Source organism: Peromyscus maniculatus, chromosome 11 (assembly GCF_049852395.1).
Source record: "Peromyscus maniculatus bairdii isolate BWxNUB_F1_BW_parent chromosome 11, HU_Pman_BW_mat_3.1, whole genome shotgun sequence".
NCBI classification, from domain to species: domain Eukaryota; kingdom Metazoa; phylum Chordata; class Mammalia; order Rodentia; family Cricetidae; genus Peromyscus; species Peromyscus maniculatus.
The window spans coordinates 20,975,571-21,263,928 of NC_134862.1; the positions used below are offsets into that span (position 1 = coordinate 20,975,571).

At 42.4% G+C, this 288,358-nt stretch overlaps 1 protein-coding gene across 1 annotated transcript; it reads left to right on the forward strand.

The window, feature by feature from the left end:
* The first annotated feature begins 13,916 nt into the window (after window positions 1-13,916).
* Window positions 13,917-220,939, forward strand: Phlpp1 (PH domain and leucine rich repeat protein phosphatase 1). The gene is made up of 17 exons (XM_006995013.4): window positions 13,917-15,606; window positions 105,382-105,578; window positions 111,766-111,891; window positions 136,384-136,550; window positions 159,430-159,576; window positions 160,130-160,360; window positions 164,941-165,143; window positions 166,657-166,717; window positions 169,387-169,482; window positions 173,073-173,228; window positions 183,315-183,515; window positions 187,363-187,525; window positions 194,678-194,808; window positions 201,708-201,812; window positions 213,539-213,733; window positions 216,137-216,365; window positions 218,836-220,939. Exons 1-17 carry the CDS (start codon window positions 14,136-14,138, stop codon window positions 220,018-220,020), a joined length of 5,064 nt encoding a protein of 1,687 aa, XP_006995075.2. The 5' UTR covers window positions 13,917-14,135; the 3' UTR covers window positions 220,021-220,939.
* Window positions 220,940-288,358: the final 67,419 nt, after the last annotated feature.

The window sequence follows — 288,358 nt, forward strand, 5'->3', positions numbered from 1 at the left end:
CTGGATTTCAGCCCCACCTGCCCTTCAGCCCATGCTCTGTGCAGGCCCAGTGCTATTGCTGAGCAGGTGCTTTGTGTGTGGAGCCGGGTGGAGGAGTCCAGGAGAGTGTGCCCCACCATTTTAGCACAGGATCCTCAGCTCGATGCCCCCCCCCCCCAACTTTCTCTTTTTCTGTGTACTGAAGAGGGCAATCACTTTCCCACAGGTGAAGGACATTTGAGACCCAGCGGTGTGTGTGCTTCCCAAATACACTGTACATCCTCTTCCTGATTCCCATCCAGAAGAGCCTGGTGTCCCCAGGCCTGTGTCTTCAAAACAATTTTTATCGTGTGTGTGTGTGTGTGTGTGTGTGTGTGTGTGTGTGTGTGTGTGTAGGTCACAGGACTGTTTGGGAGGTGGATCTCACCACCACACGAATCCTCGGAATCTGACTCGGGATGGAGTGACGAGCTGAGCCATTTTGTCAGCCCCATTCCATGTCCTTAGGAAGTTCTGCACTGTAACCAGCTGTTCCCACTTTCACCCCGTGGTTGGCTGACAACCTCGTTGTCACAATTCCAGTGACTTAGTCTTCCCATTACAGATATCCATCTGCCATCTATTCTTCCACCCATCATCCACCCATCATTTGTGTATTTTATCTTTTGTATGGCTATGTGGTAGTTTGAATGAGAATGGCTCCTCCCATAAGCTCATATGTTTGAATGTTTGGTCCGTAGTTGGTGGAACTATTTTGGGAAGGATTGGAAGGCATGGCCTTGTTGGAGGAGGTGTGGCGTTAGAGGTGATCTTTGAGGTCTCAGAAGCCCACACCAGGCCCAGGTTCTCTCTGCCTCTGCTTGTGGATCAGATGTCAGCTCTCAGCTAGTGCTCCAGCACCATGCCTGCCAACCGCCACCCTCCCTGCCACGATGGTCATGAACTTAGCCCTGGAAACTGTGAGCAAACCTCCAGTTCAATGCTTTCTTTTGTAAGCTGCCTTCGTCCTGGTGCCTCTTCATAGCATTAGAACAGTGACTAGGTCGACACCGATATCTATATTTAATGTACACAGCATGGTAAGTTTGGAGATGAGCATGTATTTGCGAAACCATCACCACTGTCAAGGTTATGCATGTCCATCATGTCCCAAAGTTTCCCCTACCCTAGTTATTATACATGTGTGTATTTAATTTTTGTGATAAAAATACAAAAAGTAAGATCTACCATCTTGTAGTAGAGAGATGGCTCAGGAGTTAAAACAATGTACTGCTCATGCAGTGTCAAGACCCACAGAGGTTTCCTATGAGAACTTACTTAGGGTTCAAGAATCTGAGCTTGCTTTATTCAGCAGGGCTGCATAAGGGGGTGATTTGACCATGGGCATGGTTACCAGGTGTTTAGAAGGATCTACACTTCGCTCTGTGGTGTGCTTTGATTTAGCAAGAGGGAGGTCTTTTGCCCTGCCCCTTGGCATTGTTATAAAAAGCCCCTTTGAGTAAACAGAAAAGGCTGTTGGCTATTGACCCAGGTCCTCCTGAAGTTTTCCTGTGTTTCTGTCTTTCTCCTCTTTGCTGTCCTTCTAATATTTTCTTGTCCCTCTCTCCTCCTTATAGGAACCCTTGAAAAGGTGGGAGCTGGCCTCCCACAATGCAGGGCACCTGAGTTCAATTCCCAGCACCCACTTGGGTGCCTCACAGCTGCCTGTAACTCTCTCTCCAGAGGATCTGACACCCCAGGGCTCCAAAGGCACAATATACAGACACATACACATGATCTTAAAAACTAGATCTACCATCTTAGAAAATTTCAAGTGTACAATGCAGTGTCGCTAACTCATTGATGTTGTGTGGCTGAATTGTGTACCCTCTGACCATTGCCTCCCCTTTAACTTTTCCCCTGGCCCTGGGGGCGTCTCTGAGTCCTCTGCTTCTGTTTGACTATTTTTGATTTCACACACAGATATCTATTTGGCTTATTTCATTTTGCAACTTGTCCTCTAGGTCCATCTATGTTCTTGTAAGTAGCAAGATTTCCTTCTTTTTCTCCTCTTTTCTCATGTATATGTGTGTAGTGTGCATATGTGTGTGTGTCATGGACATGAACGTACATGCATGTGCTTGTGGGAGCCCACGTTTGACAACGAATGTCTTCTGTGACTCACTGATGCGGGGTTTCTCCACTGAACCTTTGCACACAGGGACCAGAGGTATGTGTGAACTGAGCTCTGCTGAAGGAAGGAGAATTGGGGCTGTTACGAGGAAGCAGCCAAGCACCAGGAATGTTAGGCCATCTGTGTTAACCGACATCATCCAAGAGGAGAACGAGCTCCCAGATCTTGAAGATGGGAGTAACTTTGCGGCACGGAACAGAACAGCCACTGCAGTCAGGCCCCTGTGCTCCCGTGGAACTGGGTTTAGAGATGCTATCTTCAACCGCATTTCAGAGGTGTGGTTCCCTGACTGGGTCCGGCTAGAGCCTTACAGACAGTTGTATGTCCACCCCAAGGCGGTGGATGGTGAATTCACAAGGACGTGTTTTTTTTAAAATAAATGTTTCAAGAACAGATGAGGTTAAGGGCTGCCAGCAGGAGGAAGCTTTCTAAAGTTAGTCACACCAAGGGGAGTGGTAGTCAAGTTGCTTTCCCTTTTTTCTGACAGGAAGTAAAGATGTCATCCATAACTCATATTTGAGTCACTGACCTCCAGGCCAGTGGCTGGGTGAGCAGGAGCCTGCTCCTGTGGGGAAGGAAAAGAGATCCGTGAGGGAAGCAGAGGAGCCAGTTCTGCTGGCGGGGGGTGGGGTGGGGGTGGATGGGGGTGGGGTGGGGGATGGAGGGGTGGGGTGGGGGATGGGGGGGTGGGGAGGGCGGATCCCGCCTGCCCAGGCTAGGAGAGGATGTGTTATAGATCATGGGTCAGGTGCCCTCCCTTACCTCAGAGGAACCCTTTCTGGGGGACTCACTGCTTAGAGCATTTATTTATTTAAAATAAACATGAGCAACATTCAACCATTCATTTTCCTAGAGGATTTTAGGAACATTTGAAGTAAAATTGTCTCATTGGAAATAATGGTGGGTCTCATGACTTCTGAAGGGTAAGAGGTTGTGTTGTAGCTAAAGCCCTCTCCCCTGGGCCTGCCACCCCCCACCATGTGTGTGTGTGTGTGGGGGGGGGATGGGGTGTGTCTCTCTGACTGTCTGTCTGTCTGTTTGGGGCCTGCATTGTGTGTAAGAGGGTATGCATGTGTGCAGATGCCAGAGGATGGCCTTCAATAATTGATGCTTCTCATGAACAGCCACTTAGCTCTCTGTCCCAGGGCCTCTCAGCAACTTACCTGTGGCTTACTGATCTGGCCAGGCTGGGTGGCCAGAGAGCCCCAGGATCCACTTGTCTTGGCTCACCTAGTGCTAGAGTTACAAGCATGCTCCTTCACACCCAGCTGTGTGCAGGGGCCTCATGCTCGCACAGCACCACACCCAGCAAGCGCTTTACAAACTGAGCCATCCTTCTGGTGCTCTGGACCTCCTTTTTGGAGTCTGGTTCAGTAGCTAGGTTCTGTCACCCGGACCTAGTGCTCCTCCATTCCTCAGGACTTATTTTTCACATAGCAGTACAAATGAGTGATAGACAGTTTTTTAAAAGAGACAATAACAACAAATAGGAACCCTAAATGTGCAATTCCCCAGGCAGATGGGCCCATATTAGGCAAGCACGGTGGGAGTGTGTTAAAGGACACACTTTGGAGCTCTAATGTTGGTCTCAGAAAGCTTGTGTCTGGAGGTGACCAGTGGGTAAGAGCACTTGCACTATAATGAACTGAGTTTGAATCCCCACAACACAAATAAAGAGCTAGGGATGTCCCCAAGCTCCTTTAACTCCAGAACTGGAGGCCTGAAGCAGGTGGATCCCAAGAGCTCACTGGGCAGCCAGCCTAAATGTCTCACACTGTCTCAAGGCAATAAGGCAGAGAATAATGGAGAAGACCACTGATATCCTGCTCTGGCCTCTACATGGGTGTGCATGGGCATACACACCTGCATATTCATATGTATGCACCACACACACACACACACACACACACACACACACACACACACACACACACTCAGAGAGAGAGGGGGGGAGGGAGGGAGGCAGGGAGGGCTTTGGTTTCTACCTTGGCTTAGTTCCTTTCTAGCTCTGTGACCTTTAAAAAGACACAACCTTTCTGAGCTCTCTTCCCAATGGGAACACCTTGACATTCAGAGGGGTCAAAAATACTAAATGAGAAAATATGAGTGTTCAGCTGCCCATGGAGAGCAGACCCATCTGCTGGTGCTGGAGCTCTAGGTGGCAGTCAGCCTCCTGGGTGGGTACTAGAAACCAAATTCGGATCCTTGGTGAGAACAGAGTGAACTCTTAACCATGGAGCCAGGCCCATGTCCTCCATGTCTATCAGCCAAATCTAGCCACCCTACCCTGGCATGTCATGGTCCGTGACAAGTGTTTCCTCCTTTCGCTTCCTCATGAAGTCATCTAAAGAGCTCCAGACAGGGCCTTGTTTAACTGTGATTTGAATGGTGGGAGATACGTAGGTGTATTGTATGCTAATTATTACTTCTACAGCTAGAAATGCATAAAATGCTAAAAGAAAAGCCCAGCAATGTGGTGCACACCTTTAATCCCAGCACTCAGGAGGCAGAGGCAGATGGATCTGAGTTTGAAGCCAGCCTGGTCTACGAAGTGAGTTCCAGGACAGCCAAGGCGACACAGAGAAACCCTGTCTCAGACAAACAAACAAAAAGGCATTTCTGTCTAGAAATTCAAGATTGAGCCCTTGGCATGTAGTGCTCAGTGGCAGAACACTCCACTGACATGTGTGGCATGGTGCTTGAGTCCCACCACCAATACAAAACACAAAACCAACACCAACGAGCAGCAAGATTGCATTGGGGACAGTTAATAGCAGCATTGAAAAGCCTTTTTAGCCGTTTCATGTGAGAAAAGCAGGCTAGGAAAACGCAGCTACACCATGACTTCTCCTGCCTTAGGACATAACCGCAGGAGGCGGGAGGCGCAGGAGGAGGTGGGGGGGAGGGGGGGCGCGGGAGGCTCTGCGCGAGCACTGTGTACACTGGGATCTTTGTATCTTTCTGTGTTGAAATTGTTGGTCTTACAAGTAAAGTGATTTGTAAAGTTCTCTCTTAAATTGTGTTATATTTATAATCCACCAGCCATTTTAAATATCTGTTAAAATGATCTGAATTTAGAAATTTGGGGTACTGCACAACTTTTCCTGGGAGTCGTGAACAAGTGTCTGGTTCCCAGACAACGGACCAAGATTTACTGGGGTTTCTCACCGGAGTGGAGTGGGAGGGACTCAAGGCAGTGGCGTCATGGAAGAGTGCACAGAGCAGAGCGACAACCTAAGTAAGAAGGCGGCCTTGCCGCAGATCCCTGAACACTTCGCGGGCAGCTCCACTGAGGAATTGCCTCTCTCTCAGCAACTGCGTCTTGGTTATATCACCTTGAGGAGGGAAGGGCTTCATGAGTCTTGTAAATTCCTTTAGTTTTCTGAATCTTCTGAGCTCTTCCCTCCAGGAGAGAATATCTCAATGTGGAAGAATTGTAACATGAGACAACATAACTTTTAAACTCTTAGACAAAATACAGAAATTCAAGTAGATCACCGTACAGTTGATCTTTAAAATACACTCAAGTACACTGAAGTCAAGAAGCGATCACTGGCCCGGGCACCGGTCCGCACCGGGCCGCACCAGGCCAGACCGGGCCGCACCGGGCCGCACCGGGCCAGACCGGGCCGCATCGGGCCGCACCGGCTCCTTTCCCACCCTTGAGCTTGACCCCTGCTCCGTTCCACTTCTCATGATGTTACTTCAGCTCCGCTCTCCCCACTGACCGTAAGGATGAGTTTGGTTTGTTCTTGAACTTTACATAGAGCTGTGGGATGTCTTGGTTCTACTGCTGTGAAGAGACACCATGACCCCAACAACTCTGATAAAGAAGAGCGCTTGCTTACAGTTTCAAAGGTTTAGTCCATTGCCGTCATGGTGGGGAGAATGGTGTGGCATGCAGTCAGGCATGGTGTTGGAGAAGCCAAACATTCTACACTGGGATCCACAGGCAGCCGGAAGAGAGCCACTGAGCCTGGCTTGGCCTTTTGAAACCTCAAATGCCACTCCCTACACATTCTCCAACAAGGCCACACACCTAATCCTTTCAAATAGTGCCTAAGCATTCAAAATACATGAATCTATAAGGGCCATCCTTATTCAAACCACCACATGGCATAAATACACATGCTCCTGAGCAGATGACGTAATCCCATCCTGATGAACCCACTGTAAGCTGAAAATCTGTTTAATATGCTTCACCACCCTTTGGCTTGGGGAGCACACGGTAGAGCAGTGGTTCTCAACCTTCCCGATGCTACAACCCTTTAATAGTTTCTCATGTTATGGTGACCCTTAACCATAACATCATTTTCATTGCTACTTCATTGCTGTAATTTTGCTACTGTTATGAATTGTAATGTAAATATTTTTCAAGCTGGAGGTTTGTCAAAGGGTCAAGACCCACAGTTTGAGAACCACTGCTGTAGAGTGTTAGCTGTGGACCCTGGAGGCCACATGACTGGGAGGTGTGGCTTATATTGCCTCTGCTGTCATCTCAGGATGTATCACACATAAATCACCAGCCTGGGAGAAGACCCAAGTCCAAGACTAAAGGCATGGCTTCTCCTGGGCATGCCCATCACTGCCCACCACAGCAAAGTAAAGCAGTCAAGGCAGGGGCTGTCACCCATGTCCCCTTGCCTGGCCTCTTCTGTGGACTTGTTTGTTAGCTCCACCAGCTTGCTGGAGGCTGGGGCAGGTTGTTAAGCTTTGCTGTTCATCAGTGTCCCCACTGGGACTGTGCCACCATTTCCTTACCAGTATTTCAGGTTACGGTTATGCTGCATTTCTTTATCCAAATGCTGGGCCTTTAGATTGTTTCCAGATTTTGGTATTGGGATCAACAGCTGTTCTCACTCTCCTGTCCAGGACCCTGAGGCCCATGTCCTCCCAAGGGCGGAGGATTTTGCTTTTGTGATCTGACTGGACTGTGTGAATAGACCTCTACCTATCCAGGATCCTACAGCATTAACTGATGAATACCCTGGAGTACCAAGAGCTGTGGAACTTCTGCCGCCTTGGTTCTTGCTCATAACAAATCCATATTTAAAAGGACTGAACACCCAGAAGTTGTCTTAAATGTCAAACAAACCCGCTGTTACTCTCAATGCATTAAAAAATCTTTTAAATGGCAAGTATTAACATTCTTTTTTGTTTCAAATTAATAGCATCTAAATGTGAAGATCTCTGCTTTGTGACTCACAAAAACATTTGCCAATGTTTCAAATTAGATGATTTTGCTTTTAAGACAGAATCAGAGATTTATTGTTTGTGGTATAAGTCATTTTAGAGACACTGCTCAGTTGAGTTTGGTTCATAACACAAACCAGTGACAAACTGCCCCAGTGTCCATCTTCTTGAGGTCAGACATCTCCCCAAGGTCATACTTTACTACTATAGAACAGAACTTCTGGCTCCCAAATTTAAACCCAAAATATTGCTTGGGTTTCAAATTATAGCTTGTGTAGGCTACGGAGAATGTCAGTTCTGTTGTGTTCATCATTGACCTGTTGCTTTATTCATATGGTCCTTGGGTCACACCCCTATATGGGTGTCTTGGCATCTCATTTTTACAACAGAGACATGGCGAGATCACATGGTATAGCACTAGTGAGTGCAGTGGCCATGTTTTATTAACAAGGTGATGCCCGTGGCAACAGAGGGCTGGAAATCATTGAGTTTTTGAAGCTACACTCTTATTTTACTATAACTGTCTTCCTGGCTATAGAATGGCTAAAGACAGCCTGGGATCTGAGGAGTTATGATCCCCAGGGGCCAGTTTGAGATCTGGTACTAACCTGTTGTAATGTCAGGGGGAAGAGTTTATTATGAAGTTAGCCAAGTTTGATTTTAAAGGACCACCCCTTTATGCTTGAGATTTGTCTTTCTTTTGTGTTTGCCAAAGTGCTTAAGAAAAAAAAAAAACACGATATGTGTTTATTTGAAAATGTTTGGGAGGATAACGGTTGGACCTTGTTTATCATCATATACCCAGTTCCTTATGTCATACCTTGTGTGTGACAGAGAAACTACTTAAATGAACTAAGTAATCCTAGTTTAGCTATGGAGGGTACCTTCATCCTCAAAGTCAGAGGGCTGGAAAGACAGCTTCACAGGTAAAGGCACTTGCTCCAAGCCTAGTGATTTGAGTTCAGTCCCCAAAACCATATGGTAGGAGAGAACTGACTCCTCCAAGTTGTATCATGTGCACACCCACTGCCCACACCCACTCCTGGGACTTGATGCACAGCTCAGGGACTAATCTAACTGGGGTGAGGGGAGTCCAGAAACTACAGACTGACACACAGAAAAGCTAGGATTAGGTGGGCCGTCTACTCTGGTGAACGTACGCCACCAGCAGCCTGGAAACTTAGCATATTTTATACATCTGAGTGGACATAGTCAAAGGAGGAGAGGGGTAGCTGGTTTTTTTTTTTTTTTTTAAAGATTTGTGTATTTATTATGTATACAGTGTTCTGTCTGCATGTGTCCCTGCAGGCCAGAAGGGGGCACGAGATCTCATTATAGATAGTTGTGAGTTACCACGTGGTTGCTGGGAATTGAACTAAGGTCCTTTGGAAGAGGAGCCAGTGCTCTTAACCTCTGAGCCATCTCTCCAGCCACCGGTGTAGCTGATCTTGGCAGGAGGCCTCTATAGGGGAGCAGTCTCCAACTGTAAACACCTGGAAGGAAGGAGCTGTGGATGATACTTTCAGTACACATTGTCAACATCCCAAAAGGATCAGGAAAGCCTTTGCTATTCTCCGTAGATCTGAGGCACTAAGGTCCTTGATGTCCATGCTCATGTCAACAATACACATCCACTTAGAACTGCTCCCCACAATGAACATAATAAAAATATTGAAGTTTTTTTTCAGACTGATGTTCCTGAGGAGTGGCCCAAAGCCTCTATTACACTAGGCTCAATGTGTCTCCCCAATTCATATGCACCACAGAGCCTCAGGAGCAATCCAGTTAGCATGAAGTCAGGAAGGATTAGGGTGTGCCTGGATACAGTGACTACTGTCTTGCAAGACTCTGTGTCTCCGTGGAACAGAATCAGGGAGAAGGCTTCATGATGGGGCTACAAACCAAGCAATGCTGACAACCTCCAGAAGCTAACAGAGCAAGCAAGAGTCTTCCACCTGCGTCTTGGGACTTCTGATCTCCTCATGAAGGAATGCACTGTTGTCATCTTGAGCCTCTCATGGTACTTCATTGACAGAAAGGAGGCTGGGCTACTGGGTGTGTCAGGAGGCAGAGGGAAAGGGTAAGATTCCAGGGACTAGTGGCATCTCCTAATCTCTGCACCACGGAGCAAAGAGGAGAATACCTAGCACCTTCTTCGAGGTCAAACTGAAGACTCTGAGGAATCATTGTCTAGAGAACACTTTTCTATTGTAGTCATTGACAAGTGAGAAAATGATTTGGTATGGTGTAGGAAGGGTACTTCTTAGGAATCTCTTTCTCTCTCCCTCTCTCCCTCCCTCGCTTTCACCCATGCGTGCATGCACACACATACTAAAAAAAGATAGAGATAATTATGGTGTTAAAAAGATTCACTAAATCCAGAAGGTTATCAAGCCATATCTATAAAATGGACTATGAAGCAAGACGGTGGTAATCTCAGACCTGACAGAATTCACACTGGAAGTTTATGAGGGAGGGTATGACTTCAGAGAGACCACACGGTCTCATCCTGCCACTGAACAGAGAACATATTAATTCAGTTTGGCCACCTGGGGCCCATTTAGTGCACTAGAGCAGTAATTTGCTAAATGGGTCCCTCATAGTAAAATAGAATGAGTAAACACTGAGCAATTTAGGATGGTAAACCACTAGTAGCTCAAGGGATACACAAATGTGAAGCTATAATTAGATCTCCTGTTCATAATGTACAAACTAAATATATTACATGGTATATTGTATCTTTCTGAGTTTATTTCTGGACACAGCTGAGCCTTAATAATTCAGATAGGAACTATCCCAGCTATTAATTCATGTTTCCATTAAAATTCCAGCTGCTTATATTACAGAATAATTTCAAAGGTAGTTTCTTTTATCTTAGATGTAAGGATGTATCAGGATTAACCTAGAGCAGCAAGTCAGTTATAAACCACGCAGCAGAAAGTAATAGAATATGTTCTTTCTAAATTTAGCTGTGGAAATATTTTAGCAAGTTGATATCAGGGTTTACAACCTCTACATCTGATGTTTCTTTTCAGGATTATCTTTTAGCATTTTAAGTTACGATTCTTTGGGGCTGGAGACACGGCTCAGCAGGTAAAGCCACTTGCCACTAAGTCTGACAATCAGAGTTCAATTCCTGGGACCCACATGGTAGATGCTTACTACAGTACGGTTGGTCCATTGTCTTCTGTATGTGCACCAGGGCACAGATGTACACACACACACACACACACACACACACACACACACACACACACACGCGCGCGCGCGGTTAAAAGAAAGATGCCATTCATTGTGCTTGCTCAGCATGCAGCAAGACTTGGGTTCAAGCTCCCAAACAAAGTGATTGCTTGGAAAGTGTGGCTCGGCAGAAACAGCAGAGGACTGCATGCCTGGAATGCTTCGCAGGGTAGGGCATAGTGTGATGTGCTATGGGGTTAGGATGATGCCTTCCCCACCCCCAACCATTGGAAGCTGCCTGGAAGACATTAAAACAGCAGCAACATCAAACTTCTTCTTTTATTAACAGCCGTTGTATAGTGTGGGCTGGTGAGACGGTCTGAGTGATAGATAGTCTATGATACTAGAAACCTCCATGCTTAAGTTTCATTGCTCTTATCAATTTGCTGTTTCAGCTGCAGAGTTCTGTTTTATTTGATTTACAACGATGGTCCACTCTTTCAGAAATTCTCGTTTTTTTCTTTCCTATCACTATTTAGTAACTTCATATGGTCAGCCTTTCTTGCCATTCTGCTATCCCTGCCAGTGGGATTCTTGAGTAGTATTGGGGTAGGCCGTTTCTCAGATTACAGATTCTATGTCTGAAATGTGGCAAACTTGCTAGATTTTTTTTATATCTGCTTTAAAAAAATATTTTCTTGAAAATTTTTATTATGCATATGGATGTTTTGCCTGCATGTATGTCTGCATACCACATGCACACGATGCCTATCAAGGCTAGACTAAGCATTGGATTCCCTGGAACTAGAGTTAGACGTGGTTGTGAAACACTATGTGGGTGCTGGAACTCGAACTCAAGTCTTCTGGTAGAGCAGCCAGTGCTCCTAACTGCTGAGTCAGTTCTCCAGCTCCAACACCTGCTCTTCTTCTGTGTGGTGGGGACATAGCCACTTTTTTTTTTCATTTTTGAGATACTTTTCTCATTGCTGTTATAAACACCTAACAAAAGGTTGTCAAATACTTCAGTAAGGAAGGAAGTACTCTGGCTCACAGCTGGAGGGCAGAGAACATCATGGCAGAGAGGGCACTGTGGCCGAGCATGAGGCAGCCAGAGACATTTAGTCAGTGCTCGCTCAGGCTGCTTTCCTTTGTACTCAGTACATGGTACTGCTCACTTCCAGCTTAGGTGTTTCTTTAGTTAAACCTTTCTGAAATCACCCTCACTGACACACCCAGAGCTGTTTCCATGGTGATTCTAAATCCAATCAAGTTGGATTTAATCAAGGGTCTGTGTTAATCCATTGTGCTAATAGTGTCTGGTAACTATTACTATAACTTCTTCTTTGAGACAGGGTGTCATTGTGTAGACCAGGCCAGCTTCACACTCACAGGTATCTGTTATTCTCTGCCTTTTGAGTGCTAGGATTAAAGGTACTGCCACTTCTGCTTACTATAACTACACACACACACACACACACACACACACACACACACACACGCACACACACACCCCTATATATGTATCCATATACCTATATATACACATATATATTTATATGTGTGTACACACACACACATATACTATATTACTATAATAAATACTAGTGTTTTGAAACAAAATCGTATGATATAGGACTTTTTATTATTATTATTTTTATTGGTTCTTTTGAGCCAGGGTCTTACTATGCAGTCTTGGCTGGCCTTGAACTCATAAGATTCTGTCTGTCTCAGCCTCCCTAGTTCCAGGAAGGAGTTAATCTTTTAAAAAGATTTACTTTTTTTGTAAATGAGTGATTTGTCTGTAGTGTGTCTATGTATCACATGGGTGTACTGTTCAGAGGGAGCAAGAGCAGCCCATGCTCTCAGCTGCTCAGCTCTCTCTCTAGCCCCAGAAATAGGACTTTAAAAGAATACAGGAAATAACTTTTAGGAATTCCAAGAATTAGTGAAAAATTAGTTGTTGTTGTTTTGTGTGTGTATGTGTGTGTGTGTGTGTGTGTGTGCGCGCGAGCGCGCGCGAGCGTTCTGGCTGCTTTTTTCATCCATCGTCAATGAAACTGTGTAGATAACTTAAAAACAAGGTGCCTTGATAGGCGTTTCAGTTCTCTCTCCAGCCCTAGTTTCTTGAAACGAAGGCAGATCGTTGATAGCACAAAATTAAAACTCTCAAATGTGAGAATCTAGATTTATAAAGCGACTACAAGAGTGGCCACTCCATGAACAAAGTTTACTAAATTATTTCAAATAGCAAACTGCCCTAGACCTGCTTGTTTCAACCAATAAAAGTGAAGTTTCCAGATCATACACTGTAACAAAGGTGGAGCTTCTGTGGTGAGCCCAGCCCTGGGGAGACTGGGGTAGGTAGTATGGAGTTCGAGAGCACGCCATACTGGGAATCCTGGTTTCAGCCCCGCCCCGCCCCTGCCCCCAGAGAGGACCGAGAGAAAAAACCGCCCATCTCCTATCTCATTATGTCTCTATTCTAATATTTCTTTCTTCGTCCATTGCTTTCTGTGTCATTAAGCTCCTTTTAAACTTAAAACCATCTGGTTACAAGACCCCAACCAAGTCCTTAGCTATATTTGTCCTAATAGGGAAGGGATAAGATGGGTTTAATTTGAGCAGTTTCCAGGAAGCATGTTCAACTCCCTTCTAAAGGAGACTTTCCTAACGCGGCAAGTCTTCATGGGCCTTGAAAAAAAGTCAGGAAAGCCCGGGTCAGCGATCCTGAGGACTGTGTATTTGTGACTCACACAAAGCCTTGCCTAGTTTGGAGTCCCTGAAAGCTCTCACTTTCAATGAGCTGGGAAAATAAAACTCATCTGTAAAGCGGGAGAGGAGCAAGTTCATGAAAATCGTTCACCCGGCACTGAGTTCAACAGCAGAGGGCACAATACCCACTGGCTGGGGCCAGAGGCTGGCGGTGAGGGTGGGCAGAACCCGACGATCGCTGGGCCTTGTAGTTCGCTGTTGGTCTCTCTAGCAACCTCTCCCATGAGGTAAACTACAACCCCCACAGTGCACTGCTTGCCCCTCTGCCACCTCGCCTCGGGTCCGCAGAGAAACCTCCTGGGAAACAGCCCCGCCCCGCCCCCGCACGCACGCGTCACGTTTGTTTACACTGAGGCCCCGCCTCCAGGCTCCCGCTCTCCCCGCTCCGCCCAGGAATGTCGTCATGCCACAATGCATATTCATGAGCGGCCCCGCCCCGCCCGCCCGCCTTCCCGCGCCTCATTAATATTCATGAGCCGAGCTCGGTCCGCAGCTCCCGGGCGCTGAGGCTGTCCGGCAGCGGGCGGGCGGACGGGCGGGGCCTGGCGCTGGGGAGCCCGCGGCCGAGCCGCGGGGAGGGCGTGCGGGGGGGCGGTGGCGGCGGAGCGGGCGGGCGGGCGGGCGCGCGGGATGGAACACCGAGGCACCGACGGAATGCTCCGGATCGCCACATAATCCTCTGGAACAGCCGCGCAGAACGCCATCGGCGTCTCCCTCTCCGCGCGCCGCCGCCGCCGCCGCCGCCGTCTCCCACCTTCGCCTCACCTCCTCCTCCTCCTCCTCCGCCGCTGCTGCTGCTGCCTCCGGAGCTGGGGGGGCGACGCGAAGCCCCGCTGCGATGGAGCCCGCCGCCGCAGCCCCGGCCCAGAGACTCGCGGACCCCGCGGGTGAGGACCGAGCCCCGGCGGCGGCGGCGGCGGCGGCCGAGGGCGGTCCGAGTCCGGAGCCCGCGCTGAGCGTGGCGGCCGCGAGCGGCGGGAACGGCGGCACGGCGCGAGAGCAGGCCCCCCGCGAGGCGCCGCCGCCGGGGCCGATGCCCGGCCGCGCGGGAGGCACCGGGCGCAGGCGGCGGCGCGGGGCGCCTCCGCCCGCGGCCGGCGGGGCCGTCCCGGGGCCCGCAGCCGCCGGCGGCGCCAATTCGCTGCTGCTGCGGAGAGGGCGGCTGAAGAGGAATCTGTCGGCCGCCGCCGCCGCCGCCGCCTCGTCGTCCTCGTCGCCTTCCTCGGCCGCCGCCGGCCTCCCGGCCTCCTGCTCGGCCTCGGCGTCGCTGTGCACCCGGAGCCTGGACAGGAAGACGCTGCTCCTGAAGCACCGGCAGCTGCTGCAGCTGCAGCCGTCGGACAGGGACTGGGTGAGGCACCAGCTCCAGCGCGGCTGTGTGCACGTCTTTGACCGCCACATGGCCTCGTCCTACCTGCGCCCAGTGCTCTGCACGCTGGACACTACAGCCGCCGAGGTGGCCGCACGGCTTCTGCAGCTGGGCCACAAAGGCGGCGGGGTGGTGAAGGTGCTGGGCCAGGGGCCGCCTCCCGCCGCCGCCCCTGCCGGCAGCGAGCAGACCCCGGACGCCGAGCTCCGGAGGGACGTGGAGCCACCGCCCTCGAGCTGCACTCCCGGTGCTGTCGGGGGCCCCGCGCGCGCGCCTCCCGCCGACCTGCCGCTTCCCGGGGGCGCCTGGACACGCGGCGCACCCCGCGCCAGCCCCGCGCCCTCGGACTCCAGCCCCGGAGAGCTGTTCGCGGGTGGCCCCGGTTCCCCGCCCCGCGCCCCGCACCCGGCCTCCGACACCGAGAGCTTCAGCCTGAGCCCCAGCGCCGAGAGCGTGTCGGACCGGCTGGACCCCTACAGCAGCGGCGGCGGCTCCTCGTCGTCCGAGGAGTTAGAGGCTGACCCGGCACCGGGCTCGACCGGGGCTCCTGGGCCGCCGCCCCTCCGCCCTGGCCGCCCCGCGCAGCCTCGACCGCCGTCCCCGAAGACCTCGCCTCCACTGCAGCCGAAAACCCCGAGGGGTGTCGATGGCACAGGCGGGATGGCCGGCCAGGGTCCCCGAGAGTGTAAGGTGGCGGCTGCAGCTCCGGGCGGTCTTCCGTCCACTCCGGGGAGGATCCGGGAGACCGCGCAAAAGACGTCTTCGCCGCCTTCCCTGTATGTACAGTTCCACGGAGAGACTACCCGGCGCCTAGAGGCGGACGAGAAGCCATTGCAGATCCAAAATGACTACCTCTTCCAACTGGGATTTGGGGAGCTGTGGAGGGTGCAGGAGGAAGGCATGGACTCGGAGATTGGCTGCCTCATAAGATTCTATGCAGGTAAGGAGTTGCCTGCATGTTGATGTGTGGTTTCCAACCCTGGCAGGGACCGATCAGTGATTCAGGGGGCCTGGTGAGTCTGTCTGATACCCTCTTCTGTCTTGTTCACATGCGGTCTGTGCAAGTACTCAATTGAGCATTCTTTAAATCTGCAAGTTGTAGTCGAGTGTCCAGGGCTGAGGTTGGAACACCAGGTGGATGAGGTGACAAAGTCACCTGGAAGTACAGGAAACAGGTTAACAGCACCTGAGAGGTGCTTCCCTCCAGGCCTCTGCTCTGGCTCGTTGGGTTGCAGGCAGTTGGGGATTTCAGGAAACTACCTGACATGTTAATATGGACAGTGGGCAGTGACCAGAGAAAAGTGCTCCAGGTGCCTTCCCCGTCTTCACCCGCCCACGGTTTACCTTTCGCAGACAGTAAGTGTAGTGTGGGCTGCTGGGAGCGTTGCTCTTGTGAACTGATGCCCTCGTTTGTTCCACTGCCTGCCACGCTTATTTACTCTGTTTACTCTCTGAGTCCTCTTAGACACTGATAAGTTGATGTTCTTTGTTTTGAGCGCTGCTTGCCCTAGCGCTTTTTAATTGCTTTAGTTTAGTTTCCTCTTCAAGTTTGAATCTTGCATAAAAATTGAGTCGGCCTCTTTCTGTCTTAGAGCCTTTATTGTGAGATCTGTGGCAGGACTCGACAGACTAGAGTTCATAGTGTTGGCGGTTATTGCCTCTCTGCTGTGACCTGACTCTTCTCTGGCGTTTTCAGGACCTGTGCAAGAGGTTGTCCCTTCTCTTTTGCCAAGAGGCTTGGCTGGGACTAAGTTACGGAGTTACATGGGTGCTGGGTATTGTATCTGAGCTTTGAAAGCCGTTTGTGTTCCCCTGGTCTGCAGAGTTCCTAGTGGTCAGAACTTGGATAGTTAGCATAGGAGAATTAAAACTTTAGGTGTTATATTGCAGGTGTGTATGAAAAGTAATGCTAGCAACCCCAGGACTCCAGAGCTGCGCTTCCACGCCTGTGGTAGTTGCAGTTTAGTTTGCGTGAGTTCTCTTTAATGTCCACATTGAAATATGCAAGACAACATCCCTGGAAGAGGCGATCCTCTAAGTTTTGTTGAAGTTTTTCTGAACTTAAGTGGATATTTTGATTGATATGTGCCTCATAAAGGAAACCAAATTGTAACACAATAGCATTTTATTGGAGATAATATCTTAATGCATGATATGCCTTTAATTTTTTTTTTTTTTTTTTTGCCCAGAGAAGTGTAGGAGCAGCAACTGTCTTTTTCTTTCATGGCTCATGTAACTTGTGAAATATTTCTTTACAAAGGCATCAAATAGTAATCACACTTGGAAGGGAGAGTATTTTAGGATGAGAATGATATTCTTTCTTAATCACATAGAGGGAAATGGGTATAAAACAAAGTATATGCAATGGAAACTATTTGAGCATGCTTTTATGTCTGGAGGAAGCTTTTCTCTCCACTTTGCTCATGGGTGGATAGGTTGATGAGGATAAGTATTTGTGGGAAAGGCTGAGTGCTACAGTTCTGGAGTTTGGATTCTCTTTGGCTGTCTTTTCAGTAGTGATTAAAATATTCAGCTATAAGCATCTCATACTCACTTTAAAAGTGATCTGATTTCTGGTTAAATCTTAAGTTTCTGGTGTGGTTATTTTAATCTTTTTGTTTTGTTTATGAAAAGTAGTAATTGTTACCTCCTTCTGAACTACTGCTTTATTTCTATGAGCACAACATAAATAGACGCAGGCGTCAGTGTATATGCTCATAAAAGTAACCAATCAAGTGAGGATGCCCCACACAAGTTATTATTCAAGAACACAGCCTGTTCTTGAATGTGAAGCCTGTGTCCATGTGTTCTGGAAGGAAGGTGTCTGGTTGTTGCAAATGTGTGTGACTGCTTATTTTGGCATTTAAGCAAAGTCGGACTTGCTTTAAGTCTAAATCATTGTACTGAACATGTCTGAGCCGGTATTTGTCATAGAATAAAACTCGGCATCATTAGATGCTACTACTGCTTTCACATGGATGTGTGTTGCTAGCAGAAGGGCCCTGTGGAAAGGTGGTCCCACGGATCTGAACATTGTCAGGACATACGGTGAAGGCTTTACCCGAGGCTGACGAGATTCCTAGAAATTGTTTCGTGTTCCAGTGGAATATAGGACAGCCAAAAGGAGGGTGTTGTGTTTTGATTGTTAGTGTTTTCTGTAGGGAGAGGATAGTTCATATATGTTTTAAATGGTTTCCTTTAAGCATGTACTGGAAAATTCTGTATTGGTTTGCGTCAATGATTTTGCTTATGTCCTATTTTTGAATTTATTGTCGCATGTCTTTTCTAGTGGAGTTAAAGATAGCTAGGAGGTTTGAGACAGCTTGACAATATTTTCCTATGTTTACACCGAGCACATTATCACTGTCTGTGTTCTTCCTCTCTCAGACACCTTGTTTCTTACTTCCACAAAGCTCTTGTCCAGCAGGGGACTTCCATGCCCTTGAGGGTCACTTCAGTTAAATTTCAGTATTTATAATCTTCCTCAGGTTGTTTAAGGCTTTGAAAGCTATTTGCGGTTACTTTGAATGGTTAAATATTTATTTGAGTAAGGTAAAATTAAGTGAAGTCAGCACTGGATGAGAAGTACTATCTAATTGCAGTTACTGACAACTGAGTTTGAAAATTGTTACTGCTCCTATCACAAAAGCATTCTTTGAGTTTTAAAATATGAGGAAATTCAAGGTGTTATCCAATGTTACATTGCTTGTTGATTATGCTAATGTTTAATTTCCTTAAAAAAACATATATCTTTAGTTGTACCTCAAAGAGTAATTTTAAGTTAGAAAAAGAATTCAGGAATTCATTTACCTGACCTTAGTTGTGAATGCCTAGGCATGAATGAGCTGCTTTGTTTGGGGCTCCCTGGCCTCCATGTGTCCTAGGGCAGTAGTAAACTCGTATTTAAATCTTTCCCATCACCTTTTATTTTAGCTCCAGTAGTCTGCTTAGTTCACACTGGGTGTAGCAACAGGGAAAGACATTGCCAGAGTGGAGAAGACACCCTGCACCTAGTGAGCCTGGGATGTGTTCACGTGGGCTTCCTTGGGGTTGCTTGCTGGTCCGACTCCTTCCCCTTGTCATATTCCTCTCCTTTCTCTCTTCTAGGAATGCTCAGTTTGTGCATGATTTCCTACACGGAAACCAAGAAGGGTGGTTAGCATCAGCAGGGGATTGACAAGCAGGTTCTTGTTACTATAACTACAGCCGTACTGAGTAGTGTGGTTTAGACATTGGCTCCGTTGCGTGCTTCAGTGGTGCTTCTGAGTACAAAGGCTTTTAACTTGTTTTGTTTTTTGTGCTTAACACGTTGTTATGTTCACATACTTATCTTTCATATGAAGTGTGTGATTTAACTATGGTTTGATAAAAACCATACAGTGGGGTTTATTGTCTTCAAAAATATTAAAGGGCTTTCACATGGATGGTCTCAGTTGTCTTTTCAGGAACCATTAGGGAGGAGTCCCTGGCTGGTGTCAGTCTTCTGTTCAGATGGGGATGGCACATTGACATCTGATTCTTACTGAGGATTTTCAGCCCCTGGCAGAGCTGCGACCAGGGAGCAGAGATCCACTGTTTGTAATTCAACTCACTTTCTATGAATTGGTGCTGAATTTCATTTACACTTGAGTTTTCACTAAGAGCTTTCAGAAAATATGCTGTGTTTATTGGTAATGAGTTGCTATTATCGGCTAGTCCTGGGTGCTTCCTTGTAAAGTGCAGATGGCTATTTTTATCACACGGCCTTTAAAAATGTAAAGAACCAAGATTAACAAGTAAGAGCAGTACAGAAAGTATTAAAGTATTCTAAATTTTCTGGTTATAAATAGTGATACTTAAAGTTGATAAGGCTTATGTATGGATTACATTTTTATCCAAGTATTTCTTGTTAAATCTTTATTGGGAAGTTATCTGAACCGATAACTTTGAGAGTGGGTTTTATGATCACTTCTTTTAAAGCAATAAAAATACCCATCATTAAAGAGCTTATCTGTCTATTTGAAATTTGAATTACCAGTACTCTTAACAGTAGATACCATGTTATTGATATTTTCTTGTACCATTTGGTAATTCTTAGGTTGTGTAAGAGTTAGAGAGCATTTATTCTCTGATTTTCATTACAGTGTTTTGAAAGTGGTGGTGGTTTTGTACTTATAAAAAACGATTGTAGAGAGCAGATAGGATAGATCGGTCTGTGGGAAGGCTCAGGTTCCGTGCTTACGCTCTTTCCTGACCTAAGTAAGATTAATCAAGAGTGCAGCCCTAGCGTGTGAGGCTCAGAGGTCAGTCCACACTGCCAGGTTTTGGTCATTCCACACTGCCAGCGCAAAACCAAATAGATTGTCCAATCAACTGCCTTAAATGGTAGTGTAAGATGTGTTTGTTGCTGTCTTCTTATAAAATTGAATTTAGTTTTTCATTTATTAGGAAGGTAACATTCCCTGACATCATATAGGATCCATGCCTTGTATAAATCTTGGTGTTTTTGCTTAACATTTGAATTGAATTTGTGTGGTTTTGTTAAGCAGCTGGTGGAGTGCGTCCTGATTCTTTTGACTTCCATCCTGTTTGGGTCCCCAGGGATGTGTTAAACACACATGCACACAGAGGCATTTCTCCCATGGAGGAGATTTCAGATGTGCCACATGCTATTAATATCTTCTCTTTCACGTGACTGAGCTCTGTGGACTTTTAGAGAACAATTTTCCCTTAAACTTTTCCTAGAGTTAATAGCTTGCCTCTTTCAAAGGCTTCTCTTACCTCAACTTTGAGATTAATTTAATAAGACATCTGTCAAATGAGGCATCTTACATTTAATGATTCTGTTATGTGTCATATTTCATGCCGTACAGGCTGCTGGGCAGGAGGAGGCTTAATTATAAACTCTGAAAGTCCACTCAGTGGGAAAACTGTTTCTTTAAAAACACCTGGCATTTGTGAAAATTGAGAAAGAGGTGTTATCAAAATGTGTGGGAAGAGAAGTCCTCCTTCGGGCCACCTTCCGAAGCGTCCATCTGCTGGAGCCCTGGCACTCAGGGTTGGGTCTGGTCTGGTGTCCCTGCATTTCTAAGGCAGATTCCTTGTATTCACCTCTGGTTTTCTAAAGACAGTATAACAGAGAAGAACACCAAACACCTCCCCCGTGGAGTTTAGGTATTTTAGTCCAAGGCTGTTTGCCTGCCTGTTTAGATTTACATGAAGCCCAGGGTAGAAAATTCTAGTAAGCTGAAAACTCAAGGATCGGGAAAGAGTGGATTTTTAATTAGGATATTTGGTTAGCCATGAAATAGCTCTTTCAACGTATGTTGTATAGTAATTTTATCATGAATGATAGTGGTTACCAATTAGCTAAGTAGAGCTTAAATGTTTTGGGTGTAACGGTTTTCTTGTAAACATGAGTTGTCCTGCAACACTTTTTAGTGTATGTTAGATGGAAACAGAGCATAGTTGTCCTACATATTTGTGTTGAAGTATTTTCTCCTTGTATTTTTATATTGGATACTGTTTTTATTCATTATAAAACATTTAATGATAAAGTTTGGTTGAATGGGGTGGATATCTAGTGGCTCCTGCAGTTGTAGTGCTGTGTTAAAACTGGGCAAAACACTTTATTTGGACATAGTATATATTTTGAGTTTGAAAGCATGAATCTTCCAGCAAAAAAGGAAAAAATTTCCAAAATTTTTGGCATAAAGTTTTCTAAATGAAGCTTGGCTGAAGATAAGTTAGTTTCATTTCCAGTTATATAAGTGCATTCAGTTTAAGATTGAATTTGAAAATTCTATTTAGAAATGTAAAGTATAAGTGACTTTGAATGAGTGGGTTTGTTTGTTCTGTTTTTGAGGTTTGTTTGTTAGCATTTCTTCCGGTTTCTGTGGCTGATGAGGAGCACTTGGAGAAATGATCTTTTTATATTCCTGCCTCACTTAATAGGTCACAACATTTGAGCTTTCTTGTCAAGTACCAGGCATATTTTTAAATGTAGCAACAGTAGTCATGATCTTTGATAGTTTTCAATACATATTTAATAATTATTGGGTTTTGTATTCAGTTAACTTCTAAAATATTGGTCCTGATTTTGAGATTTTTTTTTTTTTTAAATAAACAGATTCAGTTTTTGAGCTTTACTGTGAGAACTGTATCCCTTAGAGCTTTCTTTTTTCCCATTCAGGTATTTTGAGGGCGTGGCTAGATGCAGCCTTATTGTTGACGCTACATTTCGTGGTTTTTGGGTTCAGCTAATGCTCTGTGTATGTTTTTGGGGACAGAGAGTAAGTAAACTGTTTCTTATCAAGATACAAAACTTTGGGGGTAAAAGTCCCCTCTTGTTTCATAGTCTGCTTGGGAGGAAATGGTACTGTGTTTTGGAGAATCTAGTTTGTTCTGAGAGTTGGTAAACTCGCTATGATTTGGGGCATGTATTTTTTCTCCCTGGTGCTGAGGAGGGAATCCAAAACCTTGGATACATATTAGACACAAGTGCTGCACAGCTCAGCAATATCCTCAGCCCTTGTTTTTGTGAGACAGGTCTTGCTTTGTAGTCCAGTCTGGCTTTTGAACGTGAGCTCTTTCTGTTCTGCCCTGCTGGGGTCACAGGTGTGAGCTAGCAGACCTCCTTGAGTATTCATTTTAACCTATGCTGGGCTGTGATTTCCTCATCTATAAAACAGTGAGCTTGGGAAGTCCAGGGTCTCTTCTGACTCTTTTCATTCCGAGACTCTATTTGCAAGCCTAATTTCAGATAGATTTTAAAAGTTGTAGTTGTTTGGAGTTCTGTATTGTTTCAAAACTGTCAGATCACCTAGAAAGGGCTTACATCTAATATATTAAGGTTTGCATTCAAAGATTCAGACTAAAGAAGATAAACAATGTTATGTTTATACTCTCCATCATTAATACTTTCCAAAGTGGAATCTGGCATGCTAGAGATGAATTGAAATTAAGTTCTTTTCTTAAGTGACTCATAAAATTCCCTTCACAATCTGGTTTATGTAGCTTACTGTAATATTATGTATAGAGAAACCTCATTGTTCAAGACTTGCCAGTTGATATTTTTTTAAGATGATTTGTTTTAGATGATTTGTTTTATGGGTATGTGTGCACCTGAATGTGTGTGTGTGTGTGTGTGTGTGTGTGTGTGTGTGTGTGTGTGTGTGTGTGTGTGTGTGTATACGTAGGTACCCATGAAAGCCAAAAGAGGGCACCAGACTCGCTAGAACTAGTGTTATAGGCAGTTGTGAGCTGCCCACAGTGTGAGTGCTGGGAACTGGGTCCCCTGCAAGAGCAGCAAGTGCTTTTAACCACAGAGCCAGCTCCATGTCTGGTTGGCTAGTTTTAATTCGAGGTGAGTTTTGTGCCTGTGTGTTAGTACCTACTGACGGCAGGAAGAGCGCTAAAAGGAAGTGAAAATTCCCACTACATTTATCAGATTGTGGAATTCAGGAACCTAGGAGATGATTTCACACAGCTGTGTTTTACTAGATGAGGAAAACAAACCCATAGATGGTGTAGTTCAGGGTCAGTGATAAGTCAGTATCAGAATTAAGAGCACACACAGATTTTGTCCTTTTCCCCACAGTGTGAACTTGTATGGTTAACTATTTTTAGATGTTCTTTATGTTTTAATTATTCAGTGTGGAGGTTTAAAAACTGTTCTTTACACATTTCAACATTTCTTTATTATTTGTTTCTTTGTAATCAGTGCCTTTGAGAGGTGGCATATCACTGTGACAGACTGTAAGGGAGAACCTGTAACTGAGAAGCCGCCAGCTGGCTACTCACTGCACAGAGGGAAATGAGATTTCATCCTTGATGCGAACTACCATTTGGGAGGTTTAAGATAGCATTTATAATAGTTTGCTGAGAAGAGGCCGAGTTTTGGAATATCAATTCTGGCTTGCTTCAACTTTGAAATTGAAGTAGTTAGAAGAATGGAAATGTTGGAGGAAGAAATCACACCTTTAATTCAAGCACTAGGGAGGTAGAGGCAGACAGATCTCTGTGAGTTTGAGGCCAGCCTGGTGTACAGAGTGAGTTCCAGGACAGCCAAGATAACACAGAGAAACTCTGTCTTGAAAAAACAAAACAAAAAGATAAAAAAAATTAATCAGAAAAAATTAGAATACATTTCACAGATTTCTCTCCAAGTATACATGCACCTAAAATATTCCATATTAATTGTAATATTTATTAATAATTTCAATTAAAAATATTTTAAAGTTAATTCTACAGTTTATTATTTTAGTACCTACATTAAGTTCTACTGAAGTACCTGTTCTTGGTTCTACCTTTGTGTAGTGTGAACAGTTGAAGAACCTTTGTTCAGTGATCTTTGTACTTTGCTTGTATTGATTTTTAAAGTTTGCATCGTGACATATCCTTTGAGAGGTATCTATCATCTGTGGTAGCAAAAACATAATTTGTGAGCTCTGGAAACAGATTTTCAGATATTTCTAGGGGTATGAGAGGTTTTCTGTTAATGTCAGTCCATTTTAATTTCATCATTTCTGTAAACAAAGGTTTTACCTTTCTGTATAGAAGTTAACTTAGTTAGTTGATTGCCTAAAGATCGCTGTTCGTTTTTAGTGTGAGAATAGAAATGTTTTTCAAAGTGCAGGAGTACAGAAGGGTAAAGTTACATTGCATCTGGAAGATTTAGTATGTACCCCAGATACTGAAGCAAGGGAGGGATTTTTCTTGCTGGTCTCTTAGAAGGACAGGATGGCTGGGCTGTGGCTGACATTCAGATTTAAATACAAGGAATTCTTATGCATAAATACTGCTCTCTAGTTGTCAGACTTCTGCCCTGTACTCATACACACATGCACATACATGGTCCCCACTGTGGTTTTAGGTAGGCAACAGCAGGAGTCATGGTTGTATTTGTGGGTAAAGTGTGTGCATGGGATCTTTGGGAAGAAAAAAAACCTTAACAAATTGCTATTTGTATTAACTTGAATGCTTTTTTCCACATTAGTGGTTTAATATGAGTGCCTGTTTATGTAATGTAACTAATCTGCTGTTTTGGGTGGGCGATTTTCTCTTGATGATTTATAAATCTCTTCGGTAGGTTCATTTAGGGAAAAGTTTTGTATCCCAAGTCACTAATATTTTCATTATCCATTCCCTTATTGATCTTTTCCTCTGAGTTCCTAGATCTTGTCATCCTTAGGAATGCCTTCCTCATCCCAGGATTGAAAACCAGTCTCTCAGATGTTGCTGTAATGTCTGTTATCTGTTGTTTGATTAAACAGGAAGTAGGGAATCTAAATTGTCCCCACATTTTTTATTGAGTAATTAATTGTCTTCTTCACTCATTAAAAATGCTATTATGTTCCCCAGAGATTCTTGTTTTTAACTTAGTAGGAAATTCAGATTTATGTTATGGAGTGTTTTTGGTCCAGTAACTTTTGAATTTGTTGAGGGGAAAAAAAAAAAAAGGAAACTAAGGCTATTCAGTTTACTACAGCCTTTTTTTTAATGCTTTAATTTCCTATACGGCCATTAATTTAAAAAGACATATTTTCTGTGTACCTGTGTATGCCTGACTGAATGTATGTGCGCTCCATGTGCTGTGCCTGCAGAGGTGTTTTTTTTTTGTTTGTTTGTTTTTGTTTTTGTTTTTTGTTTTTTTGACAGTAGCCCTGGCTGTCCTGGAAGTTTCTATATAGTCCAGCCTGGACAAATTCAGAGAGATCAGCCTGCCTCTGTTCCCCAAGTGCTACTTTTCTGGATCTCTTCGTATCTCAGAGTGGGGAGGCTGAGAGCTGGGTTGTAGGTGGAATGCTGTTTGGATGTAGTTCTTTTCATTGATGTATCAAAGTCACCTACATTTTTGTCACAGTGTTTATCATCTCACGTGCATGTGCACATATGGAGGTCAGAGGACAACTTTCTTGAACTTGAGAAGTTCTCCCCTTCTCATCTTGCTGGCCCTAAAGGCATTTGAAAAAAATCGTTCATGTATGTAATGTATCTTGGTCATATTATCCTTCCCTCCCTTCACTTAAAGAAAATTTAAAAACATTCTGTGTTTCAAATTTGAACTTTTGGAATAATTTCCTTTGATTAGGCATTAATCTCAGTTTCTTATTTAAATTATAGACAATTCCTCTATTTCTCTGTCTGGAGAAATCTGAATTACCTTCACGGCTCTTGTGAAGTATAAGTGGTTTATCTTGGAATTTAGAAAAAGGAAGGCTAAGAGACCTTTTGAAATCAGTAGGCCCCACTGCTTTAGGGCTTTGAGGGTTTCTCTGCTTGACCTGGGAAGGAGGTCCATGAATAGTGGTCAGGAACTGACCATAATTATTGCTACTATGTTTTGGTACTAGGGACTGAATATTGTACTCCAGACGTCATCCCCATCCTGATGAGTAGACTGCTTGCTTTTCTAAGCATGCGGACCCAAGTTAGATCACTAGAATCCTCCAGGGCTGGGCGTGGCAGCGTGTGAGCAGGACTTGCGCTGCAGGCCAGCCAGGATAGACGCTGTTTGAAAGGAGTCAGGCGGGGTTCTTGAGGTGACACCGGGCTTGTCCGTGGCCTCCATGTGCGTTTGCACCCACCCACCCACCCACCCACACACACACACACACACACACCTATTTTAAAAAATTGTGATTTCCAAGAACTCTGATCTGATACAGCAGAGCATTGTGATTCTGGGACCAGTGTTCTCTTGGAACTGCTGCAGATGAACTGCCAGAGCCGATGAAGTGGTGTTTGGTGGGGACGGAGGGAGGTGGAGCAGTGGTGTTAATGTGGGAGTTCCGTTGGAGCATCTGTCATCTTTGGTAAGCAGCCTTTGTAGATATAAGTGGTACTGCTACTGGGCATTGGGCTTTACAGGGTTTTACTTGGTAGAGAACTGGGTTTCTTTTCTGCAGAATTATTTTAGCCAAGGTCTTACAGTGTAGCCCAGGCTGACCTTGAACCTACAGCAGTCCTCTAGCCTCAGCCTGCTAGGTGCTGGGATTCCAGTGTACACCACTACAGTTGGTCATGGGCGTTAGTTGTAGTGCTGAAATTCCAGTTACCATCGCTGGAAGTAGACTGTAGACTTGAATACATTCATGTTTTGAAGACAAGCCTATTGCTCTGAGATACTAAATGAGTAAAACTTTAGTTGGCAGACTGATTTAAGTTAGTTATGTGCTGGTGTGTTTGCTTCTATTGCTGTGATAAAGGCCACGAGTAAAGCAACTCGGGGAGGGAAGGGTTGATTTCATCTCACAACTTACAGTTTTTCTATGAAGAGAATTGGGAGCAGAGCTTGAGGCAGGAGTGTGGAGGCAGGAATTGAAGTAGAGGCCAAGGAGGGATGCAGTGCACAGTGGGCTGGGCCCTCCCATATCAAGAAAACAGCCAGAAACAGCTCACGGCCACTGCGATGAAGACAGTTCTCAGCAGAGGCTTCCTTTCTCCGGGACTCCGGCCTGTGTCCGGAGACAGATGCTAACCAGCACAGTAGAATAGCGCGTCTTTCCCCCATACTAACAAACCAGAGGTTACATTTTTAATTGTAAGATTAAGTGCAGATTGTTTCAACTGCCTCAGCATTGTTGTATCCTGCTGTGTAGTTTAAAAAATGTGTAGTAGTTTATTATTTAGCAAACACATCACAGTTTGAGGCATTGTATCAAGTTCTTTATAAATATTAACTAATTTAATCCTCATCATAACCCCATGAGGTAGATAATGCTGTCCCTCAGTATTGTAGATACACAAACTGAATTACCAATTTGTCGTCTGTCTGGATTTGTACAAAGAGCAAGGCAGAGGCAAAATTTGTGTCTCTAAAGCCAGAGTTAATTAGTTCACTAGTGAGTGTCCTCTGTCGGTTCTAGAAGGACAGACTTGGAACTCTGTAGCTCTACTGTCACCAACTCTACTTTTCCTTCCTTCCCACTGCTGAAGGTTGTTGAGGATCAAAAGGGACGTAAATGAACGTGCTAGGAACACAGCGTTACAAACCAGGTACTAAGTACCGAAGAGCACTGACTGAGAGACTGGAGGCCTGTGTTTGACTGTGCGCCTCTCCACTTGATGTGATGCCTGTAACTGCTCTGACCTCCCTCAGCTCATTTGTTAGAGAGGGAGAAAAGGTGATTAAAAAAATCCATCCGAGAGGACTTTGTGAGTTGAGATTTGAGGGTATATGTGGAGGTGCTTTGTAAACTGTGAGATGTTACATAAACATAGTGTGGTTCTATTATTTTTGGCAATAGTAAATTGCCACAGATGTTAATGAGTGTTAATTAGAGCTCATTAAGGAAGATGAGATATACTGTTGTTTGGCCCTGACGCTCAGTTGCTGGAGGACCACATTCAGTCGGTAGTTACTATTGAATATCCAAGATGTCAAAGGTGTTTTTAATCTAGGTGACTGATGAGATCTGCCAACGATGCTTGAAATTCTTGTAGACTTGAGGGCACTTTTTAGAAGCATGGTAACATTTATAATGGAAAGGTAATACTTTCAAAGGAGGCATGGTTCTCCCATGTTACTCTAATATCAGAAAAGGAGGGGGTGCACTCTGGGACAGTGAGCCCTGGAGGGGCCAGAAGGAATAATGCTGCCCTAATTCTGGGATCCTGACTTGTTTAGAGCAACTATAGGCTTTGGCTCAAGGTCCGGGCAGACTATTAAGGCTAGCCATTCCAGTTTCATCTTTAAACTGACCAAGTGCTCCCCTGGGCACCTAGGCATTTTTGTTTGTTTGAATTATCTGGGGCGTGCTTTTATATCATAGTTGGTTAGTGTCTTGGTTCTGGGGAGCATCTATCAACTTTGCTCTTTTGGTTAGATGTGAGTTGAGGTTGCCCTGAAGCCTTGTTGTGGCCCATGTATACTGAAAGGCATTCTCTTCTTTTTTTTAAAGGCCTGTCATGCTTTATTTTTATATGGGTTTATGAATTTTTATGGGAAAGCCATGTTTATCTTTTGAAAGAAGGCATTTAATGCCTTGTATTGACCACATTAATGTAAAATTTGAATAATAACAAATGGTCATGACCTGGTGCTTTTAAAAAATTTAGACTTTTACTGTCTGAAACTTCGTGGACCATATCTTTTTCTTTAAACCTTTGTGTTCACTAGGAACATGTACAACTCTTAGGTGTGCACATAAGCAAAACTAACTTACTGGCTTTCCTCCTGCCTATAACATCCGCACTACACACATGGTAGGGCATGTGTGTGTGTAGGTGTGTGTGTCTGTATGTTTGCATATAGATGTGTTTATGAGTGTATTTATATGTGTGTAAGTGTATATATGTGTGTATGTATGTATATGTGTGTGTATGTGCATTCCACAGCAGGTGGAGGACATCTTTCTGCTCCCATTGGCAAGGTGAAGTCTTTACTAATGAAGTCTTATGAATTATCTTGCAGGCTCTGTGAAATACTGCAGTATGTAGTAATGTGAATGACAGCCCTGGAAGAGCTTTATTTTGCTTTTTTTACATTAGCAGTAAAATTCTGACATATATCAAAAAATATTTCTGATCCTGTCTGACAAAAGTAAGTCATGCTTCTAAGTCAAATAAAAATACTTATACATCAGACTGATCAGCATTCAGGCTGATTATCTGCCAATATGCACTTTCCACCGACATTAGCACCTATTTGTCCTCTGGAAATGTTTACAGAGACTTTAGCTGACTCATCACCACAGTACCCGTACCTGACAGGCTGATTTCATGGAGTACATTAACAGACAGTTAGAGCGGTATATCCTAGGAAGACCAGGTACGGGCTTGTGATTAGAAAGCAGAAGCTCAGCGAACCCTTGTTCTCTACACAGAACCCTCGCTCTGTAAGTGTGGATCTTGGAACTGCTTAAGAGGACAAGGTTGTTCTAAAGATCCACACAAAAGGCCATTTCTGAGAGCAGGGATTGTTGTGTATGCTCAGGGGCTTATGATCTACCCTGAGGCCGCTGGTAGCTGCTAGAGAATTGGAGCTGCCATTGTTCCTTCTTCCCTCACTATAAACAAAACAAAGTGGCTCCAGGTCCTGGTCTTAAGGAACTGACAGATTAGCCCTACTGGCAGCTACTTCCAGATAATACTGGTGGATAAAGGCGTAAATAGTGTTCATTTATCTTTAAGGTACTTTGATATGCACATTTATACTTAATCCATGCACAGTTTATTCTTTCTTATAGAACTTTTTTTTTTAAAGAATAGACCAGCATTGTTTGTAGACAGCTGGGTGAGCCTGATGATTGAAGTGTAATGTTTGCTCAAGTATAGTTTTGCCAGGCTTTAATGTTGTAAATTGAGTGACAGCCTTGGTGACTTCCAGAGGGTTTAGAATCTTAGCACTGGACGAGATGAGAGGGCATCTAGACCATCCCTTACGCACTACCCCATTCCTTCTGAGAGGGTCTCATTATATAATCCTGGCTAGACTTGGAACTCTCCATGCTCCTGCCTCAGCCTCCCTGGTGCTAGATGAAATACTGTCTGCGCTACCCACTCACCACTAGTCCACTTTTTACCTCTCAGAGAAACCTGGACTTAGACAGTTCTTGACGGATGGTCATTTAGTGTCCTCATTGCCTGCAAGCTAGAAATGTAAGCACTTTGTTCCAGGACAGCATTTCTGGAGCTTTGTTCCTTGAAATGTGCTGTTTAGACCAACCGCTCCTGGGAGCTTTTTAGAGATGCAGATTCTCAGGGTCTCCCTCCAGACTTAACAGGATCCTCAGGTGTTTTCAGAACTATAGATTCTGAGAGGTACAAGTGCTGGATAAATTAGGGGGGGGGGGGTTGATTATGCAAGGTTGAGGTGTGACTCAGGAGGGACAGCGGGGCCCAGGATAGAGCAGTGAGACGAGGAAAGAGACTAATGGATGTCCTCCTGGGATTCACTCGCTGATTGACGGTCTTGTGGTCTGGGTGATGGGAGGACTGTGGGTCAGTGGATGAGAGTGGTAGGTGTGCGGTGTCACTCACTTAGTAAGATGGATAGACAGCACAGCGAGCGAGCGAGCAAGGGTTTGCCTCCTGCTCTGTTTTACAGAAGCCTGCTGGGGGGCTGACTTGGCTGAGATGGGACGGAGCTGACTGCAGGTGCCCCCTTCGGCTGGCAGCGCTGGTTTACACCAGCGCCAGGTCTCAGTGTAGCTCTGTGGTTTCTTCAGGTTAGTGTGTATGTAGCCTCAGGACGGTGATAGAAACATTATTTGCTGAATCCCTTTTTAAAATACAAAATAAATGTAAGTACTGGCTATGTATGACTGTGGGACACAAATGAAGACGTCTAAGAAGAATGTTTGTATTAAATTCATGAAATTCTCAGGATGTATTATTTTTGAATGGCAATGCTTTCCTGTCTGGTGGGGTGGGGACTTCCATAAGCAATTACCATCCAACTTCCTGAAAGTAGAATGCTCTGGAAATGCTTCCTGGAAAGGGCTGGATAGGTAAGGTACAAAAGTATTAAAACACTGTCCTCCAAGCACAGTGGCCATGGTCCTCATCAGAACAGCTCTCATGCTTGCAAGAGATTGTGGAGATTGGGCTTGTTGGTCGTTTCCTTCCCTCATAGGAGGTGGTGGGGCAAGTTCTTGGGTCCTCCTCACCTCCCAGGCCACTCCTGCTGGTACCTCCTGCTTTAGCTGTATATAATTCTGCCACAGTTGTACATGGCTTCCAGAGGTGCTCGAGGATATTGACTGTGGAAGGTTAACTGAGGGGAGATTCCATCTGTGCAGTTCTAAGAAAGTCAACATGCATACCAGGATGAGACCTTTGGGGTTCCCCTTCTCCTTTCTGTAACTCTCCATCCATGCTCTGTAGGTAACCCAGTAAATTTGTTGGTCCCTCAAGTTGGGCTTTAGTGGATTGGACTGTGGTTTATCAGTGGGGCCCTATAAAGAGGAGGTAGATACTTGTCTTTCCTTGGAAAAAGTTCCTGAAACAAAAAATGTGAGTGACAGCCCAGTGTGGGTAAGGAATGGTGAGTAACTGGTGAAGGGCTAGACAATGAGATTAACAGTGATAAGAACTGGTACTAAAAAGGAAGGTTAGGGTCACCTGATGAATGACCTCATGTGCTAAGTAAGTAAACTAAATTGAAGAGTGACATGGTTAGATTTGTATTCTAGGATATTAATTGACAGCCAGCTGGAGGATGAGTTGGAGGAAGTTTCTAGAGACTGGAAGGCAGGTTCAAGTGGAGCATTAGAAAGCATTTATGGAATTTCCTTATGCTAATGCTTCCTGTTATCATTGAGAGATGTGTGGCCTTTGCTTCAAGTTCAGCCTGATAGGAAGAAAAGAATTAACAGTATGGATTCTGCCACTTTTAAGGTTTAGAAACGTGATTGTGCCAAATAGGAAAACAATCACCTCTGCTTTGGTTGAGGAGGTGGCAGGGGTTTTGAAGATCAGAACTAGTAGAGCAGGAAGCAGGAGTGTGTGGGAAGGGCATGGGGTGGGGTGGCAGAGCTACCTAGCTGTTCCACGAGGAAGGGTGTGTCCAACCTGTTGGCATTTTGACTTGACTTTGTTTTCTACATAGTTCATGCTCAAGGATCATACAATTGAGTTACACTCCCCCCCCACAAACAAATCCCTCCATGTTTTAAGTGAATTTAGAATATGTTGGGTCACATTCATAGCTATTGTGGCTCTGGGCTGTGGATTGAATGTGTCTAGATGATGTATAGATGAAAAACCCATGGATATAGAGGAGTTGTTTACAATATAGAATTGTTGGGTCTTAGTATTTAATTATATGTGTAATATGTATTTGTGTGTGAGAGGTGGGAAGTTAGAATTTTTTAAAAATTCATTTCTGAACTAATTTGAATATGCTCTCTTTTTGAGAAGTAGAAATACAGTGTCAACAAGCCTGGCAGGGTTTTAGATGTCAGTTTGATTCGGTTTCTGGTGTGAGTGGCTCTAATCCCATTAATCCACTCTTGAGAATTCTTTAAATGAGGGGAGAGATGAGTTAGAATTTGAATATGTTAAAGACCGATGTACTGAAGGACATCAAGTATGTCCGATAAGATTAGAAATCGTTTATATTAATGTATCAAAGTTTTTGATGGAATTTGGGAGTAGAATGTGCCCCAGTTTACATCTCTATTGCTGTGATAAAACACTGACCAAAAGAAGCTTGGAGAGGGCCAGGTGGTGGTGGCACACACCTGTAATCCCAGGTAAGGCAGAGGCCAGCCTGGTCTACAGATTGAGTTCCACAACAGCCCGGGCTACACAAAGGAACCCTGTCTTGAAAAACAAAACAAACAAAAAAGAAGCTTCGAGAAGGAAGGGCTTGTTTCATTTACAGTTTATAGTCTCATGAAGGAAAGTCAGGGAGGAACCGAGGCAGGTACTAAAGCCTGACAGTGGAGGAACACTGCTTACTGGCTTGCTCAGCCTGCTTTCTCATACACCTAGGACCTGCTGTGCAGGATGGAGTTGCTCACGGTGGGCTGGGTCCTCTCACATCAATCATTAATCAAGGAAATGCCCCACAGACATGCCACAGGCTGCCAGTTCCTTAATTAAGGATCCCTCTTCCCAAGGGTTTTAGTTTGGGTTAAGTTGACACAAAGTATCCATCACAGAGTGTTCGGATGAGCACAGTTCTGAGGAAGCGACTCCAAGGAACACTTCTATTTAAAAAAAGTGTTGCTGGGTTATCTTGAATGACAGAAATTTCAGACACAAAAGAGATACAGTCGATTGATAGGCAGTTAGTGGCTGATTTTTGATGGTGTTTCTTTCAGAGAGTTAGTGATGGGGAAGGACAGGAATGGTCGTCAGGTCTTGGCACTGACCCAAAGTTTAGTTTCCTAGAGAGAAGTTAATCAAACTATATATTTTTTTTTAATTTTATTTTATTTTACAATACCATTCAGTTCTACATATCAGCCATGGGTTCCCCTATTCTCCCCCCTCCCACCCCCTCCCCTTACCTCCAGCCTACCCCCCCATTCTCACCTCCTCCAGGGCAAATCCTCCCCTGAGGACTGAGATCAACCTGGTAGACTCAGTCCAGGCAGGTCCAGTCCCTTCCTCCCAGACTGAGCCAAGTGTCCCTGCATAAGCTCCAGGTTTCAAACAGCCAACTCATGCAATGAGCACAGGACTTGGTCCCACTGCCTAGTTGCCTCCCAAACTGATCAAGCCAATCAACTGTCTCACCTATTCAGAGGGCCTGTTCTAGCTGGGGGCCCCTCAGCCTTTGGTTCATAGTTCATGTGTTTCCATTCATTTGGCTATTTTTTTCAATAATTGAGTAAAACCGAAATTTATTATAAGCCACAGTTGTCCTAGGGACCTCCATGCTATATATATAGCCTCCATGGTTCTATGGGTTGTGGTCTGATTGTTCTTTATTTTATATCTAGAATCCACTTATGAGTGAGTACATACCATGGCTGTCTTTCTGGGTTTGGGTTACCTCACTCAGGATGATTTTTTCTAGTTCCATCCATTTGCCTGCAAATTTCATGCTTTCATTGTTTTTCTCTGCTGAGTAGTACTCCATTGTGTATATGTACCATATTTTTTTCATCCATTCTTCCGTTGATGGGCATCTAGGTTGTTTCCAGGTTCTGGCTATTACAAATAGTGCTGCTATGAACACAGCTGAGCATGTATCTTTATGGTATGAATCAGCATTCCTTGGGTATATGCCCAAGAGTGGGATGGCTGGGTCTTGAGGTAGTTCGATTCCTAATTTTCTGAGAAACTGCCATACTGATTTCCACAGTGGTTGTACAAGTTTACATTCCCACCAACAGTGGAGGAGTGTTCCCTTTGCTCCACATCCTCTCCAACATTGACTGTCATGGGTGTTTTTGATCGTAGCCATTCTGACAGGTGTAAGGTGGTATCTCAGAGTCGTTTTGATTTGCATTTCTCTGATGATTAAGGATGTTGAGCATTTCTTTAAATGTCTTTCAGCCATTTGTGATTCTTGTTTTGTGAATTCTCTGTTTAGCTTTTTAGCCCATTTTTTAATTGGACTATTCAGTATTTTGATGTCTAGTTTCTTGAGTTCTTTATATATTGTGGAGATCAATCCTCTGTCAGATGTGAGGTTGGTAAAGATCTTTTCCCATTCTGTTGGCTGTCTTTTTGTCTCATTGACTGTGTCTTTTGCCCTGCAAAAGCTTCTCAGTTTCGAGAGGTCCCATTTATTAATTGTTGTGCTCAGGGTCTGTGCTGTTGGTGTTTTATTTAGGAAATGGTCTCCGGTGCCAATGCGTTCAAGAGTGCTTCCTATTTTCTTTTCTATTAAGTTTAGTGTAACTGGATTTATGTTCAGGTCTTTGATCCACTTGGACTTGAGTTTTGTGCATGGTGACAGATATGGATCTAGTTGTAATCTTTTACATATTGAGATCCAGTTATGCCAGCACCATTTGTTGAAGATACTTTCTTTTTTCCATTGTATAGTTTTGGCTCCTTTGTCAAAAACCAGGTGTTCATATGTGCATGGATTAATGTCAGGGTCTTCAATTCGATTACATTGGTCCCTATGTCGGTTTTTGTACCAGTACCAAGCTGTTTTTATTACTATAGCTCTATAGTAGAGTTTGAGGTCAGGGATGGTGATGCCTCCAAAGGTTGCTTTATCGTATAGGATTCTTTTAGCTATCCTGGGTCTTTTGTTTTTCCATATGAAGTTGAGTATTTTTCTTTCCAAGTCTGTGAAGAATTGTGTTGGGATTCAAACTGTATTCTTTACAGGTTGTGGGCTTGAGCACACACAAGGCATACCTCAGTGGAAGTGTAGAAGTAAATGGTCCTGGGAGGAACATTGTTTCTATTCTGAGATGAAAAAAAGAGACACTGGCAAAGAAAGGGTGATGGATAAATGGAAAAGAAAAGTCCTGGAAGAAATAATAGGAGGAAGAATCCAGTTGGATTCATGGACTTAATCTTGGGCCATCAAGCTATTTCCCTGGTTGAGTAAAGAAGAAGGTCCCTGGGTCTGAGAGAGTCTCGGATTAGGAGCACTTCCTGCAGCCCACGGAGGACTGCCTTTGGATCCCAGCACTTTATCAGGTGGCTCACAGCTGTAACTCCGTTCCAGAGGACCACTGCACCCTCTTCTGGCCTCTGCAGGCTGGCTTACACACCCATACATGAAGAGAAAAGACATCTTTTTTTAAAAAGGAAAAGATTCTTTTTCTAAGAGGTCAGAGTTGGGCCTCAGCTGGCTTCTGATTTTTTAGTAAATTCGAAGGGAACTGAGCCGCCGTATAGACTGTAGTGTACCTTCTCTAGAGTCAGCAGTGGATTGCTGCATTTTCCAAAGGGTGGGCTTTCTGGGCTGCCGTAGAGTGTCCTGTGCACTGGAAGGAGGCTGAGGACAAGCAGGAGATAAGGAGCAGATCCCCGGGCCTGGGCTTGTAGATTTGGCTGGGCTTGCTTTGGGCAGGTTGTTTTGTTAGCAGTTTGTGTTTCTCTCCTCTTAATGTAAGAGTGTGTGGGTGGGACAGGCAGCATGGTCAGATGCTTTGTAGCTTCTAGTAAATGAGAGACTGGGATTATGTCTTCTCTAGTGTTTCTTTTTTGTTTGTAAAGTCAATTTTGGATTACTTTTCAGAAAATTTTGTTTTTTTCCCTCCTCTATGACTTGATTATATTTGCAGATAAAAGCTGTTTGGTGAACATTTTTTCCACTTTTAGATTAATAAAGTTATTTAGAGTTTGAATCTGTTTATAAAATGTGCATAAGGCTATGGCAAAATTTAAATATGTGTTTGTGTGTACCTGTGTGTATGTGTGTGTGTGTGTGTGTGTGTGTGTGTGTAAACCAGATGATGTAGAGGACAGTTAATGTATTCTAAATGTTAAATACTGGTAAGGAGCTGCTGAGTATGTCCTCTTCCTTTTTAATTATAAGCATTGAATCCCTGTTCTGTGCTCATTACTGGGTTATATGCAGAGACTTCAAATTGAGGTCCAGTTTTTGCATTATTTTGATTATTCTTAAGGACACATTTGAAAGTTCCTAGATCATCTGGCTATTTTATAATCTAAGTTCCAACTTCTCTGTGTGTACATGTGTGTGGAAGCCAGTGGTCAGCCTTGGGTGTCTTTTTCAGGAGCTGCCACCTCTTTTGAGAGAGTCTGTCTCACTGGGGCTCCCAGTTAGTCTTGATTGGCTGGCTGGCAAGTCCTAGGGGCTCTGTCTCTGCAGTGCTGGGTCACAAGCATGCACCACCACGGCCAGCGTTTATTGGGGGCTGGGGATTGAACGCAGGTCCTTGTGCTCATATGAACAGCACTTTACTGATTGTACCATCTCCCTACCCTGGCTCCCATAAATTTCTAGTAATAGACTTCTTAAGTCTGTGAAAGAAACTCCTGCATGTGACACCATGGCCAGCACGAGCCACCTTTATCTCGTGTCTGAGCATCAAACTTATGTCCTTACCCTGCGTACAAACTCCTTACTGACAGAACTGTCTCCCTGATCCCAGCCCCCATAAATTTCTAGTTAATTGCTTAACCACTTGGTCACAACTACAACCACAGGTTTCTAAAAAAGCCATTCAGGATCAGGAGAGAAGCTCTTGAGAAAGAGCCTTGGTTGTTAATTCCTCACATCCATGCTGGATTGCCAACGGAACAGCTGGGTAGATGTGCTCATCTCCCAGGACTGCTGGGAGAGCGGCACAGTCTTACTGTTTATTTACGTAGAAACTTTGTATTTACAGGGTTAGCAGCTATTGGCATGAAGTTTTATTTGTGTTCAAAAGTCACTGATCGGTGTAACGGAAACTTAAAATAGGAGATACTGTTGTGTCCCTGCTCCCCCTCCCCCCACAGCCTCCTCAGTCAGCTCCAACAGTTACAGATAGAAGGTGTTTTGAGGTTGAGGGAGAAGATGAAAAAGGAAAAAAAGCTTCCCCACCCCGATTTTTTTTAAAGGTTAAACCAATTTGCACGAGGACACAGATTATCACAAGAAAATCACAGATTATCACAAGAAAAGCACTCTTTCTTATGATTTCTTGAACTTGGTACGTATGAATTGTCAGTCTGTAATCAGACAGATAAGGCCCTCCGCTCTTGGGACTTCAAAGTAAAGAGCAGCTCTACCACATATTAAGACAGATGTGGTGTCCCGCTCCTGCGTGCAGCACTTGGGAAGCAAGGCAGGAGGATTGCTGTGTGTTCAAGGACGGCCTGTTCTATGGAGCAGGACCTTGTCTCAGCTCCCGTAGTCCTCAAAAATTACCCAGTACTTAACAGTCACTCAATTGTAACTGTGGTGTGCACTGACAGGGGTAAATCGAGTATGTTGTGAATCATTATTGCATGCACTGAGTTCTGGATAGTTCTTGGATTAATAATACATGGGAAAGTGTTCCGGATAGAGGAACAGAATGGATGAAGGCTCGAGCCTCGGAGCTCATCATCTTCAAGGATTTAGAGGAAGGATTTACAGTGACGCAGTTGGGACTGTCAGGCGGACATAGGAAGCATAGTACAGGTCGTTATCTGGGGACAACTTTGCTTGTATAACATTTTGTTCACAGATCTACCCCTCCGTAGTTAAATACAAAATAGGCCGTCTGCATTATTTGTTGTGTCTGATGACACAGGTTTTAGAGGCACAGTTAGTGTTTTGGAATTAGTTTTAAGAATAAGAAATCATTGCATTGGCTTCACAAGTGTTCTTTAAGGTTATGGTTCGTTTTCACCGTCAGTGGTGGTCACCATCAGTCACATTATAATTCCCCTTTATCCTCTCAGTAGGAGGGACAGGAGGAAGGTAAGCCAGGTGCACTCTAGGAAGGGCTTCTCTTCATCCTACAGCCACCTTCTCCTCCTCACCAGTCACTGGATGGTCCCAAACTACTAGGGCCATGATCCAAGGATAAAGACAATTCTAATCTTTTGAATTATTTCTTTACTTTTAAAGACTTAAGTTATCAGGAACAGGAAAGAGATAAAATGGTCTTAGGATTTCTGTATTATGGAAAGTTTAAAATTTAAAGTTTAGAAAAGTGAGCACAACTTGTGGATTTTTGGCAGACTTAGAGCAGTATGAAGAACTGGTGCACACGAGCTGCACATGGTGCACACTTTCTGCTGTGTTTGGTGGATTCGGTTTGAAATCTTTCAGAGTTGATGGTGTTAGTCAGATACTGTCAGGTTCCCACCTAGGGTGCCCTTGGCCTGGGTAGCAGCAGCTGGCTGCAGCTGGGGGTTGGACATCCGTTCCAGCCTCCTCCAGTGCTTCCTTCCTCTGCACGACTCTCCCCATTGGTTCTGATGGGCTGCTGGTCTGGGGGAGTCGGGGTGGCTGGTGCTCTGTGCTTCTGCCTCTGCAGTAAGCCTGGCTAACTCCGTGCACTGTCTGCCTTTCTCAGGGCCCTCCCCGCGGAGGGAATTGATGTTATCGTTTTAATGCGTAGCAGAGTGACTCTCTTGTTAAGCACCCCAGCTCTTGTTGAATGAGTGAAGAAGGAACAAGCCAACAAACTACAAGGAAAGAAATCACAAGGAAAAACCATGGAACACACAGCTGTGTTCGAAATTTCAGTCATGTTATTACCTCTGCTGCTTCTTCCATTGGCTTGTGGTAAAGGTGATCATTATGATGGTATGTTGTTATTACAATGCTATACAATAGTAGAAGTAATTTTTGTACAGATACACAAATATTTAATTCATACATTAATAACATGTAAATTTATGCCTAGATTTCAGTGTATTTTTGATCTTGCCCTGAGAGCTTCCAGTTTGAAGTCCTCAGTTTGCTGTATAGCCTAGTCTGTTAACTCACTGGGGTGAGCAGGGAGGGATGTGGAAAACATTTGAAGACAGCTTGAGGAATGTGCTTGATGAATTTTAAATGAATATATGTGCATATGTATGTGTAAATGTGTACATGTATGTCTTCCTAAGTGGCTTAGGCTGGCCTAGAACTTGCTGTGTAGTCCAGACTGGCTTCCAGCTTGGGTTTCTCCTGTCTCAGCCTCTCAGTGCTGGGGTTGTTGATAAGCGTGTCCTAGCACACCTGGCTTGATGTTTTTACACTTAGTGTTTGAGTGTCCATGAAAACAGAAATTACATAAGATTATTTCTTTTTAGGGCTTAATAGACTTTGTTTAATGTAAATCTATATTTAAGCTTTAAAATTGATCATGCTTTTGAGTAGTAGTTTTTAGACCTGCCTGTGTTCTGACCTTCTTTATAAAAACAGTGGACTAGGTCAAGCTCTTACACATTGAATTCAGGAGAATGTTTACTTACCATGGTTGCGAATGAGAATACATGTTAGCCAGCAGCATAGTCTGGTTCTATTAACTAGTAGTAATATATGAAAATGTAGTTTGAATGAATCCAGACCGTTCATAAATTGACATTTCATCAAGACACTGGAAGCCATTGATTGCATGCTTGTTACTGTGAACTCAGCAAGTGTGGCCTTCAAAAGGTGTTTCCATTTTAGAGTCCCTGAGTGGCATGGATGGGCGTGAGGAACTGTGAGCCACTGAATATGAGGATCTATGCAGACCTGGGGCTACAACTGGGCAGAGCTGTAGTGCTGAAAGAGATGGGGGGGGGGCGTGTTTTAAATAGGATTTTAGTAAGAGTGCAAGTGCTCAGTGAAATGCACCATTTTCAGAGCATTTTCAGTATTGAAGTGATAGTCACCGGTCTGTTAAATCTTTGGGGGACGTCTAATTGAAAAGGAAATTCTTAGTGGTATAACTGCCTCCCTTTGAGTTTTAGATGTAAAATCAGTCCTTTTTGAGGGGAAGGCCTTAGTGGAAGAATGGAAAGTGAGAAAATAAACATTAAAGTACAATGATACAGGCAGAGGCATTTGTGGAGTTCATTTACGGGTTTGTTCACTCTATTATTTCTATTAATTTAGAGGTTACATTTATTACTTATTTTTTGCGGCGTGTGTATGTGTAGAGGTCAGAGGACAGCCTGCAGGGGTTGGGTCTGTCCTTCCACCAGATGAGTTCCGTCCTTACCTCTGGAGCCATCTTGCTGGTCCCTGCTGTCAGTACCATTTCTTAGATACCCAGAGAGACAGTTGCAGTTAACACAAAACTAAGCCAAGCAAATAAAAAACTGTGTCATTTACGTTTTGAGTACGGACACTGACATCAGTCTTCCAGAGCGAGTTGTGGGTTGACTCTTAAGGACGGCGCATATCTGAGAGGTTGGTAGACTTTACTTATAACCTTGTGGGCAGAATTGCTTGGAGAATATACCACTTTGTAAAGTGACTGTGAGGCACATGGGATCTTTGTGGGAGTAAGGAGGTAGTTTTGCCCTGTCTGAACACTAATAAAACAAATCGTGTGTGAGAACTTTTAGGAATTAAACTTGAATGTGTAAGAAATGGTCGACTAAATTACTATAGCTGGTAACTTCTTCTCGAAGTGTCCGTCTAGGAGTGGAACAACGTAACTCAACAGGAGAAGGGCTAGCATGTAGAGGAGACTCATCTGGCCGGGCCTTGTTAGTTCAGTCCAGCTCCTTGGAAAAGCCTTTCATTTGTATGCTGCCTGATTATACTGTAAAATAAAGGACTGAATCCATTAACTCACCAGGCCCTTTGTGTCGCTCCTGAATCCCTTTAGTTTCATGGCTGCATAGAAGCCTTATTCAGAGAATTCCTCGGCCTGCAGTATCTTTCCTGTCTGCATGCCAGACCCTATTCACAGTGTTCTCACTTCAGGAAGTTCTCACAGTCCTTGGGGTGGTGTGGGGGAAGGGCAGTATGGGGAGGGCTGTGGGGATCTCCTTTCCTTCTGTTAAAACAAAACCAAACTGCAGACAAAAAGCACACTCTCTTTAGATAGCTCTAAAGGAGATTCTCAAGTGACCCAATGGAGTGATAACTCCTGGTATATAACAGCAAATGTGTCTCCTGGTGTCTATTCATAAACACTTAGGAAAAAAGCACCCGAGGTCAGATGAGGGTAGCAGGCATGGGAAGAATAGGTGGCAGTGTGCTCCAAAGGATTTATTTCCCTCCACTGAATGTGCTTAAAGGACTCTTTTCTTTCTTAAGGTTGTATTAGCGGTGAAGGTAGGAGAAGAGAAGCAAGGGTGGTCGGGCGAGCGTCTTAAAATCCAGATGAGAGGAAAAGAGGCTAAAGAAAGCCATCCCCTCCTTCCACAGTTTAAAGACAGCGGCTGTCCTAGGTCTGCTTTAGAGTATGCCATCCACCCGTGAAAGTAGAACTGTGCTTTGTGGTCAGTTTTCCCTTTTCTTTGAGTGGACAAGTAAGGAGGGGGACCAGAACGATGTAGTGTTCCTGTTTTCTGAGAAGCTGCTGTTAGCACGCATCAGATGGGGTCCTGAGGATGAAGAAGTGGTGCACAGGTCCCGAGCACTGAGATGTGGTCTCCTTAGACGGAATGCTGTAACCCAGGAGCTTGACCTAGCTGAGCTTTGCTTGTCTTTTCCTCCACCCCTCCCTGTGGGAGCCCACAAAGGTTTCCTGGTGAAATCTGAGCTTGCTTTACCCAGCAGGGCTGCATTAGTGGTCACCAGGTGTTTGGGATGATCTGCACTTGGCTGTGCTGGTGGGAGGTCTTTTGCTCCACCCCTTGGCATTCCTTTAAAGCCCTTTAGTAGCCGGGCGGTGGTGGCGCACGCCTTTAATCCCAGCACTCGGGAGGCAGAGCCAGGCGGATCTCTGTGAGTTTGAGGCCAGCCTGGGCTACCAAGTGAGCTCCAGGAAAGGCGCAAAGCTACACAGAGAAACCCTGTCTGGAAAAACCAAAAAAAAAAAAAAAAAAAAAAAAAAAGGCCCTTTAGTAAAGTCAGAGGGGCTGGTGGGTTTTGACCCAGGCCCTCCCGAGGCTATCCTGTGTTTCTATCTGTCTCTCTCTCCTCTATATTTCTATCTACACATTCCTCATTTCTCCCTGCTCAAGAGTACCCTGGGGGATAAAGCGGAGGGGGGCGGGCAGGCCCCCACACCTCCTTCCCTCCCTCCTTCCCTCCCTCCCTCCCTCCCTCCCTTCCTCCCTTCCTCTCTGCCTGCCTGCCGCAAGATGTTGATTGAACATCTTACAAAGTAGAGTGATGGACCGGGTGGTCATCTGGGAGTCTACTTTGATATATAGTGTTTTCTTCTAAGTCTTGGGGTGTCTGGATCAGTTCAAGTGCGACCTCTTACCCTTAGAGCCTTAGCTGGCTGTGCACTCAAACAAACCAAATTAACTCCGTAAGTCTGTGAAGCACTGCCTGGAAAGCAGCACCTCCGAGTAATTGGTGGAGACGGCAGACATACTGAGTCTATGGCATTTCTACTGTGAGGTAGTTTAAACCGTGAACATACAAAAACAGCGTCGAAGGGGCATAATCGCAAGAGTCCTTATAGGTGGAGTCCTTCACTGGATGAATGAGAAAGCCGTAGGATGGAATACAGATGGAGAATGAACATTCAATAGTTCTTTTTGGAATAAATAGTGCAGAATTTTTGTCTTTTATTTTTATGGTGACTTGAAGTTGATAATTATTGCAATATTTTGTTATATTTAAGCTTGTAATTAAGTAGTCTTTAAAAATGTGTGTTTATTTATATGCTCATGTGTTATGTGTATGCCATGGCACATGTGGAGGTCAGAGGAGGACACTGTGTTTGGGTTACGCTTTTTTTTGTTGTTGTTGTTTCACTGTGTACTCCAAGCTGGAGAGACCACAAGCTTCTCAGGACTTCCTGGTTCTGCCCTTTGCCTGCTGCACAGCGCTGGTAGATTGGTTACTTTTCCTTCTTTTCTTAAAAGTCTATTTGATGTGTATGGGTGTTGTCTGCATGTGTGCGTGTGCTCAGTGTATGTGCCTGGTGTCCACAGAGGTCGGAAAAGAGCACTGGTCCCTGGAACTGGAGTTCCAGCTGTGAGTGGACATAATTGAACTCGGGGAACTGGAAGGACAGCGGATGCTTTTAAACGGTGAGCCACCTCTCTAGCCCTAGCTACTTTCCCGTTTTGTGATAAAATACCCTGGCCAAGGCAACATATAAAATGAAGAGTTTATTTGTAGATGTTCTTGATGTAATGGTGTGATACTTTCCTTCCAGATCATTTCTGAGACAGGGAGGGGCTGGGGACAAGATTTAGCCCCCAAGGACAACACTCTTAGTGACCTACTTCCTTTAGGTAGACCCTACCAACCAGTTTCCAGCACACACTAAAACTGCCCTTAGCAGGGGCCAAGTTTTTTAACAGGCGAACCTGAGAGGCATTTTACATTCAGCAAGACTCATGTAGCTTCATTTGGGTGCCCTACCACATCTTGGGACTTCAGAAACTCATTTGTCGCCATTTCCTCACAGCATTGGCATTGTGATTGTCACTTACCCTGGTTCCAACTTCAGTTGACCTTACCTCCTCTAATGCATGCTATGACTGATAATGTGATTGTTGACTTACTGTCTAACAAATTAGACTATAGCAGTGTGGTTTCTTTAAGGTTTTGGCTTTAAAAAATTTTGCGTTTTTTTGTTTGTAAGTTTAATTGGTAGATTTTAAGGATGTCTTATAGAGAAAGAAATCACAGTTGCTTTTGGTCCCGCGGCTGTTACTTTTTCTTCAGAAGAGCCCTTTTGGAGGTGGCTTGGCTGGTTATTTCCTTGCTGTCCCCTATTACAGATTCTCAATAAAGACTGATTAAAGCATTTGTTGCCGTGATTAGCCCTCTGCCTGCACTGCCTTGTCTACCGCTGCAGCTGTTGTGAACTGCTGTTCTTCCATCTTGCCTTCTGCAGAGTGGGGAGTGTGCCCATTGTTCTTTGTCTGAGATTCCGCCTCTTGATTGTGCCTGGGCTCTTGCTCAGCTGTTTCTGTTCTGCTGTGGAATTCCGTCAACGCCACGGGACAGGCATTCCCTGACACCTGCCTTGTCACTCTGGCAGATTGGATGGGTGTACACGCTGGGGTGCACTAGTGTGTGTCCATACCGCAGGCCTGTGTAGGGACCTGTCTTCATGTCTAACCACTCTGAGAAGTGTGCAGGATGTGAGTTCATGCTTTCATTTTTCTGACCTGCCTTAAAGAAAACAAAACCCAAAACCACAATGTGTCAGTGTTATAAATGTGTTTGGATGTCACCAAAGGCTTTTTGGTAAGAGGATGAATAGATGGCAGTTTGAGCTGTTTTGAGGTGCAGTGCTTGGAGGAGTATGATGAAATGGACTGAAAGGTATTTAAGAAACTTAGCTTGGATCCATAGTTTCAAAGGCAGGGCCTCCCCTCCTGTTAGATGTACCTGAGGGTGGGGCTGCTCAGCTGTTCTGTCAGAGGGTCATGGTAGTCATTGTTGGCCATTCATTTTGATGTAAGGTAGCAATGACATATGAATATACCTGATTACACTTATAAATGAGAAGAGAACATGGGTTTGGGACAATTTTAGAATGTGTGATGGGAAGCATTAATTTGATGTTCTCTTTAGGATACCTTCAGGACCACAGTAGTTTCAACAATTAACAGCTTTTATTTTTGAGTTAGCTGCCTAGATAATAGCAATTTGAAATGACTGATACAGTCAGATGAGCTCATATACATATGCATTTTTAATACAGTGTGATGTAGAGGTATAAGCCTTTGATAATTTTTTTCTTCTGCTCTGGATAGATGGCCATTCTGTGTCAGTATGTAAAGTCTATAAGCACTTCTGTCGCTAGTCAGAAGACCCAGACCTGACTGTCATGTGTCAGTTCTCAGCCTCCTTTTTCTCTTTAGGTTCTTACCAGCGCCAGTGTTTCCACTGAACAATTCGTTTCCCTCTTAGGAATTCTGGGGAATGAAGAGAGAAAGTTTACATTGTTCTGTGTTCTTCCACCACCAATTCATGACTTGAATCACCTCCAGCCTATGATATTTTTGTTGTAGCAGACAGACTGAGGTAGAAGTGACTTTGTCATGCTGGTAGGATGATTTGGTCCTGAACTGCTGGGGCTTCTGAGAAAGTATTCTTTCACTGGGCTATTCTTGAATTTAACCATAGCAAACACTTCCTTTATGTTTAGGTAGGACAAATAGAGTAAGATGCCTGAAAATATTCATTTCCAGTTATTACTAATCTGAAATTCACATTAATGTTTATTTTAAAAATAAATCTCTCTGAAAGACAAGGTTATGCTAAACCAACTAGTAACTCAAATGATATTAATGTCTTAGTATATATATTAAAGGTGTGTCTCCTGTGAATCTTGTGTGTAACAGTTATTGAGCGGGAAGGAGCTCTGTATGTTGTTATTGCTGAAGAAGCTAATAGAATGAACGCTGCCTGGAACATTGCTAGTTGTCAAAGGGGAAGCTTTGTAGAGTTTCAGCTCTCACACAGAGCAGCCACCGGGGAGCCGAGCCGCCCTGTCATGTGCCCAGGTGAAGTGGGGGGCATTTAGGATGCATTGGCGATAAGTAACGGAGCCTGAATCAAGCAAAGTTCAACAGTAATTTCAAAATGTGGAGATTCTAGAGGCTGAATCCACGAAGTGTGTGTCATCATCAGGAACTCAGAGATGTCACTAAGGTTTTGAAATCCTGCCCAGCTCTGCCATCTTGAGTGGAGCTTTGCTTTCAGGTGGGTATCCCTTTTGTTCTCAGGCTGCTCTAGCAACTGCAGGTAGCATTTCTAGAAATGACAGTGGTTAGATAAGGAGGGGTACAGGAAGAACTGCTATGATTTTTTTCTTTTGCTTATGAAATTGTCCCTGGGAACACCCAGTTAGATGTCTTGTTTCATTGAGAAGAACTTTCCTTTAAACATTTATGTGTTTCACTTTATGTGAATGAGTTTTGCTGTAGGCATGTATGTGCACCACATGTGTGCCTGTTGGATGCCATGGAACTGGAGCTATGGATGGTTGTGAGCCATCATTTACTGGGAATTGAATCCAGATCTTAAGCTCTGATCCATCCTTCCAGCTCCCAGAATAATTTTCATATGGCCCTTCTAAAGCAGCTACTGTGATTGGTTTAACAATCAGAACCTCCTTATTGGAGCTAGGGACACGGATGACTGACATTCTCCCGAAGCTTTGGTCTCTGTGGAACAGGTGGATGCTCAGCAGAAGGAGGCTCTAACCAAGAAGGATCACGTGGGACGAGCCACCAGTCACACCTGCCCCACGCTCACTACAGTGTGAGTGTGCGTGGTCTAGGCTTCGTCTCCGAAGGGTGTAGATACGCTGATGTCTAATGGGTGTATGAGCATATGTAAGAAGGCCACTGATTAGACAGTTAGCGTTAACCTAACTGTCACATAGTTCGGCAGACACAGTGAAGGAACATATGTCATTTGTGCAAAATCAACATATGCATGATGTTGCAGTAGGTGTCAGATTGAGTACTCAGAAAAGATAAGGCTTGGGTTTCTTGCAAATTTATAATCTGTTACAAACTACTGAAGCAAAGACTAACCTACATGCAGCTAAGTGGAGATTGGCCATTGCATCTAGTGCCTTTTGAAGTAGTTGATTTCTTAGCTTGGGTGAGATAAAAGTCAGATACGAATTTTATTTTCACTTCATTTCTTACTATTAGAAGTATATTAGTAATGTCACACTGACTTGTCTCGCTGTGTTCTGTTTTTTCCTTTGAGGTTTTGAGAAAGATGTGTTCTGATTTCTCCTTACCTCTCCAATGCTGGCCACATTGACATGTGTTCCACCCATCATATTAAGTGGCCCTGCTTTCCCTGAGTGGAAATACTCAGCATTGGAACTTGGCTTTTTTTTTTTTATCAAGCCTCTGAGGTAGCCAGGAAGAGTGCCAATTTCTGTAGCTTTGCTTTTATTTGAATTTTTTAGCATAACTGCCTCCTTCCCCATGTCGGTCTCAGCTGGCAGGAGTCTGGGTCGCCTGGTGGCTTGCCTCAGGCCTTCCCTAGAACTGTTAGCTTTGCGGCTGCCAGCACTTACCTTAGAGACATGGACTGTGTGAACAGATCAGCAGAAGTGAGCATTCATGCAAAACCTTGCACATTGTCCGTTAGGCTCTGGACCCTTGAGGTGTTCACTGGTGTTTTTTAATTTGTGTATTGTGATTTGAAAGAAGTATATTCTATTACTTCTCACTTGTGCAAAGTTCAGGTTAGGGGCACTTTTAAACAAGAGACCGTAGAGTTCTTACATATGCTAAACGGCCTGTTCTCCAAGTGTTTGACAAAACACTACTGGAAAGGTCACCTTTGGATTCCAGAGAGTAGCAACCCTTTTTTCATAATTGTAATCCCCGTTCAGTCTGTGTGAGAACATACGTCAAGGCAAACCATACCATACTCTGGGCATCCAGTCATCAACAGATTTAAAAAAGGACATAGTGACATTCACAGGACGAGGGGAAGAGGTGAATGTGGACAGCTCACTCTGCTAGTTGAGGGGCCCCGTACCGAGTGTGTGCGGTGTGGACAGCTCACTCTGCTAGTTGAGGGTTCCTGTACCGAGTGTGCGCGGTGTGGACAGCTCACTCTGCTAGTTGAGGGCCCTGTACCGAGTGTGTGCGGTGTGGACAGCTCACTCTGCTAGTTGAGGGTTCCTGTACCGAGTGTGCGCGGTGTGGACAGCTCACTCTGCTAGTTGAGGGGCCCCGTACCTAGTGTGTGCGGTGTGGACAGCTCACTCTGCTAGTTGAGGGGCCCCGTACCGAGTGTGCGCGGTGTGTGTGGACAGCTCACTCTGCTAGTTGAGGGCCCTGTACCGAGTGTGTGCGGTGTGGACAGCTCACTCTGCTAGTTGAGGGTTCCTGTACCGAGTGTGCGCGGTGTGGACAGCTCACTCTGCTAGTTGAGGGGCCCCGTACCTAGTGTGTGCGGTGTGGACAGCTCACTCTGCTAGTTGAGGGGCCCCGTACCGAGTGTGCGCGGTGTGTGTGGACAGCTCACTCTGCTAGTTGAGGGGCCCCGTACCGAGTGTGCGCAGTGTCGCCCCCACCCTGTGCCGTGCCTTTGCTGTGGGGTTTTTCTTTCTCTCCGTGTCCTCCCTCCTTTGCGCTGCTTCTGCTGTTTCTTCCTTACCATATTTTTTCTTTTGGTCTTGGTGTAATTCAGAAATGAAAAGCCCATTTTCTTAAATGTATTTACAATTCATGCTGCTGAGTGAACTGTTTTCTTAAAAATATTTAGCTTTTTTTTTTTTAATAAGACTTTTCATCTCTTTGAAAATGTCTCCTTTTCCCCTTTAAAGACAATGAACTGAATGTAGATTGGCTTTTCTCCTGGTAACTCAAGTGAGGGGAGATGGTAAGGTCAGGTCCTATGGAATAGATTCTTGTTGAGTCTTGCTCTCCCTGACTTTAAGAAAAAACAACAAAAAAAAAATGTTTGATTCCTTTATAATGTTTGTCTGTGTTGTTTGTGAGTCAAAGTCAATATTTATATAGAAATGTTCATTTGTATATTTTTGAGTACTTTGTGGGAAATAATAGAAGAGAGAACAGAAATTATTGCTTTTTTAATTTAATTTTTTAAATTTAATGTGCATGAGTGTTTTGCCTGCATGTATATTGTGTACCACATGTGTGCTTGGTGTCTGCAGAAGTTAGGAAAAGGAGTCAGATCCTCTGGAACTAGAGTTACAGGGTTGCCAGCCACTATGTGGGGGCTGGGAACCAAACACGGGTCTCTGCAAGAACAGCAAATGCTCTTAACCATCTCCCTAGCCTTAGATTTTAATTTTTTGAGACTGTTTAATGTATTCCAAACTTGCCTTGAACCTTGTATGGAGCTAAAGATGACCTGTAATTTGTGAGGCTGCTGTCTGTACTTCCTGAGGATTACAGATGCAGGCTTCCATGCCCCATCCATCATAGCTTTAAGGATAACCAGACTGCAACTCACAACTCCACGGAGGCTGCCTAGTAAAGAGGACCCTAAGAAAGACACAGGGATCACCCAACGACAGAGAAATGGATGAGATCTACATGAGCAACCTGGACATGGTGTGTGTGGGGTAATAGAGGGCAAGGGTCGGGGAAAGAGAGCTTGGGGAAGCGGGAGATCCCAGCTGGATCAGGAACAGAGAGGGAGAACAAGGAAAGAGAGACCATGATAAATGAAGACCCCATGGGAACAGGAAGAAGCAAAGTGCTAGAGAGGTCCCCAGAAATCCACAAAAATACCTCCACTATAGACTACTGGCAATGGTCAAGAGAAAGCCCAAGCTGACCTGCTTTGGTGACAGGATGGCCGAACACCCTAACTGTCATGATAGAACTCTCATCCAATGACTGATGGAAGCAGATGCAGAGATCCATGGCCAAGCCCCAGGTGGAGCTCCAGGAGTCCAATCGACGAGAGAGAGGAGGGATTATATGAGCAAGAGATATTGAGACCATGATTGGAAAAAGCACAGGGACAAATAGCCAAACTAGTGGAAACACATTAACTATGAACCAATAACTGAGGAGCCCCCATGGAACTGGACCAGGTCCTCTGGATAACTGAGACAGTTGATTAACTTGAACTGTTTGGGAGGCCCCCAGGCAGTGGGACTGGAACCTATCCTTGGTGCATGAGCTGGCTTTCTGGAACCTGGGGCCTATGCTGGGACACTTTGCTGAGCCTTGGTGTAGGGAAGAGGGGACTGGACCTGCTTCAACTGAATCTACCCAGCTGGGCTGAATCCCCAGGGGAGACCTTGCCTTAGAGGAGGTGGGAATGGGGGGAGGACTGGAGGGGAAGGCTGGTGGGTGGGAGGAGGGAGGACAGGGGAATCCGTGGCTGATATGTGAAATTAAATTAATTATAAAATAAAAACAAAACAAAACAAAACAAAAACCCCAAACAGTCCCTTTGAGTATAATCTCAGAAAGTGACCTGGAGGGATTCATGTCCGAGAATATTATGAGTGTCTGTGGTGCGGAGCCATGATGCTCACTGAGGAAAGGACCTAAATGAAAAGAATTGTCTTGAGGCCTGAGGCAAAACATTTGGAAAAAATATATTTTGAAACATTAAAAATCTTTGCTCATCTGTAAAATCAAAAACTGTTTTCCTTCTTAGGTCACCTTCCCGAGACTCTGTTGTGTAGCAGCTGCAGTGTGGGGCGTTATTCGTGAACGTAATGAACATAAACTAGATTAGGGCACATGGAGAGCTGGAGTCGGCTGTGCTGGCTGTGCCCGTGTGTGCACCTTTGACTCTCTATGTATAATGCATGCTGTCTATTTTTTCCAAACTCTTAAACCTGTCAAATGTTAATTTTAATTTCAAGATCTGTTGTCAGTGTAACCCACTGACACATTTGCTTTCCATTGGCTCTGCTTTGTTGCCTAAAGTCAAGAGCTGATAAAAAAAATTGGCTCATTTTATATTATAAACATTAATCTTGTTCAGGCTTGGTGATGTAAAGCTCTGTGGCTGGTGTGGCAGGAATTCTGCTAAAGGTAGACTTCGTCTGATCATAAAACCACTCTTGTTCTTCCCTTCCCTCTTACTCTTTGTGCATCCTTTGAGAAGTTAAAAAACAAAAACGGTTAAGAGGGAAACACATAGCCAATAACTGATTTCAACCTGGACCAAACAGGTGTATGTAGTGGGCCATTTAATTTTATACTTTCAGTTGTCTTGTCCCTTTGGATTCCACACATGGCTACTTGTGCTTGAATTGGAAATGGTGCTGGTGTTCCCAGCACATTGAGGCTGGGGACTCTAGGACTGGATGTTAGTGGGCAATGCATATATTATACAGTACAGTATTTAATTTTAAAAAGTTTTTAATGGAAAGAGAAGAGTTTGGCAAACTGTGTCCACATACAAGCTTCAAATGAAGCAGGAGCTGCCTCTTTAGCTCACGAGTAGTGTCCTGCTACCACCCATGGAATTCCTTGGTTTCTTAGGACTTCCTGGTTCTAAGTGTATTATCCTCCTGCTGAGAGTGCTTCAGAAGTATTTTGCTACAGGTGCCCCCCACCTTTGTTGAAAATAGATTCTCTTCTCACCTGATAAATACTGATTACAGTTTCCCCTCCTCTACTCCTTGCAGGTTCCTCCCCCCCCCCCCACATCTTGCCTCCCATGCCCTTTTTGTATCATTAGAAAAGGACAACTTCTAAGAGATAATATTAAATTATAATAAAATAAACTACAATAAGATAGAACAAAAAAACTATTACATTGAAGTTGGACAGGACAAGCCAACAGAAGGAAAAGAGCCCAAGACAAGGCACAAGAATCAGAGACCCACTCGTTTGCACGCTCAGGAATCACTTAAGAACACTAAACTAGAAGCCATTGTGTATATGCAGAGGACTTAGTACCGATCTGTTCAGGCTCTGTGCATTATGCTTCAGTCTCTTAAGTTGATGTGAGCCTTGCTCATGTTGATATAGAGGGCCTTGTTTTCTTGGTGTCTTCCATCCCCTCTGGCTCTTACATTCTTTTGCATCCTTTTCTGAGGGGTTTACTGAGCTCTGAGGGGAGGGATTTGATGGAGACATCCCATTTAGAGTGTTCCAAGGTTTCCCACTCTCTGCACATGTCTGACTGTGGGTCTCTGTATTTATTCCCATCTGCTGCAGGAAGACTTCTCTGATGGTGGCTGAACAAGATCTATGAGTATAGCAGAAAGTCATAGGAGTCATTTTATCACTACTCTTTCCTGCCTCTTTTTCAGACCAGTAGTATTTGGTTTTACCCTAGTCTCTGGTTCTTGGTCACCATAGCTACAGTCTGTAGAATCACAGAGGATCGGTATAGAGTAAGGGACTAGAGGGAACAAATGGATCTCCTTAGGAAAGAGAATAGACTAGATAGTTATGGATGGATAGAAGGGGCTGGAAAGGGAAGATCAAGTCGGGAGGGGAGGAGAGAGAAGATTAAAGGAAGGAATATGAGGGAGAGACAGATAAAATTAAGAGGCATCTGAGAGGTAGTATGGAAACCTAATATAGTAGAAACTTCTTAAAATATATACATATATGAAGGCAATCTAAATGAATCATCAAATAATGGGGAGACAGAGTCCCAACTGGCCATCCATCTCTTATCTCCAAACGAAGCTTCCAGTACCTGGACTGGGTTACATTTAATTGAGTGTTTGGTCAAAGGGTTCAGTGGGATCCCCAAGCAACTCAGGCTGTGTGGCCAAGACTGTAGGTTGCTCTCCACAAACTGACATTCAGGTCCCACTGGTGAAGACAATACACACACAACTCACTGAACACAGACAACTTGAGTTGGCGCTGTCTAGTGTCTTTGGTACAGGAAGGTACTCTGTGGGCTATGAAAGAAAAGCATAAACCCAAGCCAACCACAACCCCTTTTTATCTGCAGTGGTGACACAAAGCTGGTGGGCGTTCAGTCAGTGACTGGTTAGACGTAGTGCTGCTCCGTGGGAAGGAGCCCAGCACTGCCCACGCGCCTCTTGTTCGTATGGTGTTAGTGCTTTTCACCTCTGTTGCTGCTGACATTGTGCTCACTGTGGCTCAGGAACTGGTGAAATGGATGGTTTCTGGAGCCAAGTGGAATTGGTTGAATCTTGCTTTCATCCTGTTTGTTCTTTGTTTTCCTTTTCTAAGCTTCAGCCTCCTCAGGGAACGTGTGATTCCTGTCAGTGTGTTTCAACTTTTTATTTTTTTATCATTTTAATTTATAAAATTGTACACTAGATAACACTTTAATTTTGTAGGAATTCCAGAGTTTGGGGTGTGGTAAATATCAAACTATGCATAGCTAGATTTTTGTCCATTATTGGTGGTGGGGTAAGGGTGAATATCAAACTTTATGCACAGCCGGTTTTTATCCGTTATTGGTGGTCTGCTTAGACTTGCAGGAAAAGATGATAAAATTTGCCATGAAGGTCTTTGAATGTACATCCCACTGGCACTGTTAACAAGGCAAGGCCTGCACATGTACATGCCAAATGTGTCTCTTGTGGTGGAGAAATGTAGGCTGAGGAAGAGAGCTTTTCTTATAAACACGAGGCCCTGAGTTGGATCCCCAGAACCCATTTGTAAAAAGCCAGGCCTATAGAAAGGAATCAGGGTGGTGCTCGTGGCTGCAGTGGCCGTAGTCTCAGCCAGAGTGGGTGCTCTGGTGCCTCTCCTCTGGCCCAGTGAGCAGGACCCAAGGAGGACCGAGAGGAGGCCGTGAGGAATGGCTAGAGAGCAGCATCCGCCCCTGCCAGACACCATGACTGGGATCATCAAGAAACAGATCCTGAGCCTTGTGGTGGTGGCATACCAGCACTAGGGAGGCAGAGGCAGGTGCACCTCTGTGAGTTCAAGGCCAGTCTGGTCTACAGAGTGAGTTTCAGGATAGCCAGAGCTGTTACACAGAAACCCTGTCTTGAAAAACTAAAAAAAGAAAAGAAACAGATCCTGGATGCTGGGAAGTGCCTAGACAACACAGTGTGCCTGGCTTGGGTCCACAAAGGGCCTGGGTACACTGGAAAGCACTGAGACAACACTGGCCAGTCTCTAGCTGAGGCCAGGCAGGTAGGGAAGTGTAAAGACAACGCCCACCCCGGTCCGGCCCTAGGGCCCAGGCAAGCCTGGTAGGAAGTGAATAAGTAGATGGTGGAGTGATGGCAGAGAAAGAAGTGAGCAAATAGGTGGTGGAGAAGTGGAAGATGAATGGTTTGTGTGCTGTGAAGTGAAGCCGAACAGGAGATGTGAAGGCAGTTGCTGTTCTTGCTCCACGGGAAGAAGTGAGTTATACTGCACATCAGTAGAGTCAGTAGCAAGCACAAGTGCTAGTGGCCTGTATGAGGAGACCAGCACTGTATGAGTCGCTCTGACTCCCAGAGCCACATCCGAGCCTGGGAAGAAGAGCAGCAGTGCCTGCAGAATGGAGACCCACAGCAGACTGGACATGTCCTGCTGTGTTGACTTCTCGTCATTGGCCTAGCTGCTAACCTCTCTAGTTGGATGTGGTGGTGGGTCAACCATGAGACTGCACGGCTCGATGTTGAATTACAGGTTTGTTTTTTTTTTTTTTTTTGTTCTGGTCTAACTTTGGCTGGAGATTTATTTCCTTTGGAAGCTTTGGGTAGGACAAGCACTTGAAGATACCCAGAGATCCTGCCCAGTGAGTGGCCCTCTTGCATCATAAACAACTACAGTGTGCAAGTATGGAGTGGAATGATGAGGAGAAGTGGAATAGCTTATGCACTGTGAAGAAAGGTGGGTTTGGAGGTGTGAGGGTGGAGAGGGACAGCCTGATGGGAGTAGCCTGTGAAGCCACCTGAGGTCATGGTGAAGTCCCGGCACATGCTGCTGCTGAGGGCCATGTCTGGGTCCATGCCCATGCAGCAGCAGGGGCCTGTGTCGATGTCCATGGTCCATCTTGCCACGAAGGCCATATGGATGTCCCTGGTTTGAACTACTGTCTGGGATCATCCTGATATCCAAGGGCTACACAGAATTGGTCCTACTTATCACTGGCTACAGCACTAGGGAGAGCTGGCCCTGGTGGTGTGAGTATAGGTTAGCAGGCCCTGAAGGCATGAGAGCAGGAGAACTTGCCCCGCCCTCCCCCACTGCCTTTGGCATTGGGTGAGCTAACCAGGGGCAGTGCTGGAGAGCTCTCCCTGGTGGTGAGGATGTGGGAGAGCTTGTGGGCTGACCAACTCAGCTACCACCCAGGGCTATGAGTTGACCCACCCCAACATCCACTTCATCTATTAACTGCTTGAGCATGTTAAGGGGCTCCCGGTCCTGCAGATCCAAAACTGCAGGATCTCTATGACACAGGGCAACAACAGGATATCCAAGAGAAGTCCCAGTGAGGGTCCAGTATTGATGGTGTAGCAGAAGCCAGAGGTCTCAAATCAGAAGAAGGACTCATTGCAATGAACATTTGCAAAGTAAAGATGTGTGGACTAAAGTATGTATTGTGTGGCTCATTGTGACACAACCACAGCTTCCAAGATGAGATTTTTTGGTTTTGTCCTTTTTTATTAAATTTTATTTTTGGGAGGATGGTTTGCAAGGGCAGAGGACAGATATGAAGGGACAGGGAGATGAGTGGGATTGGGGTGCATGATGTGAAATCCACAGAGTCAATAAAAAGCTAAAATATCACTGGAAAGTGGAGGCAGGAAGATCTGTGGGGCAGACTGATTAGCCAAACTAGTCTACTTGGCAAGTTCCAGGCTAGTGAGAGACTATAGGTACAACAAATGAAAAATATCACATGCCTGGGCATGGACCTGGGGATTAGTATCCAGCACTGTAAATCAAACCAAACCAAACCAAAGCTCATTGTATAAGCTTGGTATCAGGCTCTGAATTATACTATTACAGCATCAGAAAATTTTGAAATGAGGAAATACCAGATCAATAAAACTAACTTTCCAAAAGGATTGGGAAAAGTTTAAGTACTGTATTTATAGTGGCTTAAGGAAGCCTGAAATCACAGTTCCTACTGATACTTGAGAAAGCTCCACAATCTGCAAGAATATACTCATTACTGTATAAACTAGAAAGAAGAAAATTATTTGCAATGTTTGTTGTTGTTGTTGAATTTGTACCTTTCCTCTATATGTGAAAAGGTACAGCACATACATGGCAGCAGCCAGTTCCGTTTTTACAAGATTTAGATGGAGTGGTTTCATGGTTTGGAGCATGATCCTTGTGGCATAGTCATGAAATCTGAGGTAATGACTCACAAGAATGACTGTGGCCATAGAGTTTTAGATATCAGAGATTGAACTGCCCCCCCCAAATTTTTGTATTTGGTTGTAGATAACAGCCATTTTGGAAAAGACAAGAGTGTAATGTTTTTACATTTCAGAAATTATGCCCCCTTCCAGGTTAGTTTAATGGAATACCATAGCAAAATAATAACAGTACCCTCACCACCATCGCTTTAGGGAGTAGCCCTTTCCGCTTTGGCCGCCTCTATCTACAAAGTAGTCTGTAACAAAGATGCTGATTTGCAGTATTTGGCTGGTGTTGGTTAACCACCTCAGACGTAAGGATGAGTATGAGGCTTTGGTCATCTTAGGCTCCTAGTGGAAGTAAGAAAAATCCACCAAGTGCCACTATGTTTGAGAAGTGGGGGTCGTGTGTGCCAAGAATCCCTATTTGTACATTTGTTTTCATTGCTATTCAGTTTTAACTTTTATCTTATGAACTATCCAAAGAAATGTAACATTAAAAGTCCTGAAAGGTGCAATGTAGTGAAGAAGCCACAGCTTGACCAAAAAGTTTCAGCTGCTATGATTAAAGAAAGGCAAAAATAAAAATAACCCTAAAACCCCAACTTCTCTGTTATTTAAGGTGATTAGGCACCTTGAGCATGAAAGGGACTCGATGGAGAAGATCTCCAAGTGACCTGTGGGTGAGGCGACACCACATTAATTTTCAGTGCCATTGGCTAGCTGTAGAGCACTCTGGGAGACGGGTCAGATAGTTACATTACTCTGTAAACTGGAGCAGTACTGCAAAAGGGTCTGTAACAACTCTATCTGGAATGAGAAAATATGCCACAAAATTCTCAGAATATCCCAAATTGATGTCACTAAAGCTTATCTAGATCAGGTTTCCTTGTCGACATATAATCCTGCCAAGTTTGGTTGTGGTTATACTAGAAATATGCAGCTGGGAAAGAGGCTGCTGTGGGCATTTACGGTGACAGTATCAGAAAAGCATGTGGGTGGAGATGGCAGCTAGATGATTACCTTACAGGAAATTCGGACCTCTTTAATTCTTAGGTATTGAAGTTATAATTATTTTAAAGACATCCAAATTGGTTTGTACTCTGTGTTCTCTGGAGTGATGGGATGGGATGCAGATGCAGATATCATGAAGATTATGGTATATTGAGCTCATAGAAATTGCTCACATCTATAAACTATTAAGAACTGTTAATTCATGTAGCATTCTATGCACAGACTTCAGAAACCATGTAATTGAAAGAGACAATGTTTAAGTGTAATTAGAAGTTACAGAATAGAAACATACTTAATTTTCATGGCGTATTGCATATAAATCTTGACTAAACATTTCAGTATCATGAAATCAGAAGCCCAGCATTGAGCACCATTATAAAGAGGCTTTCATACAGTCCTTAATGCCGAGGTGTTTGTGGTTTTTAAGTATATCATTGTAGAGGAAACGTTATTGACGAAGATTGAAAGAAGTTATTTTTGACTTTGAAATGAGTAGAAGAATTAAATGTGATTGCTGTGAGGAAAGAGAATAAATGATACAAATTTAGGACAAATTTAGATATTCTTTTTCCAAAACATATCTTTAAAACATTCATAGGAATGTCTCTTTATTTTTTCTAAGACAGAAAAAATACCCTAATACATCACTTACTTTTTGGGACCAATAGCTTCTTTTTATTTTTAAATAAAAAGGTTACATTTACTATGTGTGTACTTGTGTGCATGCATGCCATGGCATATGTGTAGAGGTCAGAGGTCAACTTGTGGTAGTTGATTCTCTCCCTTTACTATGTGGGTCCTGGGGATTGGACTCCTGCCCTGAGGCTTGGTGGGCAAATGCAGAGCCATCTCACCAGCACCAATAGGTTCTTTTAAATTTACTTACATTTTAAATGTAATTTACAGGGTAACAAAGGGATAGTTGAAAACAACTTAGAAGTTTTAATGGCCATTTTAACTTAGCAAACCCAAATTCGTATTCACCATTTTCCAGGTTTTGAAGAGACTTAGGCGGAAATCAGTAACATTCTTTCATTCTTTGAATGCAGGTGACTGTTCCTATCTGTTAACTTGGATCTAGTGCTTATCCATCCTGTTACCATTGGTTGCATATTGTAAACATGTCTCTGCCATTGCTTCTTGTTTTTGTAATTCACCAAATGCTATGCTTAAATTGTTTTTTCAAAATCACGGACAACTCTTAGTTTTATCAAGAAGGAGGGGCATTATCTTTGCTTTGTAATTGCAACAGATTCCTATTGCTTGGTTTATAAAAATAAATGAGTATTTTGTCAGTTGGATGAGGTTATTTTTGTTCCCATGTCATGTATTTCTTTAATCTCTTCCCATCAGTATATGTTAATTTATTATCCACCACTGAACCAAATGAAGCAAATCTTGACATATCAACACCATGAGATATATGAATGTCTAGCCAGGATTTTTTGACAAAATGGTATATTCCAAATTGTTGCATAATTAAGATGATCATTTATGTTGAATAACTTACTGGGTGAGAATATTATAGCATAATTTGTGTACTTAGAAATGTATGGGTCACACCAGCTTTTAAATGTGAGAAAAAAATCCAGAATATCTTCATTTAAAGACTCATAGTTGGATTTCTCAGTATCATCATTAAAATCTAGAGTGCATTTTTTGATTTAAGTGTAACACATGTCCTCTTTTTAAGGTTTCTTTGTTATAATGCCCTAAAATGAAAACATCAAAAAAAAATTCTCAAGTCTGTTCAATGAAAGCTAAAAGATTATATTATGTTTTTAGCCTAAAATAGTCCTGATACTTTGAGCAATATAGCAGGAATCTACATTCACTGTTACATCCTTCATTTTTAGGTATTGTCACAATTTTGTTTTCTTATTGTAGTCAATTGTTAAATGAGCATAGTGGGTAATAATTTATTGGCTAATAATTAATAATTCTTTTTTTTTTTTGCTTTTGTTTTGTCGTTTTTTTCAAGGCAGGGTTTCTCTGTGTAGTTTTGGTGCCTGTCCTGGATCTCACTCTGTAGACCAGGCTGGCCTCGAACTCAGAGATCCATCCTCCTGGCTTTGCCTCCTGAGTACTGGGATTAAAGGGTGTACTACTACCGCTTGGCTAATTAATAATTCTTATGGTGATAAAATAGCAAAGTATTTTAAGTTACAGACAAAGGAAGATTACAGATTTCATGATGCTTTGTATATTTATAAAATGCTACAACACATCCATTGGGCAGATGAAAGGAGTGAATGTCATTCTGTATAAAAAATGGGATGCTCTCTTTGTTTTTCAGAAGATCTTTAAGGGAAAAACAAAATGTTAAATATAGCCCTTGAACATGGAATTGTTCAAAAAAGGAAGTCAAATACTAAAATGGAGTTCGTGGACATTGGTAGTATGTGATTGCCAGTCAAGGTCCCTTGCAGTTTGTGGTGCTTTCCCCTCCTCCCATGTGTTGTCTCCTGTGGCTGAGTCAGATCGTTCTTGTGGCCGTATGAGATTGTAGTCACGTGGCTTAAGGAAGTGCAGGGGAGGCCAACTTAACTTTGAGGCTTACTCCACTGATGATGGTTTTTCAACCTGGGAAAGTAATTTTACCCAAGAGCTTTTTACTCTCCCTTTACAAATGGATCAAAAGTACTAGAAGTTGTGGTATCTAAATTTGATGATGAATGAGAAAGCCTTTGACTGATAGTTGACTCTTCCTGAAAGTATGTCATAAGGTCAATATTGTATCAGTTGTTCTAAGTTTGAAAGTTGCTTTGAGAATTTGTAGAACTTGATTGTTCAAGGTAACAACAATTGCACCTGTGCTCTCGATTTCCCATTTAGACAACCAGCCTTCCTTCATCAAGTGATCTATGTTGTGGGATAATTTCATCAGGTTATAAAAGTGAATGTTTACCTCTGTACAAATAAAACAAAATGATATATATCAAATGAATAGTAAGGTAAGATGCAAACAAACAAAAACACATTTTTATGAAACCTAATTAAAAAACAACCCTATTTTGGGAGATGGGCTTAGTCAGTAAAGTGCCTGGTGTGCTAGCAAGAGGAGGACCTTAGTTTGGGTCTGTGGCACCCATTCTTAAAAACACCAATGACAACCACAAGCCTTGTGGTCCCTGTCAACTGGGAGGATGAGGCCTGGCAGGAGAGTCTCCTTCCAGCCAAGTTAGTCAGTCAGTGAGCTCCAGTTTCAAGGAGAGCCCCTGTCTCAGAAAATATCGTGGAAAGTGATAGAGGAAGACAGCTGGGTTAACCTCTGACCCCTACATACACGAGCACATGAACACATGTAGCTACATATGCCTACATATAAAGTCAGCCAAAGAAGCAAGTCCATCTTGACTGTCATTCCTATTTTTCAACCTCACTTCTCTTCATTTTATAGGTAGCCTCTTTAAAATATATCCATTTTATGGCCTGAAGAGGTGACTCAGAGTTTGGAGCATGCATTACTCTTGTAGAGGACCCAAGTTTGGTTCCCAGCACCCATGTGAGGCAGCTCACAATGGCCTGAATGGGTGCCTGTGTTCACACGTGCATATTCACATACAGACATTATATGTATTCATAATTACAAATAAGAATGAATCAGACATATAATCCTTTAAATTATCTTTAAAAATTTACTGTTATCATATTTTCCTTTCTAAAACTGACCCAGTCCAATTTTCAGCTTTACAAGTCTATTAAAATTGTTCCTGAAGGTCACAAAAGACCCAGTAATCTGAGATGCCGTGGGGCATTTGTTGCTTTACTTTTGAGCTTGTTGTCATTAAATCTATCACTAGCCATGCAGTTAATACTCTTTTGTAAACAGCTACATTTACTGTAGACTTATCCTTTGGAGGCCTTAGATTCACATTCATTAGCTCTTCTGGTTTTAAATTAATATGCTGCAATAGAGCTAAAGTTTGACATGAATTCAAGTGATTGCTTCAGGATGTATACTTCCTGTTGTTTTAAGTTTACTCAGCACTATGACTCACCTAGTTGCCTCTGTTAGCTATAATTTATTGGGGTATGATATAGTATATAATAAACTTTACCCATTAAATTAATATAATATGTAGTGGTATCTTGACTACCACCATAGTCGAGAGGTAGGTAAAATATATCTATTACTCTAAAGTTTTCTCATAATACTTTGTAATTCATTTCTTCTCTACGTTGAGCATTAGAGAACCAGTGAATTGCTTTGAGTCATAGATTACTCTGCATTTCTATAATTTTATATAAATGTGTTATAAATTACTTAAAATTGTCTAGGTTTTAATTTTCTGTAAATTTATGCTGTATGAGTCAATGTTTTCTAAAGAAACTTCATGATATCCCATCTATGCCTGTCATTCATTGAGTTTATTTGTTCAATCTTGTATTAGTCACTTTTATATTGCTGTGATAAAACATGACCAAGCAACTTAAACCTCAAAGCCCGCCCCCAGTGACACACTTCCTCCAGCAGGTCCACACCCCCTACAGCTACCCAAACAGCACCACCAACTGGGGTGCAAGTATTAAAAAGTCTGAACTTCTGGGGTATGTTGTCTCCCCGCTTCTGATATATATTCTATTTAGAGAGACAACGGGATCATTCTTGAGGACTGGCAAGTCCAAAGCTTTTAGGACAAACTGACAAACTAGAAACTTGTTCATGCAAGATTATTTTATAGTCTTGTGAGATGTTTATAATTAGCTGGCAGGATTGGAAGCTCAGATAGGAGCTGATGTATGTAGTCTTGACTCTAAAACCTGTAAGGCAGTATGGAAATTTAGGTAGGGTTTCTATATTAGAGTCATAGATAGTCAGACTCTCAGTTTTTGTCCCAGTGGCCTAAAACTGGCTGGATCAGGCTTACCCACATTATCCAGGAAAGTCTGCTTAAGTCAGTTGGGTTGTAGATGTTGATCCCATGTATAAAATGTGCTAACAGAAACATTTAGACTAATGTTTGACCAAAAAGTTGGCTCTCATTGCATAACCATGCTGACATTCAAAATTTGACCATCTCTTGAGCTGTGTACTCTGTTTTAAAAAGTTTCTTGGTAGGGTTGTGCGAGTGTGTGTGTGTGCATGTGCACACATGCATATGTGTGCATGAGCATGCATGCATGCACAGGTGCATGTGGAGCCAGAGGAGAACCATGAGAGTCCTCCACAGGAATACTGTCTAACTCCTTTGAGACAGTCTCAGCTGTCTCTCTGTTTCAATTGCTTGGATTCTGTGTGGCAGTTTTGAGCTTCATCTACAGTGCATTCAGTAGCTCATTCCTTTTTTTTTTTTTTTTTTTTTTTTTAAATTACTGAATGATACTCTTGTATGAGCATGAGGTTAGTCATTCTTTTGATGGAAATGAACAATTTCCAATTCTCTCTTATGTGAGTAATATATGAAATTTTCTCTAAATATATTGATTGCATTTTGTGGTTGTACTTAGCAATGTACTGGTAGCTGCTTGTTTTAAAACTGTAAGAAACTGCCAAGGAGGTTCAGTGGTGGTACCATTTTGCATCCTCACTTGCAGTACCTAAGAGTTCTGATTATCACATCCTCTTCAGTGTGTAATCAGTCTTTAAATTTAGCTGTTCTGATGGGTGTCCACAGGTGCCTTTCTGCTCAAATTTGCATTTTCCTGATGAGCAATTTTTGATTTTCTTTTTTTTTGTTTGTTTGTTTTTATAATTTATACTGTGTAGCCCAGGGTGGCGTCCATCTTGGGATGTTCCTGCTTTAAGCCCCTTTGTGCTGGGGTTACTGGTATAAGCCATCAGTTTACACCAGTTTAAACCATTCACATCATCTTCATTTGTGATGCATGCATAGATTTTTGCCCGTCTTCTTTCATTGAGTTGTTACTGGGTTTAAGAGTTGATGTGAATGTGTGTATTCTTAAGTATCTTATCTTATTCTTCAGCTTCTTAGGCATTTTCTTAATTTCTTATTCAGTTTCCAAGTATCTCCCTCAGCTCACTAGGGTTGTGCTGCAAGTGCCTCTACTCTGAGGTATCTGAGAGGTTCTAGCTTATGATCCACTTTGTATGTTCTGTCTTCTGGCATTCCCCAAGGTTGCTCATCACGCGCTACAGATTGCTTATTCATGACAGACTTGTTACCCCATGAAGGGCTCTTAGCCTCTAGCTGTCATCTAAACCTTGCTTTTGTATTTAACATGAAAACATCTTTCTTGTTGGTGCCCCATGTTTGGTGTCTCCCTTCTCTGATCTGTTTTCATAATGTCACAAGGTATTCTAAAACTCAGTCTGTTCATGTTACTACTCCGTGTATTGAAAAGTCCTCAGTAAATAACCATTTCCCAAGAACTATCATAACCCTAGGCAATGTCTTGTCATTGAATTTTCATGTTACAGGAGATGGTGAGAAGAGGAGTCAGCCTTTGTGAAGAAGTAATCCCAAACTTGGAAGACTTGGGCATGACTCACTATTTCTGATATCCTATTATTATTATTCATATTGTTTTATCCCATTATCATTTGATTTTATCCCAAGCACCTAGCATACTATTGGGACACAGAAAACTTCAGTACCTATTTTTTTCTTGGAGGAGTAGGTGGGAGGGGGAAGCTTTTAGGGTTAAAACAGATATTGATGAGGGATGATTGACTTCAGGTGAATAGTAGGCAGCTTGTAAATTTGTGATGTATTGTTTTTAAGTAATTAATTTTATAAACCCCTAAATTTAAAGAGAATCTTCAAGAGGAAGATTCTTCACTGTAATTAGGAAGTAGCTTTTGAACTGGAAGTTGAAACTGTCTTGAGAATGGTGAGGGTATTTATTAATTTGAATCTTCTCTGATGTATACTGTTAGGGCTTTGCTATTGTTTTGCTTTGAGAAACATATTCTAAATGTATTTTTATTTATGTGTGTTGGTGTTTTCCTAACACGTATGTCTGTCCCCCCAGAATTGGAATAACAGACAGTTGTGAGCTGCTGTGTAGGTGCTGTGAATTGAACCCGGCTCCTCCAGAAGAGCAGCTAGTGCTCTTAACAGTTGAGCCCAAGAAACAGATTTCTAAGTAAGATTGTTTTACTTAGTGTTCTGTTGTTGTGGAGATACATCATGACTGCAACTTTTATAAAAAGAAAGCATTTAATTGGGGTTCCTTACAGTTTCAGGGGTTCTGAAGAAGTTGAGAGTTCTGCATCTATATCTTCAGGCAGCAGGAAGACAGAGCTATTGGGCCCACCCCCAGTGACACACTTCCTCCAACAAGGCCACACCTCCTAACCCTTCTAAATAGTGTCACTCCCTGGCGATCAAGCATTCAAATCTGTGAGCCTGTGGGCCATTTTTATTCAAAGCACCACAGCTGCATATTCTTAGAAATACATGTGTATTTGTTCAAATTGGGTTTATTCTTTAGTAGGCTCTTGAAGGTACCTTATGAAACTTTTATTACTGTCATCGTAGCTAATACATAGACCAGGTATCCAGAAGACAGAGTAATGCAGACTGTGGGATATCTTAGTTTATTCATTTAACGTCTGTAGCCTGATGGTGTGCTTTGGTTGTTTAGAGTTATATCTTAGCATTTCCATAGTGCAGTGGAAATACTTTAAAGAAATATTCTCACTCCCATGTCACCATAAAGTTAGCTGTGGCTTGAACATCTTTTTAGTTCAGGGATGCTTGTTGCTGGCGATGAAATCTCAAAGGGTAGTTAATCTTTGCAATTATCTTGTTGTATTCTTATATAATCAATCCTGGTGTGCTCTATTTAAGACCTTCCAGGGCTTTCCCATCATACTGAGGAAGGCAGAAACACTCCAACAGGTCTATCAGACTTCGGGACTCCTCTTTTGTCCTTGCTTCAGCCACAGTCTCTGGCCAGCAAGCCCACTCCTGCCCACGCCTTTATACTTCAGTTCCAGCCCTCTTCTGCCACTTCTGCTTTTTCTCCTTTCTTTAGACCCATGTACCTTTTCAGGTACCATTGTTAACCGCCGGAGAAAAGGCCTTTTATCAGTCTCTGTCGCCTGTTCACAGGGCTGCTTTTACTGTCTCCTTAATGCACACCACACTCTTCGATCAGTGGTCCTCTCGACAGCCGGTACATTTCTGCTTGCTTATCCAATCACTGTTGTGTCCCTGTGCAAGGTAACACATGATGGCTGCCCCTTAATGTTGGGAGAAATGACTGTCGTCTTCATAATTATTCTCAATGAAATAAAATGACTTGTCAAAACCAACTTGTGACTAAACAGGTACTAATTCATACAGTTGCTATTTAAATTGCTCAGTAATTGACCTGTCTTTTTATTATGTGGTACAGAATTCAGTTACTGTAGAAACAGATGCCCTTGCGTCTGGAGCTGGTATCCAGATACAAGGTCCTGTCTTGCATTTGATCTGTTGTCATCTCACTTCCTTCCAGTTGTTAAGACAGATGACTGAGTAATATTGTCTTTTAAAGAAATTCTTATTAATTCCAAGGTGTCAAAGACTTATTAAACTGTTGCTGGTGTGTGTTTTCTTGTCGAGTTAATTCACAGTGGTTCAGGTTGAGAGCAGCAGACCGAGAGGTCAAGAAGCTCAGGCTCCTCTTGTAATTCTGCTGGTACCAGTTCCGTGGGGAAGCTCCTGGCTCTCACTTCCCTAATTCATAAAATAGTAGGGTTGAATGAAATGATCACAAATATCTGTCTCTCTTAACAGTGAAGTTATGTAATTCTGGGCATAACCCTGCCATTTTGCAGGAAGATGTGGTGTCCAGGGTAGTGTTCAGAGAATATTAAGCTTTTGCGAGAATGAAAAATCAAGTTTGTTTCACTTAGCTGAACATAGAAACAGTGCAGAATTCGGAAATGGTTTCTTTTGTAATTTCACTTAAAATATCACTTGTTTTTGGCAGTAGTTGTGGTAAGGATACCATACATAATTTATGGGAGACATTGATTTCAAAATAGACAGTATTGTTTAAGTGAACAGTTAACAGTTTATCATTAGGGTGCTTATTTGACTTTAACATTAGTTCAAGGATCCCCAGTGTTTTCTTGGTGGAAAAATCACTTAGGATATTTGCAGTTTTATCCGAAAGTGTCTGTTTTATCACATAGTTTTTTTTTTCATGAAAATCAAATTATTTTAAAGAAGTTTGCAAATAAAAACATCACAGACCTGGATTAACACAGCCACTCATGGATGCATGACTAGACCCAAAGTCGACACATCTCAGTGACCTTTTGTACATTAGAACAGCCCTTCTGAAGCAGTGGAGCTTCACTTGGATTTTACACTTTCACTGTCCATTACGCGTTTATTCACTTATTCACCACAAAAACTACACAAAACAAAACTATGTCTACAACAGTTAAAAACTAGAAAAACAATTAGATATTTTTCAGGACTCATCTGTCTCGTGCTTTCTTCATTTTACCCCCAATCACCTGATATAATTCTTTCTTGCTTTCCTTGGTACATGTGATATTATTTTCACATGTACATCTCTTTGTCTTAGCATATATACATGTACACGTTATAGGCTATGTTCCACATATGAGGGATACCGTGAAATTTTTTCTTTCTGACATTGGTAGCTTTGCTTAATATTATACATTTTTAAGTCCATCCATTTTCTTGCCAATTTTTGTGGTTTCATTTTTCTTTAGAGCTGACTAGTATTCCATTTTGTATATTTACCAGGTTTCTAGTGTCCATTCATCTGTTGATGGACAACTAGATGGGTTCTGTTTCCTTCTTTATTGAATGGAATAACAACAACAGTAAATGTGAGGGTACAAATATCTCTGTGGTGGGATGTGGAGTCCTCTGGGAGTATGCCCAGGAGTGAAATAGCTGGGTCATGTGGCACTTCTGTTTCTATTTATTTATTTATTTATTTATTTATTTATTTATTTATTTATTTATTTATTTATTTATTTATTTATTTATTTATAAGACAGGGCTTCTCTGTGTAGTTTTGGTGCCTGTCCGGGATCTTGCTCTGTAGACCAGTCTGGCCTTGAACTTACAGAGACCCGCCTGCCTTTGCCTCCCATGTGCTGTGATTAAAGGCGTGTGCCACCGCTGTACGACCTCTGTTTTTAATTTTTAGAGCAACCTCCAAACTGAATTCCATAAAGGCTGTATTAATTTGTACCCCACCAGCAGTGAATACAATTTATGTAATTCTTTGTTGACATTAAATATATATCCTTAAAAAAAATGACATGGTCTCACTTTGCACTTCTGGTTGGCCTGGAATTTGCCGTGTGGACCAGCTGTTGAGTAAGAGGGGCCAGTTGCTCTTGTCACAGGTGCCTGGGCAGTGTTGGAGGTCAATGATTTGTCATTGTTATCACATTCTCCTTTTGTTTCTGTTGTGACCATGTATTCTCTGTTGTCCTAAGGCCTGTTGGGATAGTATATTTTCAGCCGCACTAATGATTTCATGCTTTTCAGACACTAAAGGGTCTGGTTTGTTTAAACATTTAAACACAATATTTTCTCTTTCTGTTTTACTTTCACCAGGATCCATCTGTTCAGAGGATCTTAGCAAAATGTATGAATCTGCCCATTTAAGCACTGGTCTGTGATTTTTATTTACATTTGTGAAGGGAGACATAAATCCCAGATTATAGATCATCATTTATATTTACAGTCACAGAAATTATGATGGACAAAGCAATGAGATGTGGTAGTTTCATTTGATTGAACTTTGATATTTAAATATGGTAGAAGATTATCTGAAACTCTGTGATGTGATTGTGGGGCGTTTACCCACCAACCTCACAGCTCCCCAGAGTTTTCTTGAGTGCGAGCAGAAGGAAATATTAGATAAAAGGATTTATAGCAGAGAATCTTGTGGAGATAAACAGATAGAAAATAAAGGATAGCCTCGAGAGGGCCTGGAACCTATTCCAATGGGGCCGACTGTCTCTGCCCCAGGGTTTTTATAGAGATGCCAAGGGGTGGAGCAAAAGACCTCCTCCCCCAGCACAGCCAAGTGCAGACCATCTCAGACACCTGCACTCAGGCCCATGGTCCTAATCATCCTCTATGTGGACCTGCTGGGTAAAGCCACGAGGAACCTGAGAACGGGCTCCCACATGTGATTACTATGAATGTTTGACCATTGTTGTCCCTTGCTAGCCACAGGCTATTGGAATGAGGACACCCCCTTCCCCAAGCAAAATCTAAGGATGGGTAAGCCCTGTATATAAATAGTACTTCTAGAAAATCTTTGCATATCCCTATATATATTGTAAATTATCTCTAGATACTTACACTATCTAGTACCATGTAAATAGTTGTCATGCTTTATCATTCATAGACTCATGACATAAACTAATTTGGAGCTGTGATTGGTTGAATCTGTGGATGCAGATATATGGCTATAGAGTTTATGAAGGTTCTGCTGTAAATGATGTTGGAGTTGTGTTTGCTGGCATTAGTGTTGTTTAGTATCTTGATGCAGTATAGACATCATATACACATTTTATTTACCTAAATTTAGATATATGACCTCTGTTTTCTGTGTTAAGTATAAGTTTTGTAAATATAGGGAATTTACAAAAGTAAGAATTTACAAAGGTAATTTTAGCCTAGTCATTTATTCAAGTATCTGCCTCTAAGATGCAGCTTGCAGATACATTTTTCACAGTTGGAGTAGCAAGGAACAATGGACTTGATGTTGTTGAAGGTGGCATGTATAAAGAGCAGTATAGTGATTTGACTGATTAACATCAGATGTTTTTGAGCAAAAACGCTGCTTTTTTCCTCCAGTTTTTCTACTCTTGTATGCCTGTGTGCTGGGGGAATGTCTTTCTGTATGCTGTGAATATATGTTGCTCCCATTGGTTAATAAATAAATTGCTTTTGCCTATGGCAAGGCAGCTTAGAGGCAGGCAGGAAAGAGAGACAGGAAAGAGAGGTGGGGTCTGGACAGAGACACCATCCCGCCATCCAGAGAGCAGCATGTAATGGCACACAGTAAAGCCACAGAACGTGTGGCAATACATAGATTAATAGTTATGGGTTAATTTAAGATATAAGAGCTAGCTAGCAAGAGCCCTGCCATAGACTATACCGTTTGTAAATAATATAAGCTTCTGTGTGTTTATTTGGGTCTGAGAGGCTGCAGGACCAGGCAGGACACAGGAAAACTTCCAATTACATTTGATGCCCAATGTGGGACTCAGCTTTCCACCTAAAACTTGAGAGAACTTAAAAAGAAATTCTAAAATTGAGCTAAGAACAGCTTTCTACTTCATGTCTCATGCAGGCCAAGATAGAGAGATGCTAAGGTACAGAGACGCCATGTCATGCGGACTTGAGCTACAGTATGGCAGGTTCACTGTGTGTGGGCTTGAATGCAGCATGGCAGATTCTTGCCACAGTACACAGTGGTGTCTCCAAGCTGTGCAGCTTACTGCATGGTGAATTTAGCTTTTGCTAGTACAGAAAAAGAAAGAATTGAGTGAATTTATTACGTATGCATAATATATATATATACATATATATATAATGCATGCTTATGTTACATATAAATGTTTATGGAGGAGGGGGACGCCTTGGCACTTATGTGAAGGTCAGAGGACAATTTACCAGAGTTAATTCTCTCCTTCCACCCTGTGGGTCCTGGGGATCAAATTCATGTTGTCAGGTATGGCAACAAGTGCCTTTAATCACTGAGCCATCATCTCCACAGCCTGACCATTGTTTAGATAGATTCGGATTCTCAGATGTCAGTAGGTATGTTTTTGTTTTTGTTTTGGTGGTGGTGGTGGGTGTTTTTGTTTGTTTGTTCGTTTTTTTGAGAGGGTTTCTCTGTGTAGCCCTGGCTGTCCTGGAACTCACTCTGTAGACCAGGCTGGCCTTGAACTCAGAGATCCTTCTGCCTCTTTCTCCAAGTGCTGAGACTAAAGGCATGCGCCACTGATGCCCACTGATGTCAGTTTAAATGAAGTTTATGAGACACTGAGTAGTTTAGTGGTCAGTACAACATTATTCTCGCAGACAGTGTAAATGATATTTGTTAATGGTACTCTTGCAAAGCTTGCTGAGTTGTGTTTCTCTAAAGAATTAAAAGGTGTCTCACCTATAGTTACTAGATGTTGGTTTTGTTTTTAGGTCTTTAGGTAAATGCCATGTGTAGCAGTTATTCCAAGAAGGTTGTGTTACACTCCTCCAAGGATGGCAACACTAAGAAGGGCACACTTGAAACTGAAGAAAAACTTTTCTGCTTTTTTTATTTTGACTGTTTTTTCTGAAGATAGGATCTCTATGCAAGACAGTGGTGGCACACACCTTTAATCTCAGCACTCGGGAGGCAGAGGCAGGCAGATCTCTGCAAGTTCGGGCCAGCCTGGTCTACAGAGATATTTCCAGGCCAGCCAGGGCTATACAAAGAAACCCTGTCTCAAAACAAAACAAAAAAAGATGGGGTCTTAGGCTGGCAAGATGGCTCAGAGGTTAAGAGTACCGGCTGTTCTTCCAGAGGTCCTGAGTTCAGTTCCCAGCAACCACGTGGTGGCTCACAACCATCTGTAATGAGATCTGGTGCCCAGATCATGGTATTCTGCAGTGTATACATAATAAATAAATCTTAAAAAAAAAAAAAATGGGGTCTCTGTAGTCCAGGCTGTCCTGGAACTAAGTATGTAGCCCCAGGCTGGTTTCAAACCCTTACTGATACTTCTGCTTTAGCCCCTAAATGTTGGGATTTCAAGTATTAACCACCATCACCCACCTGTCCTTTCCCTTCTCTCTCCTTTGGTTTGGCTTTTGAATAGGATCATTTTGCAGACACTTTCCTGGAATCTGCTGTGTAAATCAAGTTGGCTTCATACTTGATTGACAGGGGTCCTCCTGCCTCTGCCTCCAAGTGTTGCAGGGATCATACCCTAGGCCCAGCTTTCCTTTCTTCTTGGTGCATGTTTGTTGTTCTGTTTTTCTTTTCTCTTAGAGCTGCTACCAGTTTATGTTTTGAATATCATAATTTATGATTTAATCTAATTGAACCATTATTCATCTTGGGCAAAATGAATGACTATAGGTAGTCTGCATAATGAAAATAAAAAATAATTTCATTAGAAAATGCACATGCTCACAATTTTGTTCTGATGGCTCATTTAAGGACCTGAAGGTTAGGTGGCTGACACAACAGGGAGCCAGTCTGCTAGTCAGGAGCAAGCAGTCATTAGCTTTGAGCTGCTCCAGCTATGGGCCTGAGGTCACGTTCACATTTGGTACAATGGAAAGAGCTCTGAAGTTGTCGTTCTTTGAACCCACTTTCCTGCTTTAGGCCTAGGCAGACGGTGGGAGAGCTCTATGGCTGTGGTTCTCATCTGGACTGGTTTTGCTTACAAGGACATGTGGCTACATTTGGAAATATTTTTGCTTGTCAAAACTATGAAGACGAATTCTGTCTTTTGTTATTGTTGGACAGTGATACATCCTACAATCCACTAGAAAGAATTATCTGACTCAAATTTTTAGTAGTGCCTAAGGTGAGAACCCTATATTAAAGCATTATTATCCTCTCAGAGAGGGACAGGGGAATGCAGAATTTTCTAGTATAATATTCTGACAATTCAGAAAAATTATAGGAAAGAAAGAATGGGAGATTCCATTTTAGTTACTGCCTTAGAATGAAGTTGGTGTACTTAGGTATGATAAGTCTCCCACAAGTTTTATGACCTTATTTACAGTCCTTGTTTTTAGATGGAAGAGACATCTGGAGTCTAGGTTAATTTCAGTGCAGGACAGTTTGCTTTATGAGTGGTACAAATTCAGAAACTACTTGTTCTATTTTGCTATTGGTTGTGATAAACATTATGACCAAATGCAGTTGGGAGCAAAGGTCTTATTTGGCTCACACACTTTCCAGCCAGCAGTCCATTACTGAGAAGTCAGGGTAGGCACTCAAGGCTGGATCCTGAAGCCAAAACCATGGAGGAGGAAGGATTCTTACTGGCTCATGCTCAGCTAGTTTACTTAGACCCAGGGGATGGTGCTGCTTCTCAGTGGGCTGGGCCAGTGAAGACAGTCTCTTACAGACCGTTGATCTGATTGAGGCAGTTCTTCACTTAGTCAAGTGACTGTAAGTTGTGTCAAATTAACAGTGAAAACAAACCTTCACATTCACACACCGCTAGAGCCAGTTTGTGCGTGTGCGAAGAGATGAGACTTGTCGTCAGCTCACCCGCTTTGGCTGTAAAGGCTCTGCCTCTGCGGGTACTGGCTGGGTAGAGCTGTCAGTCACCGCACCGCTACGACCGGGCTTGTGAGAGTGAATTACAAGAGCACCCGCCTGCTTTGAATGTTGAAATCACAAACCTTCTAGGCCCTGCTTATCTACTTTTTATTGAAAAGTAGATTTTTTCATATAATATATTCTGATTCAAGTTTTCCTGACACCCCAGCTCCTCCCCACTTCACCATCCACCCAAATCACACCCTTTCTTTCTCGTGAGAAAAAAATAGGCATCTTAAAAAATAAATAAATGGAAACAAATCAGAATAAGACAAAACAAAGAAATAGGGGAAAAAGGCAGAGGAAAAAGCATAAGAAACACTGATGCAGGGGCACACAGTAATCCCATGAACCACAAAACCAGAAATCACAACATGTAAACAAAAACCTGTACGGTATAAAAAAACGCCCAGACAAAGCATTCTAAGACAAGAACTTCTCCAGAAATACCATTGAGTTCGTTTTGTGCTGGCCATCTGCTGCTCTTTTGTATACTCAGTGAGACTATGTTGGAGAAAATGAAGTTTTCTTTTGTAAGTGGTTATCAATTGGAGATCGCTTCTAGATTAGGGGTGGGGCTTGTGTCCACCTCCCCTCTCAGCTTAGACCTGTGCTGGCCAGTGTGCCCTGCCACAGTCCCTGTGAGTTCATGTGTGCCAGTCCTGGTGTGTCTGGAAGGCCTTGTGTCCTTGGTGCTTTTCATCCCCACCGGGCCTTAGAATCTTTCCCTTCCGTTTCTGCAGAGTTAGGACTCTGTTTTACATTCAGTGATTTTGGTTTCTTTTTTGACGTAGTTGATATAATTGAGAAATTGATGGGGTCTTTTTAGGGCAGAATGAGTCATAACTCAGGATGTATAGATATTTATGGAAAAAGATTAATATAGCAAATGTAGAAGAAAGAATAATTTGAAAAACTCATTATTTTCAACTCTTAAGGAAAATAAATTATAGCTCTAAAATTGTGTTGTTGTAAAACATAGAAAACCAGATAATTGGTATGCTTTTCTGTTTGACTCTCAATTTTAAAAGACTCTAATTGATGTATTGTTTTTATTGCTCACTAAACACAGTGTTTGGATGGTAGAGAGGGAGCTGAGGATGCATGTGATAGCAGCTTTGAGATGTGCTGTGCTCCTAAAACAATTACAGTGTAGGGCTGCCAATAGTGATGTCACCGTCAGCAGAGAAAGAGCGCTTGAAGACTCTCCATAATAATCATGAGAGGACAAGCGGGTGTTGTGGAAAATTGGAAGCCGTGTTAAGATTCCTACTGTGTTCCTCTGTTCTGTTGCTTTAAATGCTACTTACAATGTTTAATTATTTATAATTAGCAAATGACATTTATCATCAGGAAGAGAGAGAAGACTGTGTACAGGAGTGGTGCAGTTGCTCTTTGTTACAGCAGCTGCACACTGGGACTGAAACAGAGAAGGTAATGCTGCTTTCTTTCCATACCGTGCCTGCCTGCATTTACCCACGTGGTTTGGCAGTGTTGAGTAAGACTGACCTAACTCAGCCGTGAAGTTTAGGACTGTTTATACGTTAGTACTATCTTTCTTACTGGGAAAGGAAAATGGCTGCAGTATCTATGTATGTGGAAAACAAATGAACACAAATAAAACCAACAAAAATCACAAAGCTTTCTCACAGGTGGGAAGAGGTTAATTTAAACCTGGTTTTTCTGTTTGAGTGGAGTTGCAGGTCTGTGATCCCAGCACTGGGGAGGCTGAGACAGCCTCTGAGCACCCTGGGCTCCATGGTGTGAGCCTGTCAAACAGTGAACCACTCTGCTTTTCTGGATGTCAGAGGCCCTCTCCATCAGCTGTCCACAGCCTGTTGGGCTGTTCTGGATGTCAGAGACCCTCTCCATCAGCTGTCCACAGCCTGTTGGGCTGTTCTGGATGTCAGGCCCTCTCCATCAGCTGTCCACAGCCTGTTGGGCTGTTTTGATAAGTGCCCCCCCCCCCCAGTGGATCATTACCTTTCCTACTGGATTTGGACCCCACATAAGAAAAGATGATTTTGCCTGGCAGTTCATTTTTGGCAGAGAGGAAACCATGCCATCCTTTGGGGTAGCCCACAAAGGAGAAGAGTGGTACCAAGTCTGGGTACTAGGTAAGTTAGACCTTGAACTGAAATGTGTTTTTAGACATTTTCTGTCATAGACAAGTGCATCAGTATCTATGATAATTTGTAGGTAGTAATAATAACAGGCAGATACAGGGAGGTACATACTTCCTAAATGTATTTTATCAACTTCTTTGACTGTCTTAGCCCTAATTAGCTCAGGCTCTATATAGTTTCCTGTTTCATAGTAAACTTAAACTGAATAACAACAGCCATTTGTGTTCTCTTATTCATTCTTGTACACAAACACCTGAATATTTTCCTGCCAGAGAAGCATTCTGTTTCATTAATTCATTTATTTATGCATGCGTACGTGTGTGTGTGTGTGTGTGTGTGTGTGTGTGTGTGTGTGTGTGTGTGTGTGTGTGTGATGTGTATGGGCTAGAAAAAGACTTTACATGTCTTCCTCTACCACTTCTCACTTGCTGCTTTGTGGCAGGGCTCTCCCTGAACCTGGGGCTCACATTTGCCCTGCAAGGCTAGAAGCCAGCAAGCCTCAGTTATCTTCCTGACTCTTATCCCCTTGGAATTGAGGCTCCAGGGCCATATGGGATGCTTGGCTTGTTGTGTGGGTGCTGGGATCTGAACTCCTCATGATTGTGCAGCAGGTACTATAGCCCTAAAGTATCCTATTTCTTAATGTAGATATCTGTGAATAAAATGTCTATGGGGAGGAGGGAGCCTGTAAAGTATTCATCCCCATCTAAGGTGACACAGACTTAAAAACATATATTATTTTTATTGTACTTTTCAAAGAGACTAATTAATCTAATGCTTCTCATTTCTTGAGCATTGGGACCTGAACTGTGATGCTTGTTGTGTTTATTTATATAGCCGTCATGGTCTTTAAAATTATGATCCTTACCATACTTATTTTTTTCTCAGAGTACCTTGGTTATATTATTTTCTAGTTCTGTGACACTTGGATATGTTTTTTTTTTTTTTTTTTTGGTTTTTCGAGACAGGGTTTCTCTGTGTAGCTTTGCGCCTTTCCTGGAGCTCACTTGGTAGCCCAGGCTGGCCTCGAACTCACAGAGATCCGCCTGCCTCCGCCTCCCTAGTGCTGGGATTAAAGGCGTGCGCCACCAACGCCCGGCGTGGATATGTTTTAATTAACCTGGATTTGTCACATTTCATTAATGCCTTTTTGGGGAGAGAGGTGCACCAGACTTTCCATTTGAGCATCTAAATCTTTTGAAAAATTGTCACCTGTAATTTAAGAATGCTATTTACAAACAGATGTATGAAAACTGTCTGACTTTTCCTGTATCCCTACTTAAAGACTGTCCATAAATAATTGCTATTAATAATAGCTATACTTGTTGCATATAATTTGGATAAAGGGCCCTACCATTCAGTTTTTTCTGCTACTGCACTATCTCCTCGAAAGCTGACGCTTGTCAAACAACTGGTGACATTTGTCTCTGTGCCTTGGTATGGTTCCTGCTGATCATCTTTCATGTAAAACCTCAACGAACATGAATAGAATTAGAGTTTTGTTGGTTAAGTTAAAAAACTAGTTAATGCAACCTAAAATAATTACTTTTCTATATATCCTCATTGTAGACTCTGTGTAGAGCCAGGAGAGCTGCCTCTAAACTATCATTCTGAGCAGAGCAGTGATCTTTAGTGTAACATTCAGAGGGTCAGCAATGGAATTGTTACTTATTTCTTTAAGAACAAGGTAATAGATTTTTATCAGCCCTTGCTTCATTATAGTTTCTCCCCCAAACTATTGCATTTTTATTGATTGACTCAATTTATTGGTTTTTCTCAAATATTCAATTTAATTCTTATAAAAATAACTTGTCAACTGGGTGGAGGAGGCACACACCTTTAATCCCAGCACTTGGGAGACAAAAGCAGGCAGATCTTTGTGAGTTCGAGGCCAGCCTAGTCTACAAAGCGAGTTCTAGAATAGCTAGGGCTACACACAGAGAAACCCTGTCTTGAAAAACTAAACCAAACAAACAAGAAACTTAATTTCCTATTTCACTGATCTATATAAAATTTAATATGAAAAGTATAATTGGCATTCCATGTTGGTTTGAGTCACCATTCAGCAGGAGAAATAGGAACATACCACATATACAAGTGGAAGACCCCATAGTCCCATGGACTTCACTGCTATCTTCTGCCCAAAGCATTGTAAGTATTTGATTAGTTTGCTGGTTGCTTAAAAGGAGGTTAGGAAAGTGTTTTCCTCCTCTGGTTGGAGTAAGTTACCATGCCTCAGAGAACACTTCTGGCTTCATCCGGCCTTATTGGCTCACCGCTCCTGTCCTAAGCAGTGCAGATCTTCATGTTATGTCAGTTACTGATATAACATCCAGTAATGTTTCTGTTTGTCTGCGTCGGTGCTCTCCTGGGGATTGGCAAGAGGCCCCTTTTGTTTTTAAGTTCCTTCCTTTGCATTGGTTGTTATAGAGTCTTAAACTGTATTTCAGTGTAGTGGTTACTCATCACTGTGATGAAAATAACCTGAGAGAACAACCTAGGGCAGGAGGATCTGTTTTCACTGTTGGTTTCTTTAGTCCAACAAGGTAAGGAGGGTATGACGAAGCAGAGCAGTCACATCATGGTGGCCAGCAAGTGGGCAGGAAAGCAAGAGGCTAGGGACGGGACCTCTCCTAGCCTGTTACCAGTGATCCCTTCTCCAGCTGTGTCCTCTCCCAGGACAGCTTCCATATAGTCTGCCATGAACTGGTTACCAAGTGTTCAACACAGGGAGCCTGTAGTAGCATTTCATATTTATGACAGAACATTTTATATGTGTCCCTACAAGGATATGGCATCTCATAATGTAAAATACATATAGTTCTTTTCCAGGACCTGCCAGTCTTAACAATTCTAGCATAGTTTGACAGTCAGAATCCAAAGTCTCCTGTGAGACTCGAGGTGGATTCTTTGCCCTAAGGCCTTGTAAAAATAAAAAAGCAAGTTGCAAACTTCCAATACATAGCAGCAGAGGATAAACATTTCTATCCCCAAAGGGCAGAATAGGAGAATATGAGGAAGGGTTGGGCTAAAGCAAGATCCAAACCTAGGAAGACAATATCGTATTGTGTAACATTGTATAAAAGCTCTGTGTCTGGCAAACAGAGTGCACAGTGGCATAGTATGAGCCACAACTTGTGGTGATGTATTGTGTCCTCCAGTGTACTGTGTCCCCCAATAAAATTCATTTGAGGATCAGAGGAAAAGCCAGCCACTATAAGTAAACATAGAAGTCAGGCAATGGTAGCACACTCTTAGACTCAGCTCCATTTGCTGCTTATAGCTCTCCTTGGCTGATGTTCTACTTCCTGGCATCACCAACATCCCAGGGTTTTTTGTATAGCTTTGATTTCACCCTCTCAGCTTCACACGCTGTTCACTTAGATTTTGCCTCCTGAGATACTGACTCTGCCCATCTACTGCCTGGCCTCCTAGACCTTACGTGTGTGTGTGTGTGTGTGTGTGTGTGTGTGTGTGTGTGTGTGTGTGTGTGTGTGTGTGTGTGTGTGAATGTGAATGTGTGTGCACACTTATGCAGGTGTTTTGTCTCCATATGTGTTAGTACACCCTGCATGTGCCTGGTACCCAAGGAGGCTAGGAGAGGGCATCTGATCCCCTGGAACTGGAGGTTCCAGATGGTTGTGAGCTGCCATGTAGGCGCTAAGAATCAAACCTGGGTTCTCTGTAAGAGCAACCAGTTTTCTTTACTGCTGAGCTATCTCTTCAATCCCTCTCTTGAAATCTTGGAAGTCGCCATGAACCCATAACTCTTACATTTGTCATGCTTGGGAAACCAGTATGATGAGGATGACAGTATGGTTAGCTGCCAGTGATATAGCTGGGTGCCCTGGGCCATGGAAGCAGTGGTGTCAGATGCCTAGGTGATTGGGCCAAGGAAATGAATCCTGGAACAATGTCCTAGGTATCCTTGTGTGAGCAGCACACTCTGGAGCTTCTCAAGCAAATTATTTACTTTATAACCCAGAACCTAAGTTGGATAATTCCAAAGAGACCCTCAACACACATTTTCTTTTGTCCGACACAGAGTTCTAATGCTTAACTTTAGCTGGAACAGAGTCTAACTATATGACTTCAATAGTAATACTTGCAGTGAGTATTTTGGAGGACAGGTGTTTCTTGGTTGTTTTATTTTGTTATTGGCCCACAGCAGGATCGAATACTGAGCCTTGTATGTGCTAGGGCAAGCACTTAACCACCAAGCTTCATCCTCAGTTTTTTGCTTATTTTTAATGGCAGTATTATCTTCAGAAGCTATATGTTCTACAGTCCCAACTTTATACAAACTTCTTACCAAACTACAAGTTTTGTGAGTCTTTTAGATTTGCTTTTTGCACCCGATTCTCATTGTAAACTTAGCTGAAAGTAGCTGGCAGTGGCCATGTCACAATCTGAATGCTTCAGGGACTTTACATTTCCTCAGCCAGAGGAATATCGGCATCCCACAAGTTTTCATGGGAATAAAATGAGTAGTTCCTTACCAGAGCATTTATATGCTCAGCTTCTAGGCGAGTCCTCAGAAGCATCTTTGTTCACACACGGAACCTCATCAGCCTGACCTTCACTGCCCATATCATGTTGGCATTCTAGTTTTCTGAGCTTCCACCAGAAACACCCACTAAAAGCTCTGCCCTACAGCATCCTAGGCCTGCTCTCAATTCTTCCTGCAAATTAGTTCCCTCCTCCCTCCCTTCTTATTAAAAATAAGATCTCACTATGTATCCTTGGCTGTCCTGGAACTTACTATGTAGACTAGACTGGCCTGGAATTCCTCTGCCTCCCAAGTGGGATTAAAGACACACTCCACCTACTTGTTTTACACATTAGAAACCCAAACGCTTGCTAAGGCATGGGGTATGTCTTTGAGAGTGGATGGAAAATCTAAGACTGTATTTTGATTCAAGAGGATGCCCCTCCCTTTTTGTTTGTTTTGAGATTAGATTGCTCACGGTGTTTTAATGTAGCTAACCTTTTTTATCTATGTAGAATATAGGAAGTAGAAATATCTGGAAAATCTTACTGCCATTGTTATCTACCTGTCTCATTTGTCTTTAGTTACCTACTGTATGTGCTCGTAGACTGCTCTAATCTCCAGAAAAATGATAGTCCATTAAAATTATTGGATATTTGACATTTCATGTATTATTCTTTCCCCTTGCTAATGTGTATAATTGTATGCAGAATTTCTTATATCTTATTTGTATATGTATTTTTAGGCATTTGTGTAACCCCCCACCCCCATTGTTTTCTGTGATGGGAACCAGTTCCACCTAGCCTTTCTATCTTGGTGGAAGCAAATAATGGAAGAGGGAAAAAAAACAGCTTTAACCTGCTAGTGAGGCAGCTTATTTTATTTCCCGGCGCTGGAGATGTTGATATTGTGGCAGGGAAGCCCATAAAGCTAAATTAAACAAAGCCACATCAAGGCATTGTGTCTAGGCAGAGAAGCAGACACAGAGAGTCACACTGTTAACCCTGTCAGGTGAGCACCTCTGGGGAAGTGGGAGAGCATGATGAGGGACCAAGTAAGACTGAGGTCTGCTGTGGAGTATTTTTCGTCTTAAGTGTGCATGAAAAAATTGTGTGTGTGTGTGTGTGTGTGTGTGTGTGTGTGTGACCTTTTGTTTAACAATAGAGGTAAATGTTTCCATATGGTTAGATGATATTGAGAGAATTGTAGAATTATGTCATAAAAAAAAACTCAGATGGGTTTATGTGTATATGTAGCTGTATCAATCACATGACACCAAGTTGGTTTTGAAAGAAAGTAAAAACAATATTTTTGTTTCTGAAGAACCGAATACATCCTGGGTTTAATAAAATAACTTGTTACAAGTATTTTCTAGGCTGTTTTAAAAAGTTTTTTGGGTTGTAGTATAGAACACTAGTCTGACTGTGCACTGATGGTATGGGGTGGGTGCAAACCCAGCAGCAGAAGCTGGGCCCGGATTCCCTTTGTCCTTCATCAGGGTCTTATAGAGCACCAGACTGTCTACACTCCCGAGTTTCAGTCCATAGTTCCAAGCTTTTGTTTTAAGTTCCTGGTTTGTCTGCCTTTGTTTTTTTAACCTACAAATTCCTGATACAGTCTTTTAGTTGTGATTAATGATGGTAAATAGGTTAAGATTGCACTTGAAAGGCCAGGTTTATATCCATTCTGTATGTGTACATGCACATTTAAATGCAAGAAAAACAAGCATGCAAACCTTTGTTACTTTCCATAGCAACAACTTCAGTGGGCTCCATATATTAGTATGTTTAAAGTCCTGTTTGAAAGTAGGTATTTACCAGCAAATTAAAAAAAAAAATTCTCTATGGGCTGGAGAGATAGCTCAGTGGTTAAGAGCACTGGCTGCTCTTCCAGAGGACCCGGGTTCAATTCCGAGCACCCACATGGCAGCTCACAACTGTCTGTGACTCCAGCTCCAGGGGATCTGATACCTTCACACCAGTGCAGATAAAATAAAGTTAAATAAATCATTAAAAATAATAATTATAAAAAATTCTCTATGAGGCTGATGAGTTCATGAATTAAAAGACGATGAAATAGAGCAGGAATAGCAGAAAAACGTAGATTGCATTAAAGAGAACCACTGTCTTCCACCAATTTTCAGAGACTTTTTAAAGTAATATTTTATAAATATGAAGGTAAGTACAGAGACGTATTATTTGTTCAGTGTGATAGCTAATATTGTCAACTTTGATAGGATCTAGAATTTGAGACAAACCTGGGCCTATCTGTGGGGGTGTTTTTAGATTAAGTTGAGGAGGACGGACTCACCCTCAGTGTTGACAGACATGCTTCCGAGGGCTGGGGTGTTGGCTGAATGAGAAGGGCTGAGCTGCAGCATTGGCCTTTCCCTGCTGCCTGGCTGTGGATGCAGTGTGACTAGCTGCTTATGTTCCCACAGCCGTGCCTTCCCTGCTGTGACATCTGTGAATTGTGAGCCAAGAGAAACCCTCCATCCTAGGCTGTTTGTGTCAGGCATTTTGTTGCAACAATGAGAAAACTAATACATTTGGTTTTGGTTTTAAGGTAGGTTTATCACTTCTAAGAATCACTTTAATCCCAGACGCTAGCAGAAAAGGCCTCTAAGAAGCCCAAAAAGAACCTCTGCAGGTTTTAAGTGTAGACACTTTAGGTATGTTAGAAAGAGCAGCCATAAAGTAGAAGCCACCAGCCTGGGACCCCTGTCGTTTCTGTGAGCATTTTTATGAATATAATTTATTACATTCTTAGGTATTCTTACAATGATAATCCAAGGCCATTAAGAAAAGAATATTCAGTGTTTATTTGGTTTGTGATAAGGCAGGACGAATTACATGACATTCTCAAGTATTGAAATAAGACTTACTGCCAGAAGAATTAATTCTTAGGGAGCCAAAACTCTGAGAATACTATCATACTATTTTTTTTTTTTTTTTTTTTTTTTTTGGTTTTTTTGAGACAGGGTTTCTCTGTGTAGCTTTGCACCTTTCCTGGAGCTCACTTGGTAGCCCAGGCTGGCCTCGAACTCACAGAGATCCGCCTGCCTCTGCCTCCCAAGTGCTGGGATTAAAGGCGTGTGCCAGCACGCCCGGCCTATCATACTATTTTTAATAGCTACAAGGGTTGAAAATGAACTAGACAAAGGCATAGACTTCTAAGTAAATATACCTACAGTAACTCCTGGTAGTGGAGGGAGACTAGAGATAGGAAAAGGAGCAAGGTGACTATTGCTAAGTAGTACACGGTGGGAGCCAAGATCAGGTACCTGGGCCTGGGTACTAGGAGACTGGATGCAAGACTTATGGGAAAAATTGTGTAAGAAGTGATTAGCTGGATGTAAATGACAAAGAGGGACTAAGTAAAAAAGTGATCTAGACTGCTGCTTTTTGGTCTGGGAGCATGTTCATTACTACTGCAGAAGTGGGACACTGTGTTTTGTGCAAGGAGGAAACCGGCTTTGTTCTAGAGTTGCTGAGTTGAGTTGCCAGGAAACCTGTCAGGAGCTTTGGATGTTCAGGCCTGGAGCTCCGAGCGGTTCTTTTCAGCAGATCCCCAGGCAAGCAAAGACAGGCATGCTTTCATTGTTGCCCTGGTAAATGCTGAATAATTATTGCTTAGTTTGTAGTTCTCTTGAATTTTGTGGGATGACTGCATTTCCTTGGAAATAAACTTTGTTCAGATAACTAGTTTTTATGGGAGCAGAAATGGAGGCGGGTGGGCTAGCCATGATCATTGTGCCTGCATGGTCTCGAAATGTTAAACCAACTCACCATTCTACTGTACTGTGTAGTGCTTACTTTCATGAGGTCTTCAAAGTCCAGGTATGTTAGTAATTACCATCAACCTCATGAACAGTTCCCACCATGTTTGTCTTGTGGTTTTGCATTTCTTCTACTAAGAGATGACGTGCTCATGACTGACACAAAAGGACACGCAGCTTCTTGCTCTTCTGCTGTGTCTTGGAATGTTTTGTTTAGACAAATATTCCAGCTTGGTTAGCCGAGCATTGTGGAATGCTGTTTGGACAGTAAGATGCTGCAGCTACATTTCCTTGACTGAGTTTTTGATGGCTGGGTTTCTGATAGCAGCAGGGGACTTGGGAGGTGACTGAAGATGTTAGTCGCCATAGTAAATCGCACTGTTTACTGAGATGATAACTTAATGGCAGAGACTGTCACTGAAAGTCTGAGAGTTGATGGGTTAGGAGGTGACCTGATTGGAGCAGCGTAGGTGATTTGGATTAGTACCATTTTTGTTTTCTGTCTCTGATAATTACTCTGTTAATTAATGAGCACCCTATTTATTAATTAGTGAGTGAGGCATTTTTCTCTATCTGAATAAAGAAATCATAAAAATAGATTTTCTTTTTCCAGTCTGGATATAGTCAACTGAATTCCTATAACCAAGGAGATGTTTTTACAAATCTCAGCATATGTTTTTCTAATCAGGAATGTTGACTCATAGACCTCTTTCAGCCCTCCCTTCCCCGAGTGTGTTACAGAAAAGGCAGCCGAGCTGCAGGGGAGTGTGCTATACGGACTGAGCTTTATTTCTAGAGTTGGAGAGGGGCCTGTCTTTCCAAGGGAAAAGAATACTTTCTCAGACATGACTTACTCAGTTTCTGATGATTATTTTTTGGTTCCAGAGCAAAACTAATTTACTGTCCTGCTCTGTGGACAAAATTATGAAGCAGCTGATTTTGTTGCTGATGTTCTTTTAGGATAAATGATTTCTCAGAAGTTTGAGATGGCGTCAAGTTTTCCTGGGGGAAAATATTCTGACTTTGCTACTCTTTTCTCACTAAATTATCACTTTTGTTCCTTGCTTTTTTTCTTCCTTTCACCTTCTAATCAATATATTTTGATAATTTTCTCAAAGTGTCTGCTTTCCTGCACACAGTGAAAAGGAGAAGCCACTGATCAGCTGGTTTAAACTACTGGTTCTCTTTCACAGGCAGGCTGAGTTTGCATTGAATTCTTTAAACAGTTCAATCCCAATGGAAGTTTTAAAAATTAACATAAAACTGGTGTGTGTGTGTGTGTGTGTGTGTGTAGAGGTATAGGTATATCAGAGGGTAACTTAGATGGTATTCTCCTTTCGTCGTGTGGATTTTGGGACTGAACTCAAGTTTTCAGGCTTGGCATCAAGCAACCTTTCCTGCTGAAGCAGTTGCTGGAGCAAAGTGTTTTTAAAACTCTTCTTCCTTTTTCTTCTTTTGAAAATAGGGGCTATCCCTATTTTTGGAGCTTTGTAGGCAGTGCACAAGGAAATAACCTGTGGTTAAGAATGCATGCATTCATGATAGAGCAGTGATGAGAGCAGTCTATTAGAAAGTATGCATGCGGCTTACAGAGTGAGTGTAACAGAGTAAAGCTCAGAGATGCTTTGGTCCAGTTCTAACTGATGACTGCATTACAAGTTTGGTCTTTACCATTTGCTGCTGACTCTCCTTCATGCTGGCTTGCCTACTTGCCAATTTGAATCACCCCATTTGAAATGCCTGTGACAGAACTTGGTCTAATAAATATTTAGTGTTGGCTATTTCTGACATGGGCTAGGCCAGTCTCCTATAGTGTGTTCTTTTTTCCTGTAGTAACCATAACCTCTATCTGCTTGAATATAGAATGCTCACTATATATCAGAAATTGCCAAATACTATATAGATAAGCAGTTCTGTTTCCTCTGCTTTACAGAGGAATATTCTCACATCGCCCCTGGCATCAGTCTGGCATCAGAGACAGGGTTCCAGCATGAGTCTCCAGCTCCCAAGTCTGTGCTCTTCACTGCAGTTTTGTAGCTCTGTGCACAGACTGACTGTTTCACCAGCCTGGAGCTTATTGACCTCACATTTAATTCTGATCCTATAGTACCAAATCTATGTCATGAGTTTCTCTATGTCAGGGCATCTTCTTTGTCGTTGCTGTCCACATCGTAGTGACCTTTGCTATAAACTGGGTTAAGTAAATTAAATCAGCATTCTGTGTTGGGGATAAGTGGCTCTCTCCAAGACTGTGATATCTTTATAAACTCAAGGTAAAATTTCAGGTAATTCTGTACACACACATACACTGTGCATGTCCACGAGCACGCAGAGACACACAATGCACCCCATCCTCCAATGTGTTTGTTGTGCTTTTCTCTCCCCAGGAGAAGTACCAAGCCAAGTTTTCCTGGAATGTTCTGAAAGTTAGTGTACTAGACTATGATTTTGAAGATTGAGAGAATGAACTATCAGACAATTTTCCTCAGAACTTTTTACTGTTCCTGATTTCAATTAACATTTTAAGTAGTTTGTTAAATTGTTTAAACAACAGACATTAGTTAGATTATGTTTGTAGATTTGCTGTTTAAAAAGGGATAAAGAGGGGGTGGAGAGATATCTCAGCTGTTAAGAGCACTTCTTATTCTTGCAGAAGACCTGGGTTCAGTTCCCAGCACACATATGATGGTTCACTCATTCATAAAATGAATAAATCTAAAAACAAATTCAAAAAAAAGAAAAAAGATGGTCTTGTGATAATTTCTTTTGTTAATTAAATGCTCAAAGGAAACTAGAATTGATGTTTGCAGTACTAGAGAGTGATTTTTAATGAGTAACAGTATACTTTTACTTACAAGAAAATTAACGATTAGGTAGAGATGGTCAGGAACTAACTTTGCTCTTAAAGGGACAGAGTAAAGAGAAATGAATCGTTCTGGGCCTCACACCGTGCAGCATCTAGATTCTTCATTATCTGCTGGGTTCACTGGGTTCACCTGTTTTGAAATCTTCTTTGAGAGTGCTTTAGAACAGTAGTTATCAAACTTTATATTCAAAGGGCTAATAGCACATATATTATTATTTTAACTCACTTTGGCATCCTGCTGTCCGCCTTTGGATACGAACTGTACTGGCAAGGTTTTGTCAACTTGACATAAGCTAGGGCCATCTGGAAATAATTGAGGATATCATTTGAGATGCTTCTATTATATTGGCCTGTGGGCGTTACCGTAAGGAATCTCTTGACTAATGGTTGGTGTGGGTAGGCACAGCTTACTGTACGTGGCGCCACGCCTGCGCAGGTGGTTCTGGTATGTGTAAGAAAGCAGGCAGAGCAAGCTAGGTAGAGCACGCCAGTAAGCATCATCTTCCATGGCTTCTGCTTCGGTCCTTACCTCCAGGTTCCTGTCCTAAGCGTTGGCTTCCTCTGATGATGAACTGTAACCTGTAAGTCAAATAAATCCCCCCCCCTCCAAGTTGCTTTTGGTCATGTGGTTACCATAGCAGTAGAAACTAAGCATTTACCTTTTCCTCTCTAAGTTTGTTTTATAATCTAAACTTTTATTTCCCAGTTATGGATTATTGCTTCTTACTGTTTCTGTTGCTAGTCTCATCTATACCGTTCTCCGAATGGACTGTTCTTGAGATATAGCTCTACTCCATTACTTTTTATATCTAAGGTGTGTTAGTGGTTTCTTGTTTGATGTTGACTCTTTAGAATACTCTGAGAATCCCATACACTGAACACTTTTCTTACTTTGCTGTCCAAGCCCATACTTTAATGGATTATAGTTTATGATTGGTACCTTGACAAATTAATATTTCTTAGTCATACTGGTCTTGTGGAAGTACAGTGTTAAATGTAGGTTTTAAGTTTGTAAAATTGCAGGTAAAATTCAACACTGTCATAATATTGTGTACCAGTCGTGGCGCTTTAAAGGAATACTGGCTTGTGTGCTATTTACCATACACTCAGGAGGAAGGAACTGTTGTTTACAGTTATGTAGAGGGAGCTAAGAGGGGTGACTGTTGGGAGTAGGGCAGATGTAGGCCCATCTGGCTCAGAATACTTTTTTTTTTTTTTTTTTAAGCACTGCTTTATTGCTTCCCCGATGAGTTGATAGAGTGGAAAAGGAAGGGGCGGCCGGAATCGTGCAAGCATAGCTTTAACCTTCATTCCCGTCCCTGCCACGGTTTCGGGGCCTTTGTATTTTGTTGTTTTGCCAGATAGTTTGTGAACTTGCTGAACTTTGAGACAGAAGTATTTGAATATTTAAAGTGGGGAAGAGTTGAAGGTTATTAGAATAGGAAAAGTTGAGCTTTTCTCATGGATCAGCTAGGTGCCTTTCAATAGACTGTGCCGGGTACTCTGCCCATGGACAGACAAGAAAAAGCCTCTGCACGTGGTTCTTCACTGTGGGAATTTATTAAATACACAAACAACATACTGTTTTGGTCAGCCATCTGCTGGAAGCCGGAAAGGAACTTATGATAAATTTTCAGTTGTTTCAGAAAACTATTGTTAGTGTGTCGTTTATGTACTGTTAATTGCTTGAGAAGAAAAAAATTATTTTTTGATTCCTTTTTTTGTAATCCAAGCCCAAATAGCCATTTCTTAGAATGCTGTTTTTAGCCAGGCTATCTAAAAATGTTGACTAAGTAAAGTACAGATGTCTGATCATAATATATAATAATTGATTTAGTCTTATTTGTTTTAGTTAAGTCTTCAGATTCTTAGGGGAAGAAAATGCACAAATAAAATTCATATTTTGGGAAAGAATTGCTTTTGTCACTAGTGGGATTTTTACATGATAAAGCATATCATATATATTGCAGTGATTTATAACTCCATAACCTCTTATTGAAGCAACTGTGTGTGTCAGATTCTGAATGACTTCTTTGTCCCAAGCACTGTTGTAGGCACCCAGGATGCATTCATGAATATAGCCGAGTTCTCTGTCTCCATAAGTCTTCACTCTATTGATAAGAGCAGAATAATAAACAATCATCATGACATAGAAGTGAGTTAAATACACGAGGTGATATATGTTATAAAAGAGAAAGAAAACGCAAGGTGATGCCGAGAGGGAGGCAGGCTGTGCAGTTAAGGGTCAGGTGGTCAAGACAGGCTTGTTGGTGTTTGCAAAGATGTAAAAGCCATGAGGGAATAAGCCAGGCAGCCACATTACCTCCTATTTTACCATAGTCTTTCAATTTGTGTGTAGATTTCGGTTTGTGTTCCTAGTTATCATAAGACATTTGTGCATCATCTTTTCATATCTCAGCCTTCTCTATACAAAATGGTCTGGTTTAAGGATCTGTGTTACTTAGATGGAACTTGATTATGGCCTAATTAAATATAATTGATAAATTTGAGCTTATTGTTAAAATATCAGTTCACAGTGAGGTGTTAGGCTGACCCCTGGGAAAGTCATGTTGTACTACTTATGTCTACCTTCTGTTATGTACTCATTCTCAGAGGATGTATTAGAAAGGAAAGAATTAGCATCTTAAGTAGAAATGAAAAAAAAATCTGTTGCCCAGTTCTGAGCTGGGGATATTGCAAACCTGATTCCTTCGAGACGGTAAAGCTTCTGGATTCTAATGTGCATCAGAATCACACACCCAGGCAACATGCCCCACAGATGTGCCTTTCTAATGAATTATAGGCATATCCTGATCTACTGGATCCCAGGTTACCTCCTTGACACTTTCCTCAGAAATAGGAATATTTTCTATATTATTCAGAAAGGAAAGTATGTTGCCCAAGGCATTGAACCCAGTGTTCAATGACTCCACTTTCCGCTTTTCTCCTATTCTGCATATGTCTCACATTATTGTTTGAAAATGATCAAGATAATTATCTTTTAGTATTTAGTATTCCTTGGTCTGACACTGGTATATTTTATGTTGCAAAATTTAAACTCTGAGATACTAGGTAAGTGTTAACTAATGTAAGTCTCCACAGGACTTTGCCTTTTTTTTTGTTGAAGTAGAGCACATTAAACTTTGAAGACAGGAAAAACCCTTTGAAAAGACTGCAGGAACATTTTAGAGCTGGGGCTGTGGAGAAGTCTCACTGGGTAAGAACATTTGCTACAGAAGCATGAGGACTGAAGTTCGAATCCCTGGCATGTTTTTTTTTTTTTTTTTTAAAGGCTGTAACCCGAGTGTTTGTGTGTTCATTTGTGTGTGGTGGGGGTGGAGGCAGGTGGATTGCTAGGGCTTTCTGGCTGTCACCTAGTTACATGTTTCAGTGAGAGATGGTGTAATTGGTGCCCCTGCCACACAGCAAGGGCGCCATTTTACAAGAGACCTTCTCTCGGGGATAAGGCAGAGAGTGACAGCTCAGGACACCAGTGTTGTGCTCTGGCCTCCACATGTGCACAGGCGTGGACACACACCCACAGAACCTACACCCTGAGTATTTGAGTTGTGTTGTTGAGTTTGCATTGCTGAAGGTTTATCAGCATGCCTGTGTCACTCAAGCAACAATCACATGAAGAAGCGAGTCTCTTCCTCTTGGTTTTGGATTGTTCATTTGTTCCTGAAAGCTTGCTTCAGTCTCTTCTTTGAGTTCTTCAGTTGAGATCTCTGGGTGGTTACTGTGTGTGTAATTAATTCATTGATCAGAGCCAGGAAGGTCCTTGATGAGGCCAGTGGTTAGAAAGAAAACAGATGTTCCCAGTTCTCCCTGAGTGTCTATTTGACACCTGTTCAAGATGAATTAATATTTAAAAAAAAAAAAAGCCAGAGCATTGCAGTATCCTAGCTTAGCAGTGTTCTGTCTAAGCCAAATGTTTTAGATGGAGTGTTGACTAGCAGAGTCAAGTTATTTGAAGCCCACATTCGAAGGGAATGTGGCCTTGAAATTGCCTCTGCTGAATGAGATTCCTAGTAGTGAGGGAGTTTTTAAGGAGAGAAAGAAAAGCAGCAGTGGTCTTGGATCATTACCTGTCAAGAGAAAGGAAAGACAATCAAAGAGTGGCAAATGAGCTGCTGTATGAAACTGGCAGTGTGAGGGGTCCCCAAATGTCACGATGACATTCACGAGTGCTGTTTGCTCTATGTTAAGTGGTCTTTCGTTTACCAATAAGCACCTGTGACCGGCAGACTTGAACAGAAGATTTACAGTTGGTATCCAGAGATATTCCTCAGGCAGTACAGCCATGTTTGAGAACTCATATGAAGTTGTTAATGCTGGTCTTAACTTTTTTCTGCCTCTGGAGTAATCATGTATAGCACATATAAACTCTGACCTATCACCATGATACAGTTTAAATTGTTCACAGTATAGAGATAAAAAGAGGGGAGAGGAAGAATGGGGCATTTCTCTCGTGTGAGTATATAAAGAAAACTGTGTCCATCTTGAAAGACTCTAAAAATTATATATATGGTGTATGTGTGCACATTCATGCATGTGTATGTGTTGCATGTGTGTGTGTGTTGCATGTGTGTGTGTTCCATGGCTCACTTGTAGAGGTAAGAGGACAGCTTGTAGGAATTGGTTCTCCTTCCCTGTGTAGTCTCAGGTTGTTAGGTTTGGCAGCAAGCATCTTTACTTGCTGGACCATCCTGCCATCTCTTTCTGTGGCTTTGTTTTGATTACCTTCCTTCATTGGTGTATGCTGGCATTCCCTGGCAAAGAAGGTGAGATCTTGGCAAATTAACAGGCGTGGCTCTCCTTTATTTCTCCTGTGGATGTGGAGAGAGCCCCAGGGAAGAAAGGAATTGCTAGCTCATAGTGGTTAGAGACCAGAGTCTGCTCAAAGAGGAGAGGAGCAGCAGGCCAGCTGCCGTGCAGAGCCCAGTGTGAACAGCAAGGGAACAACTGAGGGAACTGAGAGAGGGCCCGAGTCTCCTTGTGCAGTCATTCCATGGACTGGACGGAACAAAGCAGAGACCAAACCGTGGGAATTTTAACCCTCTTCTAAAAGGATTAAATGGTTGGAAGTATAATAAATGCCACAGTTACAGTATTTGTGGCCCTAGGACATTATGTAACTAACGGAAGGAGGAGACTACAAAATATGCCTGGATCAGTTATTGTATTTCTGGTCTACTAATTAGGGCGAAGTATCTTAGGTAAAATAAACAGTTAAAGGCTGAATTAAAAATTGTTTGGTTTCATCCTATAGCATTTATTTTAATGGCATACATGTGTTTGTTTGCTTGTTTTTCATCCACCGCTCCATTGTGTGCCAGCTACTAGAAGGTACATGCCCTCTGTAGGAGCCCAGAACTTAGTTGGGCAGGCAAATGACAACCTGTAGTCTTCTAGGCACTGAACAACCAGTTACTCCTTTTATTTATTGTCCTCCTATGCCCACTCCCCAAAGAGAGCCCCCATTACGTGCTTCCTGGGCCTTGATTATCTTGGATATGCAGATAGGATCTCATGATACCTTCGTTTCTAGAGCATTTTACTTTAATATTTTGAAATCAAAACAATGTATTGTGCCTTGCAATCTACTTAGGGCTCTGTTAGGTGAATTGCTTGGTATTAGGTGATTTTTAGTTGTTTTTTTTTTTTTTAAACACTCTCAACAGCATTATACTGAAAAAGCATTAAAATAATGGTCAAAGGTAGTAAATGCTTAACTTTTTGAATAAAAAAATCAAGAAAATTAAATTTATTGATCAGAGGTCAGTTGTACAGTCAATGGTCATTCCAAAATTATTGTCCTGCTGGTGCCTCAGTATGCTGTAATTAGTTAAGATGGGGTCATTATTGATTAGATTAGGCCCTGAATCCAACAAGACACACCCTTAGAAGAAAATAGTAGAGCTATGAACCAAGGGTGTGCTGATGTGAAGTCCCAGGGAATGACTAGAGTTAGGCTACCACAAATTGAAGAATGCCAAGAATTGTTTGAACCCATGGGAATCCAAGAGGAGACATGGGATATTTTCTCTCTTAGAGCCTCCAGAACTAAATCCACCAACACCTTGACCTTAGACTTGCAGACTCTAGAGTTATGAGAAAATAAATGACTTCAGTCCATACAGTTTATACGAATTGTGCAGCCCTTGGAATCCAAGGCTCACTCTTGACAGAAGGTGCCACTGCTTTCTTCAGGGCTTGGTGGCAGTTGAGAGGGAGTGGGCTGCTTGCCATACTGTTGATATCTGTGTGTTCTGACAGGCATGCTTCTAGGTTGTCATTGTTTTGCTTGCATGGTGAAAGAACAGGGAACCCAGTGCCCTACTCTTGGCATTTGCAGACCTAGACACTTGGTCCAGTGAGGGGGTAATTTTAACCTGAATGTAGCCGTGATAGAGACATTAGTTAATGCAGCAGCCAGCTACACAGATCAACTGGTAGAGCATAACAGATGTTTTTAAAGTTCTCTTGACCATGTCCACGGCTAATCTGTTCAGGCAGGCAGCTCCATTTCAGCTGACACAGGAACCAAGACCTCTGTCTTGTGGTTTACCCATGCCCTAGAGCTCTTCCAGAGTCTGCTGCTGAGTCTTTCTGTCTGGGCAGTGAGTGGGCAGTATGTGGAGTGCAACATGGACTGTTTCACACCAGCTCTGGAAATGGTGTGTGTGCCCCAGTCAGTTCACTGGTCAGCACCATCGATGGCTTTAGTTTCATTCCAGGAGAGGCAAAGAAATGTAACTACTATGTATGTTCAGGAATTAAAAATCAAATTGTTCAAAGTTTAGCCAGTCCCTGGCAAAACAGCACATTGTAATTTTTGTGCATTCATATAAAAATAAATCTATTTTGCCTCATAGTGTTCACATTTTGGAAGTGAGGATTACGTTTCCTGTGTGTATTCTGATCGTTTCTCACAATCTTCTATGTTGTTTTGAGTAATGACATTTTATAATTTGTTGTCCTATAAAAATGAGAATTTCTCTCTATAATTTAGGATTGAAAAGTGTGAGGTCAGAACAAACTCTTAGAATGTCATATTGCTTTTATAAATCACGGTGAAAATGACGACTTGGCTTTAAGAGTCTTAATGTAGGTTTTCACAGTGCCTGTAAATTCATGTTTCTGCAGAGATGTTGTGCCTCTCACTTTATTTGTAGTCTGAGTTACAAATGCTCTTTCTGTGGTCAGTATATTTTAGAGACTGAGTTTGCTTGCTAATCTCCAGGGATTCCAAAACTAATAGATGATTATTCCTGTAGTAAACACAAAACTCTAGCCTGATTATTTTTTCTTTTCTTTTTTGGTTTTTTGAGACAGGGTCTCTCTGTGTCGTTTTGGTGACTGCCCTAGATCTTGCTCTGTAGACCAGGCTGGCCTCGAACTTATAGAGATCTGCCTAGCTCTGCCTCCCAAGTGCTAGGATTAAAAGTGTGTGCCACCACTGCCCGGTCTGATTATTTTTTCTGGTATGATTTCTGTTACTTTTTTTTGGGTCATTTCTACTTTATGTATTTTTGTCCATATTTGTTTATAACATGCTTCTAACATGTACTAATATAACAACAAAATCTTTAATGTTTCTAGTAGAGAAGCTTGAAATAATGGGGCTGTTAATTCTGGACAATGTTTTGTTTATTTGTATAAACTAAAGATTATTGGAGAGTGTGAAGATTTGCTTTGAGACACCCATTTTCCTATGTTTTTTTTTCTTTTTCTTTCCCAAAATTTCAGCTAAAGTTTTACCATTTGACTAATTTGATGTATTAGGAACTGGCTTTCTTTAGCCTAAACAGATCAGTGTGTTCATTTACATACATACAGAACACTTAGTGTATTTCAAGTAGTAGGTGAGGCTTTGAACCTGCACGTAGGGAAAAAAAAAAGTACCTCTATTTTTCCTGTGCTGTAATCTACAAGTCAAGGGATGGGATTAGATTGGAAGGACTCCAGAGCACAGGAAGAATGGATTTATGCGGTTAGAGAAAGGGCCCCCAGAAGCCCAGTGGCTGGCTGACTCGTGAATTACATCACTACCCTGGATGGGAAACACTGTTCCCTGGTGCTCTGACAGCAGCCGTGCAGGCCCGCGGTAGTCCACTGCAGAGCGCCGTGGGGTTGTGTCTGTCTGCATCTGCTGCGCTGTGGCCTGCAGCGTGCACACTTGCTTTTGGTGATTGTATTAGTCAACAGTGGAGACACCTCGCTAGCTCTCTCGCTTGCTCGCTCGCTCAGGTTCTCTTTTTTCCTTGTGGAGAAAACACATTTTTAAAGGTAGGTGGAAGCAAAAACAGACAACAATATAGAGTGCTAGATAAAATTATCACGTGTTTTAAGTAGAAATATGAAAGTTTTCACCAGAAAAACATATGAACCTCACCCTCTTCCCCTTCCTTTCTAGGGTATTTTCTTTAATAGTTTTCTCCATATCATACTCAGATGCAAATATTGGCGACAACCAAGTGGAGTCTACTTCCTTCTGATAGTCTGTCTGGGTTCATTTTATAATATGGCTTGGACCTGGCTTTTCTTTTAAGGTTCTTGGTTTTCTTCCTTTTTGGTGGTCTTAGAATGTCTGGAATGATGTTCACTCCTATTGGAAGGAAGACTATCCAGAAGTGGAACCTTGTTGTTTGGGTCACTTTGATTTACAGCTGTTTCACAGCAGTGGCTAGAAAGAAAGAAGCAGTAACCCTGAGGAAGAAGTGGTCGTAAAAACCTCTGTCACTTCATGGAGCAAAAACTCAGTTATCCACTAGGAGTAGATAATGTATGGCATAATTTTCAAGTGTTAAGTTATAAAGACTGGCAGCCTGGAAAATGGTACATGATGTAAGTTGGCAGACATAAAGCAGAATAAATAACAGTATATCTATTATGATTACAAGTATGTACATATAAAAATCGGTAACTCACAATAGTATAAAATATAATAGTATATTTTTATAATAGTATAAAATAGTAGGCTATTCTTTTTACTTTCATACTTTTGATACTTGGACACTTATGTATTTGTTGACAGGACCTGGTGTTGTCTGGACTGGCCTTGAACTCAATCACTTTGAACACCTGATTTCATGCCTCCACATCCCAAGGGCTGGGATTGCAGGCATCTGTCACTATGCCTGGTGTATTTTTAATAATTGAGAAAATTAAGTGGTAACTTTGTAGCCTTTTTATGTGTGGCTCTGAGGAAGTTTAAAGTTCCTTTAATTTCCTATGGGATATCATAGGAATGTGGAAGATTTTTTTAAAATTTCTTTTGAGATTTCTAATAAGTTGAAAGAGAATCATGTTTGGAATAGGAGAGGCTTAGACATTTGATGAAGGTGATGTTATTCTTTATTTTGTGTGTGCTCATGTGTGTATGTGTATGAGCACATATGTGGAAGACAGAAGACAGTTGTGGAATCAGTTTTCCTTCGATCATGTGGGTCCAGGGATTGAACTTGGGTTGACAGCCTCAATAGTAGATGTCTTTACCGACCGAGCCACCTAGCTTGCCCAAGATTAGCTTCTTAAGTCAGTTTTTGAACTTTTAATTCTAGACTATTCATCTCTAATCAGCTTTGTAGGGAAAATGGTAGTTAACAGAAAATTAACTTACATAAGTGGTTTTGCCCTTGAAATGAAAAAACATGCATTTGACAAATTTATATTTAGTATGTATTATATCATGGGGAAATAAGTCCATAATCCTACCTCCTAGAGAGAATCACTGTAGAAAGTATTTTGAATTCTATTGTGACTGATATGGTTATATAGAAAGAAATTGCTCCTTGTAATCTTCTGAATACATCCTGGTTGAAATCTGTCTTTATCAGGAAAGGGAACTGAAATATAGTTTTTCACTGTGTCTTAGAGCTGAACAGTGGTACAGATTATCCAAAAGTCATTCATGCTTGACATTAGACGTTTATCTTAAGATTTACTTAGAATTGTATATATACCTGGGTGGAGCACAGCATTTCCAATAAAAGCACTCACACAGTGGAAACTTGACTTAGATGGAACTGTGAAATTGTCTTACCTAGCTCTGTCATCCTGATTACCACCCACACCATTGTTCGTGACCTCTGAGAGACGGGGTTTCCATCAGGAGGAGGTAGCTGAACATAATGTCTGGGTTAGTGGCAATATAGGTTTTGTTTGTTTGTTTGTTTTTGTTTTTTGTTTGGGTTTTTTTTTTTTTGCTTTTTTTATGTTAAGCTTTAAGAATTAGTCATTCCTCAGATCTCTAAAGCCTCACAAGAGGTAGTACTTTGTAGTTTTCTGAAGTCCAAATTTCAATTAAGCCTACCTGCAGGCTTTCTCAGCTTTTCCAACTCCAATAAAGTTCAGCTACTTCTCCTCTTTCATGGCATTTTATGCTTAAATCCTGGTATCTTGTGACATTCTTTATGGAGAAACACTGACGGGTCAGAAAGGTAGGTGTTGCAGTCTGCTAGAGTGATGTTTTGGTCAGAAAATAGAAATACAGGTAATGTAAGATGTTGTTGAGTGTGGCAGACGTGTGACCTGTGGGCGTGGGCTGGTCTGCTGTGTGTCACAGCAGAGGCAGCAGCGAGACGGAGTGCAGTGTTGCTGTGATTGTGCCCGCTCCTGAAGACAGGCATCTCAGATAAGAAAGGCAGCGGAGGGACCTGCTGAAAGACTGCTAGGGTCGTATGTGAAGTTGTGCATACGAACGCGAGCCTGCCATTGGGGGAAGCCACAGAATGTCAAGACTTTGTGTTGACAAGTGAAGATCGATGCGAAAGATTTCAAATGTGTTTTCTTTGCCAGAAGTTAAGAGCAGGAAGTCCTATCAACAGCTACTGTACCGATTGGTTTTTGTCAACACAAGCTAGAGTCACCTGGTTTCAAAGATTGGCCTGTGGGCATGTCTGTGGGTTATTTTCTTCATTAATGATTGATGTAGGAGGACCCAGCCCACTGTGGATGGTGCCACCCCTAGGCAGGGGTCCTGAGCCATATAAGAAGGAAGTCGAACAAGTCATTAAGGAACATTTCTTCAGGTCTCTGCTTTAGTTTCTGCCCCCAGGTTCCTGCTTTGGCTTCTCTCAGTGATAAACTATGATGTCAAAGTATAAGACAAATGAGCCCTTTCCTCCCCAGGTGGATTTTGGTCACTTGTTTTGTTATGGCCACATAGAAACAAACTAGGATGGCTGTAGCTACTCATCTATAGCTCCTGGAATTATAAAGTGTGTGTGTGTGTGTGTGTGTGTGTGTGTGTGTGTGTGTGTGTGAGAGAGAGAGAGAGAGAGAGAGAGAGAGAGAGAGAGAGAGAGAGAGAGAGAGAGAGAGAGAATCTCTGAATGCAACCGAAGAACCTTCTTTAAAACACACAGCTCAAAAAGAGATCTGAGCATCAACTATTAAAGCCAGCAAACCAGTTTTCCTTGGTGCTTGGAGGATAGAGTTAGAGGTGTCTGAGAACTTGAGCAGGGTCATCTTTCCTCAGCCTGGTCCATTTGCTTCTGTGGACACGGTTAATAGAGCCAAGTGCAGTGAACCTGTGTCAGAGGAGCCACCGCCGACCCCCACCGCCGACCCCCACCGCCGACCCCCACCGCCGACCCCCACCGCCGACGCAGTGCTGGAAGCTGGTGTGTCCAGACTACAGTCTCCGTGCTTTCTCAAGCCCCTGTCCAGAACAGTTTACAACGCGAGGGGTAAAACCCTACAATCTGTTTTCTTTGCAGGCTTCCCAGTGATTTTTGGTACATGCTAAAAAGTTTGAGGTCTTCCACTAGAACTTGTTTCCATTCAGTGTTTACGGCGAAACCTACAGTTACAGAAAGAATCTTATAATTTGAAAGTTCATAACTAATTTTGCTGTAGCTTATTTGAGAGTTTTCTCTGGTAGATTTTTCTCCCCACATTTAAATTACTTTAGCTCTGTGTTTACTGACTCATTAAGGCCATTGGGGATAGTACACGTTTTTTGGCACTCTTTCATGAGTATTGTAAAGCGAATTTTAACCTGTTAGTATTTTCTAGGATTAAGGTTCTGCAGCAGTTGGAGAGTTATACATTACCCTAATCACATTGAGTAGCCACCAGGGAGAAGTAAGAGTTTCTGGGCAGATGACTTGATGCATACACTAACCCTCTCTCTCAGTCTATTAGTGGCTGGCTGTCATTTTCATTAGCCAAGAGCCACCAGACTTCAGTCTGCTTCAGAGCTCCTGCCAGGCAGGGCTTGTCATTGTGGTGTTAGCGTCTCGGTAAGAGACAGAATTACCAGCTGCGGTTTAGGGCTCTGATCTCTAGACTCCTCCAGGGTCATTTCAGTCTATTTGCTGGCTCTTGAGATGGTCTTAGACAGTGGTCAATTCATTCTTTCTATCCTAGAACTAGTCAAAAAGGATTTAAGGATTTGAGTCCAATAATGACACACTTTCTAGCTCATCAGTGCTTAAGTTCAAAAGATGGAGTAGTGAAAGGGAGAGCACCAGACGCTGCCACTCGTCCCAGGCCGTGCTGAATCCCTCCGTTAGCTGTGTCGTCCTCAGCCATTCCTAGGTTTTGTTCTGCTTTGACATGAAACCTTATAGTCTCATAACATTTGGAAATTGTTTTGACAGCTTAATGTGCCATTCTTACTCTTTTTTAAAAACTATTTCCAGTTATACTAATTTATATAAAGTTTTAGAGACCTTTTTTTAGATCTTTTTAGAGAAATACAAGGTATTAAATTTTTGCTATGCTCAGTAAACAGAACTAAGTGAAACTAACATGCATGGTTCTTCTAGTCACTGTTCTTAGACTTGGTGGCTCAGAATTCCAAACCTTTATTTTTTCATACTTTCTCTAAGTCGGGAGTTCAGGTGTTAGCTTGCTGAATGTTCTGGCCTAGGCTCTGTCGTAAAGGTGGCAGTCATATGTCCCAGGCTATAGTTCTTTGAGCTCAACAGTAGCTTCAACGTCTGTTTGTGTTAGGACTTACTTCCATGGCAGTTGGTTAGAGGCATCTCTCAGTTCCTCACTGATGCTAGCAAGTTCTTCTATCTCGTCTCTTTGGCTGTTCATGATTTTGTGTGAGTGTCCTCATGACAAAGCAGTCAGCCTCCTCCAAAGAATTTTTGTCTCTATAAAATCTTAGAGAAAATAAGTATTATCCAAGCCCCTGTGCCTTTTATGACCCACTTTTGGAGGTTGCAAGCTGCTACTGTTGCTTCTGCCATTCTCTTTATTAGGAAGCAAGCTACATGGGAAGAATATAAAAGAATCTGTAAATATATTTTTATGTGGATATATTTGTGTGTCTGTGTGAGTCTATGCAATGTGTGTAGGTGTCCATAGAGATCGGCAGAAAAGGGTATCTGATCCCCTGGATCTATGAGCTGCCCGACCTGGGTTCTGGTAATGGAACTCAAGTCTTTTGCAAGAGCGATTCACACTCTTAACTACTTAGCCATTTCTCCAGCCCCTGCCTCATTAGGCAAGGACACTTGCTGCTAAGTCTGATGACATGCATTTGAACCTCAGGACCCATGCGTAGAAGAAGAGAACTGATTTCTGCAAGTCTCACAAGCGTACACAGAATAAACAAATAAATGCTTAAAACAAACCAAAACAAGGCTCTAGGAAGTACTTAGAGATATTTTATTGGCAATAAATCCATAGTCTTGTTGTTTGAGCAAGTAACCTGCATTTATAGGGCCTGGGTGCTGGAGCAAAAAGGGAGTTCAGAGAGTTGAAGTTCTAGAAATCTGCAATGAGTACCACTCATAGCATGTGTGTGTGGGAAGTATGCAAAGCTGGGAAAACACTAGCCAGAATAGCAGAGGTAAAGCTTGACACTCACGCTGCCCAGGGGTAGTCCAAACTCCTAGCCAGAGTGGAAAAAGGACTCATCAGGGTACTCATTACTAATGTTATTGGCTCAAGACTATTGTCCTGCAAATAAACTTACAAGAAAACAAACTGCTTCCAAATAACTGTCCTTGAACAGTTCTGAATTATTTGTAGAAAGACAAATTAACATTCACCAAGGTAGAATTCACAGTGAATAATATTCAGACAAAAATGATCAGTGGTGTGAAAAAGGCCCATTTCCAAAAGAGTCACTGCACCAAACTGGCACAGCAGCAGTGTGAGTGACAGGGTCAACTGCAAGGAAATGCAAGCAGCCCCCATACTCCCTTTTTGTATGTTCCTGAAGGGGACATTAGCAGGCCAGGAGATACAGGAGAGATTTTGTGTGTGCATGTGCCCAAATTGGGCTTCTAGAGATGCAGATATACTAGAACTGATTTTTAACAGATTGAAACACGGCAGAACAAAAGATAGTAAGCCTGAAGATACAGTGGTTGTCACAACCAATATAAGAGCAAGCAGAAAGAACTGAAATCAATGAGTTATAATTTCAAGTGGCTTAATTTGTGTCTGTACAGTTGGTGCCCCTAAAGAGGACTTGCGAGATCAGAGAAAGTATTTGAAGCACTAATAGCTGGCAAAATTCTTAATTTTGACCATAAATTTCAAATGATATGTCTTGAGTATAAGAAATGTGGAAGAACATATCAAATATCATGTTGCAGAGAACTGGGGAAATGCTCAGCTTGTGAAGTTCTTGCCTTGAGAGCCCAAGGTCCTGAGCTGACTCCTGGCACACACATAAAAATGCCTGGTGTGGTGACATGTACCTGCAATCCCAGCCAGGAGCCACCATGCATTGAAGAGAAAAAACAAACTGCTTCAAACTACTAATACAGAGAAAATCTCCGAGAGGGAGCTGAGGAATGGCAGCACACTTCTCAGAAACAGAAGGTGCTGGCAGGGTCTCTTCGGAATTCTGAAGAAAAGACTGTTAACCGAGAAGTCTCCATGCAGCGAAATGTCATTAAAAACAAAGAAAAGAAGGCTTTCGCATTCAAACAAGCAGACAGACTTGATTAGCAGATCTGTACACAAGAAGGGGTTCAGACACTGAGGCAGAGTGGAAACAGTCTCACATGGGTTGTCTGTAAAGGAGTGAAGAGCACTGGAAGGGATGGAAAAGACTTAAAATCTCTCAAAGTCATTTACTGTTCCGAGCTAGCTTTAAAAATGTTCGGAATATAATTTGAGGAAATTTGGTAGACTCTTGCTCTTAACGTCACCATCTTTTATTTTCTTGAGGTTGGTCACATGAATCCAATTGTACTATCTGTCAGATTTGATGTTTATGCATATCTACTTTAAAAATAGTAATTTGTGTGTGTGTCTGTGCGTGCGCACGTGCATCCTACACGCATGGCATGCAAGTGTCCAGTGAGGCCTAGACATGGTGTCAGATCTGGAACTGGAATTACATGTAGTTGTGAACTGTGATGAGAACTGAACCCAGGTCCTCTGGAAAAGCAGCAAATACTCTTAAACCGCTGTGCCGGGCTGGAGAGATGGCTCAGTGGTTAAGAGCACTGACTGCTCTTCCGGAGGTCCTGAGTTCAATTCCCAGCAACCACATGGTGGCTCACAACCACCCGTAATGAGATCTGGTGCCCTCTTCTGGCCTGCAAGGACACATGCATGCAGAACACTGTATACATAATAAATAAATCTTTAAAAAACAAAAACAAAAAAACCCACTGTGCCGCCACCGCCGCCTTTCCAGCCCTCTATGGTTTTGTATTTTACCCCTCCTGGAGTTCATAGCTTTCTTTCATGTTCTTTCTTTCTTTCTCTCTCTCTCTCCCTCCCTCCCTCCCTCCCTCCCTCCCTCCCTCCCTCTCTCTCTCTCTTTGGTTTTTCGAGACAGGGTTTCTCTGTGTAGCTTTGGAGCCTGTCCTCGAACTCACTCTGTAGACCAGGCTGGCCTCGAACTTACAGAGATCCGCTCGCCTCTGCCTCCCGAGTGCTGGGATTAAAGGCATGTGCCACCACTGCCCAGCTCATGTTATTTTTCAAGTGGCTTTATGTGGTATAGAAACATTAAGTAACTGGTTTAGAGTGAGCGGAAAATTGAAATTCGTGACTATGAAGAAACCATTTGTTGGAGGAAGATCTTACTTTGGGGAAGGTGTTGTAGGTGTATTAAATCTTTTAGATTTGTTACCATAAAACAAAATTTTTGGTGGTGATGCTAAAAGCAGCATTCAGTCTTTGACTACCAGGATTCCAAAACTATAGGTCTGTTATAGTTGACAGAAAGCCAAGTGATTCTGATATGTGTCCCTGACCACATCCTGAGAAATGTTGGTTTAAGCCCTGTAGTACAGGGAAGACTTTCTTAATACCCCTAGGATTTTGCATAGGTCTGGCTTATTATACCACTACCAAACCAGCAATTGTACTGTGAGAAATAAAAGTAAGTAACTAAGTAAAAAATTGTCCATTTGATGTGGAAAAGGATTGTTCAGGAAGTCATTAAGAAGCAGATCCTCTAACATCATGATATACTTTGCTACAACGGGCCTTAACCCTCTTCATGGGGTAGTGTCTTAAGGGTTATTATAGAACACCATTAAAAAACATTGCATTTATCGTCTGTCTGTCTGTCTGTCTGTATATACGTATGTATGTATGTGCAGCAGAGGTCAGAAGACAGCTTATGGGAGTTTTCTGTCCTTGTACCATGTGGGTCTCAGGGATTAGATTCAGGACCTCAGGCTTAGTGGCAACCTGCTGACCCATCTTGTAGCTCTAGGTCACCGTTCTGCCATGTGCCAAAGAGAAAGTGTATGCATGTGTTTTTAAGTTTTCTGTTGTCCTCTCTGTTTCAGCTTGCAATGTTTGCTTTCAGAGCACACCCTCCTGCGTTGTGAGAATGTCTGGAGCTTGCAGCGGGTGAATGTTACATTTCTAAAGCCCAATCTATACCCATTGGCTCAGCTTTAAACGGGCAAGCATCAACTTCTTTTGTGTTAACAGTATTTGTTAGAGCACTGGGCAGTTGGAAGACTAGTGATAGTTAAATGCTTCTGATGTCTGAGAATGAGGGAGTCTGACACAAAGGAGGGTGTGCCAGTGTGACTGCCCAGGAGTGTATTGCCTCATTCACCTCCTTGTTCCCCAGAGTGCAGCTGGTGCACAAGAAGTTCCAAGGGTGTGTCTGGCCTGGAACACCCAGGCAGACAAGGAGCTAGAGGACAAAATGCACTCAGTGCAACGTGGGGTAGGAGTGGGAATCTGATTCAGAGTGGGATTTTCAGGGTTTTCCAAGAACAAACCTGGCTTGCCCTTGTGCTCCATGACTATGTGGAACTCTTGGGCGTTTTCCTAACCAGAGATTAAAAAGCAGTCTCTGTTGCTGTGTCTGTCCTCTTAAAGGTTCCTTCTGGTGATTTGCTGTGGGGCTTTCTGGAGGAGATATTTTGATTTGGCAAATTGAAAGACTCTTATGTTCCTTGGTTTTTAATTTTGTTCCCCCCACTTAATCTCTATTATAGTTATTTGCAAGTCTGAATAAATGTGATAGGTTATAAATGTCCTTGAAGCTTCTCTGATGTGGTTAAACAAAATATCTGCTTCTTTGTATTCACACACGTGTGCAGAGGTGTGGATGTGTTTAGATCAGATCTTTTGTTGGAGAATGTTACTTTATTTTATAGTCAAGAAAACTGGGTTTTGGAATTCAGTTGCAGTGTATTGGTTTAATTTTTTTTCATTTTTTTTCTTGGAATCTCGTCTGTTCCCTATTGTCTCCTCTATTGAAGAGAATCTGTTAGATGTGGAAAGACTCATGTGGTAGCTGTTATTAGTTGTCAGCTTGACATGCTTGGGAGAGGGAACCAAAATTGAAGAATTGTCTCCATGAGCTTGGTCTAGAGCATGTCCGTGAGGCATTTTCTTGGCTACTGACTGATGTAGGAGGGGCCTGCTCACTGTGGCCTGGTGGTCCTGGGCTGTACAAGAATGCACACTCAACCCAGTAGCCACAGAGCAAGCTAGTAAGCAGCGTTCCTCTATGGCCTCTGCACCAGCTCCTTCCTCAAGGTTCCTTCCTTGAGCCCCTGCCCTGGCTTCCCTCAGCAATGGATGTGACTTGTAAACTGAAATAAACTCTTCACCCTCAAGTTACTTTTGGTGTTTATCACAGCAAGAAGAAGTAGACTAAGACACCTGGCATCTTCCTTTCTTGGTATAAATGAGCATGTGCAGAATGGGTCAGTGACAGTGGTCTGTCTCTGACAGTCCTTGATAGGTTCTTTGTGTTATGAACAGTCTCCTGGCATCCTCCTTGCTTGTAGGAAGGTCGGTACTGGTGGACAGCAGCAGAGACCCCTTCCTGTGGCAAGCTTGAGCACGATAGTTAGTGGCTGGGCACCTGGCTCACATAGCTGTACCGTCACATTTCTTCCTTGCCAGCCAGCATAAAAATTGAAGTGTGAAGTAGTCATTTTATAAAACATTTGGTATGCTCGAAGAGGAAGCAAATGAGAACATGCTAGTCTTATTAGAAAATAACATCTCAGCCAAGTGTATTTATTGGGTGGGTTCCACACTCTGAATTCTCTTGAAGTGTGTTTTAAGTGTGGTTGGCTCTTGTTGCTCCATGTTTGATGGGGGTTAGGCATCAACTCTTGGCTTCTTTCTTGCTGTTTTTCTTTAAAGTCTTGTTATTTATTGTATGTGTGTTGCCATGGTGTGTGCATGCGTGAAGGCCAGAGGACAGCTTTTTGGGGATTTAGTTCTCTCCTTCCACCATGGTCCTAGGGATCAAACTCGGGTCATCAGGCTTGTGTCATTGGGTGGCAAACACCTTTACTCCATGAGCCACATTGCTGGCCTGCCAACTATTTGTTAATTTTTAATAATATAAATCTCTTGAGCTGTTTTTTCCCCTAGTCCTCGGTGGCTAGACTTCCAGATAAGTCGTTCTCCTGTGGGTCCTGTTGCAGAACACCTGTCTGCTTCTTTCGGATCTAGCCAGCATCTGACTTTGGGTTGATGTTTCTGTCGTCCCTTCAGTGTCTCATTAAAGCACAGCAGAGCTTCTTCTGTGTTGACAGGACTTGCCTGAGCGCAGTGTTACTGGTCCATTCCTCCCTTCAGAGCAGTAACTTCGGAAGTCTTTCTCACTGTCTCAGTCACAGTGCTACTCTCTGCCACTGCCCATCCCTGCACATCACACACAGCCTTGGCGGCCCTCGGCCTTCACCTTGTATGCTCCCATCAGAACAATAATTTTCATTTCTACTTTTTAGTAAATATACATTGAATAGGTGTGCGGATAAAACAGGTAGTTAATCCCAGTAAGACTGATTACTTTCATTAAATGGGTGATGCTGAATGTTATTTTGTCTTGGTCTGTAATCTTTTCTTCTTAGTTTACTAATGACTAGCTACACATAAAAATTTTGAATCCATTTCTTATTAAATATAAAATAAATAATAAGAAAATCAGTGATAAGAAAGGGCCTAAAACAGCCTTTTCCTTGGGTTTTAAGAAAAAGGCTATGTTTCACCTGCTACTAAAATACACATGAGGAATAATTGTGCTCGTTCTGGTTTCCATAAATCCACATGACTGTTGGCTGTATGTTCTTTTAGTTATTAGTTAGTTGCCCCCCCCCCCCCATAACCACTGTTTCCTAATTGATCAAGTATATAGCTGATGGGGGAAATAGCTTATTTTTAAAGACTAACATGTAACATGTTTGCTTGTGTTTATTTTAGGAAAACCTCACAGCACTGGGAGCTCCGAGCGGATTCAGCTCTCAGGAATGTACAATGTCCGAAAAGGCAAAATGCAGTTGCCAGTGAACCGATGGACAAGACGCCAGGTTATCCTGTGTGGAACCTGCTTGATAGTATCATCTGTGAAAGACAGCTTGAGCGGAAAGATGCATGTTTTGCCACTGATTGGTGGGAAAGTAAGTGTTAAGCAAGAATGCTGAAATATAGTAAGGACCTTCCAGCCATTTCTGTAATAAAAGGGGAATGGATTTGACTTGTCTGAACTACTTCCTGATGTGTTCCACTCGTGGGCAGTGTTGGTTCCTGGAGCTGTGAAAATAACAATGCCATTGGATCAGGAGGGAAAGTGGATCAGCAGAATGCCGTTTTATGTTAGAGTGCATGTGATAAATTCATTATAAGTAGGCATCCTTTGCTTTGTTAAGCACATAGCTCATAGTACTGGACACCATTACTAAGTCAGATTGTAGGAATACTTGTGTGCTCATGGAGGTTACTTGGAGGTTTAGGATCTCCTACTGCTGAAGTCTTACCAGACTTCCGTTACCTTCTGTGTATTTGTGTTCAGGGACTTAGTGGGTTAGCATCTTTAGTTTATTCGTATGGCTGGCCGTACATTCTGAGCTGGAATTGTCACACACTTGACAGGTGTTTCTCACATTACCTGTTGCTTTTCTTTGGGCATGTTAACTACTTTTTGCCCATTGCTTATAAAATAGAACCAGTTTCCTTGGGGAATTATTAAATTTTCTGCTGGTTTACATACGAGCCAGTATTAAATTCTCTGTTGGGGGTGGGGGTAGCATCACTATAATCACATGTCAGTGTGTGTTGATTTGAAAATGTTGTAATTTGTTAAAGGTTCTGATTTAGATGAGAAATGGTTTGTTGGAATTGGGGACATATGAAACAAGTATTTTTGTCTGTCTGTCTGTCTGTCTGTCTATCTATCTATCTATCTATCTATCTATCTATCTATCTATCTATCTATCTATCTTTTTCTCCTGGATGGGAAATGAGGTAGATTTAGGTGGAGAATGCAATTAGAAGAAAAAATAAGAAGCCAGTTTTTGTGAAAATACAAACTTAAAAATATTGGCAAATGTCTGATATGTTCTAGGAGTCAGAATTGAAGGTAAGGCCAGATCTGCATGGTGATGAGTGGTTTTGATGTTGCGCAGTTCTGTAGTTGAGTCTGCCCTTATGAATGCCCTGTGCTAGCTGCCCTCCCCTCCCTGGCAAACACCAGCCCTAGGAGGGCTGATACTCAAGCCTTTTCACAATAGGTTTCAGTGAGACTGAAGGGTAGACTTAGATCTCGTCACTCTTGCAGTTTGAAACCACCGCTTGTTAACCTTTGTCTGAGCATTAGGAGTTGTTGAGTGAAACTATGTATGTAGTCAAGGATGACCTTGAACTCCTGATACGCCTGCCTGGGATTACAGGTGTGGGGTTCCAGGTGTGTGGGGTTCTAGGTTAGTGATTACAGGTGTGGGGTTCCAGGTGTGTGGGGTTCTAGGTAAGTGATTACAGGTGTGGGGTTCCAGGTGTGTCCCACCACACCTAGTTGCAGTTTCATATAGTATTGGAAATTGAACCCAGGCTTGACATATGCTAGGCAAGTTCTCTACCAAGCAAGCACATCCATAGCCCACTGAGTGCAATTTATTATTTCATGTTTTGCCTTTTCATGGATTAATGAAAATTTTGTCATTTATGTTGTCATCATAGATGATTATTTTAAAATGCAAACATATTTAATGTTTGATTTAGGCCTAAAGTCTGTCTCTCTGTGATGCTGAGGGTTTGCATAGGCAAATGTGACATGATTTATTGCTTCTCTTTTGTGGGGGAAGGTACTTTGTTCGGTACTAAGAAGTGGGGAGTCACCATCTGTACAGCTGAACATCTTATGATTCCGTATCAGGAGATGAAGGGTGGACATATCACCATCTGCATTAGAGCTGTGAGTGGGACACAGAAATCGGGAGCACTGGGGGAGGTTAATGAAAGGCGACGTTTTGTAGGGGGAAGAAAGAATTTCATAATCAAAGAGGTAACAATAATAGAAGGATGAGAAATCTTTTGACATGTAAGTGGGAACAAGATTATTCTACTCAGAGAGGCAGAAAAGCACGTGGAATGTTCAGGTAAGGTCAGAAAATCCAGCTATAATTAGATTGCCATTCAGAGGCCCGTCCTGTTTCCCAGGCTTGTTATTGGACAGACTTCTACGATTGAGTGAATTGAAAGTTAATAGCTTCCGCTTTTTACAAGCAGATCTTGTCAAACCTGCTTTGCACTGTCTTTAAAATAATGGAGCTTGTTGAAAACCAAGTCTTTTAAAACCTGTTGACCCAGTTAGGAGAAAATAATTCACTTTTTGTAATTTGAGCTTCATTAGTGTTTGTCTATTTCTTTTTGTCACTCTGTTTTAGTTGGTAAAGGAAAAGCAGATTAAGTGCAAAAGCCTTTCCCTTCCTCTTTAATTCATATGTGGAAGGGCTAGAGGTGCAGTGAGGGCAGATGGGCATAGTCCAGGGGTGGTTGCTCTCGGTTCTGTTTTCCATGTCACCAGGCCATGACCAGTTTACAATTTTCAAATAACAAGAGGCTTCATTGTTCAAGAAAGCCCTCTTGGGCCAGTGAGTTGTCTCTGTGGGGAGTGGCGGTTGCTGCCAGGCCGTATGACCTGAGTTCGATCCCCGGGTCCCACATGGTGCAGTGACAGACTGATTTACAAGTTGTCCTCTGACCTTCATATGCACCTTGGCCATTGTGCGTGCGCACACATATATCAGGTTGGTAGGTAGATGGCAGAAGCAGATGGCAAAACATAAGTCAGCGAAACACCCAGTAGACACTACTAGAGTATCCTGATTAAGAGGGGTGGACGTTCTTTAAGATAGAGGCTTTTCGTTGAATGGATTTCAGGTTTATATAGTTTTCATTTTTAATGATCTAGTCTGTAAATATTCCATGATTACTGTAGTTTTTAAAGTAATTTTTCTACTTATGAACATTTAGGTTGCTTCCAGGTTTTTGTTGTTAACAGTGTTGTTAACATAATCTTAGAGTGATATTCTTTCTGGCAAATACATTTTTTAAGGCAGAAATTCTTATTCACAACAGAATGTCTATGCCCAGGGACACTTGGTATTATAGGAAGTGTTTTTGATGTTAAAGAGTGAGCAAGCAGCCCGTCCTGGAGCCTGTGTTGACGTTGGTGTATCTCTCTGTCTACCGTTCTTCCTTTAGAAGCCCACGCCTGGGCTCTATGAGTGTATCTGGGTTTCTTCTTAATACCCATTTGTTCACTCCATGTTTAAACCTGTATTAAAACATTTCTATTAAACTCCAACTCTGCTTCATAAACTGTCTACTTTTAAAATTCCTTTCAGCATTGAAGCTGTGAATCCTAGTTTGGCCTGAATCAGGGTCCTAGAAAATCTAAGGGAAGTTCTCAGGCTGATGAAGGTGATAATGGGGAGCTGTCTCTCCTGCCTCTGCCCCCTAGAACACTGTCAGGACAATGGGTCATCAACTGACAATATTTCCTGTGACAAAGTGACAGGAACATAGGCGGAGCACAAGAGCACCCAGAAAGAAAACAACAACAAAAAGCTTCAAAGTTAATGTTACCATGGTAACACAACTACCAGACCTTGATGCCTTACAGTAGTAATTTCTTCTTTGTATCACATGTCCGCTATGAGTTTGTGGATTTTGGAGTGATTTCTCTTTCTGCACACTCTATAGGGACCCTACATGATACTCCTTTCTTCTGTTGTTTAATATTGGTGACCTGTGGCAGAGGAAGAAGTACCTGTAGTGTTATTTACTGGTTCTTGTCTATTCAAAGAGTTATTTTTATTTGTGTGTCTGTGAGTGTCTGTGCATCTCTGAAAGCAGGTGAGAAGAGGTTGTCGAGTGTCCTTTAAATCATTCTCTTGCCTGCTCCTCTTCCTGAACCTCATGGCTAAACTGGAAGCCAACAGTTCCAGTAGTCTTCCTGTTCCTGCCCACATTGGAGCTGTGGTTGTAGGTATTTGTAAGAAATGCCTGGTGGCTGTGTAATGCTCTTTCTAGCCCCACTCTTGTGTATTTAGATCTGAAATAGTGACCCATGCCACTCTTTTCAGCAGCTCATAGCCAGAATTATTTATATTGACTTGACTTTTGTGAGGGGTCTGGGAAGTGCTAAGAAGTAGGGGGAGTATTTGGTGAATACCAGTGTCCTTGCTGCAGAGGCATTAAAAGACTAGCAAAGATTTCCAGAGTAAAACACCCACACAACAGGTCAGATACGTCCTGAACAGTGAAGAGCTCAATCTAGTGATCTCCTGGAAATACACTGTTTTTTGTTTGTTTTTTTGAGACAGGGTTTCTCTGTGCAACTTTGTGCTTTTCCTGGATCTCGCTCTGTAGACCAGGCTGGCCTCGAACTCACAAAGATCCGCCTGCCTCTGCCTCCCGAGTGCTAGGATTAAAGGCATGCGCCACCACCGCCCGGCCTTGAAATACATACACTGTTCTTGAGTGTATCAGCACCAGAAAACATTATTGGCCTCTAGAAGGTAAGCACATTTACATTACAGGATGATACCCAATCTGCTTCCCAAGATGCAATTTTACACTCAATCTAGAGTAAATGTCTGATTGCTTTTTTATATTTTTACCATGACTTTATTAATGTACGGTGTGTGTGTGTGTGTGTGTGTGTGTGTGTGTGTGTGTGTGTGTGTGTGTGTGTGTGTGTATACACATGTGAGTGCATGTGGGTGCCATGGAGGGCTCAGATCAAATTCAGGTTGTTGGGCTGGGCACCAGGTGCCTTTACCTGTTGAGCCCCCTCACCATCCTTTTAAATTTAAGATTTATTTTCTTTTTAATTATGTATTTGTGTTGTGAGTATGTACACGTGAGTACAGGTGCCTGTGGAGGAAGAAGAGGAAGTCAGACCCCCTAGAGCTGATTACAGGCTGCTCAGCTCTCCTCTGAAGGAGCACAGGCTCCTCCTCACCACTGACCGTCCCTTCAGCTCCAGTTTCTGCTCCTGTTATTATTGTCATTTAACGTAGAGTTCGGTTTCCGGCTTTACGTTTTCTAGCTAATAAGTTCCATGCTAAGCAAATTTTCTACTTTTCTAAATATTAAAAGATGTTAATTTCCCTTTGTCTTTTCTTGATTTCACCCCACAGATTTTCACATGTATTTGTTTAGTTTTTAGGTTATAATTGTTTAAAACCTGCAATGTTTAGAAGTATGTAGTTGAGCCGGGCGGTGGTGGCGCACGCCTTTAATCCCAGCACTCGGGAGGCAGAGCCAGGCGGATCTCTGTGAGTTCGAGGCCAGCCTGGGCTATCAAGTGAGTTCCAGGAAAGGCACAAAGCTACACAGAGAAACCCTGCCTCGAAAAAAAAAAAAAAAAAGAAGTATGTAGTTGAAAAGTGTGTCATGTATGTGATAGAACACTCGCCTCGCAGACATAGGCTCTGGCAGTTCTCAGCACCGAAAGAGTGTGCTGTTCATCTTCTAAACACACCCAGATTTTAAACTGATTTTCCTTCATGGTTCTGGTTCGGTTACATGTTGAACAGTGTCACGGCACAGTGTTGTCATAAAATCCTTTTGTACATCTCTGTGAGTTGACCCTTTTTGTCAAGAAAATGATAGGAGTTTGTATAACATGTTTTGTTTAAACTTTTTCTCTTTGTGAATAATTGACTGTGAATGGGAGTTTATTATTTTAATTCTAAGAGGAAGCAGCCCAGTCTTGTAAAGATACCTGTGTAAGGAATAAGAAAGAAAGGGTCTGTACCGCTTTTCAACAGGAAGAAGGGAATTTCACTTTGGTGGTGAATTCTAATGAAGATAAAAATCCTCCTTTCTTGATTTCTTTGTAACTGAAGTTGTTGTTGGGACACAAGGATGTGGCTGTAAGTAGAAAGAGGCACACGGTGGGGAGAGATGCAGGTCTCTCCAGGTCTCGTGGTCCCAGTGTGCGCTGGCTCACAGCAGGGAGGGATGCAGGTCTCGTGGTCCCAGTGTGCGCTGGCTCACAGCGGGGAGAGATGCAGGTCTCGTGGTCCCAGTGTGCGCTGGCTCACAGCGAGGAGAGATGCAGGTCTCGTGGTCCCACTGTGCGCTGGCTCACAGCGGGGAGAGATGCAGGTCTCATGGTCCCAGTGTGCGCTGGCTCACAGCAGGGAGAGATGCAGGTCTCATGGTCCCAGTGTGCGCTGGCTCACAGCAGGGAGAGATGCAGGTCTCGTCCCAGTGCGCTGGCTCACAGCGGGGAGAGATGCAGGTCTCGTGGTCCCACTGTGCGCTGCTGGCTCACGGTTCTTCCTCTTCCCACAGGTGGAAGAGGTGAAGAAGCACCAGCACTGCTTGGCCCTCAGCTCCTCGGGGCCCCAAAGCCAGACGTACTACATCTGCTTTGACACGTTCACGGAGTACTTACGGTGGCTGCGGCAAGTCTCCAAGGTAAGCAGTGCCTACACCGGCCTGCCCGGGCTGTGTGCCTCACTTATCCCAAAACAGCTTTCTACACTTTGTTTTTCTCTCTTGGATATACTAATGATTAGCAAGTTTTAGTGTTTAAAAAGCTAAATATGGGTGAAAATGAGCACCCCCCCCCAATAATTTTGTTTAGCATTACTGGCTTTGTCTCTTAGCCCCTATTAAGGTGTCTTTCTTCCTTTCTTTTTTTTTTTTTTTAGAATTTCATTTCAGTATTTTAAATCATGCCCATCCTTCCTACTCATCCCTCCAACTCCTATTTCCCTCACTCATTCTCAAATTCATGATTCTTCAATTATTATTATTGGTATGGTGTGGTGTGGTGTGGTGTGGGGTGTGTGTGTGTGTGTGTGTGTGTGTGTGTGTGTGTGTGTGTGTGTGTAATGCAATCTACTATGTCCATTTATTGTTGCTGGTATGTACATATTTAAGGCTGACCACTTGGGACTGGATAACTATTCTTGGGGAAAACTGTTTCTCCCTCTCTCATCAGCCTTTGATTGGCTGTAGCTCTTCATCTAGGGCTGGAACTTTGTGACTGGCCCATCACGATAGCCCTAGTGGTGCAGTAGTTGCAGTCATCTCTTGGATCAATTAGACAATAGCTATCTAATTGTCTAATTGGACTTCAAGTCCACTCGTTGGGAGGGATTTCTTGCCTGGTACTGTAAACCTAGACCTAGCTAGCTATCTGTGGCCAAAGAGGTCATGGATCCTAGAGAGAACATATTACTGCTATTTTTATAAACCAATATAATCTGTAACTATTTTAAATAGTTACCCTCCAACCCAAGGATAAGTGCACCTCTCACCCCTCCTCAAATAAATTGATTTTGCAGTAGGTGGAGGTTGTTACAGAGATCTCTAACTAGTCACAATACAGAGAATAAGTGACTGTGGAATGCGCAGACCAAACTAATGCGTCCACAGTGCCGCCCCTGTACCTAAGGCTGAAGTGCAGGCGGGGTGAGCAAGGGCCGCAGGACCGGGACATCTGCCGAGACACAGAAACTGCGCCCATCAAAATCTCAAAAGCAGGGTCGCTTGAGTAAGACCTGCATATGAAGTAAGCCTTTGCGGTTTTTGTGTGGGGGCTGGAAAGACAGCTCAGGGGTTGGTCAAGAGTACTTGCTGTTCTCCATAGAACCTGGGATCAGTTCTCATCCCCAACATGACAGCTAACAATCACCTGTAGCTCCAGTTCTAGGAGAGCTTCCGCCCTCTTCTGGCCTCTGAGGGCAATGCATGCATTCTCATGGTGCATAAGACATGGGTGTGGGCAAAACACCCAGAATCATCCTTTAAAAAATGAGTAAAAAGTTTTTGTTTTGATAGCCTGACCAAAGTTTCTCCTCCCTACTCTCCCTGTGCCTTCACCCCTCCCCGTCCCCCCATCCAGTCCTCTTCCAGTGTTTCTCTTAAGAAAAGAGAGGGCCTCCCGTGGATATCAGCCGGCCGTGGTGTATCAAGCTGCAGTGAGATTAGGCACTCCTTTGCTTTTAACCCAGCCGGAGGGAAGGACCACCAAAACAGATAACAGAGCGAGCCACAGACCTCCCCTGCTCCCACTGTTAGGAGTCCCACGTGAAGACCAAGCCACACAACTCTCACATATGCAGAGGGCCTAGGTCAGTGGCATACAGGCTCCCTGGTTGTCAATTCCGTCTCTGTGAGCCCAGGTTAGTTGATTCTGTGGGTTTTCTTGTGGCTGCTGATTTTTCCATTAATTTTTTTTTTTATTTGTAAGATCTTAGTAAACCTTAAATTCAGTCAGTTACTGTTACAGATAAATTACATGAGGTTGAGAATATTTTAGTGACTAGCCTAGGATAGGATAAATATGAAACCATAGAACATGCTAGAGAGCTTACAAGCTTCCATCTTCTGATTACTTTTTCCTGAAAACCACCTAACCCTGTCTTCTCCCTTTTTCTTTATTCTGCCTTATTGAGTAATTTCATTCTCTTTATCTTATTGTGGGCATTTTATCTCCCCTATTCCTTTGTGTGCTGTGTGTGTGTATTTGGCCCATGAAATACTGCACTGGCATATTTTTTCAGGATAATGTGTGTGTTCGTCCCAAGAAATCCTGCACCTGTGTATTAAACTAGAGTAACATTATAAATAAGATAAGTAAGTGCTCATTTTTCAGATACTTTGTGAGTAGGCGTTTTTGCATCTTATCGTGAAGTGATGGGCTAGATTGCTGCACTAAGTGCCTTGGTTTGGGGTGTGTGTTTTAAATGATGGTCTCTGGGGTGCAGGAACATTACCACAGAATTCACTGTCATGTTTTTAAATTATAATCCAATTTGTTACCCAAGTGCACTATGATTCATACTGCTGCATGATGGAGCTATTTGTAAAGCGAATACGAGAGTGACTGTAGAAACAGTTAATGGAGACATTTCTGAGGCTTTCCACGGTACTCCCTCATTTGGATGACTGACTAGTTGCTGTTCTCTGATGAGGGCTGGCTCTTAGAATCTTTTGCTTCTCTCCCTTTCAGAAAGCTTTGGCGGGTTTTGGTTGATGGCATTTAGAAGATTCTCCTAACCTAAGGCAATGTATGTGCTAAGTGCACAGAGCAGCACTCTGCAGGGGGAGTAGGGGAGACGGCCTCCCCCTTAGTCTCACGTGTGGAGTGACTGTGATGTAAAGGGAGACACATACATTTGTCTGGTTGTTTTAAAACTCATCTTGTGCTTGCAGCCATTAGGAGACAAGGATTAAGTAATATTCTTTTGTATTTAAGTAGTTTTGAATATGTGTTCACAATTAAGTGACACTGTGTGGTTTCAAGACAGTAAATACGTTGCTGATGTCATCCTTTCAGAATAAAATGCCAGCATGCTATCAGTGGGAAGTTATTTCTTCTGTATTGAAATAATGATCTTAAATATAAGCCTTTTCTTTAATTACTTTGACATGATTTTATATTTACAGAAATATTGTAAAGAATACAGTTTCCATATGCCCTTTGTTCTGTTTCCTGTGCATGTAGTCATGGTGTATTCATTAGAACAAGGAGACTGACCTTATTATTAGCATATCATTCTGGACTGTCCTCAAGACTATATATTCTGTAGTTGCTTCTCTGTTCCCTTTCTAATCCAAGGTACCACAGTTCGCTTGGTCACTATGCTCTTTTCTCCTCTGCTGCAGAGTAACCTTTTCAGTCTATTTTCCATGACTGACAGTTTTCAGGATATGGTTGAGTTGTAGAATGTCTTATATGGAAGTACTTTTGATCTTAGAAACCAAATTTAGAGTAATGCATATTCGGCCAGATGTGAGCTGCTTACATTAAAAACAATTGAGATACAAATTCCTAAGTAGTGATAATGGTATAGACAAGAGTATATGTAAGCGGCCAAGTAAACTACAGCAGATTATGTTAATTGAAACAGTTATAACAAAAAGATTAATAGTCTTGTGTGTTGAACACCATACAGTTTGTAAGTTACAATTCTAACTCTGTCAAGCATTTACTCAATACCTTCTGTTGGTCAGGTCTGTGATTATGCAGCGAGAATAGAGCAAAGGAAAGTCCAACCCCTATCAGATGGCAGGATTTATTCCACAAGTAAATAGGAAAGGAAGAAAGAAAGGAATAACTCAGGATAGCTCCTTGGTTAAACACACCACTGGGTTTGATTCACTGCACCACATAGCAACCCACAGCTCACTGTAACTCCAGTTCTGATGCCCTCCCAAGGTCTCCTTGGGCACCAGGCAAGCACATAATGTACATATATACATGCAGGCAAAACACCCATACACATAAAATACATAATAAATAAAGTTGACAAATTTGAAAATATGTAAAAGAAAAGAAGTTATCAGGTTCTCATAATGTATTAAACAGGGTGCTAGGACAGAATGTTGGGAAAAAGAGACGTTTAAATAAAACATCATGGAAGAAGAGTGTGATGGTTTGAAGATCTGATGGGACAAGCTTTCCAGAAAGAGGGTGAAGACAGGTGAAGGCCCAAGCCTATAAAAAATGGAGTCGTAAATAAGGAAGGGAAGTCACAAAAGTTTCCTAGTGAGATCTGAGCTTGCTTTACCCAACAGAGTTGCATTAGAGGATTGCTTGACCACGTGCGTGGTTACCAGGTGTTTGGAAGGGTCTGCATTTGACTGTGCGGTATGTTTTGATCTAGCAAGGGAAAGTCTTTTGCCCTGCCCCTTGGCATTCTTATAAAAAGCCCTTTAGAAGAGACAGAAGGGGCTGGTGGATAAGGATCCAGGCCCTCCCGAGGCTATCCTGTACTTCTATCTGTCTCTCTCCCCTCTATATTTCTATCTAAATATTTCTCAACTCTCCTTCCTCAAGAGTACCCTGAGGTAAAAGTGAGAGCTGGTCTCCCTCAACAGAGGTCCTGTGCTATAGAATAATATAGAGTTTCAGTTGTGCTGTTTCTATAGTGACAGAACATTACAGAGCATTCTTTTGTAAAGTTAGGTGTGTGATAGACAACTGGGCAAGACAGAAGTAACTGGTTACTCTAGCAGAGGCTAGGGTGATTGCTGTGGTAGAACTGAAGAGACCTGGAGAAAGGGACCTGGGGTGTGTTTTGGAGGAGGACAGGGTAACCACTAAGTTATATAGAAGATGTGAGGAAAAGGGAAAAGTAGAGAATGGTTTTTAGAGCTGGGGATGTAGCTCAGTGGTAGAACATGTGCAGGCCCTGGGTTTAATCTCTGGCAACACACGCACGCACATGCGCGTTTTCTAGACCTTTACTTTGAATTGTGATAGATTAAAGCCTCAGTTGGACATCACAGCACTAATTGTATTCCACATAAACAGTTTGAACCTTCAAAGCTTCTATTAAAGGAGGAGACAGAGAAGCAAAGCACAAGAGAGAGACTCCCGAGTGTGGAAATGTGTATTTCTTTTTTTTTTTTTTTTGGTTTTTCGAGACAGGGTTTCTCTGTGTAGCTTTGCTCCTTTCCTGGAACTCACTTGGTAGCCCAGGCTGGCCTCGAACTCACAGAGATCCGCCTACCTCTGCCTCCTGAGTGCTGGGATTAAAGGCGTGTGCCACCACCGCCCGGTGGAAGTGTGTATTTCTAGCTTTGGTGGCCGTGCCTGTCCGTGTCGGCTTGATTGCCTCCCTGGCTGTGGCTGGCTCATGTGTCTTCTCCATTGTCTAGTGCCGTCATCTCCAATGAACGCCTCAGACACCAGACTTCTCCAGGGAGAGGCACTGCAGGATGGGGGCGGGCCGTGCCATGAGCCGGAACGTGGCGGCAGCAGGGTGAGAGGGCTTGTGTGAGTCTTCCTTCCCACTGATTGTAACCGCTCCCTTAGAAAGCCAGGAGTGGTGACACACACTTCTGTTCCTCGCTCTGGAGAGGCTGAGGCAGGAGGATCATGATTTCAAGGTTAGTCTGGGCTACCTATTTAGAGACCAGCCCGAGGGACGTGTCACCTTGTACATGCAGCCCAAGTACATGAGACCTTGTAGCCAAAACCCCAAAACAATGTATTTAATATCTATGTACTGAAATGTGTTGTCACTGTATAAAAGACAGTGTGCCATGTGCATATGTAGTCCTGTTTGCATTTGTATTTCCAAAATGTGTGTTTCTAGGAGTGAGTAAGGAGGAAATTAGATTTAATTGCTTCAGATTACTGGTAATGAATTAGTTAGACTGGAGCTTTAACATCTCTGTTCCTTTCAGTAAGACTGTGTGTTGTGGGGAGCTCTATGTAGTGGAGGTGAGTAATCTGAATATCTGAGTAAGGTAGTCATTAGTATTATACTACTTCCTGGCTATATGGTTCTACCTAAGATTTCAATATTAAGCTTTTTTATCGAATAGATGGAACAATAATGGTATCTCTTCTGGTTTATATGAAATGTGTGTGATGGACTTACACTGGCAATATCAGTATATGTATGTCTGCGGAGAGTGGATGACTAAACAAATGTTAATTTTATGACTGTCATTTCTGTCAAGTGATCAGGACGTCATTTAAAGATTTATTTATATTATTCCAGCAAATAAGAGAGCACAGGTTTTGTTTATCTAAGTGAGGTTTTTATGACGCTCTCAATCATAGGAGCTGTTTTGGGAAAGTAGAGAAGAACAGGGGGTCTGGGAAAGGCTTAGTGCAAACATTAGAAACACTGTCTTTCCTTTCTACAATCTTAAACACCAGATATCTACCTGAGAAACTCTCAGACTGCCCAGTAGGATGCAGATAAGCTGTAGGACACCTGGCCAGTGTGCTCCAGGTCAGGACTCTCCAGCACTGCAAATACTCATTTCATCTTATTTTATCATTTTATTTTTAGAAATATAGTAGTAATAAAAAAAAATCTATAATGAGCTGTTGCAGAAGAAATGAGTGAAGGAACCTCTCATTTGGGTAGAATTTCTATATAATGAGACTCTGACCACTCCTGGTTAAACTGCTGTGTTGGGAATAATCGTGTGATTCTTTCTTTAACTTCAAATGTAGGGAGAGTAGGCCAGGGCTGCAAACAGAGGGTAGAGTGTACGTGGCCTCTACTCTTCATTTTGGTCGTCATCTACGTTCCTTACATGTAGTATTAGGAAGGTAGACACTTTAGTCATATTCAAAGTCACTATGAAAACCTCTTTTCCTCTTCTTTATATTAAGAGAACATAGTTTTCATTTTGAAAAGGATTTTTAAGAGAAAGCAACATAAAGAAAAAAAATCTAAGATTCAGATTTCAATGTTCTTTTTTCCCCTACTCTAGTTATAATGAAAAGACACAAATAACCAAATTCCAATATTTTTAAATCAACACAAACTAGATAAGTACTTTGCAAAGGAAGTTCTTCATGTTCAGTGCATGTGTTTGGCTTATAGCTTGTAGAGAAGTGTTTTTGTTGTCAGCTGGTTTGTGTATTGGGCGTGTGTTAGTGAAGAATCCTTTGGGACGATTACAATATTGGTCTTGAAGTCATCTCTAAAATATGAAGATGCAGCATACTTTAAAAATTCAGTAAACAAAATGTTGTATGTGATGTAAAAGGGAGGAGTGTTATTTATGCACCATCCAGACACATGTCTAGCATGTTTTCATTGTGGTAGGAGGGGCAGCCTGCTTTCAGATGTTCACATTTGTAGTCCCATTTTTAGAGCATGCTCTCTCTAGACATATTGATTGATTCTGTGACTTGTTTTCAAAGTTAGTCTTTCATGTGAATCTGTAGCCTTAATTGTATGTTACTTTATAAGTTATAGTCATTTCTATAGTATCATACTATAAATCTGTCATGGAAGGTTAAAAGTAGATTTGGGTCACTGGTTTAGCACTGTGTATGTGCTCTTAACATTTTGTTTTGTTTTTTGAGGTGCAGATATGTGCATGTGCACGTGTGAGCATGTGTGTGAGCGTGTGTGAGTGTGTGTGTGTGAGCGTGTGTGTGTGTGTGTGTGTGTGTGTGTGAGAGAGAGAGAGAGAGAGAGAGAGAGAGAGAGAGAGAGAGTGTGTGTGTGTGTGTGTGTGTGTGTGTGTGTGTGTGTGTGTGAGAGATTGGGTGGTGGTGGTGGTGGTGGTGGTGGTGGTGGTGGTGGTGTCTCACTATGTAGCCTAGGCTGACTTGGTACCTGCTATGTACTATAGGCTAATCTTTAAATTATGGCAGTTTTCTTGCCTCTGCCTCAAAATGCTGGGATTGCAGGCATGAGGTACTCTAGTTTTTTGTTTTTAACTTTAATTACAGAAATGTCAAATATTCTGAAGTAGAAACAATATATTTTAACACTAACATATCTGTAACCCACCTGCCATGACATTCATGGCCACACTGTTTAAATTGTGTGCCTCCTCTCTGTGCATATCTACAGTAGAGTGTAGGGCTGTGTGTGTGTGTGTGTGTGTGTGTGTGTGTGTGTGTGTGTGTGTAACTCTATACAGTGAGAAATATCTTACAGATACAAGCATAAAACCACTACTTCCCTCATGTTTAGCAAATATTTCAGATAAGAATTTTTAAAAATGTTTATCTATAGTTATGAATGTTTTGCTTGCATATGTATACATGTGCATCATCTTGATACTTGGTGGTACTTATAGAATCCTGAAGAGGGCATTTAAGTAGAGCAGGGAACTGAACCCTGGTCCTCTGCAAGAGCTCCGAGTGTTCTTAACCACTGAGCCATCTCTGCAGCCCTGTTTCAGATCATTGTGATTGCTGTTACAAGTGGGTTTAGAAGATTAATGAGGCAAAGTGAATTTTTCCAAGTATTGATTAGCTAAAGGAAGTTGGAAATGACTTAACCACTTGTCACTAGCTTACTTACTTTGAACAATAAAATGACTGAATTGAAAGCATTGATTTTAGCTTGAATAACTCTGACCTCAAAAGACAAGAAACATCTCAGGCTTTCCATCCCCCACCCCCACCTCACACCAATTTTAGAATATTTGCACATGCATAGAGAGCTATCCTCAGGGAAGAGACCCTAAGTTTGACTTTGGAGTTGATTTGTTTTATATACCGTGCTTACAGAGAATGAAAATAATTTGGTACAGTATAGTTACTGAATCTTTATTTTGTCTGCTGCCTGTCACATGAGGTCATGCAGGATAGTTCTACTTGTCACTCAAAATTTTTGGGTCCCTTCACATTTTAGAATTTCAGATTGATTGTGTTCAACCTACACTGTTTCTAATAATAGCCCCCTTTGTTGTTTTCTGTAGGGAAAGGAAAAGATACATCATGGTCTCTTCAGGGGACCTCGGTGACCTAAAACTAGCCTGGTTTCCTTGGTTAAAGCACGGTGATTATCAGCCCAGGTTTTCATCAGGGCCGCTTAGCTTGTCTGTGGGTTTCTTTGTGCTCGCGTTAGCCAGTGTATTGGCAGTTGCAGGCAGACTGTGCATGTCACTACTGCCACTGCTCCTGCTGCGTAACTCTTCGTAGAACTGTAGTATTTTAAATCTTGGGCACTGATTTGAAAAGGAAGTCATTACTGTGAAGGGCAGGGGCAGATTTCATGCTGAATTAAAGATTACGTGAAATGATGACTAAGTGACACCCTTTAAATAAAAATGAGCTGTATGGTGAGCCACAATTGAACTTTCAGTTTCATGTGCTTGAAAATGTTCTGAGGTCCAGATTTGAGTCAAGCCACGGGTGTGTAATAGGATTGAGATGGATCCACGTCATTAGTGGTAGTTGCAGGAGACACTTTAGTGTGATTTAGTCATCTTTAATGCATACTAATGCAGTCTAAAGAGTCTTCTGCTTTTAGCCTGTCCTGTCCCTGATACTTTAAGGATCTTCTTCAGTTTGTTATACTGGATCTCTAGTGCTAAGAAAGAAGAATTCTTAGAATCATTCTTCTGAAGAGCCCAGGAATTTTCTGGAAACTCATTCACACTTTACCCCCATTCTTTAAATAAGGAAAGGTCTTTTGACCAAGGGCAGTCCACCAAGTTTGTAGAATCAGAAGTGGAGCTAAGGGTTTGCTGACATAGCTTATCTTAAAAAAATGCTTTTGTACCAATTCTGTAGTGTTAATTGAGATATAAGGAGATTAGATGTGATCTATTGGGGCATAGGAAGATTAATAAGGGCAGGAACAAACTACATCTTGAAGGCTGTTTTTGTATCTTTTCTCTGTGATAAAACACTATGAACAAAGCAAATTATAGAAAGGAAGCATTTAATCTGGCTTATGGTTTCAGGGGCTTAGAGTCCCTGATAGTGGAGCAAAGGGACAGCTGATAGTTCACGTCTAGATCGCCACTCGTGAGGCAGAGAAAGACACAATCTGGGAATGGTATGACTCTTTGGAAACCTCAAAGCCAGCCCCCAGTGACTCACCTCCTCCAAAAAAGCTATACTTCCTAATCCTTCCTAAATGCTAGGGTCCTAGAGTTTTCGCACAGAAGACCACCATCCATGTATGCAATCAACATGAGAGTTTATTATCTGGAGAGTAAGAGTTCTAGCATGCTAGGGCCACACATCTGACACAAAGGCAAGATGGCGACCATGAGGGAAGCTTTGTAGACTCCTTTTATACACAGCTAAAGGAATTCTAGAAGCAGTTAGGTCATCCTATCTACGATTGACTAAGCAAGTGGAAGTTACATTAGTATATCTCTGATTGGCTAAGGTTTGCCAGGGCTGACTAGGGCTTCAACTCTTCCATCTTTGGGCATATTTGTACAATTTTGGGCAAGTCCAGATGTGACCTAGAAGGAAAGGGCTGTAGGACTTGTCCTTGAGACATTGTGGGGCTGACTGTAGGCCTTGTTTGTATTCTGTCCTTGGCCCTTAATGTAATTTGTTGATAAATGGCCTTTTGTTGGGAGAGACACCTGTTTGCCTCTCTCAAAGAACTGAAACCTAAATTCAGTTGTAAAATTTGGAGAGTTTAATCCCTTCACCAAACAGTTCCATCCACTGGGGACCAAGTATTCAAATATATGAGTCCATGGGGGTCATTATTCCCATTCAAACTATCAAATTCCACTTCCTGGCCCCCATTGACTTGTAGCCATATCCTGATGCAAAAATGCATTTGATTCAATACAATTTAAAAAATCCAAAGTCTCTTTTGAGACTCAAGGCTTTTAAATGTAACTCTGTGTAAAATCAAAATAAAAAAGCAAATTCCATAGTTCAGCCGACAATGGCACAGACTATACATACCATTCCAAAAGCAAGGAAAGGAGGCGTAGTGAAGAAATACTACACCAAAGCAAAATTGAAACCTATCAGGACAAACTCCAAATCCTGTAATTCCATGTCTGATGTCAGAGGGATTGGATGGCCCCACACTTCCATCTTTGCTGTCTGCAGCGTACTTCTCTCTTGGACAAGTTCCGCTGCCTGTATGTGGCTCTTTGTAGCAGATTCCCCACAGCTCTGGCGTCTCCAACATCTTGGGGTCTCTAACACAATTCAGACTTCACTTTCATAGCTTCATGCCATGGCTTCCCAGAGTCAGCCATTTGCTAGCCCTGCCCAAAGGAGAAGTGGGGAAGCCCGGGGGAAGAAAGAGCAAGCACATCTTTCCCTCTCTGTGTTCAGGAGCTGTACTCCAGCTTCCAGTGAGTGCGAGGACCTCTGTAGCTAGAATTATTAGACCCCTAGAATTGTTAGAGGTTGTATATAATAATACTTCAAAACCATGGAGATTCTGCCTATATAGTATTATGTTTTATAAAAATACATTCTAAGTCTCAAGGAGACAATTTAAAGCTACATTTTAAAGTCACAGCATGTTATTTTAGTATTGGTGAGGTTCCTTGTAAGGTAGTTGCCAAGAAGGCAATATTAATTGTAATTCTTCAAAGTAATTGTTCTCATATTTGAAGGTTTCTTAGCAAATATTTTTGGACTTTGAATACTAGCCATATCAAATAGCGCTAAATTCACAGACATAGAATATAAGATTTAAAAAAAAATGACCTTGTAGACTTATTGATTCACACCTCCCCAAACTGTAGATGTAATTCTAAATGGTTTTATTAAATAAAAAATAGAGCCAAATGCAGAGTTAAAAGCCCAGAGATTAGAGCAGTAGCCAAGAGTTAAGACCACCTTGTCTTACCACTCACTGCCGTCCTTCCCCTGAGAGAGAGATCTTCTTCCTGTGTCCCGTCTTTTTATTGCCTTTCTGTTCTGCCTTTTTTTTGGCTCTAAACCCAACCACATGACTTCCTCATCACTGCCTGTCTATACAGACCTCCAGGTCTCTATGGTTCGTACCTTCCCAAAGCATTGGTGGGTGGGAGTAGATCAGTTGAAGTTAAGAATCATTACCAAAATCTAGTGAATGTCCCTGAGACGGTCCTTTTAGCTAGGGCCATAGCATCCTAAACTACTAAAGGTTAGGCCAGAGCAGTTAATGACTCATGCCAGTTTACAGCAGTCTTAGTTTATAGGTAGAATTCTTTGTGCTCTTTCAGCTGCTTTGGCCAAAGCTTTCAGTCATTCTGCTTAAATTTGAGCATACTATGCACATAAAAAGGCGAGATGTGACTTCCCTAAAGTACAGAGGGTACCAAACATCACATGAATGTTGCCGTGACCTTTCCTTGCCTGAGGAAGATGATTATCCACCGAACAGCTGTCAGCCTGATGAGAGCTAACAATCCTGTTACAGGAAGGTGATGATAGTTGGAAAGCATAGCAGATACAGGTTAAGGCTAGGACAGGTATTCTGGGTTAGAAATTAACTCAGCTAGACTCAGCAGAAAGATGTCTTGGACTGAGAGTCCTAAGAGTAGGGAACGACACAATTTAAGAGTGTGTCAAACAGAGCAGCATGTTAGAGAATATATGGATGTCTATTGAGTAAAGCAAAATTTTCTGATTCTTACTTTTTTAGCCCCATAATGGTTAGGTGAAACATTTGGAGGACTAAATACACTTTTCCTATCAGATATGTTTACAAGACATTTGGAAAAGATGACAATCCAAATAAGTGGTTAGAATTCATATTGATATTAATATATATTGTAGGGTTTGTTCATTCTGACCCTAATCAGCCTGCCTGCCTGCCTGCCTCCCTCCCTCCCTCCCCCCTCCCCTTCCCTCGTGTGTGTGTGTGTGTGTGTGTGTGTGTGTGTGTGTGTGTGTGTGTTTATGTCTGTGTCTGTGGTAATGTAGAGACCAGATGTATAGTATTCTCTGGAGGTAGAGTTACAGGTAGCTGTGAGTTGTCATATATGGGTGCAGGAATTGAACTTGGGTCCCCTGCAGGAATAGCAAAAGCTCTTAACCATTGAGCCATCTCTCAATCCTGGTCTTAACTTTTTTTTCTTTTTGATCAATATAGATTAGAAATAATCTCCTAAACTGTTGTTACCTTGAATTGATTTAAAATTTGAATCTATTCACATACTGAATTTTCTGAAACACACTATTTGTCTTACTACCTGAAGTAATGGGTTATGGACTCGGGCTAGTAGTCAGTCCTAATGAGTCTTTCTATAGCTTTACAAATGAGAAGGGCATTGGGTGGTCCACAGCAGTGATGAGGTAGCTGATGGATAGATGCAGGCAGTGACTGTGCAAAGCCACATCACTATAAAACAGTTGGGTCACTTGCACACATTGGTCTTGAGCCCTACCTGGTGTTGTGGCTTGTAGCCTGCTGGTGTAATACATGTACCGTAGCTTCTGTCAATGGGAGGTTTACATTTTAGTTGTGAGATCCTTGAGAAGTCCCCTTCATAAGGAGGATTTTAGGCATTTTCCACATAGGCTAGTTTCTTTCACTTTCCATATTTTTATAACTCTTTAAATACTTTTTCTGCATTCTTTCTTGGGTTTGATTCCATGTTCCTCGATTATTCACTAGGGAATCACTGTCGATCAGTTGAACAAGAGGTTTGGCATTGGAGTGAGCAGAGCTGTGATGTCAAGGAATGAAACTTTCTGTGGGGTCTGTTTTCTCTACAGATGGTCTCTTCTGCTTCTCTGGAGGAGCCTGCACAGCCTACTGATTCTTCTTTACACCTAAGCTTAAGTTCCTTCTAGGGACTGCTTTTCTGTGTTCTAGTCATGCTACCATTTTCTTGGCAGTTAGAGAAATGTTCCTCTCCCTCCCTGGTTTCCCGGTCATGTCTGAACAGTGGTCCTTGCCCTGACATGGTGGATAAGGTTAATAGTGCAGGCTCCAGTTTACACCCTGGGCCAGTATAGCTGTGGTGTGGAGCTCAGTTTGACCCAGCTTAACCTTGAACTTAAGATAGGGGTTGAGTCTTCACTATATTTTGTTGAAGATTAAACTCAATATTATATCTTGAGCTTTCACAGGAATAACTGTCATAAGGGCAACACTTCCTTTCTGTAACAATAAATTACAACTACTGAGAGAGGATGCTGGATAATAGAGGCTGCTTGCTCTGAAGTGTACCCAGGTGGCTTTCTTATTAATAGTTTGTGTGTGTGTGTGTGTGTGTGTGTGTGTGTGTGTGTGTGTGTGTGTGTGTACTTGGGGAAGGATCTGAGTTTAGTAGCGGCTCTGTGGGTAGACCACAGCTTCTTTGGATGTCCAGCTTTTCTTGTTTGGGTATCAGGCAGGCCTTCTGGAAAGAGAGCTTTTCTCTTGGATGAGATGTACCTTGATTGGTCTGGGTGGATGTACTGACTTCTTTTGTTTTGGTTCTAGGATGTGGGTCTGGTCAAAGGAGAAGCTTATGGTAGCCTTTGTGGTCTCATTGGCTGCTCACTGCCCCATGGCTGTTACACATTGGATTCACATTCTTACATTCTCACTGTAGATGTTCCTGTTTCCACTGTGGTTCCCATGAGACCACGCTGTCTGATTTTTATCCTGTTAATGTACCTACTTCCTCCTGCTTCCAGCAGGAACAGCTTGTAGTTCAAAATGAGGAACGGAGCAAGGACAACTTGACATTTAATCTTTTTCTTCTTGTCCAAAGGGAGCAGTGTTAGGCTTCTGTTAAAACAGAACGTGTTTCTTTCAAAGCTTCAAGGGAAGAGTGTACTGGATAGGCCACAGGAAAACTGGTGAAGGTAGTGGAAGGAATTGTGAGGTGGCCATTGACCCTCCTTTCCACACGGCATCCTGAGGTCAGAGAGCATGCTCAGTGCTCACTTCAGTGAGCGAGATAAAGCAGGCCTTGCCTTTCCAAGCATACAGTCTAGAGGCATAGGAACCCAGGAAGCTACATAGGTTTGTTGGTGATCATGTCACACTTCTCAGAACTGTTTGAAGTTTTCTGTTTTGCTTGCACTAAAAGCCAGAGTTCTTACAGTGGTCTAAAATACTCCATAAGATCTGCCCCATGGCCTCACCTCTTTGTGGTCTGAACTCAGTCATTAACGCTCCCTGTGTTAGCGTGTGCTGAGAAACACTCTTGGCTTTTGGCTTCTTCCTGTTGCCTTCCTACTGTTTGCACGCCCTTTGCAGGAAGGCTTGTTACCCTGGTCAGTGGTGCTGAGGATCCAACAGAGGGCTTTCTGTATGCTGGGTATGGACTTACCACCAAGGCCCCTCCTTTTCTCTTTTTGATTTTTAAGATAAGACATTGCTAACTTGCTCAAGGTATCCTTGAACTGGATCTGTATCCTAGACAGGCCTATGGCTACTGATCTTCCTGCAACTATGGGCCTTCACTACCAGGCCTGACTATCAATTTTTATCATACTTATTTGTAAGATAAGTTCAGCGAAGGTCAGGAATCTTCACTTTGCTTGCTTAAATTATATCAAGTAGCACAAGTATTCAGTAAAAACAAGTGATTGAAAATTATTTTGGAAAAACTAAAGGATTGTGTTAATTTCTTTTGGCCATTGCAAAATTAACAAAGCTCAGGTGGCAGAGAAAAACAGAGAAGTGTTGTCTCACAGTTCTCGAGGTCAGAAGTTCAAACTCAAGGTGTCATAAGCCCTTGCTTACTCCAAAGGCTTCAGGGAGAAAATTATTCCTTGCCTTTTCTAGCATTTAGTGACTCTGTGTTCTGTATCTTCTAGCCGCCTCACTGTAGTTCCTTCCATGGTCATGTGACATTGCTTGTGTATCTCAGAGCCCCGTGCACAACTGTCAGAGTGTGTGTGTGTGTGTGTGTGTGTGTGTGTGTGTGTGTGTGTTTATTTAGGGCCCATTTGGGTAAAGCAGGGCAAAGATCCTTATTCACATTTTTGGGGCACATAAGGCTGTATCTACTGTTTCTGAATAGAGATATGTATTTTGGAGGCCCAGCATTTGCCCATTGCAAAGGGTTATGGGTGTAAGTCACCACAGGAAGAATGCATGCCCACATGACATAGTAACACTAAGTAGAAGGAAGCCAGAGGCTGCTCTTTTTCTCACTTCTGCCATTCTTTAAAGTTATATTTTATTTTTGTTTTTCTTCTTCAAATTAAATGCCTGTGTTCTCAAACACACGAGGAAGAGTACACAAGGCGAGATGTTGTCATCTTGGCTGCTGTCACAGCTCAGGTGTAGAGTCCTTACTTAACATGTGTGAAGCCCTGGGTTTGCTTCTGTCTGTCTATGTATCTATCTGCTTTCCATGTACTGGCCTTCCCGGTTGTTAACATATTGATAGGTGCCTTGTATCTTCTGTTGTCCCTCTTACAAGGAAGTAAACTGTAGCGGTAACGCCCGCATTACCGATACCCATTCACCATGTCCGAGCGAAGGGCTGCGGATTAAAAATAGAGACAAGAGACAGCGGGTCATTCGTACGATTGGATGTCGAATGCCGTTTATTGAAAGAGGGAAGAAACCTTAAATACAGGCTTACAGCACAAATGGAGGAACCCCTGGAGGGCAGAAGTTCGCTACCAATGGTCTACATTCCAGACCCAATGTTCTACATTCTTGCATCTAAGTTGTTAACGCCCAAAATGCAGGATACACAAACAAGGAACTTCCCTTAAGCATTCAGAAGGGTGGATACCAGCAGGGAATCTGAATAGGGAGGACATCTGATCAAGGTCAGCAAGCAAGGCCGCAGCCACTCCCAGTCAGGGGCCAGGGCCCATGGCGCCCACAGGTCCCCCCTTTTTATTAAATGAGCTTCTGTCTTAGGTTGCGTGGGACCAGCAGACCACCTTACCTGTCATAGAGACACCTGCCCAGGCCACACAAGTGCTCTGTCTTAGGTTGATGGCAGCCCCCCAAGCATTACCCGTCTCTGAATACTCATTATCATACAGACTCAACCATGTGAGCTGTAGAGTGACTGCTGCCAAAGATCTCAAAGTGGCACTGGGCTTGCAATCTGTGCGACACAGAAAAGACCAACAGAAGTCCTAACCCACCCATAGCCAGGAGGCTAAAGGCAATTGAACCATTCCCTTCTTAAACGAGCCTTACTGCAAATTGGAGTCCTTGTAAGGTGGTATCCCATAAGCAAATGGAACTTGAGTTTTAAATAATTTACAACTTACAAAGCCAATTATAATGTATAAAAGTGGAATTAAATTTATCGTGCCCAATAAGAAGAAAGATTAACTAACTGTGGTAGCTACTTTTGCTGCCAGGGTCTCCATTGTGTTAGCTGTAGTAACCAATTATGAAATAGCAATCCCAGAAACAATAGCAGCAGTGGCCACCACTGCTATAACAGCAACAACGGCAACAGCGATGTCAGAGTCTCTTCTGGAGCGTGTGAGCATCATCTGTGTCTAGCTGCCACAGTCCACTGGCATGGACACGGCTCCAGGAACACGAACCACCAAGGCCCATTTTTCTTGATCCCAGCACTACTTAGGCTGGCAGGTCTGCAAGAGAACTGAGAAACATAAAGAAAACAGAAAACAAGAACAGCAAACAAGGAGCAGAACTAATGGCCTCAGTAATGGCTACATTCAGGCTCACAAATTTTGAGGTATCTTCAGAAAGGCTAGATGAATTTCAGGAGGCAAATAAATGTTGCACAGAGCCATTCCTGAAAAGTAGGTACTACACCAGCTTGAGGGGGCTTGCAAAATTCGAAAAAGGCTTAGCTGGCATGCTACTGTTAGCAAATGAAGTTTATTGACCTTCAGAGTTATCCTTTAATCTCCAAGGTGTGATCCATTCTCAACATTTTTGAAAAAAGTTACCATACATTACCTTCTGAAGAATCCAACCACATGGCTACAGTTCCTAGGCTTACAATAATGTTTGCCAAGGTTGGCCGTATTGGGCTCTCAATCCCCATTGGCATCAGAAGGAGAGAGTTTTTTACGAAGGCCCAATAGGTCTCTGCCATGTTGGGATTCAGCAGCAGCCACAGGGCGCACACAGCGTTCAGGAACCCACAGAGGAATTTCATTGTCCTGCGGAAAGACACAAACAGATCCCCGGGCCCACACCAACACCGGATCGGGTCCCCTCCAAGTGCCAGTAGAAAGATCTTTTCATCGCACCAGAGGATGATTTGCAACAGGAGCCCTCCAGTGCTTATCTGCAGCAGATACTCCAGCAGAATCCACTGATAAAAAATTTAAAATATATAAAACAAGGGAAAGAATAGAATGTGGAGAGGAGAGATGAGCCCCTAACTCCCCCCTTTTTACTTTAGTAATATAAGTTTTTAAGGTACGATGGCAGCGTTCTACTATAGCCTGCCCTTGAGGATTATAAGGAATACCAGTCTTTTTAACAATAGAAAAATCTTGGCAGAATTTTGAAAATCCCGTACTACTGTAGGCAGGACCATTATCAGTTTTTATGTATTTTGGCACTCCCATGTAAGCAAAAGCATGAACACAATGATTTTTTATATCCTTAACCTTTTCCCCTGAATGGACAGAAGCAAAAATTAGAGAAGAATATGTATCAATAGACACATGGACATATTGTAATTTTCCAAAGGAAGGCACGTGTGTGACGTCCATCTGCCACACATGATTAGGTAAAAGTCCTCGAGGATTAACTCCCAAATGAGGAACAGGTAAATAATGATAGGGAAAAGATACCTGTACCTTTTCTGGGGCTATCTGTAAATTAGCCAGGCTAAGAACCTCTTGTAAATAAGAAAAGGCATCAAAAACAAGTTTTTTATCTTTAGCAGCCATTAATATATCATCCATATAGTGAATTATATAAACACCTGGAAAAGCTTTTCAAACTGGAGCTAGGGCCAAAGACACATAAATTTGACATATAGTAGGGCTATTGGCCATTCCTTGAGGCAATACCACCCATTGATATCCCTGATAAGGTTCCTTAAGATTTCCTGAAGGAACACTGAAAGCAAAGCAAGGACTGTCCTCGGGATGCAAAGGAATGGTGAAGAAACAATCCCTCAAGTCAACCACAATTAAATGCCAATGCTTAGGAATTGCCACAGGGGCAGGCAAGCCAGGCTGTGTTGCTCCCATGAGAAGCATGGTTTTATTTATAGCTCTAAGATCCTGTAATAGCCTCCATTTTTCTGATTTCTTTTTAATAACAAATATAGGTGAGTTCCAAGGTGAAGTGGAAGGAATGATATGTCCAGCATCTAACTGTTCCTTAACCAATGCATACGCAGCCTCTAATTTTTCCTTAGTAAGGGGCCACTGCTCCACCCATACAGGGTCATCACTTTTCCAAGTGATTTTTATCGGTTGTATAATTGAAGGCTGTTGTGCAGTGACCTCTATGGAAAAGACCCTAATCCTCTAGTATCGCCAGGACCCCTAGTGACACAGTTTTTGTCTGCCACAGGTTGTGGGCCTCCTTGAAACATTTTTCCTAAGCCTTTGTCCGGGCAGTAGCCCTGACTCTTTAGCATCTGTTGTACAGGGTGTGTAGTAAGCACTGTTCTCATACCATTTAACACATCCCGTCCCCACAAGTTCACTGGAATGTCAGGTAGAACAAATGGTTGAAAAGTTCCTGTATGACCTTCCTCATCCTTCCAATTTAAAAGTAGCCTGTTCTGTAATGGCATCTGAGCTGTGCTGATACCTTGTAGGTTAGAGGTAGAAATTTTAAGGGGCCAATTGGGATCTCAGGATTCTTGTGAAATTATAGATATATCCAGCACCAGAATCCAATAATCTTCCAATCTCAATCCCATATAATTTTGTTTTTAATTTAGGCTGTTTATCATCGATAACTGTTTGTCAAAACACCTTTTCCCCTGTACTTCCAAAGCCTCCAGTTCTATATATCAGCACCATTTTGAATTTAAAATATGAAAGCAATAATAATTGAGTAATTTTATCACCAGCTTTTGTTTTCATGGTCCTTTTACATATGCCAATTATAAAAGCATTAAATACAATCTCTATAGGATTTGAAGAGGTAAACTTTAGGTAATACTCTTTAGTATTTTATAAAATTTTAAAAAGAAGATTCTTTTTTATAGATCCCAGATAACACATTAGCACAAATAGCCAATTATTAACAATGTGGACCAAACAATTTACCTGTATTTTATTTACTGGAAAATTAATTTTATAACCTCTTTATCAGGAAGAAATTATCATTTATGGGTTTATCTTAGCAACATTATTTAATAAGCTAACAACCCAAATCATTTTAGGTGTTATATTTTTATAGAATTAAACCAAGAATTTCTAGAAAGCAACTTAAATTGTAGAGCCAAATTTTCAGTAATGATCAACAGACAAGACCATACCTAATATATAGTTCAAAATTATGAATCCTGTTCCTTTAGTTTATCTACCATGAAAATCCAAACATTTATCAAGACAATCAAAAGAACAGAACATCTTTTATTCAAACAGCATTGACTTAGCATTTAATGTCCTGACTGAAACCGTTTTTCACCAGAAGTTAGGCCCGTTTAAACTTTTAGTGTTAGTCCCTTCCCGGCCTCTGCTCGCTTGGCGAGAGCTGAGGTTGTAGCTTAGGTTTGCTCTGCCCACTGCTCGGGCTCTATTGTCAGCGCCTGCCTGGGCCGCATTCCATCACGGCTCTGCCTCCCACCGGCGTGTACCTGTCTGCCCGCTGCTTCGGGCTATCTTGTGAACACCTTTGTCCGCCACAGCTGCTGGGCACACCCCGCACACACAAACTCACATTTAAACTTCCTACTCCCATGAAGTGACTACCTAATAACGAGTTATTCCCACTATAAGGGAAAAACAGAAAAACATTTTTCAGAAAGGGATCCTAAATATTGAATTATTCCCACTCTGAGGGAAAAAATAAAAAACATTTGAACCAAAATTAAGCAAACAGACAGCCAAACTTTAAGCTCTGGGCTCGCTTGCTGTTCAGCCAGCAGCAATGTGGCCTACCTGCCGATTCTTTGTAATTCAGATGCTGCCACTCTGCACTGCAGGAAGAAAAAACTCAAGAGTTTTCAGCTATCCTGAAAACTCTACAACTGGAAAAAGTTTTTACATCCTCCATTACCACTGGGAAGAGGCTTCTTTCTTTCCTTCATCCTTCCTCTACAGGGCCCCAATCTTTAGGCCTAGTTTCAAAAATTTTTTCCCTTTTTACCGGGAAAATTCTTTTTTCTTGATTAAAATTTTTTCACCCTTTTCTAACAGGAAATTTCCTTTCCTCCCTCTTCTGTATTGGGAAGATTTCCTTTTTCATTTAAAATCTTTAGCTGTCTTGCCCTTACTTAACTTTGGTGCCTTCCTGCTTCAACAGTCCAATTAACTGACTGTGAGCTAGCTGTACCCATTTCAATTCACTCTTACCTTTAAAATGCCGGCCGGCCTTCCAAGAGTGTCCATCAGCTGGTCCTTCTTTCACAGATCTCGGTAGGAACCTCCATTTGTAGCGGTAACACCCGCATTACCGATACCCATTCACCATGTCCGAGCGAAGGGCTGCGGATTAAAAATAGAGACAAGAGACAGCGGGTCATTCGTACGATTGGATGTCGAATGCCGTTTATTGAAAGAGGGAAGAAACCTTAAATACAGGCTTACAGCACAAATGGAGGAACCCCTGGAGGGCAGAAGTTCGCTACCAATGGTCTACATTCCAGACCCAATGTTCTACATTCTTGCATCTAAGTTGTTAACGCCCAAAATGCAGGATACACAAACAAGGAACTTCCCTTAAGCATTCAGAAGGGTGGATACCAGCAGGGAATCTGAATAGGGAGGACATCTGATCAAGGTCAGCAAGCAAGGCCGCAGCCACTCCCAGTCAGGGGCCAGGGCCCATGGCGCCCACAGTAAACAGTTTAGGTCAACTTAAAATCCTCTCTTCCACTTCCCTTTCCTGTGATCAGTCATTATTAGATGGGCCATTATGCAAATGTAACGTGTGGAGCTACATGTATGTATATTGAAAATGTTTTCAGGACTAGTATTATATGTAGAATAGTATTGTTTGCTTTTTTAATTTTCCAATTCAATTGAGATTGTGCTGTTGTTCCTTGAGGCAGAACCGCTCTCTGCCTTGGCCTCTGATCCACCATGTCAGCAGCTACCAGATCAGTCTGTTGTTCAGCAGTTGGAACACAGCTACTGCTCTGACCTGCACTGCTTATCTCCCTCGTACCTGGAGGATTGGGGTACTTGGCAATTCTTTTTTTTGTTTTTTTTTTTTGTTTTTTTTTTATCAAAGTTTATGTGTGTTGTGCCCAGATCGTGACCCCCAGAGAGACCACCAAAGACGAGCATGCCGGAATGCAAAAGCAAGGTTTAATTCTGGATATCCAAAAGCAATACAAGCCTAGGCAGGGACTTCGTCCAATACATCCAACGCAGTGGAGGCTGGAGGAAGCACCCACCTGTCTGCAAGCTCAGTTTTTAAAGGGAAAAGTCACAAGGTTACATCATTTAGGGGTGCTAGTACAGGTACAATTCTAATTGGCTCGCTTCTAGGGACTTCTAGAAATTACTTCTAAGGGAGTGGTTGCCCGCCACCATTTCTCATTGGCTGCCCTCAGGTGGAGGCATTTCTGTGATCAGTTACCCTGGAAACCAGGGAGAGGACATTCCATAGTCTGGCAGGCATTACCTCGTGACTATCTTGTGGCTCTGTACTTTTACACTTCCTGGTTTCTGGAATCTGAACTGACTGGTCTCAGTAACTTCTGGCCTATTCCAGTAACTTATGGCCTGTAGCTAAAAGGAGCAGTCTTAGGCCTTTAGTTTTGGGGTGAGAGCATTTTGGTCTTATTTTGGTTCCACATGTGTTAATTATTACAGGGAGAAAAAGAAATAAAAGTGGAAAGCACAATATCAAAACCACACATTTCCACTTGAGTTTCAATTTGGATTTAAGTATCACATCCCCTAGGAAGGCTTTCCTGACCCTCAGATTATGTTCTGAGCTGTTGTACTTTCCATTATTGTAATGATTATCTTTAATTGCCTTTCTGTTTCATTTCTACATGTTCAGGGCTGAGAATGTCTTGTTTGATTGTTGGACCTCAGGATGTACCCTATCTGATTTACACTTGTTTTTGAATGGAAGGTTCTACTGACTCAGAACGTCAGCCCCACTTCCTACTCACAGCTTCTCATTTGATCCTCACGAGTCCGAATCCTTTGTGGCTCCTGTGCTTTTACATGGCTTTTTACACTTTAGTCTGTTTTCCCCTCCCCCACCAAGCCCCTAAGTCTTGGTTTACATCAAGAACTTGACTCTCTTTGGAATTTTCTTTTTTTAATGGTGTAAATTCAAGGAAAGCTGAAATTGCTGAGATGTCAACTCAGACTTCCTAAGATCATTTGTGATGGGTCTGTCTACCTGAGCCTTGGTATACCAGCACCCTTCTGCTTTCATATTACACTATAATCTGTCTTTAATTTCAGATATGATTGTAGCGGAGTATTTCATGCGTATTTACTTCTGAATAGCTTTTTAGTTTCAGGGAAATTTGGGTATCAGTGAATATAAAACATGAGTAATTCTACTTTGTAACAATAGCATTAAAAATAATGGCAGTGTTTATTAATACTTTTTGTGGGGTATGAAGGTAGAAATACATGCCATGCTTAGACCTGCTACACAGACATGAAAACTGAGGCTCAGATATATCAATGGTTTGTCTGTTCCTCTTAGCTCAACATCTGGGTTGGAAAGGAATCTGTACACTTTGGGCCCAGAGCCACATTCCCAAGACTATGTTCGGCTTTTCTGAGTTGGGAAAGAAGAAACCTGGATTTGGTAACACAAAAGTACATCAAGTTGATCACAGATAAAGAGTAAAGTTTTTTTGCAACGCTATGATGAAGACAGAGGATGAGTTAGGCCATGACTTAGAACTATGTCATTACAGTATCTGCCACCAGATAGAGCTAAAGTGGGTTGAATCTGTATGCTTTTATTATAAATTGACATTGTGCTTCCTGGAGTATTGAGGAGAAGACTTGAGAAATCCAGCTTACCCAGTACATGTTCTATTTCTGTCATGCATGTTAGTTTGTAGCCCTGGGATTCTGACCTTGGTAGGAGTCATTTAACCAGGAAGGCATTGAAGATCTAGGTAATCCTTTAGATATAATTATTTTAGATAAAAATATTTGTTTTGTGCAAAGCATATACATGAGGCAAAGCACAATGCATTTATAATTGTCTTTCTGAACTTTGTGGAGTAACAACTGCAGGCATTTGTGGCAAGTAAGTAATGGAATCTGATTAAGTGACACAAAAGGATATTGCAATGAGGACAAAGCCATTGATGCTGCTTTTCTTGATCTGCTCGCTTTTAAATCAGTGCACACAGCATCTCTCTTCCTGTCTAGCCCCTGATATATATTTCCTCCAAACTCCTGTGTTAGTTTGTTCAGAATCCTATTACTCGATATTTTCAGGAATAAAACAAACCACTTGTGCCAACAACAGACTGGTGGCATTACTAAACCTGCTGTGCTCTTTGGAGCCACTCATGTGTAAGCATGCTCCAGTGTTTGCTTGCTTGTTTGTTTGTTTGCAGGAGCAGTCTCTGGTCTGTGCTAACTGTATATTTACTTCATCTGTTTGTGTTTGGACAAGAAGTGCTGCTTTCATGGTGTTCCTGGGTTCCCCAAAGGGAACTTCTGAATTCTATCTAGAGACAGTAGCCACAGGAAAAATGAATTAAATTTATTATTTTTCTCTCTAGGTTGCATCCCAACGCATAAGCTCAGTAGACCTCTCGTGTTGTAGCCTTGAACATCTGCCTGCCAATCTCTTCTACAGCCAAGACCTTACTCATCTCAATTTAAAACAAAACTTCCTAAGGCAAAACCCCACCCTCTCAGCTGCCAGAGGACTTGGTGAACTGCAAAGGTGAGCGAGCCTGCCAAGTGCTGGATACCTTTGGAAGGGCTGGGGGAACCAACCTAGCTGGGAATTGTCTCTTAACTATTCTGACAGGTATATTTTTCCCCTCAGAAGGCAAGAGAACATGACTTTGTTTTATAGTTGAGGACAGTATCAGTTATCACTCTGAAATGTTCCCTAAGGTTTCCTGCCTTTAAAATTATGAATTGTAGTTATTCACTGGGTAGATTTACATAAGAGCAGTTCTTTTTAAACAAGCTTTATTTCTTGGACTATCTGTAAATAGACTGTGAAAAGTTAATGGTATTTAGTGTGCTTCTTCTAAATTGAAGAGTCTGTTAAGAATCCATTTAAGAACCAGGGTTTAAATCCAGGACACTGTGACACTTGGATATCAGTATGTTGGATCTGAGTTGTGTCAGCAGGAGAATCTACCCCATTATGACTAGACGGATCTCTAAAGCAGATCTGAGAGTTTGCCATATTCCTTTCTATCCCCTTTTCGAGTAATGACTAATCTTGATTCTGTGGGAAATGAAGTCCCTCGTTAGTGTGCATGTCAAGACTGTACTGGAAGAGGTTGGAGCTGGGTTGAAGGAGCAGTGGGGTTCATATCTTAAGTGACTGATATGGTTAGAGAGAAAGCTATGCTAATCATTCATTGTGGATATATATTTATAGTTTCTAATACCCAGAAAGAAAAATCCAAGCAATTTTATTGTAAAATTAGTACATGTAATTGAAAACAAGGTATTTTTTTTAAGAATTAATGTTTTAAAGTTAGCACACAGACAGGCTTCACTGGGCCCTCCCATGCATTGTGTCACGGTGCTTTGTTCTAATTTCCCTCCTCTGTGTCTCATCATACTTCCCCCTACCCCTAGGAGAGTGTTTTCATTGTTCTTTCAAAAAGCTGTGAATATTCTTTGATACCATACCTAAATTTGTCTTAGGATAGGAAGGGGCATTAGAATTCATCTTAACTAAGCCCGTTTGAGGGATACGGTCTATGGGATGGATATCAAAGCAAATTCAGGTCAGTAATGATCCGAGGGGGAAGTTAGGTGCTGGGATTAGAGAATGAGTTGAAGGTATTTTTAGCCTTATATATAATGATTACTTCTTTAAGAAGAAAAAATAATCTGGGCGGTTGTGGCACACGCCTTTAATCCCAGCACTTGGGAGGCAGAGCCAGGCGGATCTCTGTGAGTTCAAGGCCAGCCTGGGCTACCAAGTGAGTTCCAGGAAAGGCGCAAAGCTACACAGAGAAACCCTGTGAAAAATATAGAGGTAAATATGGCAAAAAAAAAAAAAAAAAAAAAAAAATGTTAACATTTGACAAATGGAATTGTAAGTACCTGGATGACATTATTTTCCCTCTTCTGTTACTTAAGTGTTCCATAGTAATCCAGCATTAAAGCCTACATAATATGGGTTTCTTGTTATTTACAAGAACATCACAAAAGAGACAACATCTGTGAACTGAGTGGATATCCAGATGGTTCAGTGGGATCCAGGTCCCACCTTGCCTGTTCTTTCAGAGACACCTGGTTGCCACCCCTCCCAGTCCTGGGACTCCTGAGCTCTGGTTTTTTGTTTTTTTCTCTCCCCTTTGCTCCTCTCTCCCGCTTTCTGAGCACACACTTCCCTCACTGCCCTGTACCCACCCTGTAGGCTGCACGTGGGGCTGGAATTCTGTGCAGAATCAGGAGTTGCTGTTGTTTCCCACTGTAGTTAGCCTGCTTCTTGTATAAACAAAATGAAATGTATAAAACCATTTTTGTGCTCTAAAAAGTGTAGACTTATTCCTCATTAAAATAATGCTATATGTAGAATTTAAAAATTCTACTAAGCAAGGTTTATAACAAATAGTTCCCTAAATTTCTAGTATACTCCTCCACCTAAGTCCTACTTTTGAGTGAGCCATTTTTGCGCCATTTGGATCTATTGTTTTCTCTAATCTCCCTAAATACTATGCACATACTCCCATGCTGGACATTCTGTGCTTGTTTACTGCCTTGAGAAGGTAAGGCCTGGGTTCTTCTGTTGTTTCACACCCTCCCTACCTCATGTTGCATGCACAGCTCTTTCCCCATTCTCTTGATATATTGGTCTCGTTTTGATCCAGTGGGCATTCACTGTTGTCAAGTTAGCATGGAACTGCTGTTCTCCGCTAAGGAACTGGAGTTCTGTGACTGGATGTCTGGTACTGGCTTACTTAGTCGCCTCTCTTTTTCATTTGTATTCTTTTCTTCTTCTCTAGCTCATGTAGGCTTCCTGACAGAACTTAGCATTCTTCCTAACACCCATTCCTGGAGGCTACTCCCCTTGTGGAGTCTGTGTGGGCTTTGCCCCTTTTGCCTGTTACAGAGCAAAGACAGTGAGCGTGTCTTTTCTCCAGGGCGTGTCAGTGTTACCTGAGAGGAATCCTTGGCTTCTGTCTGAGTCATGCATGCCAAGATCGAGAGAGCTGAGTGGGGAAGAGAACCAGAATCTCAAAGTTAAACGTGGATTTTTGTCTAGTCCTCTTGTTTGCGAAACAATGTGTTTTGCTGTGCCTGATATCTTTGAACCGGTAATTCTCTGGTTTATTTTCTTCAGCAATAAACTCCCCAGCTGGAATTGGGGAGAGAATCTGGTATTTAATGTCTTGTTATATAATCTTTTGACACTTTTTTTTAATAGATGTGTAACAAAATACAGGACAGGCCTAGACAGGCATGTGCATCCTGGTGGGTTCCTACCAGATACACACATCCATGTAACTAACTACTGCCCATATTGAGAAGTAGATTGTTATCAGCACACAGCAACCCTCTGTTAACAATGATGATCTCTGTCCTGGCCTCTAACACTGAATCAGTCTTACTTGTTTATATACTTGATATAAATGGATCATACAGTGAGTGCATGTATCAAGTTTCTTTCATATATTACTCTTTGTAAAAAGCAAAGCATAGTATTTCTCTCAGCAGTCCAGACTGGCCAACTCAAATGACCTGATTTATGGTGTAAGGTTATCACATTATACACTATAAAAATGCTGTTTTGTTCTCTGTTGCTTTAAGACTGAGCAGGTGTGACTAAGAGGCTTGGTCTGTGAGGTCAGAGATGCTGGGCTGCCATTATGTTGCCCTTGAGAAAACAAACAAACGAGGCTTCACACTAAATCCTCCTTCAACATCTTACTGTGCAGTACTCATGGGACAGCCATTATTCAAATTTTTTCAAAGTAATAAAATAATAATGCATATATAATATATATTACACACTCCGTTTTCTACTACTGTTAGCACTCACTCTTCTCTACAGCTCCTTTTCATACATTCATGTCTCCCTACAACTTCCTTTCTTACATTAATGTCTTTTTGTTCTGTTTGTGAGTTATTGAATTTAACCAGGGCTCTCTTGTGTCTGTAGATTTGGAACTGTCCATTGGAGCCTGGTGGGCTCACTTGTGGGTACACACCTGAAGAGAATAATCGCTCCTCTTGCAGACTCCATCAGTAGCCAATGGTTAGCAGGGAAGAGTGGGACCCCGAGTCCCTCTTTGACAGGTCCAGTCTTGTGAAGCCCATAGAGGCCACTTGAGTTGCTATCGGGGTCATGATTGCAGTGGCTGTGACATACCCAGGCTGTCTTTCAAAGTCTAAATCCTGCTTAGACTGAGTATTTAACCACCACTCATTCTCTGCACCTAGGGCACCCGTGAGGCTTCTGCACACCCACTCAGTAATGTACATTTTTAATGCTGTTTTGAGATGCCATACATTGTTGCCCAATTTTTATTTGTGTATATATAAGAAATTTGTAATAATAAGTATCTAGTGTATATTTCACTTGGGAACATGTTTCAGAGGTAACAAAGAATAATTTATTTTTATATTTTAACCAAACCTTAAGGAATTAAATTTTAAGCTAGTATTAAGACAAATTCTGATACCAGTATTTTAGGAGGAAATTTTATGTACAGTAAAACAGATGAGTTCTTTTTAAAGTAGAGTGTATCTTAAATTTTCCTCTAAATATAAATACTCACTTTAAACAAATGATCAATTTTCAAAGAACATTTAATTGGTATTTGCACCAGCATTCTAAGTTTGGGAAGTGACACAGGTCAGCACTTTCAGAGGGAACACCCTGTTCTGGGGTCTCCCACTGAAAACACTGTCTCGGGTCTCCCACTGAAAACACTGTCTCGGGTCTCCCACTGAAAACACTGTCTCGGGTCTCCCACTGAAAACACTGTCTCGTGTCCACCACTGAAAACACTGTCTCGTGTCCACCACTGAAAACACTGTCTCGGGTCCACCACTGAAAACACTGTCTCGGGTCTCCCACTGAAAACACTGCTCTCGGGTCTCCCACTGAAAACACTGCTCTCGGGTCTCCCACTGAAAACACTGTCTCGGGTCTCCCACTGAAAACACTGCTCTCGGGTCTCCCACTGAAAACACTGTCTCGGGTCTCCCACTGAAAACACTGCTCTCGGGTCTCCCACTGAAAACACTGTCTCGGGTCTCCCACTGAAAACACTGCTCTCGGGTCCACCACTGAAAACACTGTCTCGGGTCCACCACTGAAAACACTGTCTCGGGTCTCCCACTGAAAACACTGTCTCGGGTCTCCCACTGAAAACACTGTCTCGGGTCTCCCACTGAAAACACTGCTCTCGGGTCCACCACTGAAAACACTGTCTCGGGTCCACCACTGAAAACACTGTCTCGGGTCTCCCACTGAAAACACTGTCTCGGGTCCACCACTGAAAACACTGTCTCGGGTCTCCCACTGAAAACACTGCTCTCGGGTCCACCACTGCTTATTTTTCCTTTATTAGCACCTGAACTTTTCAACTTCATATTCAGCATTTAGGGAGGAAAGTGTCAGTAATTCTTGATGGTTTTAATACTTTCTTTCCTGATTCTATGCCACTAGTAACTATCCTGTGTTATTTACATCTTCCTTTTTTATTGGTAGATAGTACTTCACATAGTCAACTACATCTACATCTCCATTTAGATGAACCAAAGAGTCTTAATATAAGCCGTTGCTGTTTGCAATAGATAATTATTTTTAATTAATATTTTTGTAGAGTCAATCAAGAGGACACTTTTTGCTGGTTTTTATTAAAGGACTCTTAAGTTTACTCCTTATATTTTCATTCTACTGGTTCTAATGTGGTAGCTAGTTATATGAGCTTACTTGTACTCAGATAGATTGATGTTCAGCTATTTTACCAAACTCACAGCTTTTTATGTTTTTAATAATTTTTAAATTTGACATTTATTGAAATTTCATGGGTAGGGTCATTGAAGGATCTAGAGTTTGAGTAAAAGGAAGTCAGAACTTTTTGTGTGTCTTACAAGGGTCTCTACCTAATACCAAGAGAAAAACACTCATATTGTTACATACACATGAGAGTGAAGACCTGGAGAAGAGCAAACCTCGCACTTAGATACTAGATTGAGCAAAGTTGTGAAAGAGAAAGAGTAAGGCCCGGAAGAGACAGCCATTGCTTTAACCAGGTCTGCTTGTAGAGATCCCCCAGCCTCGATTCCCATCTCAGAGCTAAGAACGGTTCCTCCTTCCTGGTCTGTGGAGGATCTCCTTCATGAGCATCATCTGTCATCGCTCTTGCTTTCAGGAGAATTGAGGGGAACAGAGGGCATCTGTATTGTCTACTGTTTTTCTTTAGTTCAAAACAACCCTTAAGACACAGAGGCAGGTTTAGGGTTGGTATCTTCTGTCATCCTTCTTAATGGGATGGCAGACTGAGTTCTTTATCATAGTACCTGCAGCCTTTGGAAAGCACAGTGTGGAAAGTGCACTCTTGTTTGAAGCCATTAGTATTCAGCTATTATCAAAAGATTTAAATTTATTCATGTCATTTTGTTAATTTTGTAGCATTTAATATCACTAGAAATTTGTATAAGTGACTTGAAAATCATATATGAATTTTTAATTGTTTTTTCTGTAACACTGGAACATGCACACTCAAAAAAACAAGTGTACCTTTAGATATTTACACAACATTTCTTTCATTAGTGATTTGTTGTTATTGTTGTTTATTGCTGTTGTTCGAGTATGCTAATTTATTCCCTGAAAGCTTCACAGAATTCTATGCAATAGTTTATAAAAGTTGGTTTAAAAAAAAAAAAAAAAAAAAAAAAGCAGGAGCCGGGCGGTGGTGGCGCACGCCTTTAATCCCAGCACTCGGGAGGCAGAGCCAGGCGGATCTCTGTGAGTTCGAGGCCAGCCTGGTCTACAGAGTGAGTTCCAGGAAAGGCACCAAAGCTACACAGAGAAACCCTGTTTCGAAAAACCAAAATAAATAAATAAATAAATAAAAATTTTAAAAAAGCATAGAAATAGTAGTATAACCTTAACTTTTACACATTTGATTTTTGTCTTAGATACTTATAGTATAATTCTCTCTCATAAGGAAATGATTGTTCTGTTTATCCACTTTGCCCAGGTTTGAATTCCTAAAAGGTAGAAATCAGGTTACCCCAGAAATGATTGCTATTGTTAGGTAGACCACTAAGTAAGTACACCGTGAATGAGCAGGTGAGGGGACGGTGGGAACCGCCGTCGGTCACTCACCTCTGTGCCGATCATACTCTAGTTCTTTGTAACAGGCTTTTGTGGCAATCTGTAGAAGAAAGGGAAACTGTTAATTTGCCATTTCTCTTTGGTTGGAGGTTTGATGGAAAAAAAACAAAAAAATAAAAACTAGGTACAATGAGACCACTCAGGAAACATCACACAGAGACTTGAATCAAAGAATTGGTAATAGGAGAAAGAAAAATTAAGTTTTAAATGGACAGTATGATAATGTTTTTTTCTAAAGCAAAAAACAAAAACAAACCCCCCAAATCAAAGCAAAACGCACCACCTGTCTTTGAAATACTTGACATTCTCTTCCACTCCCACCAGAGTGTGCACCCTATTGGAATGTGCACCCTCTTGCCATCACTACCTCCCAAGCCCAGGGCTGACTTCTGTCCCATTTGCCTTTCAAAGCATATTTCCAAAGACATCTTGGAGAGTCTAGTTATTTCCAGTTCTGTGTGCTCGTTTCCTCCTTTGATTTGTAGGCATTCTTTACACTTACGCTCCTGTTACATGCACCTCTTACAGGGAGCATTAGAACTTTTCTAAATTTACATTTATGTAAGTTTCTTGACCATAGGGATGAAGTATCTCTGCTCTTTTTATTCCCTGATTCCCCTTCATATTTAGCCTAGGGATGAACGGAGGAGGAACAAACAGATACAGACATTCAGATGTTGGTTTTCCAGCACCAAGGACAATAGAAGGTTTCCAAAATGCCTTGAGTAATGGAATTCATATATTATAGCACTGTTTAAGGGGACAGTGGTCCCTTAAGATTCCTTTTGGTTGATCACAATATAAAGTGGTACCTAAAGATCAATTTTAGTAACCCTTATGTTAGAATTGATGTGGTATAAATAAATCTGGTATCACCTAAAACAAGGTAAAAATTGCTTCCCATGGAGTGGAGTAAAGACTTGGGGAACTTAGAAGGGAGGAATGGATTTCGTTCCAAGTGGATGTGAAAAGGGGAGAGTGGGGGAGGGGTGGGAGGCAGTGAAGTTGTATGTGCAAGCATGTGTGACATGACAGAGCAAGCCCTGTGGAGGAGCGAGGAGGAACTGCTGACTCGGCTTCAGTTCAAGTTCCTTTCTTCAACAAGTCCCCAGTTTCTCCATTTTTGGTGCCCATGGGATGGGAAACAAATGACCCTATTTCCTGCCCTATTTTCTGTTTTGGGGTAGGAAGTTATTAAATTATTTATCTTTACGACATAACATTTTCAGGCTTTGTTTAAGAAATTGTCTTCTCAGTAGTTTCTGGAAAGTCCTTTCAGCAGTGATAGTGCTCCTAGCAAACTGGAACCAGAAGTGGTGTGCTGGTGTCCTGCTGCTTGCCTACCAGATTTAAGTGAGTAATCAGGACAGTCGGGCCTCATGGGCAGGCTGTAAAGGTTGGAGGTGATCACTAAAGAGAGGGGTCATCCTTGTAAAGGAATAAGGCAGCCAGTGCCACGTGCTGCTGGAGAAATGGAGATTCCCAGCACTGGGGTTGAACCTTGCCAGATGACTAAGGAACTCCATAGAATGTATGGAATGCCCCCTTTCCAGTTCGATAGTACCCACACTGCAAGTTCTTGCACAGCTGGGCTTTGCAGATGGGATTTGGATCCTCGGGGGACACTTGCCATTTCAGAGGCTGCCCGTTTTCCTGCCCTGAGCTCTGGATGAAAGGCAAGCCTTGAGATGGCTTAGGGCTCTGGGTTGTGTGCGCTCCGTCTTCCTTTCTGCTTTCTCTGCCTCCTCAGCTCTGGAAGTCATGGCCTGGTTTCTCTTTTTCTCAGACAGCACTTTCTAAACAAAAAATTTCTGTCACCCAGGCTCTGTTAACTTCGTCAAAGTGTTGACTTTCTGGGGTCTTCTAAGATGCTCTTTAACTTTTATCCCACTTACAGATAAATGTGTGGGCAGTATAGTGACTTTGAAAGCCTCTGGTAGATCGTAATTCAGCTATTTTACTCTGCCCAACTCGATTTTTCTGTTCTTTTAATTAATCTCTTTGCTGTATTCTCCAAGCCTTAACCTAATTTTAAGAGTCCAGTGCTACACATAGCATTTGTAGGTGTTTGCTGTTCTGAGTAAAAGTAGCTGCTCACTCTGTGTCTCCTGAGGGATAAGGATGAGTTCACGTCAGGCCCTCGGATACTCTGCTTTATGGCAGTAGGTGATGAATGCCTTTGTGACTTTGGAATTAAGGAAATCCTTAGCATCATTACTGATGGCTTATGAGATGTGTCTTTCGTGGCTAATGTAAGCACACTGCTAGAGCAGAAAGTGTCTTTGTCTGCCCTTCTCATGACAGACACACTCATTTAATTCCCAATGTTCATACAATACTTGTATAAGTTTTGTAAGCTAAATTCCCAAGAGAGTTTGTTTTTGTCCTAAGTGAGTAATTTTGATGTTGTTTGCCATATGCCATTCAGATAGGAATGGGAGGTTTGGATGATGGCATTGTGCCAGCAGGTTATTGGCAGTTGCCTTCATAAAAGTCAGAACACACCCATCTCTTTCTGATGGTGGTTTAGACTTTGTAATGAACAATAGGTAAACAAAACAACTTGGAGGAAGCCTTGGTTATCCCCTGAATTTGAACCACCCCAACCATGGGAGGGATGACAGGAAGGGAAGGTGTTATTTTTGTGATAAATACAATCCTGCATCCTGGGATGTTTTGTTTCATTTAGTTTGAAGTTTTTCTGGTGTCTCTCTGCTGAGATGCTCTGTGGTTAGGCATTAACCAGCCTTTACCACCACAGGTATTTCTTTTCTGTTTGAATTTGGTCTGCTTAGTATTTCCCAAGTATAGCCTGTAGTTTATGCTCTCTAAATCAGTGTTTCCCAAAATAAGGTTCATGAAGCGCCCACACTAGGCTCACATTGGTGTTTACTGGAGTCGTTGGAACCGCTTCTGTTATCTAAGGCTTCAGTCAGACCCTCCAGGCATGGAGCCAGGAGTCTGTATGATGCTGTTCTCTTTAAACGTTGTCTCTTCGGTCATCACCTGCCTGTCGTACCCTTCAGTGAGATCCCCTCTGTGAACATTCACAATACTCTCTTGGGTAAGTTCCCACCTTCTCCTTCTTCACATGCCTGAAGTTCTTTCCTCAAACATCCCGAGTTCCTGGGGAGTAACAGCCATGTCTCCTTTCTCTCTGTGTGCTCCAGACTCAGCAGTGAGAATTCAGTGAAGGATGCTTTGGTGCCAGAAGCACTTGGTGGCTCTCCTTGGTGACCTTGCGGCATTGTAGTTTCTTTTTCCCTGTGAGATGTGCTTAGCCTGGCTGTGCTGTGGCGCTTCCACCGCTCGTCTCTCCCAGCCCATGTCCGTGACTTAGCTGTGCTCTGGGGCTTTGCTCTTGCTCTCATTCCTTTGGGGATGGGATGCTTTGATGGAGACGGTCTCTGGCTTTCCTTATATATTCTTGCATGAGTCAGCTGGGCTTTTAACCAAGCACACTCACCTCTGTGTTGAGAAAGGAAATGGTGGTCTGTTTTCTGTCTTGTACAGAAATCTTCTAACATTGTTACTTATCTCACTTGTGTGGTAGTTGATGAGAACCTCTTCTGAATAGTGTTGGCAATTAAATCTACTGTTGGGAAGATCTGTTGATTAAAAAAAGAAAGAATTTTGCCATGGACAAATAAAGAAAAGAAGCAAACTCCTAAGAGATTTTAAAGCATAACATGACAACATACTTCTTGATTCTCTGATGACATATTTAAAAATCTACTGACTGCTTTTTTCACATGACTGTCTTGTGAAAAAAAACACTTTGGAGTTGTTTTGATTTAATTTATTATTCTTTTTTTTTTTTTTTTTTTTTTTTTGAGACAGGGTTTTTCTCTGTGTAGCTTTGTGCCTTTCCTGGAACTCACTTGGTAGCCCAGGCTGGCCTCAAACTCACAGAGATTCACCTGCCTCTGCCTCCCAAGTGCTGAGATTAAAGGCGTGCGCCACCACTGCCCGGCTTAATTTATTATTCTTAAGGCAAGTGTGTGTTATGGGTCACATGTAGATGTCAGAGGAAACTTCGGAGTGGGTGCCTTCCTTCCACCTTTACATGGACTCCAGGGATCACACTGAGTCTCCAGGCTTGGAGAGCAAGCCCCTTACCCTCCAAGCATTTCCCCAGCCCTGCAGTGGTTTTCTGTGTGGCCAACTCACTGGACTCCTAGACACTTGCTCCTGTGAACCCATCGTCGCTGTCTTTTGAGCTCTCTTGTTCACCTTGTGGACACAGGGTTAACCTAGTGTAGGGTCTGGTCAGTAAGGGCTCTCTTATTTGAATAGTATTAGAGAAGGATTAAAATATAAACTTGTCATCTAGGGAATGCTTTAATTTGCCATTACAGCAGTATGTCGATTGTAATTATTGCTAACATCAACAGTTCTTTTCCTTTCTTTCGTTACTTCAGAAAATTGATGTTTGGAAGCTGCTTGGTCTGGGGATTGGCCTGCCTTGTAGGGGCAGAGCATGCACTCCTACTTGAGCTGTGGTATCTTATTCTGGGTCTTAATGTCTGCTGCAGTTCTTTTGCTTAGGTTTTGAGCAAATTTTTTGTAGCAGTAGATTTAATTTTTAAGCCAAGTGAAATATTCGTATATTTATTTTTGTTTTCTAGTCATATGAAAAGGTGTCATGTTTATTTTGCTGGCTCCAAGAGTCGTTTATGGTGTTGAGAATTCAGAGAGGGCGGTTTCTGTTTATGTTAACTTTAATGTTGAGAACTTGGTTGTTCGCCATATTTGCATCTGAGTACTTCTGAGCCCAGAAGGCAGGCGGTGCTCCCTGGCCTGAGAGACTGGTGGACTGCTCAGCTCTCGGGGCAGAAGGCCATATAGAAATCCATGTGGATCCATGTCAGAAGCTGTAAAGGGCTGACATGTGCCAAGAAAATGAGAAGAGATGAAAGTTCAGTCACAGGGCAGTAGCTTTGGGGTGTGCATGCCAGAAGATGAGTCATGCCTTCTGAGGAAGAGCTGTTCCTAGTGATGCTGAGGCTGGCCTTGGGAGCCAAGGGTTTTTCATGTCCACCAATCACAGACAGCCCAAAGAAGACCACAGGGGAGGAGGTATCTCCTATTAATCCATGCTGCATCCAGGAGCATGAGCCTCTCCCATACGCACATCGTGACATGTTTCTCTTATTCTCTCCCAGTGTATAAATTAGCTACTAAAAAGAAAATAGACTGTTCCTACCAGTCTACCACAGATGTCATGAGAGCAGAAAGGGGACCATTGGGAGAGGAAGGGAGCCAGCAGGGGACAGGGAAAATTGAAAAGTGCAATATACACTGTATATGAAAATGCCATAATACAGTATATAAACTAAACATGAGTAATAAAGAAAGAGTAAATGTGGTACAGAATTAAGATAAAAATGGAAATTATAGAAAGTGTGTAAATATTAAAAGAAATTCTAAGTGGCTTATATCACTCTGGGATGAAGTACAAAAACCTTCTTAATGAAAAAAACAACAACAACAAAACCCTAGACTCCATAAAGGGAAGAATAACAAATTTGAGCCAAAATGAATTAAAAATGAATGTGCAGCAAGAGGCACCCTGGTTAACCGCATGAAAACTACAAGGAGGGATGTTTATAACATACTATATGCAGACCATACGCGCAGAGCTCCTCAGACTTTTTAAAAGCCCAGTAAAAAAGTGGGCACATGATGGGTGTGTCTTGGGGAGACATTCTGTGACTATCAATCCCCTTTGTAAAAAGCTGAGCTTCTCTGAGAAGTACAGATGAAATCAACTCTCATCTCTGGTCTGTCGTATTAGAAACAAGCGAGAGACTTGAACTCTGGATAGGAGTGGAGGAGTGGAGGAACTCCTAATGGCTGATAGGAAGAATGAGTTTGTACCATGTATTGAAATGTAAGTGATACACATTCTTCATTCCATCAGTTATACTTTTAGAAATACAAATTCACAGTCCCCTTTCAAAACATTAAGAGCCCATTTGTGTTTTGGAATCTAGAGATTTTTCAGATTGTATAAAAATACAGCTCACATAGTATAGCTTATACAACACCATCCACAGGGTGGGCTTGGAGACAGACTGGCCTTTTGCTTTCTGGAGAACAAATGAATATTCATGTCAGTAGTTCATCTTTGGTACCAGATGAGTCAATGCCAGAGTTTTCAATTTTTTTTCCTTCAGGATCTTTTAGATTTCAGAATTATGGCTAAAGCATAGCCCAAGCAATAAAATTGAAATCGTCAGTACACCGGGTGTGGATGTGAACTAAACTCCCAGGCGATGATGGAATTGGAAAGAGTAGGATAAGCTTCTATAGTTTGCTGTGCTAAAGTGAGCATGGGATATTTTAGTTATCAAATCAAAGCAGCCCTCTTGTGGAAGCACTGTCAGTGAGTGTTCTCAGTTCTGGCCGCCTGGCAGCTCTCCACTGAGGCCACCGGAGCTCTTAAGGCCTTTCAGAACTGGTGCAGAGTGAGGACGAAGCCCCCAGCTAAGTTCATGGCTAGTCTTCACATAGTTCCTTCATGACTTACATTGAAGCCACATTTTCAGTTTATAAGTATGTTCCACACTAGGGAAACCACAACTTAAAACAAGAGCTGCTGCTCTGAAATGGAAATCCTTTCACCTATAGGATTGTTTTCAACTTCCCTCAGTGATGTTGGACAATGATGAAAGAAAATGGACTGGGGATATGACTCACTAGTCTAGCACTTGTTGTTTAACATGCAGATTTTACCCTAATAGTATAATCGTAATAATAATGATGGAGACATGGTTCAAGAAAGTAGTACTGGTTTTTCTCTGCCTCATTGAGTACACTGTCGTGCTCACTCTGAGTACGTATGGGTAGGATTGAAATAGGGCTACCAGGACAAACGGCACCGCTCACCTGAGAGCTTGTAGCTGACATGAGTCCTTGGGTTCAATCCCTAGCACTAAGCCCTTACCAAAACAAAATCTAGCCACTTCCATCGTAAATGTACTTGATTCTTGGATGAAAATATATAAACTTACATGTAACAAAGACTAATTAATATCATGTCTGAAATAATCATCATACTATTTGGTTTTATCTCCTAAACATGTACAAATACATATAGCCATTTGTGTAATGTACAAAAAGAACTTTGAATATGTTATTGAGTGTAGATAGATTGAATACATTCTAAGAAACTAGAAAATCAAGCATGTTTTATAACCATGACAAATAAGCCCAGAAGGAAAAAGCTCATGAAGATTGGCAGGAGTTTGTTTTATTTTTGTATTTATTCAGGTCTCTCAACTTGGACGCTCTAGAACACTTGCTTTTTTCCTTTCCAGCCCTTGGATAAAAATGGTTCTACCTCATTTACTGTGGGAGATATTTGCTCCTAAGTAGTTCTTTGGAAGCCAGAATGAAATAAGCTTGCAGCTCTGGTTGCCCTGTTTTACAAACTCTTACAGCTGATAAATGACAGTAGAAACATTATGTACAAAAATTGGTGTGTTTTGCTTTTCTAATCAGTTTAAGAAGCTGACTAGCCGGGCGGTGGTGGCGCACGCCTTTAATCCCAGCACTCGGGAGGCAGAGCCAGGCGGATCTCAGTGAGTTCAAGGCCAGCCTGGGCTACCAAGTGAGTTCCAGGAAAGGCGCAAAGCTACAGAGAAACCCTGTCTCGAAAAGCCAAAAAAAAAAAAAAAAAAAAGAAGAAGAAGAAGCTGACTAACTACTCTTCTCTTTTGTAGATTTAAATATTTTTAGCTTAAGGGAGTAGTCACAAAATTATACCTCAAAATTTAGTTTAAAAAACTTATTTAAAACTAAGTATAGTCAGTGTCTTAGTTAAGGTTACTGTTGCTGTGATGAAATACTATGACCAAAAGCAAGTTGGAGAGAAAAGAGTTGATTTGGCTCACACTTCCACATCACTGTTCATCACTGAGGGAAGTCAGGACAGGAACTCAAACCCGACAGGAACCTGGAGACAGCAGCTGATACAGAGGCCATGGAGGAGTGTAGCTTATTTATTGGCTTGCTCTCCATGGAGCAGAACCCAGGACTACTAGCTCTGTTGGCTGGTCCATCCCCCATCCATGACTAATTAACAAAATGTCCTACAGGCTTGCCTATAGCCAATCTTAGGGAGGCATTTCTCAGTTGAGGCTCTCTCCTCTCTGATGACTCCAGCTGGTGTCAAGTTGACATCAAGTTAGACAGCACACACTAACACATTTGCATAAGGGGAAGGGACAAAAGTAATGGTTGCTGTTTCCTCAACAGCAGTTTTGAGGGCAGCTTTTTCTCTCCGTGGCTTTTTAGTTGTGTCTGTGAAACTGTGGAAAGGAACAGGTAAGGACTTAGTGACAAGGACCAATAGACAACACCCTTACATGGACTTTGGACATTTCCTTTTCAGTTTCAGTGCTATTAGAATGTAAATAGAGTAAGGGATGCAAATGAGGAACTGCCATCCATCTGACTGTCCAGCCCTGACCTGTTGAAGGGTTCTTGAATGGAAGAGTGAGGAATTGAGAAATAATAGGAAGAAATATAGACATATACCAAGAAAAAGACAGAGACAGGATAGCTTTGGGAGGGCCCTGGGTCAATACCCAATCACCTGGAGTTTATTCCTAATGGGCTTTTATACATCAGCAAGGGGAGAGGCAAGAGCCCCTTTCAAGATCAAAGTACAAAGTACAAACAAGTGTAGACCCTTTCTTAATTCTCTAAACACCTGGTAGCCACGCCTTCTTGTAATTGACTTTGAAGTGTAAGACACCTGATAACCTTGCCTTTGGCCAAAACATCCTATTATGCAGCCTTTGGAGAGCAACTTAACTTTGACTCTCTGACCTTGAGTCAAAATGGAAACAAACCACAAGTTGGAATCTTTGTGGGCTCCCACACCTAACCAGTAGTGCATTCCACTAACGTGTCCCTGACCCCACTTTGCACCTGTCACTTGAGGCCCCATTCCTAACAAGTAATCCTACTTTGGTATACTTGGGGGCTTTTTTCCCCCCCAAGACAGGGTCTCTCTGTGTAGCTTTGTGCCTTTCCTGGGACTCACTTGATAGCCCAGGCTGGCCTCGAACTCACGGAGATCCGCCTGCCTCTGCCTTCTGAGTGCTGGGATTAAAGGCATGTGCCACCACTGCCCATCTCTATTAAATTCTTAACAGCGATGTGTTGAAAGGTGGTAGAGTTAAGGCTGTATCCAGGAGTCACACAGCTTTTTCATAGCACTTTACCTGTGAGCTTGAGAAATAAGATAACTTCAGAGTCTTCCTCTAGTCTTGATTTTTTAAAAAAAAACTACCTGAAATTAGGACAATGCCCACTTAGTCTGTTCTAACTGTACTAGTACACTTTACAGTGAGTAATTGACAGGCAGCATGAATTTATTCTTCATAATTCAATAGATACTGGAATGCCTAAAACCAGTGTACCATACCAGTAGGTTTGGTATTTATTGGAGACTTACTTTTAAATGGGTACTTTCTCCCTGAATTCTCACATGGTGAGACATTAATATATAATGACATTAATCCTATTTATGTGGGTAGAGCTTTTACATTGGTGTTAAGTTTCAGTATAAGGATTTAGGGCTTCGGGAGGATAGATGTTTACACCACAGCATGCACTTAACATTCTTTATCTTTGAGACTGTATGTGCTGTGAGGTGTGTGTGTGTGTGTGTGTGTGTGTGTGTGTGTGTGTAAAATAACTATCTTGGTTACTTTTCTATTTCTGTGGTAAAACACATAACAAAGGCAACTTATAGAAGAAGGTGCTTAATTTGGGGCTCATGGTTGCAGAGGGCCAGAGCCCATGGCCATCATGGTGGGGAGCAGGGCAGCAGGAGGTAGGCATGGTGCTGGAGCAGTAGTTGAGAGCTCACTTCTTGAGATACAATCACTAGGTAGAGAGGGACACTGAGGATGTGTGAGTCTTTTGAAATTTCAAACCTCCAGTTTGAATACACTTCCATTAACACAGCCACACCCTCCAGTCTTTCCAAACAGTTCTGCCAGCTGAGACCAAGGATGTAAATACACAGGCCATTCTTATTTAGACCACTGCAGATACACATATTCTCTCACTGTAATAAGTGCAACAAGATCAGTCTTCCCCTATTATTATACAATAGTTGTTACAATCATCATTAAAATATTTATTTTTTTTACTAATCTAAACTCTGTAATGCTTTGATTCTCTTCTTATGTATATTGAACAGTTATAAGGAGATATCTGTAGCCTGAGTGAATACAATAGAATTGAAATGCTAGTTTAAAATAAGTTTTTTTTTTAAAAAAAAAAAAAAACGAAAGAAAACTATTTTGCTGAATGCTCATGTTCAGCTTTTTTCTTACAAATCAGCTAGTTTTATTTTAGAACTGGTTTTGTATACACATTATTATCTGGCATTTTGAGCTGAAAGTTTTTTTTTTAAGACTCATTTTAGTGTGTGTGTGTGTGTGTGTGTGTGTATGTTCAAGTGTGTGTATGCCTGTAGGAAATGAAGAGGGTTGTGGAATCCTGGAGTGTAGGAGGAGGTGGGGAACTGCCTAGGGTGGGTGTTGGGAAACAAACTGCAGTCCTCTACAGGAACAGTGCTCTAGCCCACTAAGACATCTCCCCAGCCTCTTGCAATTAACATTTTATATTGTGTTTTGTTATAGGATGTGTGATTTCTAGTCTTCTTCTGTGCTGGTACCCTGGCTGTCTCTCCTTTTAAGTGAGCAAATGATGAAAAGTTAGCTGGTCATTTTGATCTCTATCTCCCAGAGCATGCTCATTGTCTCTCCTTTTTATCACCATTGAAATACCAGAGGGAGGTGCGTTCTGTGTGGACACCCCTGCGGTCTCTTTCTAACAGGAGTTTTGAGATTGCAATGCTGTAAACTGTTTTATGCATATACAGAAAACTGACTCCAGGAAAGCTGAGGGTTAGAGTTGCTGAGACAAAAGAAATGTATTATTGTTGGTGCGTTATGGACAGGACCTCGGGTTTTTGGAACTAATCTTTACTCTCACTCTGCTGCTTGTTTTTGTTTCTGTTTTTCCCCTTGGGAAAGTTTTGAGCGTTGGCTGTTGAGGGATGAGCCAGGGTGTGAGATGTGTCCAGAAGGGACTTGTGAGAGTACTTGTCAATCAGAGTCAGCTCTCACAGTTCACAGCTCTAGATAAGAATGTAAGTGGAGAGCTGGGCAGCACAAGCCTTTACTCCCAGCACTGGGGAGGCAGAGCCAGGTGGATCTCTGTGAGTTCAAGGCCAGTCTGGTCTACAGAGCGAGATCCAGGACAGGCACCCAGACTACATGGAGAAATCCTGTCTCGAAAACCAAAAAAAAAAAAAAAAAAAAGAATGTAAGTTGAGGCCCACATACCATGTATTTGAATGTTCAAATTATAGTCGAGCTACAAAACTGTGAACTTGTTCTTTCTGTAATGTCATGTGTACGGTGTCCTGTAAGCATAGATTCAGATTAGATATGCACACACTCTGGGCTCCAGAACTGTGTGTAACAGCAGCCTGCACCTCGTCTCATCTCTAGTTCCATTTTTTCCCTTATATGAGTGTGATACTGCAGCCCAGGTATTCAAGCTCTGTGTACTGTGAGCCTGTGGGTGTGCATGTAGGAGAGAGGGTAGGACCAGGGAAGAGACCCTCACAAGCTTTGGAAATATAACATTGGGTGAGAAATTTGAGGTATTGCCTTTTATTCCTATTATGGAAAAGATTTCTCCACATTAAATAACCTTAAACTCATTGATTCCTGCATTATGAGAAGCATAGATGAAACAGGTGAAATAATTTTAGTGAGATATTTTGTTTAATCCAGTATACCTGTGGTGGTTTGGATAGGTATGGCCCCATCGACTGGTGTATTTGGGTGCTTGGCCCTTAGGGAGTTGCACTATCCCATAGGGAGTGGCACTGTTAGGAGGAGGTGTGGCCTTGCTGGGAGTTCATTAGAGGATGCTTGGCCCCAGGCTTAAGGACCATTGTTGTTACCTAAATCCTCTGTCATTGAGTTTATTCAGAGAAGAATTGCACTTCCTTTTCTTTATATTTATAGATAGCAGTCTCTAATACAAAATAAATGAGGGGCACTTGTTAAGAGCCTCCTTTCCACTTGAGCATGTCGGCTGGTTTGACTCTTCCACTCCTGTTTATTCCCAAGGATAGAGATCCAGTATATTCTTTTGCATAGATGAGTTTCTCTTCGCCTTGCTGCATTCTGGTCTTCTCCAAAAGCCAGGCCTGGTGCTCCTCCTGAACACTTGCTGACTCCGAAATCCTTACTCTCCACTTTCTGGGAATCTATGTGTAGCAGATCAGTTTCTGTCCCAGAAGGTCTTTTTTAACTCTCAGTTGAAGAGTGTGCAGAACTTCAAGCTGTACCCTGTTCTTACCAAGTGTGGAAAGCATCTAGAAAGAGGGCCATGGTTTTGCTTGAATGGGAACACTGGTTTCATCTGCAACAGTGAGGAGAGATGTCTGAGGGAAAGCTTTGATATTTGAGGGGAGGAAAGGAGGAGCAAGTACCAGGTAAATTTGAGTTACAGATTTTTTTTTTTTTAAGCATGAGTATCTCCCATGCAATATTTGAGATGTACTTAATGAGAAAAAAAAATCATTGTCTGTAAGTCATATTAAATGGTGTCTGTAGTTTATCTGGCAACCCTATTCCAGGGCTCCTTTGCCTTCTCGAAAACTGAAGAACATCAGTAGCCTTCCTTTATATGAACTCTATATGCTGATATTTTACTTAATTAGAAATTTAAACAAATTTATATATAAAAACCAAGAGAAGATGTTTAAATAATACTGATATTTTTAATGAAAATCATTTTTTCAACTTTCTTTATATTTATTCTTTGTGCTTTTTTTTTTTTTTTTTTTTTTTTTGGTTTTTGAGACAGGGTTTCTCTGTGTAGCTTTGCGCCTTTCCTGGAGCTCACTTGGTAGCCCAGGCTGGCCTCGAACTCACAGAGATCCGCCTGGCTCTGCCTCCCAAGTGCTGGGATTAAAGGCGTGCGCCACCACCGCCCGGCTCTTTGTGCTTTTATACCATGTGTCCTGATCCCACCCATCTCTCCCGCCCCCCAAATAAAATTTAAGAGAAAAACGGGGCAGGGTAGGGGGGAGGAAGGGGAAAATCTTGTCATGGAAGCTGCAGTGTGACACAGTGAGTCACGCAGTTGCCCCCTTTATCCACACATTTTTACATGCACGTGTTCACCTCAAGGAATCATTGGCCTGGTTTGAGGTCCCTGGTCTCTGCTACACTATCAGCACTGATCCCTCCCTGTGACTCTTCCTGGACATCCCATTGCTGTGCTGTGTAGTGGAGATCCTGCAGCCCTGGATCTGCAGGACCAATCCCCCTCCCCCCAATGTTCCAGCAGATCACAGATGGGGTGGATGTTGGGTTGGGCCAACACATAACCCTGATTCTGGGCCTGGGTAGTTGCAGGGTTGGTCAGCCTGTCAGCTCTCCCCTGTCCTCACCACCACCTCTGCAGCAATGCCCTGGCTAGTTCACTTCTTGCAGTGATGAGCAAGGGGCAGGCCCGGTTCTTGTGCTTTGAGTCCTAAGGGTGAGTTCTCCCATACTTTCAGGGCCAGTGCTACTGTGTTGCCCAGATGGGGTGTAGGGGCTGATCTCACAAGTGCTGCAACTGGTGAGGGGCAGGAGCTCTTACAACCTCAGGGCCAGCTCTTCCACCTGCCTCAGGCATTTATGAGCCTGGCGGGGGTGGAGGTGTGTGGGGGTGGGTGGGTTAAGACATCTCTCTCCCCCCATGCTGCCACATGACAGATGACATCAGGGCTGGCTCACCCACACCTCCGCCAACAAGGTCAGCTCTACTGTGCTGAAATGCAGGGTCCTCTTTCCCCAGTGCAGCAGCTGGAAGAGGGGAGGGTCAGCTTCCTCTTCGCCACAGGTGGCAGGGTCAAGGAAATGAAAACCATTTTACATAATACAAATATCAAAATGGATGTCACTGTTTTCTCTTATAAATCTATGGCTTTCTGTCTGCATTCTCTGGGTTGAAGTCAGTCAGATGTGCCTTCACAAGGATGTGCAATCTGAAAAGTCTGCTCGATTCCTGAAAGAGCAAGAGTAGCACAAAGCAAGTTGGAATCCTTGTATTGTAAAAATAGTTTTGACTTTGGATTTAATGAGAACCCCCTTTGGAGGTCGCCCGAGCACCTTTGCCAACCACTGCACTGAGAATAGCCGAGCCTGTCAGCTCTTTTTGTATTTGAGAAACTGGAGGTAAGCAGATGGAGAATCAGCAGTCTCTTTGAAATTCTAATGGACCAAAGTACACTATTAAAAACAACTTTGTAGATGTAACCAACCATCTTATTAAATAAGAAACACAGAACCAATGCAAAGAAGAAAGCCAAGAGGTCAGAGCTAAGAGCCTTACTCTTCTTGCTTCACCAATCCTCTTAAGCCAAGAGAGACCTACTTCCTGTGTGTTTGTCTTTATATAGACTTTCTGTTCTTACTTCTCATTGGTTGTAAACCCAACCACATGACCGCCTCGTCACTGCCTGTCTGTACAGACCTCCAGATCTTCTATGGTTGGTATGAGATTAAAGGCATGTGTCTCCATGCTGGCTGTATCCTTGACCACACAGAGATCTACCTAGCTGTGCCTACCAAGTGCTGGGATTAAAGGCATGTGGCACGAACGCCCAGCTCTGCTATGGCTTGCTATTAGCTCTGACTCCCAGGCAACTTTATTTATTAACATACAAATAAAATCACATTTCAGTACAAATAAAATATCACCATACAACTTAAAATGACAATTCAGTTAAACAATAATTATTTCCCTTTTTTCAGTATTCTTAGGACTAGATCTATATTTATGCATCCAGTAAGATAGCTGTTATTTAAAAGCCATGGTAACACTTTGGCCTTGTTCAGTAGGTGTGTCATCAGTTTTCTATGTTGAATAAAACTTTACATTTCTTTTGGACTACATCTTTATTGTTATCATAAATTTCAGTAAGTAGGTAATGTAATCATATGTCTGTTCCTGGCAGAATGTAAACTGCCGGAGTCTTTGGCTATGGGCAGTTCCTGAAAGAATTAACTAATTCTCTTCTCGTATAGAAAAGTGATGTCCAGAGTGTAAATATGAGCACACAGAGACGTAAAAGCTAAAGACAGCTCCTTAAGTTACTTGGACAACTAAGAAAATTAAAGGACATTATCAGAAATAGAACAGGCAAAAAGATATATTGGGGTAGGGTAAAGATTTGATAAGTTTACTTTTTGATGGAAGAGGTAGGTAGCTCAGAGCAGAGACAGTTTGTGATTGGATTGAGCAAGCTGTTGAGGTAGCAGTGAGATTCCCCAGGCAGGTGCTTTTAGAGAAAGAAGAAGACACAGAACACACTGGCTGTGGATGCCAGTCTGGAGAGGGAAGGAGAGCTAAGGGCAAGATGGTCATAGGAAGGAAGACTATTAAGGAGAGTCAGGAAGGAGCTCTGAAGAAAATGTCATCGAGATGAAGGGAGGTCTTGGAGAAGGCTGTGTGGGCAGCAGCAGCAAGTGCTATGTGGAGATGGTGGTAACTGGCTCCTGAATCTGACACCACAGAGCCTTGGGCATCTAGTGTTAGCATTTAGACATCTGAATTGGCCTGCCCTTAGGGTCCTCCCTTATAAAAGGTGGGCCTTGACCACTTTGCATCTCTTTGTCTTTCTCTTCCTTAGCTCCTAGTCCCCAGGAACTGTCTGTGCCTCCTTCTCTGCCCCTCCCCTCCCCTCAATAAACCTCCCATGTGGGCCCTGTTGTGTGGAGTGACTCCTTCTTGCCGATGTTAAAATACAGCATCTAGGAAACTGGCTTTGATTGTTTGTTGTACTGGGTTGGGGTTGGAGTTAAGAACAAATTTTGGACTTGTCTGAAATGACAGAGAGCTCTCGTCATTTCCTCATTTGCTTGCTCTGGCTCCCTCACAGGACATTTACTTGACTGTTAATTGTGTAAGGACAATAGAGTTTAAAGAGTTGTTCCGGTAGAACTTATTCCTCAGTCAGCCTGATTTTACAGCAACAAATCTTCTTGACTATGTTTACATTTTAGGTAAAACACTGTCCTTGGAGTCAGATCTGCTCTCTGGCTTTGCTCCTCCCTAGACCTCTAAGGGCTGGAGTTCTACCTAGTCAGATCAGGGAGTAGAGCAGGATTATCCTCCAGGCTGTACCATGCATGTGTGACATTTGTTTCTTCTTTCTGTTTTGTTGTGATAGGTTCACCAAGTTGAAGAGCCTTAACCTTTCCAATAACCACCTAGGAGCCTTTCCGTCCGCAGTCTGCAGCATTCCAACCCTAACAGAGCTGAATGTGTCTTGCAATGCTCTTCGAGAGGTCCCCGCAGCTGTCGGAGCGATGCAGAAGTGGGTACTTTAAACACAGGGGTGTCTGGGAAGCTCCACGGAAGTTGCACATCATATTAATTTGTTATGTTTGCCAGGGAAGCCTCACATCTAGCAGTAAGGCGTGTGTAGTGTGTGTAGAGCTCACTTGTTAAGAGTTTAGGTTTTCAGAGTGTTGTAAAAACTAAAATACAGTTGTTTTGAACTGCAGTCCCTATGTATGAGTGTATGTAAACATAGGAGAGGGGGTTACTTTTTCATTTTCTGAGCTATTGAATTTTAAGTATTAGAAATTAATTTTAAGAAAAAATAAGTAACAGTGCATATTGGGGCAAGTCCGTATTGCAGTTAGCACATTTCCCTATGTATGCCATTGCAAGTTGAGGAGATGGTAACATTTCCCATTTTAATAGAAGGTTAAGGTCCTTGTTTCTAATCTTGTCCCTCTTGTCCATTGTCACCTCTGCCTATCCTTATGCATTTTGAAGCATTGCAAACTTCATGAATCCATATGTCAATAATAAAGTTGGAAAATGTACATTTTTCTGTGTAATTGTTATGTCTTCTTTGATAGCTTGCAGACGTTTTTGCTGGATGGGAATTTTCTCCAGTCTCTTCCTGCTGAGTTGGAGAACATGCACCAGCTCAGCTATCTGGGTCTTTCCTTTAATGAATTCACGGACATTCCAGAGGTATTGGAGAAGTTGACTGCTGTGGATAAACTCTGTATGGCTGGGAACTGTATGGAGACCCTCAGACTACAGGCTTTAAGAAGAATGCCTCATATTAAACATGTGGACCTAAGGTAACCTCTTTTGAGAAATCTATCTCATTTGAGTGACTGGCTTGTATTGTGCGGTACACTATTACCCAGAGGGAAGAATGACTAATTGTGGGGTTTGTTCTTCCCTGAAGCTTACTTTTAAAAAAACCCACTGATGAATGGCTTCACATTGTGAGAGTTTTACTTTAGCTTGTGAACCTGAACCCAGTTTTAATTTGCATGCATATATAGGAGCACTGGGGTAGAGGACTGTTTATATTAACTGAAACCACCGGGAGCATGGTGGAGATTGTTCCCAGTCTTTCTGTTCTGTGTCTTGCCGGAGACATTTGATACTATGGAGCATCTCTTGATTTTTTTCCCCCTTAATTTAATGTACACATTAAGTTAAATTGGTTTTATTTCTTCTCTATCCATTCAAGTGGCTCAGAGCTTAGCTTACCATTCTTCACAAAAGCATAAATTCTGTAATTAATCCCCTATCAGATCAAAAGTTAGCTGCTCCCTCCACTCCAGCCCTGTAAAAGCAGAGAGCCTTCATCTTCAGTCTGACCACACCAAAACCCATCGGAAGCTTCCGGCACTGTCTTGCTGCCCATGGATACTTAGCTGTCATCCTTTGTAGGTCAGGTTCTATTAGTTTCTAATCACAGAGATAACTTATGCAAGAGGATCCAGTTTTGCATTCCCTTAAAGATTTCTTTATTTTATTCTATGTGTATGAGTGTTTTGCCTGAATGTATGTGCATGCCTGGTGCCCACTGATGTAAGAAGACGGTGTTAAGTCCCCCGGAACTGGAGTTAAGGACAGTTGTGAGTTGACATGTGGGTACTAGAAACTAAATTCAGGTCCTCAACAAAGGCAAGCAAGTACTTTTAACAGCTGAGCCATCTCCACGTGCCCAAAGAGGATGGTTTTTAAATATTTCTTTTTAAAAGAAAAACAGGAGCCTGTCATGGACTTAACTTCTTACAAAGCAATGTACAGGCGTGAATCTTTAGTGCTAGCTTGCTCTGTTTAGTACTTTTTCAACTAACTTATTTCCCCCCATTAACCAGAAGTTGATGTCTGCTTACTAGCCATAGTAAATTTTGAGCAGATTAATTTCTATGCATCTGCTCCTGATCTACAAATTACAGTTAATAATAGAACCCATTTTGTGGAGCTGTGGAGAGAATTGAGTTGAGTGCCTAGTACTCCCAGCAAGTTGTTCCAGACTGAGGCCTGTCTCTACTCCTGAGGCCTGCTCGGCTGTCTTTCCTGGCGTCTTCACTGTTTGTGGAAAGTGAGTCTGTCCTTGTTCACTGCCCACTTTCCCTTCTTGCTAGCTCAGGCACTTTTGAAGCTCATTCAGTAACGTGGCTTCGCTTGCTCCCTTTCTTCCCACGTCTGTGGTTTGGCTTGTGGACCACACACCCTGCCAGTGGAGAACTGCTTGGCTTCGTCTCTCTTACACTAAAGAAAGCAGGCTTTCCTGACTAGAGGGTTTTAATGGTGTGCAGGGCTAGAATTCTTAATTTGGCAAATATAAATAGTTGTAATTTATCTGAGTTTGAGAACTTTTTAGAATGGGACAGGGACCAACATTTTTGCCTGGTTAAATTTATTTACAAGCATGATGTTATTAACTCGGAGTGGTTTGAATATATAATTTTGTATTTCAGAATTTAGGCCTATATTTTTTTTCAGTGACTCAATGGTATGGCTTTGTTAGAACCAGCGATGATGGGCACTGACCTCAGGTAACAAGCTTGAGATGGCTTCAGAGTTATGTGTACATGTGACAAAGCAATCATTTTTCTTGAAGAACTTACAAGTAAGATTGATCTAATGTGTCTTGAGGTAGCAGTTTTTAGAAAGAGCTCTGTGAAGTCCTGGGGTTGTGATTTTAGTTTGAGTACTTTTGGATGACATCAGATGCTGTTTACCAGAGGAGACACAGGAAATTTTGTAAACACTGACTGCATAGACAACTGCCTCTTTCTGGGTTCCTGTGCTAAAGCAGAGGAAAAGTGTGGGTTGGCTTATAGTTCTGCCCTGGTGCTTTCGGTTGAAGCTAGTAGAGTAACTTGGGATATCACTGAATTCCCTCTACACAAACAGCTGATTTTATTGCATTTCCTTCCAAAAGAAATGTTACATCAGACTTAAAAATCACCACCTTTCCTTTCTCCTTTCCCCCACATTGACACCCTTCAGTCTAACCGTCAGTCCTCCACTTTGCTTTAGTCTTCCTGGGACCGCTTCCCCTTTTTACATACTCACTCATACCTGGGAAGCCAGTCTTGAGTTGTCCTGGCTGTCATCGCTCTCAACCACCAGCATACGTGGCCTGTGCAAGAGACCCTGTCTTAGATCTGCTCAGTGTCCTCAACACAGGCTGGGAAGCTGTTTCTTTGCTACTTTTCCACAGTGAGATAGAAATGTTTCAGAAATGTGTGGTGATTTGACATTGATATTGTATTCAAGCACTTTATGACAGATTGATTGTCAGGAAAATAGCCAATGTAAGCTTTAGATTTGAGTAGCAAGTCATGGGATGGAAGCTGTGTGCTTATGTGTGCTGTAATGACTTAGAAATGTAGAAAATAGGCCCCTTGTCATGGCCTGACCTGTTAGGCAGTGCTCTTCCCTCTCCGTAAAGCCCTTGCTGAATATTCTGAATGGCTCAGTACGACGTGAGCATGGCCAGCTATGACGCTACTCCTCCCACGCAGCCTGTGGCACGCTTGAAAGTCACACATTGCATTGTTCCTGCCTTTGATCTGGAAGCCACTTGCCCCTTCCTGTGAACTGCTATTGCCTGTCTCCACACCCTTGGGATTCAGATGTGGTGCTTCCTTCTCAATAGCACCTGCTTTGTAGGCTCGCTGTTGTGTACATTGGTGCATCATCATCATCATCACATACTTACAGTTCTCCTAGGGAAATGGCAGAGCACTTCTTCTTGTTACTCTTCTCGATACACAGCCAGAGGTCATTGCCCTGTTCTTGTCATCATCATGACCACGGCCCTTCACTGGGTACACGGGTACTTCTTTCATTTTCTTAACTATTTTGCTAATAAGAAAGATGTTTTTCTCATTTCACAGATGAGTCAGGTGACTGTAGCTCAAGGCTCTCCCCCTTCGAGCTGCTCTTCCACACACAGGAATGCCACCTTTCCTTTCCATTCCTCATTAAAACAAAGTGTTTTATCAGTTTGGCACCAATATGGTGACTTGTGGGTGGGTGGGTTGCTGTTTGAAATGAAGATGATCATGCTATTATGGTTATTGAAAGTATAATTTGGGGGAGAACATGAAACATTTTTTAAATTCCTTCAGTCTTGTTGTCTCCAAAATGAGGCTTGTTTTTTGTTCATTGTGCACATTCTGATAGTCTACTGAGCATTTGGAAATAGGCGAATTTCTGAGTTAAGGCCAAATTTGGAATCTTACAACCTAGAACAAGAAAAGAAGGAACTAAAAATGTGGTTTTAGGGACCTTTGAAGACACCACGTGCTGCCGTGGTTGTTAACAGATCCTCGCTCTGTGCTGTCACTCATCCTTGTGTTCCAGTCAGTGCCTTCATGATATTTCTCTTAATAGTTTATCTACATGGCTCTATTTGTTCTTGAAGGACAGAAACCCCAGAGAATGTCTGGTCTTAAAGTCCATGCATAATAACAGTGCCTCTCATCAGGTGCACAAGCTCACTGCTTTCTCACCTGGGGAGGGATGATGTTGTTTCTTTCCAAAGGAGGCATAGCCTACCTTGGTACCATGAACTGACATTTTCATCTATTTTCTTGCAGGGGAAACTGGATTTACATTTGTTACATTGGTTTTGTATCTTTCTCATATTGATCCACTGTTGCTTGTCTTTCACAGCTTATCTGCAATAGCTTCATTCAGCTAACCAATTGTCATGGCAAAGACTGCCATCTTACCTAACTGTTGGTCCCAGCTGATGTCCTTTACCTTATGGTTTCTCAAAGTGTCTTCTGCACTTTGCGCCAAGTGGTAGTCCATGTTTGGAAATAGCTTTGGCCAGCAGTCCTGATCCTGAGAATCAAAAATCCCTGTACCTACGGTTTCCATCTCTGTTGCTCCCATTCAGTATGTGGCTTGAGGTTGTTGTCCTTGATTTTGTCCTTTATGATTGCCCATCCACTTTTCCATGCATCCATCTCTTCCTTTAGGGAGCCAATGCAGTTTCAGTGTGTCTCAGGTGGTTCTGGGTTTGTCTCCAATGTTCTTTGCAGTATGGTGTCTATACTTTCCCAGCCTCTTCCTTTGGAAGTAAGTGCCTAAGTGGATATTTTTCTTCTCTTGAAGTGAATTAGGTAAAATCAATATACTTGCTCCTCTCCCAGCCTTCATGGCCTAAATTGTGCTTCAAAATATATCATAAAGGCTCAGACCTCTTAGAATTGTAGCTAAAAATAGCTAGTGAATCTTGCCAGTTAAACAAGGCCAGATGCTAAGATTAAAGACGGCATGGGGATTTGAGATACAGTGAGACTTGTCCTTTCTCATTGCTGTACACTGTTTGGATTCAGCAGTTTATTTGTAGTATTGTGGTTAAGTAGCTGTGTTTGTATCCTTCCTCCTTAAGACTGAACATACTCAGAAAGCTTGTAGCCGACGAAGTGGACTTTGTACAGCATGTCACTCAACTTGACCTGCGAGACAATAAACTTGGTGACCTAGATGCTATGGTTTTCAACAACATAGAAGTTCTGCACTGTGAGAGGAATCAGCTGGTGACATTGAACATTTGTGGCTATTTCCTAAAAGCACTCTATGCTTCTTCTAATGGTAAGTGGCAGACTGCATCCAAGCTGCTCTATTTACCCAGCACCATCATCTACACCTCACTGACTTTATTCTTTCCTCATTTACTAAAATAAGTGTGAAATCCTTCCAAGATAAAAAAAGAAGAATGTTGTCTTGGTATTTACAGGAACCAGAAGGGAAAATTTTATTGTTCCTAGCTTGTTTTTTATGCCATGATAAATTGCTCCCACTGGTCATTTGTTTCTTCTGCTTAAAATAAGGGACAAGGTAAACTGTTTTGTTGGCTTCCTGATTAAATACTGGAAGGTGGAACGAAAACCCATTGTAGGTTCCATTCAAGACCTGCAGTTTCACGTTCCATTGATGTGGAGGCCAGCCCCCTACCTTTTGAAGGGGTCTGATGAGAGAGGGATAAGAAAATATTAGATAGGAAGAGACCTAGTTGATGAGAAGAAAGACAGGAACACAGGATAGCTTCAGGAGGGCCTGGACCACTACCCAGTGGCCTCTTCCATTTATTCAAAAGGACTTTTTATAACAATGCCAAGGGGCGGGGCAAAAGACCTCCCCATTGCAAGATCATAGCACACTGCCCAGCCAAGTGTAGACCCTTCCAAACACCTGGTAACCACGCCCATGGTCAAATCACCCCCTTATGCAGCCTTGCTGGGTAAAGCAATCCCAGATTCCCAGACCCCGAGTAACTTCTCACTAGGAAACCTCTGGGTCTCCACACATTGACAATGGGAAGATAAACCTGAACTGTGTGCCCACGGGAATATCATAAAAGCAAGATTCTTGGTTATTTAATAAGACCTCTTATTTGGGGGTTGTTTATTAACTGTGGGATGTGTGGTGTCGTCAGATAGTGAGACCTGTAGGAGAGACCCTTGGGAGAGGAGGTGTGCGACAGAAGTGATGTCTCACACTGACAGTGAGAGCGGTGGGCAAGGTGCACTTAGGGCAGGGACCGAGAGCATCCGCAACATCCCTGCTCAAAGGTGTGTCCCTGAAACGCGGGAAAGAAGAGAGCCGGTACCAAAAGTTACTCTATGAGCCTCTCACTGGGACCAGAGCAGGCAGCTGTGCAAAGACTGAACCTGTGAATTAAGAGAGCTGGGCTTTCAGAAACTGCTCTGTCCAAGGAACAGAGCCCTAGGCAGACAGTGGTGTCACATTTCCTAAGTTTAGGAAACTTTCTAATCTGACTGGCGGAACTCATTTATGGCATTCTGGAGTGTGCTGTTTCATTGTGAGGGAGTCAGCAATGTGTGAGGATTAAAAATACGGTGTTCATTTGAGTGACCTTTTAGGTACAGTTCAGTACATACACAACAGTGAGAAGCACATAATCAAATAGAGCGGAGAGTGAATGGCTCATTGGAAGATGGCTTTGCTCTCCTGCAGTTAAAGTTACCCAAGAAGATGCATTCATTGTACTTCCCAAACCAAACAGAGGAGGGCGAAAGGACAGTGCTTTCTGCTTACAGATCACATGGGTAGTAATGTATTTGTGGGTTTTTTTCCTTCATAGAACTTGTTCAACTTGATGTTTACCCAGTTCCAAATTATCTGTCTTCCATGGATGTCTCAAGGTAAGAAGAAGGCAGATCACATAGAACTGCCAGCCTATTGGGGAGTTCTGTAGCTGATTCTATCCAAGCCTAGGCCTGAGATGTTTTATAGATTTTGAAGGAAAGCAATAAAAACTAAAGTGTTTTAAAATAATAAAAATTAAACTTAATTTAAAATTTCATCAAAAAACAACAACAACAACAAAAAAAAAACAAAACAAAACCGGGTGCCTTTGGATGCCATCTTTTTGTGTTTTTCCTGTACCTGAGTTCAAACTTGAGGCCACATCCAGGCTAATCAAGCTCCCACCACTGCGGTAGCACCCCCAGCTCTGGAACCGATTTGGACCCTAGGTTTGTACCTAAAAGTTTGGAAGCTAGAGGGTGACTTGAAGGTGCAGTAGCCCTTACGTATATAAATTAGACCTTGTGTGTTTTTCCTGAAATACAGCACTGCCTCTTAAAGCACTGCGCGTCTCTAAGTCCCTTTCTGTCACTTGGTCCACACGTGGACTTGCCAGAGACTGTGAGCTGTTGGGCTCTTAGCTTGTGGTAGGTAGGCAGACCCTCTGACTGTAACGCAGCTTTGCTTCTGTGGCCGGTCTCACTTACTCCAGTGCCTAAAATACAAACGGGGCCAGATCCTCCCCCATGACATAAAGGCCTGGCTTTGTCTACAGCATGTATTTACACAAGTGAAACATCAGTAATGTTAACCTACTAAAATTGAAACTCATTTTAAGGAAATACCCAAAATTGCAGAGCACATGGGGTCTGGCTCTCTGAAGATCCCAACCATAAGCCATTTGAGGGTGTGAGCTGTGGTGTGTTCTGAGTCTCCACCCATTGTACTCCCAATGGCAGTGTGAGTCCTAAGGTATAGACTTCACCTTCATCATGAAAGCACATACATTTAGCTATTTTAATAATAATTAGCCTTTTTAGTTTTTAGCTATTGGGAGAATTATTCCAATTGTAACTTTATTATAAACTTAATAAAGTTTAAAGATATAAAGTTCTTTGAATTGTTTCATGAATTTCCTATTAAATTGCTACTTTTATTTATTTAAACTCAGACATTACTTGATTAAATTCTTGGGGTTTTTTTTTCCCACTCCTCCTTATCAACTCTGGACTTAATTTTTCAGCTTTTAAATGAAAACAGGAGTTTGTATACATAGGTATATATACCATGTACAGACTTACTTCAGAGAGTTAGCTGTAGAAAAAACCTGTTTTCCTCTAATGCATAGAGTGTAATTGGCATCCCCAGGTCAGAACCCTGAATTTGTCACTGAAATATTGTTAGTCTTCCTTCTGGCACCTCCTGCCTCGTGTGTGCATGCCTGCGTCATGTGCGCTTCCTCCCAGGGTGTTGAGAAAGGTCGTTATTAGGACCTTAAGAGTTCTTCAGCACAGTTTACACTGTTTTGACATTTCCCTATGCTGGTTTAATTTCCCTGTCCTGTGATTGCTTTTATGAAGGAGTTCTTCCACTTTCCTATCTTTTAATCTGTTTCAAGAGTTAACTCTTATAAAATAAAACAGTTTTTAGAGCACAACAGTGTGTGCCCATATAAATAGTAGGAAAATAATGCCTTTTATTTCCATATTTAGTGAAAACTTTTGTAACTTTTTTTTTCTTCATTGGTCAGTCCACCATTTTTGTTAAAATGTCTTTCTGTCCTTTTCCCAAGCATCTTATTTTTTCAACCTTGTGTATTTGTTCATAATGAATTCATCTTGACAAACATGTGTGAGGTCTTTGGGTCCGTCCCTCCAGAGTGGGGATGCTTTTATTGTTCCTGACTGTATATTTTTGTTTAAAGCTAAAAGGAAGCAATTCAAATATAGTATATTTTTCTAGTGGTCAGATCATTTAATAAAAGTTATTATTGGTTCAGTTCACTTGTTTATAGTAATTATTGTTAAATGCCCAAGTAAACATTTTCAAATAATTAATTCTGTTTTAACTGTTAGTCCACCATTTCACTTCCCATTCTTCCCAGGGGCTGTATTTTCGTGATGCCAAGTAAAATTGGGAAATATTTAATGCCAATGATAAAAATGTAAACTTGAAAGTAATACTTGGTTACTTTATCATTTGACTTACCTGGATCACTTTTTCCCTCTTTCTGAATTTGTAGTGGTCTTTAAAGGGGTGTTAACATCTGAGAGAGAGCAATCTTTTAGATGTTAGAGATGTTGCAGATGTGAATCTGTTAGTTTTTATTTCTTCTCTGTTATAATAATTCATTTTGGTTTTAAAATGTGGTGGTTTTATATAACCTGTTGATCTTGTTCATTGCATTTTGGCATTTTGAAAAATATTTTATTTCTCTGTAGTTGTGTTGATCTTAAAAGTATATTTGAGGGACTGGAGAGATTGCCCAGCAGTACAGTGTGCTGCTCTTGCAGAGGACTGGATTTCACTTCCAGCGCCCATACCAAGGACTCCCCCCTGTCTGTAGCTCCAGCTCCAGGGAATCCTTTGCCTTCCTCTGGCCTCAGTGGGCACCTGCATGAATGTGTACATACACACAGACATACATAAATTTAAAAAATTAAACTAGATATTTGAGGCCAGATATAATTTTTCCCCTCACCCCTCCCCCTTTTCAGATTTAATTTTTTTTTTTTTTTTTCAGATTTAATTTTTAAAATAATATTTTCTATGTTCTTATCCTTAGAAACTGCCTAGAAAGTGTGCCTGAGTGGGTATGTGAAAGCCGAAAGTTAGAAGTTTTAGATATTGGCCATAATCAAATATGTGAACTTCCTGCCCGGTAAGTATTTCAGATAAAATGAAAGGGTACAAAAAAACCCCCAGATGATCAGTAATGATATACTGACTTAGTGTTTATCTTATTAGCTTGTTATGAACCCCAAGACAGTCTGTTTTTAAGTGTATTCATTGTTTTTTATTCCTGTATCGTTATGGGGTGGAGAGCAATAAGTCTTTGATGTTGAGGCTGACATTGCAGATCCATACCAGGTGTGCTGCTTATTGGAAAATTACAAATAAACCAGGAATGCTCAGACTCGGTAAACAGTATAAATGGCATATCTCTGGAATCTTAATTCTTTCAGACTCTACTCTGTCTGTCTGTCAGTCAGTATGTCTTCCTTGCCCTAGATAATGTTTGTTTTCCCAGGGATGCGGTTTTGGTGGTGGTGGGACACGAGGCAGGTGGATATGGTTGGACACTAAACCTTGAAAGAGCGAACTAGGTTGTCTTTTTCTCTTTGATTTCAAATTTGAAATGGGAACGCTACAGACTTCATTTTCTTTCTCTTCTTTACCTCTTACCCTTTTTCAAAGTTTGTGTTTTTAATAGTGTTGGGGGTGTGTGTGCGTGGTGCACACGTGGAGGCCAGAGGACTGCCTTGGGGGCCTCCCTGTCTCCTTGGAGAAGACAAGGTCCTCTTGATGCGCCGATGGCCCTCAATCAGGCTAGCTGGCCCTCACATTTCCGGAGATCTTTATTTCACCCGTAGAAGCACACGGATTTCATACATGAGTGCCTCTGCTTCCGGCTTTTGCAGGTTCTGAGGATCTCAATGCAGCTTGTCAGGCCTTACAGCAAGAGCTCTACCCACTGACTCATCTCCCCATCATAATTGGTTCTCTAGCAACAAGATTTTTGAAGTAGCCATGTGATGATTTCCAGTATCCATAGATACAGAAAAATCTTTTCCAATTGAGTTATTGTGACTAGCCAGGTAGTTAATAAACCGTTGGAAACGTCTTTCCTAGGCCATCATGGGAACTTTCTGTGATGAACATGGTGTTCACCTCAGTGTTCCTATGGTCTACATGTGATGCCTGGCATTGGAAGTGTGGCTCTTCTGACCAAGACACTGATTATTAATTTTAATTTGAGTAGTAATTTAAACATAATTGATGGCAAGTTGCTACCAAAATTTGAGTTCAGTTAATTCAACATTTTTAGCCATTCATAGGACAGAGAAAAGTTGTTTCTGTCAATGTATAATCAAAAATATCAATACAAATAAGATAAAAGTAACATTTAGCTTAACCTTTAATTGATCTTTATATCAGAATTTTTAATTGACTTCTAAAAGTGTGAGTAGGCGCTGGGGAGACAGCTCAGTCAGTAAAATGCCTGAGCGTGGGTCCGCAGTACCCACACACAAAAGCCAAGCCTGGTCACATGTGTCCGTAACCCGAGCCCTGGAAGCAGACACAAGTGGGTCCCTGCAGTGCAGTGACCAGCCTGTGACCAGTTGATGGGCCATGGGTTCATTGGGAGACGCTGCCTCAGAAAAATTAAGAATGATTGAAGAAGATAGCCAAGTGTTGACTTCTGCCCCCACCTCCCCCTCTCCCTCTCCCTCTCCCTCTCCCTCTCCCTCTCCCCCTCCCCCTCCCCCCCCTCTCTCACACACACACACACACACATACACACACACACACACACACACACACACACACACACACACACACACACAGTGAGCACCTGAGGTGTAACTAGTTCTAGTGGAGAAGAACTGTAGATATAGATACCAAATGTGAACAAATGTGAAATATTTATAACACCACTAAAAGAATTTTAGGCAGGGCAGGGATGGCACACGCCTTTAATCCCAGCACTTGGGAGATCTTTGTGAGTTTGAGGTCAGCCTGGTCTACAGAGCGAGATCTAGAACAGACACCAAAGCTATACAGAGAAACCCTGTCTTGAAAAAAAAAAGAATTTTAGACATAGTGAGTCAAGTGATACGAATTATCTTAATCTTAAGAGTTTCGAAATGCCTATGTAGTTCCGTTTGTGTTAGAATATTGCTCTCATAAAATAAATCCAATCAGTTCAGTCCCTGAAATGATTAATTTCTCTTCGTTCTTCAGCCATCATAATATCCATAAATCTGGTCCATTTAAAAATACTTTCTGCCCCCAGAGTATTAGTTAATTGAGCATTTATTTGACCCTCATGAAACAATCATCACTAGAGAGAAAGATGGTCAGACAGATAGTCATACAGACACAGACTTTTTAGACCCAGTGCTTTTAGAAGAGGGACATGAAAAAGAAAATGGCCACATTTAGGGAGGAAAATTGTTGGAAAACTTTTTACCATTGTCTTTCTTAGTATTCTTCCATCTTGTCTTTCCCACCTCAGTCCAACAAGTGGTACATCAGGACCTAAATGTGCTTACACACACTAAGAAATACAAGATAACTTGAGGTTTTACCATTTTCCCAAAGCCATATTTGATTGGCTCTGTACCAGTATAGGCTTTTGTGGATCTAAACAAATGATTATTCAAAGTAAATACCAAGTGTTATATTGTCATAGAATTCAGTGTTTCTCTCTGTATTTTTTTTAATGTGAAACAAAAACAATACCTATTGCTCTTTCCGTCAGTGTTGAGTTGCAGATTTTGTACAATTCTAGTTGGTGGTCTAATATTCAAGCAAAAGTGATTTGTAAGAATTGATTTTATATTTAAACTTTGTTTCTCTAAGGAGGGTATATGATGAGTTCGACCAAACAAGCTATTTATTATTTAAAAATGAAAATACATGGAAAGAGAAGTAATATTTTATTGCTTAGACAGTATCCAGAAGGACTGAACTAAATCTAGTTATCACTTGATATTAATACTGCAGTCAGTTGGACCTACCCATTCTATTCTCTTTAGGAGAGAGTGTCTACTTTGGTATAGGGTGGAACTATGGATACTAAAATATATAGGCATTAGGGAGAGAAAAAGGGAAAACTAAATTATGAAGTAAAATGTAACATTTTATTAGATGTACTTAAAAAGCTTACTGTCATTGAAGACTTTGCTTACTCTTAATCATCTCTATAAATTGCTGCATTTATTCAGACTCTGGACAGGACATTAGCCTTGTATGTCTGAAGAAGCGTACAGCCTTGTAAAGCTCACCTTTGGATCAGGGTTAGACCAAGCTCTTCAGTGTTTCCTTCTGTGAAACAGATATAGAAAGCACTGAAATACAAATAGCTCCAAGTTTATATTAAAATAAACCTGCTAAAGCTAGGGAGATAACTCAGCATTCTGGAGCACTGGCAGCTCTTGCATAAGACTGAGTTCAATTCCCAGCACCCACATGATGGCTTGCAGCCATCTGTAACTCCAAATCAAGGGCTTTGGATGCCCTCTTCTCACCTCTGCAGGTACCAGGTACCCACATACATACATGCAGGGAAAACACTCATATACATTGACTAAAATAAATTAATAAATTAAAGTGAGCCTGTTAGCCTGTACTGAATTAATGTATAATTTGTGGAATGATGATTATTTAAATCCTACTTTTTTTACCCTCATCCCGAATTAGCCCTATATAAATAGTTGCCTTCTGTTTTTTGTCCCTTTCGTACAGCTTATTTTGTAATAGTAGTCTCCGGAAATTGCTGGCAGGACACAACCAGTTGGCAAGGCTTCCTGAAAGACTAGAGAGAACGTCGGTGGAGGTCTTGGATGTGCAGCATAACCAGCTCATTGAGCTCCCACCTAACCTTCTCATGAAGGCTGACAGGTAAAGCGTTTTGACTGTCTTCAGTGTTTACCTGAGCCTGCACGTGGTGCCTGTGACTGAGGATTTTATCACAGATGATCTGAGCTCATTTGTGGGAACTTCATTATCTCTCCTAGGTATATGAAAATTTGGTTCAGCTAGCCACCTTTCTACCATTTTGTGTGGGATGGAGAAAGCAGCATCTTGTAGATCTTTACTGATGTCACTGCTCTTTGTAGAGAATGGTATTTTGTACTGTGCTAAACATGTGTCTTGCGAATGAGATGTGAACTCTGATACCACTCCTTGGACAGGAGTGGTGCAGGCATTTTTAGACTTTGCTTAATTATCTGATTGTCTTCATTTCTTTTTGCTGTGGTAATTCTCCCTGACAAAAACAACTTAGGAGAGAAAGGATTGATTTGGTTCACGATTGCAGGTTATAATCCCTGTATTTCAGGGAAGTTAAGGCAGCAGGTACTTGAAACAGCTGGTCACATCACATGCACAGTCAAGTGCTGAGAACAGTGAATTAATGTGTTCATGTTAGTGTTCAACTCATTTTATTTGCTCTTATATGGTCCAGGAATATCTGCCCAGGGAATGGTGCCACTCACAGTGGATTAGTGTTCTGTTCCCAATAATCAAAAATTGTAATTTTAGATTTTTGACGTAGTAGAAATTGAACCCAGAGCCTGATATATGTTGGGCTATAGACAAACGTTCTGAGCTACTTCCCCAGCTTCCCCTCATATTTGAACAGTTTTCCTAAATAATTGTATCTAAGCATTTGAAGAAGTTGGTTTGATGAGGGATTGTGGCAGTTCAAATGTAATTGGCCCTCATAAGCTCATAGGGAGTGGCACTATTAGGAGGTGTGGCTTTGTTGGAGTAAGTGTGTCACTGTGGGGTGGGCATTGAGGTCTCATATAGGCTGAAGCCACACTCAGTGTCTCAGTTCACTTTCTGTTGCCTGCTGATTAAGATGCAGACCTCTCAGCTCCTTCTCCAGCACCATGTCTGCCTAAACGCCACCATATCACACCATGATGATAATGGAATAAACCTCTGAAACCATAAGCTAACTCATTAAATGTTTTCCTTTTTAAGAGCTGCTGTGGCAATGGTGTCTCTTCACAGCAATAGAAACTATAAGACAGGGATTAATTTAAATGTTAAGAGAAATGTGTTTTCTTTTTGAAATTCAGTGAACATTTAGTTGGAGATTGAGAGAAGAACCACAGAGTAGGCAAGTTGTAAATCCTGGCAACTGCCAGGAGGAGGCGAGAAAAGTGAGCCTTTTGAGTTCGGGTCAGCAGTGGAGATCTGCAAGCCACTGTCAAAAGGGAAGCAGTGGCCGTCAGAGAAAACACCAGAGTTTGGGGCTTCTCAGGAAGCAGCCTTGTTGCAAGTGTCTTGCACATTTGTTGTGCTTTGTCTTAGTTGATGGTTCAGCCACTGTGCTCGATGCTTTAGACACTGGAAATGGTTGGCTGTAGCTGTTATTGCCAAGTGGCTTAAACCGTAATACACAGTTAGAAAAAACTGCACAATGAACACAATAGAAGTTAGATTTAAGAGGATAGAAAAGACAGCCATAGGGACAGCCTGGCTTATTGGTGTGAGGAAGAACACTTGGTTGCTGACTGATAAGATGAATTTACTGTTTGTGCTTAGCAGGTAGCTCGTAGGCATTATTGAAACTACATGAATTCTTCTGTCGGTTTACTCCATAAATCACATCTTAACAAGAGTGTTTTTAATATTCCTTGTGATATTGAATCATTGTTTCCAGTTCTGGGTTAGACTGCATCACTGAGAACAGAGCATGTGGGCTGGGCCCCGTTAGCAGGGAGTTATGTGATAAACAAGAGAAGGGCATCTACTTTCAATTAGGTGACTTTTAGTGAAGTCTTCATTCTTCTGGAAGCTTGCAGCCCATCTTGGTAGCGTTCTTACAACCTGACCACCAGTTTATGAATTTACTTTTTATATTCACCTTTGGGTTTTATTTGATTGCTTTTAAAAATGGCAGTTCATACTCTATACTTGAATTGAAATGTCACACTATAAATATAAATACCTATACACTTATGACAATTAAAATTAACACATTTTAAAATAAATATAAGCTCATAGCCAGAGTTGTAGATGGATGTGAAATTTGATGCACCATATATTGTTAAGAAATTGACTGTGATATTGCATCTTGAGAGAGAGCAGTATTTGGTTCTGTTAGGTAAACTGGTAAATATTCTACTCCTCATCTTGCTGAACATCTTTTTGCTCTATGATGAGAGTTCTCATGATGGAAACACCAAAGGAGTTTCAGATACTTGGCTGTCACCAACAGATGGTCAGAGGAAGGCTAGGTAATTCCCCGTGGGTCGCCAGAGTGGATGAGTCACAGCCAGAGGTACTGCCATCCTTCTGTTCTTTCTTAAAGTCTTGGCAGTGACTGACTCCCTATCCACCTACGCTCATCATGCACATTTGATGGCCAGACAGCTCCTGGTGGAATTAGTCCAACTAAAAAAGCTGCAATAAATACTTTTAAAGGAAATTTGTATAGACCCCGGTAGTGGCAGGACCCAGGTCTGTTTTTATACGTGGTTGGAGCAGACCCAGGATGCTCAGAGGCAGGCGATGGGGGTGGGGACATCTATATGCCAATGAGGTTCATGGTATTTCTCATTTGTACTCATTAACTATCCCCAGAGTATTAGTCACACCGTAAACCATAAGCTTGAGTGACTCAGACAGAATATGTGTAAATATCAAAGGAACTAAAAGAGAACAGAAAATCAGAAGAAGGTGATCAATTGACCATGACAACTGGTGCTCTTTGGCAAAGGCAGATATTTCTGGCATTTTGAAAAGCTGACTTGCCCACATTTTTATTTAAGTGAGCTATCTTTGAAGTTCTGATGTTTGGAGGGATGTGGTAGATTAAAAGTGTTTCTAAAAGCAAATCTTCAGAATCCTCTAGAGAACTTGAAGATTCCTGGCTTTTATCTCAGTTCCACTGACTGAGATGTTAGAAGGAGAGCCGGAATCAGCATGTTTAATGAGGTCAGCTTTGTGATTCTAGTGTACAAGCTCCACCAAACACTGAAAGCTCAAGGTGACCACAGGAGATCCTGCTGACAAATAGATTCCTATGGAAGACTCAGTGGTCCTTGGGAGAGCACATCCTTTATCGCTTGTGTTTCTCAAATACTTGTATGTGGTGGCTCTTCAGAGATTATTAGCATCAAAATCAACTGGCAGGTTTGTCAAAAGCAGAGAGTCAGACAGTGAGAATTAGACTACATAGAAAAGTTCCAAGATTTCCCTGGACCCTGGGGAAGGGAAGGTGAGCATCAGAGGATAGCCAGCTATGAGATTTTGGCAGGGGTCATACTCTGGTGACTAGTTCCACATAGGGCTAACAGGAATGATCCAGAAGACTTTAACCAAATGTTCTGAATATTCATAAGAGTAACCATGAATACTGTCCAGGAAAGATCATTAAGAGTTGAGGGTCAGTCACTTGGGTTGGTGTACTGGGTGGTTTTGTGTCAACTTGACACAAGCTAGAGTCATCAGAGGAAGGAGCCTCAGCTGAAGAAATGCCTCGATGAGATCCAGCTGTAAGGCATTTTCTCAATTAGTGATCACTGGGTGTGGGGGAGGGTCAGCCCATGGTAGGTGGTGTCATCCCTGGACTGCTGGTCCTGGGTTCTATAAGAACATGGGCTGAGCAAGCCATGGGAAGCAAACTAGTAAGCAGCTCCCCTCTATGGCCTCTGCATCAGCTCCTGCCTCCGGGTTCCTGCCCTGTCTGAGTTCCTGTCCTGACTCCTTCAGTGGTGAACAGCAATGATGAAGTGTGAGCCAAATAAACCCCTTCCTCCCCAACTTGCTTTTTGGTGATGGTGTTTCGTCGCAGTAATAGAAACCCTGACTAAGACAGCTGGTGCAAGGGAAGGGAAGCAGGATCAGGGGTACAAAGGTCTGTGAACAGAACGTTAGAGGATACAACATCCATCTGTTCTCAGTCCAAACAAAATCGCTTAGGATAGCACATGGTCCCAGTGACTTAGAATCTCATCAACAGGATAGAGAGAGAGCTGGCTGAATGGTTAAGATGGCTTACTGCTCATGCAGAGAACCCAAGTTCACTTCCCAGTACACAGGTTCTGCTTCCCACAGTTCCCTGTAACTCCAGCTCTGGGGATCTGACACCTTCTGGCCTCCACACATATACACATAATTTAAAAGACCATTATAAATAACCAGATGACTTGACAATCAACAGGGAAATGGTGAACATATCCATAAACAGTGCCTAAGAAAAAACAAAAAGAACACACATACTCCCCTAAGTCATTGTGAAGACAAAAATGTAAGGCAACATTCCAAGCAGAATTAAATATACTCATGCACATTTGAAGTTATAAAAAAGAAAAAAATGGGAAGTTAAGAACAAAAGTGGACAAACAGGGACTCATAAAATGGAAAGGATATCTAGCAATCATTTTATAAATGAGCAGCGTGTCACCAGGTGGATAAAGGGTGGTGCTTTCAACTAAGAACTCACAAAGACATTAAGGAAAGGCAGAGAAGCAAACGGGAAGAAGAAATAAAAGGGTTAGAGATGAACAGGGGAAGTGGAAAACGGGCCCCAAAGGAGCAGAATTTACATGTTGAGCTCTTGAAGAACAGAGAAAATAGTGGGACAGAATGAATTAACAATTATTTAAAGTTTAATGCATTTTTATAACACACATACAAAAAGATCTTAAGGTATATTTGAAAAGAACTACTAACTAAGTACCTGGGATAATCTCAGTGATCAACTTTGAGATCTAATAGTTAAATTTAGATACTGAAAACCAAAACTTTTCAGGGCTGTATTAAAAAGATAAAGGGAAGTCCAGGACAGGCTCCAAAACCACACAGAGAGACCCTGTCTTGGGGGATGGGGGAAATAGAGGGATTTTAAAGGGCACATATTTAGACAGTCATTAGACTCCTCAAAAATATTAATGCAAAGTAGCAACATTTTAAAAAGTTGATAAAGGTGCATCTTAAGCTTTTTATATAAGACCAAGTTCTTTTTAAGAATAAACAGAAACTTAGATGAGAAAAGTAAAAATGTGGTAAAGAAGAACTTGGGAGTAAGTGGTAAATTGGTGAGAATGGAAGAAAGAACAAAAGGAAAGGATCGGCATACATTTAAGTCCTTGAAGAACAACAGCACTAACCATTGAGCAGAGCTGACTTTTAGAACTGTAATCAAAAGAATATCATCTGGCACCACACTGAAGATCTTAGAGTAGTAAATGCTCAGAAAACCCACAAGGCCAGCCTGGGGAAAGGGCTCAGGTGGGCAAGTGCTCCCCATGCCAGCATGAAGATCTGCAGACCGCCAGCCCCGCAGGGGGAAAGCCCGGAGCGGTGGCTCGTGCCTGTAGCCCAACTGCTGACATGCAGACAGGAAGGTTTCTGTGGCTTGCCAGACAAGTAATTTAGCTGGATTAGTTAGCTCTTGGTGCAGGGAGAGATTCTGTGTCAGAAGCTCAGGTGGAGAGTGATTGAGGAAGGCACCCAGCTCAGCACTGATTTCTTGCTTTTGTACACACACACACACACACACACACACACACACACACACACACACACACTCCAGGGTGGGAGTGGGGAATAATTTAGTAACAATGGATAAGTACAAGGTAATTGTTGGAACAAAAACACTTTCCTCTAAAATCATATAGAAGAAAAATGTGTATTTTTATGTAATGTTATAATACCTGAGACTAAACATCTCTCTCTCTCTCTCTCTCTCTCTCTCTCTCTCTCTCTCTCTCTCTCTCACACACACACACACACACACACACACACACACACACACACACACACACAGGAGCATACCTAAAAACTCTAGAGTTGGTAATCAGTAATTCAGTCTCAAGCATGTCAGTCACATAGGGTAGCATGATATGAAATTCATACCAAGAGGCTTCTTAGGTTCAAGCAATAGCCAGCGGGAGACAGTATGTTGATTGCAAACCCCCATTTACAATAGCATCAAGAAAGACTGGATGCTTAGAATAAACTTAAGAAATGTTCAAAAGTTGTCTGAAGAAAATATCAAAACACTGAATTCACAGAAGTAAACTAGGATTGATTCTAGCACTGGAGCTGACTAAAGAAAAGGCGAACTCAAAGGTATGTCAGAAAACATGCTGTGTCTGAGACAGCTTTTGTAATGAATGCAAAATGAGAGGAATGAGTTATTCCAGTAGAGTAAAATAAATGCCTATAAATTGTTATTAGCACAAAGGAAAAAATTGAGCAAATAAATGGGAATTCTCCTTACAGTTTAATTCCCAATCACAAACTGTAAGTAAAAGCAGTCATACAAATTTGGCTAACATTATTGAAAAAGTTGTTAAAAGCAAAAGATAATAAGCAAGAGCCAGCAGGATGGCTCAGCTGGCAAAGCACTCGCCACCAAGGGCCTGAGTTGGTACCAGGACCCAGATGGTAAAACAGCAGAACCAGTGCCTGCGGATGGTGTCCTTTAAATGCACGTGAGAATGGATAGATCAATAAAATCTAAAGAAAAGTGTGATGATAAGTGGGACGTGGGCATTATTAACTGATCTCCGCACAAATTCATTAGCTACAGAGGGGGCGGGAAATGGAAGTTTAAGTGGTTATAATTGGTAATACCAAGTAATCTGAGTTAATGTTGAGAGTAGTGAAGACATTGGCCTGTGTTCCTCCTAATATGGTGCACTGAGAATGGTATAACTTCCGTTCTCTGCCAAAAATGCACAACCTCATTCTCATGATGATAGACCATGGAGGAGTGCCGTTCGACACAGCTTACCCTAGTGATGATGAGTAGCATTCTACCCAACCTCATTTTAGTGATGATGGATGATGTTGACTAACATTCTTGTCTTAGTTACTTTTCTATTGCTGTGCTAAGATACCATGACCAAGGAAAGTCTGTTATGGCACCGAGTGCTGCGCTCCTCTACAGAGGTAGGATGTCTGTAGAATTTTAGGTTCTATGAGAGCTTCTGAAAATCAAACAAAACAAGACAACCCAGAACCAGGCAGACAGTGTGCCAAGGTAGAGGAATAGAGCAGTAGCTCTGGAAGCAGGAAGTGGTTTGCTCTGTGTGGCTGTGGCTTCCCAAGTACTCTTGGGCAGGAACCATATCTGTGCCCTTTGCTTTCTGCTAAGAAGAGGTGTTGAGTTCCCAGCTGTTAATTATTATAAGAATTGAATTTGAAGTACGTGCACACAGGCTCTTCAGCGGGTCCTGCTAGACCCCAGCAGTTTTAGAGAAAGGGGCCCATGAAAATGTTCTTTGGAAAAGGTTTTTATTACTGTTTTTAACATCGGAATTCTGGAGAGCTATTCAGGAATAATGGGCTGCTTGAGATTGATGAAATTTTTGTCATTGCTGCTCATCACTGTTTGACCACCGCCAAGTGATTTGACTTTCTCAGCTTTGGTTTCTGTCTTCTGTGAAATCTGAGGGACATCTAGGATGATGAGATTGTCTAGGGAAATGGAAAATAGGAGCACACTCTGCTTCCTCTAAAACATCTGATAAATGAAAACACTGAGAGCATTTTATTGCCTTTCTTTAATTAGATGATACTGTCATGAGGAGGCTACATGGCTGAAACATCTCTTTGCACATTAAACTTTCTTTGCTTTTTTAAAAAATCTTTTTATGCTGTTACAGAAATTGGTAAGTTGGAAGCTTAAAAATCGTTACCACATCATAGTGGTTTGAGGAACACAGCTCATCCCTCAGGCTGAAGATGGAGGAAGGGCCATGCAGCGTGTCATTAAGTCAGCTGCTCTCCACACTGAGGGATTATGATTTTGCACACTGAAAGTAGTTGTTCTTGTGGAGGAAGGATGACACCTAGACCAAGAAATCAATTCAGTTAGGCTTCTGCTAACATACTCAAATTGAAGAAAGACTAGTGTAAGAGAATGGCTATTGCATGTGATTTTTCCGAGATCATGATAAAATAAAAATTGAGTCAATCCACATGTTTGGCGATAGCAGGATTGTGCTTTATGTGGTTCAGATTCATCCTGTGGCACTGAACCCCATAATTCCAGCTAACTTAGCTTCATTTCTTGGAGGAGTGTGGTACGAGGTTTTTCTCCCTCTTAATTTTCTGTAGAGAGTGGAGAGTTCCCTAAAAGCTGGCAATTTCAAGCTGACAAGAAGTCCTTGGGAATAATTTTCTTCCTCTTGTTCAGATGCCTAAAGCTTTTAAAATCTTGTTCACAGCTTTCTAGACAAGCATTGATGTGTCAGTGTTTTAAAAACAACATTTTCTCTTTTTCTGGCCTAAAACTATGCAAATATTCATGAAATCATTCTCTCTCCAGTCTTTTATGTGTCTTTAGCTACACATTTCCTAGAGAATTGTATTTAATAGTTGTCAGATGGCTTCCCAGTTGACCCGACTCCATGATATTTTAGGGGCAATAGAACTGCAACTCTTACATTTTAATTTATTCTGACTCTACACAGAGGAGGTTCTTAACTGGCAAATTTAAGTCAGGTTGCAGAGATCGGACCTAAGATAGTACAAGATCTCTGGTGATGGAACAGTTTTTTCCCAGTTAAGCCCGGTTCTGAACTGCCTGAGTGACCTTCTGTTTTCCGCTCCCTTAACACATGGCTGCCATTCCCATGACTGTGGTCTCTACAGCCCACTTCAACCCTCCTTTTTCTTTACATGTCAGCAGAATATATGTTTCTTTAATGGAACATGTTCTATTTTGAGGAAGTCGCGCATTTCCTCAGATAAGTAGTGGAGTTGTGTGTGTGTGTGTGTGTGTGTGTGTGTGTGTGTGTGTGTGTGTGTGTCATTGGGGTGTGTGTGCAGAATTGGAGTGTTAAAGCAGCACGTGAGAGCTTAGAGTGACAGCACTAGGGATGGCTCCTAATATAAAGCCTTTTTAAAAAATCCAAGATAAAAAACAACTGTGTCCAATATTTCATATTCTCCCTTTTAAAATTATTTTTCTCAACATATGCTAGAACAGCCCAGAACTCATAGTGAATGTTTAAACCAAGATGAATTTTTAAGTAGTATTTTTTTTAATTCTTGGAGAATTTGATGCAATGTATTTTGATCATATTCATCCCCCCTTCTCCAGCTTCTCCCATATCAACTGTTTACCTCCCAACCCATCCAGCTTTGTGTTCTCATTCTCATATTCTCCCTCCCTTTAACCCAAGGATTCCAGTTTATGTTTCCCAAATACTCTTGGAGGGGGCTGCCCTGGAGCATGGCTAGTCTACCAGAGATCACACCTTTAAAGAAAACTGACTGCCCCCCTCTGAACAGCTCTCAAATGCCAGTAGCTCCTCAGCTAGGGGTGGGACTTTATGCCCACCTGTCCCCTTCGTGCTGGGATTTGTTTTTCTGGCTTGAGCTTGCAAAGGCCTTATGAGTGCTGTCACAACTGCTGTGACTCCATGTGTTCACCTGCCCTACTGTGTCTGGAAAACATGATTTTTTATAGACATCCACCACCCCATCTCTTACAGTCTTTCTGTCCCCTCTTTCATGATGATGTCTGAACCTGGAGGAAGGAGTGTGATTTGGATGTCTTATTAAGGCTGGGCCCTTCTCTGCATATTGACCAGTTGTTAAACAAGGATGTTTTTGCACCGTGAGACTGGTGTGTTTCCATATGGCAGACCCCATGGTGGGCAGGTGGGGTTGTCCACAGACTTTGGGGGTGACTCTCTCCATACCTGGCTGTTGCACCTGCACAGCCTGATGTCTTTGGAGTTGGAAAAGCTACTTATGAGAACAGAACTATGGCACATTCTGTTCCACCTTGTCCTGCCTTTCTCTTTGTTGATTTGGAACCTGATTACTGCAAGGATTCTCTCCCTATGTCTGCTGAATTGAGTTCCCAGACACTAGGACCTGTCTTTTTGTTCCTGTTTCTAAATCTAGCTCCCACCTTTTCCTGTTTGTGCAGCTTCTGGATTTTCTGAGGTATCTGGACTAGAGCTCCAGTTTATCAATGGACTTTCCTGCATTTTGTTTCTGCAGCCTGAGATTCCTGAATGCATCTGCAAACAAACTGGAAACCTTGCCTCCAGCCACGCTTTCTGAGGAGACAAGCAGTATCTTACAGGAGTTGTACTTGACAAACAACAGCCTCACCGATAAGTGTGTGCCTTTGTTAACAGGGCACCCACGTCTGAAGATCTTGCACATGGCCTATAACCGGCTTCAGAGCTTCCCAGCAAGGTAACAGGGTTGTAAAGCCATGTTTTTACAAATGCGTTCACAGAAGGGGGAGGCGTCACAGAGGAAGCTTAGTTCAAGGTAGTGTAAGTATGTTTGCTCTTCCTCCCTCATTCAGTTATCTGTTATGCCAGCTGCAGTCACAAGCATTCCCTTAGAACAACTGTATTGGTTTTTCTAATACAAATATTTCCAAAAATCAAATCACTAGAATATTCTTAAGATTTTTAAATAAGATATATTTTTAGTAGCCATTTTTTCTGTTGCTTCTCTTTATCTAATCAGTTTTATTTGAGAAACAAAAAGCAAAAACCACTAATGTATTTAAGAGTTGGAATGTGGGGGACTGGAGAGATGGCACCTGTTGCTCTTACAGAGGACCTGGGGTCGGGTTTCCAGCAATCACATGATAGCTCACAACTATCCATAACTCCAGTCCCAAAGGATCCAGCACCCTCTTTGACCTCTACAGGCACCATGCAAGCGGTGCACACATATGTATCCAGGCAAAATGTTCACACATAAAATAAATATAAATTAATAAATTACTTTTAAAAAAAGAGTTGGCAATCAAATCTTATGCAGTAATATTATCCTACTGGGCAATGTTATCAGTACATCTAAGAATAAATTTCTCTAGAGTGACAAAGGAAAGTTTTTCTTTATTGATTTTTACTTTTTAAACAGGCTCATGTAATTAAAAATATTTACAGAGAGAGGGAGAGAGAGAGAGAGCAAGAGAACGAGAGCGAGCAGTGACTCGGTAGTTAGGGTTGCTTGCCTCTTTCAGAAGACCCAGGTTTCATTCCGAGTGCCCCAAGTCTGGATCAACCATCTGTACCTCCAATTCTAGGATATTTAACACTCTCTTCTGTCCTCCCCAAGTGCCTACATGTATGTGCACACACAGAGACTCATACATATAAACAAACAGTGAAATTTTAAAAATACGTTATAAGATTTGCCTCGTATTTAGTACTTAATGCAAACTCCCCTGTTGTAGCAATTTAGTAATAACTTTTGATATTATCTTAAACTGTACCTATTCATTTTTATATAGTATTTAATATAACAATGCATTTGTAGTCTTTATGACATTTTTTGAACACTTAGTAAATACTACCTACAATTAAATTATTTGTTCATTTTTCTGGGAAAAAAGTTGGCATGTAAACCAGGAAGCCATTTTTTATTCCTCCCTGGTCTGAGGGCTGGCCCAGGGGCAAAGTGCTTGCAGCCCAAGTGTGAGGACTCCAGTGTCAGTCTCCAGTGCTCACAGAAAAACATGCATGCTAACATGTGCTGTAACCCCAGCTCTGGAAGCCAGGCAGGCAGATTCTGCTCACTAGCTGGCGAGCCAAGCCAGTTGGTGAGCTCCATGTTCGAGTAAGAAGTCCTCACACTTTTTGTTTCCTTCATAGTAGACCACTAACTAGTGACTATCTCAGAAGGTTCAGTGGAGAGGGCTAGAGGAAGACATCCAACACGGCCTCGACTCGCTGCCACATGCATGTATACCACACATGTACACACACAGACATGTAAAAAACAAACAAACAAACAAAAAAAAAAACCAGAGAGTATAGCATTGCAGAGGCCAGTGTTCGATCTTTAGCACCACAAAAAGGAGGAGGGAGGAAAAAAGGAAAATAAAAAGACAAAAATAGCCGGGCGGTGGTGGCGCACGCCTTTAATCCCAGCACTCGGGAGGCAGAGGCAGGCGGATCTCTGTGAGTTCGAGGCCAGCCTGGTCTACCAAGTGAGTTCCAGGAAAGGCGCAAAGCTACACAAAGAAACCCTGTCTCGAAAAAACAACAAAAAAAAAAAGACAAAAATATAGTGGTGACCTGTACAGACATAGAAATGGCTTGACATTATGAAGAGTGGCTTCAGGAGGTCCAGTTGTTTTAAATCTCTCTGTCTGGGGGAGCAGTGGCATCCTGTCTGACTGCAGAAGCCCATGCACTGAGCTCATCAAGAAGATTTACTCTGTTTTTATTTCACTGACATTTTTCCTACAAGTTAGGACTGGAACACACACCTGTTCATCAAAGAAGTAAACATTAACCTTCTGGTGTTCTGCTGGTCAGTGCTGATCAGTATAGAATCAAAATAATATTCCTTCTGCTGCCTAGAGCGACTCCCCGTCTGTTGAAGCTTTTGCAGAAGGAAGGAAGATCCATGTGTGTGTTGACTTCAGACATTGCTTTGGTTTTGCTAATGTGGTTTTCATTCCCATTACCCCTCATTTGATGTTGATGGTTAAGTTGCTACTTCTATGCATTTGTACCTTACAGGGGAATGCAAAGGTAATGCTTTGGCAGTAGGCACAGTCACTACATAGTAAAGTGCCTGAAGGGGCTTCTCTTGTCTGATTTTTGGTGGTATCTTCATAATTCTGTATGAAAAGTGATCATTGAATCTGAGACTGTGCCCCCATTTACCCATGCCAGGTGTCAATCACCAACCTGAAGTATATGAAAGATTTTTATGTAGTTGATAAAAATTAATCTTGCTGTGATTTGCCTCCCCTAGAGTTGTGATATGTAATGTCTCCTGTAGAAACTGTCTGTCTCCTTAGAGTAGACCACTAACAAGATGGCTGTGAGCATATTCCAGTAATCAAGCCATTGCCGAGCCACCTTCTAACTGTGTTGAGAAATGAAAACCTTTCCTTCCTTGGGCCTAATTTCCACACTGTTCATCTTTTTTCATGCCTCATTACCCATTGATTTCTTTATATTTCTTTTCAAATGTAAAGGATTCATATTAAAATAATATATGAATTCCAGCTATCACAAATTACTTCATACTCTATATTGTTATTTGTAGTATAACCACATAGCCTGGTAGATGTGTTTTATGAAAAAGGATATGATGTCATAAGAACACTTAGTCATTGTCATATATGAGGCATATGTTTATATAAAGACAAGAAAGAGAGACTCTTTAACATTTGAGAGTTCATACAGCAACAGTATTTCTTGATACACTTTTTTAAATGTATTGCAACAAGTAGAATCATGAGTAGAAAAAGTACCAGCAATGGTAAACTCATAAGAATTCTCACATTACTTGGTCACTTATCACCAGGGTGGGAAATGGATCTAAGGAGTGGATGATGTAATGGTGAAGAACTTGTTCTGTCCTCCAGACTACAGAGAAAGGATGGAACTCTGAAATTGTCCCCTAGTTGCTTAGTTTAATTATTAAAATTACAGATGTTTGAAAAATAAAAATATTTTAAAATAAAATACTAAATTATGTTAAAACATGTTACTAAGGTAAGGTTGAGATGATGCATTACATAGATGATGAATAAGACATGAAAGTCATTTCTTTTGCAGCGTCTTGAATTTAGGCTTTCCAGAAGAAGAGATGAATTGTGTAGCTTTCAACCTACCCTGCTCCAGCACTTTGGCTTAGATGCTGGGTCTGAGGACAGAAACATAGCTAGTAGGAGCTTTGTCATGTTCTCTGCAGTCTGGAGTATTCATCTCCAACACAAAGAAGTCATACTTACCCTAAGCTCAAAGCAGTTATGGTGATTGATGTTTGCTCTTTAAGTAGGATTTCCATTGGAATTCCCACTAAGCTACATAGCTAAAAAGTTTTAAGAGAACAACCGCCATTTTCCTTCTTATCAGTTTAAGAGTTGAACTTAAGTTTTTGTTCTATAAGAGGAAAGGAAGTGATAAAACATTTTCCTACTCAAGAAACAATGAAAAGTACTTATCAAAATGACTATTGTAAGTGAATCTTTAAAGTCATGAGTTCTTTTTTTCCATTGTGTCTGTCCATTTAAATGGTCTTATAGTTAATTGATAATTCTCCCATCCATTTCTTTTAGTAAAATGGCAAAACTAGAGGAGCTTGAAGAAATTGATATCAGTGGGAATAAACTGAAAGCCATCCCAACAACAATCATGAATTGCAGGCGCATGCACACAGTGATTGCTCACTCCAATTGCATCGAAGTCTTTCCTGAAGTTATGCAGCTCCCAGAAGTCAAGGTTTGTGGGTGATCATGGACTCCATCCAGGCTTCAAGTCAGCAGCTTTGGCTTCCTAAACACTGGGGGATGTGCTGTGGGGGCTTTCTTGTATACCGTCAGGGTGACATGCCAGCACAGAGACTCCACATTAACCTGGTTTCTCTTAGTTCTGTGCCCAGCTTAATATAATGCAACTCTTAGGTGTAGATACTTCCTCTTTTGCTATGGTGTTTTTTGTTTGTTTATATGCTTGCTTGCTTTTTAAATATTCTGTTTAAAATGCAAATAGGTAAATTGTGTGACGCCCTAATTTTCATTACTTATACCTTAGTTATTTTTAGCTGCTGTGCTAAAATACCCTGACCAAAGTAACTCAAGGGAGAAAGGATTGATTTTAGCTCACAGTTCAAGATACAGACCATCACGGGGAAGAAGCAGGGGCAGCGGGGCGTGGAGCTGCTGGCTGGTCCTTGTACCAAAGCTGGCAGAGAGAGGCTATACGTGCCTTTGCTTAGCTCACTTTTGCTGTTCATGGATTTCAGGTGGGCCTGCCTACAAGTAAGATGGGTCTTTCCACATTCCTTAATTTAATCAAGAGGCCTGGCTCACTGGTGACTCTAGAGCCTGTCAGGTTGAGAATTGACACTAACCGTCATGACTCAGCCCTGTAGGGTGAGAGGAGGAGGGATTAGAAATAGACTAAATTCTCAGATTAGAAATTAAGATTAGAAATTAGGATTAGAAATTGAATAAATTCTCAGATTTTGACTCGTACAAAATAGGTTTTACAGAGTGAAAGCTAATCCTATTCTGGTTTTTTCCTTGGATTTCTGGGTTCTGGAATCAGTGGTTTCTGTTTCTGTGGAGTTCCTTCTTTTTCTGCTATTTTCTATATAACACACTTTGTACCTCCCTTTAAATTCTATTTATTTTTTCTTCTGTATGAGTATTGTTTCTTAAAAATAAAGTGCAGGCCAGGCAGTGGTGGCACATGCCTTTAATCCCAGCACTCAGGAGGCAGAGCCAGGCAGATCTCTGTGAGTTCAAGGCCAGCCTAGTCTACAGAGCGAGATCCAGGACAGGGACCAAAGCTATACAGAGAAATCCTGTCTCAAACAAACAAACAAGTGCATTTGATGCAAACCTGTGAAGGCCAGAAGAGGGCGCTGGATCTTCTTGAACTGGAGGTTGTGAGCTGCCCTGTGGATGCTGAGCACCAAACCCTGGTTCTCTGCAAAAGTAGCTAATGTTCTTAGCTGCTGAACCATTTCTGCAGCCCTCAACACTTTCAAACATTGGCTTCAGGTGCTGTTATTAAATTAGGTTCTTTTGATTCTTTGTCTTATGCTGTAGCATGCTCCATACCAAGCTCCTCCATTACAAACAGATACAGTAATTATTGGTTTTTCAGGAGGCAGATGATTGGAGTTCAAGTAATAGCAAGTGTTCTTTATGTATCCAAATTGCTATTGAAAAAAAGTTATTTTGTTTTGTAAGTATAAATGGGTATTTTAGAAATTTTATATATATATATATATATATAAATCACATACACACACACCCAAAAAAAACCCCACATACACACACATTTCAAATTTTCAAAAGAGAATTCCTGGTTCCAAATGATTAATAAACCTATAAAAGTCTTCACTGCAAATTGAGCCCAATATCCTATTTTAAAACTTAATTTCTTGATATTATTGTGTGTGTGTGTGATGTATGTTTGGGCATGTGCATGCCATGCCATGCTGGAGGCCAGAGGACAACTTGTGTGGCGTTGGTTGTCGTCTCCCTTTCCGTGGATTGTGGAGACAGTCAGGTTATCAGCCTTGCGGGGAAAGTACGTTTACCCACTGAGCTGTCCCTCCCAGCCCATAGCCTATAGAGTTTACTTTTGGTATAGAAAGAATAGTTTTATTATTGAGCTTAATACACTAAATTTTATTCATATTGTTTCTTAAAAATAAAGCAAAATGATAGTTGCAATGTGTCTCATAAAAGTGTTATAATCATTGTAGTTATAAAACTTAAAAGCACAAATTGAAAGGGTAAGATCATGTTTTATTCAGCTAGTTTTCTCCAATGGCCGTAATTTCCAGATTTCAAATTCACAACTTCCTTGATACCATTAGGATTCTGGGTTTTTGTTTGTTTTTGTTTTTTTCTGTTTGTTTTTTAAGACCTAGTCTCACGTGTCCCAGGCTGGCCTTTAAATCCCTATGTACCAGCTAGTTTCCAGTCAGCTGATGAGAAACCCACATTACAATGTAAGTAAGGTTTGGCCTGCCTGGACCTGGGCCTGGCTCCATGCCTTGGCCATTGGTGCCTGGCACATCCCAGAAACCAAGGTGGCTGTGGAGCAGGTACTTGGTTCTTGCCTTTGGGGCCACTGAACTGCATAGGGGCCACAGTTGTAATGTAGTAACTTTCTGTAATCTTTGTGGAAATTTATTTTAAGCACGTGAAATAGGTTTTTAGCAATGGAACTTGGTCAGTACAACTTGTATGTGGGATTTCAGCACCGCATCACCTGATCCCGTGTCAAATCTCATGGTTTGCATCTTCTTGACTCTTGAATGTAGCTTCCTGCATTCCCTTCAGAAGTTATTCTTATGTATGTTGTGCATGCTCTGGACATGCTGTAACCTCATCCCCGAGTGATAGACTATAAATTATTTTTAATCGTTGGCTATAAGCTGAAAATAGACTTCCCTCTGAATATAGATCAGCTCTTAACCAGCAAGGGAGGAATACAACCTCAGAATCAGCAGTGTGCTTCAGCCTGGCTCAGCTGTACCCAACAAGCCTGCCTGGTGTTCTTGTCACTAGCGTGCAGTGAAAGAGCGTGTACTTAGTTGTAAGGATCTCCAAAATGTGGGGAGAAGGCTGGGTTAAGTGGACCAAACAAAAGGATTTGTTCTTCAGGAAATAAAGTGATGGAAAACAGCTAGGTCAGGATGCAGGTAGGTGGGTTTGGCCAGCTTCTGTAATGCACATATATAGCAGCAAGGACCAGGAACCAGTATCCAAGTCCTAGACTTAAATTCAGCAACAATCATTTAGGAAATGTTGTTCTAAAAGCCAGGTAATCGGATGTCACTTGTGGTTTGGGGCAGAGCACCATCAAAGGGCTCAGAGGAGGAGAGGAGGCCATTAAAGCCACTTGGTTCTAGCCTCCCCAGAAACAGACCAGCAGGAAGCTTGGGCCTCACATTCTCACACATAAAATTGGGGCGCTCTGGCTAGTTATGTTTTTAAACTCTAGTTTCTCCGGTTATGAATTCTTGTAACTAAATCCAAAATCTATTTGGAAAAAAATCAATGAAGTTAGTACACGTCAATTTAAAAGGAAAGCTATCTACAGGTTGAGTTTAAATATTAATTACATTGGACTAATTATATCCAAGTTCAACTTGCTATTGAAAAGCAGTTCTCTGCTTGGCCTCTCTGCTTATAGTCAGACATCGGCTCGGGGTTCGGTCAGATGGAAGCTTACTTCTGGTCGCTGATCTTTCTCCTCTAAGGCATTGTTTTTCTCCGGGTTTTTTCCTTTTTAGTAAAATCTCTATAATCTAGATCAGTGGTTCTCGACCTCCCTATGCTGCAACTATAATTTTTCTATTGTTATGAATTGTAATGTAAATACTCATACTTCTGATGATCTTAGGTGACCCCTGTGAAAGGGCCTTCCAGCACCCCCAAAAGTTGAGAACCACTGGTCTAGATTGCTTCTAACTCAAACCGACAAGCATTCCTGTGGTGGTTTTCAGAATCCAAGGTGTTTGTAGTCACGTGTAAGTCAGGAGATATAGAATGGCAGAAAAGGGTTGTCTGCCCAACTGCTTCCTGCCCTGGCCAGTTCTTCCTCCCATAGACCAGCTGTTGCCACTCCCGAGAGCACTGTGTGGTCTTCCGGGGTTGGCTTTGTCTTCTCTGTTCTTGCATTAGGAGTTATTTCCTACATGTCTGGTACAAGTTCAATAGATGAATTTTTTAAATTAATTTTTTCATATATTTTGATTATGCCCTCCTCCAGTTGCTCCCTGATCCTTTCCGCCTCCCTACCTAGTTAGCTTTGTTCTTTCTCACTCTCTCTTTCAAACATAAAAATAAGAAATAAGAAACAAAAAGACAGCAAAGAAATAAATAATGAAAAACCCCACAAAAACTAAAATCAAAACAACTAAAAGACCAATAAGACAAAAAAATGCCACAACAAAGCAAAACTACCATTGAGTTTGTTTTTTGTAGGGCAACTATATCTGGGTACACGGCCTGCCCTGGAGTGTGGTTAATATACCCAGGGCCACTCCATTAGAGAGAATTGATTTTTTTCCTTTGACAATGGGTATCACTTGCAGACAGCGTCTTGGCTGGCAGGGGGACCTGATGTCTACTTCCCCCTCTCAGTACTGAGGTCCCATCTGGTTTCAACCTGTACAGGTCTTGTGCCTGATACCATAGTCTCTCTGAGTTCATGTGTGTCTCAGTCATGTTGGGTCTGAAAGACAGTTTCCTTGGAATCATCTATCTACTCTGCACAGTTGTTTCCACCTACTGTTCTACATAGCTCACTCCCTGAGCCCTGAGGTAAAGGATTTGATGAACACATCCATCCCCTTTAGGGCTGAGTGCTCCAAAGTGTCACTCTCTGCACATTGTCCACTTGTGGGTCTCTATGGTTAATTCCCATCTGCAGCAAGAAGGAGCTTCCCTGATGTGAATTGGGTGAGGCACTGCTCTATGAGTATAGCAGTATATACATATGATATATAGGATATGTCATCAGTGAGGCACTGCTCTGTGGGTATAGCAGTATATACATATGATATATAGGATACGTCATCAGTGAGGCACTGCTCTGTGGGTATAACAGTATATACATATGATATATAGGATATGTCATCAGTGAGGCACTGCTCTGTGGGTATAGCAGTATATACATATGATATATAGGATACGTCATCAGTGAGGCACTGCTCTGTGGGTATAACAGTATATACATATGATATATAGGATATGTCATCAGTGAGGCACTGCTCTGTGAGTATAGCAGTATATACATATGATATATAGGATACGTCATCAGTGAGGCACTGCTCTGTGGGTATAGCAGTATATACATATGATATATAGGATATGTCATCAGTGAGGCACTGTTCTGTGGGTATAGCAGTATATACATATGATATATAGGATATGTCATCAGGAATCACCTTATCACTGTGTTCTTTTAGTGAAATAGTGGTCGTGGTTTTTCCCATAGGCTGGTTGCCTATCTAGTTTCAGGTCTTGGCCACTTTGGCAGTGTCAAGTATGGAGTTCATCTCATGGAGTGGCCCTTAAAGCCAATCAAAAAGTAGTTGGCAACTCCCGTTGTCCACTGTTGCACCAGTATATATATGCAGGCAGATTGCTGTTGTAGATCTCGGGGTTTATAGCTGGATGATGATGATGCAGCATGCAGAGTACCTTCTAGAACCATGAAGACTGGTCAGTAGGAGTGAAGCTTTTAGCTCTTCTGTGTTTGATAACAATGTTTTCTTAGGGACTTGCTATCAAGTTGTGGAAAGTAATCAATAGCCTATGTTATTTTGGGCTTCCATGGGATACTTTCGGCCAATGGACTCAAAATGATGTAACCAATTCCTGTCACTGGAGGTCTCACTTGTTGGCAAAGATGTTTGGTTGCAGAATTGTCTCTCCTATTATTTGGTGACTTAATTTAGATTCATTTCATATTTGTATATATTTCAGAAAGCTTCTACAGTAGTAGGTTTCTGTATGGTTTCTCAAATGGGATTAGATGTTCCTTGTCCCTCCCCATATTCACACTTTACCCTTCTTTCCATCCCCCTCCCTCATTTAACTCTCCTATTCTATTTTCCCACTTACCTTTATGTAACACTATACTCTTATTTCCCCTTCCTTAGAAGATTCCCTCCTCTCCATTGATCCCTTACTAGTACCTAACCTCTGTAATTATTTGGATTGAAACTCACACATCTAAATTAAAAGCTAACGTTCACATATAAGAGAAAACATACAGCATTTGCCTTTTGGGATCTGGGTTACTTCCCTTAGGATAACTTTTTCTAGCTCCATTCATTTACCTAAAATTTCATAATTCCCTTTTTCTTAACAGCTGAATAATTTTCTATTGTGTAAATACACCACATTTTCATTATTGTTCATCAGTTGATGGATATCTAGGCTATTTCCAATTTCTGGCTATTATATGGCAGAAACAAACATGGATGAGCAAGTGTCTCTGAAGTAGGATGTAGAGTCCTTTGGGTACATATCGAAGAGTGGTATACCTGATCTTGAGGTAGATCTATATTCCCAGCTTCCTGTCCCACTGATTTATAGTGGCTGTACAAGTTTGCATTCCCAGCAATGAGTAAGTGTTCTTCTTTCCCCATATCCTTACTTCATGAGCTGTCATTTCTTTTGCCTTGGCCATTTTGACTGGTATAAGATCACAAATTAGATTTTGTTTGCATTTCCCTGAGGGCTAAGAATGTCAGACATTGGGGCTGGAGAGATGGCTCAGAGGTTAAGAGTACCGATTGTTCTTCCAAAGGTCCTGAGTTCAATTCCCAGCACCCACATGGTGGCTCACAACCATCTGTAATGAGATCCGGCACCCTCTTCTGTGTACATAATAAATAAATAAGTAAAAAAAAAAAAAAAAAAAAAAAAGAATGTCAAACATTGAATTCTTTCCTAGCCATTTCTGTTTCATCTTTTGAAAACTCTGTTTAGTCCTATACCCCATTTTCAAACTGGGTTATCTATTTTCTGTATGTCCAGGTTTGGTTTTGTTTCTGGAGTTCTGTGTCTTCCTCTTCTGTTTTGCACTGAGAAGGCTCTTGGGGTTCGTGTTAATCTTGGAATTGTAACCCTGAAGGCCCAAGCATGCACAGATATAAACCATGGGGAAAGGGCCAGTGCTTAGCTTTCTTTTTTAATTAATGCTTTGTTTTAAATGCAGAACTAGACTTTAATGGAAAAGATTAATGCTGGAGTCAAAGAAAGTGAAAAGAATTTATGTAGCCAGGTCCTTAAATGAGTGTGGCAGAGTGGCAGGCAACAGTGTTTTTTGTATGGACTAGTGCTCATCTACAGCCTCTTCAGATCATCTTTCTTGTTTCCATTGTTCCATCAGTGTGTAGATCTGAGCTGTAATGAGCTAAGCGAAATCACATTACCAGAAAACCTACCGCCTAAATTGCAAGAACTAGACTTGACTGGAAATCCTCGTCTTGCCCTGGACCACAAAAGCCTGGAGCTGCTGAAGTAAGTATTTACAAAGCACTGGCCCCTCAAGTGTTCACTAGCAGTGGGACTTACAACTTGATAAACACTTGAAATAGGAGGAGTCTTTTGACTTAGTACCGCATAAACAGCTGGATGGAACACAGAAGAAAGGGTATTATCCAAGATGGGAACATAAATCCCAGTGGTTCCTGGTAACATTATTGTAATGACTAATGCAAATGTCATCAAAAGATTTTGAAAGAGGTAGATGATGTGAAGGAAGTTGTTAAAAACTAAAATCTAGATTCTTTAAAGAAAAGAAAAACTGGAAATGTGGAATAGTTGCAGTTAGATCCTGCTAAAATTTTCTTCCTTTTAGAGAATTAATGGTTGATGTTGATAAAGTGTAACCAGTTGAAGTTTCAGGTAGCATCAGTAGAAAAGATGCCACTGTGTGACTATTCATTACAGAACTCCAAATACAGTTAATATGATTAAATTGTGTTTCACAAATACTTTACAGCCATTAGCACCCTGATATCAAGCTTTGGTAGTAATCAGATGGGTCTCTATAGTATTACACAAATAGAAAACTTACCGAGAAATTTGTACACACATCATCCCATGTTTTGCAAATTAAATGTGTGTGCACTGTGCATGTGAGTACCTATACACACCTGAAACACCCCCCAAAGGATAGGTAACAAATATTAAGAGTATTCTCCTTTAAGGCATAGGATTATGTGAGTGGTCTCAGCTTTCTCCATTATACTTGTCAGCCCTGACTTGCATAAATAGCATTCTTAAACAGTGGCCCAGCAGAGTCATTGTTTCTGTTATATATTCTTATACACTGCTCATGATTTTGTTGGAAGTTATTTGCCATATGTTAGGAAAAAAAACTGAAAAGATAAGAATTTGGGGAATGGAGCATGAGTAATCTTTTTGGGTAGCACAAATTGAAGCTTAAAGACCAGCTTTAACTTCCTAGTCAAAACCAATCTGATCTAAGTAATGCTCACTTGCTGGCCTTTTAAATACTTAATAGAAAAATTAATATATGTCTAACTGAAGAATGCTGCTTAAACAGAGAGTCCCAGGGAAACCATGGGTACCTGGCTCTTCCTCAGTCTTCAGACTTCAGTTTCCTCATATCCTATAAGCTGAAAAGAGTGGCTGACATTATCCCTGAGACATTTGAGAGCTAAGAGTACCATGAAATGTCAATGTGTATTTCCATCTTCACGAGTATTTATGATATGAAAGCTTTATTTTAAATAATTTGATCAATGCTAGGCATGATGGCTCACACTTGTAACCCAGCACTTAGGAGACTGAGGTAGAAGGATTGGCTTGAGTTTAAGGTCAGCAGAGGATACACAGTGATTTACAGGACTGCCTGAGCTACAGAGCGAGAGATCCTGTTTCCAAGAGATATAAAATAATTGTATCAAGATTTCTCTTTACATGGACTAGGTATTTATAGAAAAATTGTACCAAGTAGGTTCCAGGTAGATTAATGAGTTAAATATATAGAATATAATGATTTTAATGTATTTGTAAGCGATAAATTATTTTTTTATGTCAGAAAGAGTTGAGAAAATCTCAATAAAAGAAATCAGTATACATAGACTAGTACACACACACACACACACACACACACACAGAAATGTTACACATGTTTTTTATCAATTCCCACAACTACTAAAAGTAAATCTAAAAGACAGATGACAATTGGGAAGAATTACTAGAAAAACTATTTTAAAGCATTGATATTGTTGGCAGAAATTACTCTTATAAGCCAGTAAGAAACACCCCCATTTGGGGCTGAAGAGATAGCTCAGCAGTCACCAGTGTATGTTGTTCTTGCAGAGGACTCCAGCTCCAGGGAATCCAATGACCTCTTATGGCCTAAGCAGATACCTGCACATACTGCATGTGCACATACACAGAATTAAAAATAAAATAAATCCTTCAAAAAGTTCTCATTTAAATAGAAAATGAGCCAACATCATTAATATTTAAAAAAAGAAGCACACACATACCCAAAAAGATGTTCAAGCTTATGAGTATATCAAGAAAAAAATGAATATTCAAACATTTCAGATTGGCTCTGTGAGAGCACCTGGCCTTCCTTAGTACAGTTTTCTTCTCTCATTCTGTGAGTCTTTAAAACACTCACTTATGCCAGGGCTCTAAATACTAAAACTTGGTTTTATTTTCTTCTTTACTCCCAGCTTCCAACCTTTCCCCCTGGTTCCTCTCAGACACACTCCTACCTCCCAGTCCCTGAAAGTTTGTGGGGTTTAAATGACCCATCCACTCATATACTCCTCGGTGTGGGGCCATCCACTAGTACGTGGTCAGCCTACAACACCCTCAAAGAAAACTGACCATATCTCCCAGAAGTCATCAACTGTTCTAAGAGTCTCAGTTCAAATGAGATAATTATCAGGTATTTCCAGTTATATTTGGAATGCATATAAGATAACTTGAAAATACTCATGACATAATTAGAAAAATTTGCTGAACCACCATAAATGATAGGTGCATGATAGATAGATAGATAGATAGATAGATAGATAGATAGATAGATAGATAGATAGTAGGAATATGATAAGTATATGACAGATATATAGACAGGTAGATGGATGATAGATCCCATAGTTACATTTGCATAAATAAAGTCTGTTAACGTCTCTGCAGTAAGCATATGTTACCAAAGTGACTGACCTGTGGTAAAGGCGTTGTGCTCTCAGAGTTAAAAAATAATTAGTAAGGATGAATCATAATACTGAAAATGTTACCTTCTGGTTAGTATCACAGAGACTGTGTCTTAATAACTGGACTGTTTCCACACATTTCTGTGGTTAGAGATTGGCAGACTTACTCTACAGGAGCTAGAGTGAGTGCATATGGGAACTCTTATGTGGCCTGAGCTTTTGGGCTCAGCCCCATTCCAGATGGCAAGATGTTTGAGAGTCCATGCTGCTATCTTTTCAGGAGGCTATTGAGTTACCTAGTTAGGCTAGAGTGGTGAGTGCTTCATTACAAAGGATTATTGGACAAGGTGGAGACATTGATTTTTTTTTCCTGTAATGATTGAAAAATGGAATTGTTTCTGTGAAAATTCTTTGGCCTATAAAGATTATCAGTGCCTTTGGAAATGGACCATCAGGTGTCCTGAGAATCAGGAAGGTGGTACAGGTATATGACAGATGGGAAATAGGACAGTGTATTTCAGAGAGAAAAGTTAGTGCAAGCATCTATGGAGAGCACATAGCAGTGCATTCACTTTGTGTTGCCTGTTGGCGGAAGTTTCTGTCCCGCAAGCTGCTCCCAAGTAACCACACAGAGGCTTATTATTAATTATAAATGCTCAGCCAATAGCTCAGGCTTGATACTAGCTGACTTGTGCATTTAAATTAACCCATATTTCTTATCTATGCTTTGCTATGTGGCTTGGTACCTTTTCTCAGTATGGTATGCCCATCTTGCTTCTCTCTGCATGTCTGCTCAGGACTCCTGACTATGTCCTTCTTCCTCCCAGCATTCTCAGTTTGGCTCTCCCTCCTAACCTTATTCTTTTCAGCTGTTGGCCAGTCAGCTTCCTTATTAAACCTATCACAGCAACATATATTCACAGTGTAAAGGAATATTCCACATTTCCCCCTTTTTGTTTGATTAAAAAGGGATGTTTTAACTTTAACATAGTAAAATTACATAACAAAACAGTTATTAAGTAAGAATGACAGTTACGATATCCAGTCCATTTGTATTTGGTCAATTTAGAGAAAATGCTATATTATTTATCTTGTGAGTCTAAAATTTTATACCTAATTTACCTTTTATCATAATTAGTCTTCAACTCTATCAAAGACTCCAGAAGGCTGAAATGTTACCTAATGACAGGAACATCTTGCTGCCTGAATAGTCACCCTAGGTTCTTCTGTAATGTTTGGCCTACAGGCCTAGTATATCTGACAGACATGAGAAGCAGGGAATTTTGAAAGACTGTCCTACCTTGTCTTGGTAAAGTTTTGCAGTTCCCTTTTTTGTGTCCTGGTAGTCCAGGACAACTGAGGCAAGGGCAGTTTCTTTGCCCAAATGGCTAGCTTTTGCCATAAAGAAAATAAATTCCATATGAAGTTTCTTCAGTGCCCATCGTCTTCTCCGAAATAGATTGGTGCTACCAGGAGCAGTCGTGTCTCATGAAAAGTCTTTAGTTATTAAATATATTAAATACCATATTCTGTAGGTCTTTGAAGTGTTTGAAGACTGACTATCTATCTATCTATCTATCTTTCTATCTATCTATCTATCTATCTATCTATCTATCTATCTATCTAAATAGATCTGTTTATGACCTTGAAACATACCTAACATGACTATAAGTTTAACTATTAATCTGTATTTGTTAATTATATTCTTTTTTAAATGAGATACATAAACATAATAACCCAAACAAGAGAAGAAACATACATACAGTATAACAAGACTAACTTTAAATTTGTATCAATAAACCAAAATCCATACCAATGTAAAATATTTTGAATTTAATAGTTTTTTGGATTAAGTAGAGTCAATAATCTGCCTTTTTATCTCATCATTTCTATATCATATCCCCCTTTTTTCCTTTAGAAAGAGATCTTTGAATTTAACTCTTTTGTTTAGCACTTTTTTTTTTTAACTAAGCAATAACAATTTGTAACTATGGACTAGGTCCTGTTGTCTGTTGGCACTGGTACCTTTGGGGGGAACCTTGAGAAAATTTGGATAATAATGAAGTCTCGACTGAAGTAGTCCATGAGATTGGACCATCTCAGCCAGCAGCCCTGAAAGTTGTTTTAGATGCAGAATTTTGAGGGAAGTTTAAAAAAGGTATTTTGAAATGCTGAATAACCTGGGCCATCTGTTTTTATTGGTATTTGGTCCCCTTGTTCTGAAAATACATAAATTTTAAAGGTAACAAATGTGTATTATTACCAAGTATAGATTGTGTATTATACACCAGTCAGCCAAAGATACATTTTTTGTTTTATGTTTGAGCAGGTAAAATACACATCATGTGTCTTGTAGTTCTTCTAGGTTTGTTTCTTTATGTCTGGAGCCAGGATTTCAGGGGATCTTCCTCAATCAAACCTGATCATCTTTAACTTTGAACGAATCCGCAGGCTTTCATTTCCTGTGGAAATAAAAGCATAACCTCTTCCCCAAAGTAACTTATCTTTTGACTTCCATTTTGAAGTCAAGACATTTTTAAAATAAATAGGTTGGTTTAATACTGCTTAACAGCCTACTATGAAATTAAGAATTAATTTTATATTAATACCATCTATGTTTTTCCAGTGAGAAAGTGAATAGCTAGTAATTGAGAGTATACTCTTATGTGTGTTTCGGGGGAGGATGTCCACATCCGGACATGTACTCAGATGACCTCTGCCACTCTAATGGGGCAGGGCATGCACACACCTGAACATGCACTCCTCAGATGACCTCTGCCACTCTCTTGAGACAGGGTCTCTCATTGAACCTGTAGCTAGCCTGGCGGCCAGCAAGCCCAGCAATCTTCCTGTCTCCACCCACTTTCCAACCCAGCACAGGGCTTACAGGTGCTCAGAGCCATGCCTGACTTTTTATATGAGTGCTGGGATCCAAACTCAGGTCCTCATCCCTAAACAAGAACCCCCTTACCCACGGAGCCACCTTTCCAGCCCTTAGAACTTTTTCTTTAACCAAACTTGTTAATTCCAGAGAAATTTCAGTCATGTATTTCTACAACCAAAGTGAGCACTAGTTAAATTTTAACTGGTTTTTAGGAAGAGTATTCTGATAGTTAAAATTCTTGGGGTCTTAACAAAAAGAGGTAAGCTTTAGGTTGTCAGGAAATGATGCATATATTTACTATCTCTTATTTAAATAATGTGAAAAGAGCCCAGTGGTAATTCACATTGAGCAGGCTTCATTTGGCCACATAGCATGCATTCATTCTTAGGGCCGGGACTTCCTGCCCAGAGGCACTAGGTGCTGTCTTAGGCTGCGTTAGAAACGGAGGGTTTACTCCTTCTTATGTCTTGCCTGTTTCAGTCCCACTGACCCTTTAATACCCGAGAGAGAGCTAAATCTCACATCTTGGGACATGTAGTGAACTAGTAACTTATTAATGTAATTTTACATGTCTTTTGTATGGTATTAGTATTAATGTAGATAGTTTATACATGTAAAGAAGAAACTGGAAGATCTAGGGTGGGGCAAGTCCTCAATAATGTTTGTGGCTATTTGAATGGATGATATGGACAGAAACTGGTTTGGGGATGAATACTGCAGACTTGTTTAACCATTACCTAACTGGTATTTGTTCTTTTCAAATATGGATGTTCATGGTGTAAGAATTATAACTTAACTTGATACAAGTTTTGTTTCCTTTTAGGTTTAGTTTTAAGTACATAAGTGTTCATGTTCATGTGTGTGCAGATGTACATGGAAGCCAGAGATCAACCTCATTCCTCAAGAGCCATCAACTTTGTTTCTTGAGACAGAGTCTGGGGCTCACCGTTAGGCTAGGCTGACTGACCAGGCATCCTGTCTCTGCCGCCTCAGTGCTGGGATTGCAACTCTTTACACAGATGCTGGCGGTCACAGTCAGTTCTCGAGCTTGCACAAGTGCTTAGACATGCCAAGACTGAGGGAAGAGCAGACACGCAGCGTACAGTCTGCCAATCTCTGATTGAAAACGGCTCCCCGTGCCCCGGCTGTGCCCCTGTTCTCATTGTCAACATGAAGACCTGAGGAGCGGGTTCTTGATGCCAGTAAATACTTGATTCACAGTAGATGCAGTGGAGGTGGTGAGGGGAGTGCTTAGCAGCTTTCGTTCCTCAGGTGAAGTGACCGTCCACACGCCTTTGCTCCTAATGACTCCTGCCGCTTGTCTCTCTTAGTAACATCCGCTGCTTCAGGATTGACCAGCCTTCAGCGGGAGATGCGTCTGGAGCTCCAGCAGTGTGGAGCCATGGCTACACTGAAGCATCAGGAGTGAAAAACAAGTATGTTGAGTGGAACTCGGAACCACACATGCCTTTGTCTGACTCCTTCTTGGATAGAAGACCTGGTGACACACATCTTTTCTCCTGTGGAGTTTCTTAGTGTGTGTTTCTCCAGAGTGAGGCTCACTCCTCAATGCTTAAACACCAGGCTGGGTACCTGCTTGGTATCACATACTCTCCTTTGGTGAGAGATGTTGCTAGAATAAATAAGATATAATGGACACATTATATCTATGTAAGATGCCAGCATTTGGGAAAGGCCTAAGTATGGAAATGTATCTCTGCTCCTTTGAAAAGCCCTTTATCTTTCTGGGAAGCCTGTTTACCAAGAGAGGAATAGCTAGTTGTCTACATTCGAGATCACTGACACTGCTGGCTAGAACATGCCTGCCGTCTGCACTAGCTTGGCAGCCTTGGTTCTCAATTTCCCCATCGTTTTATCTGCTTCTCTTGCTACCGGTAGTGGTTCATTGAAATTTCTTTTTCTAAATTATTCCACCAATCAGCCCTCTCTCCACTCCAAATGTGAATATTCCTGAGAATGCAGTCAGGCTAATCACACATTTTTTGAGGAGGGAAGAATGCTTAGGGAAGCAAAGGATCCTACAAACTAGAGTAGTCACCATTTGGCTAAGGTGTAAGAACACTGTTGAGAATAATGAATGAATGGAAAGTAGAAAACAATCCAGTAATAAGCTCATTACATCCTGAGTGTACTTAGAGCCAGTCAGATAAAACAACATTCCCATCCAGGCCTGTAATCCCCAAACTCAGAAGGTGGAGGCAGGGGAATTGAAAAAACCAACACACACCCTCACACCCGCCTCACCACCACCCTACACATACACATTCACACCCACCTCACCACCACCCTACACATATACACACCCACCTCACCATCACCCTACACATACACACACACACCCTCACACCCACTTCACTACCACCCTAGACCCACTTAATCAGAAAGTTTTAAAATATCCCAGGTAATTCTAAAGTGTCCACAACTGAGAACCACAGACTTTCTGAATGTTCTTCATGGAGAGCAAAAGTGGGTTATACTACCATGTCAAGTCCTTTTCTGGGCATAGGAAAGGTACAGATCCTCCCTTGTTACCCATAGGGAGACTTAGCTTTGTGCTGTTGGGGAAGAACACCTGAGCAGCCTCCATTCTGCCTGGGCTCTGGCTCTTCCCACTTAGTACTATCACTGTGTTAAGAGACTGGCATATTCTTCAGGACACAAGTACCTCTGTGGAAGTAGTTACATATTAAACTAAAGGAATTTAAATCTTACAGATTTCAGAATAAGGTTGCTTTCTGATTCCAGGACAAATTATCTACTTATGTATATAGGGTAAACAAGGAACAATTAGATCTGGTTTTCCTGAATATTTTTTTTTTAACTTAAGGTTGAGAAAGTGTGTAAATGGCAAGTGTACCAGCCTGTGAGCTGTCTTAGAGTGAACATCCTTTCAGGCTGCCATTTGGATCAAGAAGCAAGGCAAACAGCAACCCCCAATGCCAGCACACCCCATCCTCACTTTATTTCCAAACTTTTGACTCTTTAATGTTGCCAGGAATAATCACATGTGTTTGGGGGCGTTGTTTTAAGGCTTTTTTAGATGTTTTTGTGTGTATTCCCTTATAAATGAACTGGTAATTTCACCAAGGAGCTGGCTGTTTGCTACCTCAGAGGCAGGGAGAAATCTCAGTGGATCTCTATTTTTTCTCTCCTTGTCTCTGGGTAGAGTTGCATTCTTCTCTTGTTGGTTCAGATGCTCGGGGAAACCCAAGCAGGGGGCTGCCTTGGGTGATTTGGGCCCTTCTCAGACCAGAAAACATGGAAAGCTTCGCTATGAGTGACCACCATACTTAAAAAAAACTACAGGACTCTACCCAATGGAGGAAAATAGAATTTTAAGATGATTATAAAATTGAACTTTGTTTAAGAGTTTCAAGCCTTATATTAAAATCTTTGATCAGATTTTAGTTCGTTTTATACAGGGAGAGACAGGATTAGTTTCACTCCTCAGCATTTGGATGTTTTCCTGACATCATTTATTGAAGATGACCATTTTTTTTCCCAGTAGATGCTCTCAGCATCTTGGGGCCTGCACAGGTTCAAACCAGATGGGGCACCGGCACTGAGAGGGGGAAGCAGACACAGACTCTCACCCTTAACCAGGAGCTGTCTGCAATTGACACCCACTTGCCAAGGAAAAGTTAGTTTTCTCCAAGTGGGTCTCATTGGGTGTATTAGCCGCACTTCACGGTAGACCCCATGACCAGAAGTGATTGGTCAATACAAAATGAACTCAGTGGTATTTTTGTTTAAAAAAACATGTATGTACCTTGTGGCCATAGCTACAGGGGTTTATTTCTGGGTTCACTATTCTGTTCCTTTGGTTTGTGTGTCCATTTTTGGTCGAAGACCTTGCTGTTTATTCTACAATAGTTAGTTGGGTTCTATGACTTAAAACCCAGCATTGTTCATGTGTTCAGGATTACATTAACTATCTAGGGTCTTTTGTGCTAGAAGGTGAATTTCAGGAGTGCTTATTCAAGTTCTGTAAAGAATGCCTGGAATGTTGATGGGGAATACATGAAACTATAAATTCCTTTTTGTACGAGAGCCATTTCAGAAAACTAATTTTGCAGTCCCTGAGTGTGAGTGGTCTTTCCATCTTGTAGTGTTTATCATTCTCTTCATTGTCTTAAAATTTTGATTGTAGAGCTTTTTTCACTTTTTTGATAAATATATTCCTATGTGTTTTATTGTTGTCTGTTTGCTTCTTTAATATTTTTGTTTTCTAAAGTTATTATGAGTCAGTTTCATTTCTTTCTCAGCAGCTCAGGAATCTTCTTGATATATAGGATAGCTCCTGATTTTGTACGCTGATTTTGTGTCTTACCTTACCTTTGTGGTTCTGAGAGTTTTCTTGTGGGGCACATAGGGTTATATTGTCTACAAGTAAAGGGTATTTTGACACTTTCCTTCCTTCCTTCCTTCCTTCCTTCCTTCCTTCCTTCCTTCCTTCCTTCCTTCCTTCCTTCCTTCCTTCTTTCTTATTTATATTCCTTTTGTTTGTCTTGTCTTACTGTTGTAACTAGACTTGAAGCCCCATATTGTATTTCAGAGAAGAGAATGGACAACCTTATCTCATTCCTGATTTTACAGAAACAACTTTGAGTTTTTATGGTATTTTTATAGACACTGTTTTCAGTTTGCTTTCTGTTGCTGTGATAAAACACCATGGCTGAAAACAAGTTGGGGCAGAGAGGGTTTGTTATAGTTTATAATCCATCATGATGGTAAGTCAGGGCAGGAACTCAAGGCAGGAACCCCAAGGTGGGAACTAAAGCAGAGGCCATGAACTCTCCTCACTACCTTGCTCTCTCTGGCTTACTTAGCCTGTTTTCTTACATAACCCAGGACCTGTCCAGGAGCACCACCCACAGTGGACAGGGACCTCCCACATTGAAAATTAACCAAGAAAATGCCCCACAGACTTGCCTGCAGCCAGTCTGATGGAAGAATTTCTCAGTTGGGGTTCCCTTTTTCTAGATGACCCAAGTTTGTGTCATGTTGACAAAAGAATAAATAAATAAAATAACCCTTTATGCAATTTAAGAGAATTCTTTTATTTCTAGTTTGCTCCTTTTCTTTCTGTCTTTTTTTTTCGGTCTATTTTATGTGCATGAATGTCTTGCCAGCATGTATGTTTGTGAGCCACATTCATGAGTGTGCATGTGGAGGTCAGCAGAGGCTAGCAGAGCCCCCTGGAGCACAGTTACAAATGATAGGAGTCACCATGTGAGTGTGGGGAATTGAACTCAAGTCCTGCGCAAGAACAGACAGCAAGTGCCCCCAGCTGCTCAACTCTCTCTCCAGCACCTTTTCTTTATTTTTGAGAATGTCATACATGTGTAAAATGAAGTACGATCATGACAACTCTCCGTTTTCCCTTCTAACTCCCCGCATAGCTCTCATGATACTTCCCACAACTTCATATCTATCCAGTTAGTGCCATCTGTATGGAGGAGCACGCACTGGAGCATGGGAACCTGCTCCTGCCACACCTTCAAAAGGAGTGACCCTCCCTCCCCAGCAATCACCCACTGCCAGGAGCTCCTCAGTAGGGATGGGGCTTGAGACTATTGATCCTGTTTGTGCCAGCAAAAGTGCTGGCACAAGATCAACCACCTGGGTGTGGGTGAGTGAGTGGGTGGTATTTTTGTTTTTGAATAGGTGGAAATCATGTTTTCTCAAAAGCTTTTGCTACATATGAGAGAGATGATCATATTTTTTCCATTTTAAGTGTGATACAGTGAACTTCATTGATTGTTTTCCTTTCTTATTTATTATTATACTGTCTAAAATAATAACAATAATCTCACTATATAGTTCTGGCGGATCAGATTGGTCTTGAACTCACAGGGATCTATTTACCCTTATCTCCCAGGTGCTAGGAGTAAAGGGGTGTGCCTCCACACCCTGCTCAAAGGTTTGTGTGTATTTGTCTGTATGTGGTGGCTATGTGCATGTGGGTGTAGGTGCCAAGTCCAGAATCCTCAGATTCCCCTGGACCTGGAGTTATTAGGGGTTCAGAGCCACCAGTTGTAGTTGATAGCTAGTCAACTCCAGTCATCTCCAAAAGCAGTTTGTATTCTTAACTCTCCAGCTTCAATTATTTTTAAAATGTTAGCTTGGCCATGTGTTTTATGAAAAATTCCACATGGTTATGATATATTAATACTTTTTATTTGGTGTGGAATTCAGTTTGCTGGTAAGTTGTTGAGGATGTCTGTGTTCCTCAATAAACATTGATCTGCATTTTCTCATGTCATTGCTTATTTTTGATGCTACAGTGATATTGGTCTCGTAGAAACAGCTGGAGAGTTTTTGAAGTTTGTGTAGAATGGATTTTAGATCCTCCTCAAATGTTTGGATGAATTCCAGGCATTGGGTTTGGAATTTTCTCTAGTTTTAACCAAACATCTTATTTCTTTACAGTATGTGAGGTTTTTTTTCTTTAGCATCTCCTCTTAAATGAACTTACTAATTTATGCATTTCAAAGAATTTGTCTATTTTTTCTCATTTTCAGTTGTATTGGATCTTGAAGTAGATAGATTCCAGGCTTTTTAAGGAACCATCACACTGATTTCCATAGGAACTGTACAAGTTTGCATTCCCACCATCCATGAGTGAATGCTCCCCTCTCCCTGCATCCTTCCCAACATGAGCTGTCATTTGTCTTACTGATGTTGATCATTCTGACTGGTATGAGATGAATCTCAAAGTAGTTTTAATTTGCATGACTAAGGATGTTGAATATTTCTTTGTTTCTCAGTCATTTGTGTTTCCTCTTTTGAGAACTCTCTGCTTAGCTCTGTACCCCATTTTTTTATTGTTTTTGTTTTCTTGATATCCAATTCTTTTAGTTCTTTATATATTTAAATTTTCTCTTTTGTGAGATCGTGTTTGGTAATTGTTCTTGCAGCCTGTGAGATCAGGGCTCTGTTCAAGAAGTCTTTTCCTCTGCCAATGAGTTCAAGACTATTCTCCACTTTCTCTTCTACCAGATTCAGGGGATCTAGCATTATGTTGAGGTCCTTTATCCATTTGGAGTTGAATTTTGTGTAGGGTGATAAATATGGATCTATTTTCATTCTTCTACATGCAGCCATCCAGTTTGACCAACACCATTGTTGAAGATGCTGTCTATTCTCTAGTGTGTATTTTTGGCTTGTTAAACAAAACCTCTGGTATCCACAGGTTCATGAACTTTTGTCTGGGTCCTCAGTTAATTCTGTTGATCAATGTGTCTGTTTTTATGCTAATATCTTGCAGGTTTGTTCCTGTAGTTGTGTAGTCAGCCTGAAATCTGGGGCAGTGGTAATCCCAGTGGTTCCTTTATTATTCAAGATTGTTTTAGCTGTCCTAGGATTTTTGTGTTTCGATATGTAGCTGAAAATTATTTGTTTGTTTAATTTCTGGGAAGAACGGCCATTTTCAAAATATTAATCTTACCCATCCATGAGCATAGGAAAATTTTCTATCTCCTGAGTTCTTCTTCAGATTCTTTCTTCAAGGTCTTAAAGTTTGTATTATACAAGTCTTTCTCTTGCTTGTTTAGAATTGTATACACACACACACACACACACACACACACACACACACACACACACACGCACGTACGCACGCACGCACGCACATTGAGGCCACTGTGAAAGGTATTGTTCCCCTGATTTCTTTCTCATTTTGTTTGTCATTTGTGTATAGAAAGGCTGATTTCTGTGTGTTAATTTTGTATCCTGCTGCTACATTTTTGAATATGTTTCTCACCTGTAGACATTTCCTGGTGGATTTTAAGCATCTTTTATATATAAAACTCTATCATCTGCAAATAAAAATGATTTGACTTCTTTCTCTAAATTTTTCATTTCCGGTTTTATTTCAGGTTGGTTTTCTTTAGTGAGTCTATTTCTATTTTCATGTCTTGAAATGTTTTCCTTATTTCATGCCACTGTGTATTTTCACTGTCTTCATTGGACGGTTTATTCACATCCTCTTTAGGGTACTTGGACACATTCATAATAGCTGTGGTAGTCTTTTTCGTACACTTCATTTCCCAGGACCTGCTGTTCTGTAGTAGGCTGCTGGGCTCTGGTGGAAGCCTGTCTTGCATCTTCCTGTGTTTTGCACTGCTGTCCCAACATCTGGAGTTGGGATGATTGTCTCCGTTCCTTGGCTTCTGCTGCTGTCTCTGGATCTTAGCAAAGTGTTGTGGCTGTGGGTTCTCTGCAGAGAGTGCTGCTTCAGGCCCTGGGTGAAGAGAGGAGTCGAAAGGAGTACAAGACACGGTTGAGAACAGCCGTGGGAAAGAGATGGGGGACCCTATCCACACCAAGAGCCAGGCTCCCCAGGGAGTGGACAGGCTCCCCAGGGAGTGGACAGGCTCCCCAGGGAGTGGAGGTGTGTGTGTGGGCTCCTGCAGGTAGGACAGAGCAAGTGTCTGGAGGGGCAGGTGCGGCAGGGCAGGGTGGAAGCGAGGGTCCTTGCAAGCAGGCCGCTGCAGGGCTGTGGTGGGTGAGACTAATGAAGGAAAAGCTGCCTACTGAGTCCCTTGTGCCTGTGGCCTGTGGTGCAAGTGTTTCTCGGTATCAGTGGCTAGAAGGTGATATGCTGCTGTTTCTCGTTTTGCTTTTAACCTGTTTGCCTCTTTGTAAATTTAAAATGTTCTTTTTTATGGGTAGCATATAGTCACATCTTGCTTTTTTTATCCGGTTTGATTTTTCTGTTTTTGGTGGGTAGTTTTTAGGCCTTATATTTCTATCTAATGAGATTAGGTTAAGTTTAAATTTCAACTTTTCATTTTTTGTTTTCTTTTTTAAAAAAGTCAGTTTTTCTTTCCCTTAATTCTTGGGTTAAAATTTCCATGTTACCTTCCTTGTTTTATTTGTTGTGTACATGCATGCATGCATAAATGTATGTGTGTTGCTTAGGCTTTATGGTATAATCTTTTATTTATTGCAGCTTACCTCCAATTTTATAGCCCTTCACAGGGAGCCTTAGGAACATCTTGACTTTTGCCTCTACCTTTGCACTATTGTTGCCTTGTGTTTTCCTTCCCATTTGTTATAAAATTCCAAAATAAACTGTTAGTATTTTCTAAAGTAGTATTTCTCAGCATCAGTACTCTGGACGTTTTGAATGAACCAGATGGAAGGTGGTGGGGGAGGAGACCGTTATCATAGTTATTGTGGCTGTGAACAGCGTGTCTTGCCTTCATGTAGTAGGTGCCACACTCCCCTTGTGGCAGTAAAACATGTCTTTCTCACTTGTTATTTGTGGTATACTTCATTGTTCTGTAGAGATCAGGTCTGTGTATTTCTTACAGTGAAGTCTTCAGGTGAGTAGTCTTTTTGCTGTGCATCTGAAATGTTTGCATCAACCTTAACGTTTCTAAGCTGCTTTTTGTAGGTAGATTTTTCTGTTCCACCAGCCAGCTCCCAAATCATGACATAGAGATTTTCATTAATTACGAAAGCTCAGCTGATCCTTTAGACTTTTCCCACTAGCTCTTATAACTTAAATTAACCCATCTATTCATCTACATGCTGCCGTGTGACTCATGGCATTTACCTGTTGTCCTACATGTCTTATTCCTCTGTGTCTAGCTGTCCCACCTGTACCTCCTGCCTAGCGAATGGGCATTTAGCTTTTTATTAAACCAATAAGAAGGTGCTTTGGCACAGACACATCTTCACAGTGTACAAGATTATCCCACAACATTTCCCCCCTTTTGTCTGAATAAAAAGGCAAGGTTTTAACTCTAACACAATAAAACTACATATAATAAGAACAATTATCAGGTAAGAATTACATTCATAATGTCCAGACCATTTTTATTTTATAATTTTGGGGGAAAAATACTCTATTATTTATCCTATCTTGGTGAGTCCAAAATTCTGTACCTAATTTACCTTTTATCATAACTAAGGAAAACTATAAGTACCTAGTTTTCAACCCCATCAAAGACCCCAGAAGGATATAATGTTATCTGAGAAAACAGGAAGTGCAGAGCAAGCCACTTCTAAAATGACAGAGATGTCTGGCTGCCTAGTCACCCACCCAAAGTTTCTCTGCAATGATAGGGTGACCATCTTCGACCTACAGGCCTATAACATCTGACAGACTTTTGTGTGAAGCAGAATTTTTTTTGAAGGACTTTCCTACCCTGTCGTGGCTAAGGTTGGCAGTCGCTTTTCTTTGTGTCTTCCTGGTCCAGTTTGGACAGCAAGCTGTCAACAGTGGAGGCAGGGGCAGTTCCTTGCCCACATGGCTAGCTTTTGCCATAAGAAAGTAAACTCCATACGGAGGTTCTTCAATGCCCATCATCCTTTTTTGAAGTAAATTGGTGCTGCCAGGAGCAGATGTGTCTCACGGTCATGAAAAGCCTTATATTATTAAAACATCTTAAATTGAATATTCTGTAGGTCTTTGAAGTGTTTGAAGATCACCTATCTATCTAAAATATATCTGTTTGACCTTAAAAACATACCTAACATGACTATAAGTTTGATTGTTATAGATTACTAACTATTAACCTGTATTTCTTTATTTCACTAATTAACTTTTAAGGACAAAAACTTCATATTGCATTTTAAAATGAGCTGTATAGGTACAATACCTTAACAAGAATGGGAACATATATACAGTATAACAAAAATAACTTTAAATTTGTATCAGTATATCAAAATCCATGCCATTGTAAAATATTTGAGACTAGTGGTTGTTCAAAACTAGACTCAACAATCCACCCTTTTATCCCATCATTTTTATACTACATCCCCCTTTTTTCCTTCAGAAAGAGATCCTTGAATTGAACTTCTTGTTTAGCTTTTTTCCTGACCATGACCAATAACAATTTGTAACCAGCTCCCCTAAATGATGACAAACATCCATAACCCATTGAATGACCAAAAATCACCCACCCCACTTCTTGGGAACGTGAGTGTTGTGTTCTCTAGACTGTTTCCTGTTGTCTGGGTATGCTGGCATCTTCAGGAGACCCTGAGGTAATTGAAATAATGTCCAAGACCTGAGAGAGTTAGTTTGTTATTTGTTGTCCAGTCTCTGTGCAATGGGAAAGTAGAAGGCTTATCTGCAGTCCTGATTGGAGTAGTCTGTGAGGCTGGCCCATCTCAAACAGCAGCCTTGAAGTTGTTCTGGATGCAGAACTCTGAGCAAACTGCAACAGAGGCATCTGAGAGGCTGGATCACCTGGGCCACCCCTTTTCATTGGTGTCTGGTCCCCTTGTTCTGAAAACACATAAACTTTCAAAGGTAATATACAAGTGTGAAATGTGCAGTGTACACAGGTCAGTTAAAGTTTTTTTTTTTGTTTTATGTCTGAGCAGGTAAAAGACATCTGTCAACTTTATAAGTCCATTTGGACTATGTAATTAAACTGTAATATAAATCTCTATCCATGCCATATGTAATAATGTAATAATGTCATGAGGGCTCTGTAGCCAACAAGATTTACCATGTCTCATCTCATCTCAGAGCTGTTCCCATGTCAAGGGATCAGCTTACATGTCACCTGTCTGTAGTCTTTTTTTTTTTTTTTTTTTTTTTTTGCTTCTTCCCACATGTCTGTAGCCAAGATACTCAGGAGGTCTCCCTGGTCAAATCTGATCTTTATTAACTTGAATGCACAGCCTTTTGTTCAACTTCTCCAATGCAACACATTGTCCAACTTCCATTTTGAAGTTAAGACATTTTTTAAATATATAGGTTGGTTTAATTTAGCAGTGTCCATAATCCAGTGTCTCTCAGCAGCTATTATTTTTTGTTCATTTGCATTTAAAAAATTCAAAGTTAACAAAGACACCATATAAGATCCAGACTCCCTGTGTTTTTCCCATCCTTGTGTGGCTTATTTTTTTTATGACTTTATTTTCTTTAAAAACTATTTTTTTCTATGACTATCTATACCCATTTTTTTTTCTTAAGCCTACACATTGTTAAGCCCACTGTTAACCTGCTTAGAGGTTTTTTTCCCTCTGAATCTGCTTTACTGAGTATCTGTAACCTTTTCTGTCCACATGAGCAAAACCTTAACCCTGCCATGCAGTGTAATTGGCGGCACACTGGCAGCTCAAGCACACTGGCCCTGCCAGGAGACTTGTCTCTGTACCGCAGCTGCCATGAGAGATGTGAGACTAGGAAGCCGTGTGTGGCTCCCTTCTTGTATATTTAGAACCTTTTTTAAAGCTTTCTCAGTTATTATGTGGATATACATGGCCAGACGCTGGGCATCATATGTAGGTGGATTTTTCTGTCCTTTCTGCCAGCTCCCAAATCACAACACGGAGACTTCTTATTAATTATAAAAGCTCAGCCATAGCTTAGGCTCATTACTAACTAGCTCTTACAACTTAAATTAACCCATATCTTTTAATCTATGTTCTTTTATGTGGCTCAGTTACCTTCGCTCTGTGCTCCCCTGATGGCTGGAGAGATGGTTCAGCAATTAAGAGCGCATAAATTTCTCTTGCAGATGATTCAGGATCAGTTCCCACTCAGACTTCCAGCACCATGTCAGCACACTCCGGATGCCTGCAACTGCAGTGTGTGTGTGTGTGTGTGTGTGTGTGTGTGTGTGTGTGTGTGTGTGTGTGTGTGTGTCAGGGGAGGGGGGTTGATGCCTCTAGCTTTGCAGCCATCTGCACTCGTGTGCACACATACTCCTACCCCCCCACACACACAATTCAAAGAGAATCCTTTAAAAAATTAATCAATAGGGTCTGGAGAGTTGATTCCACAGTTAAGAGCACATGCTGTTGTTGCCGAGGACCTAGGTTCAATTCTAGCACGTACATGACAGTTCACATCTCCTGTAATTCCAGTTTAATTGCCCTCCTGGACTCCACAGGTAACAGACACACATATTCATATACATACATGCAGGCAAAACATTCACATCTGTAAAATTAAAAAATAAATGATTTTAAAAATACTAAAATAAAGAAGAAGGATGAAAGAAGGCAAGCAGAAATTAGTTGATACAAACCAACTGGGATCTGTTAACCCAAATCTTTCTGGAGGCAAGAAGAGAAACCAGAGCACTCCTTTTAAAAAAAAAAAAAAATGAGTTGGGCCTAAGGAAGAAAAGATGAATGGGCTCATCACCAAAGTGCTCTTACTCCACAGGCTCTGTGTCGCGGCGCTGTCTGTGAATAACTTCCGGGACAACCGGGAGGCCCTCTACGGTGTGTTTGATGGAGACCGGAATGTGGAGGTGCCCTATCTTCTCCAGTGCACCATGAGTGACATTTTGGCTGAAGAGCTTCAGAAAACGAAAAATGAAGACGAATACATGGTCAATACGTTCATAGTCATGCAAAGGTAAAGAATTTCTTCTAGTTCTTTTTACTTTACTATGTGTTCATTCTGAGACATAGTCTCACCACGTGGCCAGGCTGGCCATGCACTTCAGGTGCTCCTCCTCAGCGTCTTGAGCACTGAGGTTCTAGTTGGTGTTGAGGGCTCTGCTCTCTTGGTCTTGTTAGAAAAGTTTGCTCAGTGGTCTTGGTGTCCTTTTAGCTGACTGCTGTAGCTGCATTCAGGCAAGGAATTGACTATCGTTCAGTTTGAAATGCATGGATACTCATTCTTAAGTCACTGGTGCTCAGAGAACTGGGCCTTACTGGTCTCTTTTGATTCCATATTTTCATCATTTGTAACACCCAGCCTCCCCCAAACCACAGGCTCCTCAGACCTCCTTGTATGGTGTGTGGACTGTTCTCAGGAATGGACTGTTTCTATCCCAGTTTGTTGACCAATAGGAAATGCTTTCGCTGGTTTGAAACTGAGCAGGTCAAGTTTAAGGCTCGTTTTAGAACATACCCTCGTCTCCCTTATTCAGTGGGGAAGGAGATGTTACAGACTCAGAGGCTGCTGCCTGTCCCAGCTGCACCAGAGCGTTGACACTGTGAGAACTCAAGCATACCCTGAACTCTTCGGGATACGTGTTGTAAGGGCTCCTTCAGTCAGAGAATCTTTTCTTTGTCGCCTTGAGGGCGTTATAGATTGTCAGGAAATTGCCTCACTGTGAACAGGGTCCTGCAGACCCCTGCTCTTACAGGATCTGTGGTGACAAATATTTTAGTGCTTCGAGGTTATAGAAGCATTGATGACCTCTCTTCCTCTGCTTCCTCTTCCCATGGATAATATGACAGAGGTCATGGTTTTGTAGCCAAGGTGGGTAGTGTCTGCTTTGGAATGACGCCCCTGGCGGCCCTCTCAGTTGAGTCTGCCTCACAGAGAGCTGTAGCAGGCAGGTTTCTTGCTGTTGCTTCCAATGCACTCCCTGCCTGCCAGATTCCTAGTGGGTGCAGACGGCAGTTGAGCACAATGGTAGAAGTTAACAAATAGTCAGTGTTCTACTTACCTCACATGCCCTGCACTTTTCCCGGTGGGATGTGCATTGCTACTCTTCATATCTTGCTTATAAAACCAAGGTTCGTAGAGATGAAGCAAGGTGCCCTAAAGCCTGATAGGCTGTGCAGGAAGGATCCTGGCCCTCCACCCTCCAGCCCGGAGGCCCAGTGGACACTCCAGCCACCAGACACAGCAACTTTTCAGCCACACCGTCTCAGAAGACAGGGAACATGTCATACACAGGCATACACACTTGCACCATGTACGCACGTGTGTGTATACACACACACACACACACACACACACACACACACACACACACCCTACACATACCCCTCTAGCAGACTCTGGTTACAGAAGCCCCTTCTTAGGAGTCTTTGTGTATTTTAAAGTAATGCACCAGTCAGATCTGGCCGTGGACATCTAGAAGCCGGCATTTAGGAATCTGTATACAAGGCCCACAGGCAGGGTCTTCTTTGTGACTTTTGACTATTGGGTAACAGGGTGTAGGACCAAGAGCACTTTTGTCTTTAGAGTATCTGCCTGTTCTTTGTTCCTAGTTGTCAAGTGTGTATGGCTAGGCTGTTCCTGGGTATTTAACTTAGTGCTCCAGGGTCTTTTCTGACTGCATTAGGTAAGAGAGGCAGCTTTTTGTTTGGTTTGGTTTTTTATAACTGTCAAGGCTCATTCAGAGTTCTTTGCTCTTAATGGTCAGTATTTGTAGGTGCTTCAAATATTCAATAATGCATGGGTTAATGGACAAATGGAAGGATAAAGCAAAAACACTTGGTAGTTGATACCAGAATGCTATCCCTGTACATTTTATAGAATAAATGATGCTGATTGGGCTGGAGGGATAGCTCAGCCGTTAAAGGCTAGGCTCACAACCAAAAATATAAAGGATGCTGATCAAGAAAGTCTTGGCCACACAGGGCAAGAGCTGAGCAGTGAGCATCCTCCAGAAGGGAGGTGGTTAGGGTCAGCCTGCAGTGCCTGCGTGGACATCCTGTGTTTGTTCCTGGTTTGTGGAGGACAGGGAGGATGTGGAGACGTGGAGATGTGGTTGTGGAGAGAAGCGGCACTTTGGTGATGTTTGGGAATGTACTGCTGGTAGGGCAGCCTCGGACACAGCGGGCCAGGACTAGCAGGGGAGCCTTTAACAAAGGTGCCATCCCCCACGTGAGCAGATACGTCTCCATGTGAGTGTGTGCTGTCAGATCCCAGGGACCTCTGTCCTCTGTCTGAGAAGCCTTTGAGTGGCGTTGGTGGAGGACGGAGTCCTGGCTGGTCCTGTGCAGTCGTGCCGTCTGTTTTTAGTGAACAGAATGTGCTGAGGCGTTTGAATGTTCACCTTCTCTTTGGGTCCAGGAAACTGGGAACTGCTGGGCAGAAACTTGGTGGTGCTGCCGTCCTGTGCCACATCAAGCATGACCCTGTGGACCTTGGAGGATCCTTTACCTTGACCTCTGCTAATGTCGGCAAGTGCCAAACGGTTCTCTGCCGAAACGGGAAGCCGCTGCCTCTGTCCAGATCGTACGTCATGAGCTGTGAAGAAGAGCTGAAGAGAATTAAGCAGCACAAGGCCATCATCACTGAGGTGAGAAGGTTTTCCTCAGACAGCAGGGAGAGCAGCGCCCCCTGGTGGAGACGCCTCAGGAAACATCTGTCTTCAGAGGAAGCTTTTGATTCTAAAATAGAATTCCAAATCCAGAGTATTACAAAGTAAATCCTTGGTGCTGTCTGTAGATTGTTGTAGTTTACTGTCTGTAGTTATAGGATAGCAAGGCATCGTCAGTTGCCATGGGAGCAGGAGTGCTTCCGGAGTGCTGTCCCAGCGGCCCTCCAAAGGCACTCTCTGGTTGGGTGGCCGAGAGCCGGACTCCTGCAGTCACACTGCTGGTTTTGTACCTCAGCCTGACCACTTGCAGGCTGTGACCTTTCAACCCTCCAGGGTGTGACCTTTGAACCCTCGTAAGTCTTGGTTTTCTCTGGGTAAAGTGGGAATCCTGCCTTACTTGACGTAACCTGCAGTGTCGGCACAGCTGTTTCTCTTCTGCCAGTTGAGGAATTCCGTTCTCGTGGGCAGGAGGCAAAGTGCAAGGCCTAGAGATGACTTTGATCATCAGAAGGTGGGTGCTATTGCCACACAGAGAGTAGAAGCTAGGTATGTGGCCAAACAGCTTCCGGTGTGGACACAGTCCCACAGCACACACTTACCTGGTCCCAAATGACAACAGTACTGCTGATGAAAAGCCCTAGAATAACAGTGTGTCATGATTCATTGTCAGTGAAACTTCCAAAGTAGCTTCTGTAGTTCTTTATTTACAAATTCACCAGCATTTTGGTCACCTACCATTAGCCCGGAAATACCCATAGATACACATCTGCACACAAGAACTTAACCTTTTCTTAGCAATCCCTCCTAGAACAATGCACATTTTGGGGTTGAGGGGTGAAGGCTAGTGTCCAGAAGAGAAAAAGAGGCTGTGTTGGGCACCCAAGAAAGACATCAGTATCCTATGAGACTGGGAGTGAGTCCATGTATAAACTTAGTTCCTGTCTGTTCCACATGCTGAGCATTAACATGGATATGAACACAAGTTAGAGAACAGACAGTCTGATGTGCAGAATATAGTGACTCAGTGGCCAGTGCCACATGCAGACACAGAAGAGTAAGCTGCCTGCTGCATGAGTCACAGTTTGCAGGTCAGCCATTCTCTCCCCTTTTCTGATCTGCTTCTCTTCTTCACTTTTGCCTTCTTCACACTGCTCTGCTGAGTCTTCAACAGTGAGGAGTTTTCTCTTTGTTGCTTCTGTACCTTGAAGATGCTCTCAAAGCACTCGCCGATGAGAAACCTGCAGGGTGGCTAGGACAGCAAGGGTGTTCTTGCCAGATCCCACACCAGGCAGATCAGCTTTTATTACTAGAGTCAAGGGAGTTGAAAACTGCTTGCAGCCTGTTTGACTCGTCTTAGTACCTTCTTTTTAGCATGCTGGTGAGGTCATGTTCATGGGGAAAGGCACCCAGGAACAAGCAAACACTTGCAAAGCTCAGGTGGAGGCAGATGGTGGGGCTAAAGAACAGGAGCATTCCCTGACAGAAGCTTGCTCATCCCGAGACTACAGAAGTTGCATTTGTCATTGTGGAACTCTCTGTGGGAAGAAGTGTTGAAACTAGGAACATGGGGTGGACGTGGTTATAAGCCTAAGACCCTCCAGCCTGCAAAGTAGAGAACCCAGCTGCTGCATGTAGCTAGGATTTAAAAGTACTCATCTTTCACCTAGGCTAATGGCCTGGATTTGGCTGCTGGTCTAAACAGAATGATCTGTCTGAACCCAGAGAGGGCTCTCTGATTTCTACATTTGTCCTTGGAAGTTGGGTTCAAGGAAATCATAAGAATGGATTCTTCTGCCAGGTGGTGGTGGAGTATGCCTTTAATCCCAGCACTTGGAAGGCAGAGAGGCAGGCAGATCTCTGAGCTGGAGGTCAGCCTGGTCTACAGAGAGAGTTCCGGGACAGCCAGGGTTACACGGAGCAACCTTGTCTTGAAACAAATCAAAACAAAACAGAAAGAATGGGTGCTTCTGTTAGCATCATCTTTCTAAACATAGGAGATTTGTGACCCAGGTGCAAACGTCTGGGGGCCACACAAGACTCCCTCGCCTTTCCACATGCTGGTTGTGCCAGTAGACAGAGGCATGAGGTTGAACCATCCCTTCCCAGGTGTTTCTCTGGATGGCTTACATCTTTACAAGCTAGCATCCTGAGCATGCATGTTATATAAGGCTGGACATCAACTTGTCATAAAGAGATAGGTCTTGCCACCTAGTATAAATGTCCCTGTTAAAGGGATTGCTGGAATACTTCCTTTCGCCTTGCTGCTCCTTACAAGCCCAGATCTGCACTTTTCACCACTCAGCACAGGGCCTCTTCCCTGGGATGGCCAACACTTCCCTGCACCAGTTCCCTATAATAGCTCCTTGTGGTCCAGTCAGTGACCCCAGAAGGAGGCTGCTCAGTAGCCGCACATGCTCTGTGCTCACTGTCTCTTTGGAAATTCTTTTAGGATGGCAAGGTGAATGGAGTGACAGAGTCCACACGCATCCTGGGCTACACCTTCCTCCATCCCAGCGTGGTGCCTCGCCCCCATGTGCAGTCAGTGCTTCTAACTCCACAGGATGAGTTCTTCATTCTGGGCAGTAAGGGGCTGTGGGACAGCCTGTCCATTGAGGAGGCGGTGGAGGCTGTGCGAAATGTGCCAGATGCTCTGGCTGCCGCCAAGAAGCTATGTACACTGGCCCAGAGCTACGGCTGCCATGACAGCATCAGCGCTGTGGTAGTGCAGCTCAGTGTCACCGAAGACAGCTTCTGCTGCTGTGAGCTCAGTGCTGCAGGAAGCATGCCACCACCTAGTCCAGGCATCTTCCCACCCTCCGTCAACATGGTGATAAAGGACCGGCCCTCGGATGGACTGGGCGTGCCATCCTCCAGCAGTGGCATGGCGTCGGAGATCAGCAGTGAGCTGTCCACCTCTGAGATGAGCAGTGAGGTGGGCTCCACGGCCTCTGATGAGCCCCCCTCCGGAGTCCTGAGCGAGAGCAGCCCCGCCTACCCCAACGAGCAGCGCTGCATGCTGCACCCCGTCTGCCTGTCCAACTCCTTCCAGCGTCAGCTGTCCAGCGCCACTTTCTCCAGCGCCTTCTCCGACAATGGCCTCGACAGTGACGATGAAGAACCCATTGAGGGTGTCTTCAGCAACGGCAGCCGGGTAGAGGTAGAAGTGGACATCCATTGCAGCCGGGCCAAGGAGAAGGAGAGACAACACCTGCTTCAGGTGCCAGCTGAGGCCAGTGATGAGGGCATTGTCATCAGTGCCAATGAGGAGGAGTCAGGCTTGTCCAAGAAGGCAGACTTTTCTGCTGTGGGGACCATTGGGCGGCGCAGGGCTAATGGCTCTGTAGCACCCCAGGAAAGGAGCCACAACATGATAGAGGTTGCTGCAGATGCACCTCTCCGAAAGCCAGGAGGCTATTTTGCAGCCCCAGCTCAGCCAGATCCAGATGATCAGTTTATCATACCCCCGGAGCTGGAAGAGGAAGTCAAAGAAATCATGAAACATCACCAGGAGCAGCAGCAGCAGCAGCAGCAGCAGCCGCAGCCGCCGCAGCCGCAGCCACCACCCCAACCAGCACAGCCACAGCGGCAGTTCCAGGTGGACCACCTGCCAGACTGTTACGATACACCACTATGACCCAGTCTGAGTACTGTTTTAAACAATAAACTAACCGGAAAGACTGAGTCTCCCAGGTTCACATTAAACCAGGGGTGTTCCTCCGTGCCCTTCTCCCAGACACTGCCCCCCTGTCTGCAGCTCATCTGTAGGTTCTCTTTGTATTGGTTACTTTTAATAATTACCACTTTTCTTCTAGTGACACTTTACCAATATGATTTAAATTTGTTAACTTTTTTCCCTAACATATCAAATGTGTAAAGACAAAGAACAAAAGGTTTAATATATTACAGAGAAAGCAGTTAATGATAATGTAATTTTTAAAAATTGCTTTTTGTTGTTTTGTTTATTTGGAAGGCAGGGCAAGTTGCCATTGCTAAATGACTTAATAATATTGTAATTGTGTATTTTTTTGTGGGGAAAGGCTTTTTTTTGTCTTGAAAATGATAGACATTTGTAGAATATGGAGACTAACTCCTAGGAGTTGCTTTACTCTGTCAGGTGACTTAAGTCACTGGGACTCACTAATTTTCTCTGAGAGAACAGTTGATTGAGAAATTTCTATTGTAAATAGCTGAGTGTTGCATAGTGATACTTAAAGTGTTTGTAGCCTTGGCGTAAGGACACAGCCTAAATAACTACTCCTGCCCCTCTGCGGAGCCTTCCCTGCCCCAGCCCCACCCTGCTCTTCTTCGGTGTGGGCCACTTGGTCAGTGTGCTTCTGTGTAGGTGATGTGATTCTGAGGTCACTGGACAGGAGCCTGCTCTGGGAACCTAGAACCTTTGCAGACACTTTGTCACTGTGTCCCTTACTGCTGCCACAGTCAGTATGACTGTACAGAGTCCCTAGACCATCTACACATCCAGAGTTATATTGAAGCAGAATGCACAAATGGACATGTCATCATTTTTGTTATAATAAATATGAAATTTACAAGCACTGGATCCATTTGCATTTGTCTCAGCACCCAGGTGTGTCTTACAGACAGTCATACCAGCTTTCGATTGGAAAGGCTGGATTGAGATTAACCAACATTATGGATTGTGGTGTATGTGTTTCCTTAATACTCAACAAGTTCGTTGCAAAGAATGAATTAACCTTCTGGGCAGCTATATACACAGTAGGTGTTATTCTTTTCCTTTTATTATTGTGCAGTGGACACACTAACAGGGACTAGATGGAGGTTGCTTAGGGGAGAGGCCCGGGAAGGTCTCCTCCACAGAACCAAGTTGGCTCTCGGTTCTTCCAGGAGATCGTGTGAGCAGGTAATGTACCTTGTATTGAAACTGTGCAAATTGAGAGCTGTATGTAGAAGACAGGTGGCTTCCATTTCCATCTGTCTCCCTTTAGGTCTGCCCTGAGTACTATTGGACTAGCCCAGACCACTAACCTGGGGCCACAGGAGAAGGGTTAGCTCACTCCAGCACAGGGCTGGGCCCAGTACTGAAGGAACCAGTTTTCCAAAGTATGGCAGAGACCATCTGCCTTGGACTGGAAGTGGAGTCATCTCAAGGGCCCTGATCCTTCCCTTACTCTGCATCACGCCACGTGAGTCGTGGATCAGAAAAGCCACACAAGTGTCTAGTTTTCCCCAGTGACTTATTTCCTGTCAAGCTGGCCTAGCTTTCCAGTTCATCCATGCTTGGATCCCCATTTCCAGCAGGTTCACTTGTCACCTTTGTGGAAGAGGCCTTGAGTGCAGTATGGCTCTTACAGAGGGGTCAGAGCCTATGGAGGGGGGTCAACAGAGTCAGTGAGTCCTTGTGGATTCCTCGACGGCACCAGAGGCAGCCATCCACCAGGACCAGCAAAAGATGTGGGGGAAGCAGCAAACAGAGACGGTGGGTTTGTGTCCCCAGGTCCTCCGGTGCTGGCGTCTCTGTGGTCTCTGTTCGTTCTGTCGTGGAGACGCTGTACACACTGCGTATAAGGAACTCTGCAGACATAGTACATGGAGAGGGGAACATTTCTTCTCTTGCACCCATGTGAAGGACTTACCTACCTGTAATTATCCGTGCTCTGACCGTAGGAGCCTCCCCAGGTATTTCCTAAGAAGAATTGACTCACTTCTGTTCACTTGTAATAGTATATGTAAAGCTACTTATAAAACTGAGGTGGGCTTTGAGCATTAAAGTACTTGATAATACCTGAAGACCCCTGAAGCAGCCATGGCATCTGCACAGTGAGTATTATGGAGTATTATGGGTTTCCCTGAGGGGTGTATTCTCTGCTTCCTGAGAGGAAACTCAGACCACTGGGAAAAGGTGTGAAGGGAAAGAGGAAGTTCGAATGAGGCTGGTGACTTGCTGGGGCCTGGGCACTGGTACCTGGTGGCTCAGCCACATGCCGCCGCATACGGGATCTCCAGGCTTTCTGCCCTTGTCTGCTTAGCCTGGCTCTGGTGAGGGGCTTCAGGCCAGAATCTGGGGCCAGGGACCCAACCAGTGGCCTGGTTTCTTTTGTTGGCTTTTGTTATAGCACCATCTTCCGGTGGGCTTAGCTTTGGGGAGGACATGAGCTCCACTGTGCCAGAAGAAACTTGAACAGTTTTCTTTGACATGTAGTAGAACGTAATCCTCACCTCTAATTAAGTGTGGCAGAGATGCTGTATTAGATCCTAGTGTCTATTGTACCTCCTATCAGCTTCTGCTTTGTAAGGTGGAATTGTTGATGACCACCTGATTCCTGTAATGGGCAACTATCCCATGGGAAATTAAAATACAGAAATAACATGTAATCAGAATTATAATCCTGTCCAGCATTTGTCTAGCCCTGCATTCCCTAGGGTTAGGAAACAAAGCAAAACAGAAAGCTTCTGTGGTATGCTTGACATCTTACAGAGTAACATCTGCAATGTCACTACTGGCCCTAACCAAGGGCTGCTGGACTGTGTTGACTCTCCTTGGACACTCATCAAAGGGTCTTTTGAATTCATCCCTGATACAAAGCAGAAGTGTCTCCGTAAAGGTGGGGCTTGTATTGTCTGTAACTGCCTCCCCAGTGACCAGATCTGTAACTCAGTAGGGCCTTAATGTAAGAGTCCTCACTACTCCAACATAGAACTGGGCTGATGAGAAAATCGAGAGCACAGCACAAGTGCCTTCGTAAGTGACAAATGGAAGAAAAGACGACTGGTTAGGGAAAGGCTCCTCGTAGTTCTTGTCATTGAATGCTAATTTCTTCTTCCAGTTCATCTCTAGAATCCCCATGTTGTCCAATGACTTGAGGCAAACTGCTTTCATCGTCGTCATTGATCTGGCCTGTGCGGATGTTGATCGATATGGTCGATATGTGTTTATTTGTGATAGTTTGTGTTTTTCTTTTCTTAACCCTTACCCTACCTGCTACATCCAGTGGAACAAAGTTCACACTTAGCCTTGCTCAGTTTAGAGAAGGTGGCAGCGCTGCCAGGTCAGCCATGATGGAGGGGGCTCTCAAAGTCCCCCCATCTCATTCGCATGTTCACTCAGCCTTGATCAAGAACCCATGGCTGGCTCAAAACCAGCACGAGCCCTGAGGCATCTGGCTGAGGTGTGATGATAGCTGCCGGTCTTGAGAGGTCATGAGGGTCTAAGCCGGCACCAGGTTGACTCTAGCCCCACACAAACGTCAGAAACCAGAATGGTGGCCCCTTGCCCTTCCAGAAGGCATAGGACACATCAAGCTGCTCTCCCTGTTCTGGACTGTTGCATGCCCTGAATTTGCCTATAAATCAGGGCAGCATTTATTGGCCTTTGGTTCATTTTGTTCTAAGAATACAATGTTCTACCGTGTGTAAAGGGAGAAGCCATGGAATGAGTGAAGAATGCTCTCCCTGCTGCTCACAGCTGGAGTTACTCATCATTCTTATGTTCTAAGGTCAGGGAAGTGCTACTGGCTTCACACTGAAGTCTTTCACTTTCTGGTCTTCTGTCCAGTGAACTTAGACTTTCCTCTAATGGCTGGCTCTCTCTGTTGAAAGGACATTAAAATGACAATTGAGACTCTTTTTTCAATGTTGTATGTCCAGTCCTTGACCCTCCTTGAACTTCCCCATACCACTTCCAACTCTAAGAAAACTGCCTCCCAAAAATGCCTGGAAATGCCAAAACCAGCTCTGGATTAAGAGTTGCCTGTAAGCCAGGACGAAGCCAAGCAATGTCCTGTATTTGCCTCTTGATCTACCATACTTTAACGGCCACCTGTAGAGTGCCTTCGCAGGTTAAACGCATCTCATCTAAGGTGATTCGTGCCTTTTCCTATTATAATGTCACCCGCATATAATTTTCACCTTTGGCCCTCCAGTTAACAGTTGAAATCCTGCAGGACTCTGCGACCACCAGGGCCAGCAGAGTGTTGATCTGCTAGAGGCAAGAAGGAATTGTGACTCAGCATATTTAAGCATAGTATAATTTAGAAAAAAGTTTCCTGGTGTAGTACAATTGCCTGAGCACAAGGAGACATGATTACATTGAAACTCAAAGTTCGTGCCACTTTTTCCAAGAAATGGGTTCTAGAGATAGGGTACGTGTGTCAAGGACCTTCGGAAGGAGCTGGAGTGGTCTTGGTCATACAGATAGTGTAGAGGTCATTTTGGCTGTTGGTCACCTCCGGTCCTAGCTTAAGGGCCCCTCCTGGCTATATAGACAATGCAAAGATCTCCTAGACTATTAAATATCTCCAGTCCTGGTTGTAGGAGATTAGGGGAGCCCCTGGTCACATAGAGAGTGTAAAAGTTGCCTAGACTATTAACCACTTCTGGTCCTGCTTGTGGGGATAGGTATGGCCTGGCCTTCAGATAGTGCTGACCATCAGGCTATTGACCATTCACCTCCATTCTCAGCCTTCTGGGTGGAAAAACAGGTTAGACATTTTTTCTTGAAAAGATAGCCCTACGTGTTTAACATTCCTGGTTTCCTTAGAGTGATCTGTGAATGCAGGGACCTTTGTGCTCAAAATAAAACTACGTCTTCATATTCTTCAGATTAATGTGACGGGGTTTGTCATGTTCTTTTCAGCTTCCTTCCACATAATTGGAGACAAGGTGGAATGTTGGGAAAGGAAAGGAAGCAATGTAGGTGGCAATGTCACCTGCTAGTGTGGACCATAGAGCTGTCTGCCTTTCTAGTCTCTGCTTCCCAGGACACGTGTTAGGAGTTCACCTGCTTCCTGTCTGCAGGCAGAACCTAAGCTGTGTAGTCTGTATGGTGGTGGTGTTTAGTGAACACTTTCTTAGTTTCTGTAACCAAACCCGTACAGATAAGGCCTTACATATTTAATATGTGTTACCGCTTACATATGGGAAACAGTGAAGTTTGATGTTTCTAGACCGATATGCTGTTAATTTCTGTACAGTGCTAACTCAACACAGTTAACTCAGATACTTTTTCTTCCAAAACTGACAGTATAGCTAAAGTTTCAAATAATTTAAAGTGTGTGTGTGTGTGTGTGTTTCATTCTGCTGGGTTTGTGTGTGTCTTTGTCTCATACTGCTAGTGTGTGTCTGTGTAAATGTGTGTTTCATCCTGCTGGGGTGTGTGTGTGCTTTATCCTGCTGTGGATGTATGCGTATCCTTTTGCGTCATCCTGCTGGGGTATGTGTGTGCATGTGCTTTATCCTGCTGTGGATGTATGCGTATCCTTTTGCGTCATCCTGCTGGGGTATGGGGGAGGTCACTTTGTCCTGGCGGTCCTTACCCTCTTCATGCACTGAGTACCTCCCTAAGTCCATAGGACACCACTCTGTGAAAGTGGTGGGTAGATGGAGTGCCCGAGGTGGGACGCCAAGGACAAATACTAGAACATATTTAGTGATGGTAATCTGGAGAGACATGCATACCCAAAGGGCACTTGGAGTGAAAACACATGGACAGGGGAAGAACTTGGACTTGACCCAGACAGACTGCAAACTGCCCAAAGCTAAGCACACAGCAGGACCATTGAAAATGCCTCTCTGCTAATTGTGCCCTGGTGGCCACACTGTTCTGTCAGGGTAAGACTGACTCCTGCCTCTGGGGAGAAAAAGGGACTGATGTCCATCCTCTGCCGCCCAGGTGGCTTCCCTCATGCATGGAGAGCCCTTAACCACACTCGGTGCAGCTTCGGTTCTGCCAGCTGCCCCGAGAAGAAGAGCAGACGAGAACCCCTGTGCTCAGCTCACGTGGGAACACAGAAAGCACAGAAGGCAGGAAGCCAGTGCCGTTCTGCACACTAAACACCCGATGAGCATCTCAGCTGTCCCCAAATAAGTGGGTTCCGGTTCTGCCCACTTCTCCATGCCAGGTCCTTGGAGAAAGTGAATACAACAGTCTCCATTGCCACCCTCTAGCATGCCTGGCCCCTGCCCCTCTGCTGGCGTGACCTTGATACTCCCTGTTTGCCCAGAACGTCTCAGCCTCGATGTCCCTCATGTTGTACACTAAGGTAGGTCATGTGTTCCTGAGAAAACCCCTCAACACTCCAGCCCTGCAGGCCCCTTGGCCCCAGTGAAAGTGGCTGCTTTGATATTTTACCCATGGTCATATTAAATGCAGCCTCGAGGGCACACATACTGTGCACTCCAACTTCTGTGCCTCTGCTTGAGGTACCTGGTGCATAGACTTCAGCCATGGGCATCTGAGAGCTGCTTGGCCACCGTGATACACGGGTCTGGACACCTCTAGCCATCCTCACAGGTTCTAATCTAGGGGCCTCAGCCCTTTGCTCAGCCATCGTCAGGGCTTCTTGAAGGAAACAAAAGAGACACCTAAGTTGATCTCCCTCCTTCCTTTTTCTTCATGGACTTCCCCTGCCTCCTGCCTCAGCTGTCAGAATTCCTCTCCAGTGCAGACATAAAGAATCTACACGCCCAGAAGGTTCTAATGACAAACCAGGTATGTATAATTCTACCACAGTTCAGCCATGGAATCAGTGAGTTTACTGGGCTTGTCTGCAGGGCATGGGAGAGGGGTTGTGTACAGGAGTACGGACGACCCCAAGGGAGCTGCGCCACATCTTCACACGGCCTGTGGTGGCTTCTCCACAGCACATGGATGCAGCCCCTTTACTTAACTGCCCCTGTATGTTCTAGACCACATACAATTAGGGCAGAATTGCAAACGAAGGGCTGGGACAGATGGCTGGAATCTCAGGTAAATGTTCAACGACCCTTCTTATTCCCTTCTCGTAGGGACTGTGGTCAGTCCACGGCCCTGCTAGTTGGCACAGGTACAGCTGAGCTGGTGAAGTTGGTAGCTGTTTTGCGTGGAAGACTGAATTCTTCGACGTACCTGCAGCTCCCCAGCACCTTGGGACCTTGTGCTTCTGTTCTGCCTACTTCCTGTGCTTTCGTGTCATGTGTGAGTACAGGTCAGATCCCTCCCAGTTAGGCCAGGCTTGCTCTGGTCCTTCCTACATCCTGCTCCTCTCGGGCAGGTTCCATCCATGTCCTGGACTTCATGTACAGGTCCTCACTGGACTGTGGTCACCCGCCAGTCCCTAGCACTCTCAGCTGACTCGGCGAGGGCTCAGCAGTCGGTGGCTTGGTCGCTGTCACTCTTCTTTGTAGACGGTCTGGGTGCTCCCCTCCCACTCTCCTCTGATCTGGCTTCTGACTGAAGTCTCTGTTCATTGGCTTAGTCCCTGCTTTCCTTCTGAGGGACGGTAGCCACAGAGCCCTTCCCCTGGCCTCTGCTCTCCACTCTTCCTTGAAGCTCATGGTCCCTAGGTGTGGGGAGGCTTCAGTCAATCTCGTCCTGTCCTTCCCATCAACCTTTAGCATCACAAGCCCATCGGGTCCCCTTCCTCTCGCCAAATCTTGACCACTGGGGATCAGCTGACTCATCCTACCTCCTTTTCATCACCAAGTCTTGTCAAGTAAACGACTGAACGCCCTGTGCATCCCTACTGTGGGACTTGGTCCTCTGAGCCTAACATGGCCATTGGCAACTTAGAATCCGAGAGGCTATGACTGCCTACCAAAGACTCACAAGACTAAGGGGAGGGTATTAGTGTTCCTGAGTAGAAGGTGGGGTAACCAAACCCTCACCTGAGAATCTAGCCACTGCATCTCTCATGTCCCACCCGTCAGTGTAACCCTCCTAGAGCATAATGCAGCTGGACAGTTGCCTAGGGTTGAGGATTAGTCCTACAGCTTATGCTGTGGCCGTGGGTTTTCAGTGATGCAGCTGACCAAGAACTCCATAATCTTGGAGGTAATCCCAGAAACTTGGTTCACCAAGCTAGACTTGAGTGGCATTGTTTCTTTCAGCTGGGGTCAATAGGCCAGGAAAAGTTCCCATTTCCCCAGGAAAAGTAATAATATAGTCTGTTTTCCCATCACCCGCTTTGCTGCAGGTTTGATGCCGATGGTTTCACTCATTTTCACTCCATGTGTCTTCTTCATCCAGGTCCAGCCTATCTTCTCTCCCCCAACATGAAACATTTGAGCGCCCTCTCTCTCTGCCCCCCCTCTTTTCTCTGCCTTGAACATTAGCAAGTACTCTACCTCTGACGTACATCCTAAGCCCTTTTACTTTGTTTGCTTTCAGATTTTGAGCCAGGATCTCACCAAGTTACCTGTGTGGTCCTAGAACTTACGATTCTTCTACCTCACCCTCCCAAGCAGCTGGATTACTGGCCTGTGCCACAAGCCCTGAGCTTCTTTCCATGTGCAAGCTGAACTGCCCATCTTGTGCATTGCACAAAAGGCTGTTTCTTTGACTCTTGACTGCTTGCCTGTCAAGATCCTGGCAGTGTGCCAAAGACTTCTTCAAGCTTACCCCCCCACATTCCTACCCCGGGGTCCCCAGCTGGAGCACTGCTGCCAGGATCTCCATCTGGGGTTCTACAGAAGGGCCCTATGTAATAGCGACCCACTGATTTTCCACTAGACCCATCATTTTTAAATATAGAAGACCATGGCAGCTTCCAAGAAGTCTCCAAAGGCCAACCATCATTTTAGAACAGAAGCTAAACTCCTCCTTAGGGATCACCTGCCTGGTCCCATATGATCCACCAAACTCTGTTCAGGTAGGCTCTTCCACTCTCCCTCCCTGACACCCTCTGGTCCAGAGTTGACCCCAACACTACCTGCACGTTAGTCCATGTTACTATCCTAAGGGCAGCTGTCCTTTCACCCTGGTCAGCAGCCACCAGCCTGCTCTTAGTCTTCCTTCCTGTTGATCAAGCTGAGCCACTTTCCACCTGGGCCCTCTTGCTTGCATTCCCCTCGCTGGAAACCCCAGTGCAGCCTGTCTGTCTCCCTCTCAGTCTGGACTTTGATGCCTCCAAAGGATGCGCCATGAGTTCCCTCTCCACAGTGCCCCTCCCGCACCATCACCTGTGTGTGCCATTCCTCTTCAGTGTCTGCAGTGCCTCCGCCACCATCCTTTGTCTTGTCTAATGTGTCCACTGTCTCTCCCTTTAGGTTGTATGTGTTGTGTGGATCTTGGCCGTCTGAAGTATCCCCAAGACAAAGCACGGTGACAAAGAGCAAATGTCAAGGGATACATGCACCAGTAACCTCTGCTTGGGGATCAGATAACCCGTTAGTAAACTCCAGCACTAGGGAGATGGAGACTGGTGGATAAAATAAAGTAAGGTGAATGCCTCCCAAGGGATGACATCCGAGTTTGATCACTGGTCTCCATGTGAAGACATGCACATCCATGTACCTGCACACATCCATTCTCACACTGCATGCACATCCATACCTCCTGTGTGCACTTGTTCATATATCATGCACAAATACATGCATAAATACCTTCCTCTCCTTTGCCAAAAGTTTATGAAAGTCAGGTAGTGGGATACAGGAGTATCTCAAAGTACTCCAGATAAATTCAGGGCCAGACAGAGGCATTAGTACAGCATCCTGAGGTTTCTGTGATGCAGTGTTGTAAAACATGTCTCAATAAGACAATATGACCTAGTACCATTGCAGCCATCTTAATGTGTGTTAGTAAAATCCACAGTAGTCACCTGAGAATGTAAACACCTAAGGACATATTTCTCAGAGTGAAGCATGCCACTCCACTGTGTTTGAGAAAGTCCTGGGAGAATGGAGATGCTTGGCTTATTTTAGAAGACTCAGTGGCTTTGGGGTCCTGAACTAAATGCAATAGCTCCAGATGAGTGACCTCACAGGCCTGGTCGAGCAGATGCCACAGGCTAGGGCAGAGGGGGTTCTAAGCCCACCTGAAAGTGCAGTAAACCAAGAGTAAGTAATCTGGTTTTGGAGAGCTGATTGACTCAAGAGGGTGGGAATGTACCTATCCAATAACTATTACCTTCACATGTGTATCTATTTTATGAAGCACCCTGCAGAATAGGATACATCCAATGTCTTCATGCATAGGAGAATCTCTCATTTTTATGGCTCTGGTGAGCTAATGCTGAGTCACCAACTCTTCTACCTGGATACATCTTGAGGACAGTGCTGAGGAAATAAATTGGGAAAGTCACTGGAAAATTACTACTTAAAGTCAAGATTCCAGATATTTTACCAAAGGCTTATTAAATTATTTTCCTCCTTTCCTCCTTCCTTTCCTCCCTCCTTCCATCCCTCCCTCCCTTCCTCCTGCCTGGGTAAACCTCATCACTAAGAGCTGTGACATCTGCTAGATCTTAAAAACTGCTGGAATGGTGAGATGGCTCAGTGATGCTCTTGCCTTCCGAGCATGAGAAACTGACTTGATTGCTGGAACCCAGGTTCACTCTTTCAATGTCAGTACTAGGAAGACAGAGGCCAGTGGATGCATCTCTAGAGCTCTCAGCCAGGCCACTGGCCAGCAAGAGACCCTGTTTCCAAACAGGTAGATGGTGACTGAGGAAGAACAATGCCCAGACCGCATCCCCCCCCCCGCCCCCCCCACACACAACTTCTGGGAATCCTTGTGTCCTAAAACATGAAACCTTACATGCCCTTTTAGACAAAATCCACCACAAGAACATAAAGAGCTGTGCGCTGTAGGAAACCGTGGAACAAGCTGACTGCACACACAGATGAGACAGTGGCTTCTGTCTGATCCTCCATTTCTCTCCCTCCCTGGAAAGCACTACAAGCAATTTCACGTGTACAACTGATGTCCATGTACCTATCCAATAATTATTATCTGTATTTTATCAAGCACCCTGCAGTATAGGGTACACCTCATTTTGAGGCAGCCCATCAATAGGTTTGGCTGTACCTGGGGCATCTTCCCAGACTCTCTGGGGCAGGAAGCTGTGTCCCAAATATGACCTTCCAACATGGGAGTACCCTCATGGAGTTTTCATGGTAACAGAAAGAAGAGAGTTATGAATTGAAAGAGTCTTACAATTCACTGATAGGAGCATCAGAGGGGGTGGTTACCTCAACTACAGGCCTTAGATATTATCTGGTAGCATTCTTAGCCCTTCCATTGGTGGAGAATGGGGTTTTGTTATGTTAATTCTTCCAAAGGGCTTTATCTGATTATCTGGATGTTAGGCTTGGTGCTGAGGTGGCCAAGGAGCTGCTCTTTGTAGAGGTGAAGATAGCCCTTGGGGCCTTTGGGGAGCAGATCTTAACATCTCCGAGAGCAGGAACTGTAAAGGGAACCCATGGTTGAAAGGGGAGGAGACTGAGGTACACCATTAACCCACTCTACTCAGCGATAGAGTGAGGGCATGAGTGAGAGAAGAGGTGTGAACTCAAGGGGACCCATCACAGAGGGCGAGGGAAGAGACGTGAATGGACCTAGGGCAGCTTTGTGGAGACCCCTGTAGTGACTCATTGATGATTCTGTTAGTAAGCACAGGGCACAGGCCATGGCTAAGGTGTTACTGAGGCTGCCTGGAGCCAGGGGGACCACATCTGGGAGCATGAGGAAGTGGAAGTTACCAGAGTGGCCACTGGCTACCAGCGCATTTCTCCTCAACTGCCAGTCAGTTGATTGGTGACCAGCTGAGCCTCTAGGGAGCTCTGTGGCCACATTTCCCTCAGAGAGCTAGCCGGCTGGCAGCCGTAGATGCAGGCTGCTCCCCTTCCCGAAAGCTGTCTTGCAGCCTGGGTGGAAAATCATAGCTATTGAAGATCAAGGGGGAGAAAATGGCTATTTCTTTTTCCAACTCTTGTTGAGTAAAAAACTCAAGGACCCTACCGAACACTACATCAAAAGCCAGGGCACTAATTATCCACTCAGAATAGCATGTCCTGACAGAAGCACTAACTCAGGAGCTGGCGAACTGAGCTAGGTAGCAGCCACTGTGTGGCTGAGTGACACCAGAGCCTTGCTGGCTGGTGAGGCCTCGTCATAGACTATAATTGCGTCCCTCCCTCTCAGAATCGGTCTACAAATGAAGGAGGTGGCAGGGGCCACCACAGAGGAGAGCACTGTCAGAGGTCATCAATGATAGGAATTCCAACCACGCCCCCATGGTCACGCATGCCGGACAGGACATTTAGTCATTTCTGGGTCATATGTCCTACGTAAGCCATGCCCCATGGCTGTGTGGTCACGTGATCTATGTGCATGTGTGGAGTAGCCACATGGGCCTGTGTGTGCAGGTGCGAGCTCACCCTTAAAAAGGCAGGCCCCATGCTACCCCGCCCCCTTCTCACACATGTCCTTCCGCAGGCCTGATCACTTCTACTCCTTTCTCCTCGTCTTAATAAGATTCCTGTTAGTGGATTCTGTGAGTTTCATGACTTTTCCTTGCAGGGTAAGAGCGCTGCTAACAACAACAAGCTGTTGCCTCACGCGGAACCCAGAAGGTGCCTCCTCCGACAGGACAGAGATGGTTTTGGGGAGCGACCCCCAGGGGTAAATGTAGGATGAGGGCATGCCAGGGTGAGGTCCACAGGAAGAGCCCCTCCACCTAAACCCTATCCTGTTTGGAAATGGAAGCATTAGATGACCAGCCACATTATGTCTGAGGCCTGCCTCTTCTGCTAGAGAAAACTAATGAGCCTTCTAGCCTCAGCCATGAGAGGATGCCATGGTTCCCTCAGGCTTTCCAAAGGGTGGTGACTTCACATGCCAGTGCCTCTGGACACAGCAAGCACCCTCCTCAAGGGCACTCAGCCCTGCCAGCTCTTCCCAGCTTCTTCAGGTGTAGTTTTCCTAGTCACACAAATCGAATTCCACAGCAGCAGTGATTCCAAATGGCACAATTGGCTTGAAGTTAGAGCCTGCAAGTGGGGAAGCACCAGAGGTCTTATCCACCAAGTCTAAAACTAAAGGTGTCCAACACAGAGGGGCCAGTTATAGGGCAAAGTTTACAGATCGCATGCCTGTGTGTTATCTCAGCAAACTGTTAGATTCTGAAGATGGACTGTCTGAAACTTGCATCACTTCTGCATTAGACTTCCAAAGCTTCTGGACCACTTGACAATGAGAGACTGTAGGCACTTAACTGTCAAGGGCAAGTGTGATGAGAATTCACTGAGGTTCACAATTTCCCAATGCTTGGATGATATCTGTGAGACCAAAAGGAGCCATCTTAGAAATAAGACCAAAATGCTTTCACCCTAAAACTAAGGCCTAAGATTCCTCCTTTTAGGTACAGGCCATGAGTTACTAGAATAGGCCATGAGTTACTGAAACCAGTCAGTCCAGATTCCAGAAACCAGGAAGTGTAAAAGTACAGTCACAAGGTAGTCACTAGGTAATGACTGCTGGACTATGGTATGTCCTCTCCCTGGTTCCCTAGGTAACTGTTTGACCAAAGAATGTTCCAACTCTGGTTTCCAGGGTAACTGACCATAGAAATGTCCCCAACTGAGGGCAGCCAATGAGAAATGGTGGTGGGCAACCACTCCCTTAGAAGTAAGATTAAGCCATGATTTCTAGAAAGTCCCTAGAAGCAAGCCAATCAGAATTGTACCCATACTAGCACCCCTAAATGATGTAACCTTGTGGCTTTTGCCTTTAAAAGCTGAGCTTGCAGTGAGGCGGGCACTTCCTCCAGCCTCCACTGCATTGGATGTACTGGACAAAGTCCTTACCTAGGATTGTATTGGTTTTGGATATCCAGAATTAAACCTTGCTTTTGCATTCTGGTACGCTTGTCCTCGGTGGTCTCTCTGGGGGTTGCCATCTGGGCACAACAATACCCAGTGGGCCTGAAGAGGTTTGCAGTTGACTCAGGTCCAACCACCCAGTTGGCATCTCTCCTGTTTCCTGTCACCTGGCTTCCTGTGAAGTTGATCTTTGGGATTTTCTCCTATGCAGGGTTGTATGACACCAGTTCCTGGTGAACAAAAGTATCACCGAACCCTGCAGAGACCCCCCAGTGCTGTGTATTTACCCATTGGTGCTGGCATCCTGTTCTTCAGCAGTCAGTCTGGACAGCCATGGCTGTGTCAAGAGTTCTGTGCTAGAGAGCCCAGGAAGCTTCTGAGAGAAATTGTCTGAGCAAAGGGCCCCTCTTCATGCACACACAGAGCATGTGGTCTTCTGTTGTGGAATGGGACTATCCAAACTCTCCCTCAAGGTAGCTCACTTTAAGGTACAGTTCATCTTTCCTACTCTTTTCAATGTCCATACTCTCCCATGGGCCTACACGTCAGAGGGACATGTAGACAAAATGTGCAAACCCAGAGAGATTGCCAATACCATCTTAGTCATTGTTCTATTGCTGTGAAGAAACGTGACCAAGGAAACTCTTATAACAACAACAACAACAACAACAACAACGAAAGACTTTTCTTTGGGCCCCCAGCTCACAAATAACAACACAGAGACTTATTATTAATTATGAAAGCTTGGTCTTAGCTTAGGCTTTTTTCCCAACTAGCCCTTATAACTTAAATTAACCTGTTTCTTTTTTAAAATCTATATTATGTCACATGGCTTGGCTACGTCTCCTCTGTACCATGACTTCTTCACCATCTCACTAGCAGCTCTCTGCCTCTCTTCTTCCCAGAGTTCCACTCCCTCCCCCAAAGTCCCGCCTAGTCTCTCCTGCCTAGCTATTGGCCATCCAGCTCTTAATTACACCTATCACAGTGACACATCTTCACACACTGTAAACAAATATTCTGCAATAAAGAAAAGAAAAAGAAAAAAGAAACATTTAATTGGGGGCTTGCTTACCACTTTAGAGAGTCAGCGCATCGTCATCACGGCACAGTGTGTGGTGTAGAGAATCATGGTGCTAGAGCAGTAGCAAAGAGCTTTTGTCATGGTCTCCAGGCAACAGAGAGGAGCAGGGAGGGGGCTGGTGTGGCCTCAAAACCCACCGCCAGTGACAAACCTCCTCCAAGAAGGCCACACCTCGTACTCCTTCCCAAACAGTTCCAATAATGCAGACATATGAGTTTACAAGGGCCATTCTCATTTAGAGCTCCACACTGACCCAAGGGTTCTAAGAATGCCAGGCTGCTCAGTCTGAAACCAAACTTCCTGCCTCCCTCTCCCTGTGTGGCCTGAGCATCTGCTGAGACACAGCCTACTTCCAGTTTTCCCTTTAATATTAACCATGTGATTTTCTCGTAGGTTGGCTGGGCTTCTTTCATAAAGACAAAACTTCCCCAGGTGCTGTTTAGCACAGTTTGTTCAGAAAAGGCACAATGAAACCTGGGTCTTCCTCTCTATGTAGCTTTTCCTAACAGCAAAGGAGTCAGTACCCTGGTCCTGCTAATGGGGACCAATGGTTTCTTTGTGTGTGTATGTGTGTAATTGTTAATTCATGGGTTTTATATATTTCATGTGTTTCAAATCATTGCATTCATTGTTCTTTCAAATGTTCAAATTGGTCTGACTTGGATTGGTGGAAACCCTTTAAAGGTATGGCTCCTGTGGCCAGCTTTGAATTACATTGCTGTTCTTTCAGAGGGCACATTCCCCAGGCATGTGCAGAAATACCACATTAACAAGACACAGTCGTTCTCACTCTGTGAGTTTCTATCAGCTTCTTAATACATGCTAGGCTCACAATCCTATTTCCATATGCTGGACAGCTTCATAATATAAAGTTTAAAGATGCATGAGCTCCCCCAAATTCCATTTAAGAATCTGTTCTGTGGAAACGAAAAATATAGTAGGTAAGTGTGCCTGTTGGGGCTTTTCACAATGACCTGGGGCTAGGGAACGATGCTTGTTAATAATCCTGGTTGTGCTTTATTTGTACAAGTGCATACTCCAGTGCTACGACTTGAGGAAGATCTGTCCAGAGGGCTGTTGAGGTTATCTTCACTCAGCCGCCCCTTGCTCTATAGTGTGTGTGTGTGTGTGTGTTATATGTGTATGTGTGCATGTGTGTTTGCCTTTTATGTGTGTGTGCATGTGTGTGTATATGTTATATATATGTATGTATGTATGTGTGTATGTATGTATGTGTATGTATGTATGTATGTATGTGGCATAGGGTCTTTCTCTGTAGCGCTGTGGCTCACACTGGCCTCACGTTCACTGTGTAGCTCAGGCTGCCCCCAAACTCACAGCAGTGCTGTCTTTGCCTCACAAGTAGTGGGACTATAGGACTAGTCACCACCATATGCCACTATTCATTTTTATTCACTTTCTTTTTTCTCCCTTTGTTCCTTTTTCAAAAGTCATTTCCCAAAGGTGGGACACCATGACATGGTTGTGCACCCCATCCCTTCCCCTCCCAGCCCAACAATGGGTCCTAGAGGTCTCTCTACATCAGTGTGGAAGGGGCTTCTCTTTACTTTCTACAGTGGCGTGGATAACTTCATGTGGTGTGTGGTCCTGGCTTCATGCTAAGGTGGCCATTCGGGTTCTTTGCTGTGTCCTGTGTCACCCACGTCCCAGTGCCTCTTTAGACTTCTTGAGTTGGGGTTACTGACTCCAAGGGTAAAAGCAAAGTGATTTAAAGATGTCACCAAATTCCCTTTCACAAAAGGCCATTCTGGATTGCATTGTTTGTGTTTTTAGAATGTATTTATTTTGTGTGAATCTGTGACTTCCATCATCTATACATATTGCCATATGTGTGCCTGGTGCCCAAGAAAACTGGGAAAGCACATAGGATCTCCTAGAACTGGAATCACAGGCAGTTGTGAGCTGCCCAGTGTGGGTGCTGGGAACTGACCTCAGGTCCTCTGCAAGAGCAGTAAATCCTCGTGAGTACCGAGCATGTCTGCAGCTCTTCTCTGCCCCTCCCGTCAGTGCGCCCTCCCGTCAGCGCTCTGCGCCTCCCACCTCAGCACACATGGCACTTAGGAAAACACAACCCGTGCTCCTAACATTGGTGCCAGCTTCTCGGCAAGAACAAAAACAAGCCCTTTATGTACAAATTTGTTGTGTTTATTCATTTTATGTGTATGGATGTTTTGCAGGCATGTATGTGTTTGCACCATGTGTATCCCTGCCCATGGAGGCCAAAAGCAGGCATCAGATCCCTTGGGACTGGAATTACAGAAGATTATGAGCCACTGTGTGTGGTTCTTTGAATGAAAATATGGGGTGGCACTATTAGGAGCTGTCACTGTGGGGGTAGGTTTTGAGGTCTCCTTTGCTCAAGCTACATTCAGTGTGACACACGCTGCTTTTGCTTCCTGCAAATCAAGATGTAGAACTCTCAGCTCCTTCTCCAGCACCATGTCTGCCTGCATGTATCCATGTCCTGCCATGAAGATAATGGACTAAACCTCTGAAACTATAAGCCAGCCTCAAATAAATGTTTTCCTTTATTAGAGTTGCCATGGTCATGGTGTCTCTTCACAGCAATAGAAACCCTAACTAAGACAAAAGTTGGTATCAGGGACTGGAGTATTGCTGTGATAGGCCTGACCATGCTTTTGTTTGGAGGAATTTGGGCTTTGGAAGTTTGGGTTAGGAAAGCAGTGGAATGCTTCAAGCATTGCTTAATGGGCCATGCTAGTAGGAACATGGAAGAGAGCAGTACTGACAGTGATTTGAACTGTGGGGCTGGCTCAAGAAACTTCAGAGGAGAAGAATGTTAGTATGTGGCCTAGAGCTCATTCTTCTGATATTGGTGAAGAATGTGGTTCTCTTTTGCCCTTGTCTGAAGAGTCGGCCTGAGGCTAAAGTGAATAGTTCTTTATTGATTGCATTGGCAGAAAACACCCTTGTATAGACTCTGTCACGTGACTGTTAGTGGTAACTGTAATAAACATTTATAATGAAAAGGAGCAAGCTGAGCAAGGGAAAAATACAAAATATACAATTTGAGGAGAAAAGGACCACCAGGTGCTGTATTTTTTTAAAAGGCACATGGTGGTCATGGTGGGTGGGAGCTACAGAAAGAGCCCTGGATGGGTTGGAACCAAGGTGCCCCACAGAGACACACCATGCAAATAGTGCTCATGGGGAGAGTTTTATTAGTGGTAAAGGGGGAAGGGAGAGGGGAGAGGAAAAGGGAGCACAGAGCTGCCTCATGAGAAAGAGAGAGGGGGAGGGAGAGTGTACAGGGGCTGAGGAGAGAAGAGAGAGAAGGCAGGTGGGGCTTTTGTGAGGAGAATTCATGCAGTGTGCAGAGAGACCATGTAGCAGTGAGCAGAGATGTCAGGACCCTGGGTCAGCCAAGGCATTGCCTGCATATTGGCCAGGTCCCCAGGGGGCAGGTCTGAATGCTAACATTCCTCCCTTTTGATTATTATAAAAAGGTGAGTTATGAATAACAAGTGGGATGGGAAATGAGGGCACCAAATTCTCAACACTGCTTCTGCTGACTTTGGATGAAGTAGTGGGAAGCATGGGAAGTTGGGAGTTGGGGTCATACACAGTGGGAGGTGTGATTAAAGAAGCATTCAGTTAGCTGCCATCCTGGAGACTCAGGCATCTATTCCTTGAGGGAGCTGAGAAGGACAGTTGCTAGGAGAAAAATGTTGTTATCATCAGCCCCATGAGCGGGGCTAGCCATGGGAAGAGTGAAGACTGCCAGAAAGAATGGAACAGAGAAGTGCCCTGGTTGTACAGAAAAGGCAAGGGTGAATGAGTGAGACATGGGAACAGATATGCCCTTCATTAGGACATCTTGGAAAACCAGGTTCCTATTGCTGGGTAGGTGCCTGCTTAAGCCTGGGGAGGTGGTACCATGAAGTCCCAGGACCTTGGGGAGATGATATGCCAAACTGAGGGATGATGTGTTCTTCAGGAGTACCTGAGCCATCACATCTGCTGTTTCTCTGGAGGTGAGAAATGCCTCTATCTATCGTGTAAAAGTGTCAACAAGATAGGAGAACGCAGAGTTTTCATGAGTAGTTATGTGGGTGAAGTTAGCCTGCCAGTATTTGCCCAGTTGGTGTCCTTGGAGCTGGCACAGGAGCTGGTATATCTGGAAGGCCTCTGTGGGTTTGGCTTTGGCACGAGTCTGGCAGGAGAGGTGGGCCTGTGCAGGAACCTGCGAGTGTCTGTGAAACAACTGGAGCAGATTCATATCTTGGTGTCATAGCAAAGGGCCAGAAATTTACCATGAAGTCTGGGAATGAGGCACACCTGTCTGTGCTTTAACAGGAAACTTACTAATGAGCTACCAAGGTGATTGTAGCCTTGGGAGTGGGGGAAGATTTGTAAAACTGGCAAATCTATTAGTACCGTGGTCATCAAACACCATCAGCTCTGAGAAGGATAAGTAAATGAGCAGAGGTGAGACAGCTTTCCTTTCTTTACATAAACAAACCTTAAAGCACCTTCTTTTTATCTAATTGTGGGGGGCCATCCCACCCCCACTTTTCCCCAGGGTACTCTTGAGCAGGAGTCGCAGAAAATATTAGAAAGATAGCTAGAGAGAGAGACAGACACACAGAAACAAAGGATAGCCTTGGAAGGGTCTGGATCCTAATCCATTGGGCCCTGACTGTCTCTGCCAAAGGGCTGTTAAAGAAATGCCAAGGGGTGGAGCAAAAGGCCTCCCCCAGCATAGACAAGTGCAGACCATCCAGACACCTGGTGACTATGCACATGGTCACGCCATCCCCTAATACAGCCCTGCTGTGCAAAGCAAGCACAGATCTCACTAGGAAACCTCTGTGGATCCTAACATCTAATTCACCAGGAGATAGAGGTGGCTGACCATTGAGGGCAGTCACTGCAGAGTGAGTTGTGTCTAGACTGTTAGCTCTAAGAGAGTGAGGTCTGTGAATTTTACACAGAGAACTGGGAAGGCAGCTGGAGCCTGGGTTGCTGCTGTTGAACTGACAAAGCCTGGCTGTCAGATGGCATCACAGATCTGAGAAGGATAAATTTTACCTGATGCAGCCATTGAGAGTGACAGAGATCTGCTGGCCACCTAGACAGCCACCCCAGGGTCCTCCATGGTGGTAGAGGACAGTAGTCTCAGGGCAGCATCAGTCTTCAGCTACTAGGCCTGCACCTGCCAGGCCTCAGAAGATCCAACGGTTATGGGGTAGGAACTTGTGGGAAGGACCAGCCTACCTTGCCTAGGCAAAAGTGAGGCAATCGTTCCTCAGAGTCCTGTTGTCCACGGTCTGAAGAAGGTCTTGGCAGTAGTTGAGATGAAAGGCAGTTGTTGCTCAGTGACTGGTGTTTCCACTTTTGGAGCAAGTTCTGGGTGGAGGTTCTTCTGTACCCGTCCATATTCTTTGGAGGAAATAAGGGTGCTGCCAGAAGCTGGCATGTCTCTCTATCATAAAAAACTTTTATATCAAATGCCATGTTCTCAGATCTCTAAGGCATTTGAGGACCATCTATCTATTAGATGTATCTGAATAGACAAACTTTGCTTGTTTGTAAGTAGGAGCTGAGGAAGCACAGAGGTCAGCATTGCCCTGGACAAGCCATGGGGGCCTCTGCTCACATGCCCAAGTCTGGGAAAGGACACGCTCAGAGGACTGGACATTCCATTATAGAATATATACCTTATTCATCAAACATATGCCACACTTTATTTAAATTCTCTAGAAGCTTGGTGTTGAACACTTGGCAAAGACATACATGTAAATTTCTAAGTTAGCTTTTGTTAATCTGAATAGATCTTTATAACTTTAAATTTCTATTATCATATAGAGTATATTATAAACCAGAGTTGAATCAAAATAGAAGGAGATAACATGAACAGAGAGGTCTTTAACCTTAATAAACCTTAGTGAAAGATGGCAGCCAGCCACATGGCAATCTACATCACAATGAGGTCAGGGGAACAAAATTAAATGTTATTTAGGCTTAACTTTGAGAGCATATATAACTTAAATCTGGACATACAGTTTTCCCAATTAGTTACAGCCTACCAATGTTAGTAAAAGTGAGAAGGTTAGGCATATATTCTTATTGGTCTTTGTTAGCCTAAATAGACCTCAGATAAGGAGAGTCCCTTTATCAGACTGTTTGGGTATCATCAAACAGGACTATTTGGTGTTTAGCTGTGGTCCTAAGATATAATAAAGCAAAACCAAATTTTAACATTGTGTGGGGCGTTTACCCACCACCCCCACAGCTTCCCAGAGTTTTCTTGAGTGCGAGCAGCAGGAAATATTAGATAGAAGGATTTATAGTGGAGAATCTTGTGGAGATAAACAGATAGAAAATAAAGGATAGCCTCGAGAGGGCCTGGAACCTATTCCAACGGGCCCGGACTGTCTCTGGTCCAGGGTTTTTATAGAGACGCCAAGGGGTGGAGCAAAAGACCTCCTCCCCCAGCACAGCCAAGTGCAGACCATCTCAGACACCTGCACTCAGGCCCGTGGTCCTGATCATCCTCTATTTGGACCTGCTGGGTAAAGCCACGAGGAACCCCAGAACGGGCTCCCACAGGTCCCCCCTTCTTAATATATAAAAAAATAACTATTAATGGCTTACAGCAATCTCCATAGCTGTTACACCTCCCAGTATGGGAGTAGAGGATGATATAGATGGCATTTCTCTTTTGAATTAGGTCCAAGGTGACCACAGCAGTCTTAGCTGCCTCAAGCCCTTTCTAAACCAAAACTCTTAAGGGGACTACAAACTTAAAGAATCCCTTAGCTTCATCATTACCATTAACAGGTTAACATAAATATTGCTATACATAGTCACAATTCTCTCAATCTTACAACTCAAAGCAAACTCTTAACAGAACCATTAGAATTAGCATATATGGTGCTAAATATAGTTAACAATTTTCTCCGTCTTACAACTTTAACTCAGTCATTTGAATTTTCTTGTTAACAGAACATAGGAAAAACTTCGATGTATTCTCAAACTTAAACATTTCCTCAATTCCACAAAGCCAGGGTGCATTAATATCAGTAGGTTTCTGAGAACATAATTCAATCTCATAGCTCCTCCTTTTCTTTATAATTTTTAAGCAAAATCTCAAGCCTAGTTAGAAAACCCAAACTTTTCTGTTTAAACAGTTCCATTTGTAACACAAAACCAGTTCCATAAGTAATCCCATTTTTAAATAAACAGTCCCACAAAACAATTCATAAATCTCCAATTAATAAAGCATATATGCATACACAAAATTGCATCTTGATTCTAAGTAGAAATACATTTCTTCATTTAAACAGTTCCATTTTTAACCCAATTCCAGAAAACCGTTCCTAGGTCATTACTATAAGTAAGCTCAAAATTGTCCCATTGCAATGAAATCTCTATTGTTGATTTCATTTAAGTACCAAAATTCAAATGATAAATATTGGTACTAGCCTTCCAAATTTGAAGAAATCCATAACCAAAATGTTTTTGTAATTTTATCTCATTTTAAGTTCAAAAAGTTCAAACAAATAAATTCTGGTATCAGGCTTTTACTTCCAAATATGAAGAGACGTTTTTCAACCAAAACTTTTTGCAGTTAATAATTTTTGTTCAAACAAGCGTCTCTGCAACTTTTGTTCTCACAGACAGACCTTTTTAGTTCTAGTAAGATTTTTAAACCGCACCGTTTTTGCTGTTAGCTCAGGTTTTTCTGTGTTGCGTTGATATTCCACGGATCTCAGCTGCGGATGCCTTGTGCTGGTTCTGGCGTCCGCCATTCTTAGCTTCTTAGCGGCTTCTGGAGCTTTTGAAATCATTTAGACTGCCTACTTCGCAGTCTACTAGGACACTATCTCCTATGTCTCAGGTGTTTTCACCATTTACATTAATAGACTCACACTTAACATTTACATACACTTTTTCCCAAACTCACATATAACATTTTTTGCCTTGCAAAGCATTTAGACTTATATTCAACATTTACACGTTTTTACAAACTCACATACAACATATTAACATCTACTTATTTATACTTTATAGAACTACTTTAGCAAATATATTTCCTATTAATTCTTATATACTTATATTCATTCCATCTTATTTCTTATTTAAACTTACATTTACAACTAGCATCTTACAAGCTTATTACTACATGTCTTAAGACTACCTTATATACTTCTTACAAGCTTATATTCTTAAAGGAACTCTATTGATCTATTTTACAAACTTATATAGGCTACCATCAGCATATATCTAACTTAGCAAACACCTAAAGATTTCTTAACACAGATCTAACAAGACAGAATTTTACAAACTCACATATCTTATATTCGTCTCTCTACTTCTTACTCTTAATTATTATCACCATCTCTATCAGAAAGATTCTCTTAACTAGACAGGAAGTACGTACATCATTTCTAAAGTTTACAGTTTATAGTTAGCTTTGTTATAAAGCACTGGGATTTAGTGAGTGTTGTCATTATAGAGTTGTCATACTTGTTGCTAGGGGATTGTAACATTCTCAGGACGAAGCCACACCCCAAAGTTGCGAGTTCTCTCAGCAGTTCCAGACAGGCAGAGATGCACTGTCAGCGGTAAACGGTTTTTTAACTAGAGGCTGTCCCTTCACCCAAATTCATAATAGCTCCCCTAAATGCCTCAATTCAGACAAACGTTTCTATTACAGCAGTACTTTTGATATGCTCTTCTGAAAACTTCACTTCACGCTGAGGGTGAAATTATCTTATTTAGTTGCTGTAAAGCTCTTCGCCAATACTGCACAGCTATTAGGTGGTATTTTAAGGATTTTTAAGTGACTTGTTTGCTCTTATAGGTAGCTTTTTTGTCATCCAATTACCGTAAAAACTTTGCACAGCTATTAGGGTAAATAAGGCATTTTACCAACAGAGCCCCAAACCATGAAGCACTTAGTTCCGTATCCTTTCAATCTTTCATTGGAACAGATACTTAGACGACTTTCCTTCTTTTAAAGGCTGTATTTTAAGTTTACCATGAACGTATTTTCGATCTGACAAAAGTGTTTCAGGGCAATGTCGCCATCTTTAGCAGAAAAACTACCTTTCCCAGAATGCATTTCCCTTATATCAGTCCATAATAATATCAGTCCTATATCAGTCCCTTATATCATTTTCCTTATATCATTCATTTCCCATAGTTCTTTTTGGGTCTGAGAGTCAGCTTCTAAGTTCTTTTTTACCAGACTTGCTTACAAATTTTTGCCCGGGAGGTTTGAACAAAGTTTTTTGCTTTTGCAACGGGAGATTTGAACAAGCATTTTACATTTTCAGCTATGGCACACATTGGGAGGTTTCAATTCTCCTCAGCTGGCTTTAACAGGTGTTTCAACTTCATTTGACACTGGCCCCCGGATCAGAACCGCACCTGCCTCGTTAGCGCGCATTGAGGCTGGAATTCCTGATAGCAACTTTCCTCGGGGCTTGTGCTTGCCTTAGCCAGTCAGTGAAAAACAAGATCATTTACAACAGCTTTTCCATAGCTCCTTCAGAGAGATTTTCTCCCACTGATCTATCTTATTTTGCTTGCTCCTTCCTTCCCCAGATGCAGAGCTTCAGGTATCTGTCTGCGGCTCTGTACCTCTGCTAGCTGCCTTTGGAGGTAGGGGCTTTTTTTTCTCCCCCCAATCTGCCTCAAACTCTAGCAGCTTTGTCAGGTCATGCATTTTCTGGGGAGGAATCTGTCCCCTCTTTCTTCAGAGTTTTTCTCCCAGACAGTATACAGTTTGGTCTCAGTTTATCCCCTCTACTCCAGAAACAGTTTCCGACACTAGAGCGGCGGCTTTCCCTGCTACTGAAGGTAGGGGCTTTTTGTCTGTTTTCGGGGTCTGTGTTATTTGTGTACAGACTGAAAAATCTAACAAGGGAGGTTTTTGTCGTTTCTAAACTCCCATTAGAACAGGTGTTTTGCCTCATCAGGCCTTTACCTGGCCCAGTCCCCCAGTGGGTTGCATTTGCTTGTCTGGGTGCTCAAGGACAGAGCTTATGCCAGAGGCAATCACCCCTTAGGGCTACACTCCCTCATCTCAGGGAGTCAGTTGAAACAAAGCTTTTCTCAAAGAGGTGCTTTCTCTGACAGAAAAGAAAGCTTTACTCCTGGATAGTTCTGTTCTGCCCTGGCTGGACTCTTTCCCCAGACAGCGTTCTGACTCGGCAGGACAACTGCTTCAGACACAGTTCAGCTTTACTGTTTTCCCAGAAAGGTCCTTTCTCTGATAGGAAAGCTTTTTCTCAGATTTCTTTTTGCAGCTGTGGACCTATCAAGCCGGGACTTGTAGGAAAGTGGACAACTGTGCCGTTCCCACCGGCTTTAGCTTTGTTTGTTCATTAGCAATCTTCCCCTGGGTCCTGCACCTTCCTGCCTCAGCTCTGTGCTCCAGGAAGTTTACAACGCAGGAACCCTAGTATCCCCGAAAAGCACTCCAACTCAGAGATGCTGGCCAGTCGCCTCTGGGTTTTTGCTCAGAAGCGAGGATACAATGCTAACAGTTTGCATTGCTTCAGGGGATCTTTGCATAGGACGATTAGGAGCACCTTTTCATTCTGAAATGCTCACTCAAAACCTTTGCTGCCTCAGCTCAGCTGTAACTGTGAAGCTTGACTATTTTACTTTTCTCAGGTAAAGTTTCCTGCCCTTTTTGGGCTCTCTGTAGCTCGTCACCCACACTCTCCCCAAGCGTTTCCCTCAGGGTACTCTGACCCACTGTCTTTTACTAGCTTGAAGAGACAGAGCTTAGAAGGGGTTTTTAGAAACTTGTCCCTGCCTCCTGCATTGCAGGGATGATTGTTAAAGCTCGAAAGAGAACTTAGATGTTTTGCTGTCTTAAGAGGTTTGTTGTTTTTCCTTAGAGCTAATCACAGGTGGTCCCCATACTAATATCTTCAGGTGATTCTACTCTCCTCTTTCTGAGAGAGGTTAGAGGCTTTAGTTTTTAAGTTTCTTAAGAGAGAAAGATTAAGGCTTTTTAGAGAGATTTTTTCCCCCAAATTTTCCAAGAAAAGCTTTATAGTTCAAGAGAAAGATTTTTTTTTCCCCCAGGAGAAAGACCAACTTTTCCCAAAACTTCCCAACTTTAAACTTTGACTTCTTACACCCCCATTTTTGCCTCAGGGAGAAATTACTTTCTCCTGCCGCTTGGACTTGGCATTTCAGCTGTCCCCAGGTCAAAAGCTTCCATAGGAAACTTTTCCTTCCCCATAAGCTCAAAGAAGAGCTTTTTTACTACCCGTAAAGCCCAAAGATTTTTTTCCCCAGTTTGCTTTCAAAGCCCCCAAAGTTAGAAAATTGAAGAGTTTTCCTGTCTAGTTGCCTTACTTATTTTTTCCTACACAATCTTATACTTCTAAGTTTTTCCTAAACTATATTACTACCCTATATCTTATACTTATCACAGATAGAAATTGAGAAAGGGATAGAAGATAGAAAATTTTGACAGAAGAGAATTTCGCTGCAGCATCGGACATCCTTCCAGTCCGCTTTCCTTTTCTCTCGAGGATAAAACGCCTGCCTTACCAAAAAATATATATAAAAATATATATATATTCCATAACACCGGCATGCCTTTCCACTGGCAGGGCTAACTCAGCACTTTCACCAAAAACTCTGTAATAAAACTATTATTTTCCTTTATCTTTAGTCCCTATTACTTTGTCTTAAGTCCCTGTTCATTTGTCTTTAGTCCCCCCTTTTTTTGTCCCTTTTTTTTCTTTAGTCCCTTTTTCCCCCTTTCTTTAGTCCCTTTTTTTTTAGTCCCTTTTTTTCTCATGTCCCTGTTCACGGCGCCATTCTGTGGGGCGTTTACCCACCACCCCCACAGCTTCCCAGAGTTTTCTTGAGTGCGAGCAGCAGGAAATATTAGATAGAAGGATTTATAGTGGAGAATCTTGTGGAGATAAACAGATAGAAAATAAAGGATAGCCTCGAGAGGGCCTGGAACCTATTCCAACGGGCCCGGACTGTCTCTGGTCCAGGGTTTTTATAGAGACGCCAAGGGGTGGAGCAAAAGACCTCCTCCCCCAGCACAGCCAAGTGCAGACCATCTCAGACACCTGCACTCAGGCCCGTGGTCCTGATCATCCTCTATTTGGACCTGCTGGGTAAAGCCACGAGGAACCCCAGAACGGGCTCCCACAACATTGTAAATAATTTAGTGTTTATAAAAGCATTTATCAAAACCAGCATTGTTTTAAATCCTATCTCTTATAAGCCTTGTTTTTAGGACAGGACAGGAATTGTCACATAGGAATCTATCCAGTCCATTATCCTTACTAAAGATGGTGGTGAAGTCCTATGACTCCTTTTTTAAAACCTTAGTCAAGATGGCAACTGCCCATGTGGTTGCCCTCATCAAAGATGGCAATGAAGTCATATGACCTGTCTGTCTATGACCTTAGTCAAGATGGAGCCTACCCACATGGTCATGTGGTGTTTGTTTGTTTGTTTTGTTTTTTTTTTCCCCACAAGACACAGGGAACACATAATCTCAAGCATTCAAAAATCAGTCAGAAACATCATCATGTGACCACATCAGTCACACATTTCCATCCGCACACACAAAATAAACTTTTTAACAGAAAGACAGACAAAACGTTTCCTGGGAAATTGTCAGCTAACCAACTCAAAAATCCTGAAATAAGAGTTGACAATATAAGGCAGCCCATATAAAACCATTATCATGAAAGATGTTTCCTGGGCTGGAGAGATGGCTCAGAGGTTAAGAGCACTGGCAGTTCTTCCAGAGGTCTAGAGTTCAATTCCCAGCTCACAACCATCTAGAATGAGATCTGGTGCCCTCTTCTGGCCTGCAGGGATAAGTGCAGACAGAACACTGTATACATAATAAATAAAAATAAATCTTAAAAAAAAAAAAAAAAAAAAAAAAAAGATGTTTCCTGACAAGGTGGTGGAGGCAGTGGCGCTGGATGCCACTCGTATGGGGCCAGTCCGCTACAGGCGGCTGGGCATCGTCAGTCCTGGTGCGCGTGGCACTGGAGCACGGAGAAGGTGCTGTGGGGAACTGGGAAACAGGTGAGTGGGAAGAGGGACACCCTGGGCTGTGCCATGGTGGTGAGAGGGAGGGAGCTAAGAGAGACAGGACAGACAGGAGCGTGAGACATTTTGAGCAAAAGCATGAGATGCCAGCAGTCCCCGAGGCAGGGAGCAGAACATAAGAGGGGTATCCAGTGGGCTAGAGCCCAAGCCATGGGTCTCCTAAGCTGCTGGGAGAGGAGAGCAAGCAGGACACATAGCTGATGAGTGGCAAAAGCTGCAGGGTATCGGGCGCTGGTAAGCAGCCATGTGGATTGATATCTGAGGGTTATTGAGGCAAAGGTGGACAAGTTTAGGCTCATTTTCTGTGAGTGAGGTAGAGAAATAAGATCCAAAGACTGAACTCTAGCTTCTCAGAAATTCAGTGAGGACTGATTGGGAAGGCACAAGCTGCTAAGCAATAAGTCAGACACAGAGCAAGAACCCGAAGGACGCTTGGGTCCGAGAGATGAGAAGGTGCAAGCTGCCTAGTGTGTCATCACACAAAAAGACAGGGGCCAAAGGGCTGGGCCTGAGGGATGTGCAGGTCAGAGACACAAAAAAGGAGCCCTCACTCATGGGGGATGGCCAGAGGTGGAGAAGGGCGAGGGCTTACCATTTATGCTGGTATAGAAAAGTGACGGGGTTAGAAGGTTCCAGGGTCCCAGCATTGTCTCAGACTGCCGCCAGCAGACAGGAGAAACTGCCAGGGGAGCCTGGCAAGCTTCAAGGCATGGCACCAAATGTTGCATTTTAAAAATGGTGTGCGGTGTACATGGCAGGTGGGAGCAGCAGAATTGCTGGGTTGGAGCCAAGGTGTCTCTGTAAGAGACAGGGACAGGCCATGTAGACATCGCTCACATGGAGAGTTTCATTAGTGATGAAGGGGGAAGGGAGAGGGGAGAGAGTGCGGGTAGGGGCTGAAGAGAGAAGAAGAGAGAAGGTGGGTGGGGCCCCAGCTTTTACTAGAGGATTTGGAGCATGCACAGAGAGACCACATACCAATGAGCACACGATGTCAGGACCCTGAGCCAGCCAAGGCACTGCCTCCATATTGGCCAGGTCCCCAAGGGGCAGCTCTGAACGCTAACACCAGGAAGTGCAATGGAGTTAAGTCTTGTGTTCAAAGAGATAAACAGATTAAGAAATGGAATAAAGGGAATGGTGATCTCCGGGCAAGACCCCACCCAGATAAGTTTCCAACTTGTGAAAATGAATTAAAGAAAAACAGAGCCAGAAGTGAGGGTGCACACCTTTAATCCCAGCACTCCAGAGGTAGAGGCTGGTGGATCTCTGAGTTTGAGGTCAGCCTGGTCTACAGATCCAGTTTCAGGACTGTTAGAATTCTGCCACTCTTCCAGCTGCATGACTGCACATGCGCAGTTCAGTAGTTAAGCAAGGGGTCTTATGTCTTCCGTCATCAGTGCATTGTGTGGTTGTGCAAATGTGCTCAGAGCGGTCATGCCATCTGTGCATGCATGGCGAGCTCCATAAGCCCACTTGCGCATGTGCAGGGAAATCCTTAAAAAGCTGGACACAGACTCCTCCCCTCTCTTTTACTCTCTCCCCCTCCCCCTACCTGCACGTGTCTCTTCCTAGGCCTGGTCACTCTCTTCTGTCCCCCTCCTCCTAATAAAGCTCTGATACTGGGTTTTGTCGTGCCTCGTGCCTCTGACCTTTCTCGAATGGTAACCAGCACCACTTATTATTTAAAACCAACAAGGACAGCCAAGCTTAGTCGGTAAAGGAAACCATCAAAACCAGAAAGCTGGTAAAGATGTAATTGAATGAGGGGGCCGTGTTCCAGCCCCAGCAAGCAGCAGCAGAAATCGGCAGCTTCAACCATGTGCTTCTGGCATTAGAGTTAAGGATAGAAAAAAAGGGTTATGGAATCTCCTTCTATGACTAAGGAAAGCTGCTGAGGCCAAGCATGGGTCAGGGGTTTCCCTGCAAGGAGACCTAGAGAGGCCATTGTGTGAGGAAGCTGTGAAGGTGAAGCCTGGATTGCCTTGGAGATGTCAGAGATGTTGGAGATGCCAGGCAGATACCTGTCAAGGAAAGCTGCTAACAGGGAGTAGTACCAGCCAAAGAGAAAGAAGTGTATTGCAGTCATCGAAGCTGAATGGAGTGGATATCTGAAGAGCATTTTGACATTAGACATGGAGATGTAGAGTTAGGAGTTTGCCCAGCTGGTTTTTGATCTTGTTTTGGTCAAGTATTTCCTCACTATTCCCCCTTTCATCCATTTTGGAATGGTAGTGTATATCCTATGCCATTATATGTTGGAAGTATGTGATCTGCTTTTTGATTTTGATTTTACAGGGGATTACAGTTAAGAGATTGCATGAATCTGGGAAAAGACTTTGAACTTTAGACTTTTTAATTAGTTCAAGACTGTCGTAGACTATGGGCACTTTTGAGGTTGGACTGAATGCATTTTTGCATTATGATACAGCTATGCCTATGGGGGTCAAGGAGTAAAATGTGGTGGTTTGAAAGAAAATGGCTCCCATAGGGAGTGGCACTGTTAGAAGGTGTGGCCTTGTTGGAGTAGGTGTGGCCTTGTTGGAGGAAGTGTGTCATTGTAGGGATGGGTTTTAAGGTCTTCTTTACTCAAGCTATGCTCAGTGTGACACACCATTGCTTCTGCTTCCTGCAGATTCAGATGTAGAACTCTCAGCTCCTTTTCCAGCACCATGTCTGCCTGCATGCCACCATGCTTCTTGCCATTACAATAATGGACTAAACCTCTGAAACTGTAGGCTCACCCTAGTTAAATGTTTTCCTTTATAAGAGTTGCCATGGTTATGGTGTCTCTTCACAGCAATAAAACCCTAACTAAGACAATGTGGATATCAGAAATCTAACACAGGTCCTATGCAAGAGCAACAAGTGCCCTTAACCCCTGCATCATCTCTCTACCCCAACTCTTCATTCTCTAAGTTAGGGATCTCTCCACATCGGTATTTAAGGTCTTTTCATGATATATATGAACACAGCTTACTCATTAGTTACCCTACTAGAGGACATTTGTTTGTCCCTATGCTCCAGCAGTGATGAATAGAGCCTGTGAAAACACTCATGTACAGGCTTTTGTGTGAGCATGAGTTTTTAACTTATTTGAGTAAAGGCCAAGGCTTATGATTGCTAGATCCTATAATATTAATATATTTGGTTTTGTAAGAAACTGTAAAATTGTCTTCCATGGTATTTGCACCACATTGCATTCCTGCTAACAGGGAGTGAGAGTTTTTTGCTGCTTCTTCAGGCTGGCATTTGTTGACAGTGTTGTTTTTAGCCATTCTCATGGGTGCTAGAGGTACCTCACTCCTCTAATTTGTAGGTGCTTAATTATGTATGTTATGCATAGTTTAATTTTTTTCCATCTTTATCTTCTTTGGTGAGGTATCTGTTCCTGTTTAACCACATTTTTAGTGTGTTTTGTGGAAGAGTCTGGCTTCATAGCCCAGGCTGGCCTTGAACTCAGGACTTGCTGTAATGTGAGAAATCCATGGAGTCTGCTTAAAAAGGGTAAAGGAATTTAATAGGGGAGAAAACTCACTACAGCACAGGAGATTTATCGTAGGGTCCTGGAAAGCTGAGGTACAATCCAGAACTGTTCTGCCACTGAGATGGTCTACACCATCTAGCCCATGAGTGAGAGAAGAGAGTGGCTTATGTGCATCTCAGATCTTAAGGATAGCCCTGAGCTATGCCCCAGGGGCAGGTACTTCAGGGTCATAAGTAGGTAGGACAGTTACTTGCTACATCTCTAGGGGCAGTGTTACAAGGTCATAGACAGAACAGCTATCCAATACATCTTCACCTTTTGTCTAAATAAGAAAGTTCTAACCTAATACAAAACTATATACAATAGGAATGATTATCAAGTATTGTCCAGGAGAAGGGAAAGGTACTAATATAAACAAAAATAGAAATACAACCAGCAAGAACAACATCAAGCAAGAGACACATACTAAAATCCAGAAATGTCCAGAACATAGGTAAATGGCATGTTACAGAGATTGCTCCAATAGCTGTTCTATCCCAAAGAATCTAACTTTACTATCTGAAATGTTCTTAGCTAAGATATGAGAGGATTATAACTGTAACTATCTAGTTTTCAACCCCATCAGAGACCTGAAAAGGAAAATAATATTACCTGAGAAAACAGGAAGTACAAGCAATTTCTGAAAAATTCCAAGAATAGACAGAGACAGCTGGCAGCCTGGACAGTCACCTAAAGATTTTCAGCATCATTGGGGCATCCATTTTGGCTATAGGTCTAGAATATCTGACAGACCATTATCAGAAGCAGGAATTTTGAAAGACCATCTAACCCAGTCTTGGCAAGGTTCAGTAGTCGCTTTTCCTTGTGTCCCGTTCATTCAGAAGGGACAGTGTTAATACTGTCAGCAGTCAAGGCAAGGGCAGTTCTTTGCCCAGTAGGCCATTTTGGTCTAAGAAGAAGATAAACTTCCAAACAGAGTGTCTTAGAAACCCAACATTCTCTCGGGAGTAGATTAGTGCTTCCAGGAGCAATTGTGTCTCATGTCAACAGAATTCTAAGTTATCAAAACATTTAAATGCCATATTCTATAGGTCTATGAAGTGCTTGAAGATTACCTATCTGTCTGACATAAGTTTCTGTAAATCTGGAAAACTTAACTAACATAACTATAGATATGACACTTGAGAGTGACTATTAATCTGTAAGTCTTATCTACCTAAATAACCAAAGAACTAAGGACTCACATAACAGGGTAAGCAATCTGTAAACAGATGTACAGTATAAGGACAATGACCTCAAAATTGTGACAATATACAAAATATCTTAATTGGAAGTAGAAATGCATAGTGCAATATGATAACAATATCCTTAATATGTATCAATATACAAAATATCCTCAACAGAGGTAAAACAAAACATACATACAGTATGGTGAATATAATTTTACATTTGTATCAATATACAAAATATTTCAAATAGGAGTAGGATCATGTGTACAATATGACAATTGTAGTTTTGGATTTGTATCAATATACAAATTATCTTAAATAGGAATATAAAAATAGTTTACATTTGTATTAATATACAACAATCCATATCAGTACAATTTATCTAAGGCTGATAATTTGGTAAATTAGTTTACTAGTAGATACAACAGTCTACCTTAGTATCTATCTATTCCCCTTTTTTCTTTTCAAAAAGAGAATCCTGAGTCTAAAATTTATTGTTCCAACCCTATAACAACTTATCCATAACCCTGAGAAAATGAAACCATTGAGAGAGGGAGCATCATTTTCTTAAAATTGCTTCCTGCTGTTTAGAGGGTGACAGTATCTCTGTGGGATCCTGTAAGAAAGCTAAATGGTTAAGTCTCAATAGGACTAGCTGTAGAGTCTATAGCCAGTCTCAGAGTAATGGGTAAGGTGATCTGATTTCTGGATAGAAGTGTAATATGATGGACCATCTCATCTTGGAACTGTCCTGAGGAATTTGCAGTCCAAAGCTGATCATTGAGTGGTGTTTTCTGGTTCAATGGCATCAGTATGGACTGGGCAGAGTCATTGCTTGGGGGCCCCATCTTCCTTCTGGAGACTTCAGAGATTGCTATTGGAAAGACTTAATTTTTCACTGTGGAAAACTTGAACATATTAATATCAAAATGGAAAGTTTGGATTTTAGAATGATGTAACATATGAGGAATAATTCCCAGAAATCAAGGATAAGCATGAAGAGAAATAGATCTTGACAACAGTGGTCCCTAGAGTATTGGCTTTCTTCTGTCTTGCATTAGGCAGCTCTTCTAATATGAGACAGAATCTCTTAATTTTTTTCTTTTAGCAACATCCTTGGGTTTAGAGAGGTAGAAAGCTACATTCCAACTCCAAAGCCAGCTTGATTTATAATTGAATCAAGACCACAACTTTTCTAGAGTTAAAGAGATATAAATGTTAGGCAGTGAGATATTACCCTGTAGGGTATATGGTACCAATAGGTTCTTCCCTTCTGCTGTAGACATCTGGGTATCTAAGGCCTTTTGATTTCTTAAGGATGGGTATTCCTATTATCCTGTAAAGAAAATAAAACAAAACAAAACAAAACAAAAACCAAAAACAACAACAACAACAAAAAACCCCAACCAAACACACAAAAAAACACAGAACCCTGCCACAACCCTTGTTTGTTGAGTTTTCCTTACAATTTGTGGAATTGTCACAAGGTGGATGGGCTATTACTTCTCCTCATCAAGTGGTTTCTCCTGTTTGAATCGAATTTTTATTAATTTTCTTGGTATCCATAGCTTTTCTTCTCCTGCAGAAACAAAAGCAAAACCCATTCCCCAACATATCATGGTATCCTGATTTCCATTCTGAGGTCAACACATTTTTTAACTAAACAGGTTGGTTTAGCTCAGTTTTTTCTATTGTCCAGTGTCTCTCCACAGCTGTTTTCCCTTTCTTATCAGCTTTGAGAAAATTCAAGGTTAATAAAGCATTATGCAGTATATTTCTAGGGGTCATTGTTACCTCTTTCTGTCTATTTAGCATATCCTTTAAAGTTAGATTATATCTTTCTATGACTGCTTGGCCTGTAGAATTGTATGGTATACCTGTAATATGCTTTATGTTGTAATAAGCAAAAAACTGCTTCATTGTATTTGAGACGTATGCTGGAGCATTGTCAGTCTTAATTTGTACATGTATTCCTGTGATGGCTATAACTTCTAATAGGTGTGTAATTACAGAATAAGTCTTTTCAGAACTCACAGGAGTTGCCCATTGAAATCCTGAATAGGTATCTATAATATGGTGTACATATTTTAATTTCCCAAATTCTGCAAAATTGAAACACATCCATCTGCAAATTTCATTTCTTTGTATACCTTTAGGGTTGATTTCCACAGGTAATGGACTTTGGTTATAGAGGGAACAAGTAGGACATATGTTTTACAATTTCCTTGGCTTGTTGCCAAGTGATGGAAAAGTCCCTTTCAAACCTTTGCTATTTACGTGGTGTTTCTTATAAAATTCTGAGGATTCCAGTACATTACCTATTAATAACTGATCAATCTCATTGTTACCTTGTGCTAGAGGACCTGGCAGACTGATTTTGGGATCTGATATGTGAATATATATATATATATATACACATATATCTGATGATTTCCTGTAATTGTATAAATAGTAAAGTTAATTCTGTATTAGCAGGAATAAATTCAGCAGTTTCAATATGTAAAACAACTCTCTCTGCATATTGAGAGTCAGTAACTATATTGAGAGGTACTGTGAAGTCCACTAGTGCCATAAGAATGGCATACAGTTCTGACTTTTGTAAGAGGTTTGAACCACTTTATGTAAATTTCCTGATTATATCCTGCTTTTCCTGATTTATTTGCATCAGTATAGAATGTGGGGACTCCAGAGATTGGTCTTTGTCATACAATTTGAGGAAGGACCCATTAAATACTTTTTATGAGTTCTATTCTTGCTTTTGGGGTGTAACAGTTGTTACTCTCTCCCAAAAAAAGAGATTACTGCAGGCTCTTTGCCAATAGTCATTATCTTTCCATAAAGAGAAAATTTCCTAATTAGTTAAAGGTATTACAATTTCTGCTGGGTCTACTCCTGTCAATTGATGAAGTCTTAATTTCCTTTTTATAATCAAATCAGAGGGTTTTTTTCCAATATGCCTTTAATTTCTTACTCAGTGTATGTGGTAGAAATATCCATTCCAATATAATATCTTCCCTCTGCATTAAAATCCCTTTGAGGGAATATCTGGAGGTAATATGACCAGAATGCAGTTAAGTTCTGGATTCACACAATTCACATGTGCCTCTCATATTTTCTTTTCTGCTAGAACCAATTCCTTCTCAGCTTCAGCTGATAATTCTCTTGGACTATTTAAGTTCTTGTCCCCTTTTAGGATATTGGCTAAGTTTACTAGCCCATTTTTAGGTATTCCAATGATAGTCTGTAAGTTAGAAATGCTTCCTAACAATTTTTGAAAATCATTAAGAGTCCACAATCAATCTCTTCTGAGTTGTACCTTTTGGGGTCTATTTTTTTGTAGATTTATCTTATATCCTAAGTAATTAATAGAATCTCCTCTTTGTATTTTTTGGAGCAGTTTATAATTCCCAGAGAGGCAAAACTTTTTTAGCTTCTTCAAACATGCTTTCTAAAGTATCTGACTTTGGATCAGCTAATAAGATATCATCCAAATGATGATAAATTATAGATTGTGGATGATTGTGCACAAATTACTTCCAGTGGTTTTTTACATGAAATATTGGTACAGGGTTGGGCTATTTAACATTTCCTATGGTGGGGGAACCTTCCATTGATATCTCTTGATGAGCTGGGAATTATTATAAGTAGGTACTGTGAAGGCAAATTTTTCTCTATCCTTTTCTTGTAGAGGTATGGTTAAAAAAAGAAAGAAAGAAAAAACAGTCTTTTAAGTCAATAACTATATAGACCATTCTTTGGGTAATAGAGAGGGCAAGGGCATCCCATTCCCTAGGAAGCTCATAGGCTTTATTAATGGATCTCAGATCTGTCATCATTTTCCATTTGCCACATTTCTTTTTAATGACAAATACAGGGGAATTCCAAGGGCTGGTAGATTCTTCAATGTGTTGCATATTTAACTGCTCCTGAACCTGCCATTATAAGGCTTGTCATTTCTCTTGGGTCATAAGCAATTGTCCAACCCAGACAGGTTGTTGGCTGAATGGTTGGTGGCTGTATTCTGTAGTGTCTTATAATATTATTTCCAGATACATGAATTGGTCTATATTCTGCTTCTGAGACTGGAGGAATTTTAATCTGGGTATTACTTTGTTGTAACAGATCTTGGCCCCAAAGATTCACTGCTACATTTGCCACATATGGCTTCAGCCTTCCTCTCTGTTCTTCTGGCCTTATGCATTCAACCCATCTCCAACTTTGTTTTACCTGAGATAGGGTGCCAATCCCTAGAAATTGGACATCTACCTCTTGAAGAGGCCAATTTGGATGCTATGATTTTGTGTAATTATAAGCACATCTGTACTTGTGTCCACTAAACCTTCTAGAACAATGTTATTAATTCATATTCTAAGCTTTGGTCTTTTCATTTATGGAAGTCTGCTAAAATATTCAGTTTATGGTGGGGTTTTTTTTTGTTTTGAGTTTTTGATCCATCTATCAAAGCTGTTCTGTCATCCAGTGCAGCATTGTTCTTTACATTAGGAACTGGATTATTTGATTATCTTTTGGAGGAATTTCCTCCACAGTGATTGGAAATGAGTAGACCACGTTCAATTTGGGGGCTTGCAATAGGCCCTCTGAGACATTTCCCAATGATAAAGGGTTCCCTCGTATGTCTCTTATTCATCTGCATTCATTGGTCCAGTGTCAGTCTTTGCCACATCTTCTACATAATTCGGGAGGTTGGGGGCCTCCTGTTTGGGTATTTCTAGAAGTATTTCTCCTAGGAGCACCCTGTGTATAATTTTTTCTTATATGGCCAGGGGTACCACAGTTAAAACATTTGGTACTTTGGTGCATTCTTCCACCTTTGGAAATTGGCAATCCTATCCAAGCCTCATCACAATAGTTAAGAGACTCAGCATTGTTTATGTGTTGGATCCATTATTCTATGTCTGCTGATCTGATTTTTAAAGGTGCAAGTAACCATTTGCATTCTATGTTAGCACTTTCAAAAGCCAAAGATTAAATTAATACTTGTCTTAATTCTTGGTCTGATATTGTATGGTTTATATCCTTGGTCAGTCTTTGCAAAAAAAAATCACTATATGGTTCTTTTGACCCCTGGAAGTCCTTAGTATATAGCTCAGTTGGTGTCCCTGTTTCTGGAATGTTTTCCCAAGCATTTAAGGTTGCTGTACAGCATATGCATAATGTATGCTCATCAAAGGTAGATTGTGTATCTATATCAGTGAAGCAGATATAGAATTTGATCTTGGGAGATCTTAAAACCTCTGATCTTACCTTGCTGCTCAAGGGCCTTAGTATCTTCTCTCAACCAGCTTTTCCATTGTAACTGCTGACTATATTCTAACACAGCTGATATTAACTGATTCCAATCATTGGGCTTGATCCTGTTTTTAGAAGATGATGTATTTAACATCTGTTTCACATATGTTGAATGTATACCATAGATAATTATAGCTTCCTTGATGTTCTTGAAATCTCTCATATGTATAGGCTGTAATATGTATTCCAAATTCCTTCAGGATATTTATCGTTTGCTGGCTTCTCACAAATGGTGACAGGATATGCCATAGCATAAGAACAACCTTTTACCTTTGGTAAGTCATCTCTAACTCATGTTATGACCTCTCTAGTCTTGACATTCGGCTCGTTAGCACCCTCATTCTCAGTTCTAGCAGACTCCTACAAAGCCTGAAATTGATAAGTCACAGCTTTGTCTAGAGTCTGTACCTCCACTGTAAATGATTCCAGTGACTTCATGGAATTAAACAATTTTTATGTTTATCAGAAATATATGATTGCAAAGACTTTATTCTGTCAATAAATGATGATCGTTCCTCCTTAGAAATTCTTTGTGGCATTAAGATTGCTCTGAAGATTTACCATTTTATACATTAGGTATTCACATTTATTATCAATGGAATTAAATCTGATTGTCCAGTTATTATTAGTGGACTGAAGTTCTTGTAGTAAATTAGCAGATTCCAAGGAAAGAATCCTTTTGTTTAAGTTCTCATTACCACATTGCAAAGTCTGTATCAGTCCCATTAATGTCTCATTTTTGGTGTTGTTATTAAACTAGTTTTTCAATGATAAATTACTATGCTACTTGCCATTATGGTGAAAATTGTATACATCCCAGGAAGGTCATGTATGTCTTGTAAAATTTCATCCATAGTATAAACAAAGAAGTTTTTAAATTTCTAAATGGTTATATTATCTGCCATGGCATAAGAGAGACTTGAAATTTGTAAAGAAATTTTTTTGTTATGTATTTATGTATTAATCAATTAATTAATTAATTAAGGTATAAAGTTATCAAGTAATTTACCTCAGATAAGATCCTTGGTAACTCGTCCTAGGTAGATGTAGATGGCTGGTTCTTGTGATGATTTTAGGATGTAATGACATGCTTGGTCAGCAGGTGTCATAGGTGTAGCACCAAAGCAGGTTGGTTCAGACTGACTCAGGCTCCCAGAATGGGCTCCTGTGAATTAAAGACTCACCCTGGCAAACCTCCACTTGGTAGCCATGAGTAACAGGCAGAGCACAGCATGGCATCACAATAGATTATATATACCAATGAGGTAATACACCAAACGAGCTGGGAGCACTCGGGTGCAGCTACGCACCTGGAAGGACGCCTGCAGACAGCTCCGAGGCTGGAGGTGCAGGGCTGCTAGACTCAAGGGCCACTGTCTGCAGACTGGGCTGTGCAGAAAATGGCAGCCACTGGGCGGGAGGGCGATGGAGTCTGGGGCATGCACAGATGCCTGGACCCAGAGTGGAGCCTAACTGGGGTCCACTCAGGAGGGTGGCAGAGTGGCTGCATGTGGGCTGGTGGGTAGCAGCACATGGCGCAAATGTGTGCCACAGTGGGATCTTGGGAAGTGCCTGGGGACAGATGCTGGGCAGAAGGGGCTCACTTGGAGTTTGGCGCATAGGGAGCCCTGGAAGCTGTGGGCCCTGGGGCTGAGATCCACGTGATTGCCAGGTAATGTGAGACATCCACGGAGTCTGCTTAAAGAGGGAAGGTATTTATTAGAGGGGGAAACTCACTACAGCACAGGAGATTTATTGTAGAGTACTGGAAAGCTGAGGTACAGTCCGGCGCTATTCTGCCACTGAGATGGTCTGCACCATCTAGCCCATGAGCGAGAGAAGAAATCGGCCTATGTGCATCTCAGGTCTTTTTTTTGTTGTTGTTGTTTTTGTTTTTGTTTTTCGAGACAGGGTTTCTCTGCGTAGTTTTGCGCCTTTCCTGGAGCTCACTTGGTAGCCCAGGCTGGCCTCAAACTCACAGCGATCCGCCCGGCTCTGCCTTCCGAGTGCTGGGATTAAAGGCGTGCGCCACCACCGCCCGGCTAGCATCTCAGGTCTTAACGGTAGCCCTGAGCCACATCCCAGGGGAAGGTACTTCAGTGTCATAGGTAGACAGGACAGTTACCTGCTACATCTCTAGGGGCAGCGTTACAAGGTCACAGACCGAGCAGCTATCCATTACATTGCTGCCTTGAATGCTGAGATTGTGGGTATGGGCATGTGTCATCATGTAAAGCTGATTTGTTTTGTTTTGCTTTTCATGATTTCTTGCTGTCATGTTTTAGGAGACGAGGTTGACCCTCCCTTTACTGTTGTTACACTTTGGGTACGGTCCCTTATCAAATATGTGCTTTACAAATGTTTTGTCCTGGTCTGCGACATTTCTTTTTACTCTCTTGACAGCGGCTTTCATAAAGCTGAATTTTAAGACTAATGAGATCTACCATGTCAGGTCCCCTTCATGGGATGTGCTAAAGGTTACCACCTAAGGCCACTTATTCTCCTATTTTATGCCCTGGTTTCATATCTTGTTGCTGTGCTAAAATACCTTGAAAAAGAGAAAAAAAACAGAGTAAGGGAGAACACGCTCAGTTTGAGGAGCCCGTCCACGATGGTGGAGAAGGTGTAGGGCAGAGATTTGAGGCAGGTGGCCACACTGCATTCACACTCAAGACTCAGAGCAGTGCCATGCTCAGCCAACTCTCACATTTGTGTTCCAGTCCAGGGAATGATGCCACCCACTTCTAAGGGGGACCTCTCACCTCAGTTAGTTTAATCAAGATAATCCCTCCCAGGCGGGTCCAGAGGCCTGACACCCACGTGATTCTGTCACATTGATAATCAGCACTAGCTACGCACATCCATTTGCAATAATTTTTGTACAATGTATGTGGGAGCCCGTTCTGGGGTTCCTCGTGGCTTTACCCAGCAGGTCCGAATAGAGGATGATCAGGACCACGGGCCTGAGTGCAGGTGTCTGAGATGGCCTGCACTTGGCTGTGCTGGGGGAGGAGGTCTTTTGCTCCACCCCTTGGCGTCTCTATAAAAACCCTGGACCAGAGACAGTCGGGGCCCGTTGGAATAGGTTCCAGGCCCTCTCGAGGCTATCCTTTATTTTCTATCTGTTTATCTCCGCAAGATTCTCCGCTATAAATCCTTCTATCTAATATTTCCTGCTGCTCGCACTCAAGAAAACTCTGGGAAGCTGTGGGGGTGGTGGGTAAACGCCCCACAGAATGGCGCCGTGAACAGGGACTAAAGAAAAAAAGGGACTAAAGAAAAAGGGGGAAAAAAAGGGACTAAAGAAAAAAAGGGACTAAAGAAAAAGAGGGGAAAAAAAAAAAGGGGGGACTAAAGACAAATGAACAGGGACTTAAGACAAAGTAATAGGGACTAAAGATAAAGGAAAATAATAGTTTTATTACAGAGTTTTTGGTGAAAGTGCTGAGTTAGCCCTGCCAGTGGAAAGGCATGCCGGTGTTATGGAATATATATATATTTTTATATATATTTTTTGGGAAGGCAGGCGTTTTATCCTCGAGAGAAAAGGAAAGCGGACTGGAAGGATGTCCGATGCTGCAGCGAAATTCTCTTCTGTCAAAATTTTCTATCTTCTATCCCTTTCTCAATTTCTATCTGTGATAAGTATAAGATATAGGGTAGTAATATAGTTAGGAAAAACTTAGTGTAAGATTGTGTAGGAAAAAATAAGTAAGGCAACTAGACAGAAAAACTCAATTTTCTAACTTTGGGGGCTTTGAAAGCAAACTGGGAAAAAATCTTTCTTTGGGCTTTTCGGGTAGTAAAAAAGCTCTTCTTGAAGCTTATGGGGAAGGAAAAGTTTCCTATGGAAGCTTTTGACCTGGGGACAGCTGAAATGCCAAATCCAAGCTGCAGGAGAAAGTAATTTCTCCCTGAGGCAAAAATGGGGGTGTAAGAAGTCAAAGTTTAAAGTTGGGAAGTTTTGGGAAAAGTTGGTCTTTCTCCTGGGGGAAAAAATCTTTCTCTTAAACTATAAAGCTTTTCTTGGAAAATTTGGGGGGAAAAAACTCTCTAAAAAGCCTTAATCTTTCTCAAAAGCTCTCTTAAAAACTAAATTTGTCCTTCTGGGAGATGACAAAAATTAGAATCACCTGAAGATTTTAGTATGGGGACCACCTGTGATTAGCTCTAAGGGAAAACAACAAACTTAAGACAGCAAAACCTCTAAGTTCTCTTTCGAGCTTTAAAAATCCTCCCTGCAATGCAGGAGGCAGGAACAAGTTCCTAAAAACCTCTTTTAAGCTCTGTCTCTTCAAGCTAGTAAAAGACAGGGGGTTAGAGTACCCTGAGGGAAACGCTTGGGAGAGTGTGGGTGAAGAGCTACAGAGAGCCCAAAAGGGCAGGAAACTTTGAGAAAAGCAAAAAAGCCAAGCTTCACAGTTATAGCTGAGCTGAGGCAGCAAAGGTTCTGAGTGAGCGTTTCAGAATGAAAAGGTGCTCCTAATCGTCCAATGCAAAGATTCCCTGAAACTGTTAGCATTGTATCCTCGCTTCTGAGCAAAAACCCAGAGGCGACTGGCCAGCATCTGAGTTGGAGTGCATTTCGGGGATACTAGGGTTCCTGCAGTTGTAAACTTCCTGGAGCACAGAGCTGAGGCAGGAAGGTGCAGGACCCAGGGGAAGATTGCTAATGAACAAACAAAGCTAAAGCTGGTGGGAACGGCACAGTTGTCCACTTTCCTACAAGTCCCGGGTTGAAAGGTCCACAACTACAAAAAGAAACCTGAGAAAAAGCTTTCCTATCAGAGAAAGGACCTTTCTGGGAAAACAGTAAAGCTGAACTGGGTCTGAAGAAGTCGTGCTGCCGAGTCAGAACGCTGTCTGGGGAAAGAGCCCAGCCAGGGAAGAACAGAACTAACCAGGAGTAAAGCTTTCTTTTCTGTCAGAGAAAGCATCTCTTTGAGAAAAGCTTTGTTTCAACTGACTCCCGATGAGATGAGGGAGTGTAGCCCTGAGGGGTGATTGCCTCTGGCATAAGCTCTGTCCTTGAGCACCCAGACAAACAAACACAACCCACTGGGGGACTGGGCCAGGTGAAGGCCTGATGAGGCAAAACACCTGTCCTAATGGGAGTTTAGAAACGGCAAAAACCTCCCTTATTAGATTTTCAGTCTGTACGCAAACAACACAGACCCCGAAAACAAACGGACAAAAAGCCCCTACCTTCAGTAGCAGGGAAAGCCGCCACTGTAGTGTCGGAAACCGTTTCTGGGGTAGAGGGAATAAACTGAGACCAAACTGGGAACTGTCTGGGAGAAAGACTCTGAAGAAACAGAGAAGGGACATAATCCTCCCCAGAAAATATGTGACCTGAAAAAGCTGCTAGAATTTGAGGCAGATTCGGGGGGAGAAAAAAAAGCCCCTACCTCCAAAGGCAGCTAGCAGAGGTACAGAGCCGCAGACAGATAGCTGAAGCTCTGCATCTGGGGAAGGAAGGAACAAGCAAAATGAGATAGATCAGCGGGAGAAAATCTCTGAAGGAGCTATGAAAAAGCTGTTGTAAATGATCTTGTTTTTCACTGACTGGCTAAAACAAACACAAGCCCCGAGGAAAGTTGCTATCAGAAATGCCAGCCTCAATGCGCGCTAACGAGGCAGGTGCGGTTCTGATTCGGGGGCCAGTGTCTGATGAAGGAGAGACACCTGTTGAAGCCAGCTGAGGAGAATAGAAACCTCCCAATGTGCCATAGCTGAAAATGTAAAATGCTTGTTCAAATCTCCCGTTGCAAAAGCAAAAAACTTTGTTCAAACCTCCCGGGAAAGAATTAGTAAGCAAGTCTGGTAAAAGAGAATCAGTTGACTCTCAAACCCGATAAGAACTGTGGGAAATGATATATGGGACTGATATTATTATGGACTGATATAAGGGAAATGCATTCTGGGAAAGGTAGTTTTTCCGCTAAAGATGGCGACATTGCCCTTGAAACACTTTTGTCAGCTCAAAAATACGTTCATGGTAAACTTAAAATACAGCCTTTAAAAAGAAGGAGGAAAACCATCTAAGGGTTTAAATGTCAGTTCCAATAACAAATTGAAAGGATACGGAACTAGGTGCTTCGTGGTTTGGGGCTCCGTTGGTAAAATGCCTTATTTACCCTAATAGCTGTGCAAAGTTTTTACGGCAGTTGGATGACAAAAAGCTTCCTATAAGAGCAAACAAGTCACTTTAAAATCCTTAAAATATCACCTAATAGCTGTGCAGTTTTTGGCGAAGAGCTTTACAGCAGCTAAATATGATAATTTCACCCTCAGCATAAAGTTTTTCAGTAGAACAAACCAAAAGTACTGCTGTGATAGAAACGTTTGTTTGAGTTAAAGTTCTTAGGGGAGCTATTATGAATTTGGGTGTAGGGACAGCCTCTAGTTAAAAACTGTCTACCGCTGACAGTGCATCTCTGCCGGTCCGGAACGGCTGAGAGAACTCGCAACTTTGGGGTGTGGCTTTGTCCTGAGAATGTTACAATCCCCTAGCAACAAGTGTCACAACTCTATAATGACAACACTCACTAAATCCCAGTGCTTTATAACAAAGCTAACTATAAACTGTAAACTTTAGAAATGATGTACGTACTTCCTGTCTAGTTAAGAGAATCTTTCTGATAGAGATGGTGATAATAATTAAGAGTAAGAAGTAGAAAGACGAATATAAGATATGTGAGTTTGTAAAAATTCTGTCTTGTTAGATCTGTGTTAAGAAATCTTTAGGTGTTTGCTAAGTTAGATATATGCTAATGGTAGCCTATATAAGTTTGTAAAATAGATCTATAGAGTTCCTTTAGGAATATAAGCTTATAAGAAGTATCTAAGGTAGTCTTAAGACATGTAGTAATAAGCTTGTAAGATGCTAGTTGTAAATGTAAGTTTAAATAAGAAATAAGATAAGTATATAAGAATTAATAGGAAATATATTTGCTAAAGTAGTTCTATAGTTTCCTTAAAGTATAAATAAGTAGATGTTAATATGTTGTATGTGAGTTTGTAAAAACGTGTAAATGTTGAATATGAGTCTAAATGCTTTGCAAGGAAAAAAATGTTATATGTGAGTTTGTGAAAAAGTGTATGTAAATGTTAAGTGTGAGTCTATTCTTAATGTATATGGTGAAAACACCTGAGACACAGGAGATAGTGTCCTAGTAGACTGCAAAGTAGGCAGTCTGAATGGTTTCAAAAGCTCCAGAAGCCGCTAAGAAGCTAAGAATGGTAGACGCCAGAACCAGCACAAGGCATCCGCAGCTGAGATCCGTGGAATATCAACGCAGCACAGAAAAACCTGAGCTAACAGCAAAAACGGTGCGGTTTAAAATATTACTATACTAAAAAGGTCTGTCTTTGAGAACAAAAGTTGCAGAGACGCTTGTTTGAACAAAAATTAACTGCAAAAAGTTTTGGTTGAAAAACATCTCTTCATATTTGGAAGTGAAAGCCTGATACCAGAATTTATTTCTTGTTTGAACTTTTTGAACTTAAAATGAGATAAAATTACAAAAACATTTTGGTTATGGATTTCTTCAAATTTGGAAGGCTAGTACCAATATTTATCAGTTGAATTTTGGTACTTAAATGAAATGAACAATAGAGATTTCATTGCAATGGAACAATTTTGAGCTTACTTATAGTAATGACCTAGGAACAGTTTTCTGGAATTGGGTTAAAAATGGAACTGTTTAAATGAAGAAATGTATTTCTACTTAGAATCAAGATGCAATTTTGTGTATGCATATATGCTTTATTAACTGGAGATTTATGAATTGTTTTGTGGAACTGTTTATGTAAAAATGGAATTACTTATGGAACTGGTTTTGTGTTACAAATGGAACTGTTTAAACAGAAAAGTTTGGGTTTTCTAACTAGGCTTGAGATTTTGCTTAAAAATTATAAAGAAAAGGAGGAGCTATGAGATTGAATTATGTTCGCAGAAACCTATTGATATTAATGCACCCTGGTTTTGTGGAGTTGAGGAAATGTTTAAGTTGATGTGAATATATCGAAGTTTTTCCTATGTTCTGTTAACAAGAAATTTCAAATGACTGAGTTAAAGTTGTAAGACGGAGAAAATTGTTAACTATATATAGCACCATATATGCTAATTCTAATGGTTCTGTTAAGAGTTTGCTTTGAGTTGTAAGATTGAGAGAATTGTGACTATGTATAGCAATATTTATGTTAACCTGTTAATGGTAATGATGAAGCTAAGGGATTCTTTAAGTTTGTAGTCACCAAGTTTTGGTTTAGAAAGGGCTTGAGGCAGCTAAAACTGCTGTAGTCACCTTGAACCTAATTCAAAAGAGAAATGCCATCTATATCATCCTCTACTCCCATACTGGGAGGTGTAACAGCTATGGAGATTGCTGTAAGCCATTAATAGTTATTTTTTTATATATTAAGAAGGGGGGACCTGTGGGAGCCCGTTCTGGGGTTCCTCGTGGCTTTACCCAGCAGGTCCGAATAGAGGATGATCAGGACCACGGGCCTGAGTGCAGGTGTCTGAGATGGCCTGCACTTGGCTGTGCTGGGGGAGGAGGTCTTTTGCTCCACCCCTTGGCGTCTCTATAAAAACCCTGGACCAGAGACAGTCGGGGCCCGTTGGAATAGGTTCCAGGCCCTCTCGAGGCTATCCTTTATTTTCTATCTGTTTATCTCCGCAAGATTCTCCGCTATAAATCCTTCTATCTAATATTTCCTGCTGCTCGCACTCAAGAAAACTCTGGGAAGCTGTGGGGGTGGTGGGTAAACGCCCCACAAATGTATAAAGTTAGTTTGTGTATTCTTCCATATGTACAAATGTCCATTTTTAGAACCACTTTTTGAAGTGATTATTGTTTCTCGACTAAATTGCTTTTCTCTTTTGTCAAGGATTAGTCAACTTTATCCATACAGGTCAAAGTTCTCTGCTGTTTTCCATTGAAGAATTGTCTTCCTTTTATAAGCTTCCATTATGCTGATTACTATAGCTTGGTCTTAAAGTGGACCAGTGTCAGTCTTCTGATGTTTTTTCTTCTTCAGCATTATGTTAGCTATTTTTTTCTTTGTTTGTCAAAATCCACAAAGTAGCCTGGATTTTAGTTGCGGTTATATTGACTCTACAAGCTAAATGTAGGAAGGGTGAACAGTCCATCTATGAACACGGAGTATCTCTCCATTTAAATAAATGTCTGGTTTAAAAAAAGAAGAAAAGGGGAAGTGCTGTGGATATCGTTCTATATAAATAAAACACTGATGGCCAGTGACCAGACAGGAAGTATAGGCGGGACAAGGAGAGAGGAGAATTGGGAAAACAGGAAGAAGGGAGGAGAGACACTGCAGCCACCGCAGGACAAGCAACATGTAAAGACGCCGGTAAGCCACCAGCCTCGTGGCAAGGTATAGGTTTATAGAAATGGGTTAATTTAAGATAAAAGAATAGTTAGCAAGAAGCCTGCCACGGCCATACAGTTTATAAGTAATATAAGCGTCTGAGTGATTATTTTATAAGTGGATTGTGGGACTGCGGAGCTTGGTGGGACCTGGAGAGAAGCCCTCCAGCAACACCCGTGTCCTGTAATTTTCTGTAGTCACTGATGAGTCGTTGGGGTTTCACTGTTAGTACTTCTCCATCTTCCACGTGGAATCACATCATCTGCAAAAAGGAAAGTTTGCTTCCTTAGTTTCCAATATGTATTGTTTGTCCTTTTCCTAGCTTGTTCACATGCCAAGGCTTCCAGTGTGATATAGCAAGCTGCCATTCTATTAGAGAGAGACCTTAGCACCAGTAAGATTGATTTTATTTACAGCTATTTTATAAACATTTTACAGAATTAAGGGAATTTCCTTTATCATCACTTCTTATTGTAGTTTTATTTTGACATTGAATACACTTTGCTGGTTTTGCTGTTAGTTTAGATGTTTGTTATAGGAACCCTGACATTGGTCCACTAGCCAGTTATAAGGAGTGGCTTGGCCCAAAGGGCAGAGTCTTTATTTGGACACATGACCTGAATAAAATGGGGGCCGGGAGATGCATGGGCCTCTTGGAAGGTGGAGGAGCTGGCAGCAAGCCACTGGAGAAAGCCCGAATTGATGAGCTTCCCCATCCCCTTGAGAAGGAGGAAGCAGTGGTGGCTGTAGTGGAGAGCTGGACCCAGATTCTTCATCCAGTCTCATAATTGTTGTGCATTGATTTTGCCTATTAATAAAAGGTAATGCATTCCCCATGCTTCCTTATCTGGCACCCAATGGCTGCCTGTGCCCGACCCTCACAGCCTGCCAGCCCTGTCCCCAGGCACACACACAGTGGTCTCACCTGTTCAGCGGTTCAGGCACATGTACCAAAAAAACTCAGGTGAGCGTCCAGTGGGCATGACTGCTCTGCAATCCAGCAGAGGTTCTCACTTTCCCAGGGTGAACAGCCTGCTTTGCATTCCTGCCTCCCCAGGCAAGGACTCTGGGTCCACTGCTGCCATCCCAGATAGGTTCTGCTTGGCGCGCACAGGTGTTGCCTCCCCGGCAGGTTCCATTCAGTTGCTTTGTGCATTTGCACTGTGTACCACTACCCTTGCAATCCCCGCACCCCCGCACCCGGCACCCTGGTGATTCCCCTGTGCACCCGTAGTTCCAACACTCCATGGTCTGGGCACATACAGACACCAGGTACCTTCCTGAATTGGCTTGCTGCTCACAAGCACTGGGTGAATCCTGGCTCCTGCAGAGCCTGATCTGCTATGATGCAGCACCTCCTCCACCTGCTGGTCAAATGTCGTCACTACATCTGAACACCTTCGCTGGACTCAGCCATCTGAGCACCGGCTCCACCTGCTGGTCAAATATCATTACTACAGCTATGACTATTCTCTGAGGATCTGAACTGCAGTAAAGACACTTGACAACTTTTAAACGGTAAAGTAATAAGTAATAAAAAAGAGCGGGTAAAAGAATAAGGGAAAGAATAAAGGTAAAGGACAATCTTAAAACTTTTCCAAGGTCAATGACTGGAAATATCACAATGCAGAGAATTAGGACCCTGCTCACTGCTACTGTGGATGGGTTGCTAGAAAAATTAACTGAGGAGATAAACAACTTAGCTGGAATCAATACAATTTTGGTCATAATTGTTCTGGCAATTCATATCTTATCCTTAAACATGGTTTGATAACAGTGCCAGATATGAGAGATTGACTGAAAAGATGCAGGGCTTGGAATGTTGTATGCAAGATTTACAAATAGTTACTTAGGAGAATAAGACAGCTTTGACTGATAAGGTAAAGGCTTTAGAAGTATTTGCCACTGAGGAGAACAAGAAGGTGGCTGATAATATGTGAGCCTTAGAACAGCTGACTACTCAAAATACACAAGCCTTGGGAAAGAGCACTGCTGGTAAGTCACAAGCCTCAGGAAAATCTATGAAAACTGATAATAAAAGCATTCAGATACAGACAGCAAAATTCAGAGGAGAACAAACCTTACCATTACCTTATGGAATTAGAGAGGAGCAGCCTAATGTTATTAAAACATCAACCAGGATTTATCCAACTACTATTTATGAAAGACCACCAAATGACAAGTATTCCCAAGGATATACAGAATTCAAATGGTATACTATAGAAATTTTAGACTTAAAGAGAATTAAGGAAACAATAATTTCCTATGGTATACATTCAGCTTATGTGAAGCAGATGTTGAATACATGGTCTTCTCAGAACAAAATTACTCCAAAGGACTGGAAAGACTTAGTTGCAACAGTGTTGGAATGTGGTCCTCAGTTAGAATGGAGCAGTTGGTTGAGAGAAGAAGCTGAGGCCCTCAAACAGCAAGGTAGGGTTCGTGGTTATAGATTTCCCAAGATCAAAACCCTGGTGAGGGTCATTATTCTGATATGGATAGTCAGGCTACATTAGATGAACACACATTGTCCCTGTGCTGTACAGCAGCTTAAATGCTTGGGACAAGATTCAAGGATCAGGAAATAGCACTGAGCCATTATTCAAGGCCCAAAAGAACCTTTCATTGAATTTTTGCAAAGATTGACTTTAGCTGTAAATAGAATATCAGATCCAGACATTGGATGAATATTAATTCAATCTTTGACTTTTGAAAATGCTAATTCACAATGTAGAGGGATAATTGGGCCTTTAAAGATTAGATCAGTGTCCCTAGAAGAATGTATACAACACACAGTCAATATTGAGTCTCTTAACCATAGTGATGCTTGGATAGGAGAGATAATTTCCAAAGGCTTAAAAATCAAAATGTCAAGTGTTTTAATTATGGTAAACAAGGTCATCTAAGAAGATATTGTAGGTAGGGCATTCCTAGAAACAATGTTCTTTCTTGAGATAACCCGAAGAGAAGGCCCCAGCCTTCTGGATTATGCAAAAGATGCAGCAAAGGCTCACATCAGACCAATGAATGAAAATCAACAAAGGACAGGCAATGCAACCCTTTACCATTGGGAAGTGCCTCTTGCAGGGCAGGTCCCCATATCAAATTTGTTTCAGTCAGTCCCTGTCACCATGGGGGAAACTCCTCCCCAGAGCAATTAAAGGACCTAGTACCCTAAAAACCATTCTTCTGTGGATCATAGAACAGCTGTAGAAGATAAAACAACGGTTTCAGGAGAAACCATAAAGCAGACTTATATAAATGAGCAAAGACAAAAGCTAAAGGTATGAATACATGACATTGTAATCAAAGGTCTTTTAGACACAGTAGCAGATGTAACTATAATTGCACCAGAATCTTGGCATACAAATTGGCCTCTTCAGGAGATAGATGTTCAGTTTTTAGGGATTGGAACCCTAATCAGGTAAAACAAAGCATGAGATGCATTGGATGTATAGAGACAGAAGGACAGAGAGGAAAATTAAAGACATATGTGGCTACTATAGCAATGAATTTATGGAGATGTGATTTGTTACAGCAATGGAATACCCAGATCAACATTCCTCCAATCTCAGAAACAGACCATAAATAAATGTATGTTTCTGGGAAAGATATTAAAAGAAATGAGAGACAAAAGGGTACATATCTGAATATATATAAATTTATTATATGGGAAAACAGACTCCTGGGTACAGGACAAGTAGGTCCAGTTGCAAAATCCTTGCATTTTGCCCAGGAAAGATGAGGATTGACACATGCTGCCTCACACTGCCTGACCTGGTCTCCACCACCCAGGAGAGAGCAAACCCTCTCTCTCCTCTTTTAAGCAATCATGTAGGCAGACAAAAAGCTGCCCCCTAAGGCTTGTAGCCCAAAGCTATTGGCAAAATGAATTCCCACAACTGAAAGGTATTATAAAGAACAGTCACCAACTATTCAGGTTACAAATAAACAAGGCGTAACAGCTGTTGATCTTCCAGAGGTACCAACAGCCCTACCTTTAAAATGGTTAACTGACAAACCTGCCTGGGTTGGGCAGTGGCCTTTGACATCAGAGAAACTACAGGCCTTAGAGCAGCTGGTACAGGAGCAGCTAAATGCTCATTGAAGAATAACCAATAAATGCATATTGAAGAATCAGCCAATCCTTGGAATTCTCCTATCTTTGTTATTAAAAAGAAATCTGGTAAGTGGAGAATGTTGACAGATTTGAGAGCCAACAACAAATAAAATAATTTATCCAATGGGCTCTCTATAGCCTGGAATCTATAAATCCCCTGACTTCTCTGTTACCTAAAGGATGGTCTATTATAGTTATTGATTTAAAAGACTGTTTCTTCATTATACCTTTATAAGAAAAAGATAGGAAAAAAATTTGCCTTCATGGTGCCTACTTATAGTAATTCTCAGCCTGTTAAGAGATATCAATGGAAGGTTCTCCTACAAGGGATGTTAAATAGTCCCACTCTGTGCCAATATTTTCTGCTACAGCTGTTGGAAATAATTCATGTACAATTTCCTTAATCTATAATTTACATTATATGTAAATTATATACACTATTATATATACATTATAATTATTATATTATATTTTATAATTATTATATTATATAATTATACATATTACACTATTTTACTAGCTGACTCAAATGTAGATACTTTAGAAAAATGTTTGAAGAAGTAAAGAAAATTTTGCCTTGTTGGGATTACAAATTGCTCCTGAGAAAATACAAAGAGGAGATTCTATTAATTACCTAGGATATAAAATAGGTTTATAAAAAATTCAAACCCAAAAGGTACAAATCAGGAGAGATCAATTGTGGACTCTTAATGACTTTCAAAAATTGCTATGAGACATTAACTGGCTATGACCCACAATTGTATTAACAACTCAAGAACCAAGTAATTTGTTTCAAACTTTAAAAGGTGACAAGGACTTGAATAATCCAAGAGATTTATTAGCTGAATCTGAGAGAGAATTGGCTTTGGTAGAAAAGAAATTTCAGGATGCACATGCGGATCATTTGGATTCAGAATTTGATTGCATTCTGGTTATATTAGCCTCTATACATTTCCCTAAAGGTATCTTAATGCAGAGGAAAGATACTGTCTTAGAATGGATACTTTTATCACACAAACAGAGTGAAAAATTAATGACTTATGTAGAAAATATTTTTGAGTTGATTCTAAAAGGAAAATTAAGACTTCATCAATTGACAAGAATGGACCCAACAGAAATTGTAGTACCTTTTACTAATGCTGAAATTTCTTCTTTATGGGCAGAAAATGAACATTGGCAAAGGGCTTGCAATGGTATTTTCGGGAGAGGTTAACAAGTATTCCAAAAGCAAGAAACTTCAATTCATAAAAAGAACCAGTTGGGTCCTTGCTCACATTGTATGGGGAACACCAATATCTAGAGCCCCTACATTCTATACTGATGCCAATAAATCAGGAAAGGCAGGGGATAAATCAGAAAATTTAAGTAAAGTGGCTTAAAGCCCCTATAATTCTGTTTAAAAGTCAGAATTATATGCTATTCTCATGGTATTAGATTTTCCAGAACCTCTTAATATAGTTACTGACTCTCAATATGCATACCTCAATATGTTTACCACTGAATTTATTCCTGATGATTCAGAATTAACTTTGTTATTTATATGATTACAGGAAATAGTCAGGAATAGGAATCATATATATATATATATATATATATATATATATATATATATATATATATATATATATCACATATCAGATCCCATATGAGTCTACCAGGAACTCTAGCACAAAGTAACAGTGAAATTGATCAGTTATTAGTAGAAAATGTGCTGGAGGACTCAGAATTTCATTTTTTAAAAAAACCATGTCAATAGCAAGTGTTTGAAAAAGGATTTTTCCATCACTTGGGAACATGCCAAAAAATTATAAGTAAATGTCCTACTTGTTACTTGTATAACCAAACTCCACTACCTAATGAAGTAACCCAAAGGGTACTCAAAGAAATAAAATTTAGCAAATGGATGTGTTTCAATTTTGCAGAATTTGGGAAATTAAAATATGCACACCATACCATAGACACGTATTCAGGATTTCAATGGGCAACTGCTTTGAGTTCTGAAAAGGCTGATTCTGTAATCACACATTTATTAGAAGTCTTGGCCATCATGGGAATATCTGTACAAACTAAGACTGACAATGCTCCAGCATATGTATCTAGTGAAATGATACAGGATTTTTTGCATATTATAACATAAAGCATATTACAGACATGCCATACAATCCAACAGGACAAGCAGTTGTAGAAAGATCTAATCACACTTTAAAAGAAATGCTAAATAAACAGAAAAGGGTAATAAAGACCCCCAGAGATGGATTGCATAATGCTTTATTAAAGTTGAATTTTTGAATTACTAATTAAAAAGGAATGATGACAACTGTGGAGAGTCATTGGATAGTAGAAAATAAACCTGCTGAATTAAGTCAGCCTATATTGGTGTGTGACCTCAGAATGGAAACAATGATATGTGTTACACTGAGGAAGAAATTTTGACTTTGTTTCCACAGGAGAAGAAAAGCTATGGATATCATCAAAATTAATAAAGATTCAATTTGAACTATCACCTCTCCTAATCTCTTGATCAATCAATGTGGTCATTCAACATGTCAAAAGGAAGAACTCACCAAATTAGGGGCAGGGTTCTGTTTTTGTCTTTACAGGAAAATAAAAATATCTATCTTGAAGAAAGTCAAAGACATTTAGACAGATAGACATCTAAAGAAGAAGGGAGAGCTGTCTGAAAAAATTACCAAGAAAAGAAATAATTTGGCCTTATTGTGTAATTACTTTCAACAGGGTAAAATTTCATATAAACTCAATTAAAACTAATATAAACTCAATTAAAAACTAATGCTGGCTTTGGAGTTGGGAGTGTGGCTCTCTCTCTAAACCCAAGCATGTTGTTAAAAGAAAATTCAGTCTCAGTCTTATATCAAAGGAGTCACCTGATATGGGACAGAAGAAAACCAAAATCTAAGGACTATTGTCAGAAATCTCTTAACCTCAAATTTATTTTGACTCTTTAAAACTTTTCATTAGGTATAGTAGTATCTCAGAATGTAAACTTTCTGTTTTGATATTAATGATGTTTAAGTTTTCTACAATGTACAATAAACCTTCCTACCAGTGATCTTTGAAGTCTTCAACAAGATGATGGGGGCCCACAACAATGATTCTACCTGGATCATTATAATGCCATTAAGCCAATAAACACCACCTAAAGATCGGCTTTGGACTACAGACTGCTCAGGACTCGTCCAAGGTCACTAACTGAGATGGTCCAGCCTCATGCACCACTCCAACCAGAACTTCAGATAAGCTCTACACTTTCCCATTACTCAGACACTAATAATAAATGATGCAGCTAGTTCTCTCAAGACTTAACCACTGTTTCAGTTTTTACAGGGTCCCCTAGAGATACCATCACCCACCAGACAAGCAGGAAATAATTCTAAGGACACAATGCCCACTTTCCCAATAGGTAGGGTGGATGGTTTTTGGTCATTCTCAGGGTTATGGATATTTGTCATCAGGGAGGGGGGTTGGTTATAAGTTGTTATAGGATAAGGGGTTAGACAAAAGATATTAGACTCAGGGACCTTGTTTGAAATAGAAAAGGGGGGATCGATATGATAGGATAAAAAGGTAGATTATTAAATCTACTCACAAACTAAATGCAATTATCAGTTTTAAATAATTTACATTGGTATGGATTCTTGTATATTGATACAAATTCAAGGTTATTTTTGTTATACTGTATATATGTTCCTACTTCTGTTTATGATATTTTTGTGTATTGATACACACTTAGATTAATTTTGTTATACTGTTATATGTTTCTACTTCCATCTAAGATACTTTTGAATATTGTTACAAAATTGGAGATTATTGTCCTTATACTGTACATCTGTTTCTAATTTTGCTTAAGGTATTACCTATACAGCTTGTTTATTTATACACTGTGAAGTTTTAGTACTTAAAAGCAATAGAAGATAATAAAGATATACAAGTTATTAGTCACCCATAATTATCAAACTTATAGTTATGTTAGTTAGATCTTCTATATATACAGTGAGTGATATGTTTCAAATGGATATTTAATCTTTAATCACTTCAAAGACCTACAGAATATGGCATTTAAATGTTTCAGTAACTTAGAATTTGTTTTTGACGTGAGATGTGTCTGCTCCTGGCAGTGCCAATAGACTTCTAAAGAGGATGATGGGTACCAAAGATAGTCTACACAGAGTTTGATTTCCTGTGGCAAAAGCTGGTCTCAGGGCAAGAAACTGTCCATGCCTTGACTGCTGACAGTAAATACACTGTCCAATCTGGACAAGCAGGACACAAAGAAAAGCATTGCTGAACTTTGCCAAGACAGGTTATGACAGTCCTTCAAAAGTCCTGCTTCTGAAAAAGCTCTGCCAGAGATTCTAGGCTTGTAGGCCAAAGATGGATGCCCCAACTTTGCAGAGGAACTTTGGGTGACCATCTAGTCAGTCAGCTATTTCTATCATTTCTTACATTTTTTGGAAGTCACTTGCTTGCTCTTCCTGCTTACTTGAGTAATATTATTTTCTTTCTCAGGTCTTTGATAGGGTTGAAGACTAGACAGTTACAGTTCTCCTGAATTTGAGCCAAGGACATGTTAGGTACAAAACTTAGATTCTTCAGAAAAATACAACTATTGGGATAATTTCTATAAATTTGCCACTTAACCTATGGTCTAGACATATAAAATGTGTTTCTTACTTGATAACTGTTCTTGTTATGTGTAGTTTCATTTTTGTTTAGGTTATTACTTTTTCTTTCTTCTGGACAATACTTGATAATAATTCTTTTTGTATATAGTTTTATTATGTTAGGATTAGAACGTTCATTCCTAATTAGACAAAAATGGGGAAAGGTTATGGGAATTCTGATGGTCTGCTAGCCAATTGTAAGGAGTAGCTTGGCCCAAAGGGTGAAGTCTTTATTTGGGTACGTGACTTGAATAAAGTGGGGGAGGCAGAGATGCCTGGGCTTCTTGGGAGGTGGAGGAGCTGGCAGCGAGCCACTGGAGAAAGCAGGGCTTAGTGAGGTTCCCATCTGCCTGAGGAATGGGTAAGCTTCGGCAGTGGCAGTAGAGGAGATCTGGACTTCCAGCAGGAACAGCAGAGCAGCTGGTTACGCACTGCCCAGATTCTTCATTCAGTCGTGTAATTAATTATTGTGCACTGATTTTGCCTATCAATAAAAGGTAACGCATTCCCCAGACTTCCTTCATTAGGTGTGTATGCTTAGAAGTTCCTGTTCAAATCTTTTGCCTGTTTTTCTAGTGGGCTGGCTGTCCCTAGGACATTTCCAGCAGATGTGGCTGAATTTATTGTACATAGTTTGTCTCCTCTGCTGGCTTGCCCTTTCACCTTCTTAATATGATCTTTTGATGGGAAAATATCTTAATTTCTATTAGGTCTCATTTGCCATTCTCTTTGCCTAGGCAGATGCTTTTGTAGATCTCTTGTGTTCTCTTCTGTACAACTCTCTGTCTCTTTTTCTCTCTGTCTCTGTCTCTCTGTCTCTCTCTCTCTCTGTCTCTCTCTGTCTCTGTCTCTGTCTCTGTCTCTCTCTCTCTCTCTCTCTCTCTCTCTCTCTCTCTCTCTCTCTCTCTCTCTCTCTTTTTGACACAAGATCTCATGAAGCCCATGGTGGCTTTAACTCCTGATTCTCGGGCTCCCACTTCCTGAGGGCCGGGATTGTAAGCATGCACAACCTGGGCATGCTGAGGCCCGAGCCCGGGGCTTCCTGAGGGGTAGGCCAGCACTCTGCCACTGAGCCACATTCCCAGCTCTGTTAAGGTGTCTGCTGCTGTGATAAAACATTAGAACCAGCCGGGCGGTGGTGGCGCACGCCTTTAATCCCAGCACTCGGGAGGCAGAGCCAGGCGGATCTCTGTGAGTTCGAGGCCAGCCTGGGCTACCAAGTGAGTTCCAGGAAAGGCGCAAAGCTACACGCAGAAACCCTGTCTCGAAAAACCAAACCAAAAAGAAAAAACAAAACAAAACAAAACAAAACAAAAAAAAAAACCCAAAAAACATCAGAACCAAAGGCAGCTTGGGGAGAAAGGGGTTTATTTCAGCTTACAATTCTCAGGTCACATCCCACCACTGAGGAAAGGCAGGGCAAGAACTCAAGGCAGGAACTTGGAAGTAGAACTGGAAAAGAGGGCGTGGAGGAACACCGTTTACAGCCTTGTTCCTCATGGCTTCCTGTGCCTACATGCCACACAACTCAGGGCCACCTGCACCTCCACTGTGGGCTGGGTCCTCCAAAAGCCGTCATTAATTAAGAAAATGACCACAAACAGTCTGATGGAGGAGTTTTCTCAACTGAGGTTTCCAGATAACTCTAGTTTGTGTCAAGTTGACATAAAAAAAAAAAATCCTCACCAGGATAGTACCCCTAGTACTTGTCTGTTAAAACCTACCCTGAAATGAGTTTCTGTATGTGTGAGAATTAGGTGCCAAGGTGCATTATTCTCTCACTGGGTTACTCTGTTGGTCCAACATCATCTTCTAAAATGACCCGTCTTTCCTTATTGTCCCTTAGTGTCACCCAGAGCAATCAGGTGACCCTAAGTCCGGAGCTGTCCGGACTTTCTACATGTCACCAGTCTGTTTGTTTTTAATGCCCTTACTCCATCATAGTATATGTAACTCTATAACAAGTCTTTTTTCCTCAGAATTGTGGTAAAACCACAGAGTTTATGGCCTTAAACATTTTAAGTGACGGTTCTGCGCACTGGTTGCAGCCCACTCCTGTTCCTCCCCAGAACGAGTTCGTGTTTCCCGATAGAGCGCACTCCACCAGGGAAGCCGTCCCCACGGCCCCGCCAGTGCGGCAACCTAGCTGTACTTTCTGTCCTTACAGACTTGAGAGCTAGCCTACCTCACGTGAGTGGATCCCACACTGTAGACTTTCCTTAGTGACAGGTGGTGAGAAGCAAATACTCGGGGACCTTGTTGGGGTGAGGAATGGGAGGAAGAGAGTGTGTGGAAGGTGAGGGACAGGAGACCGACACTGAACGCTGGGGTTTTCTACCACGAGTCAGGCGTACCCGGTGGGCAGGGAAACACGGTCCACCTGGCCAGTCCCTCCGGGCCTTTGAGGTCAGGGCATGGGTCCCTTCTTCCGCCTTCAGGAATGACTATGAACCCTTTCCCGCCACCCATTCCTAGACCCAGTGTGTAGCTTCCAGCAAAGCACTGGAGGGAAGGGCTGCCATGGTGTGCGAGCCAGGCGAAGGCGGGCTCCGATCGCACTGGTGGGATCAGGGGCAAGGGCTGCCATGGTATGCGAGCCAGGCGAAGGCGGGCTCCGATCGCACTGGTGGGATCAGGCAAGGGCTGCCATGGTGTGCGAGCCAGGCGAAGGCGGGCTCCGATCGCACTGGTGGGATCAGGGGCAAGGGCTGCCAGGGTATGCGAGCCAGGCGAAGGCAGGCTCCGATCGCACTGGTGGGATCAGGCAAGGGCTCCCAGGGTGTGCGAGCCAGGCGAAGGCAGGCTCCGATCGCACTGGAGGGATCAGGCAAGGGCTGCCAGGGTGTGTGAGCCAGGCGAAGGCGGGCTCCGATCGCACTGGTGGGATCAGGCAAGGGCTCCCAGGGTGTTGATCGGTGTCTCAGAAGTCATTTGCCTTGATGAAAATGGCCCTGGAAATTGGGGCTGAGAAGATCTCATGTTCCAAATCCTAGGTGATCAAATTCTAAACTCAGCTTAACTATTTAAGAGGTTCTCCTGGCTACTTTCCAAAAAAATAATGCTCGGAATTAATTTCATTTTGTCACAGTCTGTGTACGTTTAAGAAAGTCTTTTGTCACGAGCAACAGTAAAACAAAACAAGGAGCAAAATAAGAGAAATGAAGAAAGTTGTCTTTGAATCCAGGAACAGGGTCTTACAATTTGCCACAAAGCCACTAGGGGGCAGCGGGCGACAGCTGTTTAGAACCATGAAAACCTAGAGCAAACCGGCTTATTCTGTGCAAAATAAATAAATAAATAAAAGTTAAAGGGGGAAAAAAAACGAAAACAAAGGTAGCTTTGCCAAAATAAAAAAACAAATCTACTCTTTTAAGGGAGCTTATATTTACACCGGTAATTCTGCTTTTGTGGTTTTTCCAGACAGGGTCCCATGTAACCCAGAACAGGCTGTGTGGCTGAAAATGACCTTGAACTCCTGATGCTCTTGCCGCCACCCGTCAAGTGCCGGGATTTCATATGTGCATCATCACACTTGGATGTAACTTTGTTTTGAACTTGAAACTCAGTGTGTTAAAATTTAATTCAAACCTACTATTTTGCACTTCCAGTGTGGCCACAGGAGTGTGTAAATGCATGTGTGTTGTGGTCACTTTCCTCAGAGTCTGGGGCTGAGATAAGGAGAGGCAGGAGCAAGCAGGCAGGAGGCGTTTGAACTTGACATCTCTACTTGTTTGTTGTCGTATGATTTTGGAGGATCCTAAATCCACGGTGTGCCCAAGGAAACGGGCCTCAGGCACAGCCGTGCTGTGGCTTCAGAAACCTTTGACATTGTTGCTATGTGATAAATCTGTTCCACTGGATCATTCCTGGCTCACAGAACGGAGAGAGATGGTAATGCCATAACCAGGTGCAGTGGAAAAGCATTGTCATTTACGTCTGCCGGCCGCTCCCAGCTGGCACAGCCTCTTAACATCTTATCAGAGAAGCGATTGATGAGCTCAGCCTGTGCACTGGATTAACGGGGGCCACACACTCCCCAAACCCTATGGAATAAAGATGAAAGATAACAACCAAAACATGATGTTACAGAACAGATTTCTCCTGGTTTATTTCTCCAACGAATATTTATGAACTCTGAGCTCCACCTGAGGAATACTTCAAAGAGCAGCCGAGGAAAGACGACTGAGAAGCTTCGGAGCAGTGGGGTCTGAGGTGTCTCGGAGAGGCTGTGAGGCAATGTCAGGCGGAGGGATGGTGCCAAGGCTCCGCCCACTGAAAGGGATCAGAGGAGCCTGCTCAGAGGTAGTGACTGTTTCAGTTGCCTTGACTATCTCCTGGCATCTGGCAACAACAAAACTTAAATGACCAGGCACTTCTGTGAGCCACGATGTCTTGGATTCCTACAGAAAACAAGACAGAACAAAACAAGAGCATTCCTGTGGAACACGGCTTAAAATAACAACATCAGCAAACATTAGAGGGTGCATCCCATTGTGAGCGTAAATCAGCACCCACATCCAATGTTGTGATTTTCAGAGAGAAAAACACCCAGAGGAGAAGTCACACATGTTCAAAGTAAAAACCATAAAAGAGTAACAAGAGAGGATAAGCATGACTTGTGCTCGAAGAAAAACAAAATAGAACTACTAGAAATGAAAAGTAGGGATATTTGAACTGCTTTGGGGTGGCGGCCGAGCTGTCGTTTAGACACAGCTGAACAAAGGTTGGAGGACAGGACCCAGAGGGAGCCTGTGACACAGGGGAGAGAGAGTAAGACCATCATACCCTAGTAGGACCTCAGAGCGTGGACAGAAACAGTGTCAAGCCTCAAAGATAATGTTTAGGATTAATAGAGTATATGGCTCCTCAGATCCAAGCTGCAGGGACTCCTGAAATAAAAACAATGTCATACCTAGACGCAACATGAACCTCGTCTCCTGGGGTGCATATCTGGATCAGAGAGGGGGAGAGGTTTGTGCCAGTGGGTCGGCGGATTCTCACTCTAACAAAATAACACCACACCGTAGGCTTCAGAACCTAGCAGGGGCCGGGAGATGGCTCAGCAGGTCCGGTCGCCAAAGCCGACAGCCGGAGTAAAGTCCCGGGACCCTTGTGATGGCGAGAGCTGATTCTCTCAAGCTGTTCTCTGTTGTCCTTGTGTGTGTGTGCACACTGCACCCGAATCCTACCCACAACACACAATTTTTAAATTAAATTAATGCTTTCAATTAAAATAACTATCATCCAAAAGTAAAATATATTCAAGGCCAGCTTCGTGTACATAGAGAGTTCCAGGATAGCTAGAGCTATACAGAGAAACCTTGTCTCAAAGGGGGAAAAACAAGTAAAATAAAATGAAATCTTCAATCAAATAAAAATTCACTCTTAGCAGGCCTTCCCTAAAACAAAACCAAAAACCATACTCCTAAATACTTTGAAGAAAACAAAACCAGGCAGAATTTCAAAGGTGAGTGAGATACAAGTAACCTCTGCCGTCTGCATTATTTTTCACCTCCAATTCCTACCATAGAAGATGACGGCCTGGTGAGAGGATGCTGTTGGATCACGTCTAGCCACCTCACTAATCTCTATGCTGAACCTGACCGGCCTGGGTCCCTATCACTCACCCTCCAGAGGGCCCCCAAACTGTGTATAAAGTGCAAGCCTCAGGCGAGTTCATCATTCCCGCCCCCAGGTCTTCCCACCTTCCCAAAGGTGTCCCAGTGTCCCGCTGTTGGATGCAGACACCTATCTTTGGGGTCCCTCCCTCCGAATCAGAGGTTCCAGATGCAGTGATTCCAGAGATGAACCCAGGAGATGCTGAGAGTATGGGGAAGTAATTCCAGGAAAAGAAGGCAGCCAATGTGGAAGCAGCTGAAGAGCACACCATGCCTGTCCCCAAAGAACTGGAAGCTGAGGTGTGTAGACACCAACTCCTGTCAATCATGGGTGGGGACCGCTCCCAGGACTTCCGTTTCCTGGCACTTTGGCCAGATGTACAGGTGGCAAAGGAGCCCCAGAGCAACAAAAGGTCCTCAGAACAAGAAACAAGTCCCCAGCCGCTGGCAATGAAGCCAGCCAGCACTAATGGGGGCCAGGGATACTTGTGCAGGCGCCCTTCAGTTCCCTCCTCAGGAGAGTGGCCCTTCACAGGTAAACAAAACACGCCCTGCAAACTGATGGCTGTCTTACTCATAGGTAAACGGTGATTTTCCGTTGTTTATGAGCATTTTCTGTCTAGGGCCCCTGGTCCCAGTTCTGTGGCAACTATCAGGAGGTGTTGTGGTGGAGTCTCCCATCTGTCCATGCCAGGGCATGCTCACTGCCCGGCAGGCAGTCCAGCAAGTAGCTATACTCTGCAAAGCCCAGGGATCAGCTGGAGCAGGATGCAGCAGGTGAGAAGTTAGAGAACCAGGAAATACAGGTCCTTGGACTTGTTGCTGATAAAATACAGAAAAGGGGGGCACGCCTTTCTCTTTCTGGTATTTGCCAAGACTTAAGCACTATAAAAAGAACAAGAGAGGGACAGAATTAGAATCACACCTTTGCCACTCTGGAATAAAAAGCTTTCAGAATGACAGGAAAAATGTAGGGTAGATGGCCTCACACACTGCAATTTAGCCTGGGTGGTAGCCGCAGTGGGTGACCTGTCCAGTCCTACAGATAATGAGCCTATTCATTTTCTTCTTTTGTTCATTTTTATGGTCTACAGTTTTACTTGCAGTGTGTGATACTTTGTTAGGTCTCTAACAGCTTGGACGTTCATTATTTGCAGAAAAGACACCAACCTTGCTTCTCCTCACTCTGGTTTCCTCTCATTCAGAGGATGGACCTCTAGGAAAGCCCTGCAGCTGTCTCTGTGGCTGTTAATAAGGCTGCTATGGAAACAACGACAAGCCTCTCTGTGTTAGGAGGAATTATGTTAGGAACCACTCTATCCCTAAACAGGCTTCCACCTATCAATCTTATCAGTTTAACATCGCTTTCAGCTTTACCCACCTGCTCCACAGAACAGCCTATCCCTTTTTTACTATCTGTTGTTCCATCACATTCCACAGAGGAGCCAGGAGGCACCTCGGCCATGTGTTGGGATTACCATCCATCCACCTAACTAGTCTGACCCACCCCGCTCGCCCCTCTCCCCTCGCCACACTTCTCCCTTTTTCTCTCTCCTTCTACTCTTATATCTCAACCATCCGCTCATCCATCATCACAATTGCCCCAAATTTCTCAGCACCCAAACTGGGTGACAGTTACCCATTTGTTTCTGCTGCCTTTACGCAGACAATGTTGCAGTCCATGTCCTGTGGAAACGCAGGTGCATTTGACATCAGGAAGAAAAGAATGCTGTATATGAGCACATCTAGGTGGCATAGAGCAAGACCACTCAAACTGTTACTACTCATGATCCCCCTTTTTTCTAAGAATTTCTTAAATGAGACCAGGTATTTTAGATATATAAAATAAACAAATCAAACATTTTCTGATAGTCAATCATAAAGAAATTTATTTTAAGACACTCCTTTGGTATACATATAATCTTTCCACTTATTAAAGATGAAATTAAATTTTCATAATGAGATGGATATGCCATTTGGTTTTTAAATAAGGAATAAAATCTTGGCTGAATATCAAATGTAGATTATATAATATTCATGCATTTCAGAGTTGATAGATATTTGATTTTATAATCATCAATACTTGGAATGCCATTTTACATAAAAACATATGCTAGAAAATGGCAAAAGTATGTTTAAATCCATTTCAGAAATTTGAAAATTCTGTCCTAACCTAAAGCCAAATTTCATATAATGATTTATTTTTGTTTTTATTTTATTTTTGAGACAGGGTTTCTCCGTGTAGCCTGGCTGTCCTGGAATTAGCTCTGTAGATCAAGCTGGCCTTAAACTCAGAGATCTGCCTGCCTCTGCCTCCCAAGTGCTGTGATTAAAAGAGTGTGCCACTACAACTGATGTGATATTTTTTTTTCAAACAAAACAACTCAACATCAATTTTTGAAATCAAAAATTCTAACACAATGCAATCTGAAGATATTCTAATTTGATTCTTACATGCCAAGGGCTGACAGAAGGAAATATTAGCAGTTTGGGGGCTGTTTTGTTGTCGTTGCTGCTGTTTATCTGCTGGCTTGTTTTAAGCCATGATATCACTATCAGAGTAGGAGCTTTGTGTGAAAGCAAACACTGCAGTTCAGTGTGTAATCGTCTCAAACCGGGGCCAGCTTTAACGGCATTCCTTGTGTGGAGTTGCAGCCTGTGAAGTGCGAAGTGTGTGTTGTGTTCAGAACTGAGGCCGCAGCGGAATCTCCTGAGGCAACAGCGGTCAGGGCTGCCAGGAACACTCAGGGTTGTGTGAACAGGAACTTCTGCAGTGCGCCCTGGCCAGCAGTCAGACGGATCCCTCCCACCGCCGTCCCACAGCCTCTTATAAAATAATCACTCAGAGGCTTACATTAGTTACAAACTGTGTGGCCGATGGCTTCAGTTTCTGGCTAGCTAGCTCTTTCATTTTAAACTATCCTAGGTCTATAAATCCATTTGTTGCCACGTGGCCATGGCATTACTGATCCGCTGACATCTTGTTGCTTCTTCGGGGGCAGGCTCAAGTCTCTCCTGACTCCGCCCTTCTTCTCTCTGTACCTCTCATCCCCCAGCTGTAAGCTTTCTTGCCATAGGCCAAAACAGCTTTATTTATTATCCAATGGAAGCCACACATATTCACAGCATACAGAAAGACATCCCACAGAAGGTTTACTGAACAGTGACTTTGAAATAATGTTTGGACATTGTGCATTCAGAAACCTTTTACTGTTACCATTTTTTGTTTTGTAATTTCACATTGAGTTACATCATATCACATGGGAGTCATAGCCCACAATTTAAGAAGCTGGAGCTTAGAGTATTCTTAGAGTCGCGCTTCTCTTAGACCATGCAGGAGAATGCTAAGTGCTCAGCAAGGTTGGCAGCCAGCAGCAGAGCCTCCTCTGAGGCAGCCTTCAGGCTAACAGTGTAGGTGTCTGGATGGCACTGGACATGTCCTTATGTCCTTAAGCACAGCACTATACACTGAGGGAGATGCTCTTCTGTCTTCTCAACCACCTGGTTAGGGGCAAGCTGCAGTTACCTACCCCTCTAGAGGGGGAAACTGAGGACTTCAGACCACCCACCTAGCAAGTGGCAAACTTGGGAGTTGAATCTCAGCTGTCTTGTTCCTGATCTTGGAGTAGTTCATTACTGCTCACAATCAAGACATGGAAAGTAGGATTGGAAGGAAGATGAGGAAAACAGCTAAAAAGAGCCAGAGTGGAGAAACTTGTGTGAGCCACGGAGGTCAACCTAAGGGGCTCTCCCCTCTTCTCTCCTTTCCTCCCTCTCTTCCTTCCTGCAGTAGGAATGTATTTGGAGTGTACCACATTTCTTCCCAGTAAAGTGTTATTATATGTATGTAGTGTGTGTGTGCACATGCCTGTGTGTGTGTGTGTGTGTGTGTGTGCACATGCCTGTGTGTGTGTGTGTGTGTGTGTACACATGCCTGTGTGTGTGTGTGTTCATGCTCACCAGGGCTCCAGTTTGGAGGTCAGAGGACAGCTTACAGGAGTCTATTTTCTCTTGCCTTCGTATGGATCCTGAGTATCAAACTCAGGTCATCATGCTTGGTGGCAGGCGCCTTTATCCACTGAGCCATCTCATTGGCCCGAAATATGCTGTCATCTATTCTGTCTCCTTCTTATTAATGTTTCGCATCTTTTATTCATTTTGTGGGGTGTGGTATGTATGCCATAATGTGTTGGAGGACAGAGGACTTCTTGTTGAGTTGGTTTTCTCCCTCTCCCATGTGAGTCCTGAGATCAAACTTTACCTGATGAAACATCTTGCTGGGCTCTCCCTGAATATCTAAGCTTGTGATGCAGGGGCACTGCATTCTTTAATAAAGCCTCCCAATTGTTGATCTCTAGAGCTTTTCCATCGTTCTGAACAGGAAGTTGGTGCTTGTCAGACAACTATGCTCTCTTGCCACCACAAGCCCACAGCATCCACTCTCTCTGTTTGTGATTCTCCAAGAGCCTCCTGCACCTGGGCTTGTGTGGTGTTTTTGCCTGTGTCATTTATCACAATACACTCGAGGCATCAGTGCCTCAGGTTCCACAATATTCCTCCTTCTGTACACACCACACACCGACAGAATATTCCGTGTCTGTGGACGCTGAAGTCTGGGGCTGTCTCCGTCTTGGGCTGTCTCCGTCTTGGGCTGTCGTCTCCGTCTTGGGCTGTCGTCTCCGTCTTGGGCTGTCTCCGTCTTGGGCTGTCTCCGTCGTCTTGGGCTGTCTCCGTCTTGGGCTGTCTCCGTCTTGGGCTGTCGTCTCCGTCTTGGGCTGTCGTCTCCGTCTTGGGCTGTCTCCGTCTTGGGCTGTCTCCGTCTTGGGCTGTCTCCGTCTTGGGCTGTCTCCGTCTTGGGCTGTTGTGAACACGCACAGCAGGACTGCCTGAGCCCTGCTGTCAGTTTTTCCCGAGTATCATCTTGGAATGGCACAGCTAGGTCATGAGGTCATTCTACTCCCTGAGGAACTGCTAAACTCCTTTCATTTCTAGCAGGAGATTCCCCCCACCCCACCCCCCATTCAGGACACTGGACACAGCAATCTTCCTAATTCTTTCCCTAGGCCAGAGACCAGGACTGTCCCAACAACAATTTTTTCCAGGGTCTGGTTCATGTGGGGCTCAGCTGGAGATCCCTTTATACAGACCCAAAGCCCAGATGTCCTGAGACCCCAGGCCACCTTCCTCTCTGGAATCACTGTCCATGGTATCAGTTTTGTGAGGGTAGCGTGCTCCCCCTTCCTCCCTTCATCCCTTCCTCCCTCCCCCTCCTAGTATATTTTTTATAATATAGAATGTTACCTGGCACATAAAAGTGATTAAGAAATACTTGCTAGTGCTAGAAAAACGATGCATCGGTTGAGACTTCCTGCTGCTCTGGACCTAAGTTTGGGTCCCAGCACCCATGTCAGCTGACTCACAGCCACCTGCAGCCCCAGCTCCAAGGGATCTGGTCTCTCTTCTGACCTCTGAGGCCAACTACACACATGCACCCAGAAATTAAAATAGCAAGTAAATGTTAAAAAGAGAAATACTTGCTGAATAAGAGGAGGTGCTAATCCTTCCTATAAACTGTCTGAATTCATCCTAATATCAATTCAGTAATGTGACAGTAATCTTTATTTATAATTAACTCTCCTCCCCCCCCAAACCAAGTGGAGAGTCTAAGTGACTTCTCCAATGCAACATGGCTGGAGAATTTGTATGCTGTGTAGTCCTAATTATAATGGAAGACTAACTTGGGGTCATTGGACCCTTTATCGTTTCTCTCCTCAGTACACTGATTGACTTTGCTCTCCAATCTTTTACTTATCTAGTTAGTCATAATGTTGGGACAGGTGACTTGAGCCCAGTTTGTTGGACTGCTGGAATGAAGTTGCTGCCCCCCAGTTCTACCATCTCCCTGTGTCTTCATGTGTGTCTGTGTCCCGGTAACAACTTCTCGAGGATGCGGTCCTGTTGGATTAGAACCCACGTAATGACCTCATTTCAACTTAATTACCTCTTTACAAACCCCATCCTCAAAGGAAGTTACCATGCTCTGGGCTCAGGAGCAGGACTTCTCTATATGAGTCTGGAGCTCAGGAGGACACCTTATCCGGGAAGATCACCCCCTTTCCTGGGAGCACCTGCTCTGCTTAAATGTCCTTTGACCTTGAACTTTTCCAGAGATGACTCCAGCTAATGGGCTTCTTCATGAGTCTCCTCCTATCAAGTATGGAAAATTCCTAGGTCACTTGGTCATAGAGGGAAGAAAGGGTGATCTGGAAGGGACAGTTTGCTGGAAGGAGCCACTGAACTGTAAAATTATGTTTTAAATCATAAAACTCCAATGAAGGGATAATGTTAGGGGTTGGGATATAACTCAGTCAGAGTACTTGAGTAGCTCA

Coding starts and splice junctions, on each gene's coding strand:
- Phlpp1 (XM_006995013.4), top strand. CDS start 14,136: ATGGAGCCCGCCGCCGCAGCCCCGGCCCAGAGACTCGCGGACCCCGCG. Junction 105,579..111,765: donor TGCCACTGATTGGTGGGAAA/GTAAGTGTTAAG, acceptor CTCTTCCCACAG/GTGGAAGAGGTGAAGAAGCA. Junction 187,526..194,677: donor TGCAGCTCCCAGAAGTCAAG/GTTTGTGGGTGA, acceptor TTGTTCCATCAG/TGTGTAGATCTGAGCTGTAA.